At 47.5% G+C, this 288,358-nt stretch overlaps 4 protein-coding genes and 2 non-coding genes across 38 annotated transcripts; 3 read left to right on the forward strand and 3 right to left on the reverse strand.

Moving 5' to 3' along the window:
- Positions 1–10,445: 10,445 nt before the first annotated feature.
- On the forward strand, positions 10,446–10,518 carry TRNAK-UUU (transfer RNA lysine (anticodon UUU)). Its single transcript has one exon. It is a non-coding gene; the product is annotated as a tRNA-Lys (tRNA).
- Positions 10,519–11,030: 512 nt separating this feature from the next.
- On the forward strand, positions 11,031–37,104 carry P4HA3 (prolyl 4-hydroxylase subunit alpha 3). The gene is made up of 13 exons (XM_078863149.1): positions 11,031–11,468; positions 14,968–15,137; positions 19,645–19,853; positions 21,621–21,773; positions 24,115–24,166; positions 25,244–25,407; positions 27,173–27,349; positions 30,065–30,129; positions 31,748–31,907; positions 32,647–32,709; positions 33,346–33,414; positions 34,520–34,616; positions 36,584–37,104. Exons 1-13 carry the CDS (start codon positions 11,257–11,259, stop codon positions 36,652–36,654), a joined length of 1,662 nt encoding a protein of 553 aa, XP_078719275.1. The 5' UTR covers positions 11,031–11,256; the 3' UTR covers positions 36,655–37,104.
- Positions 37,105–48,569: 11,465 nt separating this feature from the next.
- On the reverse strand, positions 48,570–148,801 carry FGB (fibrinogen beta chain). 13 transcript variants are annotated; one of them, XM_078863153.1, is made up of 12 exons: positions 148,634–148,801; positions 110,266–110,472; positions 74,413–74,503; positions 67,661–67,728; positions 56,812–56,853; positions 55,557–55,745; positions 54,311–54,494; positions 52,931–53,158; positions 51,984–52,097; positions 51,603–51,725; positions 50,515–50,800; positions 48,570–49,309 (listed from the first exon to the last, which is right to left on the reverse strand). In XM_078863153.1, exons 2-12 carry the CDS (start codon positions 110,344–110,346, stop codon positions 49,084–49,086), a joined length of 1,632 nt encoding a protein of 543 aa, XP_078719279.1. In that variant the 5' UTR covers positions 110,347–110,472; positions 148,634–148,801; the 3' UTR covers positions 48,570–49,083. The 13 variants fall into 13 exon arrangements, with proteins under 13 accessions (XP_078719279.1, XP_078719278.1, XP_078719277.1 ...); XM_078863152.1 differs by lacking the exon at positions 148,634–148,801 and adding an exon at positions 110,678–110,711; XM_078863151.1 differs by lacking the exon at positions 148,634–148,801 and adding an exon at positions 110,652–110,711.
- A 22,310-nt stretch (positions 148,802–171,111) lies between these two features.
- On the reverse strand, positions 171,112–280,584 carry LOC144936193 (uncharacterized). 21 transcript variants are annotated; one of them, XR_013637399.1, is made up of 8 exons: positions 279,349–280,584; positions 276,489–278,234; positions 257,727–257,791; positions 214,546–214,599; positions 177,257–177,364; positions 176,887–176,953; positions 174,151–174,197; positions 171,112–173,793 (listed from the first exon to the last, which is right to left on the reverse strand). XR_013637399.1 is itself a non-coding variant. In XM_078863165.1 (5 exons), the coding sequence occupies exons 2-5, from the start codon at positions 277,123–277,125 to the stop codon at positions 173,762–173,764; spliced, it is 783 nt and encodes a 260-aa protein (XP_078719291.1). In that variant the 5' UTR covers positions 277,126–278,234; positions 279,349–280,584; the 3' UTR covers positions 171,114–173,761. The 21 variants fall into 21 exon arrangements, 2 of the variants coding, with proteins under 2 accessions (XP_078719291.1, XP_078719292.1); XR_013637391.1 differs by lacking the exon at positions 174,151–174,197 and adding an exon at positions 272,719–272,787; XR_013637398.1 differs by lacking the exon at positions 174,151–174,197 and having other exon boundaries at positions 176,808–176,953.
- On the reverse strand, positions 218,696–218,894 carry LOC144936327 (U2 spliceosomal RNA). The gene has a single exon (XR_013637417.1). It is a non-coding gene; the product is annotated as a U2 spliceosomal RNA (small nuclear RNA).
- A 55-nt stretch (positions 280,585–280,639) lies between the features above and the next one.
- On the forward strand, positions 280,640–285,737 carry POU4F3 (POU class 4 homeobox 3). The gene is made up of 2 exons (XM_078863164.1): positions 280,640–281,447; positions 281,991–285,737. The coding sequence occupies exons 1-2, from the start codon at positions 281,328–281,330 to the stop codon at positions 282,951–282,953; spliced, it is 1,083 nt and encodes a 360-aa protein (XP_078719290.1). The 5' UTR covers positions 280,640–281,327; the 3' UTR covers positions 282,954–285,737.
- The last annotated feature ends 2,621 nt before the right edge of the window (positions 285,738–288,358 follow it).

The raw sequence follows: 288,358 nt of genomic DNA on the forward strand, positions 1-288,358 counted from the left end.
AACAAAAGAAAGCTGTCTCTGGTGTGGACCAATCAGTTTCAAAGACAATGCATATATGATCAGAGGATGTTTTTTTGTTTGCATTTTGACCACAAGTACTGTGGTTAATGCAGACATGATTCCTTGCAAAAATGTTTCAGTTTGGTGTTTAAACAACTTAACACCTGTTTTGTTGCCAGATTAAAGGGGAAGAAACCTATTCTCAGCCGCTGCCACTTCAACAGATGTCACGAATCGCCGACTTCACTCGGTGTAATCGTCAGTCGGTGGTCGCTTTTGAAGGGCGAATGTCAGAGATTAGCGCAGGGAATCGACTGGGCTAAAAATAGACTTTTGTGGTCTGCGCAATTCAAAGGGCCCATGAATAAGTGTGTTTTCCCGTAGGGCGACACAATGCCTGTTGTACCACTATAGTCCCACTGATACTGGTAGAACCTCCTGGTTACACCAGCCCACAGGGGATTATTGTGTGCGTCGTGCAGGGATGGGCTGGGTGGGGAAGGAGGGGCTGGGTGGGGAGGGGCTGGGTGGGGAGGGGCTGGGTGGGGAGGGTGGGGCTGGGTGGGGGTGGGAGGGGTGGGGCTGGGTGGGGAGGGGCTGGTCACCCCGTGGTGCCCTTATACAACTCAACGTTTAACCTACTCACGCCGGCTTGTGCCCGCCCTCACAGTCGGCCATATTTGCGGAATACACCACGCCGCCGTTGACCCTGGCCATTGACCGAGCAACCCAACGTTCCTACCAGCTCCCTCCGCAGGACAATGTGTTATCTACGTTACAGCGTTTTATCAATCCACTGCTGCATGACAGACTGCTCTCCACGCCGTGTCGGCCATGGCAGTTGTTTGACCATACCTCAATTTCACCACGCTGGGGATGGTAATGGGAAGGGCCTCACTGATGTTAGTCGTGGCCGGGAATTGAACGGACTGTATTATACTGTTGTAGCCAAGTTCATAGCGAAGTGCGCTAACCACTGCACCACCGCTCTACCCCACACACATTAATTTAAACCGGCACAACGTCTGCTGTGTCTATTAGCAGCGAGAGAAACCCCACCACCACCATGGGATGTAAATCCGTTACCCCCTCCCAACCCCCGTCTATAATTACTTGATAGTGGGAGAGGGGGAGGGAGAACCCATGGCCGGGAATCGAACTCAGGTCGGCCGACTTTACCGTGTTTTCAAGTTTCATTTATTAGGTATATAGCCCTGTGAGCCATGCGGCTCTTGAGTCGGGTGCAACCGCAACAAACTAAATATGAACAGAGAACATCTTGACGCGACGACGCGCAACGGAAACGTCCTGGATAAACCAGCAAATGTAAAGTGCGCTTTAACAGGATATGATGAATCCGCGACAGAATGAATGATTAATCATGTTAATGTGCAGCGAGGGCCAATCAGCGTCGATGGGCAAAGCCACGACCGAATGACTCCATAGTTGGGCTTGAAAAAAAATGTAACACCATTTTTTTTGTATTCAGCCTGTCGCGGATTCATTATCGGCTGTTACAGCGCTACCTACAGCGCTATCGCCCCACCAAGTGATTGTCACGTTGCCGTGCGAGTTGGCCAGGAGATGGAAATGCGTAGCGAGTTGTCTCCGGACACCTCGGTGCCCTCTCATACGTCCCACTGTAGCGGCCTCCTGAAGACTCGTTGAGGTTTACGTGGGTAATTGGAATTATAATTAGATGCCATTGAGTTCGTATTTGAGCTCGTGAATTTTAGCGCCGACAAGGAGAGGGTTATACCCAGGCGAATATGTATGTTGAACTTCTTTCACACCGTACGTAGTCAACCATGCTAATCAGAGATGCAGGGGGGAGGATAACACATCATTAGACCTCATTTGCCAGTACCAAAATATAATAATAGGGGTTTTCCCCTTTTTTTTCTGGCAACAAAACTGAAACCTTTTTTTACAAGGATTCATGCATTAACCACAATACTTGCAGTCAAAATGCAAACAAAAAACAGACTATGATAATATATGCATTGTCCTTGAAACTGATTGGTCCACACCAAGGGACGGCTTTCTATTGGGTCGAGGCTCAAAAGAAAGCCGTCCCTTGGTGTGGACTAATCAGTTTCAAGGACAATGCATATATTATCATAGCGGGGTTTTGTTTACATTTTGACTGCAAGTATTGTGGCTAATGCAGACGTGAATCCTTGCAAAAAGGTTTCAGTTTTATTGCCAGAAAAAAAGGGGAAAAACCCTATTAATCTATATTTAAAAGTGCATAGCTCCAGTTGCTTCCTAATATCGGAAGGAAGAGCGTTCCAGACGGCCACAGAAGCGCATCTGAAAGCGCGCGATGCAGTGACGGAATTTGTTCGATGGCCAGCAGCTAAAATTCGCTGCGAGGATGAGCGGAGTTCGCGTGATGGTTTATGCTCCTTGACGCGATCAACAAGGTATTGCGTTTCATTTGTGGCAATCGCTTTGTGTGTAATGAGTACGACCTAATAAAACACAAGGCATACATCATCCGTATTTTTACGATTAAAACTTGAACTTTGGCCACCGTTCATGAGCAGATTTGTTATAATAACACCCCATAGAATTCCCCAATGGTATTCCGAATGTACATATACCGCACACACGCCAAAGTAATTTCTCTAGGCACGGGAATGCAAATATAACGCGAGCAGCAAGTGAAAGTCGGGCGAAAATAAAGAGTTTGGCCCAATGTTTTGGACGTCGGAGAATGGAGACAATGTTTTAACTTTTATTTAAGTAAAGCCACAGTCTGCCTTGGACAAATAGGTCACATGTTGCGCGTACGTGAAATATTTACCCTCGGGTATCACGCCCAACCGCCTGGGTCGCTCCCATGTGAAGCCACACAGGAGTGGAAAGAGTCACACGCCTGGCGATACGATTAGACAATCGATTTTGTTTGGTGGGGCAAAATGTCGGTGTGTACTTCCACCTTTATCCACGACGTGTTGCAAGCGTGGAAGAGCAGACGGCCTCGCTCGAGCTCGATCCACAGAAATAGAGGCGCTGCTGCCGGCGGGGAGGCGTGGGCGAGACTGAAACAAAACCACAATTTGTATTTTTTACCAGGTAAGGTTCACTGAGATATGTAGCTGTGTTTACTGGTAGGAACCTCCTGGTTACACCAGCCCACAGGGGATTATTCTGTCCGTCGTGCATTCCAAATATGGGAGGGGTGGGTGGGGCTGGGTGGAGAGGGGAGGGTGGGGAGGGAGCGGTTGGGTGGGGAGGGGAGGGGCTGGGTGGGGAAGGTGGGGAGGGGCTGGGTGAGGAGGGTGGGGATGGGCTAGTCACCCCGTGGTGCCCTTATAAAACTCAACGTTTAACCTACTCACGCCGGCTTGTGCCCGCCCTCACAGTCGGCCATATTTGCGGAATACACCACGCCGCCGTTGACCCTGGCCATTGACCGAGCAACCCAACGTTGCTACCACCTCCCTCCGCAGGAATGTGTTTTCAGAAGCGACCTGGCCACGCGTGATAGCTCAACGAAGTGGCTTATCGTGTGGACATTTATTTCGGACAAATACTCGAAACGCGCGTTTCTAAATGTGGAGGGAAAAACCAGAGGATCGGGAGAAAAATCCACACAACCACAGGGAGAGAGAGAGACAGAGAGAGAGACACGCAAACTCCAAATATAAAGCTGGCGACAAGGTCGGGGTTGAACCCACGACCTCCTGCATAGCAGGCGAGGTAGCTAACATCTCGCCACCGCGGCGCACCTTTACCTTTTTAATTCTTTAAACCTTTAAGACTTCAGAACTCGACCCCTCTCTTTGTTCCACGAGCTCCAATGTGTCTGCAGCCAAGAACGCCCGGGGGTGAGAGCGTGCAAGCCCGTCTGCATTCCCCACGCGGAAAGTCTTGCGTACATAAAACATCACAAAAGTGTCCACTCGTCGACCGCATGTAATAACCCTCGCAGATGTGGCTTGCGGGAGCAGATTGCAGCGCTTTCGGGAACAAAAAACAACAACTCAATAATGAGAAGCAGGGGTACGTGCCGCTGTGTGTGAACATTAAGGGTTGGCAATCGGCGTACAGCAAGGGTTAATTTCTCATGAAATGTATATGTTTTAGCGGAGCACCGTAGCCGCCTCCAATCTCCCGTACCTTCGGGCGGGCGTGAGTGAGGAGGAGAGGGGGGATAGGAAAATATTTTCCGGAGCTCATCACCCGGACAGCTTTGGATAAACCCCTAGGCCCTATCTGTATAGAGTACCACCTGCTGTGATGTATTAATCGGAAACGTGGACGTTGATATATAAAACGTGAGAAAAACTGTAAAGTGCACACATAGGTGTGCAGAGGTGCGTGCTTCGAGCTACAATGAGATACCACATTGGGGCACAGGGATTGGAGTACAGTTTCGAGACATTACATAGATCAGTGGTTCTTAACCTGGGAAGCATGCACCCACTGGGGTTCGAGATGTTATTTCCGCGGGTGCGAGACATGCCAGGTTCTTTTAGAAGGTACAGCTACTCCGTTTCATCACACTTATGTTTTAATGAACATACATTTTTTTAACGATTGAAAACCAAAAGGGGTGCAGGGGCTGCAGTAAAGGTGAAGAGCCACTGGCATAGATGATGAAAGTGGTCTTGCGTGGGACACGTCGCTACGAGCGATGATGGCCGCTGGTCGAGACCAACGATGGAGTGGCAGCCAAAACAGGGAACATATCCCGAGAGGACGCCACCGCGGATGGAGATGGAGTGATGAAATCAGCTCATGTATGTGTGTGTAGTGTCAACGATTCGTAGACAGATTTTCTAGGAGGCACTTTCTTTATTAACAACTTTCACGGTCTCGTCCGCACACTCTCCACAGTAGCTCAGCCTAGGGCCTGTACACAACACTGGCCGTCTAGCACTGAAGGCGCTGACTGAGATAGCCAATTACTCTCCTTCGTATCGCGATATCTAGCGGAGACGTTGAGCGACGACGGCAACGAGACGACAGCGACGACGAGACGAGTCCATTCCCAGAACGGGCAGCCCCGAGCCCCCCGCTCTCGGCTCCTTTTATGCTCCGAGCGCGGCCTGGCTCCGCCCTGACCGCACCTCCCCTCTCGAACTCACGAGCAGCTTCCAGGGGCTTCCAGCTGGGGTCCTTGACCCTTGCCCTAGTTTCTCCCTCTGCCCACACCCCGTGCACGCGCTCACCGGCACGTGCGCTGTCTGTCCACCACAGTGGCCGCTGCTGTCCACCAGCCGGCGCTATGACACTACATCTGTGTTGAACGTCTTTCGCACTGTACGTAACCAGCCGTGCTAATTGGAGGTGTGGGAGAAGGATGACAAACTAAACACAAAAAGCAGTTCTAAAGTAATTAGTTTTTTAATCTAGATTGAAAAGTGCATAGTTGCAGTGGATCATGTGATTTTTTGTTGTTGTCCGGGACTGAGCCCTGGACAATATTTTCCCAACCCAACCCAACCCCCCGCTGTAATTATTTTGTATTTACTTGGTTATTTTGTCTTTATTGATTCTGTGAGCAGTGATTACGCTGTTATTATATGCGAGTGCTTGTTCTTGCCAAATGATCAACTCAACAACGCGGTGATTTTTAATTGGCACGGCGATTGTTACATCAGTGAAGTCACCCGCAAATCGGTTGATCTCGTCCAACCTCGGAAGCTAAGCGGACGTGAGCCTGGATAGTGCTTGGATGGGCGACCACCACGCATACAGCAGCTGTTGTGGGCTGATGTGACCCGCATTCAGCAAACCCACACTTACCAGCGTGGTGAAGTATGGTCAAATAATCACCATGGTCTGGGGAGGCCCTCATCCAGCAGTGGATGACGAAAGGGCTGTACATCGTGCAGTTCGCACCACTGCTGATGCCAATTATTTACCCAGGAAAGCCTCAATGAATCTCAACAAATATTTCCAGGCGGCTACGACAAATTTGAATATTTAGCCAATCCCATAAACGTTTAGTATTTCGTGGGAGGAAAACCAGAGAAGCTGAAGAATACCGACCACGAGTAGCGAGGTGGTGACACTCAGCAACTGCCCATTTCCTGGCCACACCTCGCAGCCCCCATGCCTGCAGCGCCTGGCAAGAATCAGTGGCGGATTATCCTCATCGCAAAAGTAGCTACATATGTAGCTACGGCCCCGCACTTTCACACAAGTAGCTACACGTGTAGTAGCTACGGGCCCCGCACTTTCAAGGGCCCCGCGCTAAATGCTTTCAAGCTATCAATTCCGGTCCAGTGATTATGCACTTGCTCTATTACTACAGTACTATACCGCCTTCAACTTTTATGAACGACTGGGTGTTTAAGGTTAGCGATGTGAATTATCTGGCTGTATCGCAAATAAAAAAAATACAATTACTTTCCTATGCAAGTCAAAGTTTGTGTTTTAATATTTGTGTATTTAGGGCCCCTTTATAACATATGCTACAGGCCCCGCACTAGCTTAATTCGGCACTGGCAAGAATTGTAATCATTGGTCACCCATCCAAGCTTTCACCAGACTTAAAAAACATGCGTAGCTTTGCGTGATCGGACGAGCTCATCGCATGTCGGGCGATTTGGTCGCAGGCCAATTTGGCACCAGGAAAAGCTCCACGTTCTTTTTCTGAGTTTGTTTATCCCATTGCCGTCTTTGTCTCTCTCGGCCGCGCCACATGAGGTCGCCCATGTTTGTGTTTCTTCAGCACATGGGCTCAGAGGATGTGCGTGGGGGATGCCACATGGCTGACTCCTCTGTCATTTGAAACGGCGTGCCAACGTTCACGCACACGTCAGACCACTGCCGGATGAGAGCCTCTCCACAAGCCGGGGTTATTTGGCCTTACTTCACCTCGCCGGTCATCAACGTAACAAAAAAACAATACATCAACACGCAAAGACAAATACATGTCTATAGTCGTACAGACTGTTGGTGGATGTGCTATTAAGGGGCCGTCTATAAATGACGTCACGCGATTTTGGACGATTTTTGACCTCCCCCCCCTTCGTCACACGGCGTCACAAAAAGTCAGACCCCCCCCTCAAATGTGACGTCACAAAGCTCTGCTCCCCCCCCCCCAAAATAAAACATGCTTCAAATCGCTTTAAACTATTGTCATTGTAGTGTGTATTTAATGTGGCGCTGCACTCTGATGTTGTAGGAGAAAACATTTGTTAAAAAGTCCATTTCATTAAGTATAACGTGTTGTCTATATTTATTTAAAGTTGCACATTTTGATGTGACGTCACATCTCTCCCCCCCCTCGTCACACATCGTCACAAATGTCGGACTCCCCCCCCCCCCCCAGGTGCGTGACGTCATTTATGGACGGCCCCTAACGAGCACCTATTAATACCGATACCGCAAACAAAGGGGTAGTGTGGCCAGCACCACGGCTGGTCGCCTTTGTCTCCCACGTGTTGATATTCTTTTTTGCTACACACCGTACCAGACACTAACTTAAGGTTGAGCAGACCTAGGAGAGACATGTGCCCGGCTCACATATTCATCACAGATGTCAATGAGCCTTGTGCCGGGAATCGCACTCAGCCCCTAGGGCTCACAGCGCAGTGCGCACGCAACCACCACCACCACCACATGGCACGCCGGGCGATCACTCATCCAAGTTCCAACTCGGCTGAAGGCCTGCTTATCTTCCCACTTCAGACGCGATGGGGCACATTCGGGGGGGGGGGGGCGGAGTGATGTGGTGGTTACTCCCAGCACACAAGTTGCATTCAAAGGCCGCGTTGAAGTTATCGACTTCACGTTGAGCCACAAAAATAGAGACGCCGTTCGTAAATTCCTCATGCGCGGCACATCGCTGGCTCGGGCTCAGCCGGGGAGGAACCGATAATTGATCGTCTGTGGCTTGAAACCATCGTGACTGCAGGAATTCATATTCTTGTTTTTTTTTCGGTAAAGTCACGTAATTATAATTTTTAAAACATATTTCTTAAAAATAAAATGTAAGTAAAATAAAATATTTTTTTACAATAAAAATAATAAAATTATTTTTTTAAAATAATAATAATAATAGCAAAAAACCCACAATAAAAATATAAAAATACATTGAAAATAATAAAAGCAAAAAACCCACTGCTTTTATTATTTTCAATGTATTTTTTTTTATTAAAATGTTTTTAATTGTATTTTATTCTTTTCATTTTATTTAAATTGTTGGGGGTTTTTACGTGACTTTACCGAAAGAACCAAGAATATAATCGTCTGTGGGTCACGCGCTTCTTCATGGACTCGTTCCATCACCATCGTCGCCATCATCGTGATGATGGCGATCCCTCACGGACTCGTTCCATCATCGTCACCTCACGACCGTGCTGATGCACCGATGGTACTATCCGCGTGGGTCCAGCGCACGAGCTGATCTCGATCGAGCTTCTTCGCAGCGTTGGGGCGTCCTCTCTGTCGCCTTCCTCTCTCGTTTGGCTGCCACGAACAACGCCGTCGTTCTACACCACCGCCCATTACCTCTTCCATTCGGAGTTAAATCCATCCTCCTCGACGCATATCGCAGACACCACCACCATCATCATCATAACCTCCTCCTGCAGCCCCGACCCCCATGGATTGTGGAAACACAGAGTGGTGGGGGGGGGGGGTACGGATGCTGTGCCCGTCCCCGCTTTTTTTCACTGTAAGGATGAACAAGATTAGCCTTTATATCCCCCCCCCCCGTGCCGCCACTAAATATACAGCAATACCCCGGTTTACGTTGGGGATGCGTTCCCGAAAGGCGCAACGCATATCGATATCGAAGCAATTGACAGGGTAGATGGAGACGAAGGCTGAGAGGCGACGGATAACGAGAAAGGACGGACGATGTTGTCAGCGACGTAAGTGTGGGGGAAGAGGCGACGCAAACCAGGCAGCGGTGTTAATGAAGTGACGACGTATGTGCGAAACGACGTGAAAGGGGGAGACGTCAATCGGGGTATTGCTGTGCATCAATGCATACTTGTTATTTCACTATTAAATGAAAACGAATTGGACATTCAAATGGACTACATTCGAGATTTATTGAATGGTGGCGAGATGTTAACTACCTCGTCTGGTATACAGGAAGGAGGTCGTGGGTTCGATCTCGACCCAGACGCCTGCTGTATATTTGGAGTTTGCGGTGTCTCTCTCTCCCCGTGGTCGCGTGGATTTTTCTCCGGTTTTCCTTTCCACATTTAGAATCGACATCACGCGTTTAGAGTATTTGGCTGCGATACATGTCCACGCGATAGACCACTATAGCTCAGTGGGCCTTACCTGGTGAAATAAAATAAAAATTGTTTAAGTTCAGTAAAACAATGAGCGTTGCACTTTGGAGGGAGAGGCTATAGGTGAGGGCCCTGCTGGCGTGAAACAAAAAAATTGCCCCGAATGATTTGCGTCGGCGTTTCGATCTCAAAGTCTGGTCGCTCCCCGTTGGTGTAGACTCGGCTTGTGGAGGCGGTGGTCGAGGCCAACCAGAGTGGCAGCCAACGGAGGGAAGGAGCCCAAGGCGACGTCCGCCGTAGATAAGTTAAATTAAACTAAAACGATGTTTAAAAAAAATGACTATGTAAGGTCCACTGAGCATTGTGGCTATTTTTAAATCCTTTATATTAAGTTCACTTGCTTGCTTGCTTGTGCGCTTACGACCATGCAAATCTTTCGGTCGTTTTTAACCCACTTCCCGTGATCCAATCTAGCTGACATTTTGCTCACAGACTCGTTGTGCGTGACAATTAATTTTCGTGAATTTTTTTTTCCAAATTTGTACACTTTTTAGGAAAAAAAAATATTATATTTAATTACCAATTGCTTAATGGTGGCAGGCAATCATCTGACCCATAGGTGGCAGCCATCTCAAGCCAGAGGACGAGAGGACTCTAGCCGCCACGCATATAAAGGATTTATAGTGAAAAACTTTGTTTTTACGGGTTAATTATTCAGTAGTGACCTGGCCACAAATGATAGCTCATCGAAGTGGATTATCGCGTGGACATTGAGAGCAGCCGAATACTCTAAAACGCGTGATTATAAATGTGGCGATAAAAACCTGAGAACCCGGAAAAAAATCCTCGCGACCACGGGGATAGAGAGAGACATGCAAGCTTCAAATATACAGGCTCAAGGTTGGGATCGAACCCACGACCTGCTGTAGACCAGGCGAGATAGTTAACATATCGCCACCGTGGGGCTATAGATGAATTGTTGCATCTAGCAGTTGATAGACCATGGCTGAGAATGAACGTGGTTAAGAATCGTGATTAACGGATATTTAGTGGATATAATTTATTCATGGTATGGATACGTCACTTGTTATGCAAAGACACGCACGTGTTATTTGTGATGTTGTTTTGCATGGATGCACTGTAGTTTACACACAACAAACGCACGTGTTCATCATCACAACGCTTCATTTGAGATGAAGGTTAAAAGATCACAACAAGGCGCTGGAGTTAAGAGCCCGGATAGCTCAGTCGGTAGAGCATCAGACTTTTAATCTGAGGGTCCAGGGTTCAAGTCCCTGTTCGGGCGCTAGTATTTTTTTTTATATCATCGTGAGAGACGCAACTGTGAGAGACGCACTAGAAATTGGGAAGACATGCATCTAGCAGTGAACAGACCACAGCCCACTGACGATAATAATGACGACGATGATCATCGAGTAAGGCGCCACGCCCTCATCCTCCTCCTCCTCGTGTCACCCCACCCCCCTCCTCCCCCTCCGGCCACGGAGTCATTTATCCAACCCCCACTCTCCCACCCATCCCCCCTGCCACTTGCACCACCGCTGCACGTGCATCAGAAGAGGCTCTGCCGCACAACTGCTGCGCGTGAAACTTTATGAGAGGTAGTCGGCACGCAGCGCCAGCAAATGCACTGAGCAGCAAGCGGATCGAGGCTAACTCCCACTCCCCTTTGCGAACAGTCGTCCAAGTCCACCGGGAGACTCGAAGATTCTCATCGTCCTCCTCCTTCACCTCTTTCTCCCCGGGATTTCACCTCTTCCGTGCGCTCATCCTCTTTGCGTTCCTTTGCGTCTCGGCTTCATCTTCAGCCACACCAGCGCCCTTCCTTCTGCTCCTCTTTTCTCCCACCTCTCATCCCTCCTTTCTACTAATCCTCCTCCTCCTCGCGACTCTGTGCTCCCACGCTTCATCTCCAGCCACTCCCCCTGCTCCTTTCGGCGAGGCGCGTCCGCAGCTCCCTGCGCGTCCGACCCTGCTGACTGCTGCCTCGACCACCGTCGACTGTGGTGGTGGTGGTGATGATATGGCGGTGGTTGTGACGACGACGATGGCGATGTTGGGGGCGATGGTGATGTGCGGCGCTAGCGTCCGATCGGTTGGGTCATCTGCGCAGGGATCGGATATGTTCACCGCGCTGTCTGACCTCCAAGCGGCCGTGTCCAGCGAGAAGAGACTGGTGCAGAAACTGGGGGAGTACCTGTCCCTGGAGGAGACTCGGCTCGAGCACCTGCGCAGGTGAGTCGCCTCGTCGGGTTCCCCTCGCCCCATCTCGTCAAACCGACTCCCCTCCACCGTCTGCTCTGAATAATTGTTACTACCGAATGCGCGTTCTTTACTCGGGATGCGCGTGTCTCGCTGTTGTCCGCCGGGGATGATGTTACGTTGAGACGCCGTATTATAATATATCCACATTGTACGTGCGGTGTCAATCCACTGCTGAATGAAGGCCCCCTCATTCCACGCCCCTCCCCCCCCGGTGTCCTGTCAGCCAAATCGATTGTTTGACCATACTTCACCACGCTGGTCGGTGACCAAACCGTATATGAATGGCGTAAGACGATAGATTGCCTTCATGTAGTTATGTATTGCTCACGGCTGCTGCTGCTGATGATGATTCTGGTGATGAACTCTAACGCAGAGGTGCATGCTTCTTCCGGATGTGGTGACCGGGCGGTGTGGTGTTGGCCGGTGCCACTGGGAAACGGAGTTCGATTCCCAATCATGGCGAACATCGGCAGAGATTGAGTTAGACCTCAGCCGCTTAACCAACCCGCATTGACCAGCGGGGTGAAGTATATTCGTTGGTTCTTTCGGCAAAGTCACGTAGATAGAAGGAAATAATAAAAATAAAGTGAATAAAAATAATAAAAATAATACTGTAGCCTGGTTCTTAATCGGAGTGAGTGTACTGGCAGTTTATAACGTAGACTGTAGCCTGAAAAAAAAACAAATAAAACAAAAACGCCACCTGTTTCACACAGCCTCTGTGGCCGTCATGGCTTCGGGAATGCCTTCATCCAGCAGTTGATTCACAAATGTCCGTTTCGTTTTGTTCCTCTTTTTCTTCAAATTAATGTGAATTTCAGCGCTCGCAAAGGTCAGGTTAAAAACAATACCGTATATACGAATGATGAATTGTTTTAAGAACTTACCCAGGCAGTGGGAGCAAGGGAGAGAGTGTGTGATTAGAGACGGGCGGGTTGGTACGGGGGTAATGGATTTACACCCCGTGGTAGCAGGGGGCAGAGGATCTCTGGCTGTTAATAGACACAGCAGACGTCGTGCAGGTTTAAATGCATGTGTGGGGGCAGAGCGGTGGTCCAGTGGTTAGCGCACTGCGCTATGAACCCGGCCATATGAGCACCGTACGGCCGTTCAATTCCCGGCCACGACTAACATCAGCGATATGTGAACGGGTCCCGAGGCCCGTCCCTTCTCCAACCCCGCATGGGCCGGCGTGGGGAAGAATGGTCAAACAACCCCCAGCAACGAGGGGGGGGGGGGTTGCCTTCATCCAGCAGTGGATTGACAAAGGGGTGTAATGCTGTTTACCAGAAAAAATGAACATGCAATTCAGTGCTCGCAAAGGTCAGGCTGAAGGCAAAAATTAAGTAAATCCAAAATCGATTTTATGAAATTAACGTGGGCCTTAAAAATCGCTACCAGTCCACGAACTGATGCATTGATAATTAGCGTCTGAGAAATTGCCGGGCGACTCAATGAGTCGGAGCACCAAGTGGGCACCACTGCTGAGATCATGAATTCGAATCTGGGTTTCGGCCGGATTCTCAAGATGCGGCGAGTTGATGGGGCTGGTCACGAATGGTTTGTCACGAAGCTCGCGACGACAAGAGAATTGCGTGCTGATATCTAACGAACGCTCTTTGAAAGGCATTTACATAACAGAGGCGAGCTTGTGTATAAAGTGAGCTACTAAATCTTTATTTGAAGCTTTCGTTACTTCAGTAGCCTATACTCTTTGGTTCTTTCGGTTAAGTCACGTGGATAGAAAATTAATAGATCACGACGATTTGATCGCAACGCAAGCAACCGTCATCAGGTGAAGCAAACACTGCTGACGTAGCACCTATTAGTTTTCTATATACGTGACTTCACCGAAAGAACCAAAGCGTTTGGGCGACTGAAGTAACGCTCCTCGACACAGGTCGATTCACAGCCGGCTGTGAATTATAAACGGAAACGCAACTGTCTCGTGATGACGTCTGTGGCACCACTTGCATATAATGTGATACACTTTAGCATTTGAGAGACCTGCACGCCTTGATTATGTTGAACAAAAGTTTGTGTCTAAGTTGTTCATGCTTTCTTTACACTTGAGCCACGGTCAAGATATAGCTTTTGGAAATTCCACACTGCCATGGCAGGGGCCAGTCCTGACCGCTCTTGACTTGACGTGCGGTTAAGTGCCCTATTCTGGTCCATATATTGTTAAATACTCACAAAGGAGTAGCAGCCTTTGCGCATAAGCATGTGGCAATCCATCGACAGAAAATTTGATTTATTAACGAACACCTAGATGGAGGTGGCCGGGTTACTTAGAGGTCAGCTTTGAGTTGGCACTGCTGATATTTTTGCTTCAAATCCAAGTGACTTGATGGTCAGGCCAGGAGCTTAATGGTGCTAAATTTGAATGGAAAACATTACCCTCCCTGGCTGAGTGAGAGGGACATTGCTGCAGCCTACTGTGTGGACCAGAGTTCACTCGAATTAATTTCAGAGTTTAGCTCGGCGGAATCTGATTCCGTCCGCCATTCTCTCTAACGCGAAGAGCTGCACTGTTCTGTGAGCGATATGGATGGATTCTCTGTCTCATTACGTGATGCATATTTGCAAAATCGGGATAAAATTGTTGAAAAATAAAATAATAAATAGAAAAAGGTGGACCTGGGAAACATGCTATCCATTTCCCGCTGGATTAACATGCCACTTTGCCGAATTTAGTGGTAGCTGCTCCACTTGATGTCAGCAATTTTGTTGTTGTCGTTGTGTGGAAACACTGGGCTGGCTCTACCATATACACATGCACTTTCCTGCCCACCATTGCCCTCGGGTTCGGAGGTCCACGAGTGTGCGAGTCCGGCCACAGTTGCCCAGAGAGCGTGAGAAACGCGTTAAGTGCTTGATACTTAATTATGTCTCTGCAACCACAGGCTGAAAAAGAGGAGTGATCGATGAGCCCCGTGATAAGTGTCCCCAGGAGCCATGAGCACATTCTCCACTCGAGTCGAAGCAAGAGCCACAGCTTCAATTGTAGCCCCAGGCAGGCCTCTGTGCAGCAAGTCAATGGTCTCAGACCTGGTCACTGTACAACCCGCACCCCCACCACCCCCCCCCCCCATAACATCCAATTTGAGTTTTCACTTCATGCCATCAACAGCACATTAGCGGAGTTCCACACTGAGAGTCCGGAAGGTAGGAAAGTCCACGATTGAACGTTGAAAAAAACAACCACACGGGCAATTTCTTCGCGAGAAAAGGGACGATGGCTGGTGGTTGAAACTAACAGCAGAGTGGCAGACAATGGAGGACACCTGCTCGAGAGGACGCCCACCGTGGAGATGGAGGTACGAAATTGGATCGCGTGCTGTAACCTGGACGGATCCTCCAGTTGCGGGACTGGTGGGGGAGGCGGGGAGGGGGGAATGGCGACGGCTTGGGGGGGGGGGCGGCCTTCATCTAGCAGTGGATCAATGATGGCTTCCTCCTCTCCCAGGTTCCTGAACAAAGTGCAGCGGGCGCACGAGCGGGCTTACAACGCGCGGGTCGCGGGCACGGAGGGCGCGGTGCCCACCAACCCACTCGACGCCTTCGGCCTCATCAAGCGCCTGCACCTGGAGTGGGCACGGGTGGCGCACAGCCCGGCAGCGGACGACAACATGCGCGGTGCGTGCGCGCGTGTTCGTGTGTGTATCACAACGGCGTGTGCGCGCGTGTATGTGCGCGTCTGCCTAAGTGGCACAGTAGGGGGGCACAGCTGGTGCATCTGCCAGTCATCTCGGTCAGCCAACCCATGGCATCTGGCTCTGTCCCGAGAGCTCCTGCCAGCGAGCCTTCGACACGACGTGGCCTCAAAGTGCACCTGGCCTGGCACAGGCGCCGTGGTGATGTCACCGTCACTTAGTGGCGAATGGTGGGTGTTGGTATTGGCCTAAGTGGTGGGGAGCGGCAGTGTAGCAGTTAGTTCCTTGCGCTATGAACCCACTCATGGCCAATATCAGTTACGATGATCAGAACTGGTCCTGGGCCTCCCCTAGGTTGACTCGGCCTCAAATGAGTACCTGGTGCCGTGTGTAAACATCGCCAGTGGGGAGACAAAGGCGGCCGGGCGTGGTGCTGGCCACCCACCCCCTCGTGCGTCGTGCCTGCCCTCATAGGTCCTCGCTAACAGAACTTGCCCCAACAGTCTGTTACAAGCTTTATGGGGGATCTTTGTCTTTTTTTGTGTGTGCGCGTCTGCATAAGTGGTGCAAGCGCATGGTTACGATTTCGCACGGTGCGAAAGAAGTTCAACATACATATATAAATATCATTGGTAGCTGCACCTGATCTGGGAGGACCAGTGGGTCATGTTTCAATGTTACGCAGCCCTTTGTCAATCCACGGCTTGATGATGGCTTTCCTACACCGTGATGGTCATGCCGGTAGTTTGACCATACTTCACCACGGTGGTCTATGTGGGTTGAAGGGGGTTTAGTTCGGGACCAATGCAGATACCACTCCGCCACTGTTAGCCAAAGGCCAGGATTCGAACTGGGACGACAGCATTCAACGTGCGGTGTGATAACCACTGCACCGCCACAGTAAATACAACCTTTTCATTAACACCCGATCCAGTGGTGTGGTGAACATCAGCACGTGGAGAGACAGAGGTGGCTCGGGTGTGTGTGTGATGATAGAAATGGCTCAGAAGGAGCTCCTTGAGTGTCGTGGTCACTTTCATCGCTGCTCGCTAGCTACAGCACATTTGTCACACACGCCTTGTATGGCTCCATGCGGGATCCGAGTTTATTTATTTTGAGACACCTAAACCAGCCAACACATATTCTCGTGTCCCCATATACCGCTCATGCCCATGGGCAGATGAGATTTACCTGTTGTTAACCATAATAATGATGCATTTGATTTATATCGCGCTCTTCCCACGCTCAAAACACTGAACGGTAAAAAGTATTCAAGGTTATATATACTAGAATAGAACTATTACATGACAAAAAAAACACAATGGCTTTTGTATAAAACATAACCATATCCAGTCTTGACAACTCAAAGGGCACGCAACCATTGATATAAACCGTATGCAGGCTATAGAATTCTGCTGTTGTGCTCTGAATGTTCGCCATCATTTTAGTTTGAAGAAAACTATAAAACGATATTTATTTATTTTAACAAGGTAAGGCCTCACTTAGCTATACAGACTTTTTTTCAGAAGCGACCTGGCTATCACAAATGATCGCTCGACGAAGTTTCTTATCATGCGGAAATGTATAGCAGCCAAATACTCTAAACGCGTGTTTGTAAATGTGGAGGGTCAAACCGGAAGACCTGGAGAAAAATCCGCGCGACCACGGGGAGAGAGAGACACGCAAACTCCAAATATACAGCAGCAGGCTTTAGGGTTCGGATCGAACCCACGACCTCCTGTATACCAAACGAGGTAGTTAACATCTCACCACCGTAACGCCCCCTGTGTTATTACCGTCAACATCTGGGAACCCAGCGGCATTTGTTTAGTGCTCCGAACGCTGACAAAGCCTGAAGTGATGATGCCTCTTCTCACCCTAATCAAAAGCTGCTGGAAAACACATGCTTATGGACTTGGGGAAGTAGATTATATATATTGTTTTACGTGGACAAACGTTCGTACTATTATGTGCAAATGTGTGGATCTAGTATGCAACGTATCATTGCTGTTTACTAACCGTGCAGAGCATGCGGTGCTTTGTACTTAAACGCGTGCGTGTAAGGTGAGCACGTGTATTCCATGCCGCAATTCCGTTGAAGCGAGCGAAACGCCTCGAGCAGTCAAAATGCGCTCGCGCACATCTCTCAGAGGCGTTTCCAGCTGCGTGCCCACGCGTTTGTTTCGGCGGCGATGTCCGACCTTTTGCTTCGCATGCTTAAGAAGCTACGGGCGCGAAACGTCGGACGCCGTGCCGAACAAAACCCGGTGGCGCACCTGCAAAACGCAACCCGGAGATCCTGTGCGGCACAATCGCGAAATCCCAGTGCGGTAGTATCACACCTATATTTAGAACGCATTTTTTCAGTGACAGTTCAGAATAACGCCCTAAATCAGACGGAGTGCTCGGGAAATGTGAGGGGGTGGGGGGGTCTAATCCACCGGGGGCATTTCGCGGTGCGTGCCATAACCCCCAGTCAAGAAACCCTTAGCGTTCACTGCTTTAGTAAGAAAATAAGCGGCACGTTTGCACTCGCTTCCACAGCACGAGCAAAGCGCCTTCCTTTGACTTGCATTGGCGAGGGAAACGGCCGCCGTTATTTAAAGGCAAATCCGTGAGAAGGGGGAAAAACGCCTCCACCTCGGCCACGGAGCGACGCGATCGGCCCGCACGTGTTGCAGGTGCCAGGTGGATTGACGCCTCGTGGGGCTCTTGAAGGATGGAAATGGCCCTGGGGTGGGGGTGGGGGGAGGGGGGGCTGAGACCTTCACGCAGCAGTGGATTGACTTTCGATGGTAGTGTCAGAAAAACACGTTTAACAAGAAGAACTAAAAGTGTAAATCCTAGCATGGCCATATAAGGCACTTTCCCCCTCTTAACGCAATTCTGGCAGCTTCCCGCGACGCACACGTTTTTTTGATTCTCGGTTGGCCTCCGACGACTTTCCTCTGTGCGCGGGCATTCGGCATCGACCGGGCGGCCCGCTTGGGCACGGCTTGCACAGCCTGGCAGGCGCAGAGCTGTCGCATCCCGAGTTCGGAATTCCACCCACCTGCGTCGTGTTATATCTACATACTGATAGGATATCGAGATAAATCAAGCGGTCTCGCATACGGAACAATCCTGGGCGCAGCTGCTTGCGAGCTTCGAATCGGACGTGGTTTTTGTCCCACGCACTCGAGTTCACGCGAAGCGGTGTGCCTGTTCTCCCACACATCACACATACCTATTCCACACGCGCCTGGATGCCTTCGTTTCCCCAGTGACCACGCAGCATCGGGGACTCATTTTGAGGTTTTAGTTAACCTATGGGGAGCCCAGATCAAGGCCCCAATGCCATTTGGCACTGCCACTCTTTGCCTCGTCCAGAAATCAACCCGGGTCACTGGAATAATAGTGCCGTGTGGAAACCACTACATCATTCGCCTGCGCGCACACACACACACGTATCACACGAAGCATGCACGCACACGCTGGTGTTGTACACCCAGGGCCACATACCAAGTGCGTACAAAAGTCTTTCGGTCGTTCCATTCTACATACAGTGCTAATACAAAAAAATCAACCATTAGATGTTGCCATAGACACCGCGATATACACAGATTGCACGCAGGCGCCCGTCTTTAGTTACACGCACTCACACTTTCACGGCTCGCAGCGGCGGTTAAGCGGCAATGCGGGACCCTTTTTTCAACAGCCCTGTGTAATATCAGGCATGGCCATAACATAATAAACCAACTCCAAATGTGCGTTTCAATTTTAAACACTGGCCCGCGGTTCCCCCATTGCGCTCCACTCCTCGAGTCTTCCCGGGTCTGGCTTCCCCTCGGCTGACCCTACCCCACCGGCTTCTCGGAGATAGAGAACCCCGTGGGGTGGAGGAGGGAGGAAGAGGAGGAAGCCGAGGGGGCGACACACGAGCCTTGCGGCTGCGTCAGATCGACCGTTGCTGTCAAGACTTGGGGGATAGGGAGTGCGCGGGGGAGGAGGGGGGGGGGAGTGGGGGGTCAGGGGGGGGGGCATGGAAGACCCCTAGGAGGTGAACTCGTTTGAGGGCTTTGCCCGCAGGGACCTCGAGGGTTGGCGCCGTAGGGAAGATGCTTGCTGCCCGCTGCGCTGGCGACTTAAATCGCCCCTGAGACAACTCTGCAGCGTGGCCCTGCTTAAACGATGGGAGGCATACGAAACCTCATTTTCAAATAAACTTTCATCGAATGTTCAACGCTTAAACAGTGTGATGCATGCATTATGCTCTAGCTCTCACCCCCTATGTATAACAGGAAAAGATGCGACACCCAACGCTTAATTGTTCATGAGCAGGGGGTTTGTGCAATCAGCAGGTGAGGAGGCTAAAGCCAACTCAACACAGCAGGGGCTGCATTTTTTCAGTGAACCTTACCCGGTAAAATAAAAATGATTAAGTTTATAATTGAATGGTCCTCTCCCTGGTGCCACCCCCCCCCGACCCACCACGCATCCCGTCTCTCCAGTGCTGGAGGAGGCCTACGCGGAGGGCCCCATGCCAGGCGCGGTGGACCTGGAGGGCGCTGCGCGGGCCCTGATGCGCGCCCAGGACGTGTACGCGCTGGACACGCGGGCCCTCGCCGCCGGGCGCTTCCGCAGCCAGGCCGCGAGCCTGGCGCTCGGGGCCACGGTGGCCGCCAGACTCTCCGCCGACGACTGCTTTCACCTTGGCAAGGTGCGCCGCGAGAGGTCCGCGATGGATCACGGCGGCTGTTAGCCCGCCCGTTGAAGACCTATGGGCTGCCCCCTGAACATTAACAATAATTTGTTATTCATTCTGGTGCAGATTCATTCTTACACGTTGAAACGAATTTTTTTGTTTTTTACCAGGTCAGATCCACTTGAGCTGTGTAGCTCTTTTTCAGAAGCGACCTGGCCACAAATCAGAGCTCAACGAAGTGGCTTATCACGTGGAAATTTACAGCAGCCAAATACTGTCTAAACGCACGTTTTTAAATGTGGAGGGAAAAACCGGAGGACCCGGAGAAAAATCCACGCGACCGCGGGGAGAACATGCACACTCCACATATACAGTCAGGATCATGATCGAACTCACGACCTCCTGTATGCCAGGCGAGGCAGTTAACATCTCGTCACTGCTTTAATAATATGTTCGGATGCAAGGTCAAGTGATTTCCTTTCTCAAATGAGCATTGCAGCAGTGATATTCGCCCGTTTGCAGACCCTGACCCAGTGGTCAAAATTCCACATTCCTATGGCTGGGGAGAGCCTATCCCACAAAAAAACACTATTCTATGGGTATTTCGGTAAAGCCACGTAGATATAAAAATAATAAAAATATCACGACGTTTCGATCGCAACACAAGCAGTCGTCTTCAGGTGATGACGATTGCTGAAACGTCGTCATAATTTTATTATTTTTCTATCTACGTGGCTTTACCGAAAGACCCAAAGAATATGAATACCTGCAGTCACGAAAGCTTTAAGTCAAGATTTAACCACCGTTGACTTATCCACAAAGTGGGTACGTATTTATTTTATTGACCCCGGGGGGATGATGTGTCGGAGTCAACCCTCAACCAGGATTTGAACTCTCAACCTTTCGATTGCGAGCCGCTTGCTCAACCGCTGAGCCATTTGGCCCGCGTCACCCCAGCGTGGAACAACTCACCTGCTCCTCTATCAGAGTGGAGTGAGAAGCCACTGATTTACACATTTATCTGCACAATCCACTGCTGGACGAGTGGCCACTGCTGTATGTATAAGAATCTGATAAATATCACTCGAGTGCGGCTCTCTGGAGCTCCCTCTAGTGGAGGCCTTTCCGCCAGCAGTGCCGTGAGCACGCAATTGCACGACCGCACCTTTAGCTCCACCTTTCATTGCTTTGCATCGCCATTGTGACCCAGGTCTCCCTTTTACTAGAGACTCTTATTCTCATTGTAGCTCTTGGATGCTTTTGAATAATGAACATCTATCTGTCTTTACACCATTGGAACCTCATTTGCCAGTAAAAAATTATGATAATTGATTTTTTACCCTTCTATCTGGCAACAAAACTGACACATTTTTTTACAAGGAGTCATGTTTGCATAGACCACAATACCTGCAGCCATAATGCAAACAAAAAACATAACTCTGATAATATATGCACTGTCCTTGAAGTTGACGACATCTGGTCCAACCCATGTGAAACTAGGCTCTAAGGAAAGCTGTCTCGGGTGTGGACCAATCAACTTCAAGGACAGTGCATATATTATCAGAGTTATGTTTTTTGTTTGCATTATGGCTGCAGGTATTGTGGTCTATGCAAACATGACTCCTCGTAAAAAAGGTGTTAGTTTTGTTGCCAGATAGAACGGTAAAAAAACAATTATCATCTATCTGTCTTACATGCAACATCGGTTGAAGCGATTCACTTACAGCGATTGTTGAGCCGGTGTTGCCACTCGCCCGCCCGTCTGCCCACGCTCCTTCCCAGGTGGCGTACGAGGAGGGCGACTGGTACCACTCGCTGCCCTGGCTGGAGCTGTCGGCGCTGGGTTTCAGGGCGCGACGCGGCTCGCCCCGGCGCCTGGAGGACCACGCCAGCATGGTGGACGCGCTGGACCACCTGGCGTTCACGCACTTCAAGGCACGCACTTCCCCCCCCCCAGCGCCCCCACCCCCCCCCCGCCCACCACCTCCCGCCCACTACCTCCCCCAACACCCTCCGCCACTCATTTATAAAAAAAAAAATTTACAATTTTTTTTTACCATATCAATCCCATGGCTCTTTGCCTTGCCCGTTGAAAACCTATTGGCTGCCTTGAACATTAGCGTAATTCATCATTCATTATGATTCTAACAATTTTTACAAATTTCGATTTAAAGCTTTCGTGACTGCAGGGATTCATCTTCTTGGTTCTTTTGGTAAAGTCACGTAGAAGGGAAGTAATAAAATAAAAAAAATAAAACATAATAAAAGGTTATTTTATTATTTTATTATGTTTTATTTTTATTATTTTATTACTTCCCTTCTACGTGACTTTACCGAAAGAACCAAGAAGATGATTTTTTACAAATTTTATTTTATCAGGTAAGGGGCCCACTGAGCTAGAAGTGACCTGGCCACAAATGACAGCTCCACAAAGTGGCTCATCACGTGGAAATTTAAAGCAGCCAAATACTCTAAACGCATGATTCTAAATGTGGAGGGAGAAACCGGAGGAACTGCAGAGAAAAATGTATGCGACCACGGGGAGAGAGACATACAAACTCCAGATATAGAGCACCAGGGTCAGGATGGAACTGACGACCTCCTGCATACCTGTGGTGAACATGCAAACGAAAACATGCTCTGGTAATGTATGCATTGTCTTTATGGCCGAGTGTTAGAACGCCAAAGGGCGAACGGCACAAAGACAATGCAGTATCAGGGCATTTATAGCTCGGAGTGAGCACCTACAATATAGTGAAAATTTAATTTATTATTTTATCTTTAGACGTGACTTAACCGAAAGAACCAAATAATAATTCCTGCAGTCACGAAAGTTCTAAAATTAAGATTGAACTATGATAATTGGTTCTTTACCCTTCTATCTGGCAACAAAACTGACACCTTTTGTTGCCAGATAGAAGGGTAAAGAACCAATTATCATATTTTTACTGGCAAATGAGGTTCCCATAGTGAAGATTGAACCACTTCTACGGGGAAGTTTTAAGCGTATCTTTTTTCTCTCTCTCTCTGGCGACTTGTTTTCTCTGCCTGTGTCCTCTTTAGAATGTTCACACTCAAATTCTAACTTAGCAATCTTTGAAATACGTAATCAACCAGGCTATGCGTTAATTGTGTGTTGACCGACCCTCTGTGTTGTATTACATTACATTTCGATATTTTGCTAGGTTATTTAATTTTAGTGTGTCTTTCTCCTGATTTTCAGGCTTGCTTGCCGTGTAATCGTTCTTGCAGCACCAATTGATATGCTAATTTTTTCTCTAACCCCCCTCCCTCTCTCTGCCTCCGCCCCCCCCCTCTGTCTATTTAAGGCCACCCCACAGAGACGATCACCCCTCTCTGTTACCTGTGTTGCTCTCGCTATGTATCTTGGTAATATCTGTCTGCTAATATGTCTGTCTATAGTTTTCTGGTTATATTTTATGTCGCTATTTCATTATACCTTATGATGATTGCTTGTGTTGCAATCGAAACGTCGTATTCTATTATTTAATTTAATTTATTATTTTATCTTTAGACGTGACTTAACCGAAAGAACCAAATAATTATTCCTGCAGTCACGAAAGTTCTAAAATTAAGATAGTGAAACCTATTATATTATATTTTGATACTGGAAAGAAAGTGCCATGTTGACAGTTTCCTGTTTTCAAAGTGGAGGACTGTTCTATGAAATTATGCAGGCGCCTAACATTGTGACAAAGAGCTTCATCGCTCATCGGATTCGTCCAGTACAAATATTCGGATTCTGGATTTGAAGTTTTCGTGACTGCAAGGATTCATACTCTTTGTTTTTTTCCGGTAAAGTCACGTAGGTAATTTTTTCAATAAATAAAATAAAATAGAATGCTAACGACTAAAATAAAATTAAATCACGACGTTTCGGGCGCAACACAAGCGTCCTTCTTCAGGTGGGGACAACGAAGCGTAAGCACAACAGCTTAAGTGTTGTTTTCATTCTATTTTATGTTATTTATTGAAAATTTTACCTACGTGACTTTACCGAAAAAAAAGTGCTGCGGGATGAAAGCGTGTATTAAATTTGTTTTACCATGAGCGAGCAAAATGCAGCCATACTGAGGTGTTGAAGGACAATTTCCGTACTCCCTGGTTGACCCTAAATGATACGGGTAATATTAAAATGAACACGAGTTTGTGCCTGTGCATTTTACTTAATTCAAGCTCAATTCAAACTCCAATTCCAGTTGGGATTCGCTGTAAACTTTATTTCGCTAACACGGTGATATATATTTTTATGCAGATTGGAAATATCCAGAAAGCCATGAACCTTTCAGCAGAGCTGCTTTCATATGGTAAGCAACTTAGATTCATTTGTACTTAAGTTAACGTTTATTCCATGAATGTATTCCACAAACAAGTATTAAACTAAAATATTACTAAACGAATTAACACAAGATAATGAATTTTCAAATCGAGAAAGTGTCCTGTTCGTAGCCAGCGATTCTTAGCACACCCCCTGTTCTGCTCCTTCACCATCCTGACCGACGTCAGGGTTTGTGGATCCGTAGTGGATGGGAACTGGGAGCCATGATGTAGGTTATCGTATATGGTGGGGGGAGGGGGTTTGACCATACTTCACCATGCCGGTCAGCGTGGGTTGACGATGGGAGCACATTTTGCCTCGCTTCTCGCCGAGTACCTGACTGGTTTGGGTGCCCCTATCCAGTGATGTTAACTACCTCGCCTGGTATACAGGATGGTCGTGGGTTCGATCCTGACCCTGACGCCTGCTGTATATTTAGAGTTTGCGTGTTCTCCCCGTGGTCACGTGGATTTTTCTCCGGGTCCTCCGGTATTTCCCTTCGCATTTAGAAACACGCGTTTAGAGTATTTGGCTGCTAGAAATGTCCACATGATAAGCCACTTCATTGAGCTGTCATTTATTGGCCAGGTCGCTTCTGAAATAAACTCCGTAAAAAAAAGTTTTTAAAAAACAACGGTTTTATTAACAACTTCGTTTAACTCGCGGTCGAGCAGTAAGTCAATGGCGCCTGAGACACGCGGCGCCTGCTTTTTGCGCGAAACGATTCCACAGTTTAAGGACCACGGCGTTTTTGACCTACACAAATATATATAAATAATACGGTGTCCATACAAAATGTAAATTGCTTAAAAGTAGCGAATCAATTGTTTAATTGATACAGGCATGCAATGTCACCGGATCTGAGTACGTGTGCAAAATGTGGAATTGATTGGACAACGGGAAGTGGACGAAATTTTGATTACAAGATTTGACCCGGACAAACAGAGGAATCAAGTTCAGTAAAATCTATGAAAAAAAACGCTTAAAAAAAGAGTCATTTTGCTCAGTGGGTGCCTTACCTGCTAAATAAAAAACTTGTTTATTTTTTGTGTTCGCTCACCCACAGAGCCGGCACACCAGAGGGTTCTGAAGAACTTGCAGAAGTACGTGAAGATGCTGGGCAGTGCGGGCGAGCAGGAGGTCGCCCCCTCGCCGGTCGGCCGTCCGCGCAGCACTCACCCTCGCACGCGGGATGCCTACGAGTACCTGTGCCGCACGCACGGCAACCAGGTGACAGAGACACACGTGCAGCCAACCTTCGCTCACGCGGGAGGTCGCCCGCTCGCCTCGACTGCCGCCCACACTCTGGAACTCTCTTCCCATAGCCGTCTGCGCTGTAGACCTCCCTGGGCCCTCGTCAAGTCTAGGCCGAAGGCCTTCCTTCCCATGATTTGCTGTCTCCCTTGCCCTATGGATAAACTCTCTCCATAAAATCAATATGCCCCCACCCCACTGGTTTCTATAGATTGTCTTGAGATGCGGTCACATTTAGGTGCTACAGAAATCCGTGTTGTATTTCTCCGTGTGGATTGTCGAGGCAAGTGCTGGGAGTGAGCACTTATGAAGGCCACCACCACCACGACCACCAGCACTCGGCCCCATTTTTTTTTGTTCTCCCCAGTGCTGGCTAGTGTTGGCACCAGGTGCCGATGCAAGGCTGAGTCGACCTGAAGAACTCGTTCAGATTTCACTCGGGCCGCCTGACGTTGGCAGCCGTGGCGTGGAAATCACAACAATGACGTTAGCCGTGGCAGGGCGTGAAATCCACGTGGCCGGCATTGCGGCACAGTGTCGCTAACCGCCGCGCCACTGCGCCCCCTCAATCACACGAGCACACACTCGCACACGGAGGACCCCCTAATTTAGTCTCACAGAGCGTAGGGTCAAGTGGTGTTGAGGAGCACCGATTAAAGCTGGCATATGGCACACAAGTGTGTGGTATAACCAGGACTGCGTCTGGCTGTCTTAACCCCCCCCCCTCCCCATTGCTTTTCAAATGCCACACTAGGAATTGAGTGAAGAATGGTTTTACCTGGGGGAGGTCCAGGACAGACACTCACACGTCCGTTCACACACACGAGGCAACGACCCCCCCCCCACCCCGTATGGCCGTACAGCTGCTGGGGCAAGTGCCGTTAACGAGCACCTATTGAAGCTGGAACTGTGCAGGAGGAGGTTATACTCTTAGGTTTTTTCGGTAAAGTCACGTAGGTAAAAAATAAAAATTAATAAAAGTAATAATATAAATAAAATAATAAATCACGACGTTTCGGAGGCAACACAAGTCTCCGTCATCAGGTGGGACCGTCACAGCTAGATTTACTGTATCAAGTGATTATTTTATTTCTATTATTACTTTTATTAATTTTAATTTTATTTTTTACCTACGTGACTTTACCGAAAAAAACCTAAGAGTATGAAAGCTTCTAGAATCAGGAGGAGGTTGTATGGAGAGCAGCACGCTCGTATGCCTCTGTCTGCCACTTGCTCACGCTCATGTTTACACAAAGAACTGGCTATTTGTCGTGCAGTAAACTAACCACTACACCGCCAGTCCCCCTCACACAACAAAGACACAGACACTCTGTGCAGCCATAACAGACTGTTGGGGCAAGTGCTGTTTGGGAGAACCTATGAAGGCCGGCACGGCACACAAAGGGGTGGGTGACGAACACCACGCTAGGCCACCTTTGACCCCCGAGTGGTGATATTTACACATCGCGCTAGGTGCTCGTTTGAGGCTGAGTCGACCTAGGGGAGGCCCAGGACGGGTTCATATACTCGTCACTGGTGTTGGCCATGAGCAGGAATCGAACCCGGGCCACCGGGTTCGTAGCCCAGCGAGCTAACCGCTACACCGCACACAACATACACGCCACCAAAACACAATGGCAAGGGTTCCTTCGTTAGTCTTTTTGTTGTTGTCATATAACACCGCCAGCGGCGTACAATAGGCGCTCGCAAACCGTGCGTTTCTTTTTCCCTCCGCACGCAGCGCTACGCGTACCGCGACCCGCGGCTCGGCTGCTCCTACGAGGACAACGGGAGCCCCCTGCTGCGCCTGCAGCCGGTGAAGCAGGAGCTGCTGAGCCTGCGGCCCCGCGTCCTCCTGTTCCACGACTTCGTGCACGACCACGAGACGGAGCGCATCAAGCAGCTCGCCGCTCCCATGGTGAGCCGCGTCCACCCCACGATGCCCGGGGGTTGGGGGGGCGGGGCGGGTGGCGACAGAGCGGTCAGGGTTCTGCGAGTGCCTCGAGTGTTCCCCGCGTGAAAGTCTGATTAAATGTTTTTATTTTACGGTTTAATCCATCAGCCAATTGGGCCTAAGCGTAATCACGCAGATTACATGGTCACGCCCGTCTTGTGCACGGAGACAGACGTCTGCCCCTTTTTGCTTTAAACTTAAAGTAAACACACACACACGCGCGCGCACTTGAGTTGGCAGTGCAGTAAAGTCCACTGTTCTCACCATGTGTTTTGGGATAGTGCAGTGCGTAGGTTCGCGCAGGATGCCTTGCCAAGCAACACGTGCGCGCAACCCCATAACGCGCCGCAGAGCTAAACACGGCACAGCAACGAAAGCCAACGCAGTAGTCAAAGCCATTGTTTTACTGTACTTCTATGCTTCCATGGCTATGCTCCCCGCCTTAATCTAAGTTGTCTTGTGGTTGTTGTTGTTGTTTGACTTGCATCTCACTGGGATTTTTGCACACAGCGTTGGTGTACGGTGTTTTTTCTGCAATATTTTGCTGTCTTTTCTTGGATTTTCTGTTTGCACTTAGTCACATATTCACTTTAAGATGTTTTTTATTCATGTTTTTGTTTTTTGTTTGTTGCAGTTGCACCCGATTCAAGAGCCGAATGGCTCACAGGGCTATACCTAATCAATGAACTTGAACTTGAATCAGCAATAGCAAAGTATGGTCAAATATCTCCCATGACCAGCGCAGGCATAGGAAGTGGCCCTTATCCAGCGGTGGATTGAAAACAGGGCCTCTCAATTATTATTATTGTAGTAATAATAATATCTTCTGGCAACTTGCTATGTGCTCACGTCTACATAAGTTTGCCACTCCAGGCTTTTTCAGCTGCCAAATGTTTTTAAAGACAGGAACAGCGAAGAACACGCAGGCCCAAATTTCGATTTAAAGCTTTCGTGACTGCAGGGATTCATCTTCTTGGTTCTTTCGGTAAAGTCACGTAGAAGCGAAATAATAAAATAATAAAATAAACATAATAAAATAATTCTCACGACGTTTCGGCCACAACGCAAGCAGCCATCCTGCTTGCGTTGTGGCCGAAACGTCGTGAGAATTATTTTATTAGCAGCCATCCTGCTAGCGTTGTGGCCGAAACGTCGTGAGAATTATTTTATTATGTTTATTTTATTATTTTATTATTTCCCTTCTACGTGACTTTACCGAAAGAACCAAGAAGATGAACACGCAGGCCCCTTGAGAATGATGGCGATTACGATAAAACTGAGCATTGATATGATTGTTTGTCTCTGGGCTGTGAAATATGGCACCCGATAGCTGTAGCCACGAAGCTTTAGTATCTCGGTGGGCTCTTCATTTGTTTGCATCATAAACTTTGCCTATTGGGAGGATGCGCTCCAGTTGGAAACGCGGATTATTAACGCCGGATTTTATTGCACCGAGAAGCATGGCAATTCGATTTTAAATGTTTTCACCCGAATTACCAACGCTGACTGAGCAATAAAAGAAATGCTAATGTGGAAAAACAGATGCCCAAAGCCAGAGCTGGGACTAACAAAGATGAGCTTTGTTGTCTCTCGTTACTTACAGTTTACGATTTAGAAAATATAATTTCCCATCCCGTCGGGGTGTGTTTGCAAGTGTGGGTGGGTGAGTGGAGAAGTGTCGAGGATTCGACAGTTGGGATGCGTGATAAACAGGGCGTTGTAATTATCCGTGTGTTGTTGGGCATGATGTCCCACGTTTTTCTCCACGTGCTTGAAGAATGTCACAGCACTTGGAGCAAAACGTCGGACTTGGCACCAAACACCGCGCGGTAAAACCCGGAAATGCATCGGGGAGTTGTGCGGCACAACCGTGAAAACCTACGCAGTAAAATTTCAAAATTCTAGATTTGAAGCTTTTGTGACTGCAAGGATTCATATTCTTGGGTTTTTTCGGTAAAGTCACGTAGGTAAAAAGTTAAAACTAAAATTAATAAAAGTAAAATAAAAATCACGACGTTTCGGAGGCAACACAAGCTTCCGTCTTCAGGTGGAACCGTCACAAGTAATGATACAGCTATCGTGCTGTGACGGTATCAAGTAATGATACAGCTATCGTGCTGTGACGGTTCCACCTGAAGACGGAAGCTTGTGTTGACTCCGAAACGTCGTGATTTTTTATTTTACTTTCATTAATTTGAGTTTTAATTTTTTACCTACGTGACTTGACCGAAAAAACCCAAGAATATACATTTCAAAATATCTCCACTCCAGGTGTGGCCAAATAAGTGTAACTTAAGACGGATTGGCCACGTCTCTAATTGACCACAAATTGAAAAAGCAAGCCTTCTCTCTCCAATTACCCCCCACTGCTTCCACCTGCTTGACACATGGGGCTCACAAACCCCATTAGCAGATAATTCCACTGCAAACCACCGCAGCCATCCCCCACCCATCCCTCCTCGCACCGGACACCAGAAATGCCACTGAAGACACCACATCCGCCCCCTAATTGCTTCATTGTTTCTCCGTTTCCTCCTGGAGCGTTTTGAGGTTTGAGTGCAATTACGGAGGCATGGGAACGGCGTGTAACCCAGCGACTTGATGGAACGTTTTAAGAGGTGCCGGTAGCCCGTGACGATGCAGGCTTAACGACGTGTTCCCCTAATTAACCTTGTGCAGTTGCAGAGGTCAGTCGTCGCATCCAGCGGACAGCAGACGACAGTGTCGTACAGAATCAGCAAGAGGTAAGGACGTACGAGCAGTGCATTGTGACGAAGATCGGTGCGGCCCCGCTTTGGAAGCCGGAGGTGTCCTCCGAGCGAATGGTTCTGGCCGATTGCTGGTTACGTTTTGGAAAGCATCCTTGAAGTTCACCCTCCACTTCATCGCGGATGTGTTTGCACGTATGGGTGTTGAACTTCTTTCGCACCGTACGTAGGCAACCGCGCTAATCGGAGATGCGGGGGAAGGACAACAAACTAAACACAACAAGCGGTTCTAAAGAACGTGCCTAGCTCCGGTGGCTTTATAATATTCGAAGGAAGGAACACTCCAGACGGCCGCAGAAGCGCATCTGAAAGCGGGCGATGCAGTGACTGTCTTTGTTTGATGGATAATGGAGTTCTGCTGCCATATAATTCTGTTAATTCTACACAACTACTGGCTACTGACTCAAGTTTTTGAGCTGCCTGTTTGCGCACTACTCTGCAATTAAAGGTCATCGTAACAGTCAGCATCTTTGTCACCTTGTTAAAGTGGACTCATAAATATTATGAATATTGTGCCAGTCTCTTAGCCGTATCTAAACATGTTAGGGGTGTCCTGATACCCGCGGAACCCACAGTAGTGTGAGTTAGGGAAAATAATGTGGTTTTTATTTTAGGTTCCCATGAAAACTAATTTGAAGAAGTTTGCTTTATTCGTGAGCAGCTGAGTTTGTAAACAAGTGTGATAATAAGTTTGTTTCCAAAGTAACTTTTAAATGAATAAAATCAACACGCCAAGAAAACATTGGACCAAACGTCTTCTTTGCATGCCAGATGGGAAAAAAACATGGCTTCATGAAATTGATTATCAGTCTCAGCTGTGCTGTGAGATGTTTTTTAAAATCTAAAATAGAAATTCACCACGGTATCATTCTTACGAGAAAACTTCATATAAACAATCGTGCATCGTCATCACCAGCAAAACAAAAACAACAAAACCCATGAAATCTGTTTTATCTGCAAAGAAAATCCAACCACATTGAAAGTTAAATGAATGAAACGGCTATGGCCAGCAAAGCAAGTTGGTTTGGCAGTTTTGGTAGAAACGTTTCCCCTGTCCTTGAACATTGCGATGCTCCCTCAAGTCAGCCGCAGATTTCCGCGGTCAACGTGCTCAGCCACTCGGCCATTTTGCCTCGAGTTCAGAGGTCAGTTCCCCTCCCGTAGCCGCCGAGCCATTTCCGCAGGGAATTGCAGGGTATGGCGCCCGCTTCCAGCTGGGTATTAAAGACGAAACATACGTCGATTATGCGTGGCATTGTTGTAAACGTAGATTGAAAACTCGTTTCTTTGGAGTTGCTTTTTGTGTTTAGTTTGTTGTCCTTGCCCCCGCACCTCCGATTAGCACGGTTGTTTACATACGGTGCGAAAGAAGTTCCACATACATGCACGTACACGTACGTATGTATGGCCATCGACTTAACGTCGGACACGAAGCCCGAACAAAACGTGGCGCAAACCCAAAATAACATCGGAGAGCTATTGGGAGAAAAAAAAAGCTAACAAAATAAAAACAAAAATCAACGCCCCGAATCGATGAGACGGTGCATCCAATTCACGCGTGCCGGTTCTCGCGGTGCCGCGCGGCTCGACGCAGCGCGTGGCTCAAGCAGGAGCAAGACGCCGTCATCTGGCATCTCGACCGGAGGGTGGCGGCCATCACGGGGCTGGACACGGGCCCCATGCACGCGGAGCAGCTGCAGGTGTCCAACTACGGCATCGCCGGGCACTACGAGCCGCACTACGACCACGCCACCGTGAGCCAGACCACCGTCCACATTCGTCCACCGGCACGGCTAGCATTGCCCCAACAGGCGCGACCGGAATCGCCGCCGTTCAGCTTTGCTCGCTTGCAAAGTGACTGCAGTAAAAAAAAAACCGTGGCTCACTGTGGGGGGGATTTTAGGGTAATCGCTGCAGTAAATTGTCTACGGCAACGCATTGATTGTGAGCGGCTATGGCAACTTGGTGCAGCAATGGCAAAGGGTTGGGACCGAGTCCTGGCTAGGCACCGTGCAGTGCGCTTACCACGCTACGTTTGCTCACCCCTTTGCTTTAAATGGACAGTACCTGAATGGAGGAGACACTTTATGATGATCTCCTTTGATGGGCCCAGGGCTGGCAGCTTTGCAGATTTTCACTGCCTTGCAACACCCATACACGAGGAGCCTTCCTGTCTACAAATGCTGATGAATATGGATGGACTCCATCTGCGGTTTCGTTTACTGTGCCAACTCCCGCAATGGCTCGCTGCATGAAACAAATTAACGACGAGTCTTAAAAGTTTCTTAACAAAAAATTAACACACACTTGTGTTGGTCGCCTTGAGCACTTGACATTTTTGTTGAATTCTTGAGATTTTTTTCGCTCAAGATTTTTTTGTCTGGACCAGTTGCGCTGTGAATGACTAGCTGGCACTTTGAAATAATTGACACGTAAAAGCGAGCGCGTGTACCTTTTTTTTCCTTTCTCCACGAATGCATTTCTTTTACGCAGTCTGAAAACAGCTCCTTGTATCGCATGCCAGCTGGGAATCGAGTGGCCTCCATCTTAATTTACGTGAGTTACACAACCTTTGTTTCATACTTTAACTTCTCAAGATCACAGGGTTGGCCCTGGTATTTCGTAAAACTCTTTTCACGTAAAAACCATCGTAAAACTAAAAGAGAGAGGCATGCACTTGCATTTTTACGTGGATTATTCGGGCTTTTATGAGCAAAGATATTTGGCCAGATTCACTTCGGGAAGGAATTGCCCCAAAAAGCACATTGCATCGTCGGATTTTACGCCGATTTTTGGTGGCAGAGGTGCCTGAGCATTTTCAGCAAAAAAAAAATGCTTACAGAAAGGAACGCAGGGACAACGTCACGAATCCGACTCGCCGGGGACTGACACGCAGGTGGATTATGTGAAAAATGTCTCGGAGTGAACATCGATGGAAAAGTGACGGTTACGTCATTTCCAAAATACCGCACCTGGGCTTAGCCGCTTAATTTGTTCTGGCGGACATGACGTGACGTTCAAATATATACGGAGATGTGACGCTGTGCTGTATTCGCCAGCGCTTGAATCTGACCCATTGTATCGCACAGGAATGACACAATCTGTCGTTTCGGGCACTTCACCATGTTCATGAATCCTCTGTACAATCGATGACAGATCGTTCTACGTCTCCGTTTGCTTCTCGCCACGCAGCTCAGCTCCGTGGAGGTGGGTGGCTCCACGGCATTCATTTACAAAAACTTCAGCGTTCCAGTCATTAAGGTAACATTAAGTGTTATGGAAGGCACGGCACATGAATTCATATATTTTTTTCCCCCCGCTTCTGATGTTCGTTAAAAGTACGACAAGTAATGATTAAACAGCACAGAGAGATGGTAAAGGTGCAGCCCTGCAACTGCTTTCTCACGCCACTCTGGCGAAAGGGGCCCCACGAGAATGGGTTCTATGGAGAGCCGCTCCTGAGGGCATTTTGGTCTACTCTTCCATGCTGATGTCTTGGAATAGTCTTCTTGGTTCTTTCGGTAAAGTCACGTAGAAGGGAAATAATAAAATAATAAAAATAAAACATAATAAACAGCTGTCTTTCCGACAGCCCTGTTCTTCACCTGAGGACGGCTGCTTGCGTTGTGGCCGAAACGTCGTGAGAATTGTATTTAATTATGTTTTATTATTTTATTATTTCCCTTCTACGTGACTTTACCGAAAGAACCAAGAAGATGAATCCCTGCAGTCACGAAAGCTTTAAATCGAAATAAAAAGTCTTGGAATAGGTCGAGGGTACCCACACTTTACCCCACCGCATGATGATTGACTCCTGGGGTGACAGATGCTGGGAGGATTTAAGGCGCCTGCCCCGATTGTTTCATCTGTCGCCGCAGCAGCATAAATATCTTGTCAAAATATACCAACCTACGTATCTAATAATAATAATAAAATGTGTACAAACTGATCCAGCCAACTTCCTCCGAGGCATGCAATAACACATCAATTAAATTCCTCAAGATATCAATAATTGGATCGAATCATGACGCTGCATCAATTCATTGAATTGTAAAGAGGACAAATCAATACATGCCCACGATCCCTTTTATTGTCTAACAACGTCCCAACTCTCACGTCGTTTTTTTGTACTTCACACAGACGCTTAGAAGCGGCAGGTGGCAAACCATTGTTTTTCCCGTGCAGTATTTTGATAAGTACCCTTGTGTGAGCGGTCAAATGTAAAACAGCAAGGGCTCCCATTCCGTTTGCCGCATTACTTCTACCCACCCCTTACCCCACCCCCTCCACCCCCACCCCCCTTACCCCCACCCCACCCCCCCAACGGATTCTCCGCACCCATTTCCCCCGGACGTGCTTGGAGCAGAATGCCGCCGTGTTTTGGTGGAACCTGAAGCGCAGCGGGGAGGCAGACGGGGACACGCTGCACGCCGGCTGCCCCGTGCTGGTCGGCAACAAGTGGGGTACGTGCTGGAGGTTGCATTCTCACCAAGCTGCACAGAGCTGCAAATGAAGGGGGGGCACGGCTGCCCCGTGCCATGTGAAGCTCCCGTCGCAGGGAAGTTTAACAGCGCTGAGAGGCGGCTGCCAGGTGACTCACTAATCAGAGTGCTGAGCTGGCACCGCTGAGGCCAGCTCAAAAAGCAGATTTCAGTCACATGTAATGATAGTGGGCTGGTGGTCTCGGTCTGATCACCAATGACTGCAACTAAAAATTGGCGCGTTAACCACTTAATTTGGCTACATTTGAGCTCTGAGAATTAAAACAAAATATTAGTTTGACTGTCATGGAAGTGCTGCCCCCTACTGTCTGGATTTCAGAGGTTAGCTCTGTGGTGGCTGCTTCCGTGGGCTGCTTTCGAACACAATGGGTTGCACTGTTCAGCAAGAGACCTGAATGGATCCTTTGCCTCACGGTGAAATGCTCGTTGTGCAAGTGGCACAACATTGGGGACGCATTAAAAGCTTAGCGTTGACCTTTCAACTCCAGCCCCCCCACACCTCCACCATGGGACAAGGCTTCCATTTGTTTTGACTCGTCACCAGATGCACCAAGTGTAGACATGGCATGTGCATGGAGACACGGAGCAGATGTGCAAAGGTAGACCAATGAGGGGTTTGGTAGAACTGGAATTTGGAAAGCCATTTTAGTTTGTTTATCTATAATTATGTTTACGAGGTGGCCGCGTGCCTCGGGGCTGAGGCCATTCCCAGAAAACTGAGCCAGCACTGCCGAGTTTTTGGGCTTAAACCTGGGCAGCTACCCATGTGTGATGAGTTGATAGTGTCAGCCTCCTGACCTACGACTGCAAACCTCCCCGCCCCCCTCCCCTCCATCATATTGAATGTGATTTTGTGCTTATCTCACCATGTGCTCGCAGAATTAAACATGAGATAGATTTGAATGGAACACTCTCGATAGGGGCATGCGAAAAAATGTGTACCCTTGGCGTCAAAAAAGGGCCTGGTCTGTGGGACTTCAGAAGGAGCCCCGCTGATGCACTGCTCGCTGCAAAAGTTTCCGAATGAAAATTTCTTACACACATCTCACAATGCCAATAGAAACATTGAGAAAAAAAAAAAGCTCATTCTAACTCGTGAGCTTGAACAGTGCTTTGACGTTGGTGTTCAGTCGGATTGCAGTTTGCGAGAGTCGTGTAATTAATCTTGTTCAAAATGTAAAGATGCAGCCTTGCAATTACTCCATTGGAGAGAGAGCTCTACAGAGCCACTGTAGAGGGTATGTTGGCCTACTCATCCACGCTGGCTAAACATATTGTGAAAGAGGTGGGTGTACCTACGTTACACGTGGCCTGCCTATTCACTGACTGTGATGTACCTGTTTAGACCGCTGGGTGGACAGCAGAGGCGGGAGAATTTATTGAACCCACTCCTTCAATCGCCACGCCGCGTTGATTCCAAGTCCAGTGTGCTAACAATTCCACCACAGCAGCAGAGTCTTGTTTAGAGCAAGTGTGTGTGTGTTTATGGAGGGGGAGCGGTAGCGTAGTGGTTCGCGTGCTGCGCTACGAACTAGGCGACCCGGGATCGATTCCCGCTCGTGGCCAACATCAGTGTCAAATATCTGAACCGGTCCTGGGCCTCCCCTAGGCAGACTCGGCCTCAAATGAGTACCTGGTGCGGTGTGCAAATATCGCCACTGGGACAAAGGCGGCCGAGCTTGGTGCTGGCCACCCACCCCCTCGTGTGCTGTGGCGGCCTCCATAGGTGGTACTCGCTCACAGCACTTGCTCCAACGCTGTTACGGGCCATACGGGGGAACGTTTGTCTTTATATGTATATAGCATGTAGGAAGACACACGTACACACGTACACACACGTACACACATACACACGTACGTATGTTGAACTTTTTTTCGCACCGCACGTCGCCAACCGTGCTAATCGGAGGTGTCTCGTCTCTCTGCAGTTGCAAACAAGTGGGTGCGCGCCTTTGGGCAGGAGTTCTGTCGCCCGTGCAGTCTCGACCCTCGCGAGTAACGACGGCGCGGCGAGGACGATCGACGCAGCCTCTGCGAAACCTCATGGGCGACATTCCCCCATCCCCCACCCTCCCCCTCCTCACCCCGCCGCCCTCACCCCCACCCCCCAACAACTTCAACCTGACAACGATCCACCGTGCGAAACGCTATTTAATAATTTATTCGACAAATGTTAAAGAGTGTTATTTTATTTGAAGAGCACAAAAGCAGGAGCGCACGCACGCACGCGCACTCGCTCGCTCACGCGCGCACGGATCGACGAGTCTCGCTGTGCGGCAGGACAAGCGGAATCGGCCTCTGGGCGAGCGAGCGCTCGAGTGCAGGCGGCGTTGAAAGACTGCATTTTTTGGCAGCGGAATGAACGCGGGGCTTGGAAAATTTCCGAACACGTGCTGGCGAGAACCGCCTGACCCGCTCTCCGGATACTTCCTGCACAGGGAAAAACAACAACAACAACAACGTGGAATGACAACAACAATAACAACAACGATACACCAACAACAACACAAAGCATCATCGTCAATCATCATCACAATCAGCCATGATCAAATCCGCTGCTGGATGAAGCCCTCCTCAAGTCGTCGCCATCTCGCAAGCAAGAAGGCCTCCCCACGGTTCTGCGATGCGGCAACTGCACGCGAACCGATTTCATCGCTCCATCTCCCCCGGTGGACGTTCCATCGGAGGCGCCGCGTACCCTTGGCAGCCACCTGCATTGCCGTTCGTTGACCGTCAGCTCCATCTCCCCCGGTGGACGTTCCATCGGAGGCGCCGCGTACCCTTGGCAGCCACCCGCATTGCCGTTCGTTGACCGTCAGCCGTGATCCCTTTCCGGAAACGTGTCGTGCCCGTGCCCCATTTTTTTTGTTACTGTTTGAAACAAAACAATACAAATAATAAGCAACAAAAGCCGATCGTTAAGATGGTGCAATTAATCGCGCCGTTCACACTCGTGGGGAAATGACTCAGAAAAGTGAACGGCGTAGTGCGTGTGAGATAAAGTTCTCGAGTCTTGAAGGGGAGCGGAGTGTCACTTGCCGGGGCAAGACGTACAAGTCGGCTTTAACGACCTCGCATGACAACGCATCGCACGCTCTCCACTGGGCCCTGCGGAGTAAAGAAAGAAAACACTTTAAAAGTCAACGCTGGCGCCTTGGGTGAAAACAAAAAGGGCAATAATACAGTCCCATTACTACGTCGTGACTGCAAGTCATCCTCAAACGATCACAATGCCTGGTTTTTGAAAGCAAAGCCATTCTGTGGGAGATTAGTCACACAAATTGCACATGTGCTTCCTGTATGTGGGGTTTTATTGCCATGGCTCTTGTCCTCACTTGAAAAAAAGCCCTACTGTATTTGCATGAAGAAATAATATATGTCTCTAGAAAAAAACGAGTGCGATTGTCATTTAGTAATGTTTATCAACCCCTTTTGCAATCCACTGCTGGATGAAGGCCTCCCCTAATTGCCATATTGGTAATGAATGGGGGTTGTGTTTGACCATATTTACTACATCGATCAGTATGGGTTTTTGAAGGGGGAGCCCAGTACTGATTCTGATATCACTCGCCACTGATATTAGCAGTGGACTGGCTTCGAACTTGGGTCACCTGGTTCATAGCGCAGTGCGTGAACCACTGCACCACCGATCCACTCCCCCGTTGTTTGACCTACCGATACAGGACATCTGTTAAAAAGAGCTTCATAGCTCATCAGATTCCTCCAGTCTAAAAACAAAAAAAACTGTTTCTGTTTAATGGGAATAAAACGTAGCGAATGCAGGAAAACAGGGCATGCCTGTCTGACACCGGACAGAAATGACAACTCCCGGCCGCTTTTTCTTTTTGCCAAAACGAGTTTGAAAAAGGAAACGAAAAGAATAAAAAAGTCAAATATTTGGTTGTAAAAAAAAACCAATCACAGAGAGAGACTGTAAAAGGCTCCGTGTTAGTGCCCAGCGCGAGGAGGGTTATGCCGTACGCGCGTGCGAGCCGGGAAGGTAATCTGACAGCGCAGCTGCGTGGCCCAGGGGAGCGACGCGTCTGTGGGTGAGTGCTTTGTAGGAGCCAGTCGTCTCAGTCCGGTCGACCCGTGGCACCTGCTGGGTCTGCCCCGTGACCTCCTGCCAGCGGGCGTTCGACACTTTACGTGGCCTCAAGGTGCACATGGCCTGGCACGAGCGTCGTGGTGACGTCACCGCCACTTAGTGGCGTATGGCGCTTGTTGTTGTAGGAGGGGAGGGATGGAAACATAAAAATAAGCCACAAAGTGCACACGCGTACTCCCCTTTTGTCAATCCACTGCTGGATGAGGGCCTCCCTATTGTGGCGTGGACTTGCGTGGGGGCTTTTGAACCGTACTTCACCGTGCTAAATCAGTGCGGGTCGGTGAAGCTGGGGGTCGTAGTTGTGGGAGCATTGAGGTGCAGCACAACGATGGCTTTTGCTGCACTGACCCTGCCGCACACAACGTAGCAACCTCTGCAGACGCCTGTGGCTACCTGCAGCGCGTGGCGGTAGCAAAGCTTTGGAGCTCAGACGATATCGATTGCGCTTTAGATAATGATTTGATTGTTTCTGCTGTAATAGCGGCTATGGATATATCTGCCTTAAAGCAATGCTATTCTAAAGTAAAGAGTACAGCCCTTTATCCACTGTTCCATGAAGGCCTCCCCACAACGATATGGTTGTTATGGGATTGTTCGACCATATTTGATGAACCTTGTTCGGTGTAGGTTGGGTGAATGAAGTGCCCAGGACTGGTTCAGTTCAAGCACAACAATAATATAATAATAATAACGACGACGTAACTGTCCGCGGATATGAATCGAACTCAGGTCTGTGGGTTCATGGGGCAATGCGCCTAACTCTGCGCCGCTCACTCCCACCCCCCCCCGCCACCCCAAGTGACACAAGATCCATCGGAAATGTCAGATGTCCGTTTGCCCTTGAGGCCTCGTTTAATGAGGCTGCGCGGCGCTGTGAAATAAACAGTGTGAACAATGGGCAGCATTCAGCAGCAACGGACCACGGACGGATGCTGAACAGACACCTGTACAGAAACGCCCGTTGTGATTAACCCCAGCCGTGGCAATTCTATGAATTGTCACGATTTTTTTTTTGGGGGGGTCGTGATTTGATTCATGATTTTTTTTTAAATGACCTGAATGATGCAGCGGCCTCTAGTGGCAGCAATAGGGGGAGGGGGGGGGAGTCGCGTGAGCTCCACTACATACACGAATGAAAAAAATACATTCTTAAGCGCACAAATCGATGCACGCTTCGTGAATGCAACATTCAATTTGAATCGATGACTTGACGCATCGTTACACACTTATTGTACATACACGTTCGATTCCGCCTGTGCTCCCCTTCGTTGTCAATAAAACTAATTAAAATGAACAACCCCTGACTAATGCGTTCTGCTATCACCATCCACTGCTGGACGAAGCAGCTGCCATCTCTCTCACAATTCCCGCGACTCGATAATCCACCGATAACATCACCCGCGCGGGAGCTGATTTCATCGCTACATTGCCCCGTACGGGATGTCCTCTCCAGGCGCGTTCCCTTCCCGAGTTGTGAAATTGGGGTTAAGAAACCTTCAAAGCAGTCGATGAACAACAACCCTGCCGCGTGACGACACCCAGAGATGTCGATACCTTCTTGACCTGAAACCCGCTCAGATGCGTTCTCAAATTGTACCGCGTGTTGTTCGGCAACAATGTCCGACGTTTCGCTCCACGTGCCGGGTGCTTTCTTCGGGTTCACTTCCTCAACGAGCTCCCAGTAACGTGGAGCGAAACGTCGAACAGCACGCGGCAACAAACCAAAAACACAGTGGAGAGCTGTAGAGCACAACCGCAAGAACCTATGGCAGCAGTGTGATCTTAACTGTAGGTATGTTGTATGTCCTGTATGTATCAGTAATAGAGGCTTTTTTGTTTATATCACGTAACTATAAATGCGTCGTTAAACCCGCCACCACCCGACACAGCCAATCAGTAAGGGTTGTCGCGTAAGCAAAACATACAAATTCGTTATTAGTTCAGCACACCGGTCTGTTGGAGAGTAAACCCACAACATTTACAATTCGAGGGCCGTGACGTTTCGCCGGCAATTAAAAACCAGCCTCATCAGGCGGCCGCCAGAGTTGTGGAGTAATCCTCCTGTTTGTATGCGCGTTGAACTTCTCTCGCACCGTACGTAGCCAACCGTTCTCATCGGAGGTGCGTTCCATTTCGATGTGAATCGCACCAGCAAAGCTTGCGAGCCCCGTGTACCATTCCCAGCTGTAAGGAGACCTCTACCCACGGTCAGTGAAAATAAAAAACCCCCTTCGGGAACAACCAAGAGTGTTTTCTTTAGCAAATAGCAGCGCCAGGGATGAGGTTTGCTCCCGGGGTGATCCCTCACGCGTGCCACGCTCGCTCGCTTCCCAGCTGTGGTAGCAGCTCCTTTGCTGGTGGCTGCCGCTGTCAGCTCGCTCGAAGCGAAGCGATGTTCACCCCCCATTGTCGGGGCTCAACGAGACGACGGTCTGTGGGGGGGGGGTTATCAGATCCGAGCATTGTTCGTTTTAACCGGCTACCTCGACTGGTATGCAAGGAGGTCGTGGGTTCGATCCCGACCCTGACGCCTGCTGTATATTTGGAGTTTGCGTCTCTTTCTGTTATCATCATCATCATCACGGTGGCTGCGAGATGTTAACTACCTCGCCCGCTATACAAGAGGTCCTGGGTTTGATCACGACCCTGACGATGCCTGCGTGTCTCTCTCTCCCCGTGGTCGCGTGGATTTTTCTCCGTGTGCTCCGGGTTTTCCCACCACGCGTTTAGATTTTTTGGACGCTGTAAATGTCCACACGATAAGCCACTTCGTTGAGCTATCATTTGCGACCAGGTCGTTTCTGAAGAGCTATGTAGCTTAGTGGACCTTAGCTGGTAAGACAAAAACAGTTTAAATCTTGACTTGAAGCTTTCGTGACTGCAGTAATTAATATTATTTGGGTCTTTCGGTAAAGCCACGTAGAGACAAAAATAAGAAAAAATCACGACGTTTCGATCGCAACACCTGATGACGATTGCTTGTGTTGTGATCGAAACGTCGTGATATTTTTTAATTTTTCTATCTACGTGGCTTTACCGAAAGGACCCAAAAAAGTTTAGTTTAGATTCCAAGCGCAACGCTACTTAGCCGTACTCGCGGTCTGATCGTAACTGGCATATGCGTCCTTCGCGTGTGTTTTCTTTGGGGACAGTAGGTTTTTTTAATGAAGTTATGTTTTGACTTGTAATGATTTCAGTGTGTTCGAGAGCCCTTAGGAAAAACATTTCGTCGAGTTATGAGGTATTTATTAAGTGTTGGTTTTGATTTAAGTGGGCTTCGTTATGGCATATAGAATAACACAACATCACATGGATGACATCAATGTTGATCTATCCCATAATGAGGGTTTCTTTCGTGTTATTAATACAGTTCAGTTAATTTTATCTATTTTATTAGGTAGAGCCCTGTGACCCCCTATAACCCATACAACGCCACGCGCGGCAGTCGCGATGGGGGCACCGCGTTATGAACCTGGCGATCTGAGCGTGGTTTCTCACCCTCGGCAAACTATCGGTGGCAAGTGACTTCTGAACCGGCGCTGGCCTTCCCCATTCACCAACCAATTACCGACTGGCGTGGTGAAGTTACCGGTTGACCAACCCCCTCGCCATAACCAACATGGCGTGGGGGAGGCCTACGTGCAGAGGTGAGACAACAAGACGCTTGAAATGTACAGGGTCTCATCTTCTTGGTTCTTTCGGTAAAGTCACGTGACTTTACCGAAAGAACCAAGAAGATGAATCCCTGCAAGTCACGAAAGCTTTAAATCGAAATGTACAGGGTCTTTCAAAAAGATGGACCCAATTTCAAAGCAGTATATTTCACGATGGCAACATGCTACAATTACACAAAAAGTTACAAACGGTTCAATGAGTCATTACGTTTTACTAACCATTTCCCTCCACCTGCTGTACGGACAACATCGAGACGATAGTTGAATTCGTCCCAAACGCCTCTCTTCTCACGTTTTCCTCTGAGGTGCGTGGTCGCCCTGTGCTCTTCCCCCCTTACATCAACAGCCTGTTTCCTCAAATTGTCGGTACCAACGACGAATGCTCTTTGACATTGGCGGATCAATGCCAAAACGCCGTTGAAACGCACGCTGCAGAACGCATAACGCCTTGTGTTGCGGGGTCACCATCTTGCGAATGACTGAGGCTAGTGGCTGTTTGTGCGCTGGGAGAGGCATCGAGCGGTAATCATGCGAAACTCAATGCCCCGCCCTCTATATGCCCCGCCCTCTATATGCCCCGCCCTCTATATGCCCCGCCCTCTATATGCCCCGCCCTCTATATGCCCCGCCCTCTATATGCCCCGCCCTCTATATGCCCCGCCCTCTATATGCCCCGCCCTCTATATGCCCCGCCCTCTATATGCCCCGCCCTCTATATGCCCCGCCCTCTATATGCCCCGCCCTCTATATGCCCCGCCCTCTATATGCCCCGCCCTCTATATGCCCCGCCCTCTATATGCCCCGCCCTCTATATGCCCCGCCCTCTCAAGCGGTAAGAGTTTCATTCATGGGCGGCTCGTGGTTGCAGAGATATAGCGATTTAAAATCGGGTCCATCGTTTTAAAACACCCTGTATTAAGAAAACTGTGGACTAATCAACTTCAAGCACACGAGAAAAAAGATACCAAACGGTAGACCGGGGGGGATAACTACTTTGAGAGAGGACGCGTGAAGGAAGGTCGGTGATCGACTTCATAACGACTCTGGGAATCCGGAAGAATGAAGCTTGGAGTGATGGCCGTGGCAGTGGCAGTAACAGCATTGGGCTCCGACTCGACTACGGCAATCATAAAAGAGTGTTAACAGATTCAACATGTCCATTAATAGTGTAACACAAACTCCATGTACTCATTACGAGTCAATTTGCTATAAAATCAAAACCTCGGGGTTCTTTGGGCTCGTGTGGGTGACATAGCCCGAGGTGAGACGTGAATTCCAAGTGAACAATTATTTGGAGTTTATTGTGATAAATATCCTGGCAGCCCGAATTGCGAAGAGCATCCACAGTGCAGCCTGGGGGCTTAAAAGCCAAGATGTTGGTGTCAACAGCGATAGAATTGAAACCAGTTCAGAAGCCACAATCGTATTACCTTAACAGACATCCCACCAAAGCTAGCAAAAGCCACAATCCACAACTGTAAAAAGAAAAATGCACGGCATCTGTGACTATACTTCACCATTTTGTGCCATTGCGTAATCGTTGAAACACGCACTTCCTGTGTGAGTCACATTTACAATCGGTTTATTTATTGGAAAAATTCTGGAAAACGGTGCCAGGAGTTCCCGTAACAATTCAGGGAAAGCAACTTGAAAATTATATTTGCTTTGCGTCCAGGCAGGCGCTGATAAACATTAGCCTCGCGCGCTGGGCACCAAGCCAGTGTAATTCGATGAAAAATCACATTTTAACTCGTAGTTTCATTCCGGTATAAATTTACGATTGTCTGGTTTCACCATCTCCATTTGTATTGCTCTTTGCCGATAATTCCTACAATATTTATATGCTAAAAAAAAACTTAACTGGGAAATATGCATAGCATTTGCAAAAGTCGTCAAATAAAGGTTCATACAGGAACAATTTGAAACAGGTAGCGTGAGCATATGCATGAGTGTTAAGCGACGAATTGATGTATTGTTATCTGTCTCATCAAGTATTTTGGCACATGCCTTCGTGTCGTTCCTTACATAAAATTGTCTATATTTATTTATTTATTTCCCCCCTATTTATTTCAATTTTGCCGTCAGATTCTTGTCATCCGATGCTCTTCAGAAGTTCTTCAACATTTTCACTCCACAGAGTTGTGCATCCCGTGTGTCGGAGAAGGGCGTGTCGGAGAGATCTAAGAGATGTACACAGGACTTATGACAAATATTCAAGCGGCTTTTTAAAAATAATGTACTACAGTAGAGGTCGCACTTTCATAAGTTCTGCATACGAGATTGTCACTTGGACAGTCAAGGCGATTATTTACCGTACATATTACAATTTTCTTGTAGCTGGAATTTGGCCAACTCAATTGTAAATCCAACTTTCACATCATGTTTTTTTTTGTGCAGCCATTGCTTACTGGGCTAACACCATCGATATGCTACGCTTGGGATCTTGTTTTTTGTTTGTTATCAAGGATGGCTGAAATTCGAAATTCAAACCGAGGATCTCAGTCGTGTCAACTCTGCGCTTTGACAATTGAGCCACTTTTTAGTGTCCTAGTAAATGGTGCAGTGGTTCACGTGCTGTGCTCAAGGAAACCGAGCTCGATTCCCGGCCACGGCGAACATCGCTGGGGAGTGATTCTGAACCCGGCCCCGTCCACCTTCCCTTCACCAGCCCGCACTGACCAGCGTGGTGAAGTATGGGGTGGTGAATTATTTTACCATGTTTTATTTTTATTATTTTATTATTTCCCTTCTACGTGACTTTACCGAAAGAACCAAGAAGATGAATCCCTGCAGTCACGAAAGCTTTAAATCGAAATTTATGGGGTGGTGGTGATGGTGGAAACACCCACCGTGAGACCAACACAGAGTGTGGAGGCCGTCATCCATTCATGGACACCTTAAGTGGAATGAGAGTGGTTGGGGAATTACTCATTTGATTATTTTATTTTATTCGGAGGCACCGAACGAACGGTGTGCACGTGCCGCTCTCATCGTCGCTCTCGGAATTCACTTTGAAACAAAAACAAAACAGCAGACAGCCTCCTCCTCCCCCTACGGGCGTGCGTGCGCGTGCCGTTGTGGTGTGTGCAGAGGCGAAGGCTGGGAGGCAGCTCTTGCGGATTGTCGTCTGATTGATGCGTTCGCGCTCGCACGCAGGAATGCAATGGGAGCCACACTGCCGTGAAGCTAGCGTGCTCATTGACAGGCCGGCGTTTGTCTAACTTTTTGTAAAAAGGAAATCGTCGAGCGAAATTGCTGTCATCAATCAGGCTATGAAGTTAACATTGAGTAGAAAATAGGGGGGGGGGAAATGCGAACGTATTCTGATTATGGAATCAGAATCTGTATTTATCGAGGAGGAATCCGATGAGCTGTGAAGCTATTTCTCATACCGAGTTACAAACAACAAGCGATGCACAAAACGATAGCAGTGTAAAGTGAAGAAAGGGGTGAGAATATCACTAAAATAAATAAAATGACAAGAAGCACAATAACGGTGGTTCACACCTGCCTTGGACAGCCAAGTCATCATCAGCCATGATCTATCCACTGCTGGATGAAGGACAGCAATGGACAGGACATACATGTCTTGCAGTGTGTGTGTGTATGTTGAACTTCTTTCGCACCACGCGTAGCCAACCGTACAGACATAAAGAAAAAGTGCGGAGTACGTGTTATCTTGTGGACGGTGTTTATGATTTTATTAACACCGGGAAATCACGTGTAGGGCGCGTTTTAATGTCTATTTTAATGTTTGTAGCGTCTTACGATCTGGAGTATACGGTAAAGAAGAAACATCCATAAACAGATGTTTCTACCCCTGTTGTGCCAGCCTTAATAGTTGAGTGCTAAGTGAAGTTTATCGACTATAAGTCTACAGACATTCGACAAAGCGACATGTCCAGATAATTGTTCTTACGCGCATATAGGCTTACAGATACGATAGTACATTTGGCAGTGGAGTGAAGTATTTCACATTCATTTTACGGGAAATATTGTTTCGTCCGTAATCATTAGCTCTATCTGCAAAAACAGCAACATTTTTATCAGTCGAGATAAACCAGGAATTTTGTTGATGCAAAACTCACGAACACGTGTCCTGCCATTGCTAAGCTGCTAATCTGTCATCGCTGGGTAAATAAGTCAAGGTTGCATCTCGCTACAAAGGCTTGCCAAATATGAACTTAGCGGTCGGCTTGTGATCTCTTGGCATGCTGTGCAGACATAGCCATGCCGGAATTGAGCACACGATGCAGACTTTGTATGCCCCAGGTTTGGGATTACACTAAAAAGGCCTAGTACACCGTCATATGCACCATCAATTATTTTCACCAGAATGTTGATATTGGCGATTAACGTTAATTTAAGGCAAATAGAGTTACGTGGTTATTGATCAATGCTATGTTCCATAATATGCATCGTTTTTCTACAATTACCCGTCGTCAGAGCAGCTACATAGAGAGGCCAGAGATTGAGTGAACATGTGTTGGAGAAATTTCGATTTGAAGCTTTTTTCGTGACTGCGGGGATTCATCTGCTTGGTTCTTTCGGTAAAGTCACGTAGAATGGAAATAATAAAATAACGTCGTGAGAATTATTTTATTATGTTTTATTTTTATTATTTTATTATTTCCATTCTACGTGACTCTACCGAAAGAACCAAGAAGATTAGTTGGAGACTTGCACTCAATCTCTCTGGCCTGTAAATCTCTCTGGCCTTGAAGAAGGACCATTGCCCAAAATGTTGCCTGTTATATATTTTTATGGCAGTTTTATTGGCAAAAATGTGATAAGGTTTTGTTATTTGTGCTTGTGCACCACTGCCAACATGGTGTCACGTGTGTGTTGTTGAATTCTTCGTTGGCAGAAGAGAGGACGTGAGTGGGGTATCGTCTTAGAACAGCGTTGATGAGCCTCTTTCGAATTTTGTAAAACACCTTTGAGTCCTAGTGTCTTCTAGTTGAGATGAAGACATTTACATTCAGAACTATCGCAGAAAACAGTGCATCACACCGTGTCAGGGCATGTCGCCTGGAAGTGGATGTCAAAGAACTACCCTTGAGGTCCCTACAATCGCCTATTATCCACACCTAAAAAAAGCTTTTTTTTTTGTCATGCGTTACCAGTGGTGCACGAGCACAAAGAACAACAAAGTCAACAAATGTGTCAATAACACTGCATTACGAGTAATAATAAATATAATGGGTGATGTTTTGGGGAATTCGTCTTCTCATGAAGACTCGGGTGGTGAACTTTCTCATATGCCCTGCTCTAGAGGTTTTTGGCCCATGGCAATTTATTTGAATGCGTTTCATTCCTCAGAGCTGGAATAAGAAAAATAAGTGAAAATCAAAATATTGTTTGATGTTTTTTGTTGTTGTTGTTGCGATCTTTTGGTGACCTTAAGAAGCTGCTTTAATTGGTTAGTTGTTGTGTAGAGTATTTCCAGAACCCGCGGAGCAAGAGCAGTGCTGGCTCAATGCTCTGATGTTGGTATTATCCTTCTGAGCCACCTCTGTTAAAACACATTTTGAATGTGGGTTTTCAGTGTAAGCTGCTGCTGCAGTTTGTAAAAATGTTGATATTTTTCTTTTACATTCCATTTGCGAAGGTTTCTGCACATGCCAAGATCAGTGTTATTGTTTCTTATTATAGGTGTACGCACATTCCATACGAAAATATTACATGCAGGCACCTGTCATATTTTTGTCAGTCATTAGAGAGTGGCATGATTACCCCATGTTGTGCGTGTAACATGGTCCCTTTCTGAGTAAATATTTCATTCTTTTATCTGTAAAATAAAAGCATACTTAATCCATAGATGGCACAAGACGGTGTAAGCTTATGGAGCATAGACAGGTGCTCATTTTTATTGGTGTTTGAAGTCACTCTCATTGATGTCAAACAGCCTCAGTCAATGTATACAGCCATGGAAGAAAAGACCTTCAACTTTTTATATTTTTTATTTTCATTGTTTTTTTGATAAAGTTAAGACATTGTTCTGGGGGGGGAGGGGGGGCCCTCCCTTGGAAATAGGTCAAATAGAACAGAAATGCACCGGCTTTCTTTTAACACTTAATTTAAAATGCATTATTTTTCAAGGCGCTGACAGTACAACTCCAAACAAAGCCCTTTTGTATTTCTTTTTTTAACTTTTGTTGTAAGCGTTATTTTTAATCGGAATTCAAAATGCAACAGAGATGGCTCTGTGGGGAACAAGGCATGATTGTTAGTTTTACTCACTGCACTCTTTGTTTTAGCCTTCATCATTGTGGACAGCTTCCTCACTTGTCACATCAAATTGACATACTCAGTATCTCATTGACGGCCACATTTTTCATCACATCCCACAATATAATTCTATGCATTCAGTTTCTACAACTCCAAAACCCTGCTTGAAACCAGGATGGTCGTGTACCCTATCAAAAAACACAATCATTTTGATGGAAGTTCAAACTGATTTTTGAAAATAATCCCATGGAAATGTCGCGGGCCTTATGAAAGTACGCTTCTACGTAGCTTTTCAAGGTTTTGCTGTATGGTTCTCCGATGTTTTTTGGGGTCATGCCGACAAAGACGCGGAACAACCCGTCAATGCATCGAAAGGGCTCGTGAGAGTATATTTTTAAAATTGACAGAAAAACGGCTAGGGCCACTTGGGTCGAAGTTTCATGGCCATCTGGCGCATGGAATACCAGGAGCCCTTCCAGTTCATCCACACGACGCCGTCGTCCGTGCCGTAGTCCGCCTGCTCCTTGGTGTAGATGCCGCCCCAGTAGTAGCGGCCGTTGGGATTGGCCGCATGGCAGCGATTGTACCACCAACCGCCAGCGTCCTCGCGCGAGCAGTGCTTGGTTGGATCGCCGGGGTTCCTGGAGAAGTGAACGTTGTTAGAGAAGAGCCAGTGGCAAATTTACCTGGATCTCTAACTAAACCATAAAACTATTTTTTTATTTTATTTTACCGGGTAAGGCCCACTGAGATATACAGCTCTTTTTCAGAAGCGACCTGCCCACAAATGACAGGTCAACAAAGTGGCTTATCACGTGAAAATGTATCAGAGCCAAATTCTCTGAACGCGTGTTGTTGAGTCTAAATGTGGGGGGAAAAGCTGGAGGACATGGAGAAAATCCATGCAGCCACGGGGAGAACATGCAAACTCCAAATATACAGGCGTCAGGGTCGGGATCGAACCAATTACCTCCTGTATACCAGGCGAGGTAGTTATCGTCTCAACCCTGTGGAACGTCAAATCTCGAAAGTTAAACAACATACACAATCAGGTTGTCCTGTGGGGTGACTTGGTGGGCAGCAGGGGGCAGTGCAGAAAAATCCTGCGAGGTGCCGATCTTGTTTAATTGCAATCCTGCCCTTGTTTAATTAGTGTAATTAATTCAGTGGGTTCTGAGCCGATTCAAACACGTCCATTCATTCACGCTGTGATAACTGCACTGGCGGAGTTTTAAAACCCTGCTTTTATAACACGCTCTGGATTATTTCAAAAGTTTCCCACAGCTAATATTGACAGAACACAGAGTAGTCCTTTTTTTTGCACGGCGTACTCTAAATGGGCTGCAATGGGAATTGTTAGCCGCTTCTGGTTGCTCACAAAGTGTACTCTCAAACCCATGAAAGACTTCATCCCCGCTGGCACTGGCTTAGGGGCGAGGGGCCCTCAGCGAACAACGTGTTTTGCTTCCCATAAAACAGCACCGTGCGGGAAATAGGGGAGACAACACACGGACACAAAGATCCCCCGTATAACCACACAGACTGTTGGGGCAAGTGCTGTTAATAAGCTCGTCTGGGAGGCTGGCGTGGCGCACGAGAGGGTGGTTAAGGCCAGCACCCGGGTCGGCCCGCTTTGTCTCCCCAGTGTCAATGTTTGGGTACTCGTTTGAAGCGATGAGTCGACCTTGGGAAGGCCCAGGAAAGGTTCGGATATTCACCACCGCCGTTGGCCATGAGAGGGTTATCGAACTCAGGTCGCCGCAGTGCGCCAACCGACCGACTGCCGCACACGCGCGCAAAACTCCACGCGAAGTGCAAGGACGGGGCATTCGCGTGCGACCATTACCAGTTGTCGTTGTCTCGGTCGAAGGTGCTGAACTGCATGCCGTTGTGGATGGTCATGGTGCGGTTGTCGCCCATGAGCTGCGTGGCCCCATCCAGCAGTGCGTTGCCCGCGTTGCCGCTGTAATCCTCCACCCAGAGGCGGTAGCCCTGCGCCTCGTTCTCCAGCCGGAAGCTGGCGTACTGAGCGTACACGCTGCTGCCCTCCCAGTCGCTCATGTCGAACAGCACCTGCTGCGTGTGCTGCTTAGTCAGCTGGTGAACGGTTTCCGTGCCCAGCCAGTACTCGCCTGCACTCGACCGGGGGATTGGGGGGAGACGGGGAAATTGTTGGCGAATGTGCCGGGCGTCCTACGGGCAGCTGTACAGCGTGGGTCATGAGCTCGCTTGTTTCTGGGTTACTATGTGCGTTGTTCATTTGATATGTTCTTGCATTCCATCATTTATGTTTGTACTTTTTTCGTGCATTTTTTTTTACTTGTACTGCGAGCGTTGATTTGAAATGTGCTCACGTGCAGTGCGATGCCGCGTTATTAATTTGCACCAAGAAATTGGAGCACTGCCAGATGGAGAGGCGAATAGTTACGAGAGTCACTAAACGAAGTCTCGCGGAGTCTCAAGACTTTTTAACGAGAGCCTCAAAAATGACCGCAGGAGGAGCTCCGACCGATGATGGCACGAGAGCGTGCGTGACAAGTTAGGTTACCCGTACCAGTCAGTAACACCACGGCGCAGATCAAGTTCTAATCGGCGCAGATTGCCGATTTTACAGTCTCCTCGACAGACCTGTTCTCCACCTGAGGACGGATACTTGCGTTGTGGCCGAAACGTCGTGAGAATTATTTTATTATGTTTTATTTTTATTATTTTATTATTTCAATTCTACGTGACTTTACCGAAAGAACCAAGAAGATGAATCCCTGCAGTCACGAAAGCTTTAAATCGAAATAAAATACAATTCTCACAATTGTATTTTATTTGTTTTATTTTTGTATTTTATAATGTTTTATTATTTATTACTTTAATATTTCCCTTCTACGTGACTTTACCGAAAGAACCAAGAAGATGAATCCCTGCAGTCACGAAGGTTACCTGGAATGTTGCAGATGGACTTCCCGTTATCGAAGGCAATGTTTCCAAACCCAGCCTTGTAGGTGTTCCAGTCTCTCGCGAAGTTGGAGCTTCCATCCACTCGGTTCTGGACGACGGTCCAGCCTAGAAGTGTAAATTATTAGCGTCAAAGTAAAACAGGGATTTTGTCTCGTGCTCGACAAAAAAACAACAACAATCAAAATAATTCAAAGCCGCTTTGTCAAAATCCATCGCTGGATGAAAGAAAAACCCTCCTCACCTGTCTACTCAGGATCTTTCAGATGGCAATTTTTTAAATATTTTATTTTACATAGTTATTTGAACTTCAGAGCCGTTCAGTAATTCAAACGGGCAGCAACCACGTCCCGATTGAGATCTCACCTCCTCCGTGGCTGTCCATGTCGCAGAACACCTTGTAGGGCTTTGAGAAGAGGTCCGGCTGGATGTAGTACGCTTCACTTGTGCGGCCACCGTTTCGATAGATGTCCTCACAGTCTGTAAACCACGGGACCACACGCGTCCCCATTAATGTTTACAATGTACCCCCAGCCTCCACCGCCAGCAGTTTGATGGGGAATGTCACAGTTTTGATTCGCTATTCAATTCGAGAATTGATTCTTGTTAAGACATTTTCCGTCTCGTTTGAACAGTTTTGCTCACTCCATTCGCCGAATTGCAATATCGGAATATTTCTAACATAGCTGGTAGATAATTGTCACACGCTTGAGTTTACACACGTACCTTGAGAGTTAAACTCTATTTGACGAAACCCTATTATCACATCCTACCCATCACTTTCTCCCAGTTGAAAAAAAGATTCTGGGAAAAAAAAATACGAATTCATTTGAGCTGCATGTCAGCCAATATTTTTTTTGTATCACAGTTGCTGTGCACAAGTGCAAAGACCCAACATAAAAGAGCACTCCTGAAGGTGTAACAGGTAAGAGTTAACGTGTTTCTTGGATTAAGCAAGGTTAAAAGGACAAGGGAATTGTACGATAGGAAGGAGTTCCAAAGTTAAGCAGTTGCTAGGAAAGAGAAGTGTCTTGTAGAGTCTTGAAATTCAACCGAATTTAGAAGCGTAATAAATCCGAATTGTATCGTTCAATGATTCGTTTTTGACATCTCATCCCATCAACAAATTTTAAAGGGCACCCACTCGTGGCAGCCATCCCTTGCAGGTCCCAAAGTAAACTCACCTGGCCTGCAAACCGGCATTTAGTCTGCCAGGAGCGGGGCCAGAGGGAGGGGAGTGGGGCGACGATTGCCACCTACAATCGCGAGCGAGTGAGTTGCCGTGCTAACGCGTCGCGAGCCCCCCTACGTACGCATTCCGGACACGACGGGCACGTGGCAGCTGACGGTGCAAGGCGCGCTGCACAGCTCCTTCTGCGTCTTGATGGCCTCCTCCATGCGCTGCATCTTGGCTCGCAGGTGCTCCATCACGGACTTCATGGAGCGCAGCGAGCCGGCCACCGTTGACTCGATGCGGATCTTCACCTCCTTGTAGCGGTTCTCTATCTCCTTCTGCGCGTCCACGTGGGTGCTGCTGCGAGCTGCTCCGTCACACAGCGGCCCCGCGCATCTCGGCGTCAGCTACGCGAAGGTGAGGCTTCTGTTTATCGCTTGAGAGAGTGCCAGTGGCGTCGCTATTCAGCGTGCGTGCGGCACAACTGCACCGGGGCACTACGAGCCAGAAGGCTGAGGCTCGGCCAGCTCAATTATATTAAATTGGACAGGGGCCCAACTTAATTTGGTAGATTGAGTCACAGTGGCGTCGCTGTCGAGTGTACAGGCGGTGTGACTGCACCAGGGCTCACGAGTGAGAGTGGATGGGCCCCAGGTGCTTCCAGATTATTAATTTGAAGTTGGACAATGGGGCCCCCATTTCATTTCTTGCACAATGGGCCATTCCCACCAAGCGTCACCAATGGATTGTGCCCCTTTTTTAAATTTAAAACGTTGGGTAAAAATATAAAACTGTGTTTCTAGCCTTGGCACAGTGGAAACCGTCGAATAAAAAGTGGGGCCCATGGCTGGCCTTAATTTCAGCCTGGTTTGTCCGGGTCAATGACAGGGAAAACAATTCAGTGCCTGGCCCACCACATCAAGTATTCCTCTTGTTATGGGTGTGTTGTAGTGGTTGGAGCCATTAGCGCACTGCGCTATGAACCTGGTTACCTGAGTGATAATCCCAGCCAGGACTGACATCAGTGGTGAGTGATATTGTGACTGGTCTTACCACCCACCCCTCAATGCGCCAGCGTGGTCAATTATGGTCAAACAACTACCCATGGCTGAAGTTGTATAGGGAGAGATTCATCAAATGTTGACAAACGGCTGCAAATTATTTGTAAATGATAACTGTAGCTACTAAGTCACGTGTGTATTCCATCTTACTAGCAACCCCAAAAGTACCCAGTGACATCTTAAGCCCTCGAATCCGGCGACCCAAGTTCGATTTCCACTCACGAACAGCATCGATAACGAACATCTGAACTTGTATTTGGCCCTCCCCTAGGTCGACTCAGCTGTAAAATGAGTATCTGGTATGGTGTGTAACCATCAACACTGGGGAGATAGAGGACATGGCGCTGCCCATCGACCCCCTTGCGTGCCGTGTCGGGCCTTAACAGGTGCTCGCTGACAGCGGGGTCCGTCGCCTTTGCGTGTGCGCGTGCGCTGGCGCACGAGCGAGCGCCGCTCACCGTTGAGGCGCCTGCGCAGCGTCTGCACGTTCTGCTTGAGCGTGTTGGAGTCGGCGGCCATGCGGTCGAAGCTGTTGATGAAGTAGGTGAGGTTCTGCTTGAGCATGGAGATCTTGTAGCGCACCGGGTCGCGCTGCTTCAGGAGCTCCTCGCGCAGCTCGCAGCCCGTCGGGCACAGCACGCCCTGATCCCCCCCCACAACACAGGACACCCATGAAGCCCTTTCCGTTTGTTCATTCGCTCAAGTCGTTCGGTCATCCGTTTATTTATTTATTTATTCATAGGATCGATCGTTAATTCGCTCGATCAATCACTTGCTCAAGTAATGTATTCAACTCGCTCATTAATTTATCAATGAGCTCGTTAATTAATTAAGTTGTTGGTAAAAAAAAAGAAAGCTCTGTTGGTGAGGTGGGCCTACGTGGCTCAGGGTAAGATCACTGATCCGGCACCGCTGAGGGCCTGGATCAGAATGTGAGTTTCACACACCCACGGTTACATTCGATTTTCAAGTGCAGCTCGCTGAAGGGCACAGCATCGTCACCGATTACTGCTGCATTAAAACAAAATCACAGTACATTTTATTTGTTCACTGAAAGTGGCTCATTTATTCTCTGAAACGTAAAACATTAGTTTTTTTGCCAAGCAATGAAGATACATATACAAAGATAAAGATAAAATATCCCCCGTATAGCCTTAACAGACTGTAGGGGCAAGTGCTGTTAGCGAGTACCCAGAGGTGTGGACTCGAGTCATGTGACTTGGACTCGAGTCAGACTCGAGTCATGAATTTGATGACTTGCGACTCGACTTGGACTTGCATAACAATGACTTTGTCCCACCTATGAGATGTGGACTCGAGTCATGTGACTTGGACTCGAGTCAGACTCGAGTCATGAATTTGATGACTTGCGACTCGACTTGGACTTGCATAACAATGACTTTGTCCCACCTCTGCTACCTATTAAGGCCGGCACTGTGGCACACGAGAGGCTGGGTGGCCAACACCATGCCCGGCCGCCTGTGTCTCCCCAGTGGCGATGTTTACACATCTCACCAGGCACTCATTTGAAGCTGAGTCGAACTAGTTGAGGCTCAGGAACGGTTCAGATAACCGTCACCGGTGTTGACCGTGAGCGGGAATTTCACCTCGGCTCGCCAGGGTTTGTAACGCAGCGCGCTAACCTCTACACCACCGCTGCGTGTCCACACGCACACACACACGCACACACACACACATACGTACCAGGTCGCTCTCGGGCAGCATGCAGCCCCCCTCATCGCGGATCGCCTTCTGGGCCTCCAGGCCGGCCTTGGGGGCGCTGGTGGGTCGCGCATCGTAACGGCGCCCGGAGCCAGACGCCGGTGGCGGCAGCGGTGGCCTCCTCACCCTGGTGCCACTCGGCATTGGCCTCATTCCCCTCACGTCCAGCGTCTGCAATGGGAAGACGGGGTGGTGGTGTCAGCAACTGCTGGGGGAAGTCATCGCCGTCGGCGACACGGTTCAGGTGCAGCCCCCCGTTTGCTTGCTCACGTCACTGCCCGAGGATGGGCATCCACTGCAGGCAGGGCCGGATTAAGATTGTGTAGGCCCCGGGGCTACAGGTGATGTGAGGTCCCCCCCACCCAGTAATATTCTCAAGAGGAAAACAAATATTCTTGTGGTTCTTTCGGTAAAGTCGCGTAGATAGAAAATAATAATAAAGTAAAATTTTATCAAGTTTATTTTTAGATGATGATGACCAAAACAAGATTATTATTTTTTATAAAGTTTATTTTTATCATCATTTTTTATATCTACGTGACGTTACCGAAATAACCATAGAATATGAATTCCTGCAGTGACGAAAGTTTTAAGTCAAAATTTAAGGAATAGAAAGTTAGAGAAAAATATAAAAACATTTTTACAAGGCAAACGACAAATACAATTCACCATTCACAAATGAAACAACTTTTCGCTTAACCTCTGGAGGTCCCTCCAGCTGGTGGAGGTCCTCTGGGCTGCAGCCCCTAAAGCCCCCACGCCTTGATCCGGCCCTGCCTGCAGGTAGAGCCAGTGGACGCAGCCTGCCAATCCGGCTACCTTTGGAAGGGTCTCCCCTCGCAGATCTCTGCTCAGCGTGTGGTCCGAGTAACTTACTCACATTGGTTCACTTGCTCGCACGCGATGGATGGAGCGGTCGTGCAGTGGTTAGTGAATTGCACCGTGAACGTGGAAGCGTCATCTGTGTTTGATTACTGGTCATCATCTGACCTCGGTGGTGAGTGAAATCTGAATTTTGCTGCACCTTCCCCCCCCCCCCGCTCCAGATTTTGACCAACTTGGTGAAGTATGGTCAAGCAAAACCCCTTAACTAACGCAGCACAGAAGTGTATTGACAAAGGCTTGTAAATTATTATTATTGCTGTATTACTAAATGCGTGTATGTTGAACTTCTTTTGCACCGTGCATAGCCAACCGCCAGTGCTAGTTCGTAGGTGGGTTTGGGAGCGTAACTCACAGCGGCGGTGTTATTGCTGTTGGGGTCAGCGGCCATGTCATCCTGGAAAGAGAAACGCTCGTTAGGGTTAAATGATCCGCGCATCGTCCAGAGTAACAGCCGCTCATGGTGACGAGCAAATTGACGGAGGAGTCAACATTTCACTGCTAGCGGTTGCTGCTGGGCCAGCGAATGCTCACGTTATGTGGTGTTTTGTGATGATATTAACTAAACAGGCTTTAAGGTTGAGAGGCATTGGAACTTAATATTGCCCATCACACAAGTAACAAGAACACGTCTGTAGGAGGTTAACTTTGTATTTTTTTAGGCATCACCCATCAAAATGATGTCAAATCTGTAATTTTAAACGTAAAGCTGTATGTGAAAGAAACGCGTATCCACCAAGAGGTTTCATTGATCAGTAACATAAAAACAACGCCAATACATTTTCTAAGCACTCCGTCGTATTTCTGGTCTGTACCCGTGATGTTGGATATGAGGTTCGACCCTTCGCTCGAAATGTTGGGGAGCTTTCTCAGGAACTGAGCTAAGTCAGTTTCCACAGGAACTCAGCGATAGCCTTCAATTCCCGAAGCTCCCACCAAGTGGAGCGAAACGTCGTACGCCACGCCGAACAGAATAATATTTACATTTGACGAATCCGATGAGCTATGAAGCTCTTTTTCACGCGGTACGACCCGAAAACACATCCGAGAGCTACAGCAAAACGGCGAACACACAACGGCGTGATGTTGTTGTGGCACGACATCGCTGACGGGATGGGGCATTCACCTCGGTATCGTAGTCATTTTCTGGTTGGCCGACGAGAGAAAGGTCTTCTGCCGCTATGAGCGGCAACACGAGACACAAGATCCAAAGCCACTTCATTTTACTCGTGGTGGCGCCTCCAACGTCTACACGCACACGTCTGCAGCGCTCGTCCTGACAAGGCCCTGCAGCAAGGGCTCACTTCTTGCTCTGCTGGGAGATCTGTTGTCTACTTTATACAGGAGCCATTGTTTGCCCAATGATTGATGAGTAACAGAAAGGGCACACGGTGACTCCGATGACCATGCCTACTTGTGTGCAAACTTTTCGTTTGTATGCTCTGTCGATAATTATTAATCTTTTTCATCTTTGTTTAGTGATTCAAGCCTCACAGAACGTGCCTGTTTTATTATTATAAAAATATATGTTTGTGGCAAAAAACAAACCACGTTAAAATTCCTTGCAAGGTTAGGCAAAAATAACCTACGAAAGGGGCCCTTCTGTTAGCAGCAGCAGCAGCAGCGTGAGGAATTGTAGGGCTGCTACCTTTGCCTTACACACCACATAAAAGGATAAGGGACAACCCAAGGCCATAGACATGGAGTCAACATTGGGGAGGAACAAATCTTCCCCCAGAAAAAAAATCTAAATTTGAAAACTAATATCCTGCCTAAAATATAAAAAAAAATCACAAAGACTTTTTATTTATTTTAAAATAATTTGAATAATGTCTAATAGTGTAATAATGTCTAATAGTATTACATTGCTCTGTTTTCCTTTTTTACCTTTTTTGTTTCGTTGTATGTAACGGCAGAGATTAGGGATTAATAAAGGACAACCATAACCACAATCGTATAAACAGGGGATGTGTCCCCCCCCAAATATATATAATAATTACAGCCTTGGGACAACCAATTTGCTTATTAGTTCACCTTGCCACAAATGAACCGCAATACCTCGCTGATCTCGTTAATGAGCAGAAGCCACCGTCACGCTAACTCCAGTCTCTGTGTGATGAGTCTATGGGTCTCTGTGTGAAGAGTCTATGGGTCTCTGTGTGATGAATCTATGGGTCTCTGTGTGAAGAGTCTATGGGTCCCTGTGTGATGAGTCTATGGGACTCTGTGTGAAGAGTCTATGGGTCTCTGTGTGAAGAGTCTATGGGTCCCTGTGTGAAGAGTCTATGGGTCTCTGTGTGAAGGGTCTATGGGTCCCTGTGAGATGAGTCGATGGGTCTCTGTGTGAAGAGTCTATGGGTCTCTGTGTGAAGAGTCTATAGGTCTCTGTGTGAAGAGTCTATGGGTCTCTGTGTGAAGAGTTTATGGGTCCCTGTGTGATGAGTCTATGGGTCCCTGTGTAAAGAGTCTATGGGTCCCTGTGTGATGAGTCTATGGGTCCCTGTGTGATGAGTCTATGGGTCTCTGTGTGAAGAGTCTATGGGTCCTTGTGTGACGAGTCTATGGGTCTCTGTGTGAAGAGTCTATGGGTCCCTGTGAGATGAGTCTATGGGTCTCTGTGTGAAGAATATATGGGTCTCTGTGTGAAGAGTCTATGGGTCCTTGTGTGAAGAGTCTATGGGTCCCTGTGTGATGAGTCTATGGGCCCCTGTGTGATGAGTCTATGGGTCTCTGTGTGAAGAGTCTATGGGTCCCTGTGTGATGAGTCTATGGGTCTCTGTGTGAAGAGTCTATGGGTCCCTGTGAGATGAGTCTATGGGTCTCTGTGTGAAGAGTCTATGGGTCCCTGTGTGAAGAGTCTATGGGTCTCTGTGTGAAGAGTCTATGGGTCCCTGTGAGATGAGTCGATGGGTCTCTGTGTGAAGAGTCTATGGGTCTCTGTGTGAAGAGTCTATGGGTCTCTGTGTGAAGAGTTTATGGGTCCCTGTGTGATGAGTCTATGGGTCTCTGTGTGATGAGTCTATGGGTCCCTGTGTGATGAGTCTATGGGTCCCTGTGTGATGAGTCTATGGGTCTCTGTGTGAAGAGTCTATGGGTCTCTGTGTGATGAGTCTATGGGTCCCTGTGTGATGAGTCTATGGGTCCCTGTGTGATGAGTCTATGGGTCTCTGTGTGAAGAGTCTATGGGTCCCTGTGTGACGAGTCTATGGGTCTCTGTGTGAAGAGTCTATGGGTACCTGTGAGATGAGTCTATGGGTCTCTGTGTGAAGAATCTATGGGTCTCTGTGTGAAGAGTCTATGGGTCCTTGTGTGAAGGGTCTATAGGTCCCTGTGTGATGAGTCTATGGGCCCCTGTGTGATGAATCTATGGGTCTCTGTGTGAAGAGTCTATGGGTCCCTGTGTGATGAGTCTATGGGTCTCTGTGTGAAGAGTCTATGGGTCCCTGTGAGATGAGTCTATGGGTCTCTGTGTGAAGAGTCTATGGGTCTCTGTGTGAAGAGTCTATGGGTCCCTGTGTGAAGAGTCTATGGGTCTCTGTGTGAAGGGTCTATGGGTCCCTGTGAGATGACTCGATGGGTCTCTGTGTGAAGAGTCTATGGGTCTCTGTGTGAAGAGTCTATAGGTCTCTGTGTGAAGAGTCTATGGGTCTCTGTGTGAAGAGTTTATGGGTCCCTGTGTGAAGAGTCTATGGGTCTCTGTGTGAAGGGTATATGGGTCCCTGTGAGATGACTCGATGGGTCTCTGTGTGAAGAGTCTATGGGTCTCTGTGTGAAGAGTCTATAGATCTCTGTGTGAAGAGTCTATGGGTCTCTGTGTGAAGAGTTTATGGGTCCCTGTGTGATGAGTCTATGGGTCTCTGTGTGATGAGTCTATGGGTCCCTGTGTGATGAGTCTATGGGTCCCTGTGTGATGAGTCTATGGGTCCCTGTGTGATGAGTCTATGGGTCCCGGTGTGATGAGTCTATGGGTCTCTGTGTGATGAGTCTATGGGTCCCTGTGTGATGAGTCTATGGGTCATCGCAGCAGCAGCAGCAGCGGTTTCTGGCTGCTCGTCATCGTCTTCGAATAAAGGCGGCGGTCACCGCATCACGCGCTTTGAGACGCGTTTCTGCGGCCTTCTGGAACGATCTTCCTTCCGATATTAGGAAGCCCTTGGAGGCTCTGCACTTTAAAATACATGTTGAAAACTCGTTTCTTTAGAAATTATTTTTGTGTTTAGTTTGTTGTCCTTTCCTCCGCACCTCTGATTAGCACGGTCGGCTACGTGCTCATGCGAAAGAAGTTCAACATACATACATATTATTTAGCTGTCATATTACACAATTAGCCCGACTCATTTTCACTTGCCATTTGGTTAGATTTCTATTCTTTGTAATCGACTGCCCACGCTGACAAGACATTTAAGAAGAGGCGGCTGCACCGCAACACTTTACCCCACCACACGTGACTTGCCGAATGACTGAACTGTGATCTACCCATTCGCTCTGCTGCGTGGACAGATGCGGGCCCATTCGAGACACTTTGCCCACTGGCTACAACTGCAGCCGCTCTGGGAGATTAAAACGACGCGACTTCTGGGTTTTGCAAACCCAGCGTGCAAAGCATTGCACCACGGCAGTCATCTTAAGAAGATAAAACACGGCTAATTTATTTACTCACGCACGAAACTGTTTTCTTATTAATCGTGTAAACTTTTTTTTCCTCTCTGCAATTTGTTGTTTTGCGAGTGTCGTGTGATGTTTTTTTGCGGGGGCGTGGGGCGATGTTCGCTTCATATAATTTTTTTTTATTCTTGAACATTGTAAGCGCCCTGTTATGGCAGGAGTCTTATGATGGTACAATAGGAGGATGTTGCCACGCTCTCCGTGGCATAATCTCCCGGCACACACACATACACACACAAAGACAAAGATCCCCCATATAGCCTTAACAAACTGTTGGGGCAAGTGCTGTTAGCGAGCACCCGATGAAGGCCGGCTCGGCACACGAGGGAGTGGGTGGCCAACACCACGCCCGGCCGCCTTTGTTTCCCGAGTGGCGAAGTTCCCGCACCGCACCAGGTACTCATTTGAGGCTGAGTCGACCTAGGGGAGGCCCAAGACCGGTTCAGATGATCATCACCGATGATGGCCGTGAGCGGGAATCGAACCCGGTTCGCCAGGTTCGTAACGCAGCGTAGCGCTAACCGCTGCACCACCGCTCCCCACACCACGCACTCTTTTGCCGGATGAAAGCGCCGCGCTCTGCCAACGTTGAGCGTTGTATAAATATTTAACTCAATTACAGAGCACTGATAAGCCTGGCTGCTGTGCGTCGGCGACGTTGGAAGTCGGCGCAAACACAACAAAGGTTTAATCTGGGAAATGGGGGGTTGGCTGCTGCTTGCGCGACTTATTTGTTCCGTCCCCCCTTTTGTTTTTGCACCATTTTACGGGAATGCTCAGCTGGGCTGGCCGCTAATGATTGTGACCACCTGCGCACACCCGCCATCCAGTGGCCATGGATCCTTCGGAAGAACAAACAGATATCGACTGAACAGCTATGAATATTAACAAAATGCACCGCAACTCATTTCCGGCTGGTTTTAGTCAAGGGGATTGGTGATTGGTCTCGTCGTGTTTCGGACGCTCAGCAGAGTCTCGGGCTGGATGGAAAATGCTTGGATGGGTGACCGCCACGTCGAAAATAGGTTGTTACAGGTCGCTTTGGGGGCAATAGTGTGGGCTGGCCAAGGGAAGTTCAGCAAAACCCAGTGTTGTATTGTACTATGCTCCCACGCGTACGCTCCCTGCTTTCGCCAAGCCGAATTGACCAGCATGAACTATGGTCAAACCACGCTCACGACCCGCATGGCATGGGGTAACTTCATGCAGCAGTCGACAAAGCGGCTGTACATGGACAGGTAGTATCGGTGGTGAGATGTTAAGTCCGTCGTCTAGTGTGTAGGAGGTCGTGCGTTCGATCCTGACGCCCGTACATTTGGAATTTGCATGGTATCCCCGTGGTTGTGTGCATTTTTCTCTGGGTCATCCGGTTTCACCCTCAACATTTAGAAATATTTTGACTTAAAACTTTCGTGACTGCAAGGAATTCATATTCTTTGGTTCTTTCGGTAAAGTCACGTAGATAGCAAAAGAATAATACAAAACTAAAGTGAATAAAAAGAACTGCCAGTGCGCTCACTCAGGTTAAGAACCAGGCTACAGTCTGCATTATAGACTGCCAGTACGCTCACTCAGTGTAATAACAATTGCTACAGTCTACATTATAGACTGCCAGTACACTCACCGAGGTTAAGAACCAGGCTACAGTCTACATTATAGACTGCCAGTACACTCACCGAGGTTAAGAACCAGGCTACAGTCTACATTATAGACTGCCAGTACACTCACCGAGGTTAAGAACCAGGATAAAGTCTACATTATAGACTGCCAGTACACTCACCAAACTTAATAACCAGTCTACATTAGTGTTTTTTCTTATTTTTATTCACTTTATTTTTTAATTATTATTGTTTTTCTATCTACGTGACTTTACCGAAAGAACCAAAGAATATTTCTAAATATGCATTTAGAGATTTTATCCCGCTATAATTTTCCACATGATAAGCCACTTCGTTGAGCTATCATTTGTGGCAAGTTCGCTTCTGAAAAAGAGCTACACAGCTCAGTAGGCCTTACCTGGTAAAAAAAAATAGTCTAATCTTTTTCATAGTTGGAATTATTTGTATTGCTTGCAGATAAATCAGGTGCCCAAGTGACCGGGTATTCTTCGGCGGGCTGTAACGATGGCTATCAAATATTAATCGAACAACACATGAATTGAAACGTGTGCAAGACTGGATATTTTTTCTCTATATATCGTATTTCTGTAATGGGTTAAAAGTTAAGCCTGCAGCCACTCGTGGCCGCTCCAAACCCGAGCTCAAACATTCACCAAAACGTGAACGAATAAATCGATACGATTGTATCGGAGGCCTTCAATTGTGACAGTTCTTCCAATCACCGGGGTGGGAATCTCAATACCCGTAGGGTTCAAACTGCACGTGGACACTCGGTTAAGTGCCACTGAATTGAATGGAATTAAATGGGAACTAATTGAACTTAATATTCCGCGTGGTGTTCCTAGTGCAGCATTCAAGGCAAACCAGTGGGTGGCATCAGTCGCTAATGAAATTAAATTATCCGAGCATCCTGCGTTTCTCCCTTATTATAATTTGCTTGTGCGGCAGGCCGCCGCCAAAACTGAAATATAAACAGGCCTTTAATATTTAATACTGGCCGCCCAAAGTGTTTAAATTGGACAAAAAATAAATATTCAGGAGGAAATCACAGTTTGAGGTTAAACATTGTCGCAATTACAAACCAATTACTGCAACTTATGCGGACTGATTGCATTTAGATTGGTGCATTTTCTCCCCCGAATTCCCCACGCCCCTTGACGTTGTGTGGTCTTTGGCCAACTTAAGTTCCCTCAGGTGGCATCACTTGACGGAGATTTCCGCTGTCCCCCGTGGCGCTCGTTCCCCTAAACAAGGGGATGAACTTTGGTGAGGGAAAAGTAGTTATCTTGCAGTCTTTGAGTGATCCGCAGCTATGCAACGGTAGGGTGACGCACAAGTACATTAGGAGTAAGAAAACGGGTAAGGAAACTGACTTAAGTGACATTGTTTTCTGGCCACGCATTAATACACACCATAGGGTTTTCTAATAATGCGAAAAATATATATTGGCTCGCCTCCCCAACACAAATCCGATGTTTGCACCTCCATTCCTCTAACTAACAAGGTGATGCCGGGCCACAGTTCCGAAGTAGACATACATCAAATAAGCTTGCAGTGACAAATAGATATCGTTATTTGGAAGCCTTTCTAAGTGGTAGGCCTCATGTGGCCACCGGCCGTATGCAATGAAGTCGTGGGCCAGACACGACCCACGGATCTCAAGTTTCCCACCTCTGTCCTAGGGACCCTGATGATCATTCGCCACGGTGGCAAGATATTAACCATCTCGTCTGGAATGCAGGAGGCCGTGCGTGGGTTCGATCCCGATGCCTTTTTATTTAGAGTGTGCATGTCTCTCTCCCCCTGGCTGCATTGATTTTTCTCCGGGTCCTCTGGCTTTTCTCTCCATATTTAGAGTATTTGTCTGCTATAAATGTCCACATGATAAGCCACTTCGTGGAGCTATCACTTGTGTTTTTAGTTTAATAGTTTTATTATGATTGTACGTACAATTTACTTATTTACCCAGGAGTGCCACACTGAGCCGTATGCCTCTTTTTTCAAGAGAGTCCTGCCACGACATTGGGTTTGTATTTGAAGCCATTTTCAACCGACTAATGACACGTGGTGGGAGGAAATTGGAGAGCACCTGGAAAAGAAACCCACGCGGGTGAGGGAGCAACACTAATCCCCCGTACAGATGTAAACAGATGGCAGTTAGTCCACTTGCTGTACCGCCGTCTCTTGGCGAGCCAGGGTATGGCACATCCTCGGCGCCCATGGAAAGGGAGTTTCACAACATTTGTGCGATCCACAGCGCAGGATTGCAATGCGTGTGCCTATACGCCCGGCGAGGACATTATTTCGTTTTAGTCTCCGAAGAGATTTTATCTGAGAATGCTGTTGGGAAAATCAACTGGCATTGCCTCGGGCAAAAAAGGGGTTAATTTCGTCAAGAAACAGCGGGACAGAAGAAGGAAATCGACAGGAATAATCTCCGAAGCATTCGGTGTTCTTTTCAGAGAGAGCATCGGTTAATTATTAATTTCACATTCACAAAGTAGAAATAATCGTAAGCATTTACTTAAAGCCCTTTGAAATCCGCTGCTAAAAGACCTTCCCACTCATGTTTCAGCATGTTGGTCGATGCGGGGTTGTGGAACGTGGGGAGCATAGACGCGGGAGCATAGAAGTGCTGTAGAACACAAGGACAATTTCCTGGTTTGCTGCCCTCTGCTGAAAAGCACGTAGCACGGCCCTAGAGCCACCTGTGGACAACCTGTGCGTGCATGGTGGTCACCCATCCAAGCGCTATCCAGGCTCGCACCCGCTTGGCTTCCGAGATCCGACGAGGTCACTCGTGTTTCCTCGTAATTCGATCGTAGATTTGCGTCAAATATTACTCCGTTCACAGAGTACGATTGCGTTTTTATTACAAGGTGGATAATAAGGTGAGTAAAATAACAAACACGCCTCTCAATTCATTGACGTATGTACATTTAGTTTATTCATTATGTTTGTTGTAATTTTCGCGTAGACTTTGGATGCAATTTTCTGTAGTTCCTGCCAAGGCTGTCAAGCGCACAAGCCAACGGTGTGAACATCTGAGCCTCGGCTTCAGCCCTGGGCTGCATTAGATCATTAATGTTGCAGGCGCTGGCTCTCCGGGCGTGTACTCTGTAAAAAGTCTGGGTGTGCACGCAAATTAAGTGCGGCGACAAGGCAACCCTCGCTCACAAACACGCTTAACGGGGCTCGTGCTCTTGATCAACCACATCTCAAAGCCAAGCGCATCGCAGATGTCTCCTGTCCCCTTGGTCGACTTGAGTCGCCGCCAACGCCTGGCTAAGTGTTCGTCCACGAGAAGTGTTGGGAGAGGTAATTATGACCTCCACCGCCCAGTCATGGGAAGTGACATAGTTAGTTAATCCTCTTCATCCCCCACGGGACATGAGGCTGCAGTGAGTTCCCTCCACTTTCTCCCTGTCCTTGGCAATATGTTGAGCCTCGGCCCAAGGGAGGTTGATCGCTACGGCAGGTGACTTTACAGGCTCGAAAACCACCCGGTGATCTGTTGTTGGACCGCACTTTTTTTACGTGCCCACTTCTGTGCCGAACGCAATCACAAAACCACACAAGCCTTTGGCATCGCCACGAGTGTGGTGGTGGAAGTGTTGTACGGTCAAATAACCCCCCACGGCCGGCAATTATTTCTCACTCGTATTTCCTACTCGCTGGGGTCAGGTCTCATTGCCAGTTTCCTCCATTGCTTCCTCTTTCTTGAATTCCCCTCTCCTAGCCGTGTTCTCACTCTCAGTTATTGAGATTCTTCAGGTCCTCCCTGACAACACTTTAGTATTTTTCGATGTAAAGCTTTCGTGACTGCAGGGATTCATCTTCTTGGTTCTTTCGGTAAAGTCACGTAGAAGGGAAGTAATAAAATAATAAAAATAAAACATAATAAAACAATTCTCACGACGTTTCGGCTACAACGCAAGCAGCCGTCTACAACGCAAGCAGCCGTCTTCAGGTGAAGACGGCTGCTTGCGTTGTAGCCGAAACGTCGTGAGAATTGTTTTATTATGTTTTATTTTTATTATTTTATTACTTCCCTTCGACGTGACTTTACCGAAAGAACCAAGAAGATGGACACTTTAGTAACTTTTACTTTCTTCAGCCCTTTCTCAATCCACTGCTGGATGAAGGCTTCCCCATTCCGGAGTGTTCATCGGGGTTCTTTGCCCATACAGCATCACCGTTGGTCAGTGTGGGTCTCTGGAGGGCGGCCAAGGACCGGTTCACGTATCCATCGCCGCTGATGTCAGTCGTGGCTGGGAATCGAACTCAGGCTGCAGTGTTCACAGCACTGCCGCAACCCCTGCACCACCGCTCCCCTCTTCCATTTTTTTTAATTTGTCAGATATTGTGAGTTTTCGAGATTGGAATTTGTAAAACTTGTTGCAGAAGTCAATAGTGGTTAGCCAATGGATATGGATAGACTCGTCCCCCCACCATAGTAATGTGGAATTTCCACAATTAGCTGTATATGAGAGATGAGCACAGTCTCAATACCCAGTTGAGCAGGAAATCACTTTGACCATTTGTAATATACAGGAGAGAAGCACCCTCCAGTTTTACAGTAATTAATTAGCATCAAAGTGCTAAACTGGTGCATATCCCTGGTGCACGAAATTCAGTCCTGTAGTAATTAAATAACCACAGCCCTCTGCAGATTTTGAATGAACCAACAAGTGAATGAATTAAGAAATAAATGATCGAATTTATAAATAAGCAAATAGTGTGTGTATTTGTAAGCGGGTGCTTGTTTTAGGCCTAATTGCAGACACACAGCTTAAATTTTAATGAGTTATTATTGCACTGTGTTATTAGGCTCATTGCAAGCGAGGCTAATTACGCAAGGTTAACTAACGCGCCACTAATTTCCACTTGTCCGGTGTTGAAAACAATGCAATGGATTACCTCCAGGCACGTTATCTCCCCACTTGTCGCATCTTGTCGATTGTGAGGTCCGTCCATCCGCATGCCATCTAAACCAAGAGGGATATAACAATAGAGAACGGAGAGTCAGCTACGTGATTAGCTCTGTAGGGATATACAGATGTGTTAGTCCGAACAAACTGCATACTCGTGTAGTGCTGTCCAATGGAAAAAAAAAACTGTAAGGGGCAGTCCATAAATGACGTCACGCGATTATGAACGATTTTTGACCCCCACCCCCATTTGTCACACGGCGTCACAAAAAGTCAGACCCCCCCCTCAAATATGACGTCACAAAGCTCTGCCCCCCCCCCCCAAATAAAACATGCTTCAAATCGCGTTAAACTATTGTCATTGTAGCGCGTATTTAATGTGGCGCTGCACTCTGATGTTGTAGGAGAAACATTTATTAAAAAGTCTGTTTAATTAAGTAGAACGTGTTGTCTATATTTATTTAAAGTTGCGCATTTTGATGTGACGTCACATTTCTCAACCCCCCCCCTCGTCACAGATCGTCACAAATGTCTGACCCCCCCCCCCCCAGGTGCGTGACGTCATTTATGGACGGCCCCTAACGTCTAAATGGTAACATAATGGGAAATATACGTTGTTTTGAGATTAGTCATTCTTTGATTTCACATCTCCCAGCAAATTCGATGAACGCGGTGTTATGTTCGATTACTTTTCTTCTCGTTTTTTCCCCTCCCCCCATCGCGTTTGAGAAGCTTTGATCCATTATCCTAAACGTGACAAGAGGGTATCATTTTAATACGTTGCGATCAAAGATTTAGATTTTCCTGATTCGATGCAAGTATTGTGAGTGTAAGAATATATTTTAAACACTGAATTGATGTATCGTCACGTGGCTATTGCAAACCCTCTATAGCCTCCATAAAAGGATTACAACTTAAAGCGCTATTTGCATCCACTGACGGATGAAGGCCCCTCCATATTGTATCAGCCATGCGGATTGTTTGACCACACTTTGCCACGCTGGTCAGTACGACTTCGCCGAATAACGCTCGCCACTAGTATCAGCTTGCAGCCGGGAACTAAACTCAGGTCGTCAGGTTCATAGCACCACTGCACTAAACCACTGTGACCACAGCCGCTACCCGTAGGCTCTTCGCTATACAACATTAGCTATTGATAATACTCACACCCCACGAGATGCTCCTGAATAAAAACAAAAGTTGCATTGAAATGGAGGAAGCATAAGGTGGCCTGGAGGCTCAGTGGATCAGTGGCCGTGTCAGAGGGTTTGAGTCAGTTCCGCTGAAAACTTGGGCTCAAGTTGAGACTGGACAAAAACATCACGTGATATTTTGATTTAAAGCTTTCGTGACTGCAGGGATTCATCTTCTTGGTTCTTTCGGTAAAGTCACGTAGAATTGAAATAATAAAATAATAAAAAGAAACATTTTATTATGATTTATTTTATTATTTTATTATTTCGATTCTACGTGACTTTACCGAAAGAACCAAGAACTGAAATAATAAAATAAATAATTTTGTATGTTTTATTTTTTTATTTGATTATTTCCATTCTACGTGACTTTACCGAAAGAACCAAGAAGATGAATCACGTCATATGTTTCTTTTCTACAAATAACATTAGAGATCAAATTCAGGTTGCTTGGTTTTCAGAGCGTAGCATTGCAAACCACTGCCTAACCACCGTTTGTTTTAGAGAAAAATCGCCTTTGAACTGGCGTTCCATGACGTCACAGGGTATTGGCCAAAGCACTGGAGATGCCCCTTAAGGGGCCGTCCATAAATGACGTCACGCGATTTTGGACGATTTTTGACCCCCCCTCCTCGTCACACGACGTCACAAAAAGTCAGACCCCCCCCCCTCGAATATGACGTCACAAAGCTCTGCCCCCCCCCGCCCAAAACCATATTTTCCATTTTGAAAATAAAACATGCTTCAAATCGCTTTAAATTATCGTCATTGTAGTGCGTATTTAATGTGGCGCTGCACTCTGATGTTGTAGGAGTGTTTTATAACAATTAGTGTTGTTATAACAATTCTATATTTTTTTAAAGTTGCGCATTTTGATGTGACGTCACATTTCTCAACCCGCCCCCCCCCCCTCGTCATAGTCACAAATGTCTGATCCCCCTCCCTCCCTAGGTGCGTGACGTCATTTATGGACGGCCCCTAACCAGAAAGGTGCCTTGATCTAACCGACACCGACATTGTATCTCTACGTCCTGTCGCCGACGTTACATTTTCCATCTTTCCCGAATATTGGACTGGAGTCGCGTGAGCACAAAGGCCCACATTGGCCCTTCAGCCTGACGGTTAAATTCCAGCGTTAAGTGTAAGGCATTAGCGTACATACGCCACACATGCAGACTCCTTAAAAATCGACAAATTCAGATTATTTATTTAAGGGATGGAGCTGTAATGGCTTCATGTATTATTTCTGTAGCGAAAGGGGGTTGCAACACAAAGGGGGCTTTGGGAGCCATAGTGAGTGGGGGGCATATTACGAAGGACCGTTACTCTAACGAGATTGCTATTTTAATTTTAATTTATATCAGCATTACGCGCACGTGTGTGTCATAAATATTCTACTCGTACATACGCGCATACTTATGCGTGGAAATGTACGTACATATAATTAAATGTACGACTGTATTATGTACATTTCGAAGAAGAATATAAAAAAAACATAGTTCAAACGTGCAGTACTCTGTTAAAAGACTTAGAGGCTTTCGAGGAGAGTGACGATGTTGATTTGAAGCTTTCGTGACTGCAGGAATCCATCAGGCTGATGCCGACCGCTTGTGTTGCGATCGAAACGTCGTGATTTGCTTTATTTTATTTCTAACTACGTGACTTTACCGAAAGAATCAAAGAGTAGAGAGTGACGATGTAAGCGAGCACCTATTCAGGCCGATACAACATGGGACGATGGGCAGACTGGTGGGCGCAATGGGTTAGCACACTTGTGCACTGTTAACCCATCGTCTTGCGTTTGATTTATGGCCACGGTGGTGAGTGACATCTGAACCCGGAATTTACATCTTCATCTTCACCAACACACATAACGACCAGAGTGATGAAGTATGGTCACACAACCCCCATGGCTGACGTGGCATGGGGAGTCTTTCGTCATGCACGCATGGCTGCCTATGTGTCCCTTGTGTTTACATTGACCCGTGGCACCAGGCACTTACTTTAGGCCGAGCTGACCTACGGGAAGGCCAGGGACAGGTTCATATACCAATTGCCACGTGATGTGCAATGGCCGGCAATTGAACCGGTCCAGTCGGATAAAATAGAAATGCATAACCACTGTTTATAAATGCTTACGTGTGAGTGAATATTATTTGCACCCTGTACTGCGGTATATTATTATGATAACGATTACAGTAATAATTTAGAGCCTATTGTTAATCCATTGCTGGATGAAAACTAAACTAAAAACGAACCTTTGTATCTTACCATGTAAGGCCCATTTAGCTATATAGCTAATTTAATGTACTACCTTTTGTCAAAATCCTATTCTGGATGAGGGCTTCCTATTACTACTATTTTTATTTTAACAGGTAAGGCCAACTGAGCTATACAGCTCTTTTTCAGAAGAGACCTGGCCACGACCGGTAGCTCAACGAAGTGGCTTATCATGCGTAAATTTATAGCAGCCAAATGTCCACGTTTGACTTCGCCAGTCCAGGAATTGGCCTCTGCGTTCAGATGCCAGCATTTGGTTTTCTACAAACATCTGGTACTGGGGTTGTGTTGCCTTTCAACACGGTTCACTGCCCAGTTTGGCCAGACAAAGGCCGACTGAGAAATATGGTCAGGTTTGGTCTACAGTGGAAAATGTGGTAACCCTACTCAACATGTGCTCTGCTTTTCATAGGGGGGGGGGGGGTGACCATACTTCACAATGCTGGTCAGTGCAGGTTGTTGAAGGATGGGGGAGGGGTTGCTCAGGTCTGGTTCAGATACCGATGTTGGCCGTCATCAGGAATCAAACTCAGGTTGCCAAGTTCACAGTGAGCACCGTGCTCAACTATTGTGCTGCCACTCCACCCCCCGCGTTAGTCCTCTGGTTATACTACGTGCCTAGGTTTGAGACAATGAGGCAAACTTTAAATTCCAAACAAATGCAGTGGGACGTGAAGGCTAATGGTAACGCATTAGTCTTCCCGTCCCACGCAATTGCTTGTTCAAGGAAGGGCATCCACTAAACCCACACTTCACCCCACCACGCGTGGCCTGCTTGATCGACTGTGTTGTACCCATTAATACCGTTGAGCGGGGCAGGGGAGATGTGAATAAAATTTCCCACGGTTTCAACTGCCACGCTGGGAGAGTGAACCTGCGAACCTCTCGATCGCAAGTCCAGTGTGCGCTAAATCACCGTCAATAGACTTGCCGTTTGCTGGAAGCGTGATTGCGCTGCATGCAGTAGCCTGGCAGAGCGGAGCGTAGCAGTTTTGCATGTGGGCATATCTGTACATGTTTTAATTGCGCAGAGTTGTAAAAGAAATAATGCATGTCCCCTCTGGCAATCTTTACAGCATCTTACCTAGGCCTCTTGTTGATAAGCCTTTGCTGGCTTAAAGGAAGCAGGGCTTTTAGCTTCCAGTTAGGCATGCAACTAAATTATAGGAATAATGATGGGTAATTACCGGTAATATGACATGTATTTAATTAGCTGATATTTTATTCTTCCTTAATTACACAGTCGGGTCATTTGACTTTGCTTCGTTAATTAAGGCCCGCCGAGGCTGGCCCTTATTCATTCAGGCCATAAATTTTTAAAGCGTTAGCCCACATAGAAAATTTTCAGCAAACGATACATATTTAATTATCCGTCATTGCAGACAGATAAGGCGTGGGGGGGGGGAGCCGCGATGGAGAGGCAGCCAGGATATGCGAGAAAGACATCGCCTCTGCCTGCAGCAGCAGCAGCAGCCTAGCGGGACATTCACGGAGAGTGGGGAGTGCAGTGGTGGCATTTGCCCACTGTGTGCCCGAAGCGGAAATGATTTTGGATGACCCCCCCCCTCCTCCCGTCATCCACGCCACCCACCCATCTTTCCATTTATAAACTCCTAGCGAGATTTAAATTTCGATTTAAAGCTTTCGTGACTGCAGGGATTCATATTCTTGGTTCTTTCGGTAAAGTCACGTAGAAGGGAAATAACAAAATAATACAAACATAAAACAATAAAAATTCTCACGACGGTTCGACTGCAACACAAGCAATCATCATCAGGTGTGAAATCCACAGCAAGAAAATTTTCGAAACGTCGTGAGAATTTTTATTGTTTTATATTCATATTATTTTGTTATTTCCCTTCTACGTGGCTTTACCGAAAGAACCAAGAATATGAATCCTACGAAATGTCGGAAGGGAGATGATAGAGAGGAGACGGAGCTGCAGCAAGAAGAGAGAAACGTCGACGAATGTAGACGTCACTATCGTGAAGACAGATGAAGGTGACACAGAGAGATGCAATTGAGACAGGGGTGGAGTGAAATCACAGAGACGCAGGGGCGAAGATGAGGTTCGATGGGAGAAGACAGATACAGATAAGGTGGGGATGGGAGAGATTAGTGTGTAAATGAGTTATGTTGAATGCATATCAGTAGCGAAATTCGTGCAGATATTTTGTTCGCTCGCAATTTGTTTGCTCTTTTCACACATCTGTGACCTCTTGAGAAGTTTGAGTCCCGAAGCATTTGCTTAGTTTGCTGATGTCTAGCACCACCTCTGGGATGCAGGAGAGGTGTGGAGTGAGCTGCTGGGGGGAGGGGGGCACCTGTGGTGTGGTGAACTTGGGGGAATTTGGGAGCTGGCCTGGCGAGGTTGACTGGAGCATTATTGGCACTGCTGTACTGGATATGCTTTGTGGATCACTTCTTCAATGGCAGCTGTCCCTTTTGATCACAATCAAGCTACCATTATATGTCTACCAATACGTATGGCTATCAATGCTCGGAAATGTCTTTTACAATATATATGCGTATATATATATTGATTGGTGGAGCAGTGACTTAATGGTTAGCACATTGCGCTATGGAACCAGTGACATGAGTTTGAGTCCAAGCCTTGGCTAACGTTGAGTGGCGAGCGATGTCTGAACCCGTCCTGGCCTCTCCCCTTCACCAACCCACATTGACAACCCAGCACGATGTGGGGGGGCCTTCATCCAGCAGTGGATCCACAAAGCGTTGTAAATATCGATTTAAAGCTTTCGTGACTGCAGGGATTCATCTCCTTGGTTCTTTCGGTAAAGTCACGTAGAAGGGAAATAATAAAATAATAAGACGCTGTCTTTCCGACAGACTTGTTCTTCACCTGAGGACGGCTGCTTGCGTTGTGGCCGCAACGTCGTGAGAATTTTTTTATTATGTTTTATTTTTATTATTTTATTATTTCCCTTCTACGTGACTTTACCGAAAGAACCAAGAAGAATATCATAACTGTTAGTAATTTACGATGCCCACACATTCAACAGGGGCACCGTGGATTATGGAAAATTACTCACGAAAAACCAAACAGGTCACAAGCGGCCCATAGCTTGTAATATTTGAAGTGATGTGGTCGCCGTCACCTGCTAGGAATCACATTTCTGTTGCGTGTTGCACCTGTGTAGATGCCTCTAGATCAGCTGCACACAACAGACGCGCAGGATTATATATCTTTTGTTTTGCATTTTTTTTCTTTCTGGTGCGAAAGCGTAAACTGTGTGTTTCTTAATACCTAACGGCACGGGGTCAATTAAGTTAACTTCCATGAGATGGCGCTGGTCAAAAGGCGTTCCCTGCTGGTTGCCAACGCCGATGAAATTCACCTACAAAGCGGAAAGAGGCACAAGCAGAAAAAAACCCACCGTGTGAATAAATGATGTGACCGAAAACGTAAAGTCACCCTTGTGATACTATTACGTGGCGCATTTACGCGTAAGAATTCAACCCTGTGCCATCATTTTGTTGTTGTTGTTGCAGTTCGCATACGTCTCGTAGCAAGTCTATTACGACGTAAGGTACGTGGGCTTTGGAAGGACACCGTCGCTGGAGGAGACGATGGCCGGCGGTGAAGGCTAACGCTGGAGTGGCAGGCGAAGGCCGGGGCACGTGCAAGGGGACATTAACCGCGTAAGTTGAGCGATGAAGTCAGCTCGTGTGCAGGAATCAGATGCATTCGTTGCATCGCGAGACATGAGATGTTGTGTTGAGGGGCTTCCTAGAGATCTTGCAGATGGTTCACGAAGGTGCCAGGCAACACAAAGTGCACAGAAACATTCATATGTTGTGAAGTTCCATAAATATTGCGCTTTTAGGTATTGGATTCCCTTTAAAATTGGCATTGTCAAACAGCAAAACCATGGATTTATATGTAGTCAAAATATATGAATATTTATATATTTAGGCATACATTTGCCGCCTGAAAATATTCATTATTATTGAATAACAAAAATTCGTGCTCGATGAGGCTTTTTGCTGGCATTTTATGGCTGTTTAATCATGACGAGTGCTGTAAAAACATGAAAACCCACATTTTTAAGATAACCCACGCCAGCCTCAATGGAACACTACTATTCACTTGCAGTCGTTTTCATTGTATTATCTCCCTATAGACGACTGCAGAATAATTCACTCACTTCAGCCACTGAATTCACTTACTCTCAACAAATGCCTACTTGCAAGACAATTAGGTTTTGTGGGTGATCAAGTTTCTCTCAAATTAGTGTTTTGCAATTGACCTGTTGGGAACAAGCTCTGTTCGTTTGGTGTAGAATAAAACTGAAATGAGTAACAGGCACATCATCGGTACGATGGCATTGTGTACCGCGTCCCTGACCATGTCCTGTGATTAAAACCAAGACTGGAATGTTCAGGTATATATGAAAAAAAAGATTCATTGGTCCAGCTGATCCTTGCAACAGATTGATGATGGTTAAATAATTAACAAAAGCTAAAGATTAAAGCAAGGGCGATAATTATGTGCATGTTTATGGGATATGTAAATAAATTGGGAGTAGACAATTTAACATTCATTTCAAGAATACGGTAAAGCCCACGCCGATATTGTTACCATTCACTTAGGTAGATGAAATATACTATAATAACAATAATATAGAGCCTTTGTTAATACATCGTTGGATGAAGGCCTCCCCATACCGTGTTGCATGGGGGTTGTTTGACCATACTTCACCAAGCTGGTCAGTGGGGGGCTCAGGACTGGCTCGGACATCACTCGCAACTAATGTTAGCCGTGGGCGGGAATCGAACACAGCTCAGCGTGCGCTAACCACTGTTCCACCACTCCACCCCCAGGCATGTGAAACACAACATGGAATGTGCAGTTCAGCAAGTTCAACAAACAAACAAACACCCAGTCCACGTCTCGCTTTCACATTAAGAAGTGTGATGACTAATACGGCACCGTTGAAATACACAAAACAGACGCATGCCTAGCATATCGATAAAGGAAAAGGTACTTAAACACTGTGAAATAAACGCAAGTAGATTAATATAACAACTGAATTAACCCATCAGTACGCATTCATCTTATCGTTTGGTGTAGAATAAAACTGCACAACTGCTCTGTTACAATCATCCAGAATGCGCCCGCTCTCATCACATCTCAGATGCTAAGCATCACTCATCTGCAAAGTGCTTGGATAGGCGACCGGCATTAAAGGCGTTGTAGGTTGCTGCGGGACCTCTTCCTGTGCAGCAGAGGGCAGTGTAGTCAAATCAATTGTTGTAGCGTACTTCTATGCTCTCGTATCTAGGCTCCCTGCCTTCACCAACCGGCACTGAGGGGCATTGTGGAATCTGGAGAAACAAGCTCCACGAGCCACATCATAGCGTTGCAACAAAAGGACCGTTGCACGCTCGACAATTCACATCGCTGCTGTGCACTTGTAAAGTGGTCGAAATGGCTCGAGTCAGCCAGAGTCCACTGACATTGTTTGTATCGGTTGATATTATGGCAGCGTTTGCGCTGGTTATTGTATTTTTTTTTCTCTCTCTCCTCTCGGCGCGGCCGTGCGCTGGGAGAAGTCGTATCGAGTGGCTGGACGCTTGAGGTCTGTCTGACACGTTGTAAAAACTCGTGTTCGATAAGGGGCGATCGGGGTGGGGAGAAGGACCCGCGACATCGCGACGGGTCCGTCATACGCGGCCGCCCGCTCGACGCGACCCGGTCTTCCGACACCGCCCCCCCTCACTCGGCGAACGCCACGCGAGCAATGTGACACGCGGACGCGAGCCTCCAGAATCAATCTCACGCCAAAAACCGTAAAAACGATTTCTCAAATCCACGCGGAGAGGGGAATAGGCGGTGGGTTGAGAGGCAGTGTGGTGGGAGGGGGGGTGGGAGGGGGGGTACTCAGGAGGGGTGAAGGGAGGCACGAGGATTGGAGTGGTCAGAGGTCTGTTGGCCATGCACAGAGGTCCTCAGATTGTATTTGTAATGTGTCACGGCCGTGGGTTGTCGAGATTGTAGCGCGTCCGTGCCGGCTGCTGTATAAATGAAACGGCCTCTCAGCGAGCCAATTTCCCTCCAAAATCGTTTGCCGCTCTCCTGCGGGCAATACGCTCGGAAGGGAGCGGCAGAAATATTTCGCACACATTAGTGGGCGGTGCCGGCGGAGGCTATGAGATGGGGGTGCAGAGTAAGGGGGCAGCGATCTGAAACGGGAGGGTATGAAGATTGGGGGGGGGGGGGGGTGGGAAGACACGCTGATTTTACGGCCGTCACTACTTAACAGGCTTTTTGAGAGGGGCCCCATCACTATCCCCTTTTTTTTGGGCTGAAGCTAAACTGATGTACATCACAGGATCATCAGAGCAGAACTGCAAAGCATCCTTATTTCCCAGGTGTCCCACTAATACCTCCAAACCAGCCCCCCCCCCTTCCGTTTTCCGACAGCCGTTGCATGGATGGTTGGAGTCACAGTTCAATAGTAAAAGCCAAAACGAGCTGACAAATGCCAGCTAAAAATCTGACCTTCCGATGGAATCTGATGCTTCCGAAACTAGCCGGACGTGATTCTTTCGAATACCGGCACCCTAAGCACGATAGCAGCATAAACAACGGTGTTCAGATAGGATTGGGATTGCCACAGCAATATATGTCTTCTGAATGTGAGAAATGGCATTTAGGATGTGCATTAGCAAGGTCCGGATGGTATTGCCACGGACATTACTGGAATCTATTGCTTGAAAATGCAAGCAACGGACATGGTTGAACACTAGTATTTTTTACCTATAATATATAGGTCTATATAATTATATAGACATTACAATATATTTAATATTTTATCAAAATGAAATTCATTCGATATATAAACAATGGCTTCATTTATTGAATGCGTATATGTATAGAATCTGTATGAACAATGAAATCGCACCAGGCGTGGGGTAAAGTACACCTCTGAAAGAGCCTTGTAACAATTTCCCCGCTTTTCTAACGGTGCCGTTTCGAGTCGGGCGCTTGGCCCCTACACGGGTTGTTGAGTTTTTAAGATTTAATTTGGTTCTCCCGACATCAAAAGAAAACAAATCGGCTTGCTAAAACGCCTGCAACAAACAGAATTTACCTCCACCTCCCACACCCCCTTTGCTCCGCTGACAAATGAACCGAGAGGCCCCCTGTGTTGGCCGGGCTGCCAGGGTTGTGTAACTGGCCTTGGGGCGCTGGTAATTAGCGGAGTCCGATCGGCTATCCGCTACAACCCAGAGGCAATCGATGCACACAGACCACCGCAGCAATATTCTCCCCCCCCCCCCGCTCAGCAATACCGATCATTTATCTCTTAACGGGCTGCTCTGGGAAAAAAATAAAAATAACCCCCCCCCCCCCCGCATACAAACGGCGAGCTGACGTACAAGAAATATTAGTCCCTTGTGCTAGACAGAATGCAACGGCCCAATGAATATGCTTTTTTTTGTTTGCCAGGCGTTTCATTTTGATTGTATTTATATGCCATTAATTTGTTTGTTTATTTGGTTTGTTAAATTTTAAAATGCAATTTTCCGACCAGTTTCGTTTCCTACCTTAGCCATTGCAATTCCGTTGGGAAAGATGAACTGGTAAAAAAAGAGGGTACGATTTGTTTTTGACAACTTACAGAGAAAACCCGCAATGAGCTACGACGAACATCGTTCGAATGATTGGACGCGATCGTGTGGGCTCACCGATCTGCGTTTTCAAAGGCGCGACGGCACACAAACCCAATTGGCGGATTACACATAAATAGGACGAGGCCGGATTTGGTGCCCAATTACGCACCCTTCTTTGGAATCCAGGGTGGGTGTAAAGCCACGTGTTTACCACGCCCTGCTACCGAGCCACTTCGCACATGGTCGATGGGTTCAATTCCCACAGCTGCCTGGTATTTGTTTGTTGGGTATAAACAAAATGCATCATTTGCTTTGAAGACTCATGTCAGACAACTGGTGATGCTGCTTACATAATAGGCCAGTGCGCACTAGTGCCACAGACCCAATTTGCAGATTTAAATATTGCCCCCCCCCTCCAAATACATTACAATTAATTATTTGGCGGTGGAGTGGTGGAGTGTTGGGGTAGTGGTTAGTATGTTGTTGCAAGATGAACCCGGTATCCCGAGTTTGATTCCAGGTCATTGATAACGTCCACAGTACCCACCAGTGCGGTGATGTATGGCCATTCAACACACGTGACTAACATGGCATGCGGGAGGCATTAATCCAGCGGTAGATTACATTAGAACACCTAAAAGTTGTTATTCGTGAAAGATTCTTTTTTGCGGCAGCCGGCGAGAACGCCGTTGAACAAAGTGGACGAACCGAGTTCTCGAAACCGGCGTTTGCTAACGCGTACGTGCACCGATTGCGCGCACGTAATAGCCACGCGATGGAGTCCAGCTCATGGAGGAGGAGCACCGGGGAAAGAAGAAGAGAGAAAAAAAACAACCGCTGAGATGCAGAAAGCAAAGAGAGAGAGAGAGAGAGTGAAAAACAGAGACATACTGATGGCGAGCAGTTAGCCTCGGCTCTGCTGAGGACCATGATTAGAACCTAAAGTTCCCTAGAGAGCTCATTTACCTTCAAATCACTCTCATTTTCTCGCTCTCCTCCACGGCGCGCACGCTTCTCGCACTAACCCAGCCGTGCTTTCTTCCAGCGGAATATCCGCCTCGCTCGCTCAAGCAATTGACTCGAAGTCTCCGAGCTGAGCACGTGCGGCCCATTAGCTCAATCTGGCTACGGGGCATTATTGAGTGTAAGAGGAAGGCTGCGCGGAGCTCCAGTGGACCCCGACGAATCCTGGCCAAGTCTTCCTCTGTACGGAGAGCCCCTAATGGTGGTGCGGACCCATTAGAGGCGCCATACCTCCCCTCCCCCCCCCATCCTCCTCGTCCGATATAGAGAAGAGACCGAGATGTAGCGAGATGAGAGAAGAGATATAACACGAGATGTAAAATGGAGTGAAATGAGAGAGTTGTAATCAACAGCCAGAGATGAGGTGAGATGAGAAAAAAGGGCCGCAGACAACCCAGAAATGAAAGCGATTCATTAGTTTGTGTAATTTAATTGGCCTTTTATGTTTTTTTTTCTTCCAATCTCAAAACGAGCTGACATTTGGTGCAACCCTATTTTTGAATGAATCCAGGGACCCCTTTGAGATGCATTGGGCCCTCCCTACGCTTTGGCTTGGGCGTTTTGATGATGCCCAGCGCCGCTGCTGATCGCCGCCCCCATCCCCGCCACCCCGAAACCTCCGCCTGAAGCCGTCTGTGCTGGAAACGCGCAACTGCGTTCATGCCGCTCAGCCCACTCGATCGCGTTTCCGTCTCATTTCGAGAGAGAGAGAGGGGAGTCACTTAGAAAAAAAGTAGCAATGCATTAAAGAGCAAGAGAAGTAACAAAAAAAATAACCCGTCGATGTAAGTGCAGCGGTGTGCACCGGGATTGCGCCTGTCGAGATTTTATGGCATTGGCATTGCCGTGAAAGTGAATTCAGGCATTTCACAGAATATAGTGGTTTGCCTGGTACAGGAAAGACGAGGGGGGGGGGGATCAAAACATAAAGCTAAGAAATAAAATACTCCGGAGGTAATCTATTTTTGCAGAAAATAAGCGCACGCTAAGCACATTGATTCTGCTGAGGATATTTAAAAGTTATCTTTTGAAGGTGACTCATTCCCTTGGACGTTTGTGATCTCTCAACCGATAGAAATATATAGCAGCGGCCTAGCCGACTTGATCCATATCGAGCCTATCTAATGGACGCACAAAATATTTTTTTAAAATCAACTTTCAGAGCTCGGGGATGTTGCCGTGATGCAATGGTTCGCACACTGGACTTGTGATCCAGAGGTCGCCGGATTGCTCTCTCGGGCGCAGAAATTGAAACAACGATTGCAAGTTTCTCAAATCCACCCACCCCCCTTTCCTCTGTCCACTTAGCAGTATAAATCGGTACACCACGGCCAATCGAGAGGTCGTGTGCGATGACGGAAAATGATGGTACTCTCACCTCTAACCAGAATGGAAGAGTGGACGAAAAAAGGGAAAGATAGATCAAAATACCTTGTAGAGAGGATCTCTTAGAGTTCCATCTCGTGGAAACGTTTCCTGCAGTGCTTTTTGTGTTTAGCTTGCTGTCCTTCCCCCGCACATCCGATTAATATGGTTGGCTATGTACGGTGCAAAAGAAGTTCAACATACATACATTACGGGGCTGCGCCTGGGTTTTCTGTACAAAAGCTGGGAATTGTATTGACTCATAAAATCCAAAATTCTAAAATTACCTACAAATTACTCAATTAGGCTGATACATAGCAAACATTGTCCCCGACTGGCAAACCAATACCGCAGTTCGCTCTTGCAAATGAGACTATTCTGGTCTCTTAATTTCTCACGTGGTTATTCAAAATGAACTAAAAAAAATAATAGCATGAATTCCACAACTAATTGGGAAGTGCATACTTGTTCATCTTCCACTGTATCAAAACACACACCACACGTATTTACACTACATTGGGGGTGGGACAAAGCGTCAATTGATTGACTAATATAGATTCTTCGAATTGCATGTGTAAGGTGTAAGCATCAGCATTTCCCCCCTGCCACATTCATGGTTTGTTGTGTCACACGTGGGAGAAGCAACACTGCCCGGAGTGGTTCGCATACTGGTCATGGACCTGGCAACCCGAGTTCGATTTCTGACGACGGCTAATATCAGTGGCCAGTGATATCTGAACCTGTTTTGCGTGCTACCCCTATTTTAAGCAACCTGCACTGACCAGCGTGGCGAAGTATGGTCCAACAACACTCATGACTGACACTGTGTGGGCAGGCCTTCGTGCGGCAGTGGATCGGAAAAGGACTGTGAATTATTCGCAAATTTATTATATGTACGTACCGAATTAGTTCACCTAAACCTTGCAGCCATGAGAGGTTCCACCAGTCACGCAAAGTAAAAAAAAACAACCAATTGATTCTTGAAACGTATAATGACTGAATCGCGACCAATCATCGGATCTCTGGGGGCGTGGGTGAATCGTTCCAGCCCTGCATTTCACGCTGTTACTTGTGTATAATTTTTCCAATAAAACCGGATAAAGCGGGACGTTAATAGCATGTCGGCAGCTCGTAACCTCATCCAGGGGTCGTGGCACAATTAAGCAATTAAGGCCCTCTGGCCGTGTGGTAATTGCCTCAAAATAGCAAGGTTTCCGGGGAGGGGAGATGTTTCCAAAACACTATCTCACAGTGTGAGAGCAGCACATGCCTGCCCTAATCAGCCCATTTTAATTGGAAAGTACCAATTATGAGCGGCGTGCAAGCTCCCAGTCGTGGAGTTAAAGTCCGGGGGTCTCGACGGGCCGAGCCCGCGCGTGACCCCGCGCGCGGGCGCTCAACCCAACTCGGCGTCTCGACACCGCCACGCGGAGGGCCTCAAATCGCGTGGGCGATCCGACGAGGGCGACGACTGACGGGGGGAGATGGGGGGGGTATGGGGGGCAGCGCATCGACAAGTGGTGTGGCTGGCCCACAGGGAGTGGGGGTGGGGGCATCGATAAGTGGTGTGGCTGCCTCACAGGGTGTGGGGGGGGGGCATTGACAAGTGGTGTGGCTGGCTCACAGGGTGTGGGGGGGAGGGCATCGACAAGTGGTGTGGCTGCCTCACAGGGTGTGGGGGTGGGAGCATAGACAAGTGGTGTGGGTGGATCGCAGGGTGCGGGGGGGGGCATCGACAAGTGGTGTGGCTGTCTCGCAGGGTGCAGGGAGAGGGCATCGACAAGTGGTGTGGCTGTCTCGCAGGGTGCAGGGAGAGGGCATCGACAAGTGGTGTGGCTGGCTCACAGGGTGCGGGGGGGGGGGGGGGTGCATCGACAATTGGTGTGGCTGTCTCGCAGGGTGCAGGGAGAGGGCATCGACAAGTGGTGTGGCTGGCTCACAGGGCGCAGGGGGATGGGGCCCGCCTAAGGAGAAATGTTATCTGGAGGGTTGACGGTCGCCTTTTCAGTGAATGGAAATCCGAGGGAAAAGGACGGAAGAGATTTAGACAAAAAAGGACGAATGTGGTGAGCTGAGAGAGAAGAGAGGTGCAGACAATGTAGAGACTAAATACATTAGTTGTATCCTTAATGTTAACTGGCTCAGGACATTAGATTTCGAACCGATCTTTGAAAATCCTCTATTATTTTATGATCATGGGGCTCCTTAGGCTGTTTGGAGGCTCGTGGCCTGCTTTGGGCCCTAAGACTTAGCGAGGTTTGCTGATGCCGATGTTGCCACTGGGCTGAAGTTTCATCATTATGTCTCACGGCAGAACTGCCCACGACCTTTTGGTTTGTGGAAATTTAAAGAAAGCCCAGTGTGCAATTGCAGAAACGCCGACCAGACCATCGACCACAATGTAGTGAACCACTGTGAACTCCAAAAAATTCACGGAGGCATTGAAGCAATCTGCCGCACGCCAATTGAATCCATTTTCTGAATAAATAGTATGGAACGTAGACTTAAAAGTTGCTGTTCATCCATCCATACTCGAGAGCAATTGTTACATTCCATGAGTTTGTGCAAGTGTGCCTAGGGCATGCAGACCGCATACACCATCCTGGTTCGCTCACAAACATTGCCACCTACCGCACTTAGGACCAGTCCGTTCCACTCATACCAAACTTCTAAAAGAGGGGGGGGGGGGGGGAACCTCACAATTTAATGGAATAGCATTCTTATCTGAGTGTTTGCCATCGTTGGGAAGCTCTGATTCTCTGCAGTCAATTTGGGGAGAGACGGGCGAGTGTGGGAGGGGACGGGTGGTGTAATATTGGACGGAACTGAATCAACAAGGGCGATTCATCACTCGCAGATCAATGGGATGGACTGACACGACCAGCAAACAGAGCCTCTCCCCTCGGTCAGCTCTGCCGACCATGCCGTGCCGTGCCTTTTGCGAACGGTACAAATCCTGCCAGACGTACGCACGCACGCACTCACGCATGCATGCATGCGCGCACATGCGGGTTGCACCCAAATATTCCGGCCCTCTCTCTTTCGCAAAATACAAATATCCCCCGTGTAGCCTTAACAGACTGTTGGGGCAAGTGCTGTTAGCGAGCACCTATGATAGCTGACGTGGCACACGAGGGCGTGGGTGGCCAGCAGCACGCCCGAACGCATTTGTCTCCCTAGTGGCGATGTTTACATATTGCACCGAGTACTCATTTGAGGCTGAGTTGACCTAGGGTCCCAGGACCGGTTTAGATAATCGTCACCGGTGTTGGCTGTGAGCGGGAATCTAACTCGGGTTGCCGGATTCACTACACGACCGCGCTCTTTCGCACACAGACATACCCACTCATGAAAAACAAAGACATGTTTCCAACACAGACTGTTGATGCAACAGCAGCACCTATTAGTGCCAGTATGCCGCATGAGTGGGCGGCGTGGCTAGCTGTCTTCCCAGTGCTGATGTTTTTTTTTATTACATATTTAAGGTTGAATTGAGCTGAGTACATGTTCAGATATCACCACTAATCTAAGCCACGTTTGGGAATCGAACTCGGGTTATCGGGCCCATAGAGCACAACTCACTAATCAACGTGGCACAGCTGCATCCCAAGCCTAAATTATAATTGTTTATTTTCTAACACATTAAGATAGGCCAACACAGCCGTAATGATACGTATCAATTACAAAAGCTGTGCCGTCTCATTGCTCATAAACATTCCACCACTTTGCCTCGACGCTGCTTTTTTCTCTCTCTCTCGCTCTCTCGCTCGCTCGCTCAGCCTTCCCAGCGAGCAGAGCTTACGGCTGAAGAGTGAAAGGGCAAGGACAGCACCTCGTGTTCCAACACTATCGACCCATCGGTACACTCCGGCTTCTGACTCGCTCGAGGCCGGCGCATGACTTTCCCTTTGCTGCATTGCCCCGAGCCCAGGAGCACCGTACATCACGCTTCTGATGTTTCTAAGCTCCAAACCAAAGAGACGATGATGACGATGATGATGATGAATCCATGATTGATCGATCTCGGGTGCATTATGCGCGAGCTACGTGAACCAACAGCCCGATGGCCAGGCGAGGAAGTGAATCTCAAATCTTGAAAAAAATATATAACAAGCTAATGGTTATATATGTATACGCCATATACATATTGAAAAGAACACTATATCAAATCGTGATAGAAATTCTGATAGGAATGTAAATCAAGGCGAACTGGACCAATGTAATCTTCACACAAACTTGGTTGCGGGCGTGGTGGCGGTGCCTGGCGATGTGATCCAGCACTTTGGTACATGAGGGTAGGTGGATCGTGCAGAGATTGCTGAGACTCAGTCGATGGTATTGCGTTGAGTGTATGGACGGAATCCGTCTACACGGAGCGTATCGTGTGCACCTCGTACGAGTGATGGGGTTTTCTCCGGGTGCTGCGGGTTGCTTCCCACACGGAGGACACTCGTACATAACGGATTTAACCAAACAACCCAATTGGCAACACTCGCCGATGCTTTCCTGCGTAAACAGAGGGCATTCATATCTGGCTCGCTTTGGGACTAAAAGCGTAGGCGGATATATATATACAAGGGTCGGATATGTGAGCATCTGTAGAAAATGGCAGTGACACACCGTTCGTACACAAACAGTTTTCTGGACGAAAAACGCAAGCTGCTTTAAACGTGGGAAACGTTATGTACTGTATCCCAGACGTAAGCGAATGTTCGCGAGATTGGGAATACATTACTTATGTGAAAAGGTCAGATTTATGAACATATATAGCAGATGGATTAGATCACATGCACAAATACTGTACTGGATGAGGGCAGCTACTTGGTTCAGGCTGATATGTCGCAGCCGGCAATACACATTTTTACCGCATTATTATAATTACTGGTATTGCATTATCCGTAGAGCTGCCACCGCATTTAAAATGATCCAGCAAAAGTGCAGATTTTTCTTTTATCTCTCAGCAGGAGCCGTTCCCCTCTCCGCTCTATCACCGTCTCCTTCGGGGAAGGACGCCTTGTCCAGACGAGGATTAATGCAGCGCTCGGAAGGAGGACTCCAAATGTGTTTTTGATTTACTAAAAGCTTCGCCAGACAGACCTGTAGCGATGATATCAAGCAGCCAGGGTATTGATCTCATCCACCCCGCGAGAGGATGTCCCTCAATGACTGGTGGCAACAGGGAGGTGCGGATGGAATAGGGGGTGGGGGGGGGCTCTGCATTCACTGCCGAATTCACTGCACACACGGCAATAGTTGGGTGGTGGGGGGGCAGCACTTGATGGCTGAGGTGGCTGAAGAGGCGGGGGGGAGAGATGGGCTGTCTGTCAGGACCCAGTGCACACACACACGTGGAGTCGTCCCAGCGGGCCAGATTTTTGTGGCTGTAAACATCAGCTGTCATTACCTGTCTGTGTACGGTAGCGTGCTTTATTTTTTTTTTGCTTCTTCTAGCGAGCGTGGAGAGGTGCTCCCGTCTCGGGGCTGCGAGCGCAGGAATTTTGCGTTGCGGCTGTATTGTTATTATTTGCCCAGCGAGATGTGCAGCCGGAACCTGCGGGAGCACCGGCGGCGATCGATCCGCCTTAAGTGGTGGTGTGGAACACACAAACAAAAAAACTTTACACAAATTGAAATCACTCCGATGCATCTCGCACGCAAAATTAAACGCGACGAACGACCCTAAAGCCGGGGACGTCGTTTCGGATTAAAATGTTATTTTTCCCCGCCCACCAAACATTACTCCCGATGGCTGCTAATCCATAAAATAAAAATAACGGAAAGTAGAATTGCATATTTGAACATCAAGCCGTATGAAACTTTTATGTAAAAAAAAACATCCTTCGAAAAAAAAAAATCCAAAGCGGACACACAAAAAGGCTATAAAATAATATCTATGTATTCTGCTGAAAGGTAAATGAAATACCGAATAATAAGAGCGAGACAATTATGCTCCACCATGCTGCTTTTACAGCATCGTTGGCCTTTGCCCGGCAATAGTAATGACTGTTCGGGGACCCGCTGATGATCTTATGTGGCTGGAACAGGCATAAGTGCCTCGGTTTAAGAGGGCAGTGTCTGCGATAATTGGTCCAGGCTACAAAAGCCTCGCGACAATAAGAGCGGTAATTAATAATTGTGTGCGCTGCGGGCATATAGGGGGGAATGGGCGGGTTGGGTGGGGGGGCTAGTGGTGATGAGGGCCGAGGTCACGGGGGGCATCGGCATGCAGCGATGGGCGTCTTCAAAACTTCGCCCTCGCTGCCGGTAAAACCGGTGGAGAGGCGGGGAAGGGTGACCTCGTAAGGCCGCGGAGGGGGCCGCTTTACAAAGCCTACGAGACCAACAACAACAACAACCAAAAAAAAATTGATGGATCAAATTACACTGGTCAACATTTTTTGCTATCGGCATACGCCATTTTCATTGATTTTACCCGAAATTAACTCTGTCACTTATGATTGCAAGTTGTTGCGAGTCAGTGACTGCTTTAGTGTTAAAATATGGTGCTGTATTTTTATGATAGTGTGTTTATAATATCATTTTATGTAGATATCCACATTTAAATATTTTTCTTCCGCAGTTTTTATTGAAAATTCAATATTTAATATCTCGAAAACCTGATGTGATAGACAAAAACTGATGCCAGATTTGGAATCAGCACCCCAAAATTACCTTAAAACCGTTGGAATACCTTATGCCAGAAAAAGTGTGTTGACCAGTGCTATTAACCCCTCTGCTTGCCACGCTGCCTGCCCGCCCACCCCGCACCCGCCCAACGCTGAATTGAGCTCATGGAGGCGGCCACAGATAAACAGATCGATGTGGCCATTTCCGCTCACTTTGGCGGTGGAAAAGCAGCTCCGAGACTCGTGCCGTTCCACCTCGCCCGCAGCCGAAGAGCTGAGCGCGGCGGGGGTGATGAGTGGTGGTGGTGAGTGGGGATGGTGATGGGCCCTCTGTGCAGCCGCGGAATCCGAACGCGACGCAGCCCCATCGCTTACTTATAGCGGCCGGAGAGAAAGATTGTTATTACCGCGGTTTGCAGGTGTTGTGCATTATAAAGCTCGGGGCGCACTCGATCAATTTGGCGGCAAAAGAGGGCGCAGCGCCGTTGCATACAGTGCTGCTTCAGATAAATAACGCGCACTGTACGCCGCTGATGCCGGTGCGTTGCACGCCGCGCATGTACGAAGTGTCGCGTGAAAGAGATACAGGATTTATAACAACAACAAATGCAAATGGCTGTGACCAAATCGCCAGAATTGTACCCGAATCCGCGAGATATTGGGAGCTAAGCGGGGGGGGGGGGAGGTTTGGGGCCTGCACAGTGCTCGGATGGGTGACCACCTAGCAGACGTAAAAAAAAAAACAGGTTTAGTTGGGTATGCTTAGGTTTTTTCGGTAAAGTCACGTAGGAAAAAAATTGAAATTAAAATTAATAAAAGTAAAATAAATAATTTTTAATTTCAAATTTTTACCTACGTGACTTTACCGAAAAAACCTAAGAATATGAATCATTGCAGTCACGAAAGCTTCAAATCTAGGTTTAGTTGGGCACTGCGGTTCGTGGAGAACAATTGGGCAAAAAATCCATTGTTCCCTACTACTTGACCAGTGTGGTGAGGAATGGTCAAATAACCGTCGCTGCCTGCACGGGGCAGGAGTAGGCAGTGGGTTTACACTCAGGGTTTACGTGAGCACGTGGTGAACGCACCCTTATGCCGAGACACTTGACAGCAAACGAAGAATCACATTATGGGTGGAGTGGGGGTTGAATGGAAGTCATGGCAGGGCACTCTGGGAGAGAGATAAAAAGAGAGTGGCACAGCCCAAGACTTACGATTGGCACGGTTGACTACGTACGGTGCTGAAGAAGTTCAACGCACATACTCATAGCACCACCACCAATGTGCCTAAGCGATAGCCGGGGCAGCAAGGGTAGAATAAACGCAGTCCTGGGGCATCCTCAGGAGGGCAGAGAAGCCATGGCCAACGAGAAGAGCTCTTCTTTTCCGCACGATGATAATTAATCTTAATAATGGAGCACAAACCGGAACAACTCAAGACTTGAGCACAAAAGCAAACCAAACAATTTCTCTCGTTGCATTCTTTGCGTGTAAAACAATAACAGTCGGGGAGTGCATCCTGACGTGACCACAAAAGCCACAGTGCAGATGCCGTGGCCTGCAAGTGGCGGCCGTCGTGGTGGCTTTGAGACCCATTAAAGTTGTGCGTCCGGACAAAGTTGAGACGAGCTCAGCTGTTTGTGTTTTATTTTCTTTCTCTTTGCAGTTTGTGGGGGACACAGCTGGAGATAGGGACAAGCACAAGCGGAATGGCAACGGCTTGACCGGTGCACACGTATAAAAGCCACACAGCCATTTCTACCTCCCACCTCCAGGCCGGCCATATCTGCCCTCCTTTTTTTTTTTAACGATCAGACGAGAAAGATGCTCGGTCTTTCGGCACTTTACTTCGTTCATCATGTCGTTTTTTTTCGTATTTTTTTTGTTTGCTTATGTGCCCCCTTTTTGAATCAAAGGTATAACGCGGGTTTCCCGTGTAACATTAGTCCCATTGTGTGTTACTGTGTTCATAGACACCAACAAGAAACACAAATCACCCTCAAAAACCCATCACCAGATCCCCCGCTGCTGCACTACCAGCACCATAGCGGCGAAGGCACCTGCCTGACCTCCCTCCCCTCCCTCCCCTCCCCTCCCCCCTCCCCTCCCTCCCCTCCCTCCCCTTCCTCCCTCCCACCCTGGCTTCCCAACCCTCAAGATTTGAGATGACAGCGCTGCTTGCTCAGCAGCAGCAGCGGTAGTCTGACGACGACAACGACGACGGAAATTGTTGAGCATTTTCCGTAAAAAAAAAAATAGAGAGGAAAGAGAAGGGAGGGGGGATTGGTGGGGTGGAGGCTGCGGGGGGGGGGGTAGGGGGGGGGGGTAAATCAATTTTAATGACAGCGGCCTCTCACGCTTCCGCCCAAAAAGCTCTCCGATTGCTGCTGTCGATCGCAGGCAACCGTACGGAAGTGCCGATACGACTCATCTGGGAGCCGCGGAAAAAAAGCGCTGTGGCTGCACACGACGTCGAAAGTAAAAGTATAAAATTAAATAAATTATGCCAAATTGCGCGCCCACACGCGCGTCCGATAAACATATTGGCCAGGGTAAATTATCGCTCCTTGCTGCCAACTTCTCGCAAATAATTCTGCATTTTTAACAGCTTCTGGCTGTTACTCATCATAATCATCACCAGACATGATCAATCCACTGTGGATGATGGCCTCCCCAAGGCAAGGCCATCTCCTCTGATCCTGCGATATAATAATTCCACCTAGCAATCCGCACAAGAGCTGATTTAATCGCACCACCACCACCACCATCAGGGTGGATATATGTTCATGAGTGCTTCATTCCTTGGCTGCCCCTCTGTCATTATTTATTCTTCTCGACCACCAACCATCATCCCCATCTAGCGACGTTCCCTGCCCAAGCTCGCGCTTGCTTTGAGTAACAGATTTTATTTTTTATCCTGCCACATTTTCCGGTCACGGAAGTTTCTGAGAAAAAAAAGAATAATTAACCCGGAATTAGCCGGTGGCGATGCGTATTTTGGTTTTAACCCTAGGCACTACGCACGAGATCGGCATGCTGGGTAAACATTCACTTTAGACCAATTCAGCGATCAGGAAGAGAAGCACAATTTAAAAGGTTGCCCGCAAGGATCATTAAAAATACACTTCACCTGTGGCTTGATGGTTGGATGGAGCTTCCTATTTAATTTATCCTGCAAAGTGCTGAATTTTAAACTTTTTTTTCAATTGAATTCAAAGTCAGTGAAGCAGTTCATTTTTTATTTATTTTTTACAAATTTATGGACTGCTCTCAGGGCCCTAAGTACATGGCAACGTTCACACGGGCATAATGCTTCCGTGGTGTTCAGAAGTAACTTACAACGAGGGCTCATCTTCTTGGTTCTTTCGGTAAAGTCACGTAGAAGGGAAGTAATAAAATAAAAAAAATAATACAAATAAAACATAATAAAACAATTCTCACGACGTTTCGGCCACAACGCAAGTAGCCGTCCTCAGGTGAAAACCAGGTCTGTCGAGGCGACAGCGTCTGAATGAAACAGCACACGTGCTTGGAGCCTCGACAGACCTGGTTTTCACCTGAGGACGGCTACTTGCGTTGTGGCCGAAACGTCGTGAGAATTGTTTTATTATGTTTATTATTTTATTATTTTATTTCTTCCCTTCTACGTGACTTCACCGAAAGAACCAAGAAGATGAATCCCTGCAGTCACGAAAGCTTTAAATCGAAACGAGGGCTCAGTCCGCTGCTGGATGAAGGACTCCCCATGTTGCCACTATCCCCCACAGTCTTGCGATGCTGCGATCCAACTTCGCTCCTACGCACGCGCTGATTTCATGACTCCCGTCTCTGCGGTGCATGTCCTCTTCGGGCGTGCATTCACTTTCGGATGAAATTCTCTCACCAAATCTCGTCCATTATGCCATCATCCCATCTAGCGACGCGGCCTGCCCAGCACACATTTTACTTTTACTTGACAATCAAGATGGTATATTCTTAGGTTTTTTCGGTAAAGTCACGTAGGTAAAACATCAAAATTAATGAAAATAAAATAAAACAAAAAATCACGACGTTTCGGAGGCAACACAAGCCTAATTCGGCTGTGACGGTCCCACCTGATGACGGAGACTTGTGTTGCCTCCGAAACGTCGTGATTTTTTGTTTTATTTTATTTTCATTAATTTTGATGTTTTACCTACGTGACTTTACCGAAAAAACCTAAGAATATGAATCCTTGCAGTCACGAAAGCTTCAAATCTAGAATCAAGATGTTGTCTTTAATTTGCATTTCCTCTCTGATCCATGCGCTCTATTTTCCATCTCTCAGCGTAATTTCCAGCATATATCTGCATGCTTTGTTGGTTACTTTTCAGTTTTTGATCCATTTTCTTTGGCATTGTCAATGTTTCCGTTATGTTTGGTATGTCACATTTAATGATCAAATTTAGTTTTCCAAATGCACCCTATCATGCTCTCTTTCATCTCATGTCATAACTTAAATCCTGATCTTCAGTTCAGACCAGCGTGGGGAAGTATGGCCAAACAACCCTCCAATGTGGGCCGGCAAGGGGAGGGCTTCATCCAGCAGTGTATTAACAAAGGGACTATACATATATACTGCATATATTTTGGATCGTTGCTTTATTTTATCTATGGGACCTTTTTGCCAGAATCAAACATTTATTAAACATAATAATAGACCTACCCTTCATGGCAATAAAACAGGTGTTAAGATGTTGAAACACCAAATAGATACCTTTTGCAAGGCATCAAGTCTGCGTGAGCCACACGTACTTGTGGAAAAACATGCAAGCAAACATGCTCTGATAATACAGGGTGTTTTAAAACGATGTTCCCGATTTGAAATCGCTATATCTCTGCAACTACGAACCGCCCATGAATGAAACACTTACCACTTGAAATGGCGGGGCATAGAGAGGGCGGGGCATAGAGAGGGCGGGGCATAGAGAGGGCGGGGCATAGAGAGGGCGGGGCATAGAGAGGGCGGGGCATAGAGAGGGCGGGGCATAGAGAGGGCGGGGCATAGAGTTTCAAATGATTACCGCTCGATGCCTCTCCCAGCGCACAAACAGCCCCTAGCCTCAGTCATTCGCAAGACGCGCTGCCTCAACGTTGGATGGGTCGCACGGGACCCCAAGACTTGGCGCTACACTCTTGGCCCCCAAGATCCCCAGACATCACCACACCCTGCAACTTTTTCTTGTGGGGATACGTCAAAGACCGTGTTTTTGTGCCACCATTAGCGACTAATCTGAATGACCTCAAAAACAGAATCACCGCAGCGGTGACTTCAGTGGAAGAAGACGACACTTTGAGAGGCGTTTGGGACGAATTAAACTATCGTCTCGATGTTGTCCGTACAGCAGGTGGAGGGCACATATAGCATTTATAAAATGGTTAGTAAAACTTGATAACTCATTAAAACCGTTTGAAATGTTTCGTGTAATTGTAAAATGTTGCCATCGTGAAATATACTGCTTTGAAATTGAGTCCATCGTTTTAAACACCCTTTGAAACTGATTGGTTTACACCAGAGGCAACCTTCTTTAGGGCCTAGTCACACCAGTGTCAGATCAGAGAACGCCAAAAAGCGAACAGTACAAAGACAATGCACGTATCGGAGCACTTATAGCTCGTATCGAGCAGTTATTTAAATAAAAAATAAATCTTTAGTATCATTCTCACAAACCAAAATTGTAAGTCGAGGCAATATTTTTCAGCGGATCCCTCCTGCAGAGCTGATGCAGCAGAGAGAGAGACGAAAAAAAACTTTTAACAGAGTAAACAACCCGCAGCTTGATAAAGCGGAGGACTCTTTCGGGGATCTCAAACAAACGAAGAGGAGTGGACACTTTAATCGTATGCGCGGCCTATGGGAGCGGACTGAGTTGGGACCTGGAGAAAACAAAAAAAAAATCAGCGGCATTAATTCAGGCACCGACGCGAGCCTTTGTTGAGCGGATACATTTGGGTTTGCATCCCTGTGGGTTACCCGTGTAAACACGGGGAGGGCCTGTCCGTGCCTCGCAGGCCTCGCTAAAGGAAATTCCCCGCGGCGAAAGGTCGCAAGTTATTTTCTTACCAGCAAAATTGATTGAAATTTAACAAACAAAAAATGCACCGACAGACGGTTTGATAACGAAGCCGAGCAATGATTACGTTGTTGCGCTCATTTTTTAAATCGGTGCGTGCACGCTCTGCGTTAAGTGGCATTCAATGAATTAGCGGAGCGGCAAATCCACTTTTTTTGCAGCTAACGCGGCGGGATTGACATGCAAACTGTGCCGCTGTCGGCCACGGACGCTACTATTGACTCTCGGTGCTTAATTGTGTTGGCGCTAATAAATGCACCGCTCACAGCCACCGCCGCCTGCTGCTGAAACTGCTTACTCTTCTCACAGCGGCGTTCATTCTTCCTGCTGACAAAGAAAAAACAACAAGCCTTAAAGTTACAATTTCCCCTCCCCCCCCTCCCCAACTCCCTACACCACGTGTAACTGCACCCGCCTGACACGTAGCCACGTGTGTGTGTGTGGGTACAACAATCACACGCCACCTGCCACATACAAAATAGTTCGCAGATCAGCGAAAATAAACAAAGAGTCACGCCCAGAAATCTCACGAGTAGATGTGGTTTATTGATGGCTAATTAATAATGTTGAGAATTAGAGGATGCAAGCAAGTTAGGGACATCGTGTTGACTGTTGGGGAAAAATAAAAATAAGAGGGCTTGGGTAGAAGGGACGATATCAGCGATGGAAAGTAAGAACGGAGAGACAGCCATTGGAGCAGTGTTATTCACTAATTTTCAGAGGGGTGGCGGGGGGGCACTTTCGCCGATAAGACATCATCAGCTTGAGGGCTGCCACACCCGCCTGCAAGGGGTTGGTTTCACATGTTGTGTATTGTCAGCCAAGGGAACACGCCCGAAAGAGCACCTCCACTACGGGAGATAGAGCGACACAAATCGGCTCATGTGCAGGAGCTCGATGGCTTGGGAAGGTCTTCATCGAGCAGCGGATGGATAATGCAGTGAACAAATAATTGTACCCCATCAAGGTAAGAGTTCAAATCCGGTTTTGCTGTGCTGGAATTCATGGGCGTCCGTCTCTGCGTAGTTGGTTTGTCCCAGCTTTGGCTTGATGCCATTTCTCACTGACGCACCTTGGGGTTTTCCCCGAAATTTTCCCTTGTAAATGTCAGGGGTTGTCAATGCAGCGGAGAGATTAAGATATTGATCGACACTGTGCTATGCAGTTCACAGGTGAAATAATACTTTAATACCACTTAAAAGTACACACAAAAAATATAAATTACGGCCCATTGTCAATCCGATCTTGGATGAAGGCCTCTCCATGCCATGCCAGTTGTGGGAGTTGCTTGACCATACTTCAACACACTGGTCAGTGTAGGTTGTTGAAGAGGGGGGAGGAGGGGAGTCGCATCACGGACTAAGATATAAATTGGCCCTGATATTGATCCTGACGAGGAATCCAACTCAAATGATCTGCGTTCATCGTGCAGTATGCTAATCAAGGCACCACTGTTCCACTCCTACATTTAAACAAAAAAAAACATTCATACGTTTACAGAATTTCAAATTTTAAGGAATTGTCATGCGGGGGAATAAATACATAAGCGTATAAAAAAATCACCCGTGGAAATATAAACAAAATATGTACGGATAAAAAAATATATCGGCTCTGACACCTGTGGGCTTTTATACTTCAAGTGCCGAAGCAAAAGGGTTTTTGTCAAGCGAGAGCTAATATTGTTCCCAGTCCGAGTCAAGGTGTATGTGTGTCGAGCATGCACTGCCAGCTCCCATCAGCGTTAGGTGCTCGCGAGGGGTCTTCACACCAGCTCCCACCTCCATCCGGAGCCATCTCGAGCCTCAAACCCCCCCACCCCAATCCATTTCCTCCCGGCCCTGTCAGCTCCCATTTACTCTCCTTGCTGCTGATCACAAGGAAGGATCCGGACGAGCAGAGTCGGGTGGACACGCGGGAGATTATGAGAGGCGGACAGGCACGGACGGGAGCGCAATTTACATTTTTCGTTCACCGTTTTTAATTGTATTTGGAAGAGGCCCAATACGCGCGTGCGTGCGCGCGCGCACACACACGCGCGCGCGCACGCACGCACACGAGTGCTCGCGCGCAAAAAAAAAAAACCCAAGACCGAGAAATAATGTCGCAAATGAAAGGGATCTCGGGGGACTGTGCGATACGCATTAGTGGGCTCGCGTAGGCGAGGGCTGCGCGCATCTGTCGGGGGTGGTCCGCGAGTTTCTGCGCACGCACATTAATTCGCGCGCACTCCGAGCGGCAGGGTCTGGGGCGTGTGCACTCATGCACACACACACACTCCGCGCGCGCGCGCACACGCACACACACACTCACGGGCGCGTGTGTGCGCAAGCATGCGTGCGCGCGCGCGCTTGGGCACAGAGCGGGTGGGACGAGGTGGATGAGTGCATGTGACAGTGAGAGGGACCGAATTTGTCTCCGCCGTGCAAAAATGGGGGTCGCACCCTCGTGACATTTTTTGTTTCCAATGTGAGGTGACCCAAAAGGGAGGCACGCGGTGCGGCAGGAAATTTTAGCAGCCTGACGCTCGACCTGCTTGGCCAGAAGACTTCAACCTCTGCACGTGTAGCCCTCACTACCCGCTCCATCTCTTCGCTCTTTCACCCTCCCCTCCACTGTTCCACATCCCACGTTGGGTTTGGAAAACTCAACTCTGACATCGGGCTCAGCAAAGACACATGAAATGAGCGCTGCCGGTTATTGTAACGAATATTTTACGTCTTAGGAGGCCTTGATTCATTCTTTTTCTGACAAAGAATATGCAAACGTGCCAATTATATGTAAAAATCAGTCTTATGCTGCTGTGTGTGGCTGTACGCACGAGAATGTTTTGTAGATTGCGTTTAAAAAAAACAAAACGTAACAAAACGCAATTAGAATTGTCACGGCGTAGTCACGGAGATTTAGCAGAGCGATGCTCTCATTGAGACAACCGCTCATTTGCAGATTGCGATGGGCGTGCAACACATTTGTTTGGTATTCAGCCGCACCAAATGCCCTCTTGTCGACGCGTCTGTGTGCTCAAGAGGGCGTGCAAGTCGTGGCCTACGGACCCCAACAGCCGGAGTAGGGAGGAGTTTGATCATCAATTATGTATGGCAACCCTAGAGCTCGCTCTCTAGCCAACCTCTCTCTCTCTTGCTCCCTGTCTCAGGCTCTCTCTGTCTCTCTCCTCAAACTCTACCACCCCCAATCATTTCCACCCACCCACCCCCCCCGCTCACCCAACCCGGCTGTCCCCCAGCACCCCTTTACCATCGCCTTATGCACCATCGCTCCCCCTCCAGATCCCGCCTCTATACCTCCCGGGCAGCCGCAATCACTTTGAAGTCTGTCTAAAAATAAAACCGGCCTCCAGCCGCCCCGCCCCCCCCTGCCACCCCCTCCACTCCACACTCCATTCCATAAGCAAGCCAGCAGCCTTCGTGGCACTTAATTCGCACGTTAATGAGGGCTGCGAATAAAACTCGGGCGGGGGGGACGCGCGGGGAGAGACGGAGGAGGATCGAGGCCACGGCAATCGGGCAGACTTGGACTCGGCGACGTTGTGATGGCTTCAAATGGTAATCAAACAGCCTAACATATTGATTCATGAATAATTGAGGGCCCAATGACACTAATGTCCAGATTTTCGATCAGTCGTGTCCTTGGGTCATGCTCAGTCAGAAAATTTCAAAAAGAACGGAGGGATATTTTTTTTCTCTCTCTCTCTTCTTCTCCCCCACTATGATATTCCCCCAAAGCAATTTGCTTTTATGAAGCCCAAATGTAACCCGGAGTCAGTCCTGTCTATAAGTCAATAGAAATCAGCATCCCCCCCCTCTCTCCCTCCCTTTACACCGTATTAATCGGAAATGTTGACAGAAACAAAAACAAAAAAAGCGACGCGCCACGATGCGGACAACTTTATCAATCAAAATGTAAAATTGTGAGCGCTTATATTATGTTACATACGAGCCTGCCAACGAATGTAAATACATATATTTAAAAATTATATACGATGTCAGTTGACCACAAAAGAGGCAGGTTTAATACAAATTATAGGAGTTATCTTACATGCCGGGAGATAAATACTTAATGGTTTAGTTGGCGGGCCTTAATGATGGAACTGAATGTATTACTCATAGCAAACCATGACAACACAATATATTAAATATTTTACAGGTCAGATGGCTGAAATTTCAAAACATTCCCTTTTAGTCATCACCGTCGGTCATGGCCAATCCACTGCTGGATGAACGCCTCCCAATGCCACTGCCATATTCCACCATCCAGCGATGGCACAATCCACGCGACACCTGCACGCAAAATCATTGTATTGCTCCATCTCCTCGGTGAACGTTCTCTTGGACGCGGCGCCACTCGGTCACAATTCCTGACCACCAACCATCATCCATTCCAACAACGCGTCTAGCCCACGACCACTTGATTCTCTGAACAGTTTGAATCACGTCTGTGTGTGTTCTCGAATCCACGTGTTCCTAAAGTCTGTCTCTCAATGCAGTTCCGAACCTGCATCGCAGCCTACTTCCTTTACACACTTTTTAGTTGTTCTTCCATTTTATGTTAATGGTCACGTGTCTGCACCACGTGACAGCAGAACAATAATTTGCGAAATAATAATTCCAATTGGGTTTGCTCAACACATTTCGTCGATGTAGTTTCGTGTTAAACTCAGGCCCTCCAAAATCTTGTCGTGTTCCGATATCGAGAGTGTGTGTTTTTAATATCTCGCCTTGTCTTATTAATAAAACGGGTTACGATCGAAGATCGATAACACAGAGATGACCAATTAATAAGGAAGACACACTCGTGAGATAGACGAGCTGCAATAGGTCAGGCAGGTAATCGTGATTACATTGCTCAACTGATAAAGATATTACGTCAGGGGAGATATAGAAAGGAAACGTAGAATATCGATAGCTACGGTAGGTAGAGAGAAATAAATAGGAAGATGGATTAGACCGGTAGGGAGGTACGAGGGAATGCACAGATAATAGACTGCCTGGTAGACACATGATATTGATAAATATCTAAACGGATGCTTTTTTCTTTTCAGGATAACGTGGGTCGCAAGTGTCCGGGTTCACATCGCATGCTAGTGCACGGATTGCGGTGGAGTGGTGGGGCTATGGTTAGCGCACTGCACTATCAACCTGGCAGCCTGTTTTCGATTCGAGAGCGAGGACCCTCACCGCAATGGTTCTGGCCCTTTGCCACGAGCTCTTCACCTGAGTGCGACTCCTGGCACTGCGCTAGTAATGCACTCTGACGCCACTAACGCGAGTTAGCCAGGGCTCACGTCAGCGGTGAGTTCCGTCTGAACCAGTTCTGCCCCACCCCCACAGCACCCCCCCCACCGCCCCTCGCCCAACGCTCAGCGAGTTACGACATCATAATTAGACCTTCTTCACAGCAGTGGATTGACAAAGATCTGTGTATTATTTATAGATTTGAAGGTTTCGTGACTGCAAAGATTCATACTCTTAGGTTTTTTCGGTAAAGTCATGTAGGAAAAAAGTAAATAATAAAAATAAAGAATACAAAATAATAGGAAAAAATAATAGAACACAATATATTCAATATTTTACAGGTCAGATGGCTAAAATAAATGATTTTATTTCTATTATATTTTCTATTATTTATTATTTTACCTACGTGACTGTGTATTATTATTTATTATAATAATAAAATTTCGTCCATCGTGTGATTTAGTAATAGTGCAGCAGGTGTTAGACGATCATCTCGCCACACTCGCTCCACCCTATTTAGTCCTCCCTGTCTCATTCAACCACAATATAAGTCCCAGGAATCACATCGGTGCCAATTCAATCAATTCGCATTTATCTCCGTTGGTTTCTGTTCGAGGTTATTTAATTTTGGGGTTTTTTCCATGTGAGCGAAAAATTGCGAATTATAATTCATTGTCTTCATAATCATCATCATCATCATTATTAATCGATTACACTGGTCAACACACTTTTTCTGGCAATAGGTATTCCAACGGTTTTAAGGTAAATTTGGGGTGCTGATTCCAAATCTGGCTTCAGTTTTTGTCTATCACATCAGGTTTTTGAGATATCAAATATTGCATTTTCAATAAAAACTGCAGAAGAAAAATATTAAATAAATGTGGATATCTACATAAAATAATATTATAAACACACTATCCTAAAAATACAGCACCATATTTTAACACTAAAGCAGTCACTGACTCGCAACAACTTGCAATCATAAGTGACAGAGTTAATTTTGGGTAAAATCAATGAAAATGGGGTATGCCGATAGCATAAAAATGAGATGTGATAGAGCAAATCTGAGATCAGATTTGGAATCAGCACCCTGAAATTAGTCTAAAACAGCTGCAAAAGTCCAGGCCAGAAAAAAAAGTTTTTTTGTTGTTGACCAGTGTTATCTATCCACCACCAGATGAATGCCTCCCTAAGCCATCCGCCATATCCCGTGGTCCTGCAATATACCAATCCATCTAGCACCTGCACACGAGCTGATTTCATCACTCCATCTTTTACAATCGATCGGTTTCCGGGCATGTTGCCTATCTTTGGCTGTTACTCTGTTGTTAGTCTCGTCCAGTGGCCATCGCCCCTCCTGCGAATGCCCACTTAATTATCTTAGCAGTCAAAGTGACGTGTCTCTAGCTTGCGTACGTTCGCTGCTGCAGTTACGGTCCGATAATTATAATCTCTTTTGCAATTATTCGCGCACAATGGTGATTTTTGTAGCCCCTTTGACACACCGAATGCCCTAGTTTGGCAGTGTGAACCTTTGATGGTTTTTGTACAAAGTTTTAGAAACACACATTAGAGGTGGATCCCGAATGATCCGTGCACATGCACGGTTGGCAGTTGTTCCCGTACAGCCATTGACAATAAACACACGGAGCAAGTAGATGCCAGTGAACTCGAGCGAGCACAGTTAGACAAAGATCACCCATGTAGCCGACAGACAGTGTCGTGGCGAGCGCTGTTAGCGACTACCTATTAAGGCCGGCACAGCGCACAAAGACACCGCTGTAGCCAGCACCAATCCATGCCACCTTTGCCTCCCCAGTGTTGATGTTTACACTTCCCATCATGTAGACACTCCATTTAAGGCTGAGACGCACAATCACGCGGCATGCAACATGCACAGGCGCACGCACGAACACGCAAATCACCGTCACACGGACGCACAGGCACACGAAAGCTCTGCTGCATGTGAGAGGGTTCCCTTGGAAGGAAATCGATACATTTGACAGGAAACGGTGGGTGTGGTGGGAAGGGCAGAGAGCATCAGGTACATTTATCTGTTACGGAGTCTATGTACAACAAACGCAACTGGGGAACTGGGAGAGCGAGAGAGGGAAGCAAGGAGAGAGAGAGCGCGTTGTTTTGAAGGTAAGGAGGTGGATGGGAGTTGGCACGGAGTAACAGGGGGAGAGAGAGAGAAAAAAAATTAACCCGTAAAAACAAAGTTTTTCACTATAAATCCTTTATATGCGTGGCGGCTAGAGTCCTCTCGTCCTCTGGCTTGAGATGGCTGCCACCTATGGGTCAGATGATTGTCTGTCACCATTAAGCAATTGGTAATTAAATATTTACATTTTTTCCCTAAACAGTGTAAAATTTTGGAAATTTTTTTACGAAAATTAATTGTCACGCACAACGAGTCTGTGTGCAAAAAGTCAGCCCGATTGGATCACGGGAAGTGGGTTAAAAAACGACTGAAAGATTTGCACGGTCCTAAGCAAGCAAGCAAGCACGCAAGCACGCAAGCAAGCAAGTGAACTTAATATAAAGGATTTAAAAAGAGAGGAGGAGAGATAAGATAAGAAGGGCGCAGCAGTAAACATAACAGCGAATGATATAAGATGCGTATGCAATATCGCTGGCACCCCGGAAGATGCCGACAGAAAGATGTTGTAGTGGCGTGACAGATAGCAAAAGACCGCGTCCTGGCTTTTCATTAAAACCTTTAAAAACAATCTTCACAGCTCAGCAATCGTATTTCATGACAATCCTGCAAGCAGTTTCCTTTTATTTTAGCTCAAAAATGAAGCAGCGAGAGAAAATGAGGTTTACTTTTGATTACCATCCATCTGGGGGGGGGCATAAAACCGGATTAGTTTTTAATATAAAACTGTTGAAGTCTGGTGCCGCACACCAGTAATTGGATTGTGCATGAAGAGTGAAATAAATGCTCACCTTTCGATTTAATATACATTTGCTGGACCACAAAGGAGATAACACAAGCTCAACTATCACGGGCGCGCCCCCCCCCCCCCATCACTAGCGCCCCCCCCCCACCCAAAGAAACACGAGCCACTGAGCACGGCGAAGATTGCATGCATGTCATTTAATCTGAAGCTGCCTTTTAATGTACATCTTGCCATTACCCGTGATTCATTTTTTTCGTCCCCTTACTTTCAGCACTAAAAGCCTGACTAACTCAATGTATATCTTAGTAGCCTGGGTCTAGGTCCAAATATCTTTGATGACCTCACAAGGCTGACCCCCATCTCTTTCAAACTGCGAAAATAAAACCGCGACCATCAAGAGTAACGCAATGTAACGACGCACGCCTTGCCAAAATAATAGATGGGCAAATATTGAAAAAATATGTTGGCCAGCAATCTCACACACAAACTGTAACACTTTACAAAGTGACGCGGAAAGAGCGGCACACAAGTCAAAAAAAATGCCCCCCACCCCCCTCTCCGCTCTCACTGTGTTGGGATGATTTTTTTCTTTGGTACACCTCGCGCCGTGGATATTATGAGCGATGACAATAAATATTTCAGCGTTAAAGAACGTCGGGTGCGACGAGCCATCGATCCCCGTAACTAAGACCGCAAACCACTGCGGCGTGAAGAATGTCGCAGCTGGCGAAAGACACGGCGCTCTGCATCAGGCGCAAAAATTGGCCATTTAAAACATCAAAACGACACGGGAGAGCCGCCAATTAAGCATTAAACCGGGGGGAGGGCCTCAGCGACCCGGCCTCCGGCTGCGAGCTCATGCCACGGCAGAGAATCCCGCGATGGATGGCCGTGGGCCCCGGGCACAGCGTGCCCCAATCTTCCTCTCCGCGCACCGACACCCCCACACACCCCCTCGTTACACACGTCTTCCCCTTAATGAGCAATCCCTCCGCCGACCTGTCCGTGAGCTTTAATGAGGAGCAAAGAAGGGTGGCGTGCGGCGGCGGCGGTGGAGGCAAGCGGAATAGGATGGGGGATGGTGGATGGAGTCGGAAGGGTGGAGGGGGGTTAGCGACCGACGGACGCAGGGGGGGGGGGGGGTTAAGGTGCACGTGAGCTCGCCTCTAATGTCGCCTATCGTCTCCCCAAATAGAGGGTCAACGAGTGGCTTTAACGGGCGTGAAGGGGCCGTCGCCAGCTGAGAGGCGGGCTTTTAGTGGCCTCATTAGCCCGGGCTCCCCGCCGCGCGCGGGACTTTGCCCGCCGCGGACTGGGCCAAGTGGGAGCGCTGGTGGTCGTTTGGCAAGGGGGGGGGGGGGGGCGGGCGGTCCGATTGGGGATATTTCCAGCGTGGCGCAAGTGTAATGCGGTGTTAGGCAACAGCGCAGTGGTACACGCACACACATCTCGCTACACGGCACTGCTCTATTAGCTAAGGTTCACTCCCTAAAAATCTGGGCCATCGATACAGGTAAACTAACGTGGAACGTTGAGCGTTTTTTTTAAGAGCGTCCGTTTAGGTATACCATAAGAGGAATAAAAATCACACTTTGCGCGACGCTTTTCGGAAGGCTCACGCGAACGCAAAAGTTCAGAGGCGGAGAGAAGCTTCCTTTGCCTGAAATAACGGACGCGTTAAACATTTTTTACAGACCACAGCAAAGTTATCGCATAATAGCACAATAAAACAGAATCACTTGTTAGCGCAGAAAATCAATGCGCGAATGTTTCCGCACAAATGAGTAAGAGCCTTGTTAAAGTTCACACTTCTGTGGGTGGGCTCCCCCATACACCGTGCATTACATTACAAACGGAAGCCACTTTCTATATATTTTTTTTATTCACGTATTTCTTTTCGAGGGGTGGGGGTGTTGGAGTGGTGGGGGGTGGAAGGCGAGAGGCAGAGCCGTGAAGGAGAACGACGGATAGGCGGTTGCCCCCCGCACCGATGCAGCCGGTTACCCGCAATCAATCAAAATCCATTAACGATCGGCAACCGCAGGTATCGGCGAGCCCGGGATGCATGCGGCCATCATTCGGCTGCCAGTTGCGGATTGATCAGTAGGCCACCCTGCTGTTGCCTGTGTTCAGTACCACCCCCCCCACCCCCCCCGATAGAGACAAGTAGGTGAGCCGAGGCGCAGGGACTCGAACGCTTTAAATCACGAAACGATCACGACCGTTGCAAAGGTCACGCACAGCAACGTCCAGAGTGATGGTCCTCGCCCCCTCCCCTCCCCCAGCACTCCAGGTGAATATCTCAGTTTTACTCCCAAGCGCCGTGGTGAATATCCCATTTCGCTGCCTGTGACCAGACCACGTCCGCCCTACGCTTAACGCCCGCGACAGCCTCGCTTCCTTTCGTGGCTCCACCGATGCCGTGGCCAGGAATCGGCGGAGCCTCGAAACGAGCATCCGGTGCAATGCGTACACGTCAGCACTGGGGAGACTGAGGTGACCTGGGGAGGTGCTGTCCATGCAGCTTTCTCTTGTGCCGTGCCGGCCTGAATAGGTGCCTGCTGAGAGCACTTGGCCCAACAGTCCGTGAGAGGCTATGTGGGGAAACCTTTGCCTTTGTTTGGTCCTTCACAGAGCAAGGCTCTTTGAATGGGAGGTTTAATGAGTGCACTTGCAAGCTACTACCAGCTTTATTGTCTCTTGATAATACCTCTTCAGCCCGAGCTCCTAGGAATTGAACCATCAACCATAGAACTCAGAGGGGAACATACTCCTAAGGCATTGGAACCACTTGTCTGCTTTGAAATGAGGTTGAATTTAAGGGCTGATTTTATCATGCAGCAACTAACTCAAGGGCTTCAATGTAAAATGAAGCACACACACACGAATACAGACAGACGTGCACACACACACGCACACACACACACAAATCGCTATTCAATGACATTTAAACTGCAGGGAATGGAGATTATAGCACAAGGAAAGCTCTGTGTAGAGCAACACTCTATGGCTTTTTAAATGTTGGTCCAGAATTAATGATAAAAAGCCCACTGTTTGGGCCACATTAAAGACCCCTTTATCCTACCCGGCAAACGCACGCACAAACACACACACACATAAAAAAGGGCGATCGCCCCTTTGGACAGTCGAGGCAAGTGCTGTTAGCGAGTGCCTATTAAGGCCACACACATACACAAGCAATAGGGGACCGTTGTTGGGTCACGAGCGGAGGGAGTCGGGGTGCAGGTAAAGGTGAGGGTGGTGGTGGTGGTGGTGGTGTTGAGAGAGAGGGAGCAACGGCCAGGCACATTGTTCCAAAATATGAGCTACCATGTCCCATCTTTAAGACACACACAAATATGACAGAGTAAGTAAATAAATAAATAAGTGATGGGGTTTATTAATAATTGAAGGGGCGACAGGCCAGCACTGGGCGAGCGTGGCTGGCACATGGCAGTGTGGCGTCGATGACATTTACCCGCCCGCTGGGCTCTCAGCGTGCCTCCAGATGTCCCAGGCCACCACTTTGCCTCCAGATCAATGCAATTAGGACCAACCCAGAGACCTGCCTCTTACCCCCTATCAGGACGGGGTTGAGAAAAAAAAATAAAAAGTCATAATATAGGAAGCACCACAAACAGTAGCACCAGCAGCAGCCTGGGTGGGTTTAAATTTTTTTTGTCGGATCCACGCAATCAAATTTTTTAATCGTGACACGCGCACATTTGTGGGTGGTGTCATCACGCGTCGTCGAATCACGTCGCCCCCTGAATTCGACGAAATAATGGAGTCGGCTCATGCCGAGGAGCGAAGAAGGGTGGCTCTCAGATTGATTTAATCGCAGCTCTGTCGCAACCTCTGGCTCCGACACCACCGCACACTGTGCCCAAGTCCCCGTGCGTGCGGGCGTCAGCCACCTCTCTCCCCTCAGGCGGTGCCAGGAGACAGATTTGCAGGGCCAGGATTTTTTTTCTCCCTAAATGCATGAATTGATGTTTATCAGAGGCGAGGAACGTGGCTTTTGGCTTTTTCCTCCTGCTATGAAAAGCTGGCCGGAGGTTACAGGAGAACGCGCCTTGCTCATATATACGATGCCGAGAATAACAAATGTTGCTACCTAACCGATATCACGTGCTTGATATAATTGTAGAATAATTCACAGGCCTTTGTCAATTCGCCGTAGGGCTCGGACCTCACTCACGAGGTTGTTTGAGCATCCTTCACCACGCTGGGCAGCGCGGGTCGGTGAAGGTAAGGTGGTAAGTAGGGTTGCCACCTCTGAAGTGCAAAAAGAAAAAACCCCGAGATATATCGCGAGAAGAAATACATCTCAAATTATGGGAAGAGGGGAGAACGACATGGCGATGAATTGTCTTGAGTGGAGAAACATGATTGTTGTTCTTACGTAACAGAAAACAAAACACACCCCGGGACTTTTATCATCCCGGGAAGACTTCGAGATTTCCCAGGACAGCTGCCTCAAAGAGAGGATGATTCATGGAAACCAGGAGAGGTAGCAACACTCGTTAGGGGAGATGCGGGGGGGGGTCCAGGACTGTTTCTGAAGTCACCCACCGCTGATGCTAGCCGTTTCCGGGAAAGTAACTCAGGCGACTTGGGTTCATAGTGCAGTGGGCTCGCCACTGCGCTACTGCTCCACAAATACACCACATCAACACAATGTAATTGTAGGCTACGTGTGGGCATAAACATTCCTGGTTCAAAGCGCATTGTTTTAAAATCGGTGTTACAAAACCAACAAAATGTTCGGTTACACAATTAAATCCTGCACAATTAAAATGGCATTCAAAGCCAAACCAAAATTAGGCCAATTCAAGAAATGTCTGACCGTATTGCCAGCTCAGCATTGATGACAACCAGGACAGAATGCTTGTTTACTCTCCACGTTCCTATCTTCTTCCCTGTGTATGGCTGAGTAAACAGCAACTTCAACATCTACGTCTAGGATTGAAAGCCACACAAACACTTCAGGTGAGATTGAGTCAATTGCCCTTGCTGCCATTAAATTGCCACAGTTGGCAGTGGTTTATGATGCGCTCCACGGTTTGGTCAGGTTCTCCGCAATCACACTGCGGGGTTCCCTTTGATTTTCCACTTGCGAAGGTGAATATTGCCGCAATATGAGTAACGCAAGCAAGACTGAGCGTCACTATAGCTTAAAATGACTGAGGCATGCATGCATTCATCATAACAATCTCATTTTTTACTTAATCCGCAGCATCACATTAAGTGTCGGTCCAACACGGCGTCAATCTGTCCAACACGTTTCACTTGTGGCCTTGTTTTCGGGGCGAGCGATGGTACCCTGCTGAGACCAAACGCAGTACACAGAGCTCATCAGGACGTTTTTAAAATACCCCGTGCACTGCTGTTGGATGTACAGCGTCGCATAATTTTGGAACGGTGAAACTACATTTGGGAGCTATGGTCTGCAAACGAGTGCATACGACCCGTTTCCTCTTTCTCATTCTTACCCAAAAGTCGCATTATCTCCAGAGGTGGGCTGCTTAGATTTTATTTTTCCATGCGCTTCAATTCTGTGCCTATTTTCTACTCCTATCCACTGTCCTTATACTGAATCTTGTTCCACAGCATCCCCCCATCTCACCCCCAGTCTGCCTCTACTTCTTCTGCCCTGCACTGGTGGAATTTCCATAGACATTCTAGTCCATGAGGCTCTGTGTGAGTTAATGGGGTTCTGAGTGAGTTTATGTGTCTCTGCATGAGGCTGTCAGTCTCTGTGTGAGTCTGTGAGTCTCTGTGTGAGTCCATGGGTCTCTGCATCAGCCTATAGGTCTCTATGTGAATAGGTAAGTCTCTGTGCGAGTTTCTACGTTTCTGAGTGAGTGTATGGGTCTCTTCATGAGTCTCTATGTATCTGTGTGAGTCCGTGACTCTCTGTATGAGTCTATGGGTCTCTATATGATTCTATTGGCTTATGAGTGAGTTCATAAGTGTATGTGTGAGTCTATACGTTTCCGTATGAGTCCACATTTCTCTGTGTGAGTCTATGCACTTCTATGCGAGTCTATGAGTATCTAATCTCGACAGCCCTTCTAATTGCATCTTCTTTCACTCTTCTCAACATGTGCCCACACCATTTCAGTCTTGCCTCCTTTATCCTTCCAGGAATATTACAGTAACCCCGGCGAATGCTTTAACCCATTCACTCCTCCTTTCCCATGGAGATTTTCCGAACACCCATCGGCCCTGTCAAAGCGCTTATCTCTCTTCTTACTTCCGTATTGTGCCCCCGTGTTACAGACGGACTTGAAAACAACAACCACTGCCGCCCTCCTGTTGTTGTCATTCATTTGCGGTCGCTGAACTTTTTGTTGTTGTTGTAAAGTGCGTACGGAGAAAGGTAAACATTCTTACGGCAACTCGGATTGTTGTGTTTTTAAATCCTTTATATTAAGTTCACTTGCTTGCTTGCTTGCGCGCTTACGACCGTGCAAATCTTTCGGTCGTTTTTTAACCCACTTCCCGTGATCCAATCGAGCTGACATTTTCCACACAGACTCGTTGTACGTGACAATTAATGTTCGTGAAAAAAAAATTCCCCAAATTTTACACTTTTTAGGACAAAAATATTATATTTAATTACCAATTGCTTAATGGTGCAATGCAATCATCTGACCCATAGGTGGCAGCCATCTCAAGCCAGAGACGAGAGGTCTCTAGCGCCACGCATATAAAGGATTTATAGTGAAAAACTTTGTTTTTACGGGTTATACTTGTTTTTAGCTCAGCCCAGCTCACATTGCCCAAGCTACAATGATGCACGCGGGTTTCAAAAAAATATAAATGAAACAACGCGGCAGCGCTAAAAGTAAAGAGCACGAAAATGAGAAGAACACGAAGAAAGGCAGAGGAAGAAGGAAGAAGGAAGAATCAATAAGTGACGCGGTCCATGCAACCGGCATCCAATTACAAGACCGTGTGGGGGGGGGGGGGTGGTCGGTACCTTGCTTCTCCATTCTGCCGTCAACGATTACAACGTCAGCAAAATTCACCGTGTGTGGGATTTCTTTTTTTTGTGTGGAGTGGGGGGGGATGTGGTGGTGGTGGGGGGGTGCTGTTATCTGGGCGAACGTGGAGAGGTAACGTACAACCCACGCGTGTGGCCTGCCTTATCGCCGGCTTTCACACCAACATCGGACCGATATCCACCCCAGGGTTACGGGGCAGCGATTCATCACAGGGGCTAATGACAACTAATTAACGCCGCCCGGCAGTTTTCCGTAATGAACGGCCTTCTGTACTTCTTTTTATTTTATTTGGTTATTTAGTTACTTAATGTAGATTAAACAAGGGCATTTACTTTGATCTGCCGTGTATTGACCGAGCGCGTGTGCGCGCGTGTCTGTGTGTGTATCGAAGAAGACCAAAACTAGTGTTGATGCTTTAATTTGTATAAAGTCATGCTTTGTCTGGTTTATCATCATTGTGCTGCCACGACAAGGTTGATCGTGATTTGCTCGTGCAGCATTGTTTTTACGGTGAATTTTCGATGTTCATTTATAGGTGATAACGTTACCAATTTACGCTTGAATAATTTACACTCTCTACAAATGTTTAAAGGTGAGACATGTTTCTTACTGGTGGGGTAATGCATTAATTACGAGATTAAAATTCTCATCGCAAGGGCATTGCCTTGGTACAAGCTAAACATTGTAATATTGTTAATTGATTAGTTTTCCTGCTATGCCTCTCTTCATTGCTGCTAAAATAAAGGATTAAAAAAAAATCTGAAAATCTATTTTTTTTATATATGTAATCATTAGTCCCCTACATAATACATATGATTTGTGATCAAAGAAGATCGGAGAACAAAACATTAAATGTAAACACAAAAGTTACCTTAATTTTTTCATAAATAAATGTTCCTTGGAATTATGGTGAGTGATGTGGTGCTTTGCTTTTAAATAATTACTTTACAAACTTTGAATTGATCAGTGTCCAAATTCAGCCGCATCTCAACACCGATTATTATCATTTGCTCATCCAACCAGCACACAAACCCAACAACTGCATTAAATTGCCCAACAATCCGTTGTTTTTTTTGGGATACGCACTCAAAAACTTTGCACCCATCCCGATGAGCGCAACCGCAAAGTTATTGTCGAAACAAAACGCATCGTTGGCTCACAGAGAAAGCGAAAGCAGAGAGAGAGAAAGAGTTTCAGGTCTCTTACGTGTCTTACGGTTAAGGCGCAGCTCTGCCGATGAGCCAGGTGATCAGGTTTTCCTCGTGCCGCCCCCGCCGCCCTCCCCATGATGTTTTCTTGTTCTATTCCTCTCTCCCGTCATATGTGTTTGCCTCCAGACCATCCTGCACCTCGCGCCACGTGGACATTAGCAGGGAGCACGGCGCGTCCACGGGAACAACATCTCGACCTGGCCTAGGGAAAGCCAAACACACAAAAAAAACACAACGCTATTTACACAGCCTCAATGCATAAAACACCGCGCATCAACACCGCGATGAAACTACATTTTACAATGAACCTGAGCTACGGACCTGTGCATTCACGGCCAAGCAGAGCAAGCGGAGTAATGCACGGGACCGTGGCAGCCTTACTGTGAGCGGTATCATGAGAGGCTTGCCTTTTTTAAACCCCGGGAACCATCTGAAATGTGCAACTAAGACTGAATGGAAAATTAGATTCCGGCTCCAGAGACCAACTTTGCTATTCCTGGTCATAATTAATTCAAGAACATTGATAATTTCATTCTTTGTTTGCCTTATCAATAAGTAATAGGCAAGGATGTCGGTTGTGCCCAGAATCTGCCACTACTTGGGGGCTACTATTGTCTACCAAGGCACCATACACACACACACGTGTGTCCTTACAATGCAGGCTCTTATTTTTATTTTATTTCGCCCTTATTACCTTAGAGGTTAGAATTTTTTCTTTGTTAAATAAAGTAAGATACAGGTGGACGGATTCCTACTGACAGCGGCGTAATTAAAAAAAAAACATTTGTGCTTGGACTGAAAAAAATGTGTGCGCGTAGCAAATGCGGTCATGACTCGTATAGCAACCACGTTCATTACATCAATAGGCACTTAGCCAAAGTGTAAATAATAAATCACGCCGTTTCTATTGTAAAATTTTTAAAAGCATTTCACGGGCATTAAAATATTAAAATGCGCGCGTAATTTCCAGTTTTTGTATGAAATGTGCACGCGCTTATTTATATAAACACGAGTGGAGGTCGGAAGTTATTGCACAACGCCGGCGAAAATGTCAAAGCGTGCTTCCCAGATGTTTTAAAATAACTCCAGTCAAAAACGAAAATTAAATTAGCTGGTCATGTAATATTACGCTGTTGTTGTTATTGTTATGATTTTAATTTTCCAATTTCAAAACTTGCTGCAAAGTAGCTATTATGTCATGCCATTGTGTATGCTATATATACGTCAAAATACTCAATTAAGCAGAGGTTTAACAATTACATTTTTCAGTCAAGGATAAATGGCACTCCAACCGAAAATACTTCCTTTGAGAGACATTCCAGGGGTGAGCTCTATTCAACTGTCAGCAAGCCCTTTATCATCATCATCGTCATCATCATGTTCAATCCACTGCTGGATGAAGGCCTCCCCAATTCGCCAACTCTCACGATCCTGCACATGAACATCCTGAATCAGATTCAGAATGAAGTTGCTGACAATAGTTTTAAACTTAGAGCAAAGTTTACAACTATGATTAAATATATGATGTTGGGTGAACGAGCTCTTTGAAAAATACGTAACTTTTTTTTTTAAACAGCACGCGCCCATCGGTTAATTCACATACACGCACACGGACCCAATTGTCAATATACAAAGAAAAACAATTTCAAAAAGTGACAGAACTCCTCTGACATGCCACCAACCCTCGGTTGGTGTTCCTCTGCAGCAATTTTTTTGTGTTTTTGGAAACATTTTGTGCGGAAAGTGCAACTGCCAAAACACATCCGACTGCAGCAAGTTTTTTTTCCGATGACCTGCTTTTAATTTTACCAGCGAGTGTCACAAGAGATGAATGCGAAATTCCTTCGTATTCAAATATATTTTACTTTACATCTCCGCGAAGCTCTGGGCAACTCCAACTCCTCACTGGACATATTACAAGGGCAAAGCTGTAATAGAGCAACATAATGAACAGAATGTCCTATTTATAATTTAAAACAATGTCAGCTTACACAATGCCACTTTTAAATGTGGCCGGATGGCTGATGCTGATGTCAGCGTGCCATCTGCGGCATACTCTCGTGCGTGCAAACAAAGATCCCCCGTATAACCTAAACAGACGGTTGGGGCAAGGTGCTGTTAGCGAGCACCTATGAAGGTCGGCACGGCACACGAGGGGGTGGGTGGCCAGCACCACGCCCGGCTGCCTTTGTCTCCCCAGTGGCGATGTTTACACACCGTACCAGGTACTCATTTGAGGCTGAGCCGCGCGTGCCCGTACACACACTCTCTCCTGTGCGGAATTCTTCGCAAGGCTGAAGAGGGTTCCACACATCTGCCTTCCCGTTCGGTGGAAACGTTGGGAAAAATCTCAACATTTTCACATTTTATTCCTCTCTTATTCCCACCTCCCCTCACCCCCGCATGGCCAGTTAGCAGACCTTTGCCTCAAGAGAGGCAGTCAGTCAGAAACAGCATCTGCGTATGGAAGCATTGCACGAAAACAAGGTGCATTAAAAAAACAATTGCAATTCAAGTTTTGAATTATATAAGCGTCTAAAAATGCGACAAAAAATTTTCAAGACGCCACATAGGACGCTGGGACATTGGCAACTGTGGGAGTAGGAGGCACAATTCTTGTAGGTTTTTTTTAGAGAGAAAGATGCAGCCCGGTTATAGGCAGAGGTAAAAATGGAAGGGGATGAGCCTGGATTTGCACAGGGGGCAGGGAGTGGATGGTGTGGATGACTGGGGGAGCCTCAGACAATGGGGGCAGCAGAGGAGAGACTTCCCACCGAGCAGAGGCCGACCGAGGCATCTGATAGAAGGCCCCAGAAATAACAGATCAAACACACCAAAGCTTATGTGAAAACGTGTGCATCAAGTCGGTGTGACGGTACAGTACTGCGCCTGTCCCGACATTTTTATAAGCAACATGTTTGGAGTGATTCTAGATTTGAAGCTTTCGTGACTGCAAGGATTCATATTCTTAGGTTTTTTCGGTAAAGTCACGTAGGTAAAAAATTAAAATTAAAATTAATAAAATAAACTTAAACTAAACTAAACTTTTTTAGTTTTATTAATTTAAATTTAATTTTTTTACCTACGTGACTTTACCGGAAAAAACCTAAGAATATGTTTGGAGTGACATACAGACAGCCTCCCTTAATATATGTTAAAATCATTTCGCACTTTCTTGGGCAGAGTGCGGAGGCTCGTGCAACAAGATTGCAGAATAAAATAAATAAAGAAATAATAAAATAAAGAAACAAATAATAAAATAAAGAGAAATGCTGTTTGTTTCAACGCGACAAGAAAATCACATTCAAGTGCATAAACAAGTCAGGCTGATGGACCAATGCACTCCATTGTTTGTTTAATCAAGGCAACTGACCTGAACCTGCTGATAAGGCTGAGCGAAGTCTAAACCAGTCCATGCTTTTCTTTTTGTTTAAACAAACAATGCCCAAGGGTTGAAAGATGTAAATGTTACACTTATAATATAATCAGTAATTATTTTTATACGTATTTTCCCGTATTTATTATCTTTTCATCGTTTTTTTCTCATCTGATAGACCTTAACACGGTAGGACAATATCAATGTGAAAAAACGATGAGTGCAATATTTGCGTATTCATCTTCTTGGTTCTTTCGGTAAAGTCACGTAGAAGGAAAATAATAAAATAATGAAAATAGAACGCTGTCTCCCCGACAGACCTGGTCTTCACCTGAGGGCGGCTGCTTGCGTTGTGGCCGAAACGTCGTGAGAATATTTTATGTTTTATTTTTATTATTTTATTATTCCCCTTCTACGTGACTTTACCGAAAGAACCAAGAAGATGAATCCCTGCAGTCACGAAAGCTTTAAATCGAAATTTTATTATGTTTTATTTTTATTATTTTATTATTTCCCTTCTACGTGACTTTACCGAAAGAACCAAGAAGATGAATCCCTGCAGTCACGAAAGCTTTATATCGAAATTTTATTATGTTTTATTTTTATTATTTTATTATTTCCATTCTACGTGACTTTACCGAAAGAACCAAGAAGATGAATTCCTGCAGTCACGTAAGCTTTAAATCGAAATTTTATTATGTTTTATTTTTATTATTTTATTATTTCCCTTCTACGTGACTTTACCGAAAGAACCAAGAAGATGAATCCCTGCAGTCACGAAAGCTTTAAATCGAAATTTTATTATGTTTTATTTTTATTTTTTGATTATTTCCATTCTACGTGACTTTACCGAAAGAACCAAGAAGATGAATCCCTGCAGTCACGAAAGCTTTAAATCGAAATTTTATTATGTTTTATTTTTATTATTTTATTATTTCCCTTCTACGTGACTTTACCGAAAGAACCAAGAAGATGAATCCCTGCAGTCACGAAAGCTTTAAATCGAAAGTTATTTGCCGATTGTCAAACGGTGACGTTTATTAACGTGAGCCTGATGGACCTCGTCCAACACGGATATTTGAACCCTGACCCTGGCATGCCCCTGTCACCAATGTGCACTGACCACCTCCAATTAGCACGGTTGGGCTAAGTACGGTGTGAAAGAAAGACGTTGAACAGACATACGACATGCATCCATGCACGCGACCAGAGCAGTGAAGTATAACCCAATCAACCCTCAGATGATAATTTATAAACCGTATTTAATGACGACTGTAAAATAGTAGGTATTGCTTGCGCATGCTTTCGTGTTTTAAGGAAAAGTTAATTGCTTTCATGGTCCATCATAGAGGGTTTTTGAGTTAGATTGCGTAAATCGCGATCTAACCTAAAAATAGAGGGTTTTTTTGGGTTAGATCGCATAAATCGCAAACTAACCCAAAAAGACCTTTATTATGGATGATATTGGTCGCGAAAGTCTACGCGTTAAACTGCATTCATGGTATTTATTACAGAATCATGAATATATTTACATCATACATATATTGTTGTGTTATATATAATAGTATTTTTTTTGATAGTGAAGGCATGATGTAATATTGTTTTATGGGGTATATTTGCATATTTGGCTTATTTAAATTCACCAATCTTATGGAATTCTAGCAAGTTTAATTCAATAAATACGCACACACATCACGTATAAACTAAAGTTGATTTCCAACAGCCCTTGTGTTATTTACCCCTCTGAATGCGATTTAGACACCTGCCAAACGTCACCAGTAGGGAGACAAACCCCAAGTAAAACGCGGTTCAGTAAGCCCGCGACAGATATTGGTGTGGAGCAGTGGCACACTCGTTAGCGAGCGCACTGCGCTGTGAACCTCGCGACCCCCAGTTCGATTCCCGACCGCGGCTAACACGAGGTGGCGAGTGAAACCTGAACCATCCTGCACACCCTCTTCAGCAACCGCACATTGCACCAGCACGGTGGTAGTAAACACCGACGGAGACCTTCATCCAGCAGTGAACTGACAGGAGGGCCATCCATGATCTAAATTTCGATTTAAAGCTTTCGTGACTGCAGGGATTCATCTGCTTGGTTCTTTCGGTAAAGTCACGTAGAAGGGAAATAATAAAATAATAAACATAAAACATAATTCAATTCTCACGACGTTTCGGCCAGAACGCAAGCAGCCGTCCTCAGGTGAAGAACAGGGCTGTCGGAAAGACAGCGTCTGAATGAACACCACCAGGCTTGGCAGCGTATATTTAAGCTGGGTTGGAGGAGGTGGGCGCCTTGACAAAGGAATTTGCATATCAACAAAGGAATTTAGCATATTTATGGCAAATGCATATATGGGATTAGTCACTACTTGTGGAATGTGTAGGTGGTGGTGGGGGGGGGGTCTCTCATATTATGCTCGTGTATTATGTAGGATTAGCAGTAATAAAGGGAGGAAGAAGGATTAGCAGTAATAAAGGGAGGGAATTTTAATAGTAAGGAGCTGCAGCAGCCAAACCACCACGTAAAAAACATAAATATAAACTACATCAATATCATCAATATACTCAATATACTCTCCAATAAGCTGAGCTACTAACAGTAAGTCATACATTACAATTCTACGTCGCAAAAAATATAACATGCCTCCAGCTAAACTTTTTTTCTTACATCACACGGATATACCCCGTACTATATACTGCCATAGACAAACCCAACATTAAATTATATACTGCATTTCAATTTAAAGCTTTCGTGACTGCAGGGATTCATCTTCTTGGTTCTTTCGTTAAAGTCACGTGACTTTACCGAAAGAACCAAGAAGATATATACAGCATTATTATACACCACCCTATACCTTAGACTATACATTGTAATATTACACTATGTATTATTCTACCCACCCTACTGTATACCGTGATCGTTACATTGGCTGTGAAAATCTGCTCGTAAAATATTGTCGTCGTCTCGTGCTGTCGCTCTGGAGACCGGGAGATCGATGATCGATGTACGGTCGCCGCGTTGACGGCAGTCGTCGTGATTTCACACCCGACAGAGTGGGGCCGCGTAAAGGCTGCCATCCTCCACTCCAGTGTTGTTGTTGTTGTTGGTGTTATTAATTGCCAGAGGTGGGACAAAGTCATTGTTATGCAAGTCCAAGTCGAGTCGCAAGTCATCAAATTCATGACTCGAGTCTGACTCGAGTCCAAGTCACATGACTCGAGTCCACATCTCATAGGTGGGACAAAGTCATTGTTATGCAAGTCCAAGTCGAGTCGCAAGTCATCAAATTCATGACTCGAGTCTGACTCGAGTCCAAGTCACATGACTCGAGTCCACACCTCTGTTAATTGCAAACTTTGTAAACATTTTGTCGACACCGGGCATCATTTTCCCAGCGGCCGTGAAGCATCCACGAACTCTCGAGGCCCATTTGTGACTCGGGGTGAAGAAGAACCGCATGATCCATTAAACGCGAAGAGAAATGACACGGCGATGCGATTTTTTTTGCTCCTTCTTCAGAAAGCCGGACATCTCTCCTAGCCCGTCCATTAGGGGCTGTCAGCAGGGAAATGGGGGGTGGCTTTTTTTTGTCAGAGATGTCTCGGGGCGCAAAACAAATAAAGAGAGAAGAAACAATACATTTTCCTGGGCGGCACCTGTGAACGCGTATGTGTGTGTGTGTCAGTAAATGTGTGTGTGCGTGTTTGAGGAGCGGTGGTGTAGCGGTTAGCGCGCTGCGTTATAAACCCTGCGACCCAGGTTCGATTCCCGCTCACTGCCAACTCCGGTGACGATTTTCTGAACCGGTCCCGGGCCTCCCCTAGGTCGACTCAGCCTCAAATGAGTGCCTGGTGCGGTGTGTCAAGATCGCCACTGGGGAGACAAAGGGGGTCGGGCGGGGTGCTGGCCACCCACTCCCTCGCGTGCCGTGCCGTGCCGGCCTTCAGAGGTGCTCGCTAACAGCACTTGCCCCAAAGGACTATTACGGCTGTATGGGGGATCTTTATCTTTCTGCGCGGACGCGTACGTGGCGTGAAAGTGCGTGCACTTGCACGCGTGGATGTGCACGTACGAGCGTCCTCCCAAGAGCAATTCATGTATGGGCGGCGCTTACGCATTGTGACGGGCCCGGCGCTGGAAATTGACTCTCTCCCTCAAGCCGCTCCGCTGCGCGCGCGCGCGCGCACGCAAACACGCACGCGCGCGCGCGCACAGGCACACACACACAAAGGGTTTGCCCCCCCCCCCTGAGCTGGCCGAAAACGGTTTCGCAAATTTCAGGTAGCGCAGGGAGCTCCATTTTGGAGCACCCCGTTCTCCCCACCGCCACATGTGTCCATCTCCTCCTCTCCACCTGAGCTACAAAGTGATTGGGCTGCGATATGAATCCCTGATGGGCATCTTTGAAAAGCACACCGCGCGCGATGAGAAAGCCGTGATGGGCCCGTTAGGAATGACAATAGAGCGTCGGAGACTTGTAAGCGTGACCGCTATTTTTTTGTTTGTTTTCACGTTGCAAAATGTGAACGATGGGGTGAAAAAAAATATATTAAACCTCGATTGTCTCACAATTCGCACTTGTATTCAAACGTAATGCCAGTAAAACTGAGATCATTAAGGTGTACCCGTGCTGGCAGAAAGGCCTACACTAGAGGCTGTTCTGTAGAGCCCCTCTCGAAAGTAATTGGCCTACTCTTTCACGTTGACCAGAAGCATTGTAAACGAGTGGGAGTATCCACACTCCACCCCACCACCCCACGTGACGTGGCCATCGACTGACTGTAATCCGAGTAAAAAAAAAACCCCGCACACATTTTTTTGCTGTTGCAACGTGTACAGCACAATTGATTTTCATTAAGGCGTTTTACCAGTAGGCGCATCAGTTGCGAGTCCACTATTTATCTTGTTTTGAACTAAATTGAAATGTGTATGTTACGTTTCATCGCGCAGGTAATTGCAACGTGAACTTTGGCTCCACATTTACAGAAACCGATGGGATCTGCCAGAACAGGAGTTTGATTCTGGATTGCTTTCAGCATTGGAGCCGTCAGCTCGAACAATAAATAATGATGCGTTTCAGTTCGCTAAAAAGTGCGCGATAACCGAAAAGAGTTTAAAGGTCACACGTTAACCTTTTTGCCAAAGCGCATTATAACCCATTGGCGAGCTGTTACGGAAACGCTCATTTTTCATAAATATTTAGTGACGGGGCGAAAACGAGCGGGAGAAAAAAAAAGGCAGAGCAGAGGTTGCTCAGTGGCGCATAATTACCGGGTTTAAATCGCTAAATTATTAAAATCAGGCTCAACACTCCCATTAGTCATTTCATTACCGTCCGCAGCCCTGTCACACTTTACCACGGCTTCTGCTAAGAGGGGTTGACTGCCACGAGATCTGGTAGAAACAGCCGTGTTTCTGCGGCGTGCGCGCGTGTGTGTGTGTGCAAGCGTACGGGCAGATCGAAGGTGGCAGTGGAGATTGTGGATTGGAGAGACAGCAGGAGAAGGAGTGATGCTGCGTTGCAGGGCGAGGTGGATTGGGAGGGTTTACGGGATGCTGCAACCCTGAGCCCACCAACCCCGACGCACTGCAGGGAGGACTGGCGAACGGAATTAGATGTGGGGAAGGGTCCGGTGTGCTGAGCATGTGCGCGCACATGGCCTGGCACAAGCGTCGTGGTGACGTCACCGCCACTTAGTGGCGAATGGCGGTTGTTGTTGTTGATGATTGGGGAGCGGTGGTGTAGCGGGTAGTGTAGCGGTGAGCGCGCTGCGCTACGAACCCTGCGACCCGTGTTCGATTCCCTGCTCACGGCCAACAGCAGTGAGGATTATCCGAACCGGTCCTGGGCCTCCCTTAGGTCGACTCAGCCTCAACTGAGTACCTGGTGCGGTGTACACATCGCCACTGGGGAGACAAAGACGGCCGCTCGTGGTGTTGGCCACCCAGCCCCTCGTGTGCACGTGGCGGCCTTTACAGGTGCTCGCTTACAGCAATTGCCCCTACAGTCTGTTCAGGCTATACCTGGGGGGGGGGGTGGGGGATCTTTGTCTTTGTTGATGAGTGAGTGCGTTGGGTGGGTTGGGGTGCAGCAAAGGGGGGGGGGGGGGACAAGCTGCAGCAGTTGGCACCAACCCAAGCGCGATCGGTAGAGGGCACTGTGAGCAGGGAAATGACCCCCGTAGATTCCCGCACGCGGCCACGCGGGGGGCACGCGCGCCCCGGGAACACGTGGGGCGCGTTCGGCGTCCCCTCAGTCGCCAGGCCACGAACGCCACACGGGCACGGGGAGTGAAATGAATTTTCGCAGACAAATAGAGGCTTTTATTTTTCGATTTAAAGCTTTCGTGACTGCAGGGATTCATCTTCTTGGTTCTTTCGGTAAAGTCACGTAGAAGAGAAATAATAAAATAATAAAATTCAGACGCTGTCTTTCCGACAGACCTGTTCTTCACCTGAGGACGGCTGCGTGCGTTGTGGCCGAAACGTCGTGAGAATTGTATTGTATTATGTTTTATTTTTATTATTTTATTATTTCCCTTCTACGTGACTTTGCCGAAAGAACCAAGAAGAAATCGAGGCTTCTTTGTTCTGCAAATAAATTGTTTTTACAAGTTGCAGGACGACTCCTGTTGGCAAGTTTGTTCGCAATCTAAAAGAAATAGAACAAAACAATTATCACCACGTCCACCTCATAGCATTTCCTCTCAAAATATACTTCACAATCGGCCGACGTTTCAGGCGATGGCCCTTCTTCAGAGGAGACGGAGGGGAGGACCCGGCAACTCAAGTTCAGTTCTGGGAAAACATGGGTGGCGTGTCATGTCTGAAGCGATCCCGAGGCCTTTTATTCAAACCGCAGAGGCAAATGTGGGCGAAGGATACCCAAACGGCCGTCATAATCAACGTGGCATGAGCAGGCCTCCATCCAGCAGTTAATTGACGGAGGCTGTAAGAGTAGCATACTCAAACGACTCGTTCAGTTACGTCGCACGCGATGCAGTCGATCCAGCAAATGCGTTGTCATTTAACGCGCATCGAGACGAATGGTTGTTAGTGCTTGGAAGAGGGGGAAAATGATGATGTTTTTGGTGGATACAAGTAGCACTTAAGTCATGCGAAGAGCCAGCCACTTTACCAAATAACAATAAATAAGTAATGCGCGCCTGCCACTTTACACGGAAACTCGGGGAGCGAATTGAGGGATGTCGAGTGGAAGTCACGGCGTGTTTGTTTTAATCAGATATTTAATTAAACATTAAATGAAACATGAAATATCTAATTTACTATTTTTGAAACATGCTTCCAAGAATCCCAGGAGATAGTGAAGCGAAGCGTGACGAATAATCATCTTGGGGTTTTCTTTCGGAACGTTCTTCATTCCGATATCGGAAGCCACTGGAGCCGTGCACTTTTAAATCTCGAACGAAAACTAATTTGTTGACAACCGATTTTTTGCGTTTAGTTTGGTTTCCTTCCCCCGCACCTCCGATTAGCGCGGCTGGCTACGTACGGTGCGAAAGAAGTTCAACGCACGTAGGGCTGTAATTTGTTAACGCGGGAGCGACAATAGTATCCTGTGCATCGTCAGTGTGCAGACTCTCATCCCAAGCTTAGCACAACACTCGTGTGAAACGCACCGCATTTGTGCATCGGCAGTTTGTACACAAGCGCACGTAACGAAGATTTCAACACGTGTGTCAATAACACTGCCCCCCTCAACTCTCCCATGTGGCAGCATGGTATATCCACTGCTGACTGAAGGCCTGTCCAGGCCGGCGCCATCTCTCACGTTAATGCGATGCAGATAATCGATCTCGATCTTGCCCGTGAGCTGGATCTCATCGTTCCATCTCCTCCTGGGTGCGTTCCCTCGCTCAGCTGCAACTCTGTCGTCAGTCTTGACCACCGGCAATCATCCCCGCTTCTCAGTTTCAGTTTTTGGATTTTCACTTAAATTTATTTGGTATGGCTCTGTGAGCCATTCGGCTCTCAAGCACACTCACTCTTCCTTCCGGGCGCAATGCATCCTTCAGCTGTGCACGTTCGGGCATTTGTGTTCCCCCGTTTTTACATTTTTTACATCCGTTAGCATCATTGCAATGTGATGTTTTTGACTGGAACAGAAATCACAGGTACGAGAAAGCCAGTGGCGTAATCAGTTTGAACAATTGCGTGCAACTGGTGGGAGTATCCGATGCAGCGTTCTTGAGTAAATGTCACAGACGGAGTTGAATGGAATAAGGGCGACGATCGCCCACGACTTCGAGAAAGGACGTGGCACATAGAGAGAGGCATTCCAAGCATTCTAGATTTGAAGCTTTCGTGACTGCAAGGATTCATACTCTTAGTTCTTTCGGTAAAGTCATGTAGGTAAAAAATTTTTTTTTTTTACCTACGTGACTTTACCGAAAGAACTAAGAGTATACATTCCAAGCATGTCTATCATCGATGTATCTTTGTGCACCTTTCATCGACTGCACGTGTGTACGTTGAGCTTCTTTCGCACCGTACGTAGCCAACCGTGCTAATTGGAGGCGCGGGGGAAGGACAACAAACTAAACACACAAAAAGCAGTTCTACAGAAATGAGTTTTCAATCGAGATTTAAAAGTGCATAGATCCAGTGGATTCCTAATAGATCCAGGGGCTTCTCAATACACTATATGTCAATGTCCGTGTTTCTGATCCACGCGTCGAAGCGGCTGATATACGCCGATCAAAATCTTTATTCTTTCAGCAAACCGTCACTTTGTTTACCCTGACCCAAAGGGGCCGTGCATCCTGAGCCATATTTCTCATTCAACTACACTGCCCACATCTACTTCATATCGATCAATTTTTTGCCGTTTCAGTGATTACAATTGGTGTTTACAATAACAAAGCAAGGCTTTTTCTTCCTTATTATTGAATGTCAATAGAGAATTTAATATGGATTTTAACCGCTATCCCAGTTATTGATGTAAACATGCTATTGTTGGACAAATGAAAATTAAATATGTATTTTCGGTATTGATACGAAATCCCTTTTGTTGACCTCATGTGCACCTATGCACGTCTCAAGCAAAGCAGAACTGGGAAGGAAAATTCCGCAAGTTGAGTTGACAAATCTTTATAAAAATATTGTTGGTTAATCTTGAAAATCATTAATAATAATTTGAGGCTATTATAAGTACCCTGGTGGTTGAAAGCCTCCCCATGCTCTCAGTTTGGTGGAGAGGGGGCCCAGAACCGGTTCAGATATCGCTCGCCACTGATCTTAGTCGTGGTCAGGATTCAAACTTTAAGCCACCGTGTTCAAAACACCAGCGCGATAACCACTGCGCCACCGCTCCTCCACCTATTATTTACATCACTAAGTTCTTTATTTTTAATCTTACTCAACATCTACTCCAATAGGTATACACCCTGCATGTCAATCTGCCGCACTTCAGAATTACTTGCAATTGTGTAGAATATCTTACGATAGGGAGCAAAGCAGATGGAACAGTTGACACTGTGTCTCAGCCGACAGACAGCGTGTTCTCTGAGCACTACTCCCAGCCGCGTGGAATCCGAGATTGAGACCAGAACCTTGCAACCCTGAAGTTCACAGCCTTCGTGTAAGTGCCACCCACTCCCCTCGCTGCTCAAAAAACAACGAGCACATTCTTTACCGGGAATGTTTTCACAAAGAAGGAAGCCCGGTCGTCTGGAGAAGGCGCACATCGGAAAATGTCTCAACGAATCGTCGTCGCAATTTGGGGTGGTGGTGGGGGGGTAGCAGATTTGATTGGAGAAAACTCTTGTCCAACACCGTGGTGAATGTAGAATCTCTAGTGGCTAGAGCGATCAAGCGAATCCATGCAGTTCAGTTTATTTTGAAGTACACTGAAATCTAATAAACCCTTCAATCGGGGTTCATCAACAAAACAACAACGTGCATGGCAAAAATAACATATCCGGTTCTCACACACACAAGTGGATGCATGTGAATATAAGCACCCATTTTAAACCAATGGATGCGTCATCTCATGCCTATTGTACTTGTGGGGGAGCGATGCTGCAGTTTGAGTCCTGGCCATGGCTAATGTCAGCGGAAAGTGATATCTGAACCAGTCCCAGGCCTCCCGTTCACCAACCTGCAATGCCAAAGTCCAGTGAACTACGCCCAAATAACCCCCATGAATTTCATCCAGCAGTGTTATATGAAGGCTGCAATGTCGCCTACCGTGTTACTCCATCTCCTACAGAATGCACGCACGTTGAACGTCTTTGGCACCGCACGCGGCCAACGCAACGGGGTGTCTCCCCCCACGCGCACACAATTCCATCTTTGCGCGATCCACTAACCCCACCTCCAAGGAAGGCGCTCTGGATCGCCGCTTTGAGCCGTCGCCACCATCGCCGCCACCACCACGGCCACGCGGCCCGCTTGGCCCGGCCCCGACACCAGTGCGCAGCTGCGCTTGTGGTCACGCGCCCGGGGAGGCTGGCTAATGGCCTGGGATCCAGCTGGGAAGAGGGGAAGAGCTGCTCCTGTTTATTGCGAGAAGCGGGGGGGGGGGGGGTGCAGGTTGCTGTGTGGTGCTGGGGCCGGCGGGGCGGGTTGCCTGACTTTTTAGCAGAGAAATGAGGAAGAGGTGGCGGGCGGGGGGGGGAGGCAATCTTGCTCTTCTTCATTAGCATAATAATCCAGCCCTGCTTGAGTTCTAACTGCAGCGCAAACACCGCTGGTTTTTCTCCCCCCCCACCCCTCCTGCAGCTATCGCCCCTTGTCCCCTCCCCTCGCACTGCCACTCAAGACCACCGGACGGCCGGGTAGGTGGAAGGGGGAAAAACCCGGCGGCGAGGGTGCCCGTGTGGTCCGCCACGCATCGCTCGCCCACTCTCCCCGGGTTCACCACAATCACCGCGGTTCTGCCAGCCCACCGTGCGGTGGCTGCCTTGTGCTCGGTGCGGCTCAATTAACGGAAGATTAACGCCGGCGCACTGCCAGTCCGGTGCACCATGCCCCCTTCCTTTGCGTCATCTGAAATTCTCTTCTCGTATCCTTTCTTGATTTTTTTTCTCTCTCGCTACTTTTCCTCAGAGCCTAAAGGAAAACGTTGTCTCATTAAGTGCATCGGCAAGTTGAGGCTTGGGCGATCACAAGCCACGAACGGGTACAATTCAGACCGTGATGCTTTTGGAATTGGGCCTGACATTATTCTAAATACCACGAAGGGTTACAATGCCCCAATAAGAAAGATCCCCTCATTGGTGATCTGTTTGTATGAAAAGTGATGGCGATTGTGATTTAATACAGACACACGCGCTAAAGGAAACATGAAAAATAAATGCACAAAGGCCAAAAAGGCCACTGCACGTTTAAAAGGCCCTCCCCCAGGGGCGCTCCGTCAGGTTTTCGGATGCCCAGTGTCAAGTAGAGATCTTTAGCCCAACAGGCTCTCACCTGGTTCTAAACAAAGGCATTGATTGATTGATTGCGCGCTGACGATATTGTTTGGTCACTTTCTCAATTGCCGGAGCGACGCCTTTGGCTGGGACAGCAGAGCCGTCTGTGCCGTGGGATGTTGCTGCTCAATTTCCGCATTCATGACTTGGCGGGCACGCGGTCAACCAGCTGCACAAAAGGTTACATTCTTCAACAACAAAAAATCATTGTAATTGTCGAAGACCCCCATTAATTCGATTTTTTGTAGGAATCCTAGGAAATTAAAAACATATGTTTTCAGCGTGAGACTCGATAGAATTGCATAGATTACTGAACAAGCATCAGAAACAAACATGCTGCAGGAAAGTTTATTCTGGTAAATTATTCAGCGGTCCCCTAAGTGTTAATGCTACTTTCTCGTGGTGTGAACGGAAGGCTGTAAAATTGAGAGCTTTTACCCGTGGTGCAGTGGCGCTCATCTGCGGTGAATTGGGCTAAAGAATTGGCCCGAGGTGCTCGGCGGATATCGCGTAAAGTTTCGCGCTCGCTCCCGCACTGCCGCCCGAGACGCGCACGAGAGAACACACATCTTATTAATTTATACATTTTATTGGCGCCGATTGGTTAACAACGTCGCGATTTGTCGAATTCCACGTGGATCTTTCACGAGCATTTGCTATTTAAACGCGAAATGCGCACGGGAGCAGGCAACCTCCCAAAAAAAAAAAAAACCCTTCACCACCGACCAAATGCGCCAGAGTTTGCCGCGGAAACTTGTTTAAAAAACGGTAGCGCTGCTCCGTAATGATCGCCCAAGACCGGACTGTGCAGCGTAAGCGAGTCGCGCCGAGTGTAATTAAACCGCGTCCCCCCGGACGCCGGCCGATGTTGTCAACGTTGCACGGACGGCACAGAAACGGGGGCATGGATTCTGGGAATGACATGAGCAAGGGAGGAGGAGAATGTGGGGGGGGGGGGGAGGCTAAGGGAGTGGGCGTTCAGGAGACGGGCAAGGCAAGGTCGTGACCTACACGCACTCTAATGACGGCTCAAATCATTTTCGTAAATACGTGTCCATACCGTGATGCTCAAATCAAAATTAATCACGCGTGGTGCTCCCGATCCATATTAGCGTAATGGTACTTGAAATAACAATTTACGGGAAGATATTATTAACGAATTGTGGCACTGCTGTGAAGCAATAATGCGGCTCTTTGTTTAAATCATGACAACCAAAATATTATTTTGCACTTCCATGATCTCCTTATGATTTAAATATGTATAGGTCTCAATTGAACGGTATGAGAGGACAGACAAGGCGCATCCATTAGAGCGTTAAGTACATGAGAGATTCCAGATCAGATTCCCCCCAAAAAAGTAGATTACGGAGAGCGATCCTCCACTGCGTGCCGCACTCCGAGGCCGACAATTCATTGCATGCGAGTTTACGAAAAAAAAAACAAATAACATCAGCATGTACAGGGCTCCTTTAGCTTGGGGGTCTCGGCACGCATTACGACATGAGCCAGGCCGATTTCAGCGGTCCCAGAAGTGAGAGGCGTTGTCAGGCAGGCCCGGACGGAACTGTAATTCCTTTAATACAGAGAGCTGTCGATAACTGTGCTCGAGACAGCTTAATCCCATGACCCTCATGATTCGGGGTGAGCGAGAGGTCGTGCGCGGTGGGGGCAAAGGGCGCGCGGCGATGACGAATGGCCCAAATCGGAGGTCGTAAGTCGTGGTGCCGCGCCCCGGGTATGAGACAGGGGCCGCGACTTCGTTGCCGCGGCGAGGGAGCCTGGGAGGGCAGCGACGGTGGGACGGGGTCAGAGCGAGGGGCCTCTCTACGTCGCGATGGGCGAGAGGCCTTTATGATAATTGGTTTTTTACCATTTTTTCTGGCAACAAAACTGACACCTTTTTTAAAATCCTTTATATTAAGTTCGCTTGCTTGCGTGCTTGCGTGCTTGCGTGCTTGCGTGCTTGCGCGCTTACGACCGCGCAAATCTTTCGGTCGTTTTTTAACCCACTTCCCGTGATCCAATCGAGCTGACATTTTCCACACAGACTCGTTGTGCGTGACAATTAATTTTAGTAAAAATTTTTTTCCAAATTTTACACTGTTTATGGAATTTTTTTAAAAATATTTAATTACCAATTGCTTAATGCTGGCAGACAATCATCTGACCCATAGGTGGCAGCCATCTCAAGCCAGAGAACAAGAGGACTCTAACCGCCACGCATATAAAGGATTTATAGTGAAAAACTTTGTTTTTACGGGTTAATTTTACGAGGAGTCATGTTTGCATAGACCACAATACCTGCAGTCATAATGCAAACGAAAAAAATAACTCTGATAATGTATGCACTGCGCTTGAAGTTGATTACGACTGCAGGTATTATGGTCTATGCAAACATGACTCCTCGTGAAAAAGGTGTCAGTTTTGTTGCCAGATAAAAGTGTAAAAAAACAATTATCATATTTTTCACAGGCAAATGAGGTACAATGGCGAGAGGCCTTTAGTTCCTGTGGCCAGTGCGTCTCCTGCAAAACCGATTTTGTCGCACTGAGAGCAAAGCGTGGTCAAGCCTCAGAATTTGTGCGTTATGTCCCAAGAGTAAATGTTCTGAATGTGGAGGTTGTTCTCTTCGTTTGACCCTGGGTCACCTAAGTAGCTCTTCTTGGACTGGCCAATAGAGATGTGAAATTGTCATTGGTTTCACCACGTGATGTACATTTCACAAGACAATATAAATAATCATAATTAATGGCCCTTTGCTGGATAACGGCCTCACCATGTCTTGTCAGTAGTTGGGGTTGTTAGACCATATTTCACCACGCTGCTCAGTTTGTGAAGTGGGGATGGGTTAGAAAAAGGACCAGTGCAGCTTTCGCTCGCCACTGACGTTCGCCGTCTGCCAGGAATTGAACTCAGGTTGCCGAGTTCATGACGCAGTGTGTAAGCAACTGTGCTGTAGCCCCACCCTACTATTAGTGTTGCCGCATGCTCAAACGGTGAGTAGACGTAACGTGAAGAAATGCTTTAGGATGTGCTACTGTTTGGGGAGAACAACCGTGACACATGTACAATGACACCTTAAAAGCGGAATTTGTATACATACAAGATTTATATTCGTATACACGTTGTCCCACCTACTGCATTTATGCACAAACCCTTGGTGCACACGGCTGATTTAGCCCCGGAATACCTTTGATGATAAAAGTCAGGAGTGTTGAAAATATTTAAGAACATTTTGTGCTATTTTAACAACAAAAAAAGACATGGGCTTCTTTGTATGAAATGCAATTTCCATAACATTATTTTGAACGTGGGGTGGAACGGTGGTGCAGTGGTGAACACCTTGCACTCTCATCTCAGCCACGGCTGACATCAGTGCCAAGTGATATCTGAACCCGTCCTGGATTCCTCCTTCACCAACCCGCGCAGACCAGAATGGTGACGTATGGCCAAATCCTGACCTTGCCTAGGGGAGGGTCTTCTTCTAGTAGTAGATTGACAAAGAGTTGTAAATTATGATATCATTTTGTATAATATAACAATTTGAATGCCCCAGGTTACCCTTGTGAACAGGACCATATTTACATTTTTGTCATTACCTGGTGTAATAAAGATTGTATTGGATAGCATATACAGGACGAGCGTACGTACATTGCACACGAGTCCAATATAAAATAACGACTATTTAAAAATAGATACACATCATATCAGTTCATCAATATTATCCTTAAGGAAAGAAACGCATTGTTTCACGTATGCAATGCCCCTGTGAATGAGGTACAGCTTGATACGGCGTCGATGGATATCCTCCTTTCCCCATTAGTCTGAACGCCTCCGGTCGCACGCTCACCAAACCGCTCACCGCCGTGATTGCAGATCGACGGCGCGGTCCTCGCAAGCGACCGAGTGGGAGTTGTCGCTTTTGTTCGTCGGTGACCCCAGCCCTCGGACTCACTCATCACCACCGCTGCCACTGCCCTACACCCCACCCCTTTCCTCCTCCTCCTCCTCCCACCCAGACCCCAAGCAAGAATGGGGCCCCCATGCCCCAACGCTGGCGGGGCCTGGCCTTCTGGCATCACACCGTAACCGATCCCACCTCCACCGGTCTTGACCTCAAGAAGCACCCCCTTCGTCACGGCGGTGGCGGCGGCGGCAACCGGAGCCCCATTCTTGAACTTGATAGCCACTGCAATCGCCGCGGTGTCGCATTCTCCTGACCCGGGCTCCGGCTGCATGGCCCCCCGCCTTAGCCTCTGAGCCCCGGAGCCTCGGAGCCCCGGGGCCCCGAGGCTTCTCCTCTGCGTCTCAGGAGCCGTGCCCGTCCCAGGGAGGTCAGTCTTGGGGCATCGAAGGGGTTGGGCGAGCGAGTGCTGAGGGCGAGTAGTGGCGAGCCACTGCCCTCTCGCTCCTGCTATTAGAGGGATCTGTCAATGCCACAGCCTGCCTGTAATGCTACCCCGAACTGATGATCTCTTTAAAATTTCATGAGTTGGCAGAAATGGAGGGGCCACAAATGCCATCATTGCATCGCAATCAAATTAATCATTGTCTTAAATGGCCCAAGTTGGTAAAAGAAATATATAAACTGTGAAACAAATTCTTTAAAAATTGCATTTGTCAGTGTAATTTATATGTGCACGATATGCGATCACTCACTGTGCCAGGTATTGCCTCTTGGCAGATTGGCCTGGAGGAATCAACTTAGGTCAACAGAACCTTAGACCGTCCATTCACAATGATGTGTGTACATGTGTGTGGATATAAATACATAAATATACAGCGAGCCTTAGACACTCCAAGTGGCCTCAAAGTGCACCTAGCTTGGTACAAGTGCTGTGGCGAATGGCAGCTATTTCAGTTATTTTAATATTGTCTGTAAAGTACATTCAATAAAAATGCAGTACTTTATATAGATATAAATGTTTACAAATATTTCATGGGTATGTACATACAGACACACATTGCTACATCGCCGTATATATTGTCAGAGCAAGTGTTGTTGGCGAGCACCTATTGAGGCCTAAACGGTGCATGAGGGGATGGTGTGGCTAGCACCAGGGCCTGGTTTATTTTGTCTCCTCAGCGCTGATGTGTTCACGTCGCACCATGACTTTATTTTAATTCTGAGTTGACCTACGGAAGACTCAGGACCAGGTTAAGATATTACTTGCCACTCAAATTAGCCAACGTCAGGAATTAAACTCAGGCCGCTGGGTTCATAGCGCCTTGCGCTAACCACTCTACTACTGCCTCTCCTCCCCCATGTACACACACTCACGTACACACGTGCAGTAATTATATACAGCATAGCTGGGGACCAAAATGGCTTGGAACCAGATATACCCATATCAACACGGTATCGCCAATAGGATAAAAATCTGTCCATGGCAAGTGAAAAATAAACGACAGATTGTGCCCCTCTGTGGCCGTCTGTCAGCATCATTAAGAGAAACCTTGGAACTCCCCCCTTCACCCAGACCCCCACCCTCCCAGACGAGCCCCTTCCTCATTCATCCAACCCAGCTCGTGCCTCCTGCACGCAGCCCTGCAGGTCATGTTGGTAAAAGGGCCCTTGAACTTGAGAGAGTTGGAGGGGGGGTCCATACTGCCAAGTGACCTTTGCCGACCTCTGCTAATGAGGCGTGCCTGTTCATAAATAAAAGGGGTTTGTGTGACAGCTGATATTGGGCTCCAATCACGGCTGACATTGCTGCAGTTGTGTATTTGAAAAGTCTGACGTGTGCCCGTGCTCAAACACGGGGGGGGGGGGGGGGGGGTTCGCGCTGCGTTTACCTCTTCACTGGTGGTCCAGAGCCTACGGTGGACATCACGTATTCCTATAGGCGGGATCTAGAGGGTTAAAGTTTGACCCCTCACCCACCCACCCACCCCGGTGATTCGATGATTGTTGAGATCCAACTCCAGAGTCAATTACATTTTTTTTTAGCATTGTGGTGAATGTCGTGGCCATTGGTGGTTGCAGGGGTGAGCTGAATTAATGGCACAGACACATATCACCACCGCCACCACCACCATCGCAGCCACGCACGAGCAATGCACTATTGATGAAGGCTTTACCAAGTCGCCACCATATCTCATGGCCTCGCCACGCAGCAATCCGTCTCGGGCCTGCGCAACGATCTGATTTCATTGCTCCATCTCTGTGGTGGACATTCTCTCGAGAGCGTTTCCCTCCATTGGCTGCCACTCCACAGTTAGTCTCAACGATATATGGGTCATTGGGGATGTTTGACCATACTTCACCACGCTGGTCATTGTAGGATGTTGAATCGAGGGATCCAGGACCAGACTAAAGCTGCAATTAGCATATTAATTACGTTTATTTTGAAGTTCCAAAGTTGTTATACCACCGTTGTATTAAGGCAACCCCACGCTTCTTTAGTCAAATATATTGTTTGACCATACATCACCACGCTGGTCAGTGTGGGTTAGTAGAAGGGAGTGGGTTAGGGCCTAGGACGGGTTTAGATATTCCTCGCCACTGATGCTAACTGTGGCTGAGAATCAAACTCGGATCGCGGGTTTTCGGAGTGTATTGGCCTAAACCCTAACCAACGATATCACCACTCACCCAATTTTTTTTTATTAGTCCACAGGAAACATTTGAAGGGAATAAAAACTCAGTCATATGTGAAATGCAACGTTATGCGCACGTTGACTTATATGTTGTTGAAACAAATAGGTACTCCATCTACAGCCATATAGGGTTATACTGAGCAATGCATACAGGGGTATTGTAACGATGATCACAATGGGTATTATTTGTGTCACCAGGGCTGTTTACACACTGCACAAAGTGCATATTTAAGACTAAGTCAACCCGGGGAAGGCCCACAACAGGTTCACCGATTCCAAGTCAGCCAGTTCATAGCACAGTGTATTAAGCACTGCACTTCGTTTGCCTATATGTAGTTACACACAGACACACAAGTACAAAGTAAAGCAAATGCAAACATACTCAAGTTTACATACAAACGTGCACTCAATCGCACATGCACAACCACACAGCCACATACACAACCAAAGACACACAAAAACCGCCATTCGCCACGAAGTGGTGGTGACGTCACCACGGCGCTTGTGCCAGGCTATGTGCACGTTGAGGCCACGTGAAGTGTTGAAGGCTCGCTGGCAGGTCATGGGAAACAGATGTAATGGGTTAACTGACTGAGTTGACTGACACAAACACTCACAGCCACAACTACTGTACACACCACACACACACAGATTCCCCGTATATCCAGAACAGACCGTTGGGGCAAGTGCTGTTAGCGAGCCCCTATGAAAGCCGGCACGGCACACGAGGGGGTGGGTGGCCAGCACCACGCCCGACCGCCTTTGTCTCCTGAGTGGCGATGTTGTCACACACCGCACCAGGCAGTCATTTGAGGCTGAGTCGACCCAGGGGAGGCGCAGGACCGGTTCAGATACTCGTCACTGTGGTGTTGGTCGTGAGTAGGGAATCGAACACGGGTCACGGGGCTCGTAGCGCAGCGCGCTAACCGCTAGACTACCGCTCCCCCCACACACAACGACACACACACACACAACTTAGCAAAAACACAAGTATTTTTTACGACATGCATCCAAACAAGCCATTGCCGCATCATTAAAATGCATTCCCCGTGTGGCAGACAGAAGAAACTGAAACGACCGCCGCACAACGCTGCAGAAACTAATCGGGGGAGCAGGAAGAGGAGGCACGGATCTCGGAAAAGCCGGGAACCGGAGCTCTCATTGAAATGCCGAACAATGAACCTGGAAGAACTCCACTGCGGAACACTCTCCCCTTACACCTGAACACGCAATTACAGTAATGCGTTTTTCGCTGAAGGTGCTCCCTCCGAAATCAAATGTGGAAAACCTAGAGCCTCAACAAGGGAATGCTACATTTTTTTTTTGCCACAAAAAAAAAAATGTATGCCCCAGAAAAAACAATTAAAGTAAAAGAGAAATTTGGCCCCGAAACCCAATTTTTCTTTCTTTCTCTCTCTCTCTCTCAGGGAATGATCTCACTCGCCAGAGCCGACCGCGTCTTGGACGTTCAAAAGCTCACGTTTGTGTCGCGATTGAAGCGGTGGCTATTGGGGTCAAAAGCCACCGAATTCCAGCACCGCGTTACCAAACCCGCCCTGTCTCCTGCAAGCCACCTTGGGTAACGTGCATCTTTCTGAGTAGGCCATTTTGACCTCCTTTCGAATAATCTTAAGAGATTAAGTTGGTACACGCCGCACGAACCTGATGAACGCTAAATATGTCTCGCGTGAAGGGTTAAAATTAATTAGGCACTCGCACGCAAAACAACAATTCCCTCGGTTGAGCCTGAGAAGACTGGTGGGGCAAGTGCTGTTAGCGAGCACCTATGAAGGTCGGCACGGCACACGAGGGGGCGGGAAGAGGCTACACCACGGCTGGCCGCCGTTATCTACCTAGTAGCGATGTTTACACACCGCACCAGGTATTAATTTGATGCTGAGTCGACCTGGAAGAGGCTCACGACCGGTTCAGATAATCGTCACTGGTGTTGGCCGTTGACGGGAATCGAATCCGGGTCGCCAGGTTCGTAGCGCAACGCGCTATCTGCTACACCACCACTCCCCACACTACTGCACACACACAAAAGCATACACACAAGCACACAAGGTCTCGTTAATTAATTTGAATTATGTCATTTAATATATTGAGATAATTTGAATGAAGACTCTCTACATCACGTGGTACACACATAGTACAAGCATGCACGCAAACATGGGATCTTCATTTGAATCAGCACTCTAAGCTTCACATCAAGTGGGATGCACACGCACGCACAAGGCATCTCAGTTTGAATGAGTGTTGTCTACGACTACGTTATTTGGGACAACAAGAGTTGACATTCGCTACTCAGTGGCGGTGAGGTCACCGTGCACAGTGCTTGTGCCAGGCTACGTGTCAACTTTGAGGCCGCGCGAAGTGTTTAAGGCTCGCTGGCAAGATGTGGTAGAGGTTAACTGATTGAGATGATTGCAAATTCACTTCCTGTGTGCACCCCTGATTTTCTCCACCTTGTTAACACACACACACGGTCTTTACGTTACGTGGGGCATACGTGTACACAACAAAAGCTGCCATTTGCCATTAAGTGACAGTGCTGTCACCACAGCGCTTGTGCCATGCTAGGTGCACTTTGAGGCCGCGTGAAGTGTCGAAGGCTCGCTGTCAGTTCACGGTACAGATCCAGGTGTCACGGGTTAACCGACTGACATGACTGCCAGATGCACCTCATGTGCTCGCTACTGTGCCGACGTACACACACACCTGCACACGTACACGTGCTCTATGTTAAGATAGCATCAGTGATCCGCTGCGTCGCTTGGTATACGTTTCGCAATCATCGGGCAAGTGCAGCGTGTAGAACAAAGACATTTGTGCTTGATCAGACAAGATTGGCAAGCGTGGAACGGTGACGATCCACGGCGGATAGCCAGATCCGTAATTTGGCAAAACTTTTCACGGAATACTGACAAATGTGGCACAGTGGAGGGGGGGGGGGTGTTCTCTACGGCAGGGGTTCTTAACCTTTCGGGGTGAGAAACATGGCCATATTTTTTTTTAAAGGAACATCATCGAAACACAAATTAAGCACAATGCCCACGTAAGCACAACTAATTTGTCTCATAAAACCACCTATGGTATTTATTAAGACTATACATTTTTTTCTCTCATTACGATCGAGAACCAATGGGGTGCAAGGCCGCAGCAGTCAAGGGCGAAGAGTCCGTCGCTTGCTCCACGAGTGGAGCAAGCGCATCGACAAACGCGACGGCGCCTCCACGTGAACACCCGGCCCAAGCAGCAGCCCGCGGCCCCGAGACCGGAACCTCGGGGCTACGGATAATTATTCGTCGTTACCGCACATGCGTGAGAATGCGTTTGTGTTTCCGCACCTCCCCACCCACCCCACTCACCCTCCAAACCAATTCTCTCATAAGAAGCTCGACGCGTAAGTACAGGGGGAACGCATGTTTGTTTACTTTCTTACGAGGAGTGATACAATTCCCTCCGGAGGACGCAATGGATCATTTGTTGTTCCGTTCACGCATGCATCCAACCTCGCCCCCGTCCCCCCCCCCCCAATATCTTATTTACATGCTGTGACACTTTATTTCTCACTCACACACAGGTACGTGTATCTCTGTGGGTTCTTACCTGGATATTGATATTGAACATTTGTGTCTGTGTGCATGTGGGGGGGGGGGTAGAGTGCAGCGGTTTGCGCGCTGCGTAATGCACCCGGCTGCCCGAGTTCGATTCCCGTTCACGGCCAACACCGGTGACGATTACCTGAATCGATCCTGCGCGTCCCCTAGGTCGACTCAGCCTCAACTGAGTACCTGGTGCGGCGTGCAAACATCGCCACGAGGGAGACAAAGGCGGACGGGCGTGGTTGCTGGCCACCCACCCCCTCGTGTGCCGTGACGGCCTTCATCGGCGTGACTCGCGAACAGCACCTTGCCCCCCAAACGTCTGTTCAGGCTATGGGGGGGGGGGGGGCGGTCTTTGTCTTGTATGTGGGGGGCAGGGGGAGTGAGTGGTGATGCAATAGTTTGCGCCCCCAGCTACCGCTGTGAGTTTCACTCCCGTCCGTGGCTAACTTGAGTGTGGTGAGTGATATCTGAAGTGGTACTGGGCACCTCCTTCGCTAACACACACTTGACCAGCGCGGTGAAGTATGGCGAAACAATCCAAATGGCCGACACAAGGTGGGCGAGGCCTTCATCCAGCAGTGGATTTGACAAAGGGCTGATATTCATGATTGCGTTTTCATTTACTATACGTGCAGTCAAATATTTGGTGGCGTGCGGATGTGTATATGTGCATGTGCATAGATGTGTATGCAGCGTCAGGATGGAAATTCAAACAAATGTGCCTCTTTACTCTCGACAGCGATAGAGCATAAGCTATTACTCTCTTCTAAATTATTTTAAAGAAGTGTCAGGCAACATTTTATATAATATATTCAATGAACACACACACAAACACCAAGACAACAACAACAACAACAACAAAATAAATCAGCAAATAAATAAAACGGTGGAAATATGCTGTTCCACAATGGTAAGTAAATGTACATGTTTTTTTAAATCAAATTGGCTGCGTCGCTCTTTTCTCGCTCCCCCACCCCACCCACCCAGCCACCACTTCGCCTTCACCGGGAATTTCGCATAAGGAAAGGTTTACGGGTGGTGGCGATTATGTCTGCTCTCATATCGCCAAATCGCATCAGCTGTAAACACCGGCGATTCAGCGGGGAGCGACGGGTCAGCAAAGAGCGCCCAGCCAAGCCGGCACGTAAAAAATATGGCCTAATAACTTCTGATTCGCCACCTCATTTGTTAAGGGTGCAGAATTTCCAATTTGTGTCGGGGAGACGGATGGAAAACAATATAAAGCCTGTGACCCTGGGAGAAACACGGGGCCGAGTCCACACACACACACAAAAGGTGTACGCACCGCGGTGGCAGCGGGGGCGTGTGGAGCGCTCGCAGGGGGAGTCGAGGGATGGGGATTAAGAAACCCCATTCCCGATCGCGGCCGATCGAGCCACAAAAAAATAAAAAAAATCCGCCGCAGTCGCCGCCGCCCATCAACAGCGGCCTACGTTCTTAAAGGCCCGGCGTATCCGCGACGACAAACGGAGACACGCAACGGGATGATTTGGTATTGTTTAAGGCAGCGGTATGGATTTTTCGTTGGGTCGCAGGGCAAATTCGCGACGTACGAGAAATGGATGCTGGCAGAGACAGGCGCGCGCGCGCGCCTCTCACGAGCGCAGCCGTTGTCTTGCGGCCACTTCGCAACAGTGAATTAATTTCTATAATTCATTTCTTTAATTAATTCACCGCGATGTTAATGGGGGCAGTGGTAGCTTTTGTTTCGTCGGTGTTTAAAAACGCTTTTTATTCTCAAATCCTGAAATGCAATTAAGGGCTTTGTGCCAAAAAAAAAAGATACCATCACTGTTATTGAGCAAACGGCCAGAAACAAACAGCACGGTTGAAGGCGTCATCGATTCAAAGTTAAGATTCTTGAATTGAGCGAGATAATAAGAGCCTGGGAAAATAAGACGGTGGGAGGGAATTCCAATGCGGGAGCAGTGCAATGGAAGAATTCGCGAGAGGGCCCATGTATTGGCTTGCAGTGGTCGGTGGCGGCGTTTAAATGAGTGCAACAATAACGGTAACACAATGGTCGACCTGCAAAATAAATAAAAGCCGCGTGGCACGGTGAATCCATTATTTCTGCAAAGCTTTTGCCTGGAAATTGAACCCATACCTGCGTTGCCTCAGGAAATAAAAACGAAGCAGTGTGGCGTTCGCAAGCGAAACTATAAAGAACACTTTTTTTTATTCTGTACTTTTTCACGGCAGCCCGGAGAGGACCCACCACCTTCCTGGCCCGGTACATTTCCCCGAGCCGCATGCGAGCTCTGCCCGCTGATGGACAGACGCATCGGGGGGGGGGGGGGGGGCGTATGTGCGAGATGGAGTGGCTCGGAGATCGGGAGAGCGTTAGCACAATCTGAATGCTCATTGTTCAGGTTCCAGTTCGGTTGATTTTGAAGAACCCTGTGAGCTAAGGAGCTCTTTAGTCGGGTTTCATCAATAACAAAAAGCCCACGCCGTTTCCGTGGCAGACATAATAGAGAAAACATATATACAATACAATATGAATGAATAAATGTAAAAAAAGGTAAGAAATTATTGAATTTCAAATATTAAATGTATTTTTTTAAAATATCAGTCAGAAAATGCGGCAGTGGTAAAACACACCGTTTCCCAAGAAACACTACATTTTAATCTCTAATAAAAATGTACAAAAACGCGTGTATAAAATATAAATACGCCATCACCAACAAAATCCCACCTGATGGGACACTTTGAAAACGCCCGGATCAGAGGCTTTGTGGAAAAAAAGTTCTGCTTAAATCGCGCGTTTAAAAGCGCCACCGTTGTTTTTCGTCTTGCCCGTGAATTGGAGTAAAAAAGAATGTCAGTGTTTGCGACACACGGGCGGTTGCAGCTTGACGCGTAGGGATTTAACGCGCTGGCAAATCGTTATCACGATTCGTAATTTATAAGTTTAACACGTAGGCTTTCGGGAACAATATCATCCATAATACAGGTTTTTGTAGGTTAGATCGCATAAATATATAAATGTGTCGTTTAACCCGTCACCACTCGACACAGTCAATTAGTAAAGTTTGTCACGTAAACAGTCGTGTCGGGTGGAGGAGGGCTCTACGAGACTCGTTTTACTTTCACAATCTGACCCCAAAAATAAATCACGAAGGAAACGTAAGAAGTTGATGAAGGATGCAAGGCTAATTTGAGCAAAGTAAGAGTCACGTAACTCCGAGTTCGCTCAACAAAACAACTGTTCCAGGTGACAACTGGAAAAAACCCTGCAGAAGACGCGTGACCAGGGTGATTGGTGTCGTTGAATAATAGTGTGTGTATAGCTTCGGCAGATCTAGGATGAAGCTGATGAAATATATAGGTGAAGGTGAGCAGGTTGGAGTCCTTTTGGAAAAATGAATTTGACGAAGGAAAACAAGACACCAAACGTGTACGAAGAAGAAAGTTGTAAAATCGGTGCACAATATCCACTGTGTGACGTGAATCACAAACGTGGACATTGACCAAAAAAAATAAGCAGCAGCTGCGAAGAGCCCATGTATATTGATCTTGTGTATTTGTACATTGACCTTCTTTCGCACAGCACATGGCCAACTGTGGTAATCAAGGACAACAAACTAAATACAAAAAGCAGTTGTAAAAAAAATAGTTTTCAACCTAGATGTAAAGTGCATAGCGCCAGTTGCTTCCTAATATCGGAAGAGCGTTTACAGACGGCCGCAGAAGCGCACCTGAAAGCGGGTGATGCAGTGACCTGCTTTGTTTGATGGCCAGCAAAAAGCTGCTGCCAGGATACAAAGACGCACTGCTTGGAATTACACCCAGAGACAGCAAGAGGAAGTGCATGGATTAGTGAGTGTCTGGACATATCACTACAAGGGATGATGGCTTGCTGGTCAAAACTAACAACAGAGTGGCAGACAAAGGGGTGAATGAGATTAAGTGGGAGGTCCACCATTGCGGTGAAGCGATGAAATCAACTCGTGTGTAGATGCTGGGTGGATTGGCGATGGCTTGGGGAGGTTTTCATCCAGCAATGGATAGAGCAAGGCTGCCCTCTTATAAGCATGTATATTTGGCGTTCGCATGTTCTCCCTGTGGTCGTGCGGATTTTTCTCTGGGTCCTCCGGGTTTTCTCCTCCACATTTAGAATCAACGTCACGCGTTTACAGTGTTTGGCTGTCCTATATTTCCACGCGATAAGCCGCTTCGTTGAGCTGTCATTTGTGGGCAGGTCGCTCCTGACTAAAGAGCCACGTAGGTCATCGGGCCTGACCTGGTAAAAACAACAAAAGTTTTTTAGAAATATAACTGCGTGTTGTTCGCATTGCTTGATTCAACAAACGTCAGATTTCACAGGCTTCTGCATCTTAATGTATTTAGATTTTAACATCGCAAACGGATGTTATAAAATGGTGGTGCAGCAATCGGGGTTTGTGTTTTCTTTTTCTAATGTTAACTTCTGCCGTTCGCGCATTCGGGTGAACATTGAGTGCTCGCTGACACACAATGCCCAAGGTGTCACTTTTAAGAAATACGGCCCATGTGTAGACTTGAAGCCACACGCGTCGCTATGCATGGCTCGCCACGCGCCTCGCCCCCATCTCGTCACCGCCTATGCAGGAGGGGGTGGGGGGGGGTAAGCACAACTGCGTCGTCCTTTGTTCTGAAATCTCCGGCTCTCCGCGAACTTTATTGAGTGAAGAGCAGAGCGGGTACACAAAAAAAGCGTTTTGCATTATTCAAAACCGCATGGCATTTTATATATATATAAAAAAAATTCGCAGGCAATTAGGCGTTCACACATTTATTCACATTAACCTATCTCACCATTACTCCGGTACTGACACTTTCAAATCCCCGCCACTACAGCGCAAACTAAATGGGCACCAGAGGCCGGGCTATTACGGCAGAATAAAATTATACCAATACATTACCCCGAATAAAGTCTAATGCTATTTTATTAGTCATTGTAGGGCCGTCGTGCTTGCATTATTTATTACAATGAGCCGCTGTAATGCCTTTAGCCGTGGGAGCCCGGCTGAACGCTTGGAAGAAAAGGGGGGGGAGAGGAAGCCTCCCGTTACACATCTTCTCGGAGCAATTATAGTGAAATATCTGCTTTTCGTCCTTGTCACGGTAACTCAAGTTTCATTTAGTCGAGGGGCCACGGCCACGCAGTCTCTCTCCATCCCGATATTTTGAGTTAGCTGACGTCCAGGGCGGAGCCTGTCCTGCAGACCCGACAGCGCACTTTATTGCGCGCTAATTTACCATAAAAATGTCACGACGAGAGGGGGACGAGACAGGCAAGCCCGGTCGCCGGGACGCGGAGCCCGTGCGCGATGATAGATGCAATGAGACGTCCGCGCGGAGAGACACGCTGCCGTGGCGTGCCATCGAGTGCTGCTGGTACGAGCCTCCCAGAGCACCGCTTGCCACAGGAAAAGCCCATAAACAAGTGACGAAAATAAACACATCACGCAGTCCGAGAGGCAGGGCCAGGATTGCGTGATGTGTTGCCTAAATGGACTCCGCAGTCCCAGCGATTTGTCAACGCGGCCTCGCGAGCTTCTGCTCCGTTAAAAACAAAAAACTGTGTAGGAGGAGTGGGGGTGGGGCTATTTAAAACCGGCTAATGTCCCCCGGCTTCGTGTAATGACGCGCCGGGCGCGCTTACACAACGGTGCGTGAGCGGGAGAACGCCAGATGGATCCGAAATCAATGTGGATCAAAGCGGCCGTCGTGGCAAGGTTACGTACAAACACATTGTGCCTCGAGTACAATGCAAGCTCGAGTCAAAAGATTGGAGCCTTCGGCAACGTGAACTCCGTCGCTGGAAAAAGGCCTCCGCACGCCGCGTCGGTCACAAGGATTGCGTGACCACACTTCAACCGTGCTGGTCAGCGTGGCTTGACGAAGGGTGGTGCTCGGAGCAAGCTCTGGTATCGCTCCCCGTTGATGTTAGCCGGGGCCGCGAGTCGAACTCAGCTCGCCGTGGTTCACAGCACAAGGTGCTACCCACTGCACCACCGCTCCCCCTGCAATCGCATCTAACTGGACCATGTGAATTAAATGCGCATCTCGCAAACGTCAATGGGGAACTATTACGTTGGCGTTTGTGAAATATAAAGCAAATACTCTTTGCGTCAAAGGAGCCGTTGACATCTCTATCGGGCTGGTCCCTGAAAAGTATCTCAAGAATTGAGTGGTTTCTCTTTAATTGATGGGGAAGTCATGAAACTTACTCTCTGGACTCGCCCCCTGGGCTACCACTCTTCTCTCATCTCACTCGACTCGCCTTCATGCACATTCTCTTACCTCTCCCCACTCATCTCACTCTACTCCCGTGCAACTCACTCTCGCTTCAGCAACCAAGGCTTTTTGTAACAAACAAATCCCAGTCAACCTTTGCATAGCGGGAGGTCGCTCATGCTCCTCTGCTGCTCCCATTGTCTGGAACTCCATTCTCATCTCCCTGTCCCGTCTCTATCAAATTAATATGCTCACCGTTCCTGCAGAGCGTCTCGAGATGCGGTCACATATAGATGCACTTTAAATCGAGATTGTATTTCGTTGTAGCTACAGAAGTGCATGGAAAAAAGTGGGTGACTGTGATATAACAAATTGACAACAATGTGCGAACTATATGGAGTGAATCCCTTAGGTAAAAAATTGCCCACGTCAGCCTTTGTTTTTATCGCGCAGAATCTCTGAAACTCGGTTACGCATTTCTATTAGAATATTGAGCAAAGCCATTCCACGCCCGGAAAAAAACCCTCCACTCCGACGTTCGCCGTCTTAATGAAGGAGCTGAACTTGCAAAGAGTGGACCACAGTTTGTGCCAATCTCTTGCTTCATTAATGGCAGTAAATAACACTTAATTAGGGGGGCATTTAAGAAAGTGGGCTGCAGCTGCCATGGTTTCAACAAGATTGCTGAAAATTGTTTATTCATTATCAATAAGTCACCTGCAAGAACACATTGTACCTCACTGACTTAACAACCACTGCAACTTTAGACGTGTTTAAAATCTCCAACGTCGCACATCAAGAGCATTTTAAGGTTATTTCTTCTTCCATGCCAACTTGTATCTTTGTAGCCTTGATGAAAGAAAGTAGGCTAAGAGTAAATTCAAGGGACAGTTTAAGCACTGAAGAAATAAGGAAGAGAATAGGGCCACTGATGCTGGTGTCAGAGCAAGTGGAAAAGTGATAGGACGCGTCGCGAGAACAACTGATGAGAAGGATGAGATACGAAGCTCACGACGGAGTGGGGACCCAGAGAGGGGAAGAGAAGCGGAGGAGAGACAGCGGAAGAGACTGCGGCAGCAGCAGCAGCAGCGAGACGGCATTGCAGAGTTCAGAGGTCACGGCTGGGACGGGAGCAACCGAGGAAAGGAGGAAACTGGTGGAGACCTTTGCCCAGAAGTGGGAAGTTAGAGTCTGACAACAACCACGTCTACCATGATGCTTCTCGTCCACGTAACGATATTACATCTGTCATATGTAAAAAAAAAAATGCTTCCCAGTCAGATTTCAATTGACTATTTGACTCATTGCTAGGACAAAAGTAAATGCTTTTGAGCCAATGCTCATACCTAATTGAAAATGTTCAACGTATTTTACTGAAATCTTTGGTTCTATTTTAAACTTGATGCCCATTTTTTTAAATTGGCTTCATATTACGCAAACTATCTCCTACTGCTGTGAATAATTTTGTCCGACTCAAACTGTGTGTACTTTGGTACTTTCTTCATGGGTCGTGGAGTTGGATCAATGAAATCTGCTCGTGCGCAGGGGTTTGTTGGATGTTGCATTGCAGGAGCGTGAGAGATGGTGAAGGCTTGGAGAGGCCTTCATCCATTTATTCATTACGGCTGCTGTTGATGATGATAATGAGTTCTAATTTAAGGTAAGTTTCATTATTGGTTAATATTTTATTTTGATCTTTACTGGATTTTCTTTCAAGATCCAGGTCTACCTTAAAAAATTAGACGTTTAGTCTCAATGGGCTCTCACGCGGATTTGAATAAAGCTATTGAGTGATTGATTGCGCTTATAAATTTCAATGCATATTTAAGACCATGTGAGAGGTCACCGATGAGTGTAATCCCTAGGCGGGATGAAGGAACTGAACAAACGTAGACACACGTGAGTACGCACGCAAGCTTTCATATACACCGTAGACTTTGTGAAGACATCCGTGTGGTACATTGTCCTTAAAACAAAAAAGTTGGGCTCCTATGGGATCTCGCCTTCAATATTGAGAGGCCCTGCGAAACACACTTTAGCTGCTGCAGGGGCCCGTCTTGACTCGTGCAGCCTGACACGGCTGTATCCACTGGGTTTTCACCGAAACACATTTCCTAACATCTACATCTTTAAATTTCAGGCACGATCAGGCAGCAATTAAGGTCAAACCCCAGCAGCGCACTTCGGCTATGCGGACGGCCACGGACGCGTCTGCCGGAGTGCGCCATTGACGTAACGCACGCACACACAGGAGGGGCGACATTAGGAGGAAAAAAAAATCCACAACCGGGCTCACTCGCAACAAAAGGAGGCCAGCTCTGTGGATCGCTCGCACGCACGCACGCACGCACGTACATACGCGCGCACACGCACACGCGCACACGCGCGCACACGCACACGCGCGCACACGCGCACGCACACGCGCGCACACGCACACGCGCGCACACGCACACGCACGCACACGCGCGCACACGCGCACGCACGTGGGACGCAGGGATTTAGCGACCAGGCTGAACGCGCTGAGGTCACCCTCCGAGGTCGGCCTCATAACAAGGTCCCCGGCGGCTGCGCTGACGGTTCAATGTGGCTATTAAAGCCGTTGCTCATCCCCGGGACTCTGAAGGGGGCCGGCCGTGCTCATCAACTCATCAAAGTGTAATTAACCTGGGAATTCTGGCAGCGCGGGAGGAGGAGGAGGAGGAGGAGGATGCGACTGCTGCTCCGCATAGTGCCCTTCGCCTCGGAGATTTCGTTAATTCCTTCAGATGCTCGCGCACACGCGCGCCTATATCCGTTTGCTGTTGTATTCTTTTCTTTCGCACGTAAAGTTTTTTTGGAGTTGCTACGTCAGCACCGCGAGGAATGACAGCGGGAGAGAGCGCGTGCGGGAGGGAGAGAGAGAGATGGAATTGGCGCAATTCCACGAGATGGTGATGATGATGATGCCGTTTCCACTGCGTGCACATTTTTGCGCGCAACCTCGTAGGGTGAACATGCGTGGTCCCTGAACGGGGCTTTTTTGACCCCCTTCAAATCCCGTCTGCGAGCACGTGTCAGCGGTCCCGGAGCTAAATGTATAAATATATGAAACTGATATGTTATGTATGTATGTTGAACTTCTTTTGCCCCGTATGTAACCGACCGTGCTAATCAGAGGTGTGGTGGCCAACGGGTGAGTGTGTGTGGGTGGATGAGTGTGTATCTATGTTGAAGAAATACAAATAGTGATCACATAGGTAGATAGACATTCAGGTCGGCAGATAGGCATGCAGATAGTCAGGCAGGTAGGTGCTTAGGAAGGTAGGTAGATATGTAATTAGGTGGGTATGTACGTTGGTAGGCAGGCAGATAGGCATATACGCTGTAGGTAGGCAGAATTAGTAAGAATGTAGTTGGATAGGTATGCAGGTAGCCATGCAGGTAGGCAGGTAGTCAGGCTGGCAGGCAGGTATTTCAGTAGGTAGGTGAGTAGGTGGGTAGGCAGGTAAGTATGTCGGCAGGAAATGGAATTTTTGCACTTTCTGTACACAGCATGGACGGGTTGTGATTTTTCTGTAGGATGTTATTGTTTACGTATGTGATGTTCAGATTTCTGTACGATGAATTTTAGGTGTATCTTGTAATTTTATTGTTTGTTGCGGTTGAACCCAAATCAAGAACCGAATGGCTCACAGGGTAAATCCTAATAAATTAAACTGAAACTGAAGCTTCCTTCTTGAAGGGAACTATGGGAGAGATGATTTTTACCTCTTTAAAAAAGATGAAACAAATTATTTGGTGACACTGTTGGCAGCGGTGCACAAAGCACAAATAACTAAACAACTCAACACATTCGTCAATGACATTGTGGCCTTAAAAGAAAACAAATGTATATCAGGTGACATTTCGGCCAATGGCCCAGATGACCGTTAAAGCTGGCAGTGCCATATTAAGGTGCAGACAATAAGTCCGCATTCGTCAATAACCCTTGGCCCGCAAATGTTACCCACTGTATAATTTCCATTTAAGGCAACGTTATTAAACAAATGCGTTGCATCTTGTTGTTCATCATAGGAACATTTCAGATCTTCGCCAGGCGATTCCTGAAACCGTCCACTGGCTCAGACTCCAACCTCAACTGGAACATATTTAGGAAATGAGAACACGTAATTGTAATGATCAATTTACCTTCCTCCTCTTCATTGCTATTCGTAGCACACGATTGCGACTAAAACTGAAACAACTGTCGCAAGGAAAGCGATAATTTCCCAACCGCCTTGCCCGTTACAGCACGTTTAAAGAATGCTGCTGCGTAAACATTTATCTAGGCTGTGCTGCGTAAGCCTCCAATGTGTGTTCAGCTTGTACCACGCGTTGTTCGGAATGATGTCCGACGTTTTCGCCCACGTGCTGGGAGCTTCTTCAGGAAGGACACTGTGCCGGACAGCACGTGCCACAATCTGAAAAGACATCAGATAGCTACATCCAACGGTAGTTGCTTTGCAGCGTGTCCACGGGCCCCGTACTTCCGTCTGTTTATTGCCTTCGACTGGTAATCGTGTGAGGTACGAGAAGGAAATTAACTCAAATTACACGGCCCCGTGTTATGTGGCTTCAGGGTCTCCGAGTTGCATTAATAAAAACCTCACTGTTCATTATTCCTCTAGCAGGTTATTGCCTGGCATTGCTCTCTGCTGTGTGGTATTAACGCTGCTTTAATTTCCAGTTGTTAACTTTAGATTCAGCACTCGATTAAAGCTATATCTTCTGTGTGGCACAGATGCCATGATGCACGTTGGACAACAGACCGTGCTCAAAACACGTGTTCCCCATTTGGAGTTTTCATAAATTTGTCAAAGTATTTATCTTTTGCCAATTTGATTTCCAGCATGGGGTAACATCAGTGGGCGAGTGAAATCTGAACTGACCATGAGCAGAGCCGGGATCTTCCCTTCATCGACCAGCTGTGACCGAAATAGTGAAGTATGGTCAATCAAATCCCATCGCCAAAAGGTGTGTGGAGGCCTTCATCTGGTGTTTTTTTCCTGTCATGATTTACAATTATCGATTGTGAATCTTGCGCCGAAAATGCCAAGATTGCCCCAATCGTTTCGTATTTCTCACCCCATTGTTTTACCGCTTTGATTTTCTCTCGTTCATGCTACACGCGTTTTTTTAACCGATGGCTCTTTTGTGAGAGGGAGACGTTTGCCCTCAAATGGCTCTCACCTGGTTATAAATAAAGCACGCGAATTAATGAATTATGTAGAGAAACATGTAAAACACAAACCTAAAAACGGCACTTTGCCAATCTGCACGGCAGCGGTGCAATACAGTGCTATGGCAGGACACGACGTGGCTATAAAACAGTATAATAATAATTACAATTTATTAACCGCCATTAAACAATCGTTCTCAGTATAGTGTGGTCTAAGGTATGTCTCTGTGATTAGACACAATCACAAAGAGGTTATGATGAGTGGTCAACCCATTGTGCGCTTTTGGTACCAGGTTTCACACTGCGAAATTTTGAAGCAACATGAATAATCGTCGTCATCATCATCATGCCTTTAAATTATGTATGGAGGGCCAGCCTCGCTGAGTCTCAAGACTCTTGTTGCATGAGGTTCCCTGCAACAATGGGATGATGTTTGGCCAATTCCATGAATTAGAGTTTGGCTCTGTGTTGGAGGAAACCCGAGAGCCCAGAGAAAAACCACCACCCATACGAGGGGGAGAGGGGGGGGATGACGCTCATCACTGCCAACTCCTGGCCACACGTCGCAGCCCGCACGCCTACAGCACCTGGCAAGCCCCAGTGGTCACCCATCCAAGTGTAAACCAAGCTCAACCCTGCCCTCGCTCCCGAGGAGACGCGGGTGCATTTCGGTTGATGTGGCGATGGAGTCCAAAGAAATGCACTGGCAGTGGTTTAGAAGTCTGGGATGAAATAATTTTAACAATGGCGGCACCCTACCTCGAAAACGCCAAAACGTCATCCTGTCTCTCTAAGCCACCACAAAATGCGTTTCAGTACGTAGAGATGCAGTTGCATTATGTGCTAAACTCCAAGTTGCACTGTGCATTTGTATTGCATAAATTAAGCCAACACATTCAGGAGCAACGGCCAGATTTTCACTGCTCCATTGTTGCTTGACTTTGTCTCGTTCTTTATGGCTCAAAATCAACAAAGACTAAAACTTGCCTCGGCTCGTGGCTTGGTCTTCACCTCCCAGACCCCCGCACTTACAGAGTCGCCCCACCCCGAAATGGCCCTTGAATCTAATTTATGGGTCGTTATAATGGCCATCTATTCATAGCATTGGGGAACACTTAATCGAGGGAGAGAGAGAGAGAGCGCAAAAGAAAGTTAATATAAGTGATATACTTGGGTCACGTGACATTACTGCACGCTACAGCACGAAGGGAGGCGCATATTAAAATGATTCAAAAACTGCTGGGAATGCGTCGTGCCCATGTGTGCACCGTAGCCTGCGGGCTCGAATATTGTGCATCATAAACTTGAGAATGTTAAAAGCACAATTCTAGCAAAATCAATAGAGAATGCGTCTATCGGGGGATGTGGTGGTGGGGGGGGGGATTAAATCAACTCGTGTGCAGGTGGTAGATGGAAAGGCCTTCATCCAGCAGTGGACTTTCCACGGATGATGATGAAGAAGATGAATGGAGAACATTCTTGAGGAATTGAGCAACAACACATCAGGATTAGACAATATTTGCGCGGAGAATGGATGGCCGTTGCATTCAGGGACGTAAGAAGTGAGGGACGACAACGAAAGAACAAGACACATTGGAGAGTGAGAGAAATAATAAATAAAAAGAGTGAAAGAGAGAGAGAGAGATACAATAAAACGCCAATTCCTGGTCGACAAATAAACATCGGACAACCAGAGAGAGGAAGAGAGGGAGGGAGAAAGAGAGACAATACAAAGCCAATCCTCTGTCACGACAGCCAAAAGGGCCCAGCCAAGGAGGCCCACACGTGCCCGCTGACGTCAGCCGTGCCACCGTTTTAAGTTCAGACTTAGACTGATGTGGAGCGCGCGACCTGACAAGCGTTGATACATCTTCAATCAGGAGACGACCCATACCCAGGGATCGCTGCCTCCCACCGCAGGCACGGTTTTGCGAGCCGTGGGAGCAAACTCTGCCGAAGTGAGGCGCTTCAGACAACGCCAGCACCTGGAAGTCATGGAAGAGAGAGAGAAAGAACCACTTCTGTGCATACAAAATGTAAACCACGGCATCTTAAATCTTACTTAAGTGTAACAAACACGACAGCGCCACTGCAGGCAATCACCGTTCAAGCGACTGACAAATAGCTTCTGATTTAAATGACAGATTTAGTCTTTTGGAAGGGATGGAGAAAAAACGGGAAGCAGACATCAGCAGCCGAATGGGAACATTTTTGACCGAATTGTATGCGATAAAATATTAACGTGCACCTTGGGAGGAGTTTTTTTTGCCACAAAACCATCCCAACACTAAAACTAACCCTAGCGAGGCTGGTGCACCAAGTCAAACATTACATCCAATTAACATCACTGTACTTTAGCCATTACGTCAGCTCGGATATGGTTGGACAATGATGACGAAATAAATGTTTAATTTTTATCCAGTTGATTTTAATGTTTAATTACAGTTTCGTCCTATTTTATATCTCTTAAGCCATTAAAGCAGTCCTTATGCTCTGATTACGCCAATTTGGAACATTACTTCAGATGTAAATCCATTTGTGTGATTAATATTTTATTAGGCATATTAATGACGGGGGCTAAATTCATAAGTCTGCAAACGCTCGGCATATGCAGAAATGGCACGCAGCCCGTGCCCGTCGAATCTGAGTTATTTACCTGATGGAAGGCACTCACATTTCATGCATACGCGCAACAAAAATTATCGCAAAGACTAATAAATCTCACCATCTCAAAAGCGCTCACCCAGAGATGCATGTTAATTATATGCAGCCGATATTTTAATATATTTTTTGATAAATACCGCCGCCGCGCACACGCCGGCAATATTTCACACTTCAAAAAGTGATAGTTATTTATTAGAGCTTAACATTGAAGACAGGCCGTTGCGTTTGTTGTCGCCGGGAAATTACAGTGTCCTCAACCATCGCAATCGTCAGCAATAATTACGAGCCGTATACCTTATTTGGGCGTTAAATATTAAAGTAGTTAAGAGCAGGAAAAACCCGGGTGATGGAAAACAGGCTATTGGACGTGAAAAGAAAATATGCGAAATGCGATTTTTTTTTCTCACAATGAATCCAAAAATTCACGAAAATGTGTACCCAAAATTAATTATATCCATCATTAAATTATTGACGCTATAAAAAAAATATTGCGATTTCCCACCCCCTACGTTCTTTAAAGCTACTTAAGTAATGCTTTAATAATAATAATACAGCTATCTTAAAAGTCATGAATCAACTTTCAATTATTTACACAGCCTTTTCTTTATTCATTACATTAAAGTTTATGCTTAATTTACAATGTTTCATGGTTGCCAGTCAAATCAATTGGCTGCCAAAGGAGCCACCCCTCCCTCCGATATTGTCCCGATGAGATAACCGTGCCCCACTTGTAAACACCATCCACACCCCGCCCCAATTAACTCAAACCTAAATGGCCATAATTGATTGGTCTCTGAAGCTTTGGCTGGGTCAATTGCCATTTGCAATTAAATGGAATCATTTAAATGCTAATTAGCAACAGTTTTAACAGAGGGCTCTGTCCCATTATGCAGATGCAATGACATGTTCAGCGGCCATTCTGCGCTTCCAACTAAACATCAATTAGCGATGCATATCTACACAGCACTCACGTTTCCTGTCAAGGTCCGAGTTTTTTTTTTTAAAGAATGTATAAATGCTGCCACTGAATTATAATCACCGTTGTTGGGTAACATAGTGTTATATTATTGAAAGTTAATCCCTCCCAAGCACTGTGCTCTTGTGTGTGTGTGTGTTGCTACGAGTAAAACGCACTTTGGAGTTTTTTTTGCCAGAAAAGCGGATATGCCAAAAAAAGCTAATGCAGAGGAATGAATGGCCACTATTACCTGCAGCTCTGCTCTCTATAATTAAACTCATAGATTGCACGATGTGTTCCTCCCATTTCTCTGCTGCTCTCTATCGCGCGTGAAAAAAGAAATAGCAATAAAATAAACTCTCATCTTCCGAGCGCCTCATTTTCCCGATCTCCCGCCCCGACATACAGCTCCCCTGCCTCTCCCCTCCCCGATGCTCCCCTCCTCCCCCGCCCCATCCCTCCCCACGGCCACTCTAACCACTCTGCCCGGGGACCAGCAAATGAATGCCACTAATTTGGGCCTGGGTTGAGGCTGAGAGGCCGATTCTTTGACAGCTTTCATTACCGCCGCCTAAAATTACAGCATCTTCCGTGAAACGCAAGCGAGCGCTGCTCGGCAATGCGAGCAAATGAATGGCAGTCGGGAAACGTCTGCAAATTAACAAACGAGGCAGACAGAGGGGGCCTTGGCTCCGAGGCCAATGAGCTAAGACCAATGAGCTTGTTTGAGGTAGCCGTGCTGGGAAATCTGTAACTCTTCACGGGACTTTTCGATTTAAAGCTTTCGTGACTGCAGGGATTCATCTTCTTGGTTTTTTCGGTAAAGTCACGTAGAAGGGAAGTAATACAATAATAAAAACATAATAATATTTTATTATTATGGTTTTATTTTTATTATTTTACTACTTCCCTTCTACGTGACTTTACCGAAAGAACCAAGAAGATGTTCACGGGACATTAATAGTCCCAGTTTTGTCAGTTGCATAATAATACACCGCTCGATACAATGTGGGTCCCCCCGCCCCCGCCCCCACCCCACCCACCCCTCTTCAGATATTGAGATATTCTTCTTCCCATGATATGGCCTCGGCTTTTTTTTTCACCTGAGAAGTGCCAACCCTATAATGAGCCTCTGTGGCCAGATGGGCCGTTTAAAATACTACATTTAATAAACAGGTCGTGCGTGGCTTGTGATTTTGCGAGCGACGTCCTGCATTCACAGGGTCTCTTCAAAACCGCGCATCCTCACCATCCTCACCAAGCCTCCTCAAAGCGGCCTGATCTCCCCTTATTGAATTATACCTAAACAGGATGCACAAAACAGCACTCGCTGAAAATTGCCTCATTCATGTTTAATGTGTGCCTATTAAGATAATAACAAGTGGGGGGGGGGGGGGGGGTGAGACTTTTAGGCTGGTGTTTTCCGCGAGTATTATTGTAACCAAAGTGGGTTCATTACTTTCTGAAAATTTCACTCCATGGGCCACACGCGTTAATAACGTCCGTAATTTGTGCCCTCGTGCCCGCCACGGTATAAAAAGGATTCTAGATGGCATTTACGTTTCACTGGATATAAAAATTACAAAGTTAATTAAAGTTGTTTAAAAAAAACAAATTACCGTCAAGAGTATGATACTTTATATCCATTGCCACCTCCTCCGCCAACCAAAAAAGTTGTTTGTAAGCTTTTGAAGAGCACGGACTTCATGTTAACCACAGCTTATGAATAATGTGAGTTTAAAATAAACTTGCTGAATGCTTAAGGCAATACCATGATTTACGGCCCCCCATAAATACACTGGTGGGTGAAGGCTTCCCACAATCATGTGCTAGTCATGGGGATTTGTTTGGACATTCTTCACCAGATTAGTCAGCACGCATTTGGTTTGAAGAGGGGACCCAGGACCAGTTCCAATATAAATTGCCACTGATGGTAGCCGTGAATGGGAATCAAACAGTTTGCCGGGTACATGATGCAGTGCTGTTAAACCACTTTGTGACTTTCCAACCCCTGTTGAATTCTCACTCGTTGATTTCTTTCTACATTTGTTAACCGTTCAAACAATATTTGTGCACAATAAATGGGCGCTGCTGCATTTTAACACAACATCCATTGTTCACCAAAAAATGCTTTCACATCTTGGAAATGAAAGCAAGCGCACGGAAGGGAAACTTAAGTGAACATTTTGTTGCATTCCATCGAAAGAGAGCCCATTGCATGATACATGTTGAACTTTATTGGCGCCGTACGTAGTTAACCGTGCTCATCGGGAGGTGTGGGGGAAAGACAACAAGTTAAAACGCGTGAAAAGTTTTTGATGCCAAGGTGGAAATTGCCATGTGTGAACATGTGTGCCAACTGTGTGAACACGGATGAATGCCCTCATTCTTGGACGTCGCCACATTGCATATTCGCAGACATGGTCACCACCTTAGAACTTCAACAATGCAGAAAGATAACACACGGAAGTGTTGAACTTCAAAGCCATACATCCTGGAAATTATAATGGATGTTTTTAAATCGCGTAAGCTGTTTTGAAAAAAAAGTTAAAGGAGTAATGTTGAGGAGACTCATCTGCAATATTCAATGTCATAAGCTATGATCATTCTACTGCTGGATGAAGGCCTTCATTCCCAAACCTTTGCAATGTCCCACGATCCTGCAATGCAAAAATCCACCAGGTACCGGCACACACGCCGATACCATCTCCTTGGTTGATATCCTCTTGGATGCGTTCGGTTCCCTGCTGAAATTGTTCGTGTCCATACTAACTGTGTCACGGTGCTGATCGTATTTACAGAAATGTCAAAACACCTGACTTGAAAAGTAGGCCTCAGCAGACTAATTCAGAGCCTACACTAGGCCCCGGACAAAACCAAGATGTTGTCATTAGGGTTACTCAATACTCGAGAAAGCTGTCACCTGTCCTGGCTTTAACAGGAGCATTCTCTTTTTGAGGCAGCTGTCCTGGGAAATCTGGAAGTCTTCCCAAATCATTAAAAGTCGTGGTGTTCGTCAGATGCTAAACAATACACGCCTCTAGACAATGCATTTGCATGTAGTTCTCCCCGCTTCTGGTATTGTGCGATATTTTGTTTCCCATGTCCCAGTTTTTTTTGCCAAAAAAAAATCCTTAATACCACTTGACGAAATCACAGAACCTCCAAACCCCCTCCCCACGCCGCCCCCTCCATGTACTTTACTCAAAATCCTCCAGTGCCTCTTCGGAGCAGTTCAAACTGCTCCTCTTCCCAGCATGCCACGAGACTCAAAAGTGCCACGGGGGGGGGGGGGGGGGGGGGGTGAGACTGGGCCCGTTAATTTTCACCGGGGAGCGACGTAACGTGCAATGCCGGGGGGGTTGGGAGGAAGGGGGGGGGGGGTCAGGTGGGGGGAAGGGAATGTGGGGGGTAGGGGGTGGGGGAGGGGGGATCAGGTGGGGGGGGGAATCAGGTGGGGGGAATCTCGCGACACTTTTTTTTTTCAAATTAGCGAATCGGAGGAACGCGCCGGTCCGAAACCGGCCCGAGCGCGTGGATTTCGGCCGGAGTTTCACGTTCGTGTTTGGGAAATGGAATGGGGGGCTCTGACCGGGCCGCTCTTCTCCGTGCGGTGCCTCCCGCAAACCTACGAATCGCCGCACTTTTCCTTCTAAAGTGCATAAATCATTCAGCGGGTACTGTGTATAACCATATTAAGGAAAAGACATCTGAAACACCCGGCAAATTACACGCTTTCATATTTAATGAGGGCCATAATGGAATAAAACATAATTTTGCTATTATTTCATTAAAGGGCCCTGTGTGTGCTGTGACCTGTGCACATGGGCAGTAAGCGGGCAGGCAACTGTGAAATACGTATTAATGATTTACATTCCATTACAACGCGCAGCATTCCATTAAGACTGACCTTCCTTAGACTCTTTTGCATATGGACCCCATTAACCACATCATTATTCCAGCGCACCTTTGTCTAGCGCCAAAAAAAAAAAAGGGGAGGTGGTGGGGTGGGAGAGAAACTTCAACTAGTACTTTTTTCTTCCTCCTGGCCCAGCGATTTCGGAGAAAATTAGAAGCATAAATCTGAGTGTGAACTCTCGCACTGCGGGGTTATCTCTGGGGGCCCAGGGAGTGAATGAGGCGGTGGACGAGGAGAGGGTGGGGGGAGGCACGCAGAGAGGATAGCGCGATGGGGTGGTGGGACGCGTGTGCGTGTTAAACCTAATAATGCTGGCGCGCGACCACTGCGTTTCCCATCGCACCTCTGCCGTTAATTAGAAATAAAACGCCTGTTTTACATCGCTGCTCCAGGCCGCAGCTCATTTGCATGCTGGGCTTTGGCTAAGGCCGGGAGCTGCCGTACATTAAAGTATAATTATGACCTTGCTTTATAACTCATAAAGCCACTGTTTAAAGGATTTAGCTCTACCCTCAGCATAAAAATGTTTTTTTATTTGAAACGTTTGATATAAATGAGTCACCCCCCCCCCCCGTGCTGACAATACGACGTTGTCCAAAAAAGCGCTAACCACATTTCACGTGTCAATAACTCTGGTCCCGGGGGGCACTTTGCTGCGTAATGTGCAGCATTAAAATCGGTGAGGGAGTTTTTTTTTCCTTATTTTTTTTCCACGGGAGTGAAAGTGTCGCGTTAGTGCGGAGTTAGCAAAAATGACAAAACAGGCCGCTTTCCAGGAGTGCCGCAGAAGTGAAAGTTCACGGGACACTGCGAATCGCACAAACGCGCCGCTCCACAATCCTAACCTGAGTGTCCGCGTTCTGCTGTGCACATGCGGTCGTCTAGCGGTGAGCGCGCTGCGCTACGAACCCGGGGAGCTGAGTTCGATTCCCGCTCACGGGCAACACCGGTGACGATGATCTGGGCCTCCCCTAGGTCGACTCGACCTCAAATGAGCGTCTGGTGTGGTGTGTAGTAAAGATCTCCACTACGGGGACAAAGGCGGCCGGGCGTGGTGCCGGCCACAGACCCCTTCGTGTGCAATGCCGGCCCCCAAAGCTGCTCGCTAACAGCACTTGCCCAACGGTCTGTGAAGGCTACACGGGGGAACTGTGTCTTTGCGTTGTGTGTACAGCCATATGTCAATCCACTACTGGATTGAGGGCTTCTCCATTCCGGACGGGTCGTGCGGGGTTGTTTGACCGTGTCCGCGAGCATCAGTTGCCGAGAAAGGAGGAAGCGGAGACAAGCAGAGGTCGCAAACGGGTTTTGATTCCTTATCCGTACCCGTACCCGGCCGCACCAGGGTCGCAAATGGGTACCCGTACCCGGCCGGGTACCCGTTCCGTACCCGTACCCGTACCCTGCCCGAAATGAGTGACAAACGGTTACTCACCAGTGACTCACGGCCTACCCGTTCCCGTACCCGGCCGCACCAAGGTCGCAAACGGCTACCCGTTCCCGGCCGGGTACGGGTAGCCGGGTATCGGGTAGGGTACGGGTATCGGGTACCCGGTTGCGACCTCTGGAGACAAGGCAGCATATAAGTAGGGTGCAATAAAACTATGTTCCCTGTGCTGCCTCCTGCTGCCCGCAGCCTGTAACAACCTGCTGTGCATGGCGGTCACTTTTCCAAGAATAATTATCCAGGCTCGAGATTGCTTAGCGAGGCTAGCTTCAGGGATTTCATGAAATCACGTGCGTTCTGGGTTAATCGGTCAAGGACCGTGCTTTGTGAGCTGCTCCTACGAAATACCCACACAACACCACAGATACATCCAAGAACGCAGCAGTGCAGGTTAAGATACGAAATGGAAGAAATGAGATGGCAGCATTTCGTATCGCAGAAGGGAATTGAATTCACATTTAATCATTGCTTCAAATACGTTTTGGAAAACAGATACCAACTTGCCCCAACAGAAATATAAATGTCTACACGGTTGAGGCACATGCTGTCTCCAGGTAACTACGGTGACCGCCATGCCACACAAATTGGTGGTCGAACAATCACCTTTGTTCATGTTGACAAATTGAACCAATGGCACCGACATTATATCGTATCGGGATGTTACTGATACGTCAATTAAGTGAATTAAAACGTATTCTTATGCTCGTGATACACGGAATGAACGGTGAGTGTAATTTTTATTGTGATTCGTATACATTGAATATAATTTGTTCACGTGACCCATGCAGCCACAAGAGGCACTACAAATGCCACAGTGTTAAACAACAACAACAGATTCCTGAATCAAAGTGCAATGATAAAGCATGACAATTCGTCAAAACTCAAGGGAGTCAATTGTTTCGGGCCTAACATCATAGGCAACTTGCTCATACTGAGCCACCACTTATCACGAACTAAAACAGGTCAACCATACATCCGTAGAGGCTACTGAGGAAAGTGCTGTTTGAAAGCACCTATTGAAGGTGGCATGACGCACAATGGGGTGGTGTGTGGACACCGCAACGCCTGAGCACATTTTCCTCTCCAGTGCTCGTGTGTTGACACACCAGGTACTTATTTATGGCTAAGTCAACCTAGAAGAAGCCAAGGACACATTCTGACACCACTCACCACTGACATTATCTGTGGCTGTGAATCAAAGCTCAGATCACAGGGCTCATAATTGTTAGCACACGGCACTACGAAACCGAGTAACGCGAGCGTGGCTCCCGGCCAGCGATGTTATCACAGGTCACCGGAGTTGACAGCGCAGTGTGCTAACCGCAGCGCCACCACTCCCCTCCAACAACGCACGCACGCACGCACCAGATTAACTGCGGCAATGCCTGCCACATGTGCCGTGGTACAACAACAGCAGACAGACAGACGACAGACAGAGAAACAGCCGGGCGATGGGCTTACCACACATAGCGTAGGTAGATCCACGTATCGCACCTGCTCTCGAAACGGAGCCCACCCCACCCGCACCTCCCCTTCCCGTCCCACCGCTCTCAGGCATAGAAGCCGCACCCTGCCCGGGCAATGAACAGAGGGAAGAATTATTTTTTTTTAAAGAAAAGAAAACAGACAGAGTGAGGCATGACCGTGCGTGCCAGTGTAATACCTACAGGAGCCGTGGAAGTCATAATTACAGCCCCTTTGTTAACCCGCCTCCCCTGTGCCGTGTGGGCCACGGGAGTTGTTGTTGTGGTTGTTGATTGACCATACTTGACCACGCAGGTGAAGTAGGGGGGGGGGCAGGAGCAGTTCAGATGTTACTCGTTACTGATGCTACTCATGATGAGAGCCTTAACTGGGAATACAACTTGGGCGAGTATGTTCATAACGGAGTGCACTAGACAATACCCCACTGCCCATGTCATGCTGCCGTAACACTGTCTTGGAATAAAACGTCTAACTGTGTATATTTGGACTATTATACACCTGCACATGAAGGTACAATTTTAAGAAACTTCAAATGCTCTGTATATACATAAGTATGCCTTTGTTTTCCCTAGAATAACCATCCCACTCTTTTGTAAGGCATCTTACAATGAGATGAGGCTGCATTTAAGACGCTCCGTACAATCCAAATTGTTCCAATTGAAGACATGTTTATTGGAAAATCTAAAGAAATGGGCAAAAATGTGTAGCTCCTTTCAAGAATGTATCCTACTAATTAAATAAAAATAAGACGAAGCGAAACGAGACAGATTGCATTTAATTACATTTATAGTCAAGAAGATAATACCAAGCAACGCGTACGTCATCATATTGCACCAGTGGTAACCGTTAAAGAGAAACAATTCCTTATACAAATAAGTGTTTACTGGGATAGGCCGAGCTGCCTACGAACGAATCACTAGCAATGTGCCCGATCACATCACATCTCTCAGGCTAAGCAGTCTTGAGCCTGGATAGTTTTCGGATGGGTGACCACCATGCACGCTGGGTTGTCAGAAACAACCGTGGGGGCCGTGCTGCGTGGAGGGAGAGTGCAGATAAATCCATTTGTTGTACTGCAACTCTATGCTTCCACGTCAATTCTCCTCCATGTATGCATTAGCCTGCACTGAGCGGCGTGGTTGAACTATGGTCAGTGAACCCCCCACGACCCACACGACGTGGGCAGGCCGTCATCCGGCAGTGGAATTGACAAGGGTGCATCTACAACAAATTCCATTTTCCGATTACCATTGGGGACACTGTGTGTCAGCGCTGTGTGACCTGTGAATGGTTCTGCGCATTTCCTGTGCCAGGTGTGGCACGTGTAAGTGGATGTACATCACGGTGAACAATACCTTTATTGTGGCATTACTGTGAGTGGCTGCATGCATAATGCATGGACGGCACTAATAACCTCTTTGTTCAGCTTCAGGAGAAAGACACATTAGCCTATATTTCTTTCTGCTCATGCCCAATCGCTTTGTTGGTCATGATTACAACCTTGCAAATACTTCACAGTCTTAATGGTAATTTACTAATGGTAACATTAGGTGCGGTGGGTGGTGGTGGGGGGGGTTGTGGTGGCATAGTGTTTATCATGCTGCTCCGTGAAACGCAGCAACCAAAGTTGAAATTCCAGGCATAACCAACAATCAGCGGCAAATGTTATCTGAAATGGTCCTCGCCTCCGCTGTTTTACGATCCTTTACTGACCGGAATGGTGAAGTATGGTTAAACAAACCCCATTACCTACTGACACGGCATGTGGATGCTCTTATACAGCAGTGGACTGACAAACGACCATACATTATTATAATAATAATAATCATTATTTAAATGCGAATATTTGGTGGGGATGTTTCAATAATGCAGTGCGAAAGTGAATCTACGTGAGATTTTCTCATATTCTCGTATACATCTGTACGGAAGACGTTATCGAATGCAAACATTGTACACTGAATAACAACACAATGGCTGGATCAGCTGGTGCAGTGGTCAGTGCACTGCAAAATTCACCCTTGTGACCCGATTTCAATCGGCCCGGGCACGGTTAACATTAGCGTGGAGTGATATCCGAGCTGGTCCTGCCTCTCCATCTTAACCAGCCGTGCACTGCTAACCGTAGTGAAGCATGGTCAAAACGACCCCCACTACCGACAAAGTTGCGAAAAGGCCTCCACCCAATGGTGAATGAACAAGGGGGCTCATCTTCTTGGTTCTTTCGGTAAAGTCACGTAGAAGGGAAGTAATAAAATAATAAAAATAAAACATTATAAAATAATTCTCACGACGTTTCGGCCACAACGCAAGCAGCCGTCCTCAGGTGAAGACCAGGTCTGTCGGGGAGACAGCGTCTGAATTAAACACCACCACGCTTGGAGCGTATATTTAAGCTGGGTTGGAAGGGGGGAAGGGCACCTTGACAAAATAATTTGCATATCAAGAGGAATTTAGCATATTTATGGGAAATGCAGGTATGTGATTATTATGTTTTATTTGTATTATTTTATTACTTCCCTTCTACGTGACTTTACCGAAAGAACCAAGAAAATGAATGCCTGCAGTCACGAAAGCTTTACATCGAAAAAAGAACTACGGGGCATTCAATTAATTGAATGATCTAATGGCGCATATTGTGGGGAACCTTCGTTAAAAGCTACACGAAAGGTGAATTCGAGAGCGCACCTCGAGTAGAGGATGTGTTGCTCCGCGGTTTAAAAGAAGAGACAGCTGTCATTTTCACACTCTTACTGCTGTGCTTGGAGCGCTAAAAGTAAATTTGTCTTTTACGTAAAAATGATTTTTTTTATCTCACCAGGCGAGGTCCACTGAGAGCATTACAGCTCTTGTCAACAAAGTGACCTGGCTATAAAATGACAGCTCAATGAAGCGGCTTATCACGTGGAAATGAATAGCAGCCAAATACCCAAAATGCGTGTTGTTTCTGAATGTTGGAGGGAAAAACCGGAGGACCCGGAAAAAAATCCACACGACCACGGGGAGCGCACGCAAACTCCAAATCTAACTCACGATCTCCTGTATACCAGGCGAGGTAGTTAACATCTCACCACCGTGGCAACCCGTAATAAAATGCCAATATAGTATGCATTGCGAGTGTTTTTTTTTATATTCTACATGATTTGAATAAGATTCGGGTGAAAGAATAACATTAAAATGAGCATATATTTAAAAGGTAGATCAAGTTTAAATGGACCGTGTCATTCTTATGTATTCTTTACTCACACCTCTTCGGTGTCACTATCTATTAAACTTCTCCAGAACTTTTTCCACCGTTTCAATTTGATTCAATGTTAATTCATTACGTAAAAAACAATCCCCTTTAGCCAGTTATCCAGCTAGTTTTGGCGGCAACGGCTGGTAGCCACTATTGTTCGGTGTGGAGAGGAGCCCAACCAGCAAACTCGAGGCATAGATTATTTGTAATAGCAAGATGATACTATTTGGTTCTTTCGGCAAAGTCACGTAGGCAGAAAAATAAAAATAAAATAAAATGAAACAAATGTAAAAAAAAAAAATTGTTTTATTTTATGATATTTTTTTTTGTTTTTACTTACGTGACTTTACCGAAAGAACCAAAGAGTATGGATTCCTGCAGTCACGAAAGCTTCAAATCAAGTAGTACGATATATCTGCGCAACAAAAAAAATCCGTGAAAAAAAATACAATTAAAAATGTTCTAACAAAAAATTTGCGAGCATCTGCGCCGTTGGTGCGAGTAGAATCGCAAAGCGGGTCCTGTTAAAGCGAGGCAACGGCGCGGGCAGAAAGACCATCATCTCATCTCCTGTCCTGCCGCTTTTATTGCTCTCCATTACTTTGTGCGATGGCGAGAGGGTATGAGGGTAGAGGCTCGGAATGGGCTTTCGGAGGTAGGGCTCCGGACAATCTGGCAACGAGAGAGCCATCTCAACAATCAAAATTGAGGAAGGAGGCTGCGATTTTATTACTGCACCTTATTACTTTATTAAACATCCGTCAACTCTCCCGCTACAAGCTTTGAGCAGCGGGGAACACGGGAAGGAGTCGGGCGGAGGGACGGCACAATCGCGACGCATCGTAAATTATGGGACCTCAAAGGGCTCTAATTGCCTTGGCTTCTGCACCAGCTCAGAGCCACGATGATTCCATTCATCAAATACGTGAAGAATATTTATTTGGGGAAGTGCACATTTTGTTAAATGTGAAGTACGGGTGTTCGAAGAAGATTTAGAGGTAGAGGATGTGGCAAAAAAAGACAAAATAGAGTTAAAATAGGGAAAAGCTAAACCGACAAAAAAAATATTCCGGTGCATATTAATGAAGATGTTCGTGAATAATTATTGCAGGATGCGCAAAGAGAGACAAATGTACAGAGTTGGAGAGATTAAAGTCAAAGCCTCCCGGTCCACCCAGAGAGTTTTATTTTTTCGAGAACGAGGAATCATAAAATGTAAAAAAAAATGTAAATCTTACTTATAACTGCAGATAACAAAAATATATATTTTGGAAGCCCTTCATAGGTAAGATGTGTGGACACTCGTGTGTCTACAATCAAATTGTATCGTTGCTCTTAAAGGGTGCTGTGAAAACGCCTTCAAATCATTAACCCGGGTGAACCCCATTAAATAGTACAACAAGGAGACGAAAAATTGCAAAGTGTGTGGGGCCGAGTATGTCGGTGTCTTCAATTAAAGCGGAGGATGCGTTGAGCTGATGAGATTAGGGCAACCGAGGGAACCCTAACTGGGGAACAATTTGGACACCGGGATGGATCAATAGGCTCTAAAATGGCTTGTTAAAACGTGTTTGACGAAGCAGTGATGAATCGGGATTTAATTGCCAACATTTGCCACCGAAAAATGTTGAAAGGCAATTGGAGAAACTCCCAGTGGATACGGCAAAAAAAAAAAACATCTCCAAAAGATGACGTTTGGGGACGCACTGTGCGTACGCTGTTAAAAAGGTTTCATCGTCAGAAAGCGGAAAGTGATATTTTGCTTAAACGAATACTTTTCAAGAGATGGGGTATTTTTTTAAAACAAATTCTGCAGAGGCTAGTGAGACAGCAGGCTCTGACGAATGTCAACCGATCACGTGAGGGGGCCCATTATGGCTGTTTGTGCCATCCTCTGGAAATGTCACCTTGCCAGCAAGCTACGTATTTTTTTTTACCGACTCTGTCGAGCCCACAACTCGCACAGAAAGTGACACACCATAATTTGCACTCTAGGGCGGTCACAAACGATGCACAATCTCTGCCAGGCGGTTTACAGTAGTATGGCTTGGTTGGCATGGACCTCTGGTGCGAGGAATGAAATGGGGAAGCCCTGTTCAATTGTTCCCCTTCCTTATAGGCTGCTGCCTTGCCCCCCACACCTTCAACACATGGGCCCTGGGTGCAGGTGCACCGCCTGCACACTCGATAGTCACGCTGCTGGTGATTTGAGCTGATTGTTTTCCTGCAGGCCACTTCTGATGCCACCGTACCTCCAACCCAGGCTTCTACGTGTTAGGTCCTTTTCAGTGGCCATTGACATGTGATGTCAGTTAACGTGTGAATTATACATTTGCTAACATTGACACTGGACTCTTAACTGCTATAAGGAAGTGATGTATTGTTTTTCCATTTTAAGATATAACGCTGCACGTATTAAATACTAACGTTGCTCATTGGTTATGCTGCCCGTAAGTAAAATAGGTAGATTCGTTTTTGTTAGTTGGTAGGGATGAAGGTGGACTTTTGCCTGTTTTGAGTTCGGCTCTTTCAATGGCCAATTTAAAACAAGCTCGCGTCTTTCACTTTACATGCATGCTTATCACACGCGATTTCAGGCGATGGCACACACAGTACGTACACACGTATGCATTGTTTAACTGTTGCAGCGACTTCTGGATGAGCGACATTTCTATTCACTTTTAACCCAGCTACACTGGCGGCACCGGGTTGTAGTTGTTGTTGTCTTGTTACATTCAACAACAAACAAAACCATGGCACCTTCTCGCGCCACCGGAACGCAGCCGTCGTGGCCACCAAGACGCGTTGCGCTCGCCACGCGCGAATATCCGGGCGTTGCGACAAAGCAATCATTGCATTAAGAAATCACGCTGCTAGGCACAATGACGGTTCTGCTGGTCCCGCATCACATTAAATAAACGCTTGCGTGCTAAGGGGGTGTAAAGTTAATTGGGCGAGGAAGGGCTGTGTTGAAGTCACAGCTTGCTGCCTCCGCTTCAAATTGACACAGCTCCCAGAAAGAATGAAGGGGTGGGTGGGTGGCTGGGGGGGGGGAAATCGCTTTTTCCTGCGCGTCTCGTGGCCTGGACCGGTTGTTACCTCTCTAATGCTTCACGGTTCAGTTCGCTGCTTAATAGTTGCTCAAGCACCACCACATGTGCGCGCGCGCGTGTGTGTGTACGCGCGCCTGCCCGTAAAGAAAATAAATAAATGAACCAAGTGGGAGGGTGGGTTGGGGGGGGTGTGTGGAAACCGCAGTGGCAATTAAGTCCTAACCAAGTGGGGTTAATCACGTGTTACGCGCATCCACAATCAAGCCGCTCCACACCACCGCCACCCGCTCGCGCCGTAAAGCGCGACGTTACCGAGTTAATTAATAGACTTTCTCGACGGCGTAAAGTCCAAATTAAACACAAATTGGAAACGAAGGGTTCGGGGGAGGGGGTGAGAAGTGGAAGAGGGGGGGGGGGGAAATGGAAGAGGAGGAGGGGGAATGGTCTTTCAAATTGAATGTAACAAAAAAAACGAGGCACGCAGGCACACAGGCACGTCAGTCAGCCAACGCGCACGCCTTCTCTGAAACTTGAAAGCCTCGACACAGCACCGCCAAACGCAGCTTTGCCAAGCGCAGCTTTGCGGTGCGTCTCCACTGAAACTTCGGCGTTCAATTATGTTGACTCCCCCCCACCCCCCCTTCAACAAGGCGCTCATAAGGATTACTTCGCTTATCCGCTGAAAGATGTGGAGTGTATTTTTTTCGACGGGCCTACAAACCTACATAATGAAGAGGCTTAATAGTTGCCGGCTTTTGACAGAGAGGCGTGCGTGCGCGTGTGTTTATAAACCAGCGCGCAAACCGCACCTACAACGGCCGAGTAAATTGTACCATAAGTCACGGGCGCAACTGCAATGCCCCTATTACGTTACATCGTGCGAAATTGTTTGAGCGCAAGAGGTTTGTGGATCGCGGTTCTGATGCATTTGCTTGCAACGCTTGTTGGGACGCAATTACCGTACTTGTGCGAGAACCACTGCGCTTGCGTTTACGAACGACGCGCATTCGTGTGCGAGCGTGTGTGTGTGTGCCTGCCTACGTAACTGCATCGCAGGGGAGAACAAAAGCGTCTTATTTGAAGGTCAGGGTGGTGGTATGGGAGGGGGTGGGGGGAGATATTTGGAGCAACAAAATTACATGCACAGCTCATCCAGGAGCCGATTTGTATTGGAATACAAACAAGGGCGGGGATGGATCGGTGGCGCGGCGGTTAGCGCACTGCGTTATTTACCAGGATAAAACTGGTTCGAATTCCAAACCATGGCCCAAGCGAGTGGCGAGCGATGTATGCTCCGAACCCCGAGGCTCCCAACCCCTGTCACCAACACGCACTTATGATAATTTAATCTGCAGACGAGGCACTAGGACGTACCGAGCGACATTTAAGTCCGCGCTCATTCTGAATAAGCACGCTTAAGCCTTCCGCTGCAAGTGGGGGGGAGGGGGGGGGGGCTTTTTGGAGGGGCTAAAAAAATAAAGAAAAAAGCCACAGGCCCTGCTCCACGACGCACACCTGACGTGTCCCAGGTGGTGACTGCGCAAGCCACGGAAGCTGTGGGGGGGGGGGGGGGGCAAGAGAAAGCGACAAGGTGCAAGGTGGCAGGCAAAGGCACCCGGAGCGAGCGAGCGTGCGAGCGTGCAGGCAGGCGGGCAGGCGGGCGGGCGGGCAGGTCCCGTGGGGGGTAAAGGGGTTATCGGCAGGTGCGGCGGCGGCGGCGGCGTGCGCCGCTCGGCCACAAGCCGTCGCAAAGTGTGAGCAGCAAGCAAGCAGGCAGCAGCAGCAGCTGCGGAGCTGAACCCTGGCAATTAGAGCAGGGCAGAGGGGAGGGAGGGAAGGCGGTCTGTGTGTGTGGGGGGGGGGGGGGAGCGGACTGGTGGAAGGTTTCCCCAGAAGCACCGCGGGGCGCGTTAGGCGACGCGCCATTTGCTCAGAGTGGTGGGACGTCTGGCAGTGCCGGGGATGAGCTGCTGGTGCGCGTGCACGTGTGTGCGAGCGCGCGTGCACGTGTGCGCTCTGGAGCGATGGGCTAACGCTCCGTTAGACGGCCGTTTCTGTTAAACTGCAAATTGAGTGGAAATAAAAAGGATTGAGGAAAGATCAATAATACACGGCGCGCGTTTGAGGTGGCCCTAATGACGCGGCTCCTGTTTGTCTTTTTTTTTTGCCACCCCCAAATGGATTTTTAAACGGTTTGTTTGGAATAAGGGAAATGAGAAGTGTTTTGGGGCGTTTTGTTAAAAGCCATTACGTACATTTCACCGTGAAACTTTGCTCTGAAATGTCTCAAACATCGTTGTTAGGAAAATGTAAAAAAAAATCATATGAATTGGAAACATCTCCAATTATTAAACTGTTTCTGCTCATGTTAACAACAGTTACAAAAAAAAAGAAAATCCAAATCAACACAAAAAAATGTTAAGTTGCGGTTTTATGTTGCAATTTGGTTTTGTTTTGACTTTCGATCGTTTACGCTCATTTACCTCCTGTGGCAACGCTGCAGTCATGTAACCTCGTGCGTTTGGGTAATAGTGAAAGCATGGTTCAAAATAGGATGTATTTAATGGAAAAAGTCCAGGCATCAGAGTGACATACGCGAACTTGGGTATGGATTCTCCCGGGTGTAATTGTTATCACGTTCGACCTGCAAACCAGAGGGCGGCTCGTTCAATCCTTTTTCCTGGCGCGGCACTTGAAACAATGGAGCAATGGTAATTGTTTTTTTACCCTTCTATCTGGCAACAAAACTGACACCTTTTTTTACAAGGAGTCATATTTACATAGACCACAATACCTGCAGTCATAATGCAAACAAAAAACATAACTCTGATAATGTGCACTGTCCTTGAAGTTGATTGGTCCACACCCGAGACAGCTTTCCTTAGAGCCTAGTCTCAACCCAATACAATGGGGCAAATTTCTTAAATTACCCAGCTCACCACAGCACCGCTTTTGTCCACCCAGCAGTATAAATGGGCACACCACAGCGAGTCAATCGACATGGCAGGGGTATCGGGTGTTGTACTCCCATGACTCTCAAGACGTCTGGCCAGTGTTGAAGAGGCGACCAAAATACCCCCTGGAAAAGTTGTTTGGAGCCAGCAGTGTCATGAGCAGGAAATTGCAGGGCCGACCTTTACCACTCTTGAGCTGAAGGCACTTTTAGCGGATGGCAATGGGTGGCCAATTGCACACTCCACTCGGAGGGATGCGCATTAGCATTGCACATGTGAGCGCTCAGTGTCATCTCACGGCAGGGGACGCTGACGTAGAGAAGACAGACGTAAAGTTGACAGGTGGAGGCCCACAACAATATAAAGGTGGGTGGAAGTGGGAAGGAGGAGAGCGAAGGGAGAGGGTCAGATTGAGAAGAGGGCGAAAGGAGACAACGGAGCTCGGTGGGAAACTCAAAACAACGGGGCGAGGCGGAAGTTGGAATGATGAGGGTTAGGGAGTGGGTCAGACTGCGAAGAGGACGAAAGGAGACAACGGGGCTGGGCGAAAAACTCATGGCGCATGAGCAAAATTGAAGTCGACGCGAGGAAAGGCCGACACGCGGCTGTCAGGCGGCGCTGACGCGAGGCGAGGTGCCATCGCCGAACCTTGGTGGGGGGGGGGGGGGGAGTGCGTGAGAGCTGTCGACAGATGCAGCTCTGCGTCAGGAAGAGTCGCGCACACAAACATTCAAGACGCGAAGCAGCGACGTCGCGACGATGATAAAATAAAATTTGGCAAACGAACGAGCGCGCGATTGAGCAGCAGAGATCGGGGCATTCGCGAAGGGGAGTTTTTGCCCGCATGTAAAGTTTGCTTCGAACTCGATGTTTACGAGATGCTGTTGTCTTAACTAATTGGATGCATTATGAACTAAAAACATAATCCATCCGATTTTGTACGCATTCTAAAATGAGTTGTGTTTGGAGGGAAGTTCAAGTTGTTTGCAGCGTTTGTATTTGCGGTCGCAGTCTTTCTCCGACTATCTGTGGGTGGATTATTAACCGAAATTAGCGAGCTGCTCCTCACTCATCGAGGGCCAGTAAACCGGTGCCCACGAGCGCGTCGCGTGACCCCAAACCACGGCACATTCTACGACACTTTCACGCAGGTCAACAATGAATACGTTTAGTCGTCAAAAAGTGTCTATATTATGCATCATCCGTGCTCTTGGTTTATCTGGGCCAGCCCTTCCCTCGTTTCCCCCGGATATTAACCGAGATTTCACCCTAAATGGTGAAGCCGGCCAAAATTTATTTTCTGTGGAAATGCCGAAATCCATGTCGGCTGTACATTATGAGATTGAATGTAACAAAACAAAAATTACTTGAAGAATAGCGACTGATGAAATAAGTAATGCATACGTGATATCACAAACCAGAAGCAAGACAAAAAGAACCCACACTCGTACGTGACCTCAGTTTGAAAGAGTTTTCCGTATTGCAAGATAAATGATCTCAAGCTGTGCCTGGAGCATATCTAATTCTCCCGGCGAAAGGAGGCACCTTCAAAAATACAGAACAATGTCAAAAAATGTAAACGCATACAAAACAGTAAGCACGGCTGACTATTACACTGATTAAGTAAAAGTAATTAGACACGATCTCTGCCCCATCCCTCTCTCCGCCCCCGCCCCCTCTCTATATTTAAGGCCTCGTCACAGAAACGACCTCTCTCTTTGTGCTGATACGTGTTCTCTCTCTCTCTGTGTGTCTTTGTGATGTCTGTCTGCTTGTATGTCTGTCAATAGTTTTCTGGTTAGATTTTTGTTGCTATTTCTTTTATACCTGATGATGATTGCTTGTGTTGCAATCGAAACGTCGTAGCATGCTATTATTTAATTTATTATTTTATCTTTATACGTGACTTTACCGAAAGAATCAAAGAATAATTAGGCACGCTTTACGTCTTCAACATTGCTCATCGTCTCAAGCCAAGAAGGTGTTGGTGAATTGCACTAAAACCAGGCCCAATTCAGATCGCTAAGATCAGCCGGAATGCACTCGACGATCTCTTCAGATCTCTGCAGCTAAAACTAAACTGAACTAAATTTTTATGTAAAGCTTTCGTGACTGCAGGGATTCATATTCTTGGTTCTTTCGGTAAAGTCACGTAGAAGGGAAATAATAAAATAATATAAATATAAAACAATAAAAATGTTCACGACGTTTCGACTGCAACACAAGCAATCATCATCAGGTGTGAAATCCACAGCAAGAAAATTTGCATTTTTTTTATTGCTGTGGATTTCACACCTGATGATGATTGCTTGTGTTGCAGTTGAAACGTGAGAATTTGTATTGTTTTATATTAATATTTTTTATTATTTCCCTTCTACGTGACTTTACTGAAAGAACCAAGAATATAAACTGAACTAATTATATTTTTATTTTACCAGGAAAGTCCTACTGAGCTATGTAGTTATTTTTCAAGCCGCGACCTGGCCACAAATGATAGCTCAACATTTATAGCAGCCAAAAACTGTAAACGCATGTTTCTAAAGGTGGTGGGGGGGGGGGAAACTGGAGGATCCGGAGAATAATCAATGCGACCACGGGGAGAGAGACATGCAAACTCAAAATATGCAGGCGTCAGGGTTGGGATTGAACCCACGACCTCCTGCATACCAGGTCAAGTAGTGAGCATATCGCCATGGCGCCCCAGCTAAAGCAGGCTTCAGCCAGGATAGTGCTTGGATGGGTGACCGCCGTGCGTGACAGCTCGTTATAGGTCTGCTGTGGGGCTACATCGTGGGCGGCGGAGTGCAGTGGGACAATATACACCGTTGTACTGTACTTCTATGCTTCACCATCCTACGCCGACCGACACAGAGAAGTATTTTCACTTAACCGCGATAACCCTCGTCCGGATAGCGGATTGACACAAAGGGTGACCTGGGACATGCGCATGTGTCATTCCGAGCGGCTGAAACAACAACAACAACAACAAACAGCGAGGAGGAGGAGGAGAAGTAGGAGCGAGAACGCGTTCGCCCGTTTCCGCCGTCTTCTCTACAACGGTGACCGCGATTGCCTCTAGAGGGCCGAGCTGGCAGGGCGGGGGTCACGGCGAAAGGCTCGCGCCGCTACCGTCGCAGGTCACAGGTCACAAGGTCATCGTCCCGTGGCCGCCGAGGACGAGAGGCATGTTCCGGTAGCAACTCAATCGTGGGTTCAAACGCCCACCCGTGTTCCTAAACACGGCAGCGCTCCTTGTCTCGCACGCCGACGAAGGGCTCCCGCATGAGGGCATGTTACATGCAGAAGGGCCTCCGGGCGGTACCAAAGGTGCTATAATTTAGACATGTCCAGGCTGAGTGCTTTCTAAAGCCGCGGAGTTATGCGGATCTTTTTTCGCTCCCGTGCTCACGGCCGCTACTTTCCAAGCGGTGGATTGATCTTTTAAAAAATATATATTTATTTGTTCGGGTCATCACGTTGCTGCGCTTGTCTATTGTTTATTAAAAGTTGCCATGTTGTGGTTAGGGTTTTTAGGGCTGGGGTGCCGGGTTATGTGATTATTAAAGTATTTAAGTGTATAAACTTGTAATGGCTCACTTGTAATAGTTAGGATAGAGTGCTCTTATCAAGGACATCTGGTAACCCAGCCGAATTTGTTAAACAAACTTGACTCTGCTTATCCAAAACCAGAAACCAGTCCAGAGTTTGCCTACTTAAACAAATGCTGCATAATTATATTTGTCTGGAAAGCCAATAGGCCAATGGAATAAATGCATTTTCTATTTATACGTGGACACACAAAAGCACTAAATTTTGATTACAAGTACATGGCTATTTACATTGTTGGTTATTCCGCTAATCAAATAACACTAAAATAGTTGGTAGAACAAAACATCACATCAATTGCCACATGTGCCGCTGGACGGGAGGTGTCAGGCAGGGCTTGGTGACACTTTCGGCGTCATCAGTTGCGTCACGCGAGGGCATGGCTTGTAGGGGGTTTCCTGCCTTCAAGAGGCAGGATGTGGAGTGCCTGTCATTTTTAGAGGGATCCAAGCAATTTAAAATATTAGAAAATGAATCAACTTCTTGTGCAGACGTCTGCGTCGCATTCTGGACCAATGCGGGAGTGATTGTTGTGAAAGTTTTTACACCCTCCAGGGCGTAATTTCTCACTGACTGTTTTCCTTGTCGCTGGTCGACTCGCGTAGACCGTCGACTAGTCGTCACAGACATAGCAAGATCTCTTACTAGATGTGGTGTGCCAGGGCCAATTGGAGACTACAATAGACACGCAACTAGGCCAGTTACAGCCGTAGAGGTATCCAGGATGTAGTGTGCTGGGCTTAGTCATAGTTTCCGGGTCACCGATGTGGACAGGATCGACCAAACTTAGGCCCTGCGCATCATGATTTGAGTTGAGTGTTTCAAAATGCCATGAAAGTGTCCCAAACTCCAGTCCTCGCTGACCCCCCCACCCACCACCACGCTACGTCTATCCGCGTTTTACCAATTTACTCCTCCCCATTCACACTGCACGCGCCCGATGATTGTTACACACGTCCCACGTGACGCGCTAAGCGACTAACGCTGTCTGCGTCACGTGCTTTTTTGTGTTTAGTTTGTTGTCCTTCCCCCGCACCTCCGATTAGCATGGTGGGAAACGTATGGTGCAAAAGATGTTAAACATACATAGAGCTAACCTAGTCGTGCGACTCCAAGAGTATAAAGAAGGCTCTGGATTCGATGGAAATACAAATGCAAGGGCCGTCCTCAGCCAGTAACAGCTCCACTAGGTGGCACTGCCTAATTATACACTATACAGAATCACCTTGTTATCGAGTGCCACACAAACCCCCTGAAACTCTGCCATATCTAGCGAAACAAAATGTCTAATCAAGCAAATAGCATGCATGTAATGACACAAACGAGCTATATTCACAAGTTTAGCTAACGTGTAGGACAAATAAATTAAAAAGTAAGTTTCAAACTAAGTGAGTCTGGAATGGAGGTGGGACAAAAAAAACCGAAATAAAATGGCCCAGTGTTCGGGAATAATCGGTCACGGAAAGAAATACGTCCAAACTCTAGAGGGCCTTCCGTCAGTGCTCCATGGCTCACTTAAACTGCGCGAAAAGGTCATTTAAAAAGCACAGTGAGCTGTGATGGATAGGCTGTGCTGCATTATTTAACACCCAAACCTGCATTGAGAACGGCAGACTAATGAAACCTTTAAAAATCCTGACACTAATAAATAGCACGCACCCCCTTCCGCTAAACAACGGGCATCGGTACGGTCAGCTAAACAGCGTGGAGGGGGGCACTGGGTGGCGGGAAGGTTGTGGGGGGCCCGCAGGTCGTTGTGTCGGAGAGATTGCCTCGAGAAGCAATGAACACCTGGCGGGTGGGTCGCGAAATCAGATTCCACCGTGGCCCTGCGTGGTGAGAAGAACCTTTTTTTTTGCTGCTACCGCTTGCAGGCGCTTCCAGGCGATTGGTCGAGGCATTCGTCCAGCAGTGGACTGGCCATGGCTGATGACGTCATTGGATGATGATGATGATGAAGATGGTGCGCACATTGGCCTGAAGGGTGCGATCGAGCTGGCACGGAAATTAGAATGTTTACGCATTATTGGCACGCACGCGCGTTGAGCCCAGATGAGTTTTATTTTGAAAACACGTTGTTGTTATTATGGGGTCTGCCGTTGGCGTCTGTAGCGTGGCTGAAAAACTAAACACAGTCGTTAAGAGAATAGAGCTACGCACAGCAGGATGGGTCACGATAAAATGCTGTTACCAACGTACAACGCGACGCGCAAGACAGCGAGATTAGAATGGCGATTGCAGTGCGCCGTGACGAACAAAACAGTACGATATAAAAACAACTGAGTGCATCATAATTAATGAACAATTGCTAAACTATGTTTTGTTGTGGGGTGCGTAGTGGGGTGGCAGCATGTATAGAGAGCTTGGTGGGGATAACAGAGGAGTTGAAATCGAACGGCGTTCTTTTACAAATATATACGCATCTCTAACTTTCACGAAATTCTGCGGGTGATGAACGGTGGCTGACACTTGGCTGTAAAGTTCTGGGCCACGGCGCGCTTATGTAACCCAAGATTGACCGTGAGATATTACAGCTTCGAAGCGCCGTTCGCGTTCCATCCCGTTGTACGACCATGCGGCTGCGAACACAGAGCGCATGGGTCTCCAACACACAAGTATCGTACCACGATTGCCATCTTTGAAGAGACACAGATTCCCTTTCTCTTCCGGTGTGTGAATGGTTCAAGCAGGCACGATGCGACATGAGAGATACAGCAAATCCAGTAGTACAGGTCAGTCGTTTTAATTTCATTTGTGTTCAAATGTTAACGAATCTGCAGGTAGGTTTGACCTGATCTATACAACGCCGTCGTATTTATCATCAAATCTATCCACCGCTAGACGACAGCCTCCCCAAGTCGGTTACCATCTCTCAAGGTCACATGATGCAGAATCCCATGCAGCACGCGAGCAGATTCCGTCGCTTTGTCGCTGTTGTTGTGGATGTCCTGCCGAGGCGCGCTCCCTCCTTTGGCTGTCGTTCATCTCGACCGCCGAGGCCATCATCACTTCCCCGCGACGTGTCCGGCACGCCTGACGACCAATGCGATTCTTCCAACTTGTGTACATTCTGTTATCCATGTGCTCCTCTGGTCTGTTTCTTAGCGTAATTCCGAGCGTGCAACTTTCTGCGATCCTCTGTGCAATTTTCAGCTTTTGTTCCACTCTCTTTGTCAGTGTCCATATCCAGATGTTCATGGCAGAAAACAGGTCGTTCAAAAAAAGGAAAATTGTCTTCGATGATGCAGGCGTACATTGGCATTTGTGAGTGTATTACATTTGAAAACGTTGATGCGTGCATTTTAATTGTCTAAGCGTTTGTTAGATGTTCATTGTGTATTGACAATACAACTGCTCCTATGCCAATGAGAAGATATTAATTTTCCACATTTCTTAAAATGTCCTCGAAGAAGAACCATTTCCCTGAACATTGGCATGCTTATGTTTATATCACGTAAATTAGCGTTAATGATAAATGTGATTTTAGTAAAAAAAAAATTGTTTAATTTATCATCTAAATGCAACCACATAAATTGATGCGTATTGAACGGTGAGCATATTTGTTTAATGTGACGACATAGCAGGGTCCACATGAATGGTTGTCAGAAGGAGTTCTGCAATATCCACTTTCGTGGGCCGTTCTATAACACAACGAAGGGTTGCATTGCTTTGCAGGAGATCCCAAGAGATTCTTCATCACATCACGTGACTCCGATAGCACGTGGGAATGAAACTGGGGAAAGCAGACAACAAAAATCAGGTCACGTTCTACCGTGTTTCGTGCTCATACGAGACATCTGTGAAAAGGAGCTTCATAGCTCATCAGATTCCTCCAGCATAAATAACGATTCTGATTTTGCCTACCGAGGAGTAAAGTAACTTTAATGTACTCGAGCATAACAAAGCAATTTGGTTATCACACGTGTCAATGTGCAACGGTGTTTCGAGATGCCCTATTGCCTCGATAGGGTTGACCTTTTGCTGAGTGGGCAGGGTCAAGAGTACAGTAGCTATCGCATAGGTGTATCTGTGCGCGCACAATCGTATACATGTGTGCGCACGTGAAAACATGTTGGTGCCTGGTGCGTACATTTGGCCAATTCCACAGTAACGGGATTACAGCACGTGGCCAGCAACCTGAAAAATAACAACAGTTAACAGAAGCATACTTTGTTTTAACGAAAAAATATAGCTTCTAAATGTTCTGAAACGGCAAGTTAGCGGTATACATTAGCAAACGTCCATTTATTCGCGGTGTGGTATATGCATGCAGTGTTCCTGTAATTCTGTTATGCCCGTAGGATCACCCATATATATGAGTAGCGTTACAACGGCGAAGAATGTCGGATAGACAAGACTGCTGATGGAGTGAGAGCCATTGGTAGGAACACAGCTAACAGGACGACCACCCTGAAGATGGAGCAGTTCACGTGCAGGAGTGAGATGGATTGTCAAGGATGGAAATGGTGTGAAGAGGCCTTTATCCAGCAGTGGACAGACAATTGTCGAAAATGTCGATGATGCATAATTTAATGTTAACGATATTTTACTGACCGTTTGTAGTAGTCATATGTTAACAACTTTTTTTAGTTACTCGTGTGCATTTATATATGTGCATATATGCCATATTAACCAAAACATACATGAGAATAGTCTTTGAAACTGATTGGTGTGGTGTGGACCAATCAGTTTCTAAGACAATGCATATATTATCAGAGTATGTTATTTTTTGCATTTTGACCACAAGTATTGTAGTTAATGCAGACATGATTCCTTGTAAAAGGTTTCAGTTTGGTGTTTTAACAACTTAACACAGCTGTTTTGTTGCCAGAAAAAAGGGGAAAAAATCTATTCTCATACTTTTGTACTGGCAAAGGAGGTACCATGATGTACAAAATATACATCTTAATGAATTCACAGGTGCAAAGACAAACAAACACAAACATCTCCCATATTTCCTATACATTAGCAAGTGCTGTCAGCGAGAACCTATTGAGGAATGAATGGCGTGGCCAACACATACAGACACAAGGACAACATACAAAGACAAATATCCACCGTATAGCCTTAACATACTGTTGGGGCAAGTGCTGTTAGCGAGCACCTCAACAACCTACACAAAATAAAGACGCAGATCACCCGTATAGCCTTAACAGACTGTTGGGGCAAGTGCTGTTAGCGAGCACCGATGTAGGCCGGCACGGCACACGAGGGGGTGGGTGGCCAGCACCACGCCCGGACGCCTTTGTCTCTCTAGTGGTGATGTTAACACACCGCACCAGCTACTCAATTTGAGGCCGAGTCGACCTACACACACATACATTACAACTAACTGTAAAAAAAACAAGTCTGGCAGCATTCCTATCTCTCCTTACAAGTTTTTAGTCAAATAAGTCTGACTCAGAGGTGTGAATTAAATCATATTTCCGTTGATATATGGCCGGTAAATAATGTACAGGTGTTTTATTGCTGCTGAAAGGCACTAAAAGGAAATGTAAGGCAGAGATCTGCAAGTAGCGGTGCGCGGCAGCCACCGTGCCAGAGATGGACCCGTAATTCTAAGTTTTAAGCAGACACCTCATTGCAGGCACACGCGCGTGTTGGGTTCTCACGGAACGGGGAGGAACAAAAAATGTATGAAAACATCGCACGAGCAGTGTTTACTGCACGTGGCCTAGTTGGGACTAGGCCCGAGGCGATGCTATTCTTCCTGTTAAATATACATAGCAACGCAGCGGAGTGCTCTTTATGCATGAACAAAGTGTTGCCAATTAATATTGAATGCTAAAGTGTTGCCCATGAAGAGCAAAGTTTATCCATTTAGATGTTTTAAAACAAATGGCACCATTGTTGTTTTGTTGTTGTTGTTGTTGCCACATATTTGACGAAATATTTTTTGAAGCCCTATATTTTTTGCTTTTGAGCCCTATTTTTTGGGTCACTTTTAAGCAATATGCCATGTAAACTGTACTCGAAATTTTCGTTCAAAGCATGGTTTTCCATAAAAAGAAAAAAGGTACTCAAAATTTTCGTTCAAAGCATGGTTTTACATAAAAAGAAAAAAACCCCAAGAAAATACCACAGCTCTAGCAGGTTGTTGGCAAATATAAGCGTTTAAAATTATTTAAAAAATACCTTATCCTCTACAACTGTTTATGGAGACATGTCGCGTTGAAACTATCTCTACTACTTTATATGTCCGTCTGCTATGCGGTCAGGTCTAATTATATTTAAAGGGGAACAATCGGTAAATCTGGCTATAATAATTTAATTACAGAAAGCTTTACTGACTGTAAATATTTTAAGGAGTATCTTGAATTAGATTGTGCAGCCATTTCCTTACCCAGTAGACTTACTTGCAGCGAGAAAACAGACTACCGAGTGTGTAACTATGGTTCGATTCCGCGATTAGTATTAATGCTCACGGTGAATGCATTGAATTGCATGTGTTACGCATTGATGCTTTTCGGCTTATGAAAATTGCACGCAGATGCCATGCTGCCGTTAGATTTTGGTGAATGGTTGTGAACTAAATTTGTAAAAACAAGACGTAAAAAAGATAAAAACAACACAAGCGAGATGATAAAAAAGCTGACATGTTTGAAACATATCACAGCTCTGAATTGGAACAATTAATTGAATAAGTCGGTGGGGTGGGGGAGTGAACCATTGCATTCTTATCAACCATTGTCTATCCACTGCTGGATAAAGCCCTCCCCAAACAGTCGCCGTCTCTCACGTTCTTACGGTGCGACATTCCATCGAGCACTTGCACACGAGACGATGTTTTATTGTTCCATCTTCGCGTTGGACGTGCAGTACTTACAATGCCCAGGCGAAGTCTACCACGCATCCGACTGGCCATTCTTCCACCTCCCGGCCTCCCCATAGTCCTGCAGGTGGGTGTGTCAAGCACAGGTGATGTTTGTGCAAATCCACCGAACTCACCACTCCCCAAAGTACCGGATTACCGGCGCTTACCATCAACGCCCAAAGGTGGCACACGATGGCAGAAAGTGCCATGCCCCAAGCACACACAAAAAAACCCGAAGATCCCCTGCATAGCATTGGCAAGCTGTTTGGACAAGTGCTGTTAGTGAGCACCTAACGGAGGCCGGCAAGACACACGGGAACCACACCCAGCCATCTTTCTTTCCGCCGTGCCACGATGTACACACACCACACCAGCCACTCACTTTAAGACGGAGCCGACGAGGGGAGGCCCAAGATCGGTCGAGGCGTATGCCACTGATGTTTGCCGTAATTGAGAATCGAACTCGGGTCGCTGGCACACACACACACACCTACACACGCATACGCATGCACAGGCATAATCCCGTAGCGGAAAGTTGTTTCATGGGGACATGCAAAAACAGTTCAGCGTTTAACAAATGTTACGGTGGTTCACTTGCGTGGACGCGCTTGCCTCACAGCGCAGTTGGAAGCAGCTTGTGTTACACATAGACATGACATTAACTTGCTAATCCCCCTAATCTCTCTGCTTAATCTCTCCCATGAACATAGTGCTAATCTCCCATTAACACTGCTGTGGTGCGCATATGCAGGGGCGATACACTTATGCGGTGACGTCAGCTCATTTCATGCTAATCTCTCTCTGCCTAATCTCTCTCTCCCTAATCTCCCCCATTAACACAGCTGACGGGCTTGCGTCCGGGGATGGAATTCCTTTCCAGCTCAGACCCCGCCTGCTTGCCCATCTCACACGTAAATAACCTCTTGTTGTAACAGCTCTCTCGCTGGTTCAGCAGCTCCACTGCTGGATTATATTTTTTCCGCCTGAGGACGACCGCTTGTGTTGCGATCGAAACGTCGTGATATGTTATTTTTTGTTTTCTTTTCTTTTTCTACCTACGTGACTTCACCGAAATAACCAACGAGTATGAATGCTAAACGCTAAATAGAATGAGTTAACGGGATCATCTGCTTTTGCCGATAGTGAAATTTTGCTCCAGTTCTCACCGATGTGTATGATGCACGTCTGCGATGCCCATTGTCAAATTATACACATTTTTGTTGCACCAACATCTTTATTCTTTCACTTTCAGACTCAGTGGTAGAGTGAACGGCTTGCAATTGGAAGGTTCAAATCCTGGTTGGGAGTCAACCCATCATCCCTCCGGGGTCAATAAAATGAGAACGACTTTTATAGCGAGGTCAACATTGGCTATCCTGCGGATAAACTCGCCCGCACCATAGGAACATGGAATGGTCACCACCGGCTCAACTCATTTGAGCAGGAAATCACTTTCACTCTTTCGACTTAACAAGAGGTGAGCCTTCAACAAGAGGTGAGCCTTCAGCGGTGAGTAGGGCTGCCACAGGGCTGCGGGGTAGGTACGCAAGCGTACCCCAAGCACCCTCCCCCCCCCCTAAGCTGGCGTGTGAGGTCAAGGCCAGACTCAATGGATGTGCCCAACGAGAGCCCCGCGTGCACGCGCGCGCGTGTGCGTGTGTGCTGCCCTGGCTCCGAGCGGCATTAATTATGAATTAGGGCCCCGCGTTGCCCCCCCCCCACCCCCACCCACCCTCCTCCTCACTCCGCCGTGGAGATGGAGGGGAAAAACGCCCCGGATAATTGTTTCCAAAGAAGCCCCGGGTGTTAGCGCACGCGGCCGAGGCGGAACAATTGCGGGCGTTAATGCAGCCTCGGTTGTGTTAAAAGGAAAAAAAAAAGATAGTCATGATAATAATAATAATATAATGACGTGCGCATGCACACACACACACGCACGCGCACATATAAGGGTTACTTTGAAATGGGGCTTTATTTCTTCTTGTTTGGGTCGGTGAAGATGAAAAATAATTCAGCACGTGAAACCCCACGTCTGGAATATCTCTCGCTATGTTGATGGTTACTCTGTCATTATCATAACAATGTATTATTTATACTGCACCTCCCATGCTGTACCTCTCAAGGTGCCAGAACACAAGTGGGTATTTAATTAGTTACTCAGAAAGGAAGTGATTGCAGACCAAGTACAATGTTCAAAACGACACAGTATAGACAACATACACAAGAAACGGTAATTAACTCATTTTAAAAGCTAAAGTGTGTTTCAGCCGATTCTATGTTTGCTGTACCTCCGACTACATTTTACCTACGACCCAGAAAATATTCAGTTAAGAAACAAGTACCACAGATGCCTACGCAGAGCGATGTCTGTCTGCCACCATTCATTCAGTTCCACGTCCGTGTTAGTCTTACGAACGTGAGTCACAATCGAGCGCCGGTGCGATATGTTATGCGGCAGAGATTATTAGGGTCATAACGCTCATAATTATTACTTTAAAAGCACAATGAATCCTCCCAAGGACACGAAAAACACTCACGCGCGCAATTGCAGGACGTGGCAACACCGAAGCATCATGTCACGAACGATAGCGCTAATCGAAACTTTCACCTTACGCTAACCGTTCCAAGAAGGCCCGTAAAAAAGACAATGCGGAGAAACTAATATTAGCTACGAAAATAATAATTCATCTTTCCAACAGAACGTGGAAAGTTGTTTGAACAATGTAAGCAGTTTGCCGCTTCATCGCAGTGCCCGGAAATGCGGCAATTATTTTTTAATAACTGTAAGGGCCTCAATTAAATGGCAGCGTTAGCGCTACGCTTTTTCGCGAGTGCACAGCGGCGATATTTAAAAGGCGATGGAAGCGCTTTTTGGCCGGGAGGAAGAATGGGAAAAAAGAGACGGGGAAAAAGACACATACACGTTCCACCTTGAAAAGCAATTTTGCCGATGGTAACGAATGCATTTTTCCAAGCGCATATTTTTCACACACTGCTTGACAAACTACTTAACGGCACTGTTTGTGAATAATTTAACATCCCAGGCTTTCAGGAAAATAACTGCGTCATCGGCGACGGAAGGCCCCTGGAAACGTTTCAGCTGTCGAGGGCTTTTTTGGAGGGCGTGACAGACGGCACGACGAATAACCTCGGTCTGTGGCCACTCGGGTCACTCAAAACTAACGCGGCCCCCTTCCCTCGCTAGCCGGCACCCCCCCCCCCCCACCACCACCACCTCCTGGCATTGCCTTCACCCCCCCCACTACCACCAATGGCCCCAAAAGCCCCCAACCCCCCCACCCCAAAGGGAAAAACCACACACCTGTCAATCCATGTTCCCAGCCCCCCACCCACCCCACACACTCACTCTCGACGAAACTCTTCGCATCAATATATCACGTGGAGGGTGCGGAGTGGTAGCGCAGTGGTCGTCAGCGCACTGCGCTCTGAACCTAACGGCCTGAGTTCGATTGCTGGTCTCGGGCCAACATCAGTGGCGAGTAACATGTAAACCAGTCCCGAACTGGTCTTTGGCCTCCCCTTAAACAAGCCGTAACCCGTGCGCTAATCTGCACTGAAGCAGTGTGAAGTAGTTGATTGATGAAGGGCTTTAGCGGCATAGGCAATGTTGGGTTGATGAGTGTCTGTGCTCGAATGAGTATTGGTGATGTTCACCTCCATTTACTAATGTGTGAAAGTGCTGGTACTAATTTCCGGATTGCAGCCTTGAGCCAGTGTTACAAATTCCACATTCATATGCCGGGGGCGAGCCGATGCATTGAACAACCGCTGTTGACTTTCCCCAATGTGGTACTCATTTCACGGATCTTTGAGGAATTAACAAATGTATAGTCGACCCGACCAGTACTTGAACTTGTAGCCTGCTGACTGCAAGCTACGTGCGATGACCATCACCCCCCATCTGGAATCTGTAGCAAAGAGCAATCCACAAAAAAGGACGTTAACAAGTGCGAAATATTGGGTCGCTTCATTGCATGGCGGCAAGGTTGGCAGAAACACTGGTGATGATTGATGAAATGAAAGTGACTGGAAAGTGGACACCTTGGAAAGAGTGAAAGCTGCTGCAAGTGGTTCTGGGAAAGTCGGCGATGCAGTTCGTGCACTGCACTAGGAACCCAGTGATTTCTTGCCAGGAATTGAACCTGGTGAATAAAATTCCCGGACATGGGTAACATCAGTGGTGAATGACATAACAGCTGGTCTCCAGCCTCCCTTCGGTTGATTCAGCCTAAAATGAGTACCTGGTGTTCTAGGTAAACATCAGCACTGGGCAGACAAAGACGACCGGGCCTGCTTCTGGCCACACCGCCATTTGAGCGCTAACAGCACTTGCCCAAACAGTATGTTAAAGGCTACACGAGTGACCTTTGTCTTTGTGTGCAACTGTCTACCACTCTTAAAGGACGTTAAGTTGGGAGAGGGTGACTTTTTTTTCCAGTGGCTGACAACAAAATAGACGTTCCCATATTCATAATGGGCGAGAATGCGTCATATTTTCCGAAACATCCACAGCTGTGCATCCCCCAAAAGCAATTATACATTACTACTGCACCTCCCCTTTGAACAAGCATGGGGAGCGATTACTCCCCATCATGATGGTATATCCCAGGAACAAACGTGACAATGGATGAGTAGTAACACACACACAAAAGGTGGGTTATAGACAGCATTGGCACATTTGCGACCATAAGATCAGTTGCTCCCATCATGCCCTGAATGTCACGTGACATCACCATACTGCCTTGTATATTGTATACAGCGTTCCTTTATACCGCCAACTCAAAAGAAAAAAATTGTGACTTTTCTTTAAATTGCAAAATAATACTTTTTCTGTCTAAAAAAATTAACCTTTTTGTCGTCATATTATCACTCGTATCTTTCCAACTTGCATACATCTGTCTTCCTGCTGAGCGTCCCATCATTAACGGAGAGTGCGAGAATTGGTGCTTGGCAATGGATGGAAGTGAAAATTACCCAGAGGGCAAAGCCAACGTGGGTTCATCGCCATCAACGAGCAGCTAACGAAGCAGCTGACTGTGGCGCGCGATCGATATAACATTAAACGTAAGAAAAATATCCCAAATAATTGTTTTAAAAGAAAATTCCGAGGTGTTAGCACCTGCGATCAAGGTGGAAACAACTGTGGTGCTAACGCAGCTTCAGTTGCTGTTAAAAGTTCAAAATAAAACAACAATGGCAATGAATTTCGATTTAAAGCTTTCGTGACTGCAAGGATTCATCTTAATAAAAATAAAACATTTTATTTTATTATTTCCCTTCTACGTGACTTTACCGAAAGAACCAAGAAAATGACAATAAAATTAAGTGCACGTGTATCCGCGAATACGAACGCTGTGCGGCTTTAGTTTCAGCTGGGTCCGTCTGGTTCAGCGACCTGGAAAATATTTTCGAACCCGGAGCACCACATCCAGTATACCTTGTTCTATGGCTGTGACTACTAATCATGTGCCTACTTCAGTCTACTAGTGACCCAGGCAATGCCCACTGTGCAATGAATCGCTGTGTCTACACACTCAAGAGAACAAAACTGTCTTACCACCCCTTATTCAGTTCCACACTCAATACGTCTTTTTGAACGGGAGTCACAATACAGTCCTGATGCGTTCGTGATATTGCACGTGAACCTGAAGTCGAGTGACGCCACGTGATATTCTGGGAGGACCGGGCTTCTGGTCACACACAGTGCCTTTTCCTGACTAGAAATCACCTTTTGTGTGTAGTGTTGTCCTTATTGGCTTGCGGCCGACAAACACTCCTCTACCGGATGAGCTTCCCATCGGGGTACAATCCGACCGTGCGTCTTGAGAACTCCCCAACACAGCCGCGAACAACCTCCGCAGTAGTTTCTCATCGTTTACAGATCGGGCTCGAATTGGTTTACCAACCACCTCCCTCTCTCTCTCTCGCTCTCTCACCCCAGCCGCTCACCGTCTCACGACCAATAACGCAGCCCGGCAAGGTAAAGCATCTCTAAGATGGGACGAGGCGTTGAAGATGACAAGGCAGCGCAGTGTTTGCTGTCTGTCCTTCTTCCTTCGTCTCATCCTTGTGGCCACACAATCCCCACAGATCATAAAACATGCATGGCCTCCCCCACCCCAGCCAAGCTTCACCAACCTGCGGCTATCAGTCTGTGGACATTTCAGAGTACTGTAGTGGCAGAGTGGGGTGGAGGTGAGTGTTTACACGTGGTCTACAAAAGGGTGATGAAAAAAAACGTGGTATAAACCACCCAAAAGTGAGTCTTACCTGCCAAAAAAAATATTCCCAGCAGTTTTAATTTGTTCCGTAGGACAGAGAGCGAGCGCATGAAGCGCCACGCCGAAGAAGCTGGAAACCTCACCCTGGAAAACGTCAACTTAATATTTCGCTTCGTATGGAATTCCTATTTGTTTCAAGGGTTTTCACCGTCTTTGGTTCTGCAATGAAGTTGTACGTAATTTGTTGAAAATTGCTTTGTTTTCTTCATCGAATGGATAACTCGTGACAGCCGTGAGATGAGTCACACATAAATGTTGTTTGTGCCCCTCCTTTGAGTTTTTGTTATTTCATCTCCGCACATGGCGTCTATGTGCAGGCGCGTGTGTGTGCGTGTTTACGTGTCTGTGCGATAGTGTGCCTACGAACCCCTGCGGTCCGAGTTCTATTCCCGCTCACGGCCAACAGCAGTGACCATTATCTGTACCGGTCCTGGGCCTCCCCTAGGTCAACTCAGCCTCAAACGATTACCTGGTGCGGTGTGTAAACATCGCCACTGGGGAGACAAAGGTGACCGGGTGTGCTCGCTAGCTAACAGCACTTGCCCCAACAGTCTGTTAAGGCTATATGGTGGATCTTTGTCTTATGCGTTTACATAGCTGTGGTTGGGGGAAAGTGGCTTACACACTCACTACAATTCCAGCGGCATTGGGTTCAATTCCAGACCCTGCAGAACACCAGCGGCAAGTGGTTTACTAATATGTTCTGAGGCTTCCCTAGCTCGACTTAAACGAGCACCTGGTACGTTGGTGAAAATATCAGCACTGGGGAGACAAAGGTGGTGGCCAGTTGCGGGGCTGTCCACAGCTCACCTCTCATGCACCCATGGCACCATTAACAGCAGTCGATGTGGCTACACGGGGGTGGGGGGCGTGGTAGGGTGGTGGTTAGCGAGCTGCGTCACGAACACGGTGGCCCGAGTTCCTCCCACAGGTCGACTCAGCCTGAAACGAGTGCCTGGTGCAGAGTAGACAAATGTGGCCGATGGTGGTGCTCGCCACCCACGCCCTCGTGTGCCGTGCTGGCCTTAATAGGTGCTCGCTAACAGCACTTGCCCCAACAGTCTGTTCAAGGCTATAAGGGGGATCTTTGGCTTTACGTGTGTATGTGCAGTCAGGTCCATTGAGACGGCAGTGTCATCATTGCAGGTGTCCCACGTGACGGCATTTCCTCAGGTGCCCGGAAGGATGATTGGGGACCCATTGTCGTCCTGGAGGAAATCCACGAATATTTTTTGCATTCATTGCTGAGCCAATGCAGGTTAAACCATTAAATTGCGACGACTTCGTGTTCATTTATTTGTTGTTTAATTACCGTATTATTTTCACGGAGAATTACGTACAGCATACTTTTAAGAGCTCCAAGTAAAAATTACGTAAATTACTTTCAAATTAAGGCAAGTTAAGCGATGAAGGTTCGGAAATCTTCATTGTTTCGGTTACCGAGTGCAGCTGCTGTACCTCGAGTGTTTTTTTTTGGAGCTTGTCTGGTGTTTATGGTGCATATCGTTAAATAATTTAGATCGTTTTGGCAATCCACTGCTGTCCGAAGGCCGTCCCACACTTTGTTAGTCATCAGGGTTGTCTGTCCATACTTCAACATGCTGGTCAGTTGCAAACAACACGCAGAAACATGAACAAAAAAGCACTCACTCTCTGAGCACGATGCAAAAAAAGCATCAACAGTTCCCGAATATCCAGAATAGAGGTCTTTCGGGTTAGATCGCGTAAATATATAAATGCGTCGTTAAAACCCGCCACCACCCGACACAGCCAACTAGTAAGGGTTGTCACGCAAAAAAAACGTGGCCGATTCGTCACTAGTACAGCACACCGGTGTGTTGGAGAGCCAAGCCACGACATTTACACGATCTAACCCAAAAGACCTCTATTATGGATGAAATAGTCTCGAAAGCCTACGTGTTAGTTCACGACGAACTGAATTTGAGGTTTCTCATCTGTCATTATTTTTTTTTGTTATAACGGGGGCTTTCTCATCGTTTACAGATTTGACGTTGGTTAGCGTGGGCTGGTGCAGGAGGTGCCCAACACCGCTTTCAGATACCACCGATGACAGCCGTGGCTGGGACCGGTGTCTAGGTCACCGGGTTCACTCCGCAGTGAGTTGCGCCGCTGTTGCCCCCTCGGAGAACATATTCAACATAAATCCCGGAGAGCTCATTATCAGAGTTTCACGGAATCAGTGTTTCAAAAGCGGCGGGCAAACTACTTGCGAGTTCAGAAAAATAATGACTCTCTTGCTTATTGTTTTGCGCGCTGTGGCCTTTCCGATGATTTCTAAATATACGTGACGTTAATTAATTAATGAAAAATTAACCCCCCAATGCAATTGTCTTCCCTTGTCCGACTTGCAAAAACACCCGCTCACTTTCCCACCCACCACGTGCCTAATTCTAAACAAGCCCAATATCACAGTGGAAACACGCACGCGCGAGCGCGCGCGCGCAAACACACAAAGAAAGAAGTCAAAATGGAACGAGATCAATGAGAAAATTGCCCTCTGCCAGCGACGCAATCCAACAGGGTCACGCACCGTTCAAGGGTCACCGATGTGCCGGTAATGAAATAAAGGGGGGGGGGAGTGCTGGCCGCTGGCCCGTTGTTTTATTTATTAATATTTGTTCACGGTTGCTGTGCCGAGGCCCAAAGTCCCAAAGTGCCAAGCGGCCAGCAACGAGCAGCACTATTGAAGGTGAGAGGTAACATGCTTAGTGAATTGAGCAAGGGTGGAAGAACTCGGGGGGGTGGAGGGGATGGCGAGGGAAGTCCAAAACGGAACATTGCCAGGGAAGAGGCCGAATGGGAAGTGTTTTGACCTGTGGTATGGTGGTTGAACACACAGTGGATGGGACGAAATAGTCAGACTGGAGTCATCGCTGTGGGTTGAGGAATGAATCATTGAATTCACGAGAACATTAACCACGGTAGTAGCAATGTAAGAGTAATGAGGAGGCGACCGACTGCCGGTGAGCGAGTGGCTGGAGTAAATCAGTAGTGAAGTTGATGGGAACAGTCACCACGGAAGTGGCAACAGAAGAGTAATAAGGAGGCGACTGACCTCTGGTGAGTGGCTGGAGTTAAATCAGTAAGTGCTTGATCATGTGTGAGGCTGGACTGTGGTGGCGGTGGTGGAGAAATGAGGGGGGGGGGGGGCTGAGTATCACATGTCAGTGGTGCTGGCCGCCGCTTCATTACTCCGACCTCGAGCGGGTCGAGCAGGCGAGCGTTGGTCTCGTCGGCCTGGCCCCGAGACGCGAAGGGGACGGAGGCTTTTCATTCCCCCCCCCCCCCCCGTGTTCCAAATGAAGCGAGCTGCCGAAATGAGGTTTGCTTTTGAACACCGCCAGCCGATGGGAGGGTAATCAGATTAGATTTCAGTATAAATCTATGGAAATCAAGTAAGATCAAGGGCATAATTAGATTTGGAGGAACGCACACGAACAGCTGAATAAACGACCTTTGTTCTCTCCAGCCCGCATTAGATTGAATCGACTTTCGAAAGTGGAATAAAATCATACGTGGAATGATTTGAAATATTCTTTATTTTTCTCCTGGGTCACCACGGAGGCCTGGTGGACTGCTGTAGTTATTATTTTAGAATGATTTTCTGAACGGGATGAGTGGATTAATGTTGATTTATCTTGCAGGGCCGAAGTCTGGGCCACATGTACGGCAAGATGACCTGGACTATCGTGGAAACCTGCAGGTCACATCCAATACACGTGTTCCTTTCCAACAAACGCAACATAATTTTAATTTGCGTGATTTCCTTTTTTTTCCCTTTCACCCAGCAGAGAATCTTGCAAACAGCCCCGAGAGTGCTGCTATTGTGCAAAGTAATATTACAAAATATAATCCGTACGGTTTTTTTTTTGTCATATATACAGAATCCACTCTGGATTGCACATTTCAAATACAGTAAGCTGTGTTCTCTGCCAAACAGCCTGGCTGGTAGGAGCATGCTGTACAATGCAATATTAATCCCACCTAAAACTAGTTAATTGGCATTACCAGGATATTGCTGAATAATTGATGTTTGTTTTTTTGTACAAAAAACAAAGCGGGAGTGGTAAAAAAAAGCCCGTTTGATGTTTCAGAAAAGAATAAGCTTGGACTACCAACGAGGAAAAGACATGCAATTTGCCGTGAAATGGATGCCCCAGTTAACATTTAAAAAATATATACAAATGTATATATTTTTCTCCTATCCAAAAATCCTGACCACACGTACGAGGTGCGAATGTAACACGTATACGTAGGTCCCAAAGCTCTTGAAGAAATTCCAGCAAGAGATACACCATACCTTAATTTCCCCCAGAAATCAATTAGTAATTATTTTGTTGCTGATACGTTCCCGGAACGCAATCTAAAACAGCAAATAAGGTTATATTTTTTCGGGGATCCTCAATGTTTGCTTTAAAGATTTTCTAAAAATTTACTCCCTCTGTAAAAACTTATCAGCTTAATGCATTGTAGACCACGGCTGTAATCAAATCCCAACAAAAAAAAGATATGATATTTTATTATCGTGCAAAACTTCATGGCCGGGGTCAAACAAGAGGCTATTTGGAGAGAGACGTTGCACGGATGTAATTCGTCGCTCTTAATTTAAGCACACGATCCAGCGCCATGCAGTAACCCGTTACGCATTAGCGTTCGTGAGCACACACATTGTGTTCAGGAGGGGTTTGTGTTTCATTAAATACTTTACAATAAACCTGCAATTGTTGGGAGATGTGGCTTTAAATTAGTGTTTATATATTCTTGGTTCTTTCGGTAAAGTCACGTAGAAGGGAAATAATAAAATAATATTAATATAAAACAATAAAAATTCTCACGACGTTTCGGCCACAACACAAGCAATCATCATCAGGTGTGAAATCCAGAGAAAGAAAATTTGTGGATTTCACACCTGATGATGATTGCTTTTGTTGCGGTCGAAACGTCGTGTGAATTTTTATTGTTTTATATTAATATTATTTTATTATTTCCCTTCTACGTGACTTTACCGAAAGAACCAAGAATATGAATCCCTGCAGTCACGAAAGCTTTAAATCAAGATTTAGTGTTTATATTTTAAGCAAATCAACGATGATTTTTTTGATCCTGTTCCTGGGAACGGTTTAACGAGATACATCTTCTCCTGCGAATGATGACTTCTTTCGCAGCTCATTCCCCAAACACCTCGGTGTGAATTAATCTGATGTTAACACCCAAACGTACGTTTAATGCGCGTGGAATTATGTATATACTTTTAAAAAGGAAAAATGGCGATAGTTTCATTACATTGATATATTTGTTGCTAAACTTGATTAATATTTTGCCAGCTATCTACTACATAGGTAGATCTTAGACTTTACAAAACATGTGATTGTGCTTAATACCCACAAACATAATCTGCCCGATATTGTATTTCACCACATTGGCACATGAAAGTCACAATCTCCCTTGTCAATTTATCTCGCTTTGTTATAAATAAGGGCTAAGATATTGCTATCACATACATGCACTTTAACATTCGCTGCCAAGTTGCCTAATCATTACCTGCCCTGCATCGTTTCTCTTTGATTCAGTGGAGTGTCAGATACATGAATGTAATGAAGGGTTTGGCTGTTTGGGCACACATAGCTTCATCCATAACCTCCTTGTCAAAGGGTAAAAGCCCACACCTCACATTTATTGTTGAGAGGATATCAGGACATTAGTAAGGATACGTTTCTTTCTCAACGATGCAGCCTTCCATTCTTCCCTCTGTCCAGCGATAACACTGACCTCATCACCACTAATATGGGGACACACAGTCGCGTCTTGCACAAATTCCCATGACTGCTGAGAGGCAAAAACTAAAATTAAGCGAATATACTTTTCTCAAACCTACAATTCTGTCGCTATTCTAACAAATTATGTACATGTAAAGCCGTTCTGTCAGTCCACTGCCGTACGAAAGCTTGCCACCTCTGGGTTACAAAAAACCACGACATATCACGGAAAAATTACCACCTCACAATAGTGGAAGATTCAACGTATTTAAATACCTTGAGTAGTTTGGCATTACGCAACTGACAAAAGCTGAGACTTTTCAACGTCTTATAGATTTCCCAACAGAGCATCTCCCTAAAAAAACCAGGGCATCCTCGGAAAGCAGGATAGATGGCAAGGCTAACTGGATGAGGGCCCCCCAATGCCACGCAAGGTGAATTTTGCGGACGGAAAGGGCCTTTGAGGAAGGAGTTTCCTGAGCACGCAGGATAGATCCCATCACTCCTTGCATGCGTGTCATCATGTGGCCACCACATTGCACGCACAGCGCTCTTGTCTAAGCCATCCGCTCGAAAGAGCTGAACATGTGGCGGTATTATCATTGTTGAGGCCACCAATTCAAAAAAAGTTAAAAACGTAGCCGTCTTATTTGCTTGCTTCCAGCCTGCACGGATTGTCCTGCCGCGATGGGTTTCTTCATCCCTCACCGAGAGTGTGGGATTCGAGGCGCGCAGGGCATCAGAAAGCCGGCGGGGTAATTATAGCAGGAGAGAGAGAGGGGGGGGGGAGAGTTTGTTTTTGCGGGTGATGTCCGCATTAATAATCATAAAAGGGAGGCGTGATGTGTTGCTCCCATCCGAGATAAAAAGAGGGCCACACGGCCGCGCCACTGCGTTCCCACCCACCTCCCATCACCCCCTCCCATCACCCCCTCCCCCCTCCACCAACAACCGGGCTGGGCCCCAACCGGTGATTGATACTCGTTGCTGGCCGTCTTATCAGCTAATGGCACGCTCTGGCCCGCTGCACGCACCACTCAATATGGAGACTCGGTCCTTCATTCATCATCCCGGGCCCTTGCAGCATGCCCGCGGTTGCCCCGACCCTCGATGGCTCGCGGTTATTACCTGATCATACACTTTCCGTAAAGTGCTTTATTGATAGAGTATTTTGCAGTCGAGTGGAGCTTAAATCATCGTCGCCACCACGGAACCAACACAAACAGCACACAAAAAAATAGAAGGAAATGCATTACGCACCACCGCATGCTGGAATTGGACGTGTGTTTATGGTGCAATTGTATGCGTGGCACTATGAACATACCAGGGATGCATTTTTGATTGAAACTTAAGGGATTTTTTAAAGCACACTTTGACGGATTGTCCGATTTTTTGATAATTTACATTGCATAGTAATTGAACGTGTTTTCGTGCGAACAAAAGTGATGTCGCCCAATGCCACGTAAAATAATGACCCCTGATGTCACATTTTGGGATCAATTCGTAACAAAGGCATTTCATCGGGGAATCTAAAATGTCATAGCTAGGCCTGATTTTCGTATTTTTCAGATTAATCTGAAAATCGGGAACCCATCCCCAAAACATACCGGGAATGGGTTATATTTTTGAGATCTTGAATTTCCCGATCCAATTTCTTATTTCATTTTGTATCGTATTTTTTACTTATATGTATTGAGTGTAAAACAATGCATTGTTTATGTGCTAATATTAATTACTAATTATTGAATGGTAATTTCTTACATACATTTTAATCAGTAAAAAATACTTTTAATGTGAGCTTCTTCATGTCGTAATAATGTGTGCAAAAGTGAGGTCACGTGACATCGCTTTTGGTGGAAAAATATGAAAAAAAAAATCTTTATCATCTTAAATTCGTATCTAGGGCCGATTTTTTTTTGGATTAATGCAACACATTGCAATATCTGTAATAATACTAACGTTAGATTATGATCATGATTTGTAACCCTCTGTCAATTCACTGTTTAGTGAACCATGGGGGTTGTTTGGCCATACTTCATCACGCTGGTCAGTGCTGCTTGGTGAAGGGGGAGTCAAAGACCGGTTCAGATATCAATGTCCAATGATAATAGCCGTGACCAGGAATGTATTTAACTCAGGTGGTTAGGATTGTAGTTCAGTGTGCTAACCACTGTGCCACCATTCCACCCCCTCCCTCTCTCCCCCTCGAAAATGTGTACATTGTTATCGGAGGGTTTATATTACACCAAAATGGACAAAGACCCCCCATACACCTTTAACAGACTGGTGGTGCTGTTAGCGAGCACCTACGAAAACCAGCACGGAGGTGGTGGGTGATAAGCACCAGGCTCGGCCACCTTTGTCTCCCTAGTGGCTATGTCTACACATCGCAGCAGGTTCTCATTTGAGGCTGAATCGACCTATGGGAGGCACAGGACTGGTTCAAATAATCGTCATTGGTTTTGGCCGTGAGCGGGAATCGAACTCGGGTCGCGGAGTTTGTAGTGCAGAGTGCCAACCGCTACACTAGCATTCCCCACATACACCATCATCGACACACACACATACAAGTACAAACACAATATTATTTTACAAAGCGCAGCCCTAATGTCATTTGGCTCCTAAGCAACACACAATATTGCCTTTTAATAGTTGAGTCAGATGGCCTACACGTTATCCAATATTGCTTCGTATATAATGCGCTGTGGCCAGGGGATTTCATAATGTCTAAATCTCGATCTAAGGTCAGAGACAATGATTAAATAAATAAATAAAATATAATTTGCCTTCACGTTATATTTCTCTCAGAAGTTGACCTATAGATTTATATTCCCCCCCCCCCTCTTTCCCCAGGCCTGACGCCGTACTATTTGTACCCTGATCGTTCACGAAGCACGGCTTCCTCGTGTGCGCGCTCAAAAAAGTTAAAGAAATGTGGCAGATTTACGGCAAAGTTCAGGGAACATTTCAAAGTGCCCTGTCTCAACGCACGCCCACACACACGCACACGAAACGCGCTTAACACAAACTCACAAAAGCACACACACACACACACCTGCCTGTAGGCTTCTCATTAGTTCCAGCAAAGTTGTGACAAATTATAGAGCAAGTAGCAGAGTGCATGTACCGAGTCACTGACGTCCATCAGCTGTTCAGCGGCCCATTAACTTCCGTGGGCCTTTTAAGTCTGCAGCATCGTAAGCAATGGTTCTGAGGAAAAATTAGCCTAGTTTTTTTCTACTTCTTCTTCCCATTTTCTCCACGTCTCTCTCTCTCTCTCCCTCCCTACCCCTCGCACGGCTGTGGTGGCGGTGTGCCGCACGCGTTTGCGGTGATCAGTCATGAGCCTGGTAATTAGGCCCTCTGATCAGCACTGAGTAATGGGCGCTGGATCTACCACCGCGTTCAATACCAACGGTCACGTTAGCCCAATTTTTTACCTCAGCCGTCAATAAACTTTACGCTTTAATTTACCTCCAAAAGGGAAGGACGGGGGGGGGAGAGGAGTGAGGCCAGGCATCCTGTGGCAATGACCTAGTTGAGGTCTATGAATGATGCTGAACGTTTCCTAAAGAGAAACTCGCGCAAAAAAGCACTTACTTTCTCGCCGAGACCCACAAGCGATAAAACCGTGAGCGCCGTTTCGCACCTGTACCTGGTAGAGGTGTCACGATGCGTGGATTCGTCGAATGACACCGATTCTCTGGTTCACGGTAGGCGTGTTGAATTGCACGTTTAAGGTCAGATGCTCTTCAATTCGTGTATGTTGTACGTCATGAGTTCACCTTACCCCCTGCAAGCCACAATAAATAAAATAATCGATTGTTGAATCGAATCGTTTCGCCTGCATCGTTACAATTCATTGAATTCCCATGGGTGCCGGGTCTGTGCCAATCACGACACCTTTACTTTAGTGTATAACAGGAATAAAAAAGTATTTTTTTTAAAATTTCTCCACGTCAGTAAAAACTAATTTTGTTTGTTCTCATTGGTTAACAATGTGGTGGTGGTAAAAAAAAAATGCAAAATTTCTGAGGTATGAATAATAAAATGTCGAGATTTTTTTGTTTGTTTGTCATCTCGACACGCTCCCGCAACAAAGCTGAGACGCCACGCATGTTCTCCAAATGCATTCAAAAAAGTCACAAATCACTGCAAACCGCAAACCAGTTTCACAGTCGGGGTATCACGTTTCAAAGTATATTTGCGGTCGGTTATGAACCGCCCGTGCCGACGTTTCAAATCCCCCAGAAAAAAAAACAGGTGGGTTGAAAGCGGCACACATCGGCTAGGAGTTTTATATCTGGTCTCCGGCAACGCAGCGGCCCTCGCCATCCATCAACCGCGGTCACCATTGAACGCAAGCGACCGCGTGGCAGATAAAAGGGTAGTATCACATCGAGCAAGTGGCGCTATCCTGTGTTTCAGCCCCCCAAGATGAAGTGCCTCTTCCTTGTCTACACCGCCAGCAGGGAGAGGTTGTCCAGTAGGGAGAGGTTGTTCACCAGGGAGAGGTTGTTCAGCAGGGAGAGGTTGTCAAGCGGTGAGAGGTTGTTCAGTGGGGAGAGGTTGTTCAGCGGGGAGAGGTTGTTCAGCAGGGAGAGGTTGTTCAACAGAGAGAGGCTGTTCAGCAGGGAGAGGTTGTTCAGCGGGGAGAGGTTGTTCAACAGGGAGAGGTTGTTCAGTATGGAGAGGTTGTTCAGCGGGGAGAGGTTGTTCAGCGGGGAGAGGCTGTTCAACAGGGAGAGGTTGTTCAGCAGGGAGAGGTTGTTCAGCGGGGAGAGGTTGTTCAGCAGGGAGAGGTTGTTCAGCAGGGAGAGGTTGTTCAGCGGGGAGAGGTTGTTCACCAGGGAGAGGTTGTTCAGCAGGGAGAGGTTGTTCAGCGGGGAGAGGTTGTTCAGCGGGGAGAGGTTGTTCAGCAGGGAGAGGCTGTTCAGCAGGGAGAGGTTGTTCAGCGGGGAGAGGTTGTTCAGCGGGGAGAGGTTGTTCAGCGGGGAGAGGTTGTTCAGCGGGGAGAGGTTGTTCAGCGGGGAGAGGTTGTTCAGCGGGGAGAGGTTGTTCAGCAGGGAGAGGCTGTTCAGCAGGGAGAGGTTGTTCAGCGGGGAGAGGTTGTTCAGCAGGGAGAGGCTGTTCAGCAGGGAGAGGTTGTTCAGCAGGGAGAGGTTGTTCAGCAGGGAGAGGTTGTTCAGCGGGGAGAGGTTGTTCAGCAGGGAGAGGTTGTTCAGCGGGGAGAGGTTGTTCAGCAGGGAGAGGTTGTTCAGCGGGGACAGGTTGTTCAGCGGGGAGAGGTTGTTCAGCAGGGAGAGGTTGTTCAGCAGGGAGAGGTTGTTCAGCAGGGAGAGGTTGTTCAGCAGGGAGAGGTTGTTCAGCAGGGAGAGGCTGTTCAGCAGGGAGAGGTTGTTCAGCAGGGAGAGGTTGTTCAGCAGGGAGAGGTTGTTCAGCGGGGAGAGGTTGTTCAGCGGGGAGAGGTTGTTCAGCAGGGAGAGGTTGATACTCTTAGGGTTTTTTCGGTAAAATCATATGGGTAAAAATAAATAATAAAAATAATAGAAATAATAATATAAATAAAATTATAAATGATACAGTAAATCTCGCTGTGACGGTCCCACCTGTTGACGGAGACTTGTGTTGCCTCCGAAACGTCGTTATTTATAATTTTATTTCTATTATTATTTCTATTATTTTTATTATTTATTTTTTACCTACCGCCAGCGGGGGAGAGGATGTCCTCAGCACACATGCCGCTGTGGCGGCCCCTCGCCGCGGTGCACGCGACGGGAACCACACGACAAGTTGGACACGAGTACGCGCGCTATATTTATATTAAAGAAATGGCAGCCGTGAGGTGGCCGGTGGCTTAAGGGATCAGAGTAGTTGAGCTGACACCACTGAATTCGGGTTTTCAGTTTGCCGGCGATTAAGCTGGGTGAGTTGATGGTTGTAGGCCGATCAGCGGTGTTGAAAAAAAGAAAACATAGCTTAGCTTTGTTTAACTTTTTTTTTCAGCTCGGAGACGTAAACCTTTGGGTTCAATTGACATGGGATGAGCCAACCGATCTGTGGACGAAGAGGTCCATTGGAGCTACTTCAGAAGCAGTTGTGCGACACGGGGTGTGATGCACTGCTCATTTGCAGAGTTCGGAAAGGAAATGTGCTAATGTCATAACTTGACATGACCGTAAGGAAAAAAAACATCTCAATTGGAATATAATTGTGAAGGCAATACATGAAGGGCAGCTGGGCGAGTTTGACAAATTACAACTCAAGGACGGGAGCTGAAACATACGAAACAACACGGACGAAACGCAATGAAACATTAGTCGCACTATAAAATAATAAGAATAATTTCGGAAAAGCCAATGTGAAAACTGAATGTAAGGAATTGCTTCGTGGACGGGAACACTCGTGGATTCTATCAATGCGCACAGGCAGTGCGGGTTCCGCATTCTCTCGACTCGGAGACACGAGCGAACACGTGGACTCGTTTTTGTGCACAGGCAGGACACGTTCCCAAGTCGAAACATTCGTCTCCCAGGCGGTCGCACTGGTGGATTTCATTACAGGAACTGAAAATGCGTTCCTCCGAGCCTTACCATTTGCTGCTTAACAGCTATGCTAACAATTGTACTAATGATGGCGCACAACTCTAACGTGCCTGAAACGTGCGTCCAAAATCGTTCAAAGTGAACCTTTTATAGGCCGGTAGACCTGTTTCTTTAACACACACACAAAAAAATATACTTTTTTAACAACAGCAAATACGTGAAAGCACAAACTCGGTGTACACGGTGTTCAAACAGCTGTCACAGACACGTGTAACAATGGGGTTGTCCGAAGTTTGTGCCGCAGCCCTAATAAACAGGCCACTTGCGACGCGTATTCACCGCGCACGTGAAACTGCAGCGGAGGAAGCACACCGCACTCGACTGGCCGAGGCTTGGGAGGCCTCGAGAACGAGGAAGGGACGCCGCGTATGGTATGCTAACGGCACACGCCATGCACAGTTTCGCGCAACAATAACAACAACAGCAACAACAACAACAAAAACGCAATGGTAAAATAACCATATTCTTAGGTTTTTTCGGTAAAGTCACGTAGGTAAAAAATTTTAATTAATAAAAGTAAAATTAAAAGAAAATAAAAATCACGACGTTTCGGAGGCAACACAAGCTTCCGTCTTCAGGTGGAACCGTCACATCACGGAAGCTTGTGTTGCCTCCGAAACGTCGTGATTTTTATTTTATTTTTATTTTATTAATTGTAAAAAATTTTACCGACGTGACTTTACCGAAAAAACCTAAGAATATGAATCCTTGCAGTCACGAAAGCTTCAAATCTAAAGGTAAAATAACCTCAACGGAGCAACCGCAAAGCGTTTCGCTTCCCACTTCTAGCGCGGAAGCAGAGTTCGCTTGTGTAAACCACCGACGTTCACGCTCGCCTCTAACCTTCAATGCATATTTTAACCACGCCTTTGTGGATGAGTTAAAAAGTAATTACGGCATCAAATAATCAAGCAATCTGCGACTGCGATAGAGCCCAAGCCGTCAAAACACTACGTTAGCCGGCGAGTGCCCCATCAGCTCACACCCGGGCAGTATCTCTGCAATGCACACAGCATCCTACTTGCCGCCTTGTATTGGGCGAAGGACCTTGACATCCAACTATGACATCATCCATACAAACCGTTGCTCACATGCCACGCGAAAGAAGAAGATCACAGCATGCCCGTACATTTTAAGGACACCATCACTGTGCACTCTGTTGATGTTGTTAGGATATCACCGAACTAAACCAACGGGGCAAACCTACGCCCCCCCCACACACACCGCTTCACACAAGTACATGGCACGCACGTTCTAATTCCCCGTTGCCTATCAGCGAAATAACTTTAGTTTTGTTTTGTCCGACGACAGCACTTTATGTGAGTGCCAAAATAATTGCCGGCTAGTGGAAGGGAACGGGATCTTGTTGTGAAAAGGGGGGCCGGCCGGGCGGGCGGGCGGGCGGGCGTGGGGATGGGCGGGACTCAGTTTTGTTGGCGAGAAGAAGTGATGACAATAGCCACCGCCGGGCGGCATAATGGGGCAGGTTTTCAGGCATTAATTATTAAAGTGGAGCGCTGAAGGCCATGTCGAGAGATTCAATCAGCATATGGTGGTGGTCGCCGTGGAGATGGATGGGCAAGGCCCAGGCACGCGGGAATGCGATGGGGATGGCTGTTTCCTCCTCCTCTCCCCGCATCATCTTGCCCACAACACCGACCCCAATGTCTGCATCACAGCGCCACACATCACCCTATCAGCCCCCCCCCTCTCTCCCCATCTCTCTCTCTCTCTGTGTCCATCTGTACTTCCCCATCACTGTCAATTAACCACGTAACGAGCTTTGAATAGAAAGCGCGCTGCCTCGACCACAGGTGCTAAACGAGAAGGCTGCCGTGCCAGTAATGAATGCTATTAACTCATCTGCTTGCATTAAGACACTTTAGGGCAATTCCGCGACTGATTTTTTTTGCCTTTCCAGAAATTAGTTTTGCTCCTGCGCGCATTCAATTTTAAATACATTTATGCATTTTCATTAACTGCCAACCACTTTAATTGTCGGGTGCGGCAGTGGTGTGTCTTACAAATTAATTGTCTTACGTGGCATTACGATTACTGGAGAAATAATTTACTGGGGAAATTATTGTTGTCATGATATTTCATTCACAATGGTGTTTATAAAGACGGGCGATTGCCCGAAACGTCACCTACGTAGAATGTTTTAGTGTCGGGCAGTGTTATTGACGAATCCGTTTCGTTGTTATTTTCTTACTCGCTCATTTGTAAGAATTGCATTTGGAAGGGCTGGCATCGTTATCGCGACGCACAGTTGCATTAAGGCACTATACACATCCAACCGTCATTGTCATCGTACTTATAGTGACACATTCCACGTATACAATGCAGATATTACTTTACTTCTGTTAAGGTCGCGTTTCTACAGCACCTTGAGATGCGGCCACATTAGACACTTGGTGCGTGCTTGTTCAATCTGTTATTCAGCATCTCTGACTTTTTTATATCTCTGTCCTCAATTTGTCCTTGGTGGTTTCAGAAATTACTTGGTGATGCTTTGTTGGCCGTGGTGCAACAATTAACACGAAACAAACTCAGCGCAATCGTCAACAACACTCTCGCCCGAAAAGAAAATATAAATCTACATTTACCGTACATATCACCGGTGGTGTTTTGGGAAAAAGCCCTCCTCCATAGCACATGGTATTCTACGAATGACAATTGCAATCATTCTTCGATGACCATGACGATGGTGATGAAGATGATGGTGGTGTGTATGATCAAATGTGTACCGACGGCAGTACAAATCAATGTGGGCACATCAACCTGTCCCGGGCACGTCTAGAACAGGAAACGTCGCCCAGGAGAGGGCTGACACTCGCGACTTGCCGAGTTTCCCATTAGGTGGTGCCAAAAGGGATATCCACATTTCGTCAAGTCGGCTGCATTGACAAGCAGATGTCAATACGGTGAAAGGTTTACCAATCCATGCCTTCTCTTGTGCCACGCTGTCCACCGCCACCCCCCACTCTGCTCTCTAGGCATATAACTATTCATACACCGGCTCCCACACTTATTCAGCGAATCGTCACGAAGCGGGGTTGCCATTCAACTCAATAATCAGTTCATTACCGTCTCTCGTTTGCAATGCATCCCATTTAGTTTTCTCGATTTGTACATATTTTTTAGCTCACTTAGAGACATCACATCGGCAGTAAAACAAATTAAGCTGGCTTGGGCAGGACCACATCGTGGCCGGTGGTCAAGAGTAACGACGGACTGGCGGTCAAACGACGGAACATCGACCACAGAGATGGAGCGATGGGAGCACTTCGTGTGCAGGAGCTAGAGATGGATCGTTACATTGCATGGCCGAGAGGGATGGCGACCGCCTGAGAAGGCCTTCATCCAGCAATGATTGCCAGATCGTGGCTGCTGCTGCTGCTGCTGTTGCTGATAATAATGGATCTAAACGTATCATGAATATATCATGTCATCAAAAATACCGAATCAATTGTTACGCCGATCAATTGCGACAGACGCGTTGCGATCGTAAATAACCGATTTTAACCGGCGAATCGATGCATCGTCGTCGCAGGCCGATCGTTTTTACCATCACCCTCGGCACGCCATCTCCTGCCAGAATGCTGCCTCTCCGCCTCCACCGCCACGTGGCATCATGGCCCACCACACTCCCGGCACGGCACGGCATGCGCGGTGCACCGCGTGCATCGAAACGGGGAGGCTCTCGGTGGGCGCCGAAGTATTCCGTTGACACGGCAGCGACGCGTCGTTGTAACGGCCGGTGGGCCAATTTGACCGAGTTAGGGATACGCACGCCGACAGGTTTTTGGGCACAGCACGTGCCCTACCCGTGCAATGACAGCTGCATACATTGACATTTACAACGCACGGAGGCTGTGTCAAGAAAGGCCACTTTTTACTTTCAGTTTTCATAGGCGGAGGACCAACGTTTAGACAGCCGGAGGTGACATTTACCGTCATCACACCGGGGAAAACTTTTTCATCTATATATATTTTTTGTCTTATTTCGCTCCTAACTGGTTGTTATGAAGCTGACGATGACGACAACTCATTAAGGGTCACGAAAGCTGCTCCTAATGCGTGGCAGGGTAGCGATTAAAGAGCATTCACTCATTTATCGTGTTAATTACTTTTATCAATATTTACTTTTAAAATTTGCTGCTCGTTAATTTCTTTGCTAGCAATGTATCAATCCACCACCGGATGAAAACCTTCCCATGCTGTGTCAGTCACGGGGGTTCTTTGAACATACTTCACCGCACTGGTCATGGGTAAGGTTGGCGAAGGAGGTTCCCCGGACCGGTTCAGATATTACTTGCACTTGATGTTAGCCATGACCAGGGATCAAACTCAGCTTGCTGGGTTTAAAGTTGCAGTGTGAAAATCACTGCATGACGGCTCTTGACGAAGCAATACGAAGAATATAGCAAATACTATCAATTCATTCATGCTTCTGTCGGCTGTCAATATATTTTAAACAATCATAATTCACTTAATTGATGGAAACCCTCCCCCCCCAACTATTTTGGAGGTTTGCATTTCTGCTGGATACGTTTTCTTGAAGAGCCACTGAAAGCAGTGTTTAAAATAAGTACATCTGTGGACGATCAACAAGGTCCAAAGGTCTTCGTGAAGCGAGCAGTGGTGATGCAGAAACAGCAGAATCCCGCTCAGACTCCACGTGGTCGCGAGGGCCACGAGGATGTGCGTGGTTATGAGGACAGCAACGTGTTGGACAAATGGGCAATGGCTGTTGCCACAAAACAACTTGGCCTATTAATTTATACTCTTTAGTTTTTTCGGTAAAGTCACGTAGGTATGAAATTACAAATAAAATAAATTACGACGTTTCGGGCGCAACACAAGCGTCCGTCATCAGGTGGCGGACGCTTGTGTTGCGCCCTATTATACCCACGTGACTTTGCCGAAAGGAAGGCAAGGAAGTAAATTCCTTGTCTGTGCGAACTTTCATGGCGAATAAAACCCTTTCTGATTCTGATTCTGAAATAACCAAAGAGTATGGATTCCTGCAGTCACGAAAGCTTCAAATCAAGACTATTAATTATATTTGTTTTCGTGTTCCACACAATCTATTTTGGCATTAAACAGTGGTTAAACCAGCTGACACCACTCTGCCCAGTCCTCCAGCTGAGAATCGTCGGATGGCTACAGGCTCCAAAACTCACCGTTAGGCCACGCACGTGCACAATGACCCCCCTTGAACTGATGCTGGGGCAAGGGCTGTTAGAGAGCACCTATTAAGGCCGGCAAGGCACATAAAGGAGTTATCGTGTGATCAGCACCATACCCAGCTGCCTCTGTCTCCCCATTGGTAATGTTCACACGCCAGACCAAAGTAATGATTTACGGCTGAGTTGATCTAGGAGAGGCCCAGGACAGGTTCAGATATAATTTTCCTTTGATGAACTGTTTTCACCAGTGCCACGATTACGTATTGGAGATGTTATTTTTGACATAGTCAACACTGTCTAATTTTTTTGTTTAACTCTAAGAATTGCTTCACGAATCGACATGCATTGTTGCAATTGAATGGGGGGGAGAGGGGAGGGGGGCGGTGACGTGGCCAGCATACCCGGTCACCTTTGTCTCCCCAAGTGCTGATGTTTGCACACAACATGAGAGGCTCGCGTTGTAGCTAAGTTGACCTAGGGGAGACCCAGGACAGGTCCAGATCATAATGATAATTTGTTTTTGATGACATTATGCCCCAAGCATCAGGGTGTCTCAGAGCACTTTACACACCACAACAACACGGCAATGATTAAAAACGTAAATTTAAGAATGGGTTAAAGTAGAGACACCACTCGTCACAGACATTTTTGCTTTGCCGGTATTATCCATGGCCAAAAGTTAAAGCCACATCACTAGGTTCATAGTGCACTGTGCTCGCCCCCCCCATACACACACAAAGACAAGATCCCCCTTATAGCCTTACCAATTTGTTGGGGCAACCGCTGCTAGCGAGCACCTATGAAGGTCGGCACGGCACACGAGTAGGTGAGTGGTTCACACCACGCCCAGCCGCCTTTGTCTCCCTAGTGACGATGTTTACACACCGTACCAGGTACTCATTTGAGGCTGAATCGACCTAGGGGAGGCCCAGGACCGGTTCAGAAAATCGTCGCCGGTGTTCGCCGTGAGCGGGAATCGAACTCGGTTCGCCGGGTTCGTAGCGCAGTGCACAAACCACTGCACCACCACTCCCAGCACACACACTCACTCAGTATGGACCACGAGGCAACTTTTCACGCGTGTATTTGTTTTTGCTTCGTAACAAAAAGTGAAGGGAAAACACCACTGTAGAGAGAGAGATGGAGAGGTCTGCCCGCTATGGCACATCAGTCAAAGCTCTCAGTTACCCACGTGCACAGTAATTGCGGCATCGGTGCGCTGTACGGACAATGATTGGCAATGATTGTCTGCGGTTGGCTGCTTGGCTCCATTTCAGTGCAAATCCCCTCCTACACAGCAGGCGTCACGCACAAAGGAAGATGAAAGCAAGTCAGAGAGAGAGAGAGAAATATATATAAAATGGGAATGGCTGCAGGATCGTCTGCTCAGGGGCAATTTGCGGACCAGAAGGACAATGTCTTTTTTTTTACCGTTTCTACCTGCCCCCCCCCCACGCGGCTTGATATTAACCTAAAGCTCCCAGAAGTCACACCGCGTACCTAGGTAATCGGCATCGGCATCATCGTCGTCGTCAGCTCACGACGATGCCTTTATCATCAAGCGCGTGTTCGCGCCGCGTTCGTCCGCCGAGATTCCTACATCTCATTTGCAGAGATATTGAACCCTCACAAGGGACAGATTTTTTTTTTTATGAATTATCCATGCAGTGGGAATTCCATCCTGGAAAGATATCGTAGCGAGCTCTAGGGGGATGTTTAGCCGTGACACCGCGCTTGACGCTGTGTGGTTTTGCCTGACGAGTGCCACGGGATCGTTAATATCCGTGGGGGTGATGGGACGGGGTCTGGAGTTGACGCTGCATTTAACGACGTTATACTTCTTACAGCGCAATACGCTGGAATGCATTTCTTTGTCGATGTTTTCTGGGTTTGGAGCAGGGATTATTCGTGTAAGGCACTGGAAGGAATATACAAGGTATGCCCATCCATAATAATCTTTTATTATTGGACCTTATATTCCTATAATCATATGAGGACAAAATAAGGGAAGATGGATGTGGCATGCCAAAATAATTCCTGGAACAGCGTTCCGGACTTTTCTGGCTGAAATTATGTCCTGACATTTACCGACGTAGCAATGCCCGCTGTAACAGAGAATCCAACGTCGTGCACCTCCTGCAAAGCTGATATTTTGTCGGCAGTCACCTACCACAGCAATTCGATGGCCCTGGCCCTGTTTAACTACAGCGATGAGATCAGGTCGTATGATGATGTCGTTGGAGAGTCCAAGCTTTTCCGACGAAACATCCTCAATCACCTGCAAAGGCGGCCGGGCTTCGTGCTGACCACTCTTCCCCTCCTGTGCCGTACCGGCTTTCCATAGGTGTATCGCTAACGGCACTTGCCCCAACAGTCTGTTGAGGCTGTACTGGGAATATTTGTCTTTTTAAATATGCTCTGATACAGGTACAGTGTGAGAGTGGCTACGCAATAATTGGCACTGCGCTATGGACCTGGTTACCTGAGTTGGATTCCTCGCCACGGCTCCAATCAGTGGATGAGTTATATCTGAACTAATCTTGGGTGGTCTCTTTCAAAAAACGCATACATTTAGCGTAGTGAAGTATGGTCAAACAGCTCCCCCCCCCCATGGCCGACAAGACTTGGAGAGGCCATAAATCCAGCAGTGGATTGAGAAAAGACTTTGCATTACTTAGATTTTTTTTTATTAAGTTACGCACCCTCGCATCTCACGCCACAAGGGACACTGAGAGGTCGTCCATCGAGGAGACGGATCGACAAGATCAGTTCGCTGCTGGGTGGATTGTTACATCGCAAGATCCTGCATGGTGACAGCGGCTTGGGGAAACATTCATCCAGTAGTGGATTAACCAAGGCTGCTGCTGATGTAAGAAATAATTCGACTAACTAGCCTACTTAAAACTATAGCCTATTTTGCGTGCATAATTTGAGGATTTCTTTTTTACCGTGGAGGATTTTACCGAGTGAAGCAAATGCAAGATTTGGTGCCCAAGGTTATAGGAATTACTCGGAGCTGACAAAACAAATGGCTCCATCGTAACGTGCGTGCCGATTGTATGTGAGCAAAGGCGCGTGTTCCCGCACGCCCTTAAGTCACACGTTCCACCTGAGCAGCCACTTGCGTGTTGGGTTCCTGAGCAAACAGCTCACGGCTGTGTGCTTAGGTTGCACTCATGCGGCACAGCAGACACAATCATAGAGGCACAAGTACGAACGCACAGCTTTGCTGTTGGATCCCGAGCAATGGGCTGAGTAGGGGGCGCTGTGGGTTAGATGAGACTTGGATCACAGGCACTGATCTAAATGCCTTTGTGGAAAAGTCGCGACGTGAATTCACTCCGACGCTGGTTGGTTGTTTCCTGCCTGCAGCATGGCGCTGGGCCGAAACAATCCGAGCAAAAGTTTAGGGCCCCAATACACTCAAGGGTGGGGGGGTTGCTCAGGATTCGTGTAAACAAATTAGGGATGCACCAAATCTCAACTCAAGTTCAGCTTCTAATAAAAATAAAAGGGAAATTAAAATGCAGCTGCCGTCTCTATCTAGATTCTAGTCTGTTGCCCTCTTCTCTCATCGCACAACATCCCTGGTTCCTGTCAAAGTATCTCATTTTTAAAACAATGTCCAATTTGGACCCGCAAGTGGCCAGCAACACCACTGACTGCCTGTCTGGGCTCTATTTTAGAGAGCGGTGGCAGACTAAACTAAATTAAATTATATTTTTATTTACCAGGTAAGGCCCACTGAGCTATATAACCCTTTTCCAGAAGCGACCTGGCCACAAACGATAGCTCAACGAAGGCAATCGGATGTTGGCTGGAGTGGTCACCGCGTTTAACCAATCGTATAGTGACTCACTACATCTGGAGTCAGAAGTGTTAAAAAAAGTTTGTTTTATATAAAACGTCAAAGTCAGCTAGGAAGAATGCTCCTACCATTGTGTCCTCAGGCAAAGAGGACGACGGTGAAGTGATTCCTCCGACAGCCCCGGAATCCAGGACCCCGGAGACTGGTCCTGAAGAAGCGATCCTGGCGGAGCAGAGTGCTGGGGATGGCGACTCCTCGCTGCTGCCGTCCGGAGGAGGACGGCGCGCGCACAACGCGTGCCGCGCGGACTTACTTTTTGCGGCGGCAGCGCGGATTGCGCAGCTTGAGGTGGAGGAGCCGGAGGAAGACGCGGCACGAGAGCAGCGAGTGGGCAGCTCCACCGTCACCGTCGTCCAAGTTTGGAAATGGCGGAGCCCCAGCCCATGCAAGCGGCTGCCATTTTACCGACCGGGAATGGCGAACCAAATTCGGCCGCCATTTTGTCGATTGGGCAGGAATCACTTCCCGCCAAATTCGACCTGCAGTCAGTGTCCCACTTTGACATGCCTTCTCTCAAGAAGCAGCTGCCATTTGTCAGGGAGTTTGTAGCTGCGGGGGGCGACTGGACTGCCTTCCAGCGCCAGTTCGCTGCTACTCGCGCCCGCGCGGGATTGTCCGATGAGGAGGCGCTGCGGGCTCTTCCTACCACCCTGGATGATGATGCCTTGGTGGCATTTGATTCCATCCCCCCAGCGGACAGGGCGACGCTCCCTCAAGCATACACCCAACTGGCGGCAATTTCTTCAAACAGAGTGGTTCGAGGTTTCGCGTTGGTGGGGGCCCAGACGATCGTAAGGGGGGACCAGGAACTCTTCCTACAGGTGTTGAACATCGGCGTGGGTACCACGGTGGTCCAGGCGGGTACGGTTCTGGCCCACGCAATGGCTGTGTATTGTGGGGAGGCCGGTGATGTGACCACATAGGTTGTTGCCCCGGTAGAGCACTTGCACAGGACTCTCACGTCCATGCTGTGCCAACGGGTCAACGAGGCGCAGTCCCATTGAGATTTGCACGTTCCGGGTGTTCTCGCCACGTACAGAATGGCCCTTCACCCCTCAACATGGTTCTGCCCCTTTTTCCTCATGTACGGGAAGGAATGTGATCCCCCCATGGAGGCTCAGTTACACTTGGATTGGACAAAAAGAGGGCCGTTGTGCCCACGACCATGCTCCTTACCCTTAAGCGACTGGCGGAAGCACGGAAGGTGTCTTGGGGTAATTCGGCCAAACGGCAAGCAGCCAATAAGAAGCTTGTGGGACTCCGCGTATCCGGAAACCTATAGAACCCTGGGGACAAGGCGTGGCTGCATTGCCCTCAGGTGCCCCTGGGCACGTCCTCTAAATTGCACCAGCCCTGGCAGGGCCCAGTTGAGGTGATTGAGGTCAGGAGGCCGTGTGTGTCGCGATTGTTACCTATTCCGGTTATTTATTGTTCTTGTTCGATTTATGGGCGGGATAATTATTGTTGTTGTGTTGTTGTCCTGCTACGCGGGGTATGGAGGTCAGCCGGGACGGTTGGAATTTTTCACGGGGGGGGGGGGGTGATGTAGTGACATGGAATGGGTCACTATGGTGCGTAGCGCTGGTTGCTGGCAGAGAAGGGGATCTGATGGCCGAGGGCGGAGCGAGGCCACTCTGGGTAGATAAAAGGGAGACCACGAGCAAGGCTCGCGGCTGTTGTTTGGAGTGGAACTCGTCGTGCTACAGGAGTCTTCATCACCTTCTTCACCTCCTCGGCGTCGTTGGTCAGGCAGCTTGTTAACTGTCCTGACCAGAGTGTCGTTATTCCCTGTGACAGTGAAGGCTATAATAAAGAGTGCCTCCTACTATTAGTGTCTCTGAGAGACTCACTACACATTCATGAAGGAGATGTGGTTCACATTGGTCTCTTGATGATGATGATGGTTTGGCTCATGGTTCCACCAGTGTCTTCGAGGAATGTCAAAGCCAGGAGGTGCGATGTCTGGGTCTCGAACGATGCATGTATTTATGTTGAACTTATTTAGCACCGGACGTTGACAACCGCGATAATCGGAGGTATGGGGAAGGACAACAAACTAAACACAAAAAGCAGTTCTCAAGAAATTAATCTAAATTATTTAAAAGTGGACGGCTTCTGTGGCTTCCTAATATATCGGAAGGAAGAGCGTGCCAGGCGGGCCGCAGAAGCACGCGACGCGGTGACCGTATTTCAGTTCATCCTCGACGTTGAATCCGGACGTACGAAGATGGTGGGTAAGGCCCGGCGACAGATCCGTGGCTGCACCTCGTGCTCTCTGCCCCCGTGGTGCGAGTTGGATGGGGTTGAGGTGTGTGTGGTGGTGGTGGTGGGGGGGCAAGGAGGGGGTGGAGAGGAGGGAGGGTGTGGGGAGGGTGGTGGTGAAGCACCCGAACACAGAGAGCGCGTGGCATACGGAGAGCGTGCGGCGCGTGGCACGGCGAGGGCGAGGCGAAACCCGAGAGGTATAAAAAGAGGCAACAACAAAAAATGCCCTCGAGGCCGTCGCCTTGAAACCGCCGCGCGCTACGCGAAGCCCGCTTTGAAGTGGAGAATAAAGCGAGGCATTGACAACAGAGCCGTACGCGTTTAACAACACTGCTGCTCCCGGTTAGGCTTCAAGATGCAATGCACTAGGGGGGGGGGGGGGGGGGGGGGCTGGGAGGAGTGTTGGGTGCGCGTCTGCATGTGAGACTGTTGGTGCGTGTGTCCAGGTGTTTGTGTCGGATATAGCGATAACAGTTATACAAATACCAGATATACCAATAACAGTTATCCAAATGTGTTTGTGTCGGATATACCGATAACAGCTATAAAAATAACATTTATACCAATAACAGTTATACAAATGTGTTTGTGTCACATATACCAATAACAGTGATACAAATAACATTTATACAATAACAGTTATACCGATGTTTTTTTTGTCAGAAATACGAATAACAGTGATAAAAATAATATGTATACAATAACAGTTACAAAAATAACAGATATACTCGTAACAGTGGCGAATATATTCGAGCCGGTCCTGGGCCTCCCCCCAGGTTGACTCAGCCTCGAATGAGTAACTGGTGTGTGTGTGTGTGTCAACATCGGCAGTGGGGAGACAGAGGCCACCGGGAGTGGTGTTGGCTATTCAACCCCTCGTGTGCCGTGAAGGGCCTTCATAGGTGGTCGCTCACACCACGCGCCCTCAGAGTCTGTTCAGCCTAGTCGGTGACCTTTATTGTGTCAGATATACTGTGGGGAGAAGTTGCGCAGTGGTTAGCGGCACTGTGATATGGACCCAGTGACCCGAGTTCCATTCACGCTCACAGCGAACATCGGTGACGAATATCCGAACTGGTCCTGGGCCTCCCCTAGGTTGACTCAGCCTCCAATGAGTACTGTAGCTGGTGCGGTGTGTAAACATCAGTTTTGGAGAGATAAAGGGAAGCCAGGCATTGTGCTAACCACACCACCTTGCTATGCTTTGTTTTGGCCTTAATAGGTGCTCTGCAATAGCACCTGTCTCAACAGTCAATTGGGCTAAACAGGGGATAGTTGTCTTTGGTTCGCATTCTGTGCTATAAACACAATGCCTGGACATGTTGAACACCAGTGGCGTGTGGTAACCGCTCCGTGCCATGGCATTGAGGATAATATTCTCTTAACCTGGCGAAAACATGAAAATAACAATGTCAATTGACAGTTGGATGAAGGCATCCCACGTGCTGTTGATCATTGGGGTTGTTCGAGTGCTTAGGTCGCCACACTGGTTACTGTGCGTTGATGAAGAGCAGTTGTTCAGATGTCACTCGCCACTGATGTTAGTCATGGCCAGGAATCAAACTAATGTTGCCAGGTTTATAGCGCGAAGCACGATAGGGTTATCATGCAGAGCCACCGCGATCGCACTCCACACAACCTGGACGAGCCTGTTAAAAAAATGTTTTCGAAGTTATGAATTTGCTGCTTCAATGAACTTTAATGAAAGTTCACTTGAGATCTTCCTTACCTCGTGACAGGAAAAACCCCAGTTTAAAAATACATATTTAAATTCCCACTGTATTGTGGGTTCTTTAATGACGATAATATGCTTGTAAAATAATATTTAAACTGTAATTTAGTTTATTATATTCAACTGCACGTATTCACAAAGCAATGCCTTAAGGGCCACAAGGCAGCTGGCATACACTTGTGTTTGAATGAACCTGGAATGCAACACCAGTGTTTCTTTTTTGAAGCAGTGCCTCAACATGAAACCTTCATCCGATAAGCAGCAGGAAAATGCACAGCACTTCGACAATCCACTGCTGGATGAAGGCCTCTTCATATCACGTCGGTTACTTGAATGTTTGCATGTTGAGCTCATTTCTCAACGTGACCACTTATCTATGTAGATCAGCATTGACGGAGGGGGCACGGGGAGGCAACACCTCCCTTCCCGAACTGGAGACCTTATTTAATTTATTTTCAGTTGTTTGCAATTGACACAACAATAAATGTATTATATGCACCCGTGATTTATAATGTGAGGAATTAACCTCTGACCCCCACCCTCGAAATCTAGAAGCCAAACTTCGCCTATGCTGGTTAGTGTGGGTTGGTGAAGGCATGGGGGGGATGTATGTATGTATGTTGAACCCAAACATCTCTATTATTGGCCGCGAAAGCCCACGTGTTAAACTATGTTGAACTTCTTTTGCACCGTACGTAGCCAACACCGCAAATCCTAGGTGTCTAGGAGAGGTTCGGATATCGCTCGTCACAAACGTCGCCCATGGATTGGGAATCGATTTCAAGCGCCGCTGGATTTCGTAGCGCGGTGCGCTAACCACCGCGTCGCCACTCCACCCGCACAATCTATGGGATGAGGAACAGATGCTGCTAGTGGCTGAGGCTGTGCCACCCAGCGCCTGTCCCCTGTTTAATAATCTCCGGGGTAGACCGCCTACGAACTGTTCCGATCCTCCAGAATACTGAGCACATTTCCTGGAGCAACCGTGACTTCTGTCGACATCAGTAAGACATCATGTTCAAAGCAATTTGGACTCTGCAACCACAGCCCGTCTGGTTTTATGGCCATAAATCTTTGATTGATGCTAAAATATAGAACAGTGATAGCATGCTAGGTTAAAAATGCGCCGACAAGGAGAAAAATTGATTTCTGGTGTCGCCGTGCATAGCAGCATGCGTTTTTTCGAGTGGACAGGTTGAAGGTTAAAACATTTTTTTTTTAAATATCCTCCCGCCTTCCACGCCTTGATCTCGCAAGGCAGGACGCGGGAGATATGGCAGCGTATCAACATTTCCCTTGGTCCGCTGTCCATTTTTCAAAAAAAATTTGGCGACTGCCACCCCGCACCGCTTAATAGCGTTAATAGCGATTTGGGCACAACCTCAAATTCTTCGTGTTAGCAGGAATTCATCCTCAATTCCGTTAATGCGCATTTTTTCCTGCAGCCCTACAGGTCTTGCAGCTACACTCAGTCAAATGCCCATTAAAGAGAGATCAGTCTTTCTGGCAAAGCTCAGGGCCTCATGATATGAGTTAATGGTCTCATTATGAACCTCTCAAAAGGAATCTATATATTGATGGGGGGGGAGGGGTGGGGTAAGCTGGGGAGGGCGGGAGGACGCAAGCTGCATTGTCTACACAAGCCGATCAATCCTGCTTTCCATGAGGGAGGGTTTTTTTTGTTTCCTGGAGGAGGAATCTGGGGCCTGTAACACGAGCGAAAGAAAGGGCAGAGGGTCCGACCAGAGATGGAGGGGAAACGGGATCAAGCCACCCTTTAGCTTGGTTGCACTCTGCCAGCCTGCGATGGATGTTTGAGAAGGGCGAATATGATACTCTGATGGTGTGCCACATTCATACACACGCACGCACACAACCAATGCATGTGCGCGCACACACTGATGTACGTGCACGAGCACACGCGCGTGCACCTGGACCCACACACACACACAAATGCATGTGCACACAGCCACAACAACAAATGCATGTGTGCACACACACACACACAGATGCACGCGCGCACACACAGATGTATGTGCACGCACACACACACGCACATAAGTGCCCAAATGCATCTGGCACACACAAGCATGCACGCACGCATGCACACACACGCACGCACAGAGGGGATACGAACACATACACAATGGCAATTTAAAATAAAAAACAAATATGCACACACACGAAAACATTCACACACATACAAAGACACAGACACGTACACACACACATACAAAGACACAGACACGCACATACACACACACATACGGGCAGGCGTGACACGAGGGGGGAACGTGGGATGGGGACTGTCCCGGGCTCATGAAAAAAAAGTAAATAAAATTTATTTATTTTATTCACACCTCATTTTACGAGTACACGAAGCGACACAAATCCATATCTGGTGAACGCGAGCGAGCTCACGATAAGCAGCGGGAAAGTTTGACACCAACAGAAAGTAACGAATGCTCGCCTGACGCGCAACGCTAAGGGATGGTGCCAGAGTCAGGAAAGGAATGGAGTGACCTCCAGCCACCAATGAAGCACTGGACGACCCAAATGTTGTACCGGGGCCGCAACTATTCTCATGACGGGCCTACACACATATGCCCCCCTCCCCCGACCCACACACATGCCCCTCCCGACCCACACACATGCCCCCCCTCCCGACCCGCACACACGGACGAATGCTAGGAAGCGTTTGTGTGTGTGTGGTCGGCGACTATTATCTCATCCCATCCTTGTCCTCCCTTAGTCGACTCAGCCCTAAATGAGTACCTGGTACTTTGCGGAGATATCAGTGCTCAGGGGACGAAAGGCACAACAAACCGTGCCGGCCTTCGTAGGTGCTCGCTAACAGCACTTGCCCCAACAGTCTGTTAAGGCTAGATGGGGGATCTTTGTCTTTGTCTTTTTTGCAAGTGCATGTGAACATGGCGTCCGCCTGCGCATTGTTGGCGAAGCATGCATGGATTTATGATCCATTATCGCGGCCCTGACAGCATGCGTCTGAGCACACTGGGGATTCAACTCAGCACTCCTGCCTTATATGCCAATGACATCAATGTCTCACGGTAGGGCAGCTCTTTAAGTGATCCTGCTGAAAGCAAACGTTGCCACTTCGCAACGCGCCCGACGTTGTGATAGCGCACAAGCCATCAGAGACGACATTTACGGGACGGAAAACCTTCACACTCCGTACACACGCTATCATTTCCCCCCCCTCCTCCCCTCCGATTATTAGCGAATTCAAGCATCCTAGTTAAAAACTGTATGGTATTTATTGTTTTAGCGTTGTACCTAACATAAATAGATTCACGGAACCTTTAAGCGTAAAAAATAGGGGGATACCCCCTCTCCCCCTATTTGTATGACCTTATTTGTTTGTTTTACAATAATTCTTTTTAAAAATACAATGAGGAGCCATCGCTTTAAACGTTGTCGACAATATTTAGATTTGAGGCAGGCAGTGCTCATCTCATAATTTACAGCCCTGAGCCAGTGGTGGAAGTTCCACGTTCCTATGGCGAGTCTATTATCACGACAAAAACCATAGTTCACTTCCCCAAGGGCAAGGTGCTTTACGAAACACAATGTATCGTGTGCACGTTGACATTTACATGATGGTATTCACGCGTAAGCATTGCTAGTAGCCGGTACTGAGCGGGCTTTGCTCGCTTTCTTTTTGGCTTTAGTGTCACGTGAGACAAATGACTTGATTGACTGACCATGGAGATGACATATTTGTAAGTGTTTGGCGCGAGACTTCTATAAGTGGAGAAATGTGGGCTGACCATGTCCTTATTAATGAAAGCAATCGATTTTCAGGGCGCAATTTTTGGCGGCCCATATAACGACAACAACAAAAATCGGCGTTTGAAATGTGTTGTTTATAATAATAGACTTGACTTTAATAGTGTGTCAGATATCAGCCTTCTAGCCCTTCTAGAACATCAATATAATTTACATGTCAGTCACTATTGTATTGGTCTGTTGTCGTTCCCCACACCTCCAGTTCGAACGGTTGGCTACGTACGGTGCGAATGAAGTTCCACATACATACATATTGTGTCTATATTAGATGTACATAGATGCAAAACACGACTAAAAGAAATTATAATAACACTATTACAACATGCTGTTGTCTCGTACTCTCCAGTAAAGTCAGGTCTCCTTCGCTCAAAGTACGGGTGCACGGATATCATGTCTCCAATGCACAGTGTTATGTGCGCGAACGCTTATCGTTTTGGAGCCATGATCATTCGACTGCCAGATGAAGGTTTCCCACATGCCGTCGCCATGGCAAAGAAGTGCGCATTCGATCGCATAGAGCATCCACCGACGCGACACTGCGGTGGACAAATCGAGTCACACCGATGATGATGACACTTTAACACGCAGTAGGCTTTCGCGACCAATATCATCCACAATAGAGGCTTTTTTTGGGGGGTTATGAATCGCGTAAATATATAAATGTGTTGTCGTTAAACCCACCACCACCCGACACAGCCAACTACTAAGGGTTGTCACGTGAACAGAACGTGACAACTCGTCACTAGTACAGCACGCCGGCGTGTTATGGCTTGGCTCTCCAACACACCGGCGTGCTGGACTAGTGGCGACCCTTACTGGTTGGCTGTGTCGGGTGGTGGCGGGTTTAACGACGACACATTTATATATCTACGCGATTCATAACCCCCAAAAAAAACCTCTATTGTGGATGATGACACTGTTGGTGGCTTCCACGTTTCATAGGGCTGAGATTGGGGGTGGTGTTTTTTTTTACTCTCCCCGCCTCTACACCCCCCTCGCCACCCCCCTCCCCCCCCCCTCAACTTCCTTTGCTTTCTTTTATAAACGTCAGTCCGGAGGCAAAGCTCGCAAGACACCAATTCGTCACAATAAACAGTCCAACGGGCCCAGGAACACAAACTAATGAACCCCGAAATTAAATTTGCGGCACAGACTCGTCTCAATATCCGTTACATTATCCCACGGCCTAATAAAATAAGAACATGACAAGCGGGCGGGAGAGGTCAAGCTCAGTCAAGCTTTACAAAATTACAGCGCGGCTTCGGGATGCAGCGGCGCTCCGACGATTTTGTCTCCTCATTACTGTGTAGCCTTTTGTAATTTGCGCATCTACGAGACATCGGACGTGTCACCGGAGAGCCGCATTCGCTCAGAGCTCTTGTCAGCAAGAAGTGGGCATCTAGGGGAATTTGTGAGAAAAAAAAAACACGAAACCCAGGCGCGCCTAGCAAATTGCTCTGAGCAACGCGTTACAAAAGGATGTAGCGCAAACGAGGTTACCGCGATGTAAATTACTCCACGAGTCACCTTCCGTGAATGTAATGAACATCATTTCAGGGTCCTCATAGAAACCTGCCAAAGGATTATAATTAAGCCTTTATGCCCAAGATATTTAACACAGCATTATTGTAATCTCGTGGACAAATTCATAAAATAAAAACACGCATTAACATAATCTTTTTTTTCCAACAGACACTTTCGTAATTGTTCCGGTTTTTCTGCTCGTATCTGGCTACATGTTCCACGTGCCAACAGAGAACAGAAACTGCACAGTTGACGATTGCAGCGTCAAACCGTGGTCGGTACGGCAAATGCGGGACAGAGGCAGCATAGCCATGAGAAGTGAATGACTTTTTGCATTAGCGCAGCGTGCGGACAGCGAGCCACTACCGGTGTCAATCTGTGCTGCTACGCCGCAAAAAAAAAACAAGCCACACCTGTCACACAGCAGCTTAATAAGAGGAACCAAATGTAACCGGAAAAAAAAAACACACGCGCAATTTCACATATACACACACACACACGCGCGTGCGGGAACGCACTGTACGTCTCCATGCACTAACACAGAGCAACGAGCAGCGACAACACGGAGCACAGGGTCAGGTCATTCCTCCACTTACCTCCGGAAACCTGAGAGAGGAAGGCAGTCCGCCTGGCGGGGCGAGGCAGCGTGCCTGGGGCACGAGCGAATCGATAAATCAGCGAACGCAGCGCGGGCTCAGCGAGCGAGCGCGCGCGGGGAGCGAGCGAGCGCGGGGAGCGAGCGCGCGGGGTGACACCGCAGGAGGTTCCAGCCCGTCGGGGGCTCGCGAGAGATTAGCCAAGTCGCCGGCACCGCGTCGATCCGTGCGAGCAGAGCGAGAGATCTCCCACGCGCGCCCGAGTAGCCACTAGCGTCGTTCAGCCCGGAGGGATAAGATAGATACGGGCAAAATTTAACAACAACAACAGCAAACTAACAAAAAAGCCCAAACAAAAAAAGAACAAATCCAAAAGCACCTTCGCGGGTTTAATTAATCGCGCTGTCCTAACGCTCGCTTGCCCGCAGCCGAAAGATCGTAGTCGGTCGTCACGTACGAGTCCGGAGTTCTCGGCTGTTGGGGAAACTTCTCGCGGGCTTTTCCTGGCGACGTCCTCGCGGGCTGAGGTCTGTCCCGCTTGATTTTTGGCCACGGAATGCCAAAAAGTTGCAGCCACGAGCGCGCGACGGTGGAAATGGGAGCGAGTGTGGGGCCTTGCGGCTCGCCTGCCGAAACACAAACCCCCTAAAACTGCCTGGGAAATGAGATCCTGACTCCAGAGATTTCAAATTTGCTGTTCATGTTCATAATTAATTCAGGAACATTGATAATTTCATTACATTTCTTTCTTTCAGGCCTTATCAATAAATGATGGCCCAGCCTCGGCTCTGACTATCTCTCGCCCGACATGAAAGGGCTTAGGTGGCAATCTTTCGAGGTTGATCTTAGAGAAGGGGGGGGGGGAAGGATAGTGTCAGAAAACTAATCTCATCTCGGGGAAGTTTTTAGCAGCCCGAGCAAGATTCAGCCTTGTAAAGAAAAAAGCACTTTGCAGAAATCCGATCTTGGGTTGTGGTTTGGGATTCACTACAGAAGAGCAGCAACAGCCGCTTAAAAGGTTGTCGAGAAGGGGGGGGGGGGGGGTGGAGATACATGCGCGTTAACCCTTCGTGTCTGATCATGCATGCAGATGCAACCAAAGCAACGGATACGTGGGTTTTGGTTGTGCATGTGATTTGCCAGGATGTGTTCCTCAAATAACATCATCACTGAGACGCAGTATAAATGCACGGTGTCCGTAGAGGTCTAATCGATGATTAATGAATCATAATAGTTGAACAAATTTGAGCCGAGTCGATAAAACCACACACGCACACGCACACACGTGGTAGGCTGAAGATTATATACTACGAGTCTCAGCTCTCCAGTCTTACACGTGTCCACCGTGGTGCCGGTGACGCACATCGCACGGAGGTTTGAGAGAAAGTCCCAGATGTTCGAAAGCACCTCGGCGGCGAGCGTGTCCAACACTTCTGTGCTGTTTTGCGCTGTTGAAGATCACTCAAGCTTTTTTTTTCATAACAGACGTTTTTTTTTTCGTTGGCAAACACTTCATCTGTCACACAACCCCGAACCATTCAACCATGCAGTTCAAATTTCGATCTAATTATACTTTTGTATAAACGGATTGTATCATCATGGATACCCTATGCAGTGTCTACACCGCATACGGGAGCATAAGTAGCATTAACATACCACAGATAACATTCTTAATCTCTAAAAAACCGTGCCTCGTAAATTTAACTTGTTCACCCTCGGCACGCTGTTCCTTTAAAGCCTGCGCCGTTGCTAATTCACTCCAATCCAGTGTTGGGTCTATTAAATACCTCCCCGAGCCCAATCCATTCTGCGTGTGACCTTTGATTACAGTTAAACGCTCACAACGAAGTCGAATTAATGAGAAAGGGACGAGAGAAATGTGGTCAGGATTTTTTCTACGAATTTATCCCAAAGGGCACCGCTGGAGCCGATGTAATTGCGTACCACTCGCCGCTTTCTTAGGTACAACCCAGAGTGGGCACGTCTTTAATTACGCATTTCAGCTGACACCTGTTGCTCTACGTTTGCAACTCTGGGCAGAGGAGTTGCTTTATTGTCAAAGCCGTGGTAGCTTGGGGGGCAATTGCCTCTTGTTATCCGCGTTTCTCTTGCAGCAAGGCCGGACGGATTCGACAGCAGTGTGACACAACAGCGTTCTCCCAAACAACATTCCGGCGCCGCAAACTTCAACTTTTTCTTATCCCTTATTCATTGGCAATGGACATTAATTTTGTAACGTGTCTTGGATGAGCAGCGCCATTTCTCCGGTCAGTGGATCGACATCAAAGCCAATTAACACAATTTCGATGTAAAGCTTTCGTGACTGCAGGGATTCATCTTCTTGGTTCTTTCGGTAAAGTCACGTAGAAGAGGACGGCTGCTTGCGTTGTGGCCGAAACGTCGTGAAAATTATCTTATTTTATTATGTTTTATTTTTATTATTTTATTATTTTCCTTTTACGTGACTTTACCGAAAGAACCAAGAAGACCAATTAACACTTTTTTTTCGCCCTCGCGGACCACTTGCCGAGCAGGCATCGGACACGATACGCGGAGTCTACGTACAACGTAGCGCGCTTGCGTTACTCGCGAAACTTCACGTGCCACCCTATGCCTGGCGTGCAAGTGAATGGAGCAGTGGGTGAGATTGAGAGGGCGAAAGGATCAGATGTAATGCGCAGAAGAAACCCCCCCCCCCCCACACAACTTCTCTGGGTCAGCTCACCCGCGAGGTGGTTGACGAGCACAACACCTGAGATGACAGCGCAACACTCACTAGCGTGGCTGGATGTGGTGTGAAATTTGACTTAAAACTTTCGTGACTGCAGGAATTCATATTCTTGGTTCTTTCGGTTAAGTCACGTAGATAATTTTTTTTTATAAAAAATCTACGTAAAATATAAAAAAATGTTTTATTACTTTTATTTTATTTTCTATTTACGTGACTTTACCGAAAGAACCAATAATGTGGATGTGGTGTGTGTGTATGCTGAAATTCTTTCGCACCGTACATAATCAAACCGTGCTAAGTGGAGGTGCGGGGTGAAGGAGGCACTCATCATTTTTGGTGCAAAGGTACTTACCAATTTTTTAAAAACTTATTTTTTTACTTTTACATCACCTTTGTCAATCCGCTGTTGGACGAAGTTGACGTATTTTTTTTTTTTACCATTTTTCAAAACATGTTTCTCTTTAAACGGCCAATACTTGTGGCATGTGCGCTGAGTGTTCACAGCAGCCGATTGTAATGTGCAGGTGTAAAAGTCACATGTAGCTTCTCTCGACCTAACACCTGTCCGCCAAACCCTAAATGCATTCGTGCAACCAAATATCAAGGCCCTACGTGTTTTTTATCTTTGCTCGACGAGTGGGATGAGGTATTAGGAGGTCCGTGTACATATATATGAAGACTGCATTCAGTCCTTACATTTTACAGATTACATTTATTTCCATGAGTTGTACTTTTTTGTTTTTAATAACACACAGCGCCAGTGGCCCGATCTACTCCTTTTGTTCAAACCTCGCAACAGCTGCGGCTGAGGTAAGGCGACGGGTAATTGCTGGGTGTGGTTGACACAAAGACAAAGATCCCCCGTATAGCTTTAACAGACTGTTGGGGCAAGTGCTGTTAGCGAGCACCTATGAAGGCCGGCACGGCACACTAAGGGGTGGGTGGCCAGCAACCACGCCCGGCCGCCTTTGTCTCCCAAGTGACGATGTTTACACACCACACCAGGTACTCATTTGAGGCTGAGTCGACCTAGGGGAGGCCCAGGACCGGTTCAGATAATCGTCACTGGTGATGGCCGTGAGCGGGAATCGAACTCGGGTCGCCGGGTTCGTAGCGCAGCGGTACGCAAACCGCTACACACACACAGACTGACACACACACTGACACACACACTGACACACACACACTGACACACACTGACACACACACACTGACACATCGAGGAGGAGGAGTGAGTGTGAGGCACCCACCACCTGCGCAATGAGGAGTCTGTAGGATGCACCAGGGCAAGTAGATTTATCATCTCTCTTGCTTGGAGTTCGAGTTTTTACTTGTTATCTGTTAGTTTTCCCAAAGTTAGCCGTGTTCTCTCATCAAACATTGACGAAATACCCCATATGCTGGACTCTTTTTTAATGTTTTCCCTCCTCAAGCGGGGAAGTACTGCAAGTCCAGGCTGAGTGGACGGAGTGGACGGAGTAAGCCCCTATTCCATCCGCCTGTCCCACAAAAAAAACATCTATTTCATGTAAGGTACCACAATGTGGTCTGTATCAGATATTAAACGGATGAGAACAGACACTGCACCTGATCTTAGCCAAAAAGGGTGAAAAGCGATCAATTCCTGGACCCTTGAAGATGAGTCTCGTGCCTATTGTATTGCTGAGTAGTACAAAGGTAAAGGTGCAGCCCTGCGCATTGAATTTTCACGTTACCGTTGGCGGAATGGCCTCCACCAGAAGACGCTCTGGACAGCCCCACCAGATAGACTTTGGCCTACTCTTCCAAACTGGGCAGATGTCTTGGAAGATGTCGGAGTAACGACGCTTTACCCCACTGCACGTGACCTGCCAATCGACTGTGGTGAACCCTATGAGACATCTCCTTTACCAGTGGCAAAATATAGTAGCAGGTTTTACCCTTTACACTGGTACAAAAACTGACACCTTTATACAAGGCATCATGTTTGCAATAACCACAACACAAGCAGTCAAAATGCAAACAAAAAGAAAAAAACTCTGATAATGATGTGCACGGTCCTTGAAGTTGATTGGTCCACACCCGAGACAGCTTTTCTTAGAGCCTAGTCTCCATTGGTGTTGGACCAGAGGACGCCATCAGCTTTTCTTAGAGCCTAGTCTCCATTGGTGTTGGACCAGATGGCGTCATCCATTGGTGTTGGACCAGATGACGCCATCTGGTCCAACACCAATGGAGACTAGGCTCTAAGAAAAGCTGTGTCGGGTGTGGACCAATCAACTTCAAGGACACTGCATATCATTATCAGAGTTGTTTTCTTTCCGTTTGCATTTTAACTGCTTGTGTTGTGGTTATTGCAAACATGATGCCTTGTATAAAGGTGTCAGTTTTTGTATCAGTTTAAAGGGTAAAAACCTGCTACTATGTGGTGAACCCGTTTATACCGCTGGGAGGACAGAGGCAGGGGCGGATTTGAGAAACTTGCCCCATTGTGTTAAGTGCCACACCGGGAGACTGATGTGTGGATTGCAGGTCCAACGCGCTAACCGCTACGCCACGCCAGCTTCCTTTGCTGACTAGAGAATTATGTAAGGGCGTTGCAGAGCACATCGTCGCCCACAACTTTATTGGTCTACACGTGCGCATTGGCGGGGATGCAATTACTGCACTGGAACCCAGGCTACGATAACGTTTTCTTCCGGCTTGTGAACGCGTTGCGGATCTAAGCGTTGATGTTATAAATGAAAAAAAACGTGCCGAGTGCTATTTATTTTGATGGGAATAAAAAAAAACAAGTACCCATAATTGTGGCCCAATGTTACCAAACGAGCGATCGCCTCTTTTGCTAATGAGCCTAACCCATGAAAAGCAGGACCTCCAGTTTGTGTGAAATACATTTTTTTCTAATCGAACATTTTTGCTCTACAATTCTACATGGCAGTTGCGGTGGTAGGCTCAAGCAAACCAAGGCAAAGCGTAGGACCCTAAATGGCTCAAGGGCCCCAGATTCAGTAAACAAAAACAATGGGCGCATCACATATCAGCTCAAATGCAAATCCTAATGAACATAGCAAGCAAACTAAAATAAATATCCCATTAAGTTTTCACATCTCTTTCTCGATCTGCTTATTTCTTCTCTCATCTCACAACACCCCTGCTTTGAGCGCACATTTATCTTCTTTCGCTACAATGGTATCTCTTGTCTGTATCTCTTCCGTCATCTCACAAGCATATTTATCAAATATAAGGGGGAGGGGGGGACCCTCAAAACATTTCTGCATAGGGCTCCCAGTGGACAAACAACACTCGTACGGCTAGAGGGCATTTCCTTAACATAATAATCCAGTTGAAGTTCAAATGTATTTGCTTAAAGCAAGCGAGAACCCAAGAAGGGGCCAGGACATTCTCATTTGTAAAATGTGACCTGGGTCACACCGAGTTGGCAAAACGCAATAAAACAAAAATAATTCGAGCAAATGAAGCAAACACAAAATTGGAGGTGGAAATCGTGGCAATGAGAGACAGAGAAACAAATAGTCGCAACATTTTCGTGTCATCTTTACGGGTAGGGGGAGGGAGAAGGTAAAAACCACGATACGCCAACGCGAAAAAAAATCCCCGACTGGAAGAAGTTTCTCGTATGCGGCCGCAACGACGCAAAGCGAAACACGACACGGCGGGGACAACCGAAACGGCGGGCATGAAAATTGAATGAGTTTGCCAAACGAAACTCAGTGTGGCCCTTGATGAATTATTCAACGTTCATTTTAATTGCATAACCAGCTAAAGATACAGTCCCGAAAAACCCTCCCTCCCTCCACCCCCACCCCTGCCTCTCCCTTAATATTCTGTTAATTGCTTAATTAAAACAGAGCTTGTATTGATAGATATTTGGTGGGCGAGCGATGAGTGTGGATTTTTTTCTTCCTTTTCTTCCGGTTATTTTATTTCTTTTCGAAAACGAGGGATTAGGGAAGTAATTAATGCGGCGAAGGAGCTGCGGGCGCCTTCAGAGATGGGGCTCCTCCAAAGGCTGGCAGCGTGGCAGTGTTTGTACTCCGCCAAGCCTACCTGGGATACAAGCAGGAACAAGACAGGCGCGGCAAATTAAAGCGACTAAAGATTTATTTACCTTTCATCTGGGCATATTTGTCAAAGGATTAGAAGAAGAAAAAATCAATTACAGATTTGTTTTGTTGTTGTTGCTATAGTACTGGCCTTAAATTACCCACAAGGTCGCGTTTATAGTATTTGGTTGCTAATACATTTCCACGTAATAAGCTACTTTGTTGAGCGATCATCCTTGGCCAGGTCGCTTCTGAAAAAAAAGAGCTACAGTATATGGCTCAGTGGACCTTACTTGGTAAAATACAAATATATATTTTTTAGTTTAGTTTATTATGGGTTTTTTCAATTATTATTCGGGGAGGGGAGATGCAGATTATTAAATAAGCCCTGTGTCACTCCACTGCTAGATGAATAGCCCTATGTACATCTACATTCAATGTTGTCAAGCCACAGCTGGATGAACACCTTCCCCACAATGTCAGTCATGAGTGCTATGAGACCATACTTCACCCCGTTGGTTGGTGCAGGTTGGTAAAGGTGGGAGGGGAGGGGGGGAATACAGACCATAAATGGATTTTGCTGAATGTCCTATCGTGTTAAATAAAGAATCGATTATTGAGTGGAATCGCGACTGAATTTCAAGCATTCATGGAATTGCTGGGGGTATGCTAGGGTCGGTGAATTGTGATATCTTACCTAGTCACGCCACTGATTTGCATTGCAGGTTGATACTATTTTAATTTATTTACACAGAAAAACCTCATTGGGTATCAAGGTTTTAATTCATAAGTGTCCTCGTTCATTGGGATGTTTGGCCAGATCCACAAATGAGTGTTTGGCTTTGTGTGGGATAACCCACACGTACGTGTATATGTTGAACTTCTTTCGCACCGTACGTAGCCAATCGTGCTAATCATGCGTCGAACAGTGCTTGAATAATTCTCCACCACCCTACTGTGATTTTCTGAAGTGTCAGCATTAACGGCCCATTATTCGATTTAAGCATCGATTCATTATTTTTGTAATGGTAGCGCTTCCATTTGCTGCAGTAGTGACTTCAATATACTACGTAGAAAATACATATGAAGCATAATTTATTTTTATGCACGTATCGTCAGTTTAATCATTTATGCGACTCAATGAATCGATTAAATCATTCCACCCTTCGGTGTCTAAAGGTTTTTGTTTCATTGTTTGTCAATGAAGATAATTTTTTTAAAAATTTGAGCCTTGATTGCCAGAACACGAGGGCATCCCGTGAATGATGTGACAAAGCTACGTCTTTATTTGCAGAGTGCTGCATCAGATGGCCTTTTTAAATGCCCCTCCATAAGCCCATGTTCATCATAAAACAAGTGGTTTCCATTGATCATACACATATAAACACGCTCAATAAAAAAAACAAAAAAAGCCTCCTTATAAACAAATCGAGCAGCAAAAACTCGTCTGCAGAGATATTCAATAAAACACGTAGGGCCACTCATAAACAAGTTGTCTGCAGTTTAATGTTGTTATCCTGCGTAAAGATTTTATAATAAATCATGAATAAATATTATCCCATTTCAACCGAGAAATTTTCACTGCCAAATAAATTGAAGGGGACAACATCTGCCAAGCTTCTGGTGGAATGTGCAATGCGTGGTGCTCTTGTGGCTCAGGGATCAGAGCATGCGACACTGAGAACTTGGGTTCGAATCTGGGGTTGAATGTGGCTTTTCCGCTGCTGTGATTAAAGTCCGTTTAAACTGCGTTTTATCAGAAAATGTATGGGCTTGGCCCTACCACCAAAGGCTGTACAAACACAAGTCACATTTTATTTGTTTGTTTTAATGCTTCATTTGGCATAAAAAACAGCTGTGAGAATTATAAATATTGCCTTAGCCTGCCATGCGATGAACATAATTTAAACTGTAAATGGCGAGTAAACGCCATCATACCATAAAAATAGCGCAGTCCGTTTCAAATAACACATGCAAAAAGGACTGATGTAGATTCTGCAAAAACCATCAAAAGTTCGTGAAGAACTGCATTAAGGCCCTCTGGTCTTAAGTCACAAACAAAATACATTTGAGAAGTTGGTCACATTTGCTCAAATGTATTTTGATGGTGACCGAAGACAAGATGACTACAGTGCACATCTTCAGGAACTGCTGATGTTTTAATTTTTGCATAATGCACAAAGGCTGGGCGGTTTTGTACACATTTCTGTGCGGTGATGAATATTTCCCCGATTGCAGGGCATTTGGGAAAGCACAGCCATAAATTATGACTTGCTCCACGCTTGGATTTGCATAAACCCATTGAGGATTATGAATTGATTCCATTACTGGACCACGGTGTTGAGAGTGGGCACTTACCAATAACATCTAGTACAGCAGCAGTATTTGGCTAGCAGGCCTGACCCAACTGATGAGCCACAGAAGAATGAAAACGGCTCCAGAGCTTGCGTATCTATACATTTACTGCTGGGTAACATATGCCTGGAAGGCCCAACAGGCTGGCAGACAAAACAAAAATGTGTTTAGAATTTTTCATGGAAGTTATGATGGTGTTTCATTCTTCACCTGAAGACGGCTGCTTGCGTTGTGGCCGAAACGTCGTGATAATTATTTTATTATGTTTTATTTTTATTATTTTATTACTTCCCTTCTACGTGACTTTACCGAAAGAACCAAGAAGATGAATCCCTGCAGTCACGAAAGCTTTAAATCGAAACTGAAGGTGACTAACCAATTGTGTGAGCCAGAATGGTCCACCACGACACTCTGGGAGCGTTGACATGGCTGTATGTTGAACTTCTTTCACACCGTACGAAGCCAACAATGTCAATCGGAGGTGTCGGGGAAGAACAACAAACTAAAACAAAATGACCCTATTAACAGCAACGTTTTAATTGCAAGGATCCGATTCCGAAACACCCCTCTGACTGCTAGGAACATTCCGCTCGTAAGAGCCAGAGCATCTGCACCCACACAAGAGCTCGTGTAGGGCGTGCAGGTGGAAGCATTGATTATGGAACGATCCACCCGACGTTTAGGAAGTGTACGAGCACCGCTGTGCTCCCTTGGTCAGCACTGCCACGTGCCTCCGAATGCTGAATCACTTAAAAGCTCACTTCCAGCTATTGAGTGTCTATCTTGTCGGAAAGTATCAACCTCAGCCTCGGTCCGGGGCCTCCGTGGCAGCGTGCATCACCCGTGACGTGAAAGCGACGTTAAAGCGGCTGTCTTGAACCGCCTCCCCCGATGGGGCGGCCGCAGATACATTTAATTGACTCTGAAGCCCGAAACACCGCGGCACGGCCGCAAAGCGCGCAGCGGCCACGATTCTCCTCTCTCTCTCTCTGTCTGTCTCAACCCCCTCTCTCGGCTCAGCCACTTGCTCACGTTCCAGGGCCCTGGATGAAAGGGATGAAGAATGGGCGGTCGGGAGCAGTCGAAACAGCCCAGCAGTGGTGGGGCAGGAGGGGGCTGAGCCCACCCCACCCTCCCCTGATAAATCCGTACAGTCAAGTCATAAAACGTTAGGGCAAACATAAGTACATTAAGCGATAGGCGTAGCAGCCTTTCTTGATACACGGGGTGAGAGCTAGAGCAGAATAGACAATTGTGTACGGTGGAAATGCCATCGCCAACGTCATCTCGCGTTGGCGATGAACGAATATACCGACAGCATGTGCTGCGGGTGCATCCTGACAATAATCGCATGCTCGGTGAGGGCGAGATACATCGGGGTAGGTTTCATGAGATGAATTTGACGGGCCTACAAAAAAAACAAGAAGGGCCACCGTGGCCGAGGAGTGCAGCCACGCGGGTCAGCTCCTGTCAAGCTTGGTGGCTTGACGACGGAGGCTTCGAGCGCGCTCCAAAGGCGACGTGCTGGCCACGTGGCGCGCACACGCGCAATGGTTACGATGGGAGTCACGTGCCCTCTCGGACACATTTTTTACGCGTGCCGTTAAATCAACCCCAGCGGACTGCCGGAGCGGGGTAAGCGACAGTGAAGGCGGCGGCGATGAAAGTAGCACGCGGAGCCGAGCGCAGGAAACGTTCGAGGCTTTTTTTCGTCGCAACATCGACCACCGCCGCTTGGAGGCATTCCATCTGCATGCCTCTGCGAGCGTGCGAGAGAGAGAGAGAGGAAGGCGCGGGCAAAAGCCACCGCGAGATGCCCCGTCAGAAAAATATATTTTAAAGTGGCAAAAAGGAGGGAAAAGAAGAGGGTGAAAAAAAAATGACACGGAAGAGGAAAGAGAAAAATACAAAATGGAACATGCTCTTCTCTCTTCCCTCTGAAGCGTCCACTTTGAAGTGCTGCTCTGGGTGAAAGAGAACAAATAGGGGCATTTTTTTTTATTTTACAAAAAAGAGAAAGTAAAAAATATAGCCAAACAAAACAAAAAAAAATCTATGCGGGGTGGATGCCAGTCAAAGACCTCCCCCTTTCTGCGGGGGGGGGGGGAGTGTTTATCACTTGAAAGCCGCGAGTTGCGGCCAGTGAAACATCAACGCACGGTGGGTTCAGCCGAGCCAAAGGCCCCCACCTCACACACTGCCGTGGCAGGAGGTTCTGCTTCATGCGCGACTCCAAAATCATCGTCGCGAGACGAGCCTCATAGCCCAACTACTGACGGGATATCGTGAAGCTAAGCAGGTTTACGGCCTGGACACCGAGTGCTTGCACGTGCGACCAGCATGCACGCCCCGATTGTTGTCATAGGCAAGTTGCGTGGGGGGCTACGTTGTGGGCAGTAGGGGGTGGTGGTGGTGGGGGGGGGGTACAGTGCGACACAATCCAATGTTGTACCGTATGTCTATGCGACCGGCCTTCATCAAACTGCACTGATGAGTGTGGTGAGGTAAGTGAAAAGAACCCCATCATGTGATACAAATAAAATGCTTTACCGATTCTGGAAATAAATACAGGTGTCAAGATATTCTTGGTTATTTTGGTAAAGTCACATAGAAGGGAAATAATAAAATAATATTAATATAAAACAATACAAATTCTCACTACGTTTCCACTGTAACGCAAGCAATCGTCATCATGTGTGAAATCCCTTCTACGTGACTTTACCGAAAGAACCAAGAATATGAATCCCTGCAGTCACGAAAGCTTTAAATCGAGGTGTCAAGATATTCAAACACCAAATAGACACCTATTACAAAGCAGCAAGTCTGCAATAACCCACACATACTTTTGGTAAAACATGCAAACAAATTGTCCTTAAACCTGATTGTCCCCACCATCAGAGACAACCTCCTTTATGGTCTTGTCTCACCCATGCTATGGACGAAAAGCCACCAAAAGGCAAACAGGACAAGGACAATGCAAAAGCCAGATTATTCATAGGCCTGGTTCAGCAGTTATATCCATGTGCCCCTTTTTGTAGGTATGTTGAACTTCTTTCGAACCGTACGTAGCCAACCGTTCTAATCGGAGGTGTTATAGCATCAAGATGATAACGCCCGTATTTATTGCAAGAAAGGATAACGTCTCTTTTTTAAAATCATCTTGATCTTGGCAAAAGGGGGTCCCATAGATATAAGAAAAGCGATTCAGAAGGATGTACATTTTTTTGCCGGCGTTGTATTTAAACGAGAAACACAAGTCCGGAGACAAATGTATTTTTAGCACATAGCGGGCTTAGAAGATGCAACAATATACAATCCTGTTCGGATCAAATTTTGTTCTCATGAATAATCCACACACACAAAAAAAAGCCAACCCAAAAATACTCTCGTTTTCCACGTGCGGATATCCGATACCTCGACACGAGTTCACTCGGGGAACTTGGTATGTAAGTCGTAAATAAATCAACGTGTATATTTACAAATAATCGGCCAACAGCAACAACAATAATACCAACAAGAGATGAAAGGTGACTCGCGACAACTCCAGGGTGTGTAGCTGACGATGAAGAGTTAAGCTCTTCCCACCCCGGCGCTCCGGCAACAACAACAAAAAATGTATCGGCTAAAACGCGCGACCAGCCAGACACCGCGCTCATGACAAATTGATGAACGACGCGTCATCCTCCTCCCGCGGTGCGTTAAAAGTCGAGCGGGGCACCCAGTCGCGTCCGCGTAAGCGCGTCAACAGAAGTACAATTTTGCCGTTGCCATATTTAACTGCAATGTTTTAAATTTCGATTTAAAGCTTTCGTGACTGCAGGGATTCATCTTCTTGGTTCTTTCGGTAAAGTCACGTAGAAGGGAAATAATACAATAATAAAAATAAAACATAATAAAATATGTTTTATTTTAATTATTTTATAATAAAAAAATATTTTATAATAAAAATAATAAAAATAAAAAAAGATGTTTTATGTTTATTATTTTATTATTTCCCTTCTACGTGACTTTACCGAAAGAACCAAGAAGATGCAATGTTTAACTTTCAAATGAGAGCGGGCGAAACACCCCCCCCCCCCCCACACACACACACACCTGTGCGCAGAGACAAACACGGTGAACGCAGCAGAGCGGCTTAAGACGTTTTTACATCACGAGTTGAGCTTCTTCTCGAGTCGTGACAATAGTTGGGTTTTTGTTGTTGCTGGAAGCCCAGGATGAGTTTATACAATCACAATCCGTACATCCGATTAGCACGGTTGGGCTCACGTAGGGTGCGAAAGAAGTACCCGATCTCATCAAAGCATGGAAGTTTAGCGGGGATTGAGCCTTGTTAGTGCTCAGATGGGTGGTCACCAGGGCTGCGGGTGGCCAGGAATCGCCAGTGCGTAGCGTCACGCCACGTGGGTGCGTGGTGGCTTTTGCCCTTCCTCCCACATGAAGCCATGGTCTATCCACTGCCGGACGATCGACACTCCACTCCGATGCCACCCCTCACAGTCTCGCGATACCTGATCCGTCTCGCTCCTTCATACAAGTTCATCTCATTGCTTCATCTCTGCCGTGCTCATCACCTTGGTTGCGTTGCCTCCTTTGGCTGACATTCTTTCACCAGTCTCACCCATCGGCCATCATTCCGTCGGGCGACGTCCACATTGCCCAACAGTCAAGACAATGTCTAACCTGCGCGTGTTCTCTGATCCATGTGTTTTCATTTTTCTTACTCAGTGTAATTCCCACGATGCATCAGCGTTTGTTCCATTTTCAAGGCACGTGACCACGTATCTGATTCCTATGTCATTGCAGAATAATATGCACTTTTTTGAAGATTGCTTTTCATGATCAGTTTCATTTTCCGCTGTCGTGTTTGCCTCTTTATTTCACAATGTTGACGCCTCTAACAATTGTAGTCTTTAATTTAATGCACTCGTTGTACATTACTTTTGTCATACATGTTGAGCCAGACAATGTCCTCATTTACTTAATTGATAAGAGCCTCTAAATTTATTTATATTGGCTGCATTAATGACTGCAGTTTGTCATCGGTAAATCTGCAGTCGTTAAACTCATACATGGAATTGGCCAAACATCTCAATCCAGGACTCAGCCAGAAAACAAGTAACCGAGTTCTACATGGGTAAACAATTGACGTTACTATTGTGTGAGTTTCACAGACATTAAGTGGACTAATTATTGTTCGCTGAGAATATTTCTAATTTAATTTAATAAAGTTTCGCCATCATCATCATCATCAGTGATGTTCTATCCACTGCTGGATGCAGCCCTCCGCAATCTGTCATTGTTCTGCGACGCAACAATCCACCTTGCACCTGCACACGAGTGGCTTCCGTCGCTCCGTCTCCACGCTAGGCGTCCTCTCGGATCGGCTCCCACCTTTGGTTTCCACTCCACCAACAGTCTGGAGCAACGGCCATCACCCCTTGTGACAAAGTGTCCTTCACAAGCCCACTTAACTCTTCCCGGCCATCAATGTGACATCTCTAAACTTGCGCAATGGCTATATACACAGTGTGTACACGCGCGCGTGTGTGTATATATTATAACAAACAGAGGAAATCTGCAAGGTTTTTGCCCAACAGCCCCGGACGTTTGATGCCCCACGGCATATGAGCTGTTGCCTCTCTAATCGCCTGACCATCTGGGCGTGACTGGGGCTGAGCGCTGCTTGCCAGCTACCGGCATATTGAGACAGATCACACGAGACAATAACGAGGAGGTTGTTGCTGGAGGAGGGGGAGGATATAAAGGCGGGAGACCCCTTTTAGATGGCGTTAAGTGATGGCCCTGGCCTCTCCTGCCTCACAAACAAGAGAGCTGTGTAAGCCAAAACTGTGTGAGGTCAGAATTTTAAATCGGAGTTGGGTGAATATTGTAATGGGTGGGGGGGGGGGTGCTCTGGGTGAAAGGGGGGGGGGAAAGCCCAAAAATACCCGTAATCAATATTCGCGGTATCTGGGGAAAGCGTTGCGTGCATGGGCCCTTTGTAATGGATCTCTCTCTGGTGCTTTGCTACGTTTGGATCGCGGAGAACAGAGGCGACGGCACATGCACGGTGCGTGTGCCTGTCTGCCCGCAGCTCCACGGAGCGAGAGCGATTGTGATTATATATATTTTACACACACGTGCAAGGAACAGAACGATAGTTGTATGAATGATTTTTTGTTAAGTCGTCGTCGTCGTCATCGTCGTCACTATCAGCGGCAGCAGCCGCAGCGTCAATCATTGACTATCCACTGCTGGCTGAAAGTTTCCCTGGCAAGCTGTCGCCAATCCCTCACGGTCACGCGAGGCAATGATCCATCTGGCTCCGGCACACGAGCTGATAGTCATTAAAGCAACCAATGGAAATCACTTAAAGGGGATATGTTTTTCTCAAGAATTTAATGAAGCTGCAAATGCGGGGTTCTAGATAAATGAGCAAAAAATAATGAAGGCGCCAACGAGGTTAACACAAACTCATGTTTGTGTGTTAGTGTGTTGCCCTTCTCCGGCACATCCGATTATCACGGTTGTCTACGTACGGTGAAAAGAAGTTCAACATACATACCTACTAAAGGAATTGAAGACATCTGTCGGAGAGACACAATTGGAGAAACACGTCAGGGTATGTATGCCTAGCGGTACGTTATCGAAGGTGAACCAGGATCACAGTGAAGGAATAAACAGGTGAACGAGATCAGGTTAGGCTGCCTTTATATATAAAAAAAAAACTGAGCTTGATAATGAAAAAGCAGCATGCCAATGTGCCTACCGGGAAGAGAGTTTTACAATCAGTGCATACTCTGAACACACGTAGCTGAGCTATTTATACATTGTGAGAACAAGATGTTATTTTACTGAATGCTGATGTCATTGCACGTGCTGTTTGCCGAAAGAAGGTGGCCAAGAGGGATAATAGTGACCTGGAGGGACAGAGTACTAAAATCCAGATAATGGCTCAATATTAAACCAGGTTCTCAAGTGTCATTTCAGCATGGTCACCCAATGGCTGCTCCAAAAAAATCCCAACATTCGATTTGGTTTCCACTTGATGCAGCAGTTTTGCCAACTCTTGACGACTAAAAGTCGGTTGGTTTGACTTGCCATTCAATGAATCCCTCTCGAGCAGGGCGTGTGGGATTGTGCAGCACGCCCCAGAGTGAATAAGAGACAATTGAAAGCATCCTCAGAAGAAATTCCGTGACATCACCCTTCAAGAGACCGTCCCCTAACGTAAGGTGATGCTAAAAGTGCTTTCTGCAGAAAATTACAAATGGAAATCTCTCCGCCTTGTGACATCGCGATGCCAATAGCACAATTGGAATATAATTGGGAGAAAAAAAGACGCCAAAAATGAGAACGCTTTCACATCACGTGTGTGCAAAACGTCAAAAACATCACTGAAACGCTTTTAATAATGTATTCAGTACACACATTAATACAGCGAAAGTCTCAGCAGTCTTCTGGTCAAGTGAGTGTGGGCCTGTGCTCATCTTCTGCTTACAGCTCTCAGTCAGTGGTGGAAATCCCACGTGCCTATGGCAGAGGTGGGTCTTCCAATAAGATAAATATTTTTCCCCCAACCAAAAAGTGTTACTCATTTTGTCCACCGTGGCAAGATGATCAGTTGATTGCGACTATCCCACCGTTATTCCCACCCCACGAGATACATGTACGTGCACAGCCATTCTGTTAACCCACTGGATAATGAGGACCTCCACAAAGCTTGCGGGTCATGAGAGCTAGTTGACTACACTTCACCACGTGATCGGCGCCGGTTGGTGAAGGAGGGAAAAACATAGAAGCGGGAGCATAGAAGTACGGTACAACAGCGTCGGCTCGCAGTCTGCAATAAACAACAAGCAATATCATCCGGGCTCAAATGCCTGCTTAGCTTCCGAAACCCTATTCTTTGGGTCTTTCGGTAAAGTCACGCAGACAGGTTCAAAGTAAACCGGACAAGAGGCGAGAATATTGCAAGTGATTTGGTCGCAAGTGGGCAGCTTAATTTTTTTTTTTAAACAAGAGCATAATTAATTTGGAGCTTTCGTGACTGCAGGAATTACTCATTGGTTCTTTCGGTAAAGTCACGTATAAAGAGAAAATAATAAATTAAAAATGTGTGCCTATGTATGTCTCTCTCTCTCTATGTATCTCTGTGATATCTGTCTCTACTTATGTGTCTTTCTGTATGTCCCTGGTGCTGTGTTTTATCTCTCTCTAAAATTTAGCATTCTCAGGAAGAACGTAATCAACCAGGTAGGGTGTTGACTGTTCTGTTATCCGACTCTCTGTTGTATTACATTTCTAAGTATACTAGATATGTGTTTCTATTTCATTTATACCTGATGATGATTGCTTGTGTTGCAATCGAAACGTCGTATGCTAGTATTTAATTTTTTATTTTCTCTTTATACGTGACTTTACCGAAAGAACCAAAGAGTAAGAGCATAATTAATGTAACAGTGTACAATCTGAAGTGCATATGAATCACGACTGCTTATCTTGGTTGCTTGCCGCTACTCTACCGAGTGCAACTTAAAAAAAAAAGTGCTTGTGCCGTCGCATTCACGTGACGGAACAATGGGGAGAGGTTTTTTTTTCTCTCCCTTTATTTCTTTCTTTCTTGAACCCCCCCCCCCCCCCCCACTGATCGGCAAAAACAAGTGTCGCTCTTGTGCCCTCGCTCAAGATAATCCGATGACCCCGAGGCCACGGAGCACACTCAGATAGCGTGAAAGTTACACCGAGTGGAGGGCTCTTCTTATCTGCAGCCCCGGAGATTTGTTACCAAATTACCAGCTGCACCACGCGCAGCGAGCCTCGACTTCTCGTGTCCGAGCCATCATTTATCGGAAACGCCGGCCTATCAATAGGTAGGTCACGACACGTGACTGGGACCTTTTCGTTTGATAACAATGCGAATGCACGTTTGTGTGCGTGCGTGCGCGCGACCATATGTGCACGTTGGAGTGGTGGCGCAGTGATTAGAACACCGTGATCCAAGTTCAATTCCCGCTCAACTGCGGGGGGGAATGTTTGAACCGGTCCTCGTCCTCACCGAGGTTGTCTCTGCGTTACAATGAGTATTTTGTGTCACGTGTAAACATTGGCACTGCGGAGACGGAGGAATGGTTCTGGCCACATCGCCCCCTCGTGCACCAGGCTTGGCCTTCATTAGGTGCTCGCTAACAGCACTTGCCACGCAAGTCTCTGTTGGCTACGTGGGGGATCTTTGTCTTGAGTATGTGTGTGTGCTCCATTGCACATGCTCGGTGAAGAAATGTATTAATGCGATAGGAACAAGTTATAGACAAATAATAAATCATGCATGGCATAATTTTAATATCCCACAGGTTTATAACTTTCACACATTGGTGATATAATAATAATAATTACAGCCTGTCGTCAATCCACTTTTGGATGAAGACCTCCACTCTACTGTTGTTGGCCATGAGGGTTTGTTTGACCATACTTTATCATGCTGGTCAATGCCGGTTGGTGAATTGGGGGGCTCAGGACGGGTGAATATTTCACCCGCCACCGACGTTACCTGTGGCAGGGAATCAAACTCAGTTCGCCTCGGTTCAGATCACAGTGCGCTAACCTCGAAAAGCACCGTTCGAACCCGGGCATTGATTCGAAAATAATAAATTAAGGGGGTTGCATTGGCAGCGGTGCACAAGCACAGATAAAACTCGCGATGTTCGTGACATCTGCAATCACGTACACATAATCGGCGAACGTTTCAGGCATTTGGCTCCTGTTAAGAGTAGCGTCGTGGCCAGTGGCCAAATGTAAGCACATCATGTATTATTCTCTTATACGGTAAAGTTTTGGCATGGAGTGGTGACAGAGTGCTTCGCAAACTGTGATATGAACCCGGCAACCTGAAATCAATTTGCAGACCTGCCCAACATCAGTGGTGAGTGATATCTGAACTAGTTCTGTGTCTTCAGATTTACCAAGACAAAGATACAGATCCCCCATATAAACTTAACACACTGTTGGGGAAAGTGCTGTTAGTGTGTACATAAGAAAGCCAGGACAGCTCACGGGGGGGAAGCTTGGTGGCCAGAAACACGCCTGATCGCCTTTGTCTCTCCAGTGGCAATTTTTACGCAATTCACCAGGTAGTCATTAGAAATTTGAATCGACCTAGGAAAGGCCCAGGACCGGTTCAGATATTTGTCACCGATATTGGCCCGTGAGCAGGAATTCAACTTGGGTCGCCGTGTTTGCAGCGGAGCGCGCTAACCGAACCACTACACCACCGCTCCCCATTCAGCTTTACCAACCACTCGCTGACCAGCATGGTAAAGTATGGCCAAACAACCCACAGTAGGTGGCATGGCTTGGAGAGCATTCATCTAGCAGTACATTGACAAGATGACTCTACATTTTAATTAGTTATTACAAAGGCAGTGCTCATGTGATTAGGGCATGTTAAGTCGATGTAGAATGGATTTTACTTGAAGGCAAATATAGGACTTGCAAATACTCTGCAAGTTGCATGTCCATAGCCACCCTTCTAAATTGGTGGGGGGGTTGGCTAAAACGCTTAAAGCATAAATCATCTCGGAATAATATATAGTGTCTAAATGAGAACAATCTCATGCCTCTGTCACACAACAATAAAGTACAAATAACCTCCACAATGCTCATACATTTTTAAAGCACTCCCGTGTCAACTCTTTTTTTTTCGCTACATATTTATACATGCATTATGCATATGGGACCGTCCTATTATCACAAAGTGGCCTTGGCATCAATGCATGTGGGAAGGCAGCGCCAGGCCCGTCGCGAGAGGAGGCTGAGCGAGCGAGCGAGTGAGCGGCCACATTTACCACGAATTTCGCCGTTTTGACACCGCAGGTGCCAGTGCCAAAAAAACTAACAAAAAGAATGTAGGCTCAAGAGGAGTGGAGTCGTACGAATGTACTTGAGACGTCGTTTCGGGTAGCCGTTTGCCGGCCGGACTGTTTGATAATTCTCTCAACGAGCCGCTGGTTTCCGCGTAAATTGTAGAAACTGGCCCCTTTTGTAAGAGCGACTGTTTAACGACTCCTTAAAGGGCCCGTTGGGTTCCTCTGTTGAGCAGTGCCTTTTGTTTGCCGCCCCCCCTATCTAAACAAAAAATCCATCGCCCGCACAATGAGGTTCTGACTGCACTCAAATGTAGAAGGATGACGCCTCGTGTAAGTCTGACAATTTAGTTTAAACATCTTAACTGCGGGAGGGTTTGGTTTACCACTGAAATATTTTTTTCTCGGTTGCTGGGGCTCGTGGCCACAGCCATGGCGAGGGTAATTGTGGATGTGGTGTGCCGGGTGCGTAAATATTTTCTGGATCGCCGAACCTGAACAGGCCCGGCTTCCGTGTCTTCCGTGTGTAGGGCTTGTCCCTTGTGCACACCACCTTGGCACCAATTGCTGGAAATCACCCCCTGTTTCCAAGTGAGAGATATGCACACGGATAACATGTCAATCCACTGCTGGATGAGCTGCTCCTCACAACGCGAGGGCCGTGGGGGTGGGGGGGGTTCATCGCACATGCTTCAACACCCCGCTCAGCGTGGAATGGTGAAGCCGGAGAGCAGAGACGCTGGAGCATAGCACAGTACAACATTTGTTCTTTTTTTCCTGCACGTCCTCTGCTGGCAACGCAGCCCCACGGCTGCCCACAGCACCTGTTTTATGCGCGGTGTCCACCCATGCACAGCACTATCCAGGCCGTGGGGGCAAGTGTCTGTACTCCCAGCTTTTCCAAGACTTCTGGCCAGCATGGAAGAGTAGGCCAAGGATGCCCTTCAGAGGGGCTCTCCAGAGCTCCCTTCGGCCAGTAGTGGCATGAACAGGGAATTGCAGGGCTACGCCTTTAACTCTCATATCTCGTTTGTTCGTATTCTTCATGTTTGCTCTCTCATTTGTGTGGGTGTATTCACGTAATTGAATAGAAAATTGGGACTTAATTGTCATAGATTGAAAATGATCGGCTATCACACGCGCCATTCGATGCATGCATTGCAAACATAGCAGTCGGTTTCAATCAGCTGATGCGTCGTTACATGCCTCGTGGACAGCGCCATGCGTTGCCTTTGTCTTTGCAAGCTGAGTCGACCTAGCCGAGGCTCAGGCTGGGTTCAGATATCAGCTGTGAAGTGAATTATGGCCATGGTTTGAACCCAGGTCACTGGGCTCGTAATGCAGCCTGCTAACCACTAAGTCAACGCGCCCTCCCTCCTACACAAAGCCAAAGATGCCCCGCATAGCCTTAAAAAGATGGTTGGGGCAAGTGCTGCAAGCGGGCATCACGAGAAGGTGATGTAACCAACACCACCCCCGGCCACTTTTGTCCATCCATATCCACACACACATACACACAAACAAAAAGACCCCTCCCCTCCCAATCTCGCCTTAACAGACTGATGGAGCAAGTTCCATTAGTGAGCACCTTTGAAGGCCGACACGGCACAAGAGGGGGTGGGTGGTCACCACCATGCCCGGCCACTTTTGTCTCCCCAGTTCTAATGTTGAAACATTGCGCCAGGTACTCATTTAACGCGTGACACAAAGTACGCATTGTAACGCTGAGTCGACCTGGGGGAGACCCAGGACAGGACCGGGTCAGATATTCGTTGTTGGCCACGAGGTGGAATTGAACTCTGATCGTCGGGTTCATAGCACAATGAATTAACCACTGCGGCTTCGCTCCCTACACAAAACACACATACATGCACAAACACACACACACACGCATGCCCTTATTAATTCACTGAACTGTGCAGTCTGCAGCACTGATAAACAAAGCACAAAACAGGAGCATTTCTACTTTGTAGCTCCTGATTCATGTACGCGCATGTGCACCTGTCAATACACACCCATTCTATATTTTTTTCCTCCCTTCAACACACTTTCAAACAATGCTGTCATGTATACTGTGCATCATGCTGGGTGCTTCGTTTAAAAAAAACATTCATACAGCTACAGCCGGAGCCGGTGAATATCTGTGAAATCATCCATAACAGCTGTCAGGGGTGTCTGTAACGGTTTCGGAAACACTTCCGTCTTAAAGAACTTCACGACCCTCAGCGGCGCGGACGCAAAGTGCTCAGCGGCGCGTGGCTATCGAGGGCGCAGGCGGTGCGACTGCACATTTGGTACCACGGGCCAGTGAGGTTCAGGCATTGAGGATGTGAAGAGAGCAGGCAACTTGGGCAGGGCCCTCTCACCCCACCCAGCGCAACACCGCCCCACCCCCCCAGCCCCACACCCCCCACCCTCCTCCCCCCCAGCCCCACCCTCCCAGCCCCACACCCCCCACCCTCCTCCCCCCAGCCCCACCCCCCTACCCCATAGACCCACACTCCCCCACCCATTTCATTTTTCCCAACAGGGCCCATTCCAACCACGCTACACCATTGACTCAGGGATCCTCTGTATGGATGCACTCTGCTGGTGGGTGATCGACTGCTGCCTTCTCTAGGCTTGTGCTGGGTGGCAGTATGGAGACCGCAAGGAAGACGTGGCTCATCATAGTATACGTGGTTGTGTTTTTTTTTTACTCAAGAAGTCCAAGGGCATTTATGTCTTTCTTATATGTTCATATATATATGTGTGCCGCTTTGCTGTGTTTTCCGATACCACGGGATTGGAGGGTTGTCCAGGATTGGAGGATGCTTGGCAGAGGGAGTAGCAGGGAGGGAGGTGGGAAGAGACAGAGGGAGAGGCAGGGTCGTGAGCGATAGTTTTGAGGTTCGGCAAAAAAAAAAATGAATTTCATCGCACGTTCCACACCCGAGGGAACGCTGATGGCAACCGATGAGAAATGCAAATTGAATGCAATATCGGAGACGCCTGTCACTGTATTTAATGTTACTGCCACACGCGTTTACAATAATTATAGCGGCCCTAATAATACTAAACATAATCATGTACCACTGAATCCTAGTGACCCAGAATTTGATTCCTGACCAAGGATAACATCGGTTGCGAGTGATATCCAAACCAGTCGTGGGGGGGGAGGGGGGGGAGGGGGGGACACTTTCCCAACCAGCACTGACCAGCGTGGTGAAGTATGATCAAACGTTCCCCCACGACTGACATGGCATGTGGAGGCCTTCATCCAGCAGTGGATTTAACGATGGGCTGCAAAGCCATAATTCATTAATCGTTGAGTCTACAATAATATTACAATATTGTTTCACAAAGTTATGCCTTCATCATGGTTTCGTTCGAATTTTCTCCAACATCGAACTGGCTTTTGCATCCGTCACTGAAGCAGCATATATTACATGGTTTATGGTCGTACTCTTGTTCTTTTTTAAAACAAAGGAAACCCCGAAACACATAAACCCGGTCGGGATCTCGTGACCCTGCTTTGCGACCACCTAAATCATCGTTAAGCCACCATTCCCTATTTACATTCACTCCGAGAGTCACACACACACAGCCACCCACCCACCCCCCACTGGGCAACATCCCTACGCTGGTGTGATAGGACCATCTTGTGTTACTGTCACTGACAAACGGAGATTAATTTCAGGCTCTTTCTCAGATGTTGTCCTTGACTTTAACAAACTCAATACCCTGGTGCAGAGCAGTGTGGGTTTTTTTTTTAAAGTAGAGCACACCCGTAACTCTATCTGTCTGCTTACATGACACCAACGTTGTCATCTCATTGTTGGCTGCCGTACAAAATGGGAGTGGAATTCGACGGAGTCGGAGCAACGTGCAAGGTGCATTGCAGCGGATGGTCGGTTCACTCATTCATACAACTCCGGTTTGTGTCGTTGCGTCTCCCCACACCACGTGAAAACATGACCACCTCGCCTCGATCTCAGCGCTCAGTGACGAGGTGATGAAACGCCCAAGTGGAACTCTCGCCGAGCGGCGCATCACTCCGTGTTTAGAGAACGCACCGAGGAAGGTGAAATCACAGAACTACTTCTTGAGATCCCTCCACGTGATGTCTTTTCAAACAACGTTACTCGGCAAATTATCGCACGTCCGTTCCGAGTGCGCTCGTTGGTGAGCCATGGCTGCACAAGAAACTTTCACGCAACTTCCTGTGACTGGCACATTGCCGTTATACTTTACGGCAGTGTTCACTTTTACCGGTGGAATCATCTTGTGGAATGGGGAATCCATTTGTAAATCTCGCAGAGCAGTACAGCCTCGTGTGTCCGGAGAATGTCCGTGAAAGAGATGCTCTGGAAAAATCCTTAGAAGTAGGATTTGTACCCTTTTACCCAGTTGGGGGTGCACTCTCTCACACACGCTGTTACAAGATTGATTGCAGCAGATATTTTTTACTTTATCAGAGCTGGAATTTAGTTGAAATTAAGTGGAAGAATAAACAAATATGCGTAGATTATTCTGGTAGTTTTTTTTGCACATTCATCAGTAACGAGGCTGACCACAACAGCGACTATCCTTGACTTAAGAACCCAAATGAATAAAAGCCGGCCGACCAAAATTTCTCACTGTGGATGTCAGCGTTTCCAGCCTCCACACTCTGACCTTTGAGACACCCGGCCACACAATCCGCTTAGTATCTTCAAATTCACACGACAGCGTTACAGACAGTGGCATAAAACATAAAAACGCATCCGGTTCATCATTTATTACAATAAATATAGGACGAGAGAGTCGTTGCGTGCGAGCGCATTGTCATTAGTGGCAGTTTTAACATGATTAATCTATTGTCAGTAGACAGCAAATATTACACATTTCCGGAGGGCAAAGCCTCCTAATGGGAGACATCACCTCTAGTAAATCACCCAGCACCTTAGAAGCTCAGCCATACATCCAGCAACCTCCCGCCAGGCTGGTGACACCACCCCCTTCCCCCCTACACCCCCTACGCCACCACCATCACCACCACCGCTATACCCCCAACCTCCACCCACCCACCCACTTCAAACTGCATCCCTTCCCCCTCAATCTAAACCCCCCAACCAGTTCCAACCATTACTGGGACAAATCTGTGGCTGGGTGCCCCATCTGGGAAGTGGGGGTAGTGGGGAGGGGGTTGGCAGTTGTGGTGGTGGTGGAGTTGATTAGTGTAAAAAAAAAACCTGCTCCCATTTCTCTTGAGACTCGAGTGCCCCTTCTCCATGAGCACCCCCACCACCTCCGCCCTTCCCCCTCACCCTCCGCCTTGCTCTGTACCCCCCACCCACGCACCACCCCATCATCTCCTCCCACCCATCCACACCACCCCATCATCTCTTCCCACCCACGCACCACCCGAGTATCTCCTCCCACCCACGCACCACACGAGCATCTCCTCCCACCCATCCACACCACCCCATCATCTCCTCCCATCCACACACACCACCCCATCATCTCCTCCCACCCACACACCACACGATCATCTCCTCCCACCCACGCACCACCCCATCATCTCCTCCCACCCACACACTACACTATCATCTCCTCCAGTGGCGGCTCCTGCAAAATCTCTCAGGGGGGGGCAAATGTCTGGATGATTGATAAGGATAAGGTCCACCCATGCAAAGGATAAATTAACAGCTTAAGCATGTAAAGGCAACTTCACTTCTTTAATATTAATGAAAAATAAAGTGACTCTTACAATACATTTTGTTTGTTTCTATACTCACTATTAATACAATACACTCATGTTTCTTTTATTAAAGATTCCACTAGGTGGCGACAAATAATTTTGTTGGATGAAACGTGCTTACGTATGATGACGTAAGCACGTTAGTGCGAGCCCTCTCGGAAGCCATAGAGAATGCATTGCAGTGCCCCCGTTCGAAAAAATACATCTTTGAATGTAAGTCTATGGGACCACTCGGGGCGATTCTCAGCCGGAGGGAAATCGCCCAAAAAGAGGCGGTACTCCACAGAACGTAGCATGACGCTGATTGGACAATATCCAGAGGCACAGTGACGGCTAGCGTGACTCTGTGGTTGAATGACATTGGTGGTGCGTCGCCCAATCGCCCTAATGAAGAAACCGCCCCTGATCTCCTCCCACCCACACACCACCCCATCATCTCCTCCCACCCACGCACCACCCGAGTATCTCCTCCCACCCAAGAAGACTCCCAGTGCCTTGTCAAGTCCCCCCCCCCCAAAAAAACAAATCACATTTTCCACTGCTGTGTGTGACTAAATGCCAGCTCATCGCTGAATGTTTTATTGCACGACGCTGTGAAACTTGATCGTTTTCGGGCGATGATATTGAGTCACGAGACGCGTCCACCGAGGTATCCATCCTTGCAATGCTGTCCAATGGGAGAGGTTGACCTTTTTTTTGTGAGGCCAATACAAAGAGAACATTTTCACGCAGACGTAACGTTGAGAATTATCTTACGAGCCATAAAACGTATGAAATAACTACGTAATGTTTAAAGGAATAATTTGACAGCAGTGATTCTCTTGACAAATGTATGAGGACGTTTACCAGCATATTTGCGTGTGTATGTTTAATGTCTAATTTTATACATTATATGATCACCACTAGTGTACCCAGAATGCACCCGATCTCATCAAATATTGGCAACTAAGCAGGGTTGAGCCTGGATAGTGCTCGGATGGGTGACCACCATGCACAAAACACAGGCGTAGTAGAGAGTATGGGCAGCAGAGTTCAAAATCCATCATTGTTCAATACCCCACCCACCTTCCTCAACCTACACTGATCAGCGAGGTGAAGTATGGTCAAACATCCCTCACGGCCCACAATGCATAAGGAAGTCCCCATTCAACAATGGATTGACAAAACAAACTGTAAATGTAGTGCACACATTTGTTATTTATTTTGACTATTGCTTTCATGCAATTGGCATTTGTCACATGGCGATACCGTCACTTGGCTGGTACTTGAAGAGCAACATCTGGTTTTCAAACATCTGCATCGAGTTCGGTGCCCTCAATCGTGAACGCATCGCCAGCGAAAGCCCCTCCACTCGAACGCACTAACTCAGCTCGTTTTCGAAGCGTTCACGTGTTTTGTTGTTGTTGTTGCGCCGAACAAAGTTACGCCGGACCACGAAGTGCAGTCGTCAGCGGCTCAGCCGAGACTGCGAAACCGACGACGCAAGATAATCCTTTGAGACCGACAAGGCTCCGTTAGTCTCCGCTCTCGTGTCCAGCCTGGGGCTTGAACCGAGGGGTTTGAGAGTTTGGGTAGCGGCCCTGACATCGCACATCAGGCTCGGAGGCCACCAAAGCCACGGCTTTGCAGCAATATTTAATGTTTGTATATTTATTGTAACTTTACTTCACCCCAAGTGGCAACTGGCCGCTTTGCTATTTATCTTCTTTAAGCTTCATGCTTCAAAGCCCGTGCTTGTTCGACTCTTATTAAACGGTCTTTTGCAATTTTATTTACTCCCAGTCACATTAACATTTCATCAAATTAAAGTGCAGATTTTGTGTTTAAACGTAATCCTCTCGCTCCCTATGTCAAAGTAAAAGCTATCAGCCGTGCGTTTCACGCAAATGAGCAAACGCACCATAAACAACCCGCTTAGGTTTTTTTGCGTTTGTGCTCTAGGGCTGTCCGGATGTTTCATTTCGGTTCGTTACCGCGTGTCGTTCTGCACGACGTCCGACGTTTCGCGCCACGTCTCGGAACTTCATTTCCCCGAAGGAGCTGCCAGCGCGCGGAGCGAAACGTCGGACATCACGCCGAAAAAACAAGCTGTACGACCCAAACCCACGCCGGAAAGCTTACCAAGCAGCAAGAGACAAGAACGAATTCTTAACAGGTCGAACGTGGCACGGTTTTAATGGTGTCACGCGTACCCCGGGCCGATACAGGCCACGCCGGATCGCTTTGTTCGAGCGTCAAACATCGACGGGGACCATGGCCGTCACCACGGGGACATTCGCCACAACCTCGTGGGCGGCAGCTGGACATACTCTTAGTTCTTTCGGTAAAGAAACGTAGGTAAAAAATGCAATTAAAATTAATAAAAATAGAATAAAATAATAAAATCACGACGTTTCGGAGGCAACACAAGTCTCCGTCATCAGGTGGGACCGTCACAGCAGGGGGACATCCACTCTTTGAGAGTCGCTGGTTTCCAATCAGCCAGTAGAACAACCTACTCGCCATTCGTGAGCAGGACGTCGGTCACATCACAGATAGGGCCGGCAAAAAGTTCGCTGCCCCACTTCATTGCGAATAAGAGGCATTATACTGTCCTGCAATTATATCCAGGCAGCCCCCATCCAATCCCCAAAGTGATAGATCCCACCCAAAAATAGCAGCGGGGACAGAGAAACAAATTTTCTGGAGCTCAGCCCTAGACAATCCTGGGGCCCACGACACTCACGGCGTGATTGCCCCCCACTCCCCCCCACCCCCAATCGGTGGGAAGACGCAAAAAAAGCACGTGCTTCCTCGTCGCGTTGAGAGCTGTAGCGCGCCCAGGGGGGGGCAACGGCGATTAGTCACGTGATAATCAGGCCTCCCACGGCAGCGAGTGGGCACCTCTGTGCCGAGGCAGCTCTGGCCATATGACGGCCTCGCCTGGGACAGCTGGGTGATCGTACGGACGCTCGAGCCGAAGCGGCGAGGCTCTCCTCCCACCCCACACACTCTCCAACCCCCCCCCCCCCGCTTGTCACGCTATGCCGTAACGCAAAGCCACTTAAAGGCGGGCGAGACAGACGGACGGTGCGTATAGGGTTGCCACCGCTGAGGTTCAATAAACTGAAACATGTCATGGGGAGAAGGATATCTCGCAATACTGGAAGAGGGGGAGAACTGCACGTCTTGAATGGTGTATTATCATGAAACTGACAACAACAAAAAGAGATCATTTTAATTTCACGGGAATACTTATAGATTTTTTTTTCTCAAAAATAAGACAATCCTTGGAAAACTAGGACAGGTGCTAACCCACGTGTACTTTTTCACGATGCGTAGTGCACGCACGCATGCATGTCGGGCCCGAGTTGCGAGCATTCGTTTTCGTTGATATTTTGGCGAAAATTAACCAGTCTTCACCGCAGACAATATTGAACTTGTGTTGGCTCATAGAAGTCACCTAAGGTCATGTAGGTTTTTTTATTATTATTTAAGATAAATAAATTGTACATTACTCTGCATGCAGAGTGCTGTATAAAAATGAATTGTATTGCATTGGATCAACGAAAAGGGTGCAAATAAGTCGAGTTCAAGCGTTTCATCCATTTCGTTGAGCTGTGAATGTCCTCACTGACGTTGTGAGATGGAATGCCTAACGCAGAAACACGCGTTTAGAGTTTTTGGTTGCTATAAGTGTCCACGTGATTGCTAGCCACTTTGTTGAGCTATCATTTGTGGCCAGGTCGCTTCAAGAAAAGAGCTAAGTAGCTCAGTGGGCCTCACCTGGTCAAAAAAACCAGTCGTAGTATGCGCTCCGCACGGCATGGAAATCCTAGTATTGGAACACGTAGTATTTATATCGTAACAATAACGTCAATCATATTCCCATCACAACCTCATTTCCAATGCAGACAACTTCTGACTTGGGATGTTGTATGAATGGGTTCAGGAGGAACCCGGAGCACCCAGAGCAAACCCATACACACGACGGGGAGATAATCAGGCCTGCCACAACACTAGCCTAACAGGCAGGCCTTAACGATTGAAAGCTTTCGTGACTGCAGGGATTCATCTTCTTGGTTCTTTCGGTAAAGTCACGTAGAAAAAAAATAATAAAATAATAAAAAAATAAGACGGCTGCTTGCGTTGTGGCCGAAACGTCGTGAGAATTATTTTATTACGTTTTATTTTAATTATTTTATTATTTTCCTTCTACGTGACTTCACCGAAAGAACCAAGAAGAGGCAGGCCTTTCTTCAAAGCACACTAATGTGCTTCTCTATATCACATTAATGTGCGCCTTCACGGGACATCAATGTGCTTCTTCACAGCACATCAATGTGCGATGAAAAGGGGCCACTGACTGCAAGGTCAGACCGTGTCCGTCCAGTGCTCGCCGAGCTGCATTGGCTTGCGGTTGCCGAATAAAAACATGAGAAGGTTGCACTCATTACGCGCAAAGCGCTTGCCAAAAATGAACCACAACACCTCGCTGATCTAGATCAAGGAGCATAAACTATCACGTGAGCTCCGGTCATCCTGGCAAGCCACTGTGTTTTAGTTTGCAGTCCCTCCACCGCACCTCCGATTAGCACGGTTGGCTACGTACGGTGCGAACAAAGTTCAACATACATATATACTAGAGAAGTAACTGAGCTTGGGCAGGACCTAACACAAGAAGGGATGATAGTAGTATCGACGAGACTGGTCAAGGAATATTGTTCAAAGAGGATGACGATTGTGGAGATGGAGTGATGAGAATCGTTCGTATGCAGGACCATGAGAGATGGTGTGGGAAGGCCTTCATCCGGAAGTGGTTAGAACTTGGCTGACGATGAAAGAAATCTGACAAATCGTACTGGGATTTCCCCCCACCCTCCCCAGAACACAGGGTATATTATTTTCAGGACGTGTTTGATGCACGCACTTTTTTCGTGACACACTCAGACGCGAGTGTGCGTGCGCTCACTCGCTCACACTCACACTCGCACACACAAGTGCAGCTCACATCCAGGGCCCCTCTTATCTGGGTGGCCCCCTATGGTGTCCTTGGTGTCAGCTCAGGGTCAGCTACCTGCAGAGACTGCCAGCTGTCCCGCTTAACCACCCCTCCACTATGGGGGGGGGGTGGGACTCTGTGTAAATTCCATCCCCATATAAACCCCAGCTTAACAACAACAAAAAACCCAACTACCAGCTCCTTTCAGCCACTGACCCGCCCCTAGCGTCAGGATACTAAGTTGGGCATGAGCAGGGCTTATTTTCAGCCAGGTCTGCTGTGCGCATCGGCGATCCGGACAATATTTCTTAACCCCCGGCACACAACGTCCACACTACCTCTACCGCTGTGGCCTGTGACTTGCTAGTCACGTGCCACTTATTTCGGGTCTACCAGCAACCCGGACAATATTTGGTGCGGAATTAAGAACTGGACATCAGGATAGACGTGGCCCAACGATAAATTAGCGCACAGCTTAAGGTCACGAAGCAAACACCAATGTCGGCTTTCAGTCGGGGGGAGTTCATTAGCAAAGTTTCTATGATGTCCATAATGAAGTTGGTGAAGCCAGTAGATGGGTTCGGGATTAGCCTGAGGAATATCTGAAGTGCTGCTGGCGGATGGCGGAAGCGTGCACTCGTGTGAATCAAGGATCAGCTGATGGGTCTCATAGGGCTGAAGGCTGAAGTGCTCTAATAAACATGCGTGCACATGCAGCACTCACTTGTTATCCACTGCTGGTCGAAGGCCTCTCCGCGGCGTGTCGTAATGGGGGTTAATTGATGATACGTCTCCACGCTCGTCAGCGTGGGTTGGTGCAGGCGAGTAGCATGCATCCGGGAGCATAGATGTAAAGTACAACAATATATGTTGCCTTGCATTACTCTCTCCTGACCACCACCAAACACAGCCCTCCCCCCACAACTGTCTATGACAACCTAGCGGACATGTGAATAAACAGTAAATATGCCCTCTCTCCATGTTGGTCTCTCCACATTAAACATAACAAAGAATATATACATTTATTTTTTAGGCATCCCATCAGCCACACGGCCTCATGGGAGTGCAATGCCCCCAACAGTTATTGGTTCAACGCAAGCGCACCGTGGGGGCCACTTTCCCAACAATCCACCGCCTCATCAGCAGGGATCGGCCTTGCTCAGACCAATACCGGCAAAGCCGCCAGCCCCGTCCGTAGCATTCACCGATGCCGCCACCGTCCAGACTCGACCTTGCTTGGCGCCGGGCGACTTGGTCACAGGGTCTCAGTGGTCAACCTTCCAACGCAGCGGGGCGCGCGTTTGATGGGGGGATGGGGGATGGGGGCAAAACTCCACTTCACGCTCACCGAGCCATCACGAGACTTCTGACGCACGCGGCTTTGTGGCTCGCGCACTTGCATCCCCCTGTCGCGATCGTCACGCGGCATCGACACGACGCGCACACACGGGAACCGTCGAGGTGCGATACGTAACATTGTCATCTCGACCACGGCTGATTCCCATTGTTGTTGGTGTTGTTGTTATTGTCTGCATCTACTTTAAAGTTTTTCTTCTTGGTTCTTTCGGTAAAGTCAAGTAGAAGGGAAATAATAAAATAATACAAATAAAACATAATAAAATTATTCTCACGATGTTTCGGCCACAACGCAAGCAGCCGTCCTCAGGTGAAGAACAGGTCTGTCGGAAAGACAGCGTCTGGCCTGTTCTTCACCTGAGGACGGCTGCTTGCGTTGTGGCCGAAGCGTCGTGAGAATTATTTTATTATGTTATATTTTTATTATTTTATTATTTCCCGTCTACGTGACTTTACCGAAAGAACCAAAAAGATGAATCCCTGCAGTCAGGAAAGCTTTACATCGTACTGTAAAGTTGTTTTATAAGTTGCCATCGTGTGTGTTGTCTTAGACGCATTCTTCCTTGACGCCCCACTTTAAAATCACCCTAAATGCACCGGGTTCAAGGCAGATTATGTTCAGCAGGTTTTAGCCTTGACAGTGCTCGGATGGGTGACTATTATGGATGCACAAGCAGGTTGGCATAGGCTACTGTAGCGCTACGTGATGGGAATCAGAGGGCAGTTCAGAAAATTTCCATCGCTGCGCTATACATCGAAGCGTCAGTGTCTATTTTGCCCAACTTTACCAGCTGGCATTGACCAGCGTGGTGAAGTATGGTCATGATAATCCCCATGGCCAACACGAAGTGCGGAGGCCTTCATCCAGCAGTGGATTGAAAAACAGCGAGGAAATTTTAAATAGATTCACATGGCACAAGTGGGTCTCATTGCCACGCAATCATTCAGTGAAATGGTGATCCAAGAAATAATCTCACCATTAACTCTGTATTCCCATTAGTTCTCTGTGATGATGATAATAATATGAAGAAAATCATTAGAGAAGGAACTAAGTGTCTGAGATTTTGTTAAATGTGTTTGTCATCTATATTCTTTAACATTCTGACCTTTCATTGAGTAGTTTTGATTCACGTTAATATGCGTGTTGCAAGTGCCTTGTAAACCAGGTCTCCCTTGCAAAAGAGGCTTTCAATCTCAATGGGGTCCCGTGTACAGGAAGCCCTTTCGTCAATCCACTGCCGGATGAGGGCCTCACCAATATCATTTTGCGTCGTCGAGGCAACGTGAGCATTCTTAGCCACATCGATGCGTGTGGGCTGATGAAGGCGTGGGAGCATAGAAGTACAGTATAACAATGGGTTTTGCAAGTGGCCACACAGCAGTCTATAACAACCTGCTGTGCATGGTGGTGGTCACTCATCCAAGCACTGCCCGGTCTTGACCCTGCTTAGCTTCTGAATGAACAAATTGAAACCAACAGAAGGGCAACCCCATCTTCCATTGCAGTAACAACCCACGGATTTCAATAAGATTTCAGATCCCCAACCACCCAGTGGCGTAGCGTGGTTGGCACGGGCCCTGTCGCAAGACCTGAATTGGTGACCCCTGTCTAAATTCCCCCCCACCCTCACTCCCCCTCTTGTAGCCCGGCATATGCGCCCTTCCAGTGCAGCTGTACCGCCTGCACACTCTCGATAAGCCACGCCACCGCAGCCGCCACATTCTCAGAACCACACAGAGAAATCTCTCGCCCAGCCCAACCCAGCCCTTGTGCTGTGTTAGCAGCGGCAGTCTTTTTCGCCCGGCATTGTGGCAGGAGAATTGCTCGTCCTCAGCCGCCACCCCTCTCCACCCGCCGCCCTGCCCGTTAAGTGGCTAATTACTGCGGCCTTCAGCCTTGAGTCCCAGCGTGGAGCCACACAAGCAGTCTGCAGCCGGAACCGGTATGAAGCAGTGCCCCCCCTCCTCCCACCCCCCCAACTCCAACTCCAACGAAACGCTCCTAATCCGGATTAGACGTAAAGCATATGTCTGGCCAGCAAGAGAAAGCAAGAATTTCAATCTCCATGCCTTAAAACCTCATTTTCTGCTCCCCCCCCCCGCCAACCGGTTGATGTTGAATGAAAGTGAGCGTTGAGCTCAATGCGGAGGACGGGGGAGGGGTGAGCTGTTCACGGTTTCGGCCCCGAGCCTTCTCCGCCCCGTGTCCCGCAACAACAAAAAAAACCTTCTCGCTGCTGTCGACGTACAACATATGGCGGGGTGACATAACACGCCGCTTCTTTGTCACTGTAGCAAATTATCACGATGTTTTATATTTTTTTGGGGGGGGGAGGAGGGTGGTGGTCGGGGCTGTCCTGCGTTGTTGCGCGCTTGGTGGGTTGGTGGAACAAACAAGAAACCAGTCCATTGTTATGGCTGTGATCAGGAACCAAACACCTACCTCGCTGCTTCCCACCTTCGCCAAACCCTCATTGACCAGCGTGGTGAAGTATGGACAAATCACACAGCCATCACCCACCCTCCCATGACCTGCGCGTTTGTGGGAGGGCCCTCGTTCAGCAGCGGATTGACCGTGTGCATGTTTTTTTTTCTGAACAAGGGAGCGAGGTTAGTTTTGTAACTTCTGAGTCTGTGTGCGCGTGTTTACTGGTTATTGCGCAGTTGTTAGCAGAAGTTTACTTGGGTATGGCAACATTTTTAAATGAACACACATACGGTGACTGACAATGACACGCAATCGTGAATAAAATTTGTGCCGAACATGTAGTGAAAAGTTATGCTCTTCTTGCAAACACACTTCATTGGTAATTGTCTAAACCATAATCAACATCGGCAGCGATTATCTATCCCCTGTTAAGGCCACAAGCTGCCGTTGTCTCTCCCAATCTTGTGATGTAACAATCCACCCAGTCGATACTCTTTGGTTCTTTCGGTAAAGTCACGTAGGTAGAGATAAAATAAAATAAAATCCACGCAGTAGCTGCGCCTAAACATTTGCATATTTATCTGATATTATTATTGTTGGTACGGCGATGTCTTCACATCGTCTTTATTAAAAAAAAGCTTAATTTAATGATTCAAGCACTTCCGAATGCGCAGTACGCGATTCCCTTTGACACACATTTCACTCTTGATATTTACTGTCCGAGTGTGAGACATTTGTGCCAATAGTCAATGAACGAGAAAACGACGTGAATGAATAAAAAACCCACCTACCTGCTCGCAGCATCAGATTGCACCAAACTATGTTCTTAGGTTTTTTCGGTAAAGTCACGTAGGTAAAACATCAAAATTAATGAAAATAAAATAAAATAAAAAACAAAAATCACGACGTTTCGGAGGCAACACAAGTCTCCGTCAAACTATAAAGTGAAACGCTTTCCTACGCACTCAACGCTCACGAATGTTAAAACTTGGAATCATCAGCACACCCACTTGCAATTAAATTAAACAGACAAAAAGAGGAGCACGCGGATTTGGAACACACACTCTTGCTAAACATATCATATTTACTTTTCAGAAGAGTTAGTAGGAGGACTAGGGATAGGAAAAGTTGTTCGACTGGACGACCGGCGATGGTCAAGAATAGTTGTGGAGCTGCAGCGAAGGAATGATGGACCGCGTCAAAGAAGGATGTTCATCTAGGGGATGGAGCGATGCCGTCAGCTCGCGTGGAAGTGCTCGGCGGATCATTCGTTCCATTGGGGAATCGTGAAAAATGGCGAAGGCTTCAGGATGTCTCAATCCATGTATGTTGTGTGTACAGTACTGCGTGTTGAACTTATTTCGTTACGCACGTTGCCAAACGTGTTAATCGGAAGTCCAGCAGTGGATTGAACATGATTGATGATTAAAAAACAACTAAAATAATCATACAAAAGCGCTTAACAGATGGCAAATTCTGGGAATTTTATGACAAAAAAAAAGAAAGAAAAGAAAATTGGAACAAAATCTAACAAACACAATTTTTTTCATGCCGGGCACTTTGTGAAGGCTTCACTCCGAGTTAATCATGACCGCACTGCCCATCACAATGATGCCACCACCACCGCCGCCCCCACTAATCCTAACGCCCCCCCCCCACCGCCTGGGCCCCCCACCCCCCCACAGGTACCCACGGGGAAGAGGCGGGCAGCCGGCGGCGGCAGCGGGGGGGGGGGACCGCGCAAAGCCCAGCAGCGTGACTTAAGTGGGCAGCCTAAGAAGGCCAGAGAGGCCAAACAAAGTAAGGCTGAGGCTTTAATGGCCTGTTAGTAGTGGGGCGAGACGGCCTTCAGGAAGGCCCCCTTCCCTCGCCACCACCACCACCGCCGGTCTGGGATCAGCCCCACCCCCCCCCCAGTTGACAGCTGGTGACCAGCGAGGGGCCACAGCAGGCAGCGTCAGCCCGGGGATGAGAGGGGGGGGCGTCGAGTGGGGGACCGAGTTTCCGATCGGCTCACAAGAGACATGTGCAGAGTGCGACGAAAGCTGTCAAGCGAGCCCGCGTTGATTGACGCGAGGCGCTAACTCACCGCTCTATTGCCACGGGACTGAAGAAAACACCGAAATGTTTCACCGTGCGGGCGCTGCGTCGCACGTAGCAAGGCGACGTGCGGACACGTGCATCGCCCAAGATGCTAATGTCACCTTCGCGATCGGCTTCGCCGTCCATACCCTCGATTTCGCCGGAGTGATGTGCCTGTTTTTCACGGACGTTTAGTCAATCCGCTGCTGGATGAAGGCCTCCCAACGCCGTGCGGGTAGTGGGGTTGTTTGAAAGTTATTCACGAGCCTCGGTTTGTGAAGGTGGCAAGCATAGATGCGGATGCATAGAAGTACAGTACAACAATGTGTTTTTTTCCCACACTGCCCTCTGTTGTCCAACTTTTAGCCCCTCAGCAGCCTATAACGCCTGTGTTATTCACGGTAATCGCCCATCCAAGCACTATCCTGGTTCAATTATTGCTTAGCTTCTTAGATCTGACGAGACCAGATACATTCTGGATTATTTGGTTATAGGTGAATGCTCGATAGAATTAGGAGTGTAATCATTCACTCTCCTACCTACAAATTGCAGTGATTCGATGAAATGTCAGCACGATTTGGCGGGCATGATTTGATTGAGGATTTTAATTTATTTTGTCTGCAGGAATCACGTGAAGCAAATACACGCATAGCATATAAATACAAAAAAACTGAATTTCTTACACACGTGGAATTTCCATGATCGTACATGAGCATATATTGCGAGTTCAGGAATCGATGTGAACCGATGACTCTAGGCATCTTTACATCTACAGTAGACACGTAACAATGAATTGAATCGGTTATTAAAATCTGTTCTTGAGCTCACGATGCAAGTATTAAGTCGTGCGCATGTGAGGAACTGGTTATTTACCATTGATGCAAAACATTTGCAAAAAATTACAAGCTCATGCTACATTTAGGCTGATGGCACAAATGAGGCAGGATAAATGGTACGGAATACATAGGCAGAAATACAAACGATGCAGAAAAAGGAACAATACAAAAAATTATCGCGTCTTTTTTAAAGAAAATCACAACCCAGCATTGTGGCAATCGAATCGCTGGGACAGGCATTGCGATGAATTCTTGAATGCCTTGCACAACAACAACAACCGCCGCCGTTCACCACCAAGTGGCGGTGATGTCATCACGGCCCTTGTGCCAGGCCAGGTGCACTTTGAGGCCACGTGAAGTGTCGAAGACTCGCTGCCAGGAGGTCACGGAACAGACCCAGGTGCAATAGGTTGCCTGACTGAGATGGCCTGTAGGTGCATCAACTCTGCTCCCTACTGCGCCAACTTTCTGAGTTTTAGCCGCTCGGCGCTCTGCTCGTTGTTTTGTGCGTCGATCCACTGCTCTCCATTGTTGCTGGAGGGCAACTGCCGTCCACACACAGCTGACAACATACACTGACTAAAAATTAAATGTCGGCACATTGGGAGTCACACCACCACTCTTGGCCTCCTTTGTATCCCCACTGCTGCCGTTGCATTATTAGACTCAATGTGAGAGTGGAAATTGATAGATAAGTAAGCACTGAGATTAACTTGGTTACGTCCATATGGTTTCTGTGTGCACTGAGAGTGGGGCCATTGAGCTGATCATGATACCAGATCACTCACTGCTCTTTATTCACTCTTAACCATGACATGCATGAAGCATCGTGATATAACTGACTCCCCAGCACCAGGGATCAGCTCCCCAAAAGACCTGGACAGAAATGTCCCAATCCTCTCTTGAAAAATTAATGAATAGAATTAAATAAAAATCAATCACAGCAACACACCCACACACACACAAAGATCCGTGAAATAGCCTTCAATGGACTATTGGGCCAAGAGCCTTTCACGAACGCCTCTTAAGGCAAGCAAAGCGCACGTTGGAGGTAGTGTGGTCAACACGTCACTCAGCATTTGTTTCCCTCATGCTCATGTCTGCACACAGCACCTGTTACTAATTTGAGGCTGAGTCGACCTAGAAGATGCCAAGGACTGCTTCTGATATCACTGGTGGCGGCTGTGGCGAGGAATCAAACCTGGTAACCAGGTTCACAGTGTAATCGAAATACCACTGCACCACCATTCTCCACAAAGAAAAAGATCCCCCGTGTAGCCTTAACAGACTGTTGGGGCAAGTGCTGTTAGCGAGCATCCTATGAAGGTCGGCACGGCACGCGAGGGGGTGGGTGGCCAGCAAACATTCCCGGCCGCCTTTGTCTCCCCAGTGGCGATGCTTAAACACCGCACCAGGTACTCATTTGAGGCGGAGTCGACCTAGGGGAGGCCCAGGGACCGGTGCAAATATCCGGCACTGTTTTTGGTCATGAATCGAACTCAGGTCGCTCTGGGTTCGCAGCGAAGCGGGCTAACCGCTGCACCACCGCTCCCCCGCTCCCCCGCTCCCCCGCTCGGGAAACACGCGCGCGCGCGCGCGCACACACGCGTCAAGTAACGCAACGGAGAAATCGCTGAAACATTAATTTCGTAAAACAAACAAGGGCGGGGTGGGTAAAATCCAACGCGTGGCCGTATAAATCAGAAGGTGGTGCTGAAGTGTTTTGGGGTCATTCGCGATCGAGGGGGGCCAGAGTGGATGGCAGATGAAGCTTGCAAACACGGTTAACATGAACCGTCGGGGTTTCTCCCGAGGAGACCCTTCATGGACAGGGGTCATGACCCCAAGAGCTTCAGGGCTGGCCCCTCAGTGAGTGAGGCCCCAATCATCGCAGCGTAATACCCGCCACAGTCGGTGTCTTCTACTGGGCCCTTCCCCCCCTCACACTCAGCCCACAGCAACGTCGCTGCTGCCTATTAAGTCGCCCTGCTTATCGATCGGCTGTGATTTTACGGTTTTACAGCGGTTGCGCCAATATGGGCCTCTCAGAGACAGCCTGTCTGTTGCCACGCTCGCAGGAGAAGGGCATTAAAGTCCATATGTTGTTGCCGCCGCCGCCGCTGCCGCGACCATCTTTGGGTTTTCGCCAAAACCAACGGCAAATTTCGCCAAAGCTTCGTGCTGTTTAAATTAAAGAAGTTATTGTAAACATACAGTACATGCCCACGCGCGCACGTGTCAAAAGTGAAAGGTGTGTATTAATGTTAGACTGTAGATCGTGTTCGAGTTGTCGAGAAACGATTACGTATTTTTACTCAAAAAGTTTAATAATGTTGGTACTTCATATATTGTTCACTTTTTGGAGGGGGTATTGCCCACCAAATTGTAGTCTCACCGCGCTACCGGCGTCGTGCCAGGAGATGGCGTGTCCATTGGGAACTCTCGCCGAGCCGTGTATCACTCCACGTGGAACTAGTTTTGAGAGCTCTTCAAACGACCTTTGCTATTCACATTGGAGTTGGAGGTGGCGGACTTCCTCGCGCTATCCTATTACAAATGTAAATGTATTTATTTTTATCGGAACTAACAAATGTGTCGTGGAAATTGCTACTGATACGTTTGGATTATTACATCTTTAATATACATCTCCACCAGTCTGTTATCCACTCGCGCATCGGAAATGTCAAAAGAGGAATTAGCAGAGGTGGGACAAAGTCATTGTTATGCAAGTCCAAGTCGAGTCGCAAGTCATCAAATTCATGACTCGAGTCTGACTCGAGTCCAAGTCTCATGACTCGAGTCCACATCTCATAGGTGGGACAAAGTCATTGTTATGCAAGTCCAAGTCGAGTCGCAAGTCATCAAATTCATGACTCGAGTCTGACTCGAGTCCAAGTCACATGACTCGAGTCCACACCTCTGGAAATTAGTATAATAACCTCCTGAAAAGATGCCTTGAGACTCAGTTACCAGGTTACCAATTCGCTTTTTAAAATCCAAATAAGTGCTGTTTATTAGACGAAAAGTTATTATTACAATTAATAAAGCAGGCAAACGGTTGTATACATTCTTCAAACAGTAGTTGTTCTACTCGCAAACAGGACATACATGTGTAGGTCTTTATTTTTGTAACAAAAGTATTTTTCCATAATAGAGGTTTTTTTTTGGGTTAGAGCGTGTAAATATATAAATGTGTCGTTAAAACCTACCACCACCTGACACAGGCAACTAATAAGGGTTGTCACGTAAACAGAACGTGGCCAATTCGTCACTAGTACAGCACACCGGTGTGTTGGAGAGCCAAGCCGCAACATTTACAATCTGAGTACGACGTTTCGCCACTAATTACGATGAGCTTCATCAGGCGACAGCCAGATTTGGATGATATTGGTCGCGAAAGCCTACGTGTTAAAATGTATTTTTGACGTAGTGAATACGTTACAACAACAACAATAATCAATATTAGTTACATGTGATGAGTTTTATTCAATTACATATGGTTATAGAGCAGGACTACTCTAAAACCCACGCCAAATATCCCAGTACACGATGCCAGTCATGGTCGCCACCGTGAATCAATCCCGCAGTGGATAACGGTAACTTACACGACTTACGCGCGTGCCATCTAGAATTATCTGAGTTAGTTCTCCAACCTCTTATTAAACACAGTATTTGGTGACGCTGCTGCTGCTGCAGCGTTGGCAGTGGTGTGCAAGCACAAGTAAAAACACAATGAACACGATCATCAATAACACCGTGTCCTTCAGAGGAAAAAATACAGAAACATCGGTGAAATATCAAGCAACGGCGCTTCTTCACAGCACATACCTCTTATTATAAACCCGGCTAGTGAGACTTCTGGGTAAAATCAACAATTAATTTTGAAAGCGCAGGAGGTATGCGCGGGCACAAGGTGGCTATTAGATCAACGATCATTGATCCGTCTCTCATTGACAACGCCCGACTCTTTCGGCGGGACCCCACTGCTCAACAATACACGGAGGGCGGCAGCGTCGTCGTCGTCGTCAATGCATCATCGGCCGGCAGCCAAGAAGCTTCGTTATCGTCGGATGAGAGCCAAGCCTAAGAAGGCATCACGTGCCGTGAGCGGGGGGGGGGCGGTGAGTAACACGAGACGACAGCGGCTCGGACGGGTTGGTGGCGAGCTGAGGGCTTGCGAACTATCGATTAGGAACTGTGACAAATTATCCGGGCCATCGGAGTTTGACCCTGTTAGCGTAACCTCCGACTGGCGCGTCAGGTCGTCCGTCGGACGGTGCTTATATTTGCAACGCCGCATTGTCTTGCGTATCAATGTTTCTTTTTTTTTTACTGATGGTGAAATTTACCACCAGCCAACCATGCAGGCTGAAGCAAGGTGGCTGAGAGTTGTTGAACGTCTCACACCACACAGGACGCTTAGGTTCCAAGAGTTGCAATTTTCAACAATAACAATCAGATGTGAGATTTGTTTTACGTACCGTATTCTCTGGATTATATTCTCTGGGCTATAAGCTTGTCCGGGAAGAACGATGCACAAAAAAGTTTGGGGTCACTTTGAAAAACAAAAAAATCCCCTAAAAGGTATGATTTCAAGAGCAGGGCTTTTTTAATGTATGTAACTTCTTTCGCACTGTACGTAGCCAACCGTGCTACTCAGAGGTGCGTCCAGGGCAAGTGGGACACAAGTGTATACAATATAAAGTTACAAAATATTGAATGGAAACTGGGCGAAAGAAAAGTGGCTGTGGTGGTAATAAAGTTGTTGACTGTGATGGGCGCCAATAAAGTTATTAAAAAATGGTGACAATAAAGGCCACGTGGCCCATTCTAAGATGCTCCCCGCAACTTTTGTTTCAAAACCACGCGAAGTGACTGCATCGCAATGTGGAGATTACGGAAGTGCTATTCACGCAGTGTGCCCACGGGTACGATACAATAACACAAAAATACTCATCCAGAAACCATTTTGCCAATGAAATCCCAAAAAATAAGCCACCTCGCTCAATGATATGTTTTGCATTCGATTTAAAAGATTGAGATGCGTTTCGCAGCACTCCTCATTTGATTCGGAATAGAGTTGCAGAGGCAGGGAGATGAGCAACAACAGTACAATGCCTCAACCCCTCCCGATGTCATCGCTGTCAACCCACACGGTTTTCTCGTATTCTTGGACAGGGAAATTGAGTTTTCAGGTCTATACAGCGAACAGCCGTTTCAATACGGGCAAAAAAAAAGTGTTTGTCTCTTTGTGTTTCTCACTCGTGATGGGATTTTGTAGGATGAACGTTGAGATTTATATGGGGCACGGGGTGACCAATAAGGTCTGAATTGGTCTGTAATAAGGTGGGCACTGACAAGGGGTTGACAGGTACGCGACGTTAGACGACTTCGAGCGACCACTTAGAGTTGAGCGCCCACCGAGAACGAGATGACGCGGCCTAGCGGTAGTGGCGTTCGTCGCTCGTCAAAGAGGTTCACGGTTTGAATCCAGCGGCCGCCCCGATTATTACCGCGGTGTGCGACGATCATGATAAGATGCCTACGCACTGTCTGCCTCACAGCTGGATGTTTAAATATCCCCCGACGTCGATCGTGAGAGGGAGCCCCGTTGCGCGCTAACGTCACGTTCCAAATTTGCCACGCTTGAATTTTACACATAGCAATCATCGCCGCCCCACTACCGGCATACTAATTCCCCAGGTGACTCTTGCAAATGAGACGATCCTGGTCTCTTGAGTTCTCGCCTGGTTAAACAAAACAAACGTGGACTTGTTACCTGAAGGTTTAACTCGGAGCGTCCGTTGTCAGCAGTTCCATCACCCGTCGGGTCTCAGGGGCTGCCTGGGAAGAGAACCGGCAACATCATCTCTGGCAGTCAATATGCAGTGTCTGCAGGTGCGCTTCTTTTGACGTGTCCAAGCCCCAGCTGATTTACGGTCACCCTCGTTACAACCCGCTAAGCGAGAATCATCCCGTCAAATGCCGCGACATTTGTTTTCACACACCAGCAACGCGGTGCGCTTGTGACCATCCACTTCATTGCCAGCACTTGTGAGTGACATTTTAACACCTAAGAGCTCCCACGTGTCAAGTTCATTCCCTTCACAAAGGCGTCAATCCCCCTCCCTCCCTCCACGCCACCACCACCTCCACCTCCAAGTGTACCCGCAAATTGTGCGATCCGCGTCACATGCCGAGATTCAGAATCCATTCGGCACAATCGCAGAGCAGTGCAACACGTCGTGCTAGAGGGCGGAAGCGGATGACGCAGAGCTACCACTGAGATATTGCTTGAAGTGACGTCTCGTTCACACAGTAGAGGGTGGCACTTTCTAACACGCTGCATTGCGTAATGTTCATTGCGTGACAGTGAAACCGATATATTTAAATCCCAGAGCTGGAATTCAGATATATCGGGTGCAGATCGAACATTTAATGTGATGGGGGCATTTTTGCATGGCCATTGGTGACTGAGCTGAGACCTTTAACTCACTACATCTCTGGCGTGCATTGCATCCACAAGCTGTGATGTTTCTTGTGGGAATAATCACCCAACACTCAGCCCTAGAGGGCCCACTTAGCACACTGAGCCATCTCATGGCCTAAGCCTCCTTTTAAATACTTAAGGAAACCATAATATACTAAAATCTAGCACTACGGAAGCATTGTTTTGCAAGAATATCCATTAATACATTTACCTATATGTTTTAGTTATGATGTGATGATACAAAAGGCTGACACAGACTTAGACGTTCTGTTAAAGTCAACGTAAATGTCTCAACTGTGTCGGACAGTTTGCGTTCCACGGGGTATTTCCAAACGTGCCACAAGTGTTGACGACGAACGATCTTGAATCGGAAGAAATAAAATAATCGACACAAGCGCGTGAAACAACCGACGCGTTCATTAGTTGCAGCGATGTGCACGTTCAATTTCTTTCGCCACCGTACGTAGCCAACAAACTAACACGCACACAAAAAAGGTCAGTTCTCAAGAGACGAGGGCCTATCCAGCGAGTCTACGCTGTAGGCAACTGTGTTTCGTGGCAGTCGTCGTTATACTCCCCGCTCGCGCGCGAGAGGCTACCCCGTCCCATCGATGCTTCGCACGCCGCGACGAGTTGGGTGGAGGAATTCGCTGCAAAAACCGCCAGCCGATGGGCTGGAAGCGGCGGTGCGTCTCGATCACAACAAAGACGCATAATTAAGCTGACCCTGGATCCCTCCTGGTCCACACCAGATAGACTGCGGCTCCCGGCTCCTCGTCCCAACGCAGACACCTCCATCCCTCCCTCCCTCTCTCTCTCGCCGTGTGTCTCTCACACTCAGCCCCAAGAGCTCCCGGGGCTGATACTTGTTTTTTTTAATAAACGCCGCGCGCGTTTGTTTTCGCCGTAATAGATTCGCGTTTGTCAGCGTGTCAAAACACGCTCTCGAGTGCTCGCGATGAGTCACGAGGCGAGATCACTGCGCCTTCATTAGCCGCGGCAGCGCAATGCTTCCGCTCACTTAACTAACGTGACGGTGCAGCACATTACATGCAATGGTTCGGTAGAGATTATACGACAATTACAATGGTTTTTTTTTTGACACGGATTTTATTTTTTTTACAATGGAATTTTCATGATTGCAATTGTGGCAGAGTGTTGGCTTGGATTGCAGCGCCGTGAGCGCATGGCTATTTTGCTTTGTTGAGACCAAGATTCCTGATTTTCTTCCAGGCAGCTTGGGGGAGCCAAAGTCCATAGCTGTTGAGACAGCGATCGACGGCATACACTTCCTTCCGTCCCTTGGTTCATTGCCGTTCCACGCATCAGGTGAGAGCCCATTCGGATCACGTGTCTCGTCCGTAAAGGGAGACCTGGTACGGGAACGTGGGGTGCAGAAGAAGAAAAAAACCAACCTTGTGTGAAACGTGTTCATGCATAAACGAGGTTGTGGAATAGAATGAGAGAGAGAAGCGTCAATAAAAATTAATCGGGAGGAAAAAAAAGTATAAACGGTCAAATGTGATGTCCTCTTAAAAAGAAAGCCGAAAAAAACTGCGTAATGTGTACGCTTCATTTGTATGAAAAACATAAAAAGAACATATTAAATCCACATAGCGTGTGAGCGAAAATGTATTTTATTAGTTGCTATGGTTGGTGGCTAAAGTCAGCCTCTGATAAGAAAAATAATTGTCACACATTTCGATGAATGATTCAACATGCAATTAAGTCAAAGAGACACTGTCACACGCTTAGAAAGACAAAAATCACCCAAATAGCCTAAACAGATCGTTGGGGCAAGTGCTGTTAGCGAGCAATTATGAAGGCCGGCACGGCACAAGAGGGGGTGGGTGGCCAACACCATGCCCAGCCGCTTTTGTCTCCCCAGTGGCGATGTTTACACTCCACACCAGGTACTCGTTTGAGGCTGAGTCGACTTAGGGGAGGCCCAGGATCGGTTCAGATAATCGTCACTGGTGTTGACCGTGAGCGGTAATTGAACCCGGGTTGCCGGGTTCGTAGCATGCTAACCACTATACTACACACACAAAGACAAAGATCCCCCGTATAGCCTTAGCAGGCTGTTGGGAAAAGTGTTGTTGGCGAGCACCTATGAAGGCCAGCATGGCACGTGGGACACATGCACACACACACACACACAGAGTGCCATGTGCTTCGGAGAGTTAAAATTCAACGTACATTTGTGATGAGTTTACTGTAATTAAGGATGAATTATGAGGGGCGTGCGGGACTGAGCAGAGCTGATTTAGATGCGAGATAGGAAGATGCAACCGCGTCTCCGAATGTCACTTTAGCTCACGTGCTGCATGAGATATTAACCGGAGCGCTGTTAAACCCGACTCGCAATGGCTAAGTGATCGCTCCGTTCAGATGCTCATAATTCACCTGTCCAAACAATCAAATACATCCCTCACTTTCTCTACATAGCTTACACAGGCACTGCGTTGTTTTACTTTCAGTAAATTGCACATTATTTACATTTATGAAGTGTTTCCATGTGCCGCTATTGCTTTATATAAATTTAAGGCAGCCGTTGTAATGGCCCGTTACATTTATAATTCACTATCTTTTTAAGGGAGCCACTTGGCAGCTTTGTGCCATGCCTGGGAGATATGGTGTAACCATCCCTCCATAGACACTTTAGATGTTTTCATGAACATCTAAAAACCCATGAACAAATCGTTACCAACCTTACCACACAACTCAACAATACCATGTCCAGGTTCTGTATAGTTTTCAGGAAATATAGGAATTTAAGAATATGTTCAAAAGGGCATCTTCATATACTTAACATGATTTCGCAGGTAGAATTATGAATCAAATTAGATGTTTTTGGATCTCAAGCCACGTAATAATCTGAGCACATTCTGCATCGTTAAGAACCTCCACCACATGAGCCACAGCCAGACAAATTGCCACGTGCATAAGCGCTTAACGTGCACATTATCGTTTATTTGTACCAACCTCGAAACAAAGCAGAGGCTCCCTGAGTAGACTGGCTTGTTAGCCTGTAGTTAACATCTCACCACGGCGGCGAGATGTTAACTACCTCACCTGAGGTACAGGAGGTCGTGGGTTCGATCCTGACACTGACGCCTGTATATTTGGAGTTTGCATGTTTCTCTCCCCGTGGTCACGTGGATTTTCTCTGGCTCCTCCGATTTTTCTCTCCACATTTAGAAACATGCGCTTAGTTTATTTCGCTGCTATAAATGTCCACGTTGATCTACCATTTGTGGCCAGGTCGCTTCTGAAAAAGAGCCAGAGAGCCCAGTTAACCTTACATGGTAACATGCTGCTGCCGCGACCCTGACCAGGACAAGCGGAGTGAGCAACAAAAGAACGAATCACTTTACATCACTTTGGCAATCCACTGCTGGATGAAGGCCTCTCCAATGCCGTTCAGTCGTGGGGGCTTTGTTTGGCCATACTTCACCATGCTGATCACTGCTGGTTGGCGAAGGTGGATAATCTAGGACCAGTTTACATATCACTCACATGCACGGATGTTTTCTGTGACCGGGACTCGAAACCCAGGTCACCAGGTTCAAAGCGCACTGCCATATCGACTGGACCACTGCCCCACTGCTATGCCTAATTGTATGTCAGAGTTGAAATTTGGGCTATGAGGCCACAACACAATCAATTGAATGCAAATGATGCCACGAAATGTTGACCACCCAAAACACACAATTATTTAAATATCTTGAGAGCCTTTGACCAAATCACTAGGCGTGTGCCCGATCTCGACAGAACTCAGAAGCCAAGCCGTATGAGGCTGCATAGTGCTTCGATTAGTAACCAACATAGCACACACAGCGAGTCACAGGCACGAAGACCTACGTGGTGACCAGTAGAGGGGAGTGCCGAAGCCCCATTGCTCCACTGTACTTCTAAGCTACCACGCCTGCACTCCGCGGCCTTCACCCACCCGCACTGACCAGCGTGGTGAAGTACGGTCGTTGAACCTCCCACAACCCATGCCGTGCGGGTGACGGGAGGTTGCTTAAACATGCTTCACCATGCCGGTACGTTGACATGGAGCGGCTGCTAGATTTTTGGCAGGTACAAGCGATGAAAGGCCTACCTCGCAGCTCGCCGGAGAGAACATCACCTGGGCCCTCGAATGCATTGAAGGGGTTTCACACTGCGGCGTTAAGAGTCTCATGCGTTGCAGGGGGCCATGATTTGAACCGCTGACTCCGGAAGAGATGTGGGAACCACCTCACCGCCTCTAAGACCACCTCTCGCAGCCTGGGATAAATAGACGACACAGGGCGCAATTTGCATCGCTCAATGCTCACGCTGTGAATGCTGAATGTACATGTGTGTTGAACTTCTTTCGCACCATACGTAGCCAACCATGCTAATCGGAGGTGTGGGGGAAGGAAAGCAAACTAAACGCAAAAAGCTGTTAGAAAGAAATTAGTTTTCTTCCAGTGGCTTCCTAACATTGCTAGACATTGCAGAAATTATTTGAAAAATCTCGCTGGGGCAGATTATACAAAAAATCAGAAACGGACCTGGAAAAAAGTGGGAATTATATTGGACGAGTTCCGTGATGCGATCACGTAGATTGATCGGTTCATGACAAAGATTGAGCTTCGAAGTTAAATTATCATTCGATAAGCAAAACTTGTTAGCATGGGGCCTAATAGTTGACGCTTCACTGTGATTCAATGAATTGTCCCGATTTTATCCTAAAATCGGTTGTTTTCATATTGAGGTGAGGTAATAATCTTGAACGTTTGTTATCGGCACTTGTATCAGTCCAGTCCATCACGAACGCGCTGATAACGCACAGGAAGCCATGGGAAGTTTTGCCAGTATCAAAATGATGAAAAATAAGAATAGACTTTACCCTTTCTGGAAATAAGTTTCAAAGACAATGCATATATTATCAGAACGCGTTTGTTTGCGTGTTTTGCTACAATTATGTGCGGTTAATCGAGAATTGGTGCCTTGCAATAAATATCTATTTGGTGCGTGAACATCTTAAAAGCCTGTTATATTGCCATAGAAGGTCAAGCCTATTATTATTTTATTCATAACATCGTAACCTCGTTGGACTAACACTGTTTAAAGTCCATGACAAAACTGGTTCACACTGAAATAAGGATCCCAATAGAGGCCTCTAGTGGCTGCCAGATCACACGAACCTGTGACACACAACGCAAGTCACGTGCAGCCCTTTGTCAATAATGTGTTAGTCACGGGTTTTTTTGGTTTTGTTTTTGACCACTCTTCTCTACACTGGCCAGTGTGAGCTGATGAAGGGGAGACTCAAGACCAGATCAGATATCTCTTCTTACCGACGTTAACCACGGCCAAGATTTGAACTCAGGCCTGCACTGGTGTCGAACAGCGGTGCCCGCTACGCCACCACATCGTCCACCAACGTTTTACTCCGTTGCTCATAAGGTGATCATAAGGAGAACAAAAACGAATATTGATTCTTAACCCCCGCGATTCGTTGTTGTGAGCCTAATAACCGACGGTCGCCGATGAATAAATGCATCATTACGCAACTTCTTTTCAGCATCTGATTTGCACCCCTTGTTGACCGACATTTCCCAGCGTTGAAGACGCAGTAGGCTTACGCCACCAATATTATCCACAAGAGGTGTTTGGGTTACATCGAGTAAATATATAAATGCGTTAAACCCACCACCACCACCCAACACAGCCAATTAGTAAGGTTGTTCACGTAGACAGAACATGCCAATTCGTTACTCGTACAGCACATCGGTGTGTTGGACAATAATTGTTGTGGGTGACATTGGCTGTGTCGGGTGGTGGCGGGTTTAACGACACATCAATATTTCCGCGATCTAACCCAAAAACCTGGATTATGGATTCCCCACGGTTCTTACTCCTATTACTACGACTGCTGCTGCTGCACAGTTTTTGACGGCTCAGCTCTCCGAGGTGTTTACAGGTTAGGGCCACGATGTCGTTCGCCCGACGTTGCCATGCTAAGCGCTGAAGAAGCTTCCCAGCGCACGCAAGGGTGAACCGTCGGACTTCGTGCCGCTTCAACGCGCGGCCACAACCCAAATGCGCCACCCGCGGAGGAGCAGTTCACGCGATTCTTATCCATCCGCATTTATTTCTGCTTGCCTGCCTGCCTGCCTTTCTTTCTTTCCTTCCAATATGCGACGTCAGTAAACAACACGGCTCCAATTAGTGCCATTAGGACACTTGACAAAGGCTCTCCCACCAAGTCCTGGAGGAGCAAGGATGATTGGCATCGTTAATTTGTTTGACCACAGAGCCGCGAACATCTGCTGTACACGGCGACTCGGCGACAACCGGATTAACAATTCAATTCGGCGCCCCTTTTCCCCACCGGAAAACCTCCCCCCTCCTCCCATTAAGATTCATTATCTCCTTTGCAGGAGGAGGGTGTGTGGGAGGGAGGGGGGGGCAAGGGAAGACCCAAGTCGCCATAATATACATAGCGACAGCTATTTTTTTTTGCGTGTGTGTGTGTCATCAAGCACGCGTCGTGTATCTATTTACACCATTAAATCGCGGGGGTGAATTGAAACGTTCCTGCGTGGGATCGCGACGACAACGCGGGCGTCGCGCGATGTACCACGAGGGCTCTTGTCAACGATGTCAAGCGGCTCGTCGGCATCTGTCTACGTAACAGGTGGCAGGCGCGGTGTGGGTCATTCATTCCCTGCAGGAATTTGCGGGCAGCAGCAGTAGCAGCAGCGGCAGCGGCGGCGCCAGAAGTTGCATCGTCGATACCGTGCAAGCTGGCCCTTGTGGCAAAGCTCACTTACGTCTCAGCCATAAAGCCACAAAAATGCCACCCCGACCACCCACCCACCCCCTCAAAGGGAGTGCGTTGTGTGCGGTACTCCTGCTGATGCTGCGACTGTCACGTAAAATAAATGCCAACGTAAAGTTAAAGGTACAGGCCCGCGTTGTGCTTGGCTGGCAGAAGAGCCCCCCACACCCCCCACCGCGACCCTCCACGGGAGGGACTTCGAGAGAACCCCCCGGATTGTATTTTGGCCTACTCTTCCATGCTGGTCAAACGTCGTGGAATAGGCATTAACCCACCGAACACGATGTATCCATAACTGAAAAATGTCAAGATTATCCGTGAAACCAAAACAATGCCTTTCCTCCCTCCATCATCATCAAAATTAAGTAAAAGAAGAACAATCTATTCAAGGAAAAGCAGCATTCAGTAATTAATTAATCCATGTAGCTTTGCTTTTAATCAATAAATTCACAGATGTAGTTTTGCTTTGATTTTATTTTTTTACTGAATATGATGGAGGGGAGGGGGGGGTAATCTTGACATTTTTCAGAATGTTAAAATCTTTAGAATGTGTAAATCTTGATTTGCAACTTGGCAGAGCAGCATGGGGGGGAGGGGGGGTTGTTTTTTTGTAGGCGACAACAGCGTCGTCAATAGCGGGAGCGAGCGCGATAATAAGTTCAGTGTCGGGACGCTGCAGCGGGTTTTCCGAAACGCGTGCTCGGGGCTTGCCATCACGTTTGACGAATGAACCTGCATCCAATCGGTCTTTTGGCCATGTGGGATCATACGCTGCTCAAGAATGCTAGGGGCGTAATAGTGGCCATTCATAATGCCATCAATAAAAGCCAAGGGCCCCAGGACCCGTCGCTTAAACATTCATCTGTAAAAACGGCTTGCCACCTTGCCCCGTTATTTGATGGGGCCCAGTTGACGGGGCTTGTAGAAAACGTCTCTTCTGATATGTGTAAAGCCTCGACAAACGTCGCAGCCCCAATGCGTGCGTGGATGGAATCAATGCTGAACGATTCCCCATCGGTTTTTTTTCTCCCTCCCTCTCTCTCTCTCTACAAACTATCGAAATCGAGCAGCGGGAGTGCGCTTCCGATTGTACGGTGAACGATGAGCACAGGTCGACGTCTTGAAGCGGCTCATGCTCTGCATAAAAAGGTAAGAATTTCGCCCGAAAGAAGGGCGCAAAATTGCATTATTTTCTCGGAGTAAAAAAGTATTCATTATTCAAAGCGATTTATGTTTTGGGACGTTGTTATTTGCAGTGTGACAATTTTAGCAACGCTACTTGACAATCTGCGGGGAATGAAACTATTTGGAAAGCATCTCATCGCTTTGAAGTTTCACCAACATTTGTGTACGTTTCAATTATTAGGAATTGCATTGCCCTTTTCATTCACAGAGTAAAGACTGCTAGAAAAAAATGCTGGCCTCTTTGATTTGAGTTGGACCAGAGTCATTGTAATACGGTTAGTGATGGTGGAAAGTCTTAGGAGGATGTTAAGTTTATGCGCACGATCTAATGCGTGAATCGTGAGCCTAAGAATTTATTTTAATTGATGACTCGTTGCATCGTTGGTTACACGTCCAGTGGATACATCGATGAGTGGTTACATCACGCGATATAATCTTACACTCGCTCACTCATTGTTGCTCCTGCATCGCAACAGAAATGAAAAATTACAGACTGTACCTACATATCCAATAAAATAACAACTTAGTTATATTTTCATGACGTGTGACTTCCCACGACGTATAAGACAGATGTACTGTCTAAATATATATGTTATTCCACCAGGCGAGCACCCACTCAGACTAATTCAAACATCTTCATCAAAGAGAGACTGCTGGTTACCAACTCGCTTGGAAGGTGAAATTAAAGTCGCGTGATCTACCTGCAACCACACACTTGTCACTCAAAGCGTTATGGCAAGTTCAATATCCATCTCCAAGTCCTGTCTACGTTTCATTTGCAAGTTAAGACTCCTTGTTGCCGTTTGATCGTGGTGGGTTTTTTTTGTACTGCGTAAAGCAGTCCAATTAAATGCAAAAAAAACACGTCTCGGGTGTTAAATTGCTAATTTTTTTAATTTGACGAATCGCATTTCAACAGATCCATAATTAAAAATGATGGCACAAACAGATTCTTAAACGTTGATTGCATAAAAAAGTTTAAGCTTAATTAATTGCTCAAATTAGTCAGATCGGTCGCAAACATCTGTATTAATATTGGAAGGATAATGTAATTTTGACTTGTTCTATAATTAATTGTATATCTTACTGAAATAAAATCTCTTTCTCTCTCTCACACACACACATGGGTAATAGACTTCATCCATATGGGTCATGTCATTCACGTCTAAACAAATTACGAGATAAGCGGGGGGAGGGGGGGGTGCTAGCCGTTACAGTCGCAAATAAGAGCGTCAACAATGATTTGGAACCTTCGCCCAAAACTGGGAGTGACAACTCAACCGCATGACAAATCATTGCTTGCGAAATGCGCTAAGTTGCTCATTATTAAATTTTACTTTACGACAACAAGAACAACAACAACAACAACAACTAAATATCCAAGCCACATTAGCGCCGAGTGAAATCCAATTACGGAAACATAATGGGCAATGACGTCGCCTTACGCAAAATCACAATTCCCACATTCAATATTTTACCACCACCTGTATAATCACTAGGGGGGGGGGCAGGGGGGGGGTTGGGAGGAGTGGGGCTGGACGGGATGGGATGGCCAGGGGTGCTGGCAACCAATCAGCGCCCACAACCGCTAAATAGGATGGGGGGGGAGGGTCGAGGGAGAGGAGGCTGTGTTAAGAACTGTTAATAATTGATAGATAAGCCGGGTGATGCATCGTGGCGACTGGAGGTGCGGCAGAGTGTTTGATTGAGCCGCGACCAATTGAGAGGGCGATTCTTGAACGGACTCGAGAGAGACTTAGCAGTCAGTCAGCAGGGAAGAGATCGGGGCGGGGGAGGGGGGGCATCTACAAACTGCGATTGAACATCACTGTTACAAATGCCTAGGAAATTGAAGGAAGCGAGAGAGAGTGGAGGGGGGGGTGTGAGAACCGGAGCTGGTACAAGCTTGGCGTTTGGAATGCGCAACAGAAACACACAGAAGGAGGAAATGACGAGGCGTGTGGTGGTACAACTGCGTAGCTCTGCGCCATCGTGCCAAACAGCTGTGTTTTCAAGCTGTGCCGAGTGTTGATCGGCATGATGATGTCCGACGTTCCGCACCACGTGCTGGGGGCTTCTCACCCCCCCTCCCCCCCAGCAATCCTCTTCCAAGCACGTGGAACGAAACGTCGGGCATCGTGTCGAATAGACGCGCTGGTGTAACCCTCCCACCCCAAACCGACAACGCATCGGAGAGCCACGCGATTGGCTGGTGGTGGCAGTAACGCCGGACTAACCGCTTGACATTTCGTACAGAGGGAAGGCTTCTCTCGTTCATGTTACGCATGAGAGGTACTCCTCCCCGACTTGTCGCGTGCGGTACACGTGAGCCTCACGCCTCGAGTCGCCTTTCCCGTATCGCCTTACGAGCCGGGGCTGTCTCGTACACGCAAAGTCGATTTTTTTTTCTTTTTTAAAGACGAGCGGAATGGCTTGAGTCGTCGGGTGCCACGTGGGGAGATGTTAACTACCTCGCCTGGTATACAGGTGGGCGTGAGTTCCATCCCGACCCTTACCGCCTGTATATTTTGGGGTTTGAATGTTCTCCCAGTGGTCGCGTAGATTTTCTCCCGGGTCCTCCAGATTGTCCCTCCACATTTAGAAACATGCGTTAACACTCTAAACTTGAGAGTATTTGGCTGCTAGAAATGTACAAATCCCACTCCGTTGATCTATCATTTGTGGCCTTGTCTGGTAAACAAAAAAAAAGCCAATTAGCAAGGTTTGTCACGTAAACAAAACATGCCAATTCGTTACCAGTACAGCACGCAGGTGTGTTGGAGAGTAAATCCACAAAATGTACAACTTTAACAACACATATTTACGCGATCTAACCCAAAAAAAACCTCTGCATGGGCAGTATACCTTTCCTCAAAGCGATGCAATCGTTACATAAACTGGAATTATTACCGAGTTATATAATTACGCTTCATGCGAGAGAAAGGCGCTCAGTCGCGTACGTCATCACACGCGCTTTGTCCGGCTCAAAATTGTTTTAAGCCAACATCGTGGCGGAGAAGTCGCGTTCACGAATCGAGCATCGATAATGTGAGAGAGTGAAATCGGTGAATTGTATTTTCTCGAGGCGCTTTGAGTTACGCTCATGCAGCATATGGCATCATCGTGATGAACACCTAATTAAGGGCGGCATACGGGACTCCAGGCAGCGGTGTGTCGAGCGCGACGGCCGGGTCACCTTTGTCACCCCAAGGTGTTCGTGTTTTCACACCACCAGCTTAGCTACTCGTGACCCATGTTGAGAACTCCAGAAGTCGGGTTGGGAGAGTTCGTTGGCGTGATAGGACTGAATATTGCGGATCACAATGCATCTCTTTTTTTGGTTGGATGATCGTGAAGGTTTAAGTGTGGTAATTTGTGATCAAATTGTAACCCTCCGCTTCCCGACAGAGCCAACAAAATAAAGTTGTCACGTGGGCAAAAATGGCGATTTCATTCCCCCCAGCAAACATCGGCATGTTAAAGAGCAAAAAATGTTATTAATTTTGCCCGCCGATTCGCTAAAGAAATAAACAAACGCTCGCCGACAGTCGTGAGTTTTCTGATTACCGGGTCCTTACGTCGGTGCGACGACACCGTGATCAGGACAGCCTGGTGCAGGTGGACCCACTGAATCATTATTAGAGTTGGTTGATTGGTTGTGATTGACAGGTTCGATTGCAATACGGTGAATCTATCGAGCTTGTTCGAGAAACTAGGCATCCCCTAATTATATGAAGGTGTTTTGTTTTCATAAAGCTGTCGTTTTTATTGCTATTGCGAGTATCGTTAAGCGTTAATTGGTGACTATGTTTAGTTAAATTAGCATTAGCAAGATGAGGATTCAGTGATGCAGGTTTATTGAAGATACTGTTGGCGTCACATTACTATAACAAATGATCAATCGAAAAAAAATGAATGGACGCAAAGCTTCTCCGCTACACACACACACAGATACAGAGGCGCCCTTTGTGCCGCGGTTGTTGAATGACTTTTAGCGAGCACCTCCAGATGTCGTCCACGACACGTGGTGTGGTCAAACGGTCAATGCGCTCCCACCTTGGGTCTCCCACAGCGCTGCAGGTGTTTGACGAAAGAACGCCAATTGCATCTAGATTTGAAGCTTTCGTGACTGCAAGGATTCATATTCTTAGGTTTTTTCGGTAAAGTCACGTAGGTAAAACATAAAAATTAATAAAAGTAAAATAAAATAAAAATCACGACGTTTCGGAGGCAACACAAGCTTCCGTCTTCAGGTGGAACCGTCACAGCCACGACAGCTATGATTTTTATTTTATTTTACTTTTATTAATTTTAATGTTTTACCTACGTGACTTTACAGAAAAAACCTAAGAATAAAAAACGCCTATTGCAGGTTCACACGACAATGGCCACTGATGTTTGACCGCGACTAGGAATCGAACCCTCCCCCCCCCCCCCCCCCAGGGTCGCTGGAAAAAAAGAGGTGCAGAACATCTTCTTGGTTCTTTCGGTAAAGTCACGTAGAAGGGAAGTAATACAATAATAAAAATAAAATATAATAAAATAATTCTCACGACGTTTCGGCCACAACGCAAGCAGCCGTCCTCAGGTGAAGACCAGGTCTGTCGGGGAGACAGCGTCTAACCAAGAAGATGAATCCCTGCAGTCACGAAAGCTTTAAATCGAAATTTAGGTGCAGGACACTCGAAACATTCCCAATGTGTCGCCATTCAGAGTGTTGGGGTACGTGCTGTTAGCGAGCACCTATTAGGGGCAGCATGGCACTCGAGAAAGCGATGTGCCGTGCTCCTCGCTGCGGTACGCGCATCGCATTCGTTAACCTGGATACACGCGGAATGTGCAGATACTAAATACCACTGGTAATGTCGATCTATGGCCGGGAATCAAACTCGGCTTGCCCGGTTCGTAGCGTAGTGCCACCGTTTTCACACACACACACACACAAACACACACACACACAAACACACACACAAACACACACAAACACACAAACACACACACACACAAACACACACAAACACACACACACACACAAACACACACAAACACACACACACACAAACACACACACACAAACACACACACAAACACACACACAAAAAACAACAACACACACAAACACACAAACACACGCAATACCGGTAACATGGAGACAAACACGGATATACGAACGTGCAAATGTGCATACCCACAGACCTACACACGTAAACATACAGTGACAAGGATCTCCCCATGTAGCCTTAACCGACAGTTGGAGCAAATGCTGTTAGCGAGCTCCTATTAAGGCTGACACGGCGGTCCGTGGGGGGTGGTTTACCCAGCACCACGGGTGCCTCCATTGTCTCCCAAATGATGATGTGAACAAAAATACAAAGATCCCCCATATCGCCTTAACAGACTGTTGGGGCAAGTGCTGTTTGCGAGCACCTATGAAGGCCAGCACGGCATACGAGGGAGTGGGTGGCAAGCACCACGCCCGGCCGCCTTTGTTTCCGAAGTGGCGATGTTTACACACCGCGCCAGCTATTCAATTGAGGCTGAGTCGACTTAGGGGAGGGCCCAGGATCGATTGAAATAATCGTCACTGATAAGAGGGACTCGAACTCGAAACGCCGGTGTTCGCAGCGCAAAGACAAAGACACCTACACCCTACTCACACACACACACACACGCGCGCGCGTGTATGAGCGTTTCATCAGGGTTCGCACGCGCACATCAAATCGAGAGCAAATCGTCCGGCACGCGGAGCCGGCTGCCCAGCAGAGACCACCTGTTCGCGTACGCACGGAGAGAGAGAGAGCGAGCGAGCGAGCATCTGCGAGACGTGCACCCCCGTGCCTGCGACGCCGTCTCAGCCGCCGAGGAGCGGCCGCGGCTGCGGCCCTGGGGCTGCAGCTGTGCGCGCGCCCTCTGCCAAGTCTCATCACGCGAATCCTCCGGGCATCATAACGCACACAAAAAAATTGTAAACTTCCCGTAGAAAGAGAGAGAGAGATACACGCGGAGACAAAGATGCGCTACCCCCCTCCCACGCCGCCGCCGTCGCCGTCCATCTCGTTTCCCCAAACGCTCTGCCACGTTGCGTTTAACAGCTGTTGCAGCAAAGTGTTGTCAGCGAGCACCTATGAAGGTCAGAATGGCACAGCAGTATCACGCCCGTCCGTCCGCCCGACCTTTTCCCTCCAGTGCTGATGATTACACACGCGCACACACGCACACATTTCAGGCTGTGTCGACCTTAGGAAGGGACCCAGGATCGGTCCGGATATCACTCACCACTGATGCTGGCCCTGATCTGCAATCGAACTCAGTTCGCCGTGGTTGTTGAGCAAAGGGCGCTAACCACTGCGCCACGGCTCCCCAAGGGCACCCAGAGAGAGAGAGACACACGCACACACGAAGACACACGCAGAGACACACAGGCACAGAGAGAAATGTATATAGGTATAGATTTTAAAAGACCGCGGCGACACGGCGAGTACTATGCGTAGCGCCTCTAATGCCTCGCCTTTAATGCTGAAATTCGGGCCCTTGGCTTCGCAGTGGTTAATATTACATGAACACTGTCCTTTCACATTAGAAACAAGACATAAAGAGATTTTTGTTTTACCCACCCCCGTGCTCGACTTGGTAATGAAACGTACGGCGACGTCTCGTAGACTGCAACGCAACTGAGTGACGCTATTATGGCTTGTACCGGTGATGGTTGTTCTTCTCAGTATTATTGCGTTTGGCTAATTATAATGTGACGCCGCTTTTGGACTTCGTGTGCGCTCGCGCGCCATTGTGGGAAGCGGTTGGCGCGCTGCGCTACGAACCCGGCCAGCCCCGGTTCAATTCCCGCTCACGGCCACCATCACTAGTGACGATTATCTTAACGGGTCCTGGGCCACCCCTAGGTCCACTCGGCTTCAAATGGTGCGTTGATGTGTAAACATCGCCACTGGGGGAGGCAAATTCGGCCGGGCGTGCGGTGGTGGCCACCCACGCCCCCCCCCCTCTGGCGTGCCGTCCCGGCCTTCATAGGTGCTACTCGCTCAGAGCACTTGCCCCAAAAAGTATGTTAAGGCTATACGGGGAATCTTTGTCTTGTGTGTGCACCATTACAGTTGTGGTGGTCACGTTGTAATGTCTGCCTTTGTATCCGCGCAAAATGGATTTGGGTCATCGTAGATTTTGTGTGTTTTATTTGCAAGGCCGCGAATGCAAACATCTTGGAATTTAAGATTTCAGTAAGCGATTGAATGGTTAAATAGTTAACTTGGATTTCCATCAACCCTCTCGCCGTACAAAGATCAGCAAATCCGTACGGGTTTCCTTTGATAATAAAAGTCTCAATAGAATCTCATTTGGATAGCGATTTTCCGTTGTTGTTTTAAAAATAATGTTTGTCTATTAGTCTATTTGCCGTGGAGGTGAACCTTCGAGTAACGGGGGCTTTAAAAAAAACAATTCGGACCAGAATGATACACGCCAAATTAGTATCACGACACGCGAAAAGGCAGAGCGGTAAAACTGTAGTTAATTCACTCAGCCGTACGGTTTACCCCGTATTCATATACAGATATATTGAGTTTTCAAGTCCATACGGCGTCCTTTTCAATACGGGCACCAACAATGTTGTTGTCGATTTGTTTGTGTTTCTTCCCTTGTGATGGGACGTTGTAGGATGAACGTTCAGATGTATAAGGGGCACGGGGTGACCAATCAGGTCTGAGTTGGTCTGTAATAAGGTAGGGCACTGATAAGGGGTTGACAGGTTTGATAAGCTATGAAGCCCTCTACCTGAAGTTTCCTTACCGGCCACGGCTAACATCAACGGCCATCTGAACCAATCTGCGTTGACCAGCGTGGTGAAGTATGGTCAAACAACCCCCATGATTGAAACGGCGTTTGGGAGTCATCCATTAGTGGATTGACAACAGGTCTCCAAATGATTGATTATACTGCACCACACAGCGCAGCGACCGAACGTGAGGGCTTCCGTCATGCATTAGACACATCGCCGAGCATCCCGTGTCTCCGCATCAAAATAAGATATGTCAGTCTCTTCGGCCGATTGGATTTCCAAACTTATTCTAACCGCCGCTGTTGATTTAAACAAGCCAATTTCCGCGGCCCAAATCAAGCGGTCAGAACAAAACACTGCCGCTGCTACCAAACGCTATTGCCAAGTGTACTGCCTCCACAACAAGCGTAACCACCCCACCTACCCACCCACCACCAATATTATACACAGACGATTACGTAATTAATTTACTGCGCCGATTGTTTCACGGGTCCTTTTCTACAATTATTTCCGACCAATCGGCGCCACTCTAAATATACGCTAGCCGAGGTGTGCGGTGTCGATGTGGCAAGGGCCACGTTTCCTGGCCGCGTGCCCGAGGAAGGTGTTTGCCACACTCAGTCCGTCTCCAAGATCCTTTGACGTAATTCTGAAAGCCTATATCGCCTCCAGTTCTCTCTCTCCACTTGGTGTGCTTTTTTGGGGGGGGGATTGTTGTCCCAGAGTCTCCTCTGCTCTCTAAACGGAGCCGAGAGCCTTCCATCATAATGATGATGGCCTGGTTATTCGCCATAAATTATTTAGCGATCAACTGATACGCTGCGGCACAGGTTCGGATTACAGAGTGAAGGGGTGGGGGAGGGGTCCAATACGGTCTGTACCCCCTGTGCCCGTGTAATATCTCTTTCACACATGCACCGCTATTGCTGTAAGTGAACGCGCACTCGCGCGCGATGCACGGTGAGCCCGCGCAAGCGTGACGCACTGACGCCCAAAAGACGGCACCGAGTCTTGAAGTTGTCTCCCCGTTCAGAGAGAGAAAAGGCAAAGTCGTAACGGCAAAGCACCGAGTGTACGCGCAACATGCGCACGAATAACGCACGCGTTGACTGCCCCCACGAACTCGATGGGCGGTGAGTCACCACCGCACGCATTGTCCCGGCGTGTACGCGAGCAGCGACTTTTGTTTTCCAAACAACACATCGCGTGCAACACGCGGTGCGAAAGAAGTTCAACATACATGCATGCAAGATAGCGTCTTTGTTGTACAAGAACACACCTCCCCCTCCCTCCTCCTCCTCCGCCCGCCCCAGCCACAACCCAACACAATTAAATACACATCCACACGTACACACACAAACACACACAACTCCCAAACCAATATCCGAAATGAACTCGTAAGCCATGACAATTGCGTGCCACCATTTTTCCCCGGGGGGGGGGGGGGCATTTTGTGGCTTTTTGGTGGTGCGGGGGGGGGGGCTTCCATTAACGCGTGAGACGCCGCTACTTCTCCAAAAAGGTGCGCAAAGTTGGAAATTTGAGCATCATTTTTTTTTGCGTGGGCGGTAGCGATGGTGGTGGGTGGGTGGGTGGGTGCAAGGCTGGTGACTGCTACCCACAGATTAAGGCCGCGCATCCAGCGAGGCATTAGGCGCGGCACGTGGCGGGCTTAATCTCGCAAATGGGCCGGCCATATGGAGCCTATAGGGGCTTTCGCCCTCGCGCTTGGTAATGGAGGCGGGCCGCGCGCGCCCAGGTAAAACAAGGCATGAATATTTGATGCCTTTAATTAACTGCGTGAACAATGCGGAGAGGGTGGAGAGAGGCGGGGGTGGGGAGCGCTGTGGGGTGGGGGGGTAGAGGGGTATGGGTGGGGGGAGACAAAACCCCCCGCCGTTTCTAACGGAGAGGATGTCTGCCTTTTTTTTGTTCCCCGTTTTTTTTTAAGTCCCTGTTGTTCCAACTCCTCCTCTTAAATGGAGATTATCGGCAGTATTTTTCAAGAAAACAAACACTCGTAAATTACGGGGCTGCTCGTTTCAAACAAACACAAAACACACACACACACTCCATACGTCGCGCGCGCGTGTCCCCTAATTATCTCGAGTGTGTGCTGCTTTGTGACACGCGACTCGAACGCCGTCAACTCGCGCATTTTACTCGCACGCAGACAGAACGCACCGGAGCGTGCGGACGCGCGCGCGCGTTGTTTTGTGTTTGTTTGTTTGTGTTTATTTGTGTTTGTTTGTGTTACCTGCTTCGAGCCGCTGTTGCCGCTCCACGTTCATCCCACGAGCAACCTCGTCCACAGCAGGACGCGCCGTGCACACGGCCTCTGGGTGCACGCACACGCGGGGGCCGTACGTGCCCGCGCAAACGCACGGCACGAACGGGGCCATGTGGGGACGCACGGGGAAGCACGGGGACGCACGGGGACGCACGTGGACGCACGGGGACGCACGGGGAAGCACGGGGAAGCATTGGGAAGCACGGAGACGCACGTGGACGCACGGAGACGCACGTGGACGCACGTGGACGCACGGGGAAGCACGGGGAAGCACAGAGACACACGCGGACGCACGGGGAAGCACGGGGACGCAGGGGGAAGCACGGAGACGCACGGAGACGCACGTGGACGCACGGGGACGCACGGGGAAGCACGGGGAAGCATTGGGAAGCACGGAGAAGCACGTGGACGCACGGAGACGCACGTGGACGCACGTGGACGCACGGGGAAGCACGGGGAAGCACAGAGACACACGCGGACGCACGGGGAAGCACGGGGACGCAGGGGGAAGCACAGAGACACACGCGGACGCACGGGGAAGCACGTGGACGCACGGGGACGCAGGGGGAAGCACAGAGACACACGCGGACGCACGGGGAAGCATGTGGACGCACGGGGAAGCACGGAGACGCACCGAGACGCACGCTGAATCGCCGTCGCTCTGTGTGCTGAACAAAAACGACGCTGTAAGCGCTGTAATCTATTAGCGATCTATTAGCGGAGGAAGGGAGAGCTTCATGGACATCGGACGTAATCGAGAAAAAACCCCGGCAAAGTTTGATCCGTTTGTGCGCACGCGGTTCCAGTGTCTATCTAATTAAGCCCCAGCGTGTCTTCTGCCGTCGTAACAACAGACAAATCTATTAATTAGCTGCGCGCGCGCTGGGTCCTCTAGAGCTCGATTCTCAACTCTATATATACGTATAAATAAAAATTTCATGCGCCGATTAAGAGCACGTGAAATATTTAAAAAGGCGGCGTTAAAATTTTATCATAAATCAGAGCTGGCTGCGACACGAGACAAGACAGAGATTTCGTCCCCAGTGACGGAGTCTGGTGGGGTTGGGGGGTGGAAGGGGATGGTGAGTAGGTGACAACATTTCTTTGAGGCAGGTGTTTAATTTATATATTTTCTTTCTCTCTCTTTTAGGGGGGGGGGCGGGGTAGGTGGTGGAGGGTGGTGTGGGGGGGGGGGTGATGCTGTGGTGGTAGGGGAGGGAATAGGAGAGTGAGGTGGTGGTGGTGGTGGTGGATGGGAGCCAATTTCAGAGTCGCGAAGCTTCCTCTGCCCACCGGTGACATCTCCCAGGTCTTTCCTGGGCCGCTCTGGGAGCGCCAAAGTGGCTCGATGCATTGGCGCGTGACATCTTGCCGGCGCATCAGCCATCAGGCTTGCCTCCCTGGCCCGGGATAATGTGTCTGCTTTCGGCTTAATGAGCGCCTTTTTTGTTCTGTCTCTCTCTCTCTGTCTGTCTCTCTCTCGCTCGCTCGCTCTCTCCATCTCTCTTCCATCTACGCACCCACGCAAGTAGACCATGCACGCACGAATTTAACCTCTGATGAATGTCCTCCTCTACCACACTCTGTGTGCATTCTCAGATATCTATATCAGAGGACACGCAAAGCCCGGGGTTTGCTTTTGGCTCCTGTGTTGCGTTTCGTTTGGTCGTAAATCTATTGCGAGACTGGCTAAAAAACGGGGGTCCCACATGTCTATTGCGAATATTGGGGGGGGGGGGAGAGAAAGCGCAATTGCGAAATGTACAAAACACTCGTCGACTCGGATGGTTGTAGGAACGCAAGAAGGTGGACGAATAACTGGAGCACCGATGGAGAACGAAATAAATAACCAACACAACAACAACAACAATAACAACAACACAACAACAACAACACAACAACAACAATAAACAGTCGCGCATTGCGCCAACTCTGACGGCGTTGCGTCGTCTCATCAGCGGCGCGGTATTAACGCAGCGCATACCATTAACCCAATAGGTGCGTTATGTTAATCTGTTTGTATAATTAACGCCCTTATTTGCACCAACACGATATATTAGATTACAATGTAAGGCGGAGCGCCCGATTAATAAAGAAGTCCGTGACGCCAAAGTTAAATTATTCACTTTGTTAAGATGATCAATTATTAATTTTCATATTTAAACCGCTTTCATTTAAAAAAGAAAAGAAAACTGTGGCTCCTGTCGGCGTCGCGGATCCCGTGGGAGAGCGCGCGATTGTCAATTTTTTAACACCGAATCCAAAAGGTCCCGGCGCAATTGCACTATCGACACGTGCTTTGTTGTTGTTGCTGTTGCTGTTACATTGGGTTTTGTTGTTGTTCACGAGTTAACTAATTAATAGCCAGTACGTAAAAAATATATATATTTCCACATTGCATTCCACATTTTTTGTTGTTGCAAGTCAATCACGTAAAATTATAGCGACGCCGCACCGAGGGCACTCATTCAACTCTCGCGGTGTTTACACATAAATTAAAGCCACAAACTCTGTGTGTATAGAATGAACGCATTAGGTCTGATTTAATGCGCAATGCCCATGCTATTAGCGCTTAATTAGCCCAAGGAAATCACCCACTTTTGGCACAAGTGCCAACACCACCGCCACATATACATACACACACACACACGCGCGCGCGTGCCAAACACACGCATATTATCGGTGACTTATAAAGCAATCTTCATCAGGCGACGCAATTCGTCATCATTGTTTACGCTCAAGTATTGAATAATTAGACGCCAGCGTACACTAAACGGCCCGCAGAAATGTATAGCTTGCCGCGCCGGGTTTACTTAGGACGACAGACCTGCTATTCAGTAAAACCTCCATAAATGTCATCCTTGGCCGAGGCGCTCGCTATCTCTCTCGCTCTCTCTCTCTCTTGCTCGTCGCGTCCGCGTCCATCGTCTGAAGCGTGTCATCGGGAATGCAATCAATGCACAGCTGATGTGTGCCGTTACATGTATCATTCTGTGAGCGCCTTCTCGCAGAACGGCGCGCATCGTGACGCGTGCGTCACATCGGGCCGCAGTTGCCTGTCTTTTCACCCGTCCGTCTCCTTTAGAAAGCAAACCTGGGGCTTGGCCCATCAAATCGTTGTTCGCTCGCAACACGCGGCCCTCCTCGATAAAGACAGAGGGGGAGGGGGGTGGGGGGGGGGGTTACGAGGCGAGAGGAGAGACCGCGGCTGTGACCGCGCGTTAACAACACAGGGGTAGGCAGACAGACAGACAGACACAGACAGACAGACACGACGGATGACGTATTCAACTCAATACTTTCCGCGCGCCTGGAAGCTAAGTACGTGCGTCACGTTGCGTTGTTGTTATTATCATATCGCGTGTACTTTGTACAAGTAAAGTATTACGCTGGGCAGGTCTGCACGGCAGTATGGAAAACAGACGTTCGTTCGGCAAGGCATTTGAAGCGATGCTCAAATCTTCCGCCGTGAACCTGAACCGGCATGCGCCTTTACGCGCAGAGTCGATGCAAATCTAATACGTACGTTTAATTACCCTGATTAGCGTTATCGTTAGTCTCTAGGTAACGTCACATATTCGACCCCTCCTGCTCCATCCTCCTTCTTGCCCCCCCCCCCCAACCCCCCTGCCATCTTCCCCTCCCGTGCGGCTATAATTATCTGCCACACTTTGTAAAATATTTACGAAAAAAAAAAACCGCGAGTAAATAAATGGGACCGGGGGCCATCGCCGCGCCGCGCCGCGTTCGCTGGCCCGAGCGATGCCGCCACCGCCCACCGCTCACCCCACGGCACGCGTCTCTCCCTCTGTCTGACGGTGACGGCGGCGGCGACACGCCGATTGACGTTTTTCTTTTCATTGCGACGAGTTAGAACGGCGCTCGGGCACTGCGAATTCGTTTTCATGCGAGGCTGTGTGCGAGCTGCCGATGTGGTGAGAAAGCCGGTGAGAGAGAGAGACAGAGAGCGAGGAAGCGAGCAAGAGAACGAGAGAAAGAGAGAGAATGCAAGAAATTGGTCCATGTCCTTCCCCTCCCAGTTTTTGGAGGGGTGTAGGAGTTTTTTTTTTGAGGCTCTATTAACGGGGGTGGGGGGGGGTGTGTGACGGGGGGGGGATGAGTCGGAGCTGGGAATTTGCATGTCCGCGCGCATGCGCAAACGCTGGCTAAAGAGGGGCCGGCCCTCCCATGAATAAGATGAGAAGAGAGCAGAACCTGGGCAGGTGTATGAATGTCGACACGCTGGCCGCGTGAGCAACAGTGAGCGCTCAGTCGCGTCCGGACCCACCACGCATTACGCAGCGGCTGACGTCCGAGCAGCCCCGAGTGTGTTAGCCCGCACCGACGATTCTCCTTTACGCGTGAGCTCGCATCTCCTCCTCTTCAACTCTCGCTCTATTCGTTCGCTGTCTCCCCCCCCCCCCTCTCTCTCTCGTTCTCGATCTCTCTTGCGTCGCTCGTTCTCTATCCCACCATCCAGCCCTCCCTGTGTCACTCTCTGTCTTACCCCCCCTCCCTCCCTCTCTCTCTCTCTCGCTCTGCCTTCCACGACTGTCTCTCGCTCTCCCACGCTCGCTCGCTCACTCTCTCTCTCTCTCAGTCACTCTCCCGGTCGTTCGCTCTCGCAGGCAGTAGTAATATATATAGGGCAGGGGGTGGGAAAGCAGCTATCACCTCGCGCGTGTTCGCGGGGCAGAGACGACGTTCACCCACCGTCGCCGGCGCTCGGCCTCTCGAAGAGCAACAGTCAGCGTCGCTGATCCGATTCTATCCAAAAAAACCCGGTCCATGCGCGCCTAAGTCAAGATGATGTCCATGAACAGCAAGCAGCCGTTTGCCATGCACGCGGCCATGGCCGAGCCCAAGTACTCCACGTTGCACCCCAGCTCGGAGGCGATGCGGAGAGCTTGCCTGCCCACGCCGCAGGTGAGGACTGCGCGCGCGCCTTGCGTTTCGACGCGTTGCGTTTCGGCGCGTTTCGCCCGCGGGGTGCCCGCGTGTGCCCCTGTCGCTCCCTAAACACAGGCAGCCTCGGGGAGCGGTAAGCTTTTATTTTGGCTCTTCGTGGTGGCGGCGGTGGTGGTGGGGAGGGGGGGGGTGGCGATTTGTTGACAAAGCGCCGATATAATGTTTTTTTTACGTCATTTTAATGTTTGCCGAGTTATTAGCCAGGTCCGCGTTAAGCGTGAATGCGTGTCATGTACAACAAAAAGCAGTGGTCGTTACTTCTTTATGTAGTATTTAAGGCGATGGGGCGCTCATTTAATCATGATAATGTTATGCTCAGGGCTTTAAGGTCAATGTGGGTTGGGTTTTTGTTGTTGTTGTTACATCCTCCCCCGCTACTACCCAAGTCTTCTCTGATCTCACGCTGACCCCTAGATTCCACTGCTGACCGACGGCGCACGCTTTCTTTTTTCTTGTTTTTTTGTTGTTGTTGTTCGTATGCGACGATGCTGATGACTGCAGAGCAATATATTCGCGGGCTTGGACGAGAGCTTCTTGGCGCGCGCGGAAGCGCTCGCCGCCGTGGATATTGTCTCCCACCAGAGCAAAAACCACCACCATCACCACCACCATCACCCGCACCACCCGTTCAAGCCGGACGCCACGTACCACACGATGAACAGCGTGCCTTGCACCTCGGCGTCCAGCTCCATGCCGCTGCCGCACCCGTCCGCACTCGGGTCTCACCACCCGCACAATCCCCATCACCCGCACCACCACCACCATCAGCACCACCAGGGGCTGGACAGCGACCTGCTGGACCACATCTCGCCGAGCCTGACGCTCGCGGGCCTCACGGGGCCCGAGTCGTCCGTCGTTCCCACGTCGGCCCACCACGCGCACATGCCCACCATGAACCACATGCATCAGGCGATGGGCATGCCGCACCACCACCCGCACGGCCTGGGCCCGCACCACGGCGGCCTCATGCCCGGCATGCCCGACACGGAGGCGGACCCTCGCGAGCTGGAGGCGTTCGCGGAGCGCTTCAAGCAGCGGCGCATCAAGCTGGGCGTCACGCAGGCCGACGTGGGCTCGGCGCTGGGCAACCTCAAAATCCCGGGCGTGGGCTCGTTGAGCCAGAGCACCATCTGCCGCTTCGAGTCGCTCACGCTGTCGCACAACAACATGATCGCGCTCAAGCCCATCCTGCAGGCGTGGCTCGAGGAGGCGGAGAAAGCGCATCGGAACAAGCAGACCAAGCCAGACCTCTTCAACGGTGGCGAGAAGAAACGCAAGCGCACGTCCATCGCCGCTCCCGAGAAGCGATCGCTGGAGGCCTACTTCGCCGTGCAGCCGCGACCCTCGTCCGAGAAGATCGCCGCCATCGCTGAGAAGCTGGACCTCAAGAAGAACGTTGTGCGCGTGTGGTTCTGCAACCAGCGGCAGAAACAGAAAAGGATGAAATTCTCGGCCGTTCACTGAGCTCTCTTCCCCGGCCGGCCGAGCGGGCGGGCGGGCAGGCGGGCTGCGTCAGGCGGGCTTGGCCCAGAGACCACAGACTCGGGCTGATCGTTGAAGAGAGCGGATAGATGCTGCGCTCTGCGGCTCGGTCGCTCTCTCGTCTCGCGAAAACCGACGCCGTCGAGTCGCGAAGACAACACGGGACAGAGAAATCCGCGTCACTTTCTAAAACAAAAACGAAGAGAAGCGCGAACTTCCCTCGAGCGGACTGGCCCCGCACTCTGTCCGATTCTTTTATGAACTCTCACGGGGGAGACGGAGAGCAATTTGTCGCCGGTGTTGTTACTTCCTCCTGCTACTACTGTTATTTATTTGTTGTTTTATTTGTCTTGTTTTTGAATCCCAGTTCCGCTTTTTCTCCATCTTCTCACCTCTCCCCCCCCCACACTCTCTCTGTCTCTCCCCAAGCTACCTTAAAGTCCTTCTGTGTATTTATTTTTCATCTTTAATAATTTCTCGTTTCAATTGTCGCATCCGACAGGGACACAGTGGGGGGAGGGGGGGGGCGAATCGATGGACTAACTAAGAAAATGAACGAGGCCCGGAAAAATGTTTTTTGTTTCGCTTCGTTAAAACGCTAAAGACACGCATTTAAAAAAAAGGCATTCTTCTGACATTTCAAAACAAATATATATAAAATATATATTTTCTCAGCACACGAAAGATATTTACAGGTTATATTAAAACAAACAAATAAAAAAACGCGACACGGTATAAGACGGGCGATAACTTGTAAGACGAAGTGACGCACTTGTTAAACTACTAAACAAAAGTATTCGCGTACAGTTAACAACCGTGGCAATCCGTTGCAAGGCGTTGCACATGGCCGGTTCGCCGGATAGTTTCGCAATTATGATTATTATTATTATTAGAATTATTGGTGTATGAGCATTATTATTATTATTATCTTTTAATGGACAACCTAATTGCCGTGTATGCCGTCTTATCTTACACGCATCGCTCCGTCTTATATTAGAGAGAAGAAAGCCTCATCCTCCCGTGAGTGCAATCTTATCTCCGCGATGTATGCAAAATGGGCTGGGAATTTCCTTCCACAAACGAAATAAATAAACGAATACAATTGTTTAACGGGTGTATTACGACCTTCCGGCATGCGCATACAATTCAACAGCAAGTATTCGGCTTCCGTTTGAACGAATAATTTTCGACAGTAATATGCGTTTTATTTTATGCCAGCAGATTATGTGTATTGTTTGCGATACGTTAGCATATGACGATAGCTTCTAGCAATCAGTATAGCCTTTACACCAGTGTGCAGAACCGGCATGTCATTGTTTTATTTTTAGGTTGGTAATATGATTAAATATAACAACGACGACTTATTATTATTATTATTCATGTCAATGCCGTTCGCTTTAGCTCCGCAACTTTTTTGTTGTTAATGCGTGTAGTTGAAGCATCAATTAATTGTGATTCATATAAATATACGTGTATATGTACACTTGAGTTTGAAAGCTGCAAATTTTTCTTTGCTATGATAATCCTCTTCGGTAAGACCCACGACCACCCGGCGAATGAGCAGTAGGAGAACCACGCGTGGCCACGAGATATACGCGCACTTTGAAGAGTATTTTAGACCTAGCCGAGCGAATTAAGTTCAGCTTCATTTGGGAATCATCAGTGACGATGGCAGTGTTTGTACTTTCATATACGTGGCGGCGTAACGCCTACGATTTGATATTTTTTCGTCAGCCACCCACACTTTTAACTTAATAGAGCAGGGCCCTTATAGTTTTGACCGTATATCGTATTTGTTAACTCATTAAACAGCCTTCTGAAAACCCACGAACGAGTTCCTTTTCGATGCCACGAGCCGCGCGTAGCTCTCGGCGAGACGGCGATGATCGGACGGGTCCAGTCACACGCGACGGCTGATTTACTCGAAACGGACGGCGCTGGGAAATTCGGACGAGGGGGCAGTTTGACGGCCATCGGGTAGAGAGAGAAGTTGCTTTGGTTCGGCGAACACAACGAGGGAAACGCAGGCACCCCCCCTCCTCCCCCCCCCCCACTGCGAATTGTTTCTAGGGCACTAACTGGGGGATATAAACAACAACAACAACAACCTCCCGCGACGGTTCACACTTAGCAAGACAACACTTTAACACGCTTAGCTGTATATGTCTGGGTTGTTTTTTGTTACAATTCTCATGACTGTCTCATCCAATAAAGTAAAGCCTCTGCGCTCGTCATTAGCCAGGCCGCTTTGGTTGTTTATGAATACATTTGCTACTTATTTATTATCGGGATTTTCTTTTTTGCGTTGCTATTCATTGACGTACTTATTTATTAGCGGATTTATTTATTCACGTTTCATGTCAACCGTTTTGTTGCGCTCGACGTTACGCAACGGCGGGCGCGAGTGTTTTCCACATCCCCTTTCACGATGAGATTCCAGTTGCACACGGAGCGGCGGCTCACAGTCTGCGCTCATGGTTTTAACCACACACCGGCGGTATTGACATTCGTCTCATTTGCGTGCGAGTCTTAAGTTATTTAAACACTAATTATATGTTCTTCGCAAATCGGATTTCGCGAATTCGGAACGACGTGTTGATGGAATTCAGAAGCAAGCCTCAGTGAGGTGGTGGGGGGGGGGGGACGTAAAATTTAAGACTTTATAAAGAGGAGTCAAAACTAATCAAGAATAATTGTGATATTAAATTCAGACGCAAACATTGGGATGAATCTTACACCCCCCCCCCCCCAGTAAATTCAAATTTAAGTCGAAATAAAGAATTTGAGAAAACCACGATGCTAGTATAATATGCTTTCAATGTATCTCCGACACTTGAAGGGGATCGATAGGGGAGTGGTTGAAACGAATCGCTGTGTGTACATATACAAAGGGAACGCCTCGAACGACCCATGGCATTTGTAAAGTTCTGTAAATTACTGTAAACTTTCACTCCTGTGTATAGAGACCCGTTCGTGATATGAGCACACGTGACCCGAAGGCATTCCAAGTGTTTTTTGTATATGTATACAAGTCGGCGTGCGTGTGACACTTACAGATATATGAATATAGATATACGACTATTAATTTGTATCTTTCATTCCTCGACGATTGTTTTCCTTCACGTTTGCTTTTTGTTAAGTTTACCTCTTCCATGGTTTGTGCTCAGGATTTATTATTATTATTGATGATGATTAATTTGTTGTTGTTATTTATAACGGTGAGTTTTTGCGGGTGGGGGGGACGAGGGGGATGAAGGCGTACTATGAAATTGGCTGATCATGATGTATGTTTGTATTAAAGTACAACAAAAAAATCCAGACAAACTTAAGCAGTCGCCCGTGGAATTTTTTGTTTTGGGTTATGTACATTTACCCACCCCCCACACTGTCGTTGTGATTGGTAAATACGTCATCGTTTTTTTTATTGTAGTTTACGATTAACCACAGCAAACATTTCCATGCACCGTGTTTCTACCATACATGGCACTGTTACGATTTGAGTCAGCACATTGAACGAGTATTGAAATAATGATTTCATAAATCACGGTGTGTTATATTACGATTACATCTCGTGTATTATTACGATTATTATTTTCTACTTTGAATTAAATTATTAGCGTTAGACCGTTGCCACCGAAGGACCTACAAAACACAACGCTTTGGCATGTGCTGTGTGAAATTTCTGCTGCACAGTTGTGTTTGTGTATATATATGTACATCATTTATATATGCACACGCACGCACATAACACACACACACACACATGCGCGCACATTGTACGGCTTATTAATATTGTGGGGCTTACACAGGCCAATCGCAGACAACCAAATCATGTTTGGCAAAACATACAAATTCACTCGGGTCAAATATAAACTTACATTACAGCTCGTTTGCAAGTCCCCAGGTGGATTATCACGTGACAGGGCGACGAACGATGGTGGTGGTGATTGACGGAGCCATCATCCAGCAGTGGATTGATCATGGATAATTATGGTGATGGTGGCTGTGGTGATAGACTGATACAAAACGTACAATTAAATGCGTGCCACAATAAACATTCTTGGGTTATGATCGCTTTACCGCAAAGCGTATTGAAGGCATATACACATCCATTGTGCAGTATACAGTACATACAACGCGTGTATTGCCTTGCGACAGCAATGGTGCTTAGCTTGAGCACATACCTACAATTCATGAGAGATGCACACAGGGTATAATAACCTTAATACTTATAATTATTATCAATCACATGTATGTGCAGGGTTACAAGAAACGAGGAATATCTTCCGATGGCCACGCGGCATGAGCTGAGCACATTTACAGGACTCCGTGAAGGGTGCGGAGGGGTTGAGAGTTGGTGGACAAGAGGGATTGAGGAAGGGGTGAGTGCGAGTGAAGAGGGCGAAGAGGTGGGAGTGAGGGAGTGAGTGTGTGAGTAAGGGAGCGATCGAATGCCTTGGGAGATGGGTGCCGCGTTGGTTGGGCCCTCAGGCCTATGTGGTTCAATCCCCAGAGACGCGACAATGACTACAAAACCATATATATATAATCTGGCTGTTCAAGATATATAATTAATCAATACATCTATTTATCTGGAAAGATAGCCGGCGCTCCCTAGTTTTCAACGGCGCGCGATATATTTCAATAACTCAACTCACACCAAATCTAAGATCGAAAGGCTCGTACGGAATGATAATCACCATCATCACCACCACCACCACCACCGCGATGACCAATACGAGAGTCCGATCGGTTCGACATCTGTTGATCAAACCCTGGATCTCCAACGCCTTTCATTCGTTCACCTCTACGCGTGTATCGTGCGACGTCGCAATGGCACGACCGCGCATCCATACGCATGTGAATGTTTGCGGCGTGGTTGTCTGCTACGTGGCGTGCTGATAACGTGCTTGGTTCGTTCACAGAGATAGAGTGCGCTTATTAGTATTGTTGTTGCTGTTGTTGTTTTATTTTGATTGAAAGCTTTCGTGACTGCAGGAATTCATATAATTGGTTCTTTCGGTAAAGTCACGTTGTTGTTGTTGTTACGTACGGGGTCCGTTTAAATTACTTAACGACAGCGGGTCGCGGTAGTCTAATGCGACTTTGACACTTTGATAAAAACAAACCAAAAAACACCTAGGATTTCTTTCGCGTCGATATGTTATTTATATATGCGGCACGTTTAAAAACGTAGCGGCCCACCGTTTGTTCGGGGGGGGAGGGGGGGGCATCAGGCGCAAATAAACATTTACGTAGTCGCTTACGGCACTTTCAAATTGCGAACATTTCACAACATAAAAAAAAACACACTTCAGTGACTCCAGTGCCCAACAACACGGCTGTTATTGTTATTTGTTTGTTTACACTCAACTTAAAAGCAAATG

This window comes from Lampetra fluviatilis, chromosome 15, assembly GCF_964198595.1.
Source record: "Lampetra fluviatilis chromosome 15, kcLamFluv1.1, whole genome shotgun sequence".
In the NCBI taxonomy this organism is placed as follows: Eukaryota; Metazoa; Chordata; class Hyperoartia; order Petromyzontiformes; family Petromyzontidae; genus Lampetra; species Lampetra fluviatilis.

What these genes read in the sequence shown, in the direction of transcription:
- FGB (XM_078863153.1), bottom strand. Translation starts at nt 110,346, where the DNA reads ATGGGGAGGGCGGCGGGGGCGGCACGAGGAAAACCTGATCACCTGGCT. An exon ending in GGGAGATAACGTGCCTGGAG is followed by an intron (nt 56,854 to 67,660) that starts GTAATCCATTGC and finishes TTCTCTTTCCAG; the next exon opens with GATGACATGGCCGCTGACCC. An exon ending in GCCCGTCGTGTCCGGAATGC is followed by an intron (nt 52,098 to 52,930) that starts GTACGTAGGGGG and finishes CGTGGTTTACAG; the next exon opens with ACTGTGAGGACATCTATCGA.
- P4HA3 (XM_078863149.1), top strand. Translation starts at nt 11,257, where the DNA reads ATGGCGGTGGTTGTGACGACGACGATGGCGATGTTGGGGGCGATGGTG. An exon ending in ACTGCTTTCACCTTGGCAAG is followed by an intron (nt 19,854 to 21,620) that starts GTGCGCCGCGAG and finishes GCTCCTTCCCAG; the next exon opens with GTGGCGTACGAGGAGGGCGA. An exon ending in CGCACTACGACCACGCCACC is followed by an intron (nt 31,908 to 32,646) that starts GTGAGCCAGACC and finishes TCTTTTACGCAG; the next exon opens with TCTGAAAACAGCTCCTTGTA.
- POU4F3 (XM_078863164.1), top strand. Translation starts at nt 281,328, where the DNA reads ATGATGTCCATGAACAGCAAGCAGCCGTTTGCCATGCACGCGGCCATG. An exon ending in CTTGCCTGCCCACGCCGCAG is followed by an intron (nt 281,448 to 281,990) that starts GTGAGGACTGCG and finishes TGATGACTGCAG; the next exon opens with AGCAATATATTCGCGGGCTT.
- LOC144936193 (XM_078863165.1), bottom strand. Translation starts at nt 277,125, where the DNA reads ATGCTTCCCCGTGCGTCCGCGTGTGTCTCTGTGCTTCCCCCTGCGTCC. An exon ending in GCAACAGCGGCTCGAAGCAG is followed by an intron (nt 176,954 to 276,488) that starts GTAACACAAACA and finishes ACCCACCTGCAG; the next exon opens with GACTATGGGGAGGCCGGGAG. An exon ending in GTAGACTTCGCCTGGGCATT is followed by an intron (nt 174,198 to 176,886) that starts GTAAGTACTGCA and finishes GTTATTTTTCAG; the next exon opens with GTTGCTGGCCACGTGCTGTA.